Source organism: Lactuca serriola, chromosome 5, assembly GCF_051521515.1.
Source record: "Lactuca serriola cultivar US96UC23 chromosome 5, Lser_US96UC23_V15, whole genome shotgun sequence".
Lineage (NCBI taxonomy): Eukaryota > Viridiplantae > Streptophyta > Magnoliopsida > Asterales > Asteraceae > Lactuca > Lactuca serriola.
Genome location: NC_136412.1, coordinates 28,863,954 through 29,152,311, shown reverse-complemented (window position 1 = coordinate 29,152,311; position 288,358 = coordinate 28,863,954). Strand labels below are relative to the sequence as shown.

The 288,358-nt window shown below is 41.2% G+C and overlaps 2 protein-coding genes and 1 non-coding gene across 3 annotated transcripts; all 3 read left to right on the top strand.

Moving 5' to 3' along the window:
- The first annotated feature begins 109,497 nt into the window (after positions 1-109,497).
- Positions 109,498-112,849, top strand: LOC145052261 (NAD(P)-binding Rossmann-fold superfamily protein). Its single transcript, XM_079000050.1, has 14 exons — positions 109,498-109,733; positions 110,284-110,352; positions 110,455-110,568; positions 110,673-110,801; positions 110,905-110,973; positions 111,069-111,221; positions 111,324-111,360; positions 111,483-111,565; positions 111,666-111,740; positions 111,889-111,963; positions 112,092-112,178; positions 112,257-112,369; positions 112,437-112,483; positions 112,585-112,849. Exons 1-14 carry the CDS (start codon positions 109,644-109,646, stop codon positions 112,722-112,724), a joined length of 1,281 nt encoding a protein of 426 aa, XP_078856176.1. The 5' UTR covers positions 109,498-109,643; the 3' UTR covers positions 112,725-112,849.
- A 2,408-nt stretch (positions 112,850-115,257) lies between these two features.
- LOC145049406 (uncharacterized) lies at positions 115,258-115,728 on the top strand. Its single transcript, XM_078997822.1, has one exon. It carries the CDS (start codon positions 115,258-115,260, stop codon positions 115,726-115,728), a length of 471 nt encoding a protein of 156 aa, XP_078853948.1.
- A 140,084-nt stretch (positions 115,729-255,812) lies between these two features.
- On the top strand, positions 255,813-255,919 carry LOC145056183 (small nucleolar RNA R71). Its single transcript, XR_013685714.1, has one exon. It is a non-coding gene; the product is annotated as a small nucleolar RNA R71 (small nucleolar RNA).
- Positions 255,920-288,358: the final 32,439 nt, after the last annotated feature.

The window sequence follows — 288,358 nt, the reverse complement described above, 5'->3', positions numbered from 1 at the left end:
TTCTGTCGGCTAATTTTGAATTTATTTTTTATTAATTATTTTTAGTAGGCCGGGACAGAAAAACTTCGTTATAAATTCATAACTTCTTCGTTTGACGTCCGTTCTCGCCTAACTTTTTATCGCTTTGATACCAACAACGAGATCTTCGATTCTCGTTTAGATTGATTCGACTAAAAACCGCTCGATCTCAATTCGAGTATTTCGGGCTGCATACCGCTAAGTCGAAACTTCAATAAATCATAACTTCCCCATACGAGGTCAGATTTGGGCGTTCTTTGTATATTCGGAAACCTCGTTTCAACTACTACAACATTATCCAAAGATAACGAGTTTATTTTACACTTAAATTTTGACGCTTATTTTTATTCTTAATTAATCAAACCACATAATTAAGCAATTAAGCACAAAACACATAATACTCAAATAATACACTTCTATTATTTTAAAATGGGTTACAAAGGTTAACCTAGACTATTACATCAACGAAAATGCCTAGCCTGGAAACGCGGGAGTTACAGTAACCAAGTTGCCCAAGGCGACGGGTGGACTCGATACCATATGGGTCATCGTCGACAGATTGACCAAATCCGCACATTTCCTACCAATAAAGGAGACTGACAAGATGGAAAAGCTTACAAGAACTTACTTAAGGGAAATAGTGTGACTGCATGGTGTTCCGATATCCATTATCTTCGATAGAGATAGTAGATTCACTTCAAGATTCTGGCAGTCACTACAAAGTTCCCTGGGGACTAGGCTAGACATGAGTACAGCCTATCACCCACAAACAGACGAGCAAAGTGAGAGAACAATACAAACTTTGGAAGATATGCTGAGAGCTTGTGTGATTGACTTTGGAAAAGCATGGGATGTCCATTTACCCCTTGTCGAATTTTCATACAACAATAGTTATCATATAAGCATAAAGGCTGCTCCGTTTGAAGCCCTCTATGGTCGAAAGTACAGGTCCCCTCTGTGCTCGACGGAAGTTGGCGACACCCAGTTAGCTAAAGGACGAGTTCCTAAAAGCACTCTCACCGGTCCGGAAATCATACGAGAAACGACAGAGAAGATCGTTCAAATTTGTGAACGATTGAAAGCCTTTAGAGACCGACAGAAAAGCTACGCTGACCAAAGGAGGAAACCTTTGGAATTCAAGGTAGAAGACCACGTTTTATTGAAGGTCTCACCGTGGAAGGGCTTAATACGCTTTGGGAAGCGTGGGAAACTAAATCCAAGATACGTAGGGCCTTTCGAGATTCTCGCCAGAATCGGCCCTGTGGCTTACAAGCTTAATCTACCGCGTGAACTTAGTAACATACATCCAACCTTCCATGTCTCGAACTTGAAAGAGTGTCTGTCCGATGAGATCGAGATCAACGAGAGCCTCAACTTTGTGGAAGAACCGATAGAAATTATGGACCGTGAGGTCAAACAAACGAAACAAAGTCGCATACCCATCGTGAAGGTTCGCTGGAATGCCAAGCGAGGACCTGAATTCACATGGGAACACGAAGATCAGATGAAACAAAAGTACCCTCATCTTTTTTCTCTGATTCTCTAGTATCTTTACTACTTAAAATTTTGGGACAAAATTCCCTCTAACGGGGGGATGATGTGACAACCCGATATTTCAACTCTATGTAATGACCTAAAAGTCAACTATTGTAACCACTTTTGTGATAATGAAATTAGCTTCGAAAATAAAATGTCCAAAAAGTTTCTATTTATTTACATACTATGTTTGATGTCATTAAACCATGATCGTACGTAAAAAGAACGCCTAAATCCGAATTCGTATATTGAAGTTATGATTTTTGCAAGTTCGACTTAGCGACAGACAACTAAAAACTCGAATCGGAGATCGAGCGACTTTTGACCGGAATGACCTAAACGAGAATCGAAGGTCTCGACAATGGTATTTCAACGGTAAAAAGTCTGGCTAAAACAGACGTCAGATAAAGAAGTTATGAATTTCTAACGAAATTTTCTTAACGCGTCATTTTAAAAATAAATAATAAAAATAATTTCAAAATTTGCCGACGGAATCTAAACAAAATTTGTAGAGCATAGTCTCACCTACGTGTGGATATAAAGAACATCGAAAACGGAGTACGTATGAAGAAGATATGAATTTTAGAAGTTTATTAAATAAATAAAATATAAATTTTATTATTTAACCTTGTTATTATCCGAAGGCGAGTCATCAGATAGGGCCGAGTTACGCCCAGCGTAAGCTCGTACGCCCAGCGTACTCAAGGCCTAGGCCTCGGATCGTCCACGTCTCGCCCTATGCGAAGCTACACCCGTCCCATCCGAACTCCGAGGCATTCGAGGATCCGGTCATGCGTGACGCACGCGTACGTCCAACGTACCGAGGCGGTTCCCACCCCCTATAAAAGGGATGCGAGGGTTCCGAAGAAAAGGGCCATTCTCTCTCATTTCTCTTGCGTTGTTGCCTCGTTTTCCGTGCCCGTGCTAACCCGAAGCCCCGGTCAGTTTGCTCAAGTCCCGAAGGTCGTTTGTACTCCCGAGAATCCCGAGAAAATCCGTTTTCCCGAGAAGAAATTCTGCCCGGTTTTCATCTCGCCTTTCTTCGATCTTTCAAGTGAGTTCACACCCCTTAATTAACCCTTTTAAATATTCTAAATGCTTTCAAGGGGGGGAGGGGGAATACAAGTAAAACACCCGATTATTATCGTGTGTTATATAAAGTTTTATTATACACTTTTATTCAACAGAATCATATGTGATTTATAAACTTTATAGGGAACTTTAGTATGTAAAATATATCACGATAACATTATATCTTTTGAAACGAAAAATGTTGTTATATAGGTATAAATTAAACACTCTGTTTTAGATTGCATGTATATGTGTCCAACTTAGACACTATAAAAATCTATACTTTCTTAACAAGGGATTCATTTTCTAGGGATTTCTAAACAAACAAGACACACTTTTAGAAAGCTATAATAGGTATAGTTTTATGAGAACATTACTAACTTTTACATACTAGAAACGCGATTTTCAAGAAGTCACTTTCATATACAAGAACAAACGAGCATTTTAACACATAAATCTGTTTTTAGACTAAGTTTTGTGAGACATTAACTTCACGTACGTTCGAGTACACATTTCAAGTCCTGTATTATATACCAGAATCCCTTGGAGGGGGAGCATGGTGTTTGTGTATAGATCTATACGGGCTTGACAACGCGCGCCCTGACTGTTAGCTACAGTCCACCATTTGGGGTGACAAACGTCAGAACATTCCAACACCTGAAGAACATTGTATATAGGCAATCCGAGTCAATAACATGGTTATAAACTCACACGGGGTATTAAAAATACATTGATTTACGAGGCTTTTCAAACATATTGGATATTTTATACGTACATACATTTTCTAGAAACAAACATTAGTCTTGATAGAAGGCTACATTTATACTAATAGAAAATATGGGATTTTCTAGGAACAAACAAACAAAAACAAAACATTTCATTTCATACAAACATTGTCATTTAATACTTATGAAACTCACCAGCTTAAATGCTAATCTACTCTTTCAAAACTACTTGTATGTCCCAGGGATTCAGTAATTACAGGTATCAAACAGCTTTTGAAGAAGGGATGCTGCGTCGTTAGTTTAATTTCATATTTTGGCATCATATTGTAATTGGTTTTGAACATGTACTTTTTAAACAATGTAAACTTTCAATTATATATATGATGGTTGTATTGCTTTCTTTACTATGTATTCATTTGTTATGCTACCACATGAAGTCATCCGCCCCCGAACATTTCCGCCGTTCTGGTTTGGGGCTGTGACACTAGGCTTGCCCTAGGGAAACCTCTGACTCAACCCTACCAGTCCTCAGCTACTGAAGGACTCCTTGTGATGCCAATTAGTTATTACCTGAATACCATCACATGTTGCGAGGCTCAAATAATCCTTCGAGTAAAGAACTCGTCCCCACAGCGGTTAGACTCAAACAAGAGCTGCGCAGCAGGGCCAAATCCAACACTCTAAGATTATTCAACCCTGTTCACATGCGATGTGGCGTATTCACCTAACGGCTAACTCCCATCACTTAGAGTCCCACAAAGCACAAAGCAAGCAACATTCGGATAAAGGAAACATACCCATGCAAAATTATTCTCATAACAAGAAGCTGTACTAGCATACAATACTAAACTCATACTATCAGGCATATCCTACACATGCTATCCAACTATTGTCTACTCAATACTAGCATGCAATTCTTATCAAGCTGAAACACATAAAGTAGGCACATAAGGCATCCTCCTAGATCCTTAGTCCTATACTAGCATGCTGTTCTACTGAAACTGAAACTGAAACTGATAGCATAACTTGTATGGGTAATTTGGGAGTACTTACTTGAGCCCGGCTGATTGCATGCATCACACCCCTTTTTCTCTTTCAAAGTTCTTTTCTTTCTAAAAAAAGAATTCTTTCCGCTTTTTCTAAAACCCTTTTCTTTTCTCAAAATTCTTTTCGAAAATGTTTTTATTTTGAAAACCTTAGACCATTTCCTTAGTTTGAGTCCAATCATACCCGAAAGTATGCCCGAATCCCTCTAACCAAGACTCTGATACCAACTTGCAACGACCCAAAAAGCACGACTAAAAATTTTCGTTTACACATTACTAAAACCATATTTATAAATACTGTATCATAAGTCATAACATAGTTTCCGAGTAACAATTCAAAACATAATCTTATTATCAGAGTAAAACATCCCAGGCTGACTAGCTATGGTGTGTGCACTGCAATCTACCCGAGCTCCTCTTTTGAAAACTGAGAACCTGAAACCAAAACTGAAAACTGTAAGCACGAAGCTTAGTGAGCTCCCCCAATCTACCACATACCATACAATAACATATACAACACATATTGAAACTTGAGCTCGGATCGTCGCCTATCCACATAATTCTTCTGGCGACTCTGAGCGGTCAACAACCTCTGCCTGACCTGCTGTATCTGCTCTGTTGTCTGGAGCACTATCTCTGTACTGCCCATCACCCACTGCCCTACTTCTCCCCAGTAGATGAGAGTCCAAAACCTCCTGCCATACAATAGCTCAAAGGGTGGAAGACCAATGCTCGAATGATGGCTGTTGTTATAGCAAAACTCAGCCAAGGGTAAATACGTGTCCTAACTCCCTCCGAAGTCCAATACACATGCCCAAAGCATGTCCTCGAGCGTCTGAATCGTCCGCTAACCCTTCCCGTCAGTCTATGGGTGGTATGCGGTGCTAAAATGCAGCCTCGTCCCCAAGTCCTCATGAAATTTCTTCCAAAACCTGGAAGTGAAATGCACATCTCGATCTGAGAAGATCGAGATCGGTACTTCGTGCCGTGATACCACCTCTCTCACGTACAACTCTGCCAGCCTCTCAGCAGAAGAGCTCTCACTGATAGCAAGAAAGTGAGCGCTCTTTGTCAACCTGTCCACAATCACCAAAATTACATTGACACCTCTTGCATTCCTTGGCAATTTTGTGATAAAGTCCTGTAACATCCAAAAATACGACCGAAATTTTTTTGTTTTAATAATAATAAAGTTCATATACTGAATTTCATATCATAAAACCATACGTCAAATATCTCAAATCATAATAAAATGTCGTGAAACAACTATATCAAATCAAACTAAGTATCAAAACAAACTCCCAGGACAAAAGCTGAAGCTGTGGTGTGTGCAATGCCATCATCCCGAACTCTTCCCTTTACTTGCGGAAGTACCTGAAACCAAAACTGAAACTGTAAGCACAAAGCTTAGTGAGCTCCCCCAAACTACCACATACCATACAATACATATAAAGCACATACTGGGCCTTGCCCACTGCATCAGACCGAAGTTCGGAATGTAACGACCCAAAAATCACGACTAAAATTTTTTGTTTAAACATTACTAAAACCATATTTATAAATACTGTATCATAAGTCATAACATAGTTTCCGAGTATCAATTCAAAACATAATCTTATTATCAGAGTAAAACATCCCAGGCTGACTAGCTATGGTGTGTGCACTGCAATCTACCCGAGCTCCTCTTTTGAAAACTGAGTACCTGAAACCAAAACTGAAAACTGTAAGCACGAAGCTTAGTGAGCTACCCCAATCTACCACATACCATACTATAAAATATACAAAACATACCGGGCCTCGCCCATTGCATCAGACCCAAGTCTGGAAACTGCATCGGGCCGAAGCCCGGACTAACTGGGGCCTTGCCCCCTGCATCGGACCGAAGTCCGGAAACTGCATCGGGCCGAAGCCCGGACTAACTGGGGCCTTGCCCCCTGCATCGGACCGAAGCCCGGACTAACTACGACCTTGTCCACTACATCGGACCGAAGTCCGGAACTGACTGATCACAGCATAGCATAAACACATATCAACTAGCACAAACACATATACTGCATACTGCATCGGACCGAAGTCCGGAACACATAACACATAAACATGCTTGAATTACAAAGACACCAAGCATACTGAACCACTGCATCGGACCGAGGTCCGGAACTACTGCTAACTAAACGGGCCGGCATTGTGGTCGTAGACCCGTTCCTACTGGAAGGAAACTCACCTGAACTGCTGAGCTCTGCTGATAACCCTCTGGCTGCTAACCGACACCTTCTGAGCCGCTGCTCCTCTAGCTCTCTGAACTACAAATATCAAAATGATACTTAGTCTGACAGTCCTTCAAAAGTCAACTAAGTCAACTCTGGTCAAAGTCAAAGGCCTGGTCACAATCAACCTTCTAGGTTGACCCTACTCACCGAGTCAGCCTACTGACTCGCCGAGTTCATAAGCTCTAAAATCCCTTTTCATTCGCTACCCGACTCGCCGAGTCAGACCATGACTCGCCGAGTCTATTGATTTCCGAGTCCTGACCTGTCCAACTCACTGGGTCCCCACTCAAATCACTGATCCGAGTCTTAACTCGAAAGGTTTGGGGTTTCGCGAATTGACTCGCCGAGTCCAAGAACAGACTCGCCGAGTCCAAGGAAATCTTCAACAGACTCGCCGAGTTGTTCTTCCAACTCGTCGAGTTCCTGCCTATCTTCATCCAACTCGCCGAGTCCACCCATGTGACTCGCCGAGTTACTACGCGACTCAAGTCTGATATCTAGCCCGACTCGCCGAGTCATCTCCCAGACTCACCGAGTCCATACGTGCATTCCCATAATCTTGAGTTACAGAGCTACTCCTTTCCTCCAAACCAAATATCTGGGTTTCTACAGTCCGTTAGCAACATAAAGTTGCTACCTTTACGTGCTTCTTGTCCCCTAATGCCAAAAACCAAGCTTGGAAGGAACTTATTTCACGGGGAATGGATTTTGCATAGCAACTAACAGAGCTTTCTGCATCTATAACCCAAATAGAGTCTAACTTGTGCACCAATTTCTCATCACATACTCTCAAAGAAACCCTAAAACTCCATGAAAGATGGATCTAGAAAGGGGAAAGCCAAGGATACCGATTCATTACCTCTAAAACGTCCTCCTAATGAGAAGGAGTTCGAATCTCCATGAACCACCTTGATCCAAGCTTCTTGATCTTCAAGATTTCTTCACAAAACACTTAATAATGCCTCAATTTGCTTCCAATAGCTCTCACTCACGATTTTAGGGCTTCTGGATCTCAAAGAGGAATAAAGAGGCTGGGGAATGGGTGTAACGTTCCTTAAATAGGGTGCAAACCCCCAGATTAGGGTTTTTCTCGTTCAGACCAGACACGCCGAGTCCACTCGCCGACTCGCCGAGTCGGTCACTTATTCTGCACCCGGATCCCGCTCTGACTCGTCGAGTTCCTCCCTGGACTCAACGAGTCGACCCTTTAACTTATGGTTTTCCTGATTTCGGGTGTTACACGGAAACTGCATCGGACCGAAGTCCGGAACTGACTGGGACCTTGTCCCCTGCATCGTACCGAAGTCGGAACTAACTGCATCGGACCGAAGTCTGGAACTGACTGCATCGGACCGAAGTCCGGAGCTAACTGCATCGGACCAAAGTTCGGAACTAACTGCATCGGACCAAAGTCCGGAACTGACTGATCATAGCATAAACACATATCAACTAGTATAACACATATTGTCTAGCATAAATACATATACTGCATACTGCATCAGGCCGTAGCCCGGAACACATAACACATAAATCCTGTCTGAGCCACAAAGGCATCTAACACATTATCTACTGCATCAGACTGAAGTTCGGAAACTACTGCTAGCTAATCGGGCCGTCATTGTGGTCGTAGACCCGTTCCTACTGGAAGGAAACTCACCTCGTAATCTGGCAGCTGAATGAACTGCTCTGGAAACTGTCTGCTGCTGCTCCGATATCTCCCCGGCTACAATTTCCATAAGTACACTTAATCAATCACTGATAACTATACTGAGGGTAAAATGACTATTTTACCCCTGGTCATAGTCAACCTATTGGTCAAAGTCAACATTCAGTTGACCTGACTCGTCGAGTTGGGTCACCAACTCGTCGAGTCCTTACTCTCACTTTCTTGCTTCTGCTCGCTACTACTCGTCAAGTTTGGCATAGACTCGACGAGTTCCTCTTCGATACTAACCCTCAGTCAATCTGCATCCGACTCGCCGAGTTGTATGAAAAACTCGTCGAGTCCTCCTTCAACACATGAACACTCTGGCTGTGACTCGTCGAGTTGTATGAACAACTCGTCGAGTCTGTTCTTGAGGTATGAAGATCGCCTTGGACTCGCCGAGTCAGGGCAATGACTCGACGAGTCCTTGTATGAATGAGTTCGATCTCCGACTCACTGAGTCCACCTATTACTCACTGATTCCACTCGGCATGTCACGTAAAAAGGGGAAGAAATCGTGGACTCGCAACTCGACTCCCCGAGTCTGAAGAACAACTCGCCGAGTCGGTTGCATGCAACACTACTCCGATGATTCAGCTCGAATTCAATGCATACAACTTATTGATCTTAGTTCATTAAGCTTAGATACCACGTAAAGTTTCCAATTTTACGTATACATATGCATGAAAAGAGTTTTAAAGGCTAAAAAGGCACTTAAAAGAGTGGATCTAGGGTTTTCAAGCAAAATGTCTCCATAAAGGTGTTAGATCCACGACTTAAGGACTGAAACATGGCTAGACCCGAAGGCCAATCACCCCAATATGATCTCTCTACCATAAATAAGCTAGGGAATGGATTAAATGATCTAAAAGTGACTCAACAATGGAGAATCAAACATAGAAACAGAGGGAATCCGAGTTTTACCTCAATAACTCTGCAATAGATGCAAGATCTTCGATTTCCTTCAACTCCCTTGGATCTAGCTTCTTCTTTTCTTCCAAAACTTCAAGATTCACACAACAAATGCTCAAAATGCTCAATGAAAGGTTAGGGTTTGCTAAATGATGCTTCTGAGGGTGAAGGGGACAAGGTTGGGGCTCATAACATGGTTTAAATAGGGTGCAAAACCCGGGGATTTAGGGTTTCATTCAGACTGATGGACTCGCCGAGTCTAGGATATGGACTCGTCGAGTCGCCAAATTAAACGTGCTTGAAATCCCGACTCTACTCGACCAGTCAGGCCACTGACTCGTCGAGTCCCTCTTGAAACTTGAACAAATAATAATAATAAATAACATACCAGAATTGGGGCGTTACAACTCTCCCCCACTTCTCTCAGACTTCGTCCTCGAATTCTACTGTTGTTGCATCTGCGAACAACTCTGGGTAGTGCTCCCTCATCTCCTCCTCTTCCTCCCACGTCCATTCAGTTTCCTTTCGGTGCTACCACTGCACCTTTACCAACTGAACCACCTAGTTCCTCAAGGTCTTCGTCTTTCGATCCAAGATCGCAACCAGTCTCTCAATATAATTCAAGCTGCCATCATCCTAAATTTCCTCTAAGGGTACGACTGCTGACTCATCCACCAAACACTTCCGCAACTGGGAAACATGGAAAGTGTTGTGGATCTGGCTATGCTCTGCTGGAAGATCCAACCGATAAGTGACCCGAACCACCCAGGCCAAAACCCTAAAAGGACCGATGAACCTGGGGCCCAGCTTTCCCCTCTTCCGAAACCTGATGACGCCTTTCCAGGGTGATACCTTCAGAAGGACCATGTCGCCCACCTGAAACTCCAAGTCTGAACGCCTCCTGTCAGCGTAACTCTTCTGCCGACTCTGCGCGGTCTGCAGTCTACTACGAACTTGTTGGATCAACTCTGTCGTCTTGAGCACCACCTCGGTGCTCCCAATGACGCACTGACCAACCTTGCCCCAACAAATCGGGGTCCTGCACTTCCTCGCATAAAGCATCTCGAAGGGAGGGCAGTCAATACTCGCATGATAACTGTTGTTATATGAAAATTCCGCTAAGGGAAGATACGTATCCCAACTGCCACCAAAATCTAGGACGCATGCCCGAAGAATGTCCTCAAGGGTCTGAATCGTCCTCTCGCTCTGCTCGTCCGTCTGATGGTGGAAAGTGGTACTGAAATGGAGACGAGTACCCATCTCGTCGTGAAACCGCTTCCAGAATCTGGAAGTAAAACGGACATCTCTGTCTGACACCACTGATATAGGTACTCCATGCCATGCCACAACCTCTCGCACATATATATATCGGCTAGTTTCTCAGCCGATATACTCTCCTGGATCAGTATAAAATGAGCACTCTTCGTCAACCGATCCACTATAACCCAAATCGAATCCACTCCACATGTGGTCCTGGGAAGATTAGTGATAAAATCCATAGTGATATCCTCCCATTTCTACACTGGAATGTCCAACAGCTGCATCTTGTCGTGAGGCCTCTGGTGCTCAGCCTTAACCTTCCTGCAGGTCAGGTATCTCTCCACGTACCAGGCGATATCCCGCTTCATGTAGGGCCACCAATAGTCGGGTCGAAGATCGCTATACATCTTCGTTTCCCCTGGATGGATGGAAAATCGAGACTTATGAGCCTCGTTCATCACCACCTGCCGTACTCCGCCCCAGTACGGTACCCATACTCTCCCATGAAGGGTCAACAATCCTCGGCTGTCGTAGTCCAAAGAAGCTACTCGGCCCACAATCCTCTCACACTTCTGCCTCTCCTCCTTGAGGCCCTCGGCCTGCGCCTCTTTGATTTGCTCCAACAATGGAGTAATCACCGTCATCCTCAAACAAATTACTCTGATCGGGGCCGCTGCTGCGTTGCGGCTTAGGGCGTCTGCCACTACGTTGGCCTTCCCTGGGTGATAAAGGATCTCACAGTCGTAATCCTTCAACACATCTAACCATTGCCTCTGCCTCATGTTCAGATTCGGCTGATCCATGAGGTACCTCAAACTCTTGTGATCCGTGTAAATGGTACATCGGAACCCATAGAGGTAATGCCTCCAAATCTTGAGGGCAAACACCACTGTCCCCAGCTCTAAATCATGCGTAGGATAATTAGTCGTGTGAGGCTTCAACTGTCTCGAGGCGTAAGCTATCACACTGCCTCGCTGCATCAGCACTGCTCCCATACCTGTGATAGAGGCATCACAGTAGACTACAAAATCTTCTATTCCCTCCGACAGGGTAAGAATCGGTGGTTCGCACAATCTCTGTCTGAGGGTCTCAAATGCCGCCTACTGCTCAATCCCCCATCGAAACGCCACCGACTTATTGGTCAGTCGGGTGAGCGGTACTGCTATCTTGGAGAAATCCTGGATGAATCTCCTGTAATACCCTGCCAAACCTAGGAAGCTCTGAATCTCGGATGGAGACTTCGGGACCTCCCACTGCATCACGGCCTCTTTCTTGGCCGGATCCACCAAAATACCCTTCTGGTTGACGAGGTGTCCTAGGAACTGCACCTCGCGCAACCCGAACTCACACTTGGAGAACTTTGCGAAAAGTTTCTCCCTCCTCAAGATCTCCAGCACCTCCCTCAGGTGCTCCTCGTGCTGCTCCTGAGTCTTGGAATAAACCAAGATGTTATCGATAAATACTATCATAGACCGATCCAGCATCAGCCTGCACATGCGATTCATGAGATCCATGAACGCGGTTGGGGCATTGGTGAATCCAAATGGCATCACCACAAACTCATAATGACCATACCTGGTCCTGAAAGCAGTCTTCTGTACATCCTCGCCTCTGACTCGCATCTGATGATACCCGGAGCGTAAATCGATCTTGGAAAACCAAGACGCTCCCTGTAGCTGATCAAACAAATCATCTATCCTCGGAAGTGGTTAACAGTTCTTCACCGTTACCTTATTCAGCTCCCGATAATCTATACACATACGGTGCGACCCGTCTTTTTTCTCACAAACAAAATCGGTGCACCCTAGGGCGAACTGCTCTGCCTGATAAAACCCTTGTCTAGCAGCTCTTGCAGCTGCGTAGATAACTCCTGCATCTTTGGGGGAGCCAACCGATACGGTGCCTTGGCTATCGGAGCCGCACCAAGGATTAGGTCAATCCCGAACTCGACCTGTCTCTCAGGAGGTATTCCAGGCAATTCCTCTGGAAATACATCCGGGTAGTCTCGCACCACCGGAACATCATCAACTGTCGTCTTGCCCTTCTCCCGGGCATCTAAAACACAGGCAACATAACCGACGTAACCCTGCTGAAAATAGCGCCTTGCTCTCGCCGCTGAACACAAAACTGGTCCGTGCTATGGCCTCTTGCCCTGAATCACTAATTCTCCCCCACTGGGAGTGTGAACCCTCACTAATTGCAGCTCACAATCTATCACCGCCCCATTGGGGCTTAGCCAATCAATGCCTACTATAACTTATTCCCTCGCAGGGGAATAGAGAGCAAGTCCACCGGAAACTGCTCATCGAATAACTATAGAGAACATCCTCTGTGTACCCTTGCAACCCTAACGGTCCTATCAACTGCTATCTCAACCTCAAGTGTTAATCTAGCTCCCTTGGAGCTCTACTATACCTCTTGCTAAGCGCAAGAGAGACGAATGATCGGGTAGCCCCCGAATCAAACAATATCGTAGCTGAAATGCCGTTCACTGAGAACGATCGTATACAAAACATATAACCATAAGAAACAATCAATAATAAATGCAGAGATAAGGGGGAAATACATACCCGTCACCACGTCAGGAGTCGCTCGCGCCTCCTCTGCTGTCAACTGGAAAGCCCTACTCTTCGCCACCGGTGTCTCAACTCGGACCTAACGGCCATCTATAATCCTCAAAGTAGCAGGGGCAGGTGCTGACACCTTCCCTGCAGCTGCTAAACACGGACACTGGGACTTTTTATGTCCCCTCTGATTGCACTGAAAGCAAATCAGATCTGACGCCGCAATGGCGGTGGTAGTGGCTGTATAATCTTTGCTCATATGCCCAGTCCGTCCGCACTTGTAGCAGCCGGAACTCCCTGCCTTGCACACCCCGTCGTGCAATCTCCCACACTTGCCACATCGACTGTGGCTCTGCTGGCTCCTGGATGGCCGGATCTGTGATCTGAAACCTTGGGCTTTTTGCCCGAACTCCCTGTACCCGAAGCCGCCTCCGACTTCCTCTTCCTCTCCATCTCTAGGTCAATCTCTTTCTCTCTTGAGCCCTGGTAATCATGTCATCCAACATTTTACAACTGGACCGGCTCACAAATTGACGGATATCACTCTGCAGCATCTCATGATAGCGGACCTTCTTCATTTCCTCATTAGCTGCGTACTGAGGAACGAGAAGCGCCCTCTCCCTGTACTTGGCGGTAATCTCCGTCACTGTCTCGGTAGTCTGGGTCAAATCCTGGAACCCTCGTGCTAACTACTGCACCTCAATGACGGGTGCGAACTCAGCTCTCAACCTGGTGGTAAAGTCCGCCCAGGTCATAGCATCCAAATCTGCGTCATTCCCGATGGCATGAAGAACGTCCTCCCACCAATCCTGTGCCCTGTCCTTCAGAAGACAGGACGCCAATCCGACCTTGTCCCCCTCGGGACACCTGCTCATGCGGAATGCATTGGCCACGTCCGCCAACCATCTGGTACTCGCTATGGGGTTGTTAACACGCTGTCGCGCACATATTAAACAAATAAAATTATCACTGCTAGTTGCACTAAAAATATAGCACAGGGAAGCAGGGTCGAATCCTCAGGGACACAACCTAATGGTTAATGCCTTTTTGCATCAGGCACATCTAGTCAAGAAACAGAAAATATAAAAGGGGGATTTTAAATTTAACTAAAAACTAAAAACTAAAATGCAGTGATATTAAACTAAATGAAAATCAATAATAAAAATGATTTCAACTCTGCTGTGACTTTTCTAATCATGCAATCAACCCAGATCCGGTTATTTGAGGTGTGTTCTATCTAAGCTGGTACTGAGAAAAACTAACAAGCTCTAGTAATTTCTCTTTTACCTTATTTAGTTAATCAAAACAAGTTCTTTGAATTAACCCTAACTTTTTACTGTCTAATTAAATAAGCTCTTAATTAAATCAGAAAAGCAGCTTTATGAACTGTGTAAAATTCCCAGCAATACCCAATACTTCTCACAAGCTCGGAAGCGTAAAGATATGATTTTTCTGTTTATAATAAAGACAAATCCCAAACACGGAAGCGATTTATTACTTGTTACTTATTACCAGTTGACAAGAACAATTACGTATTCTATAACTGATTAACTGGAATGATAAAACCCTAGCTAGGTGATCAAACTAACAAGAATCAAAATCAAACATTCATTAAGAACAAAACTGAAGAATCTAGATAGAAACACAAATCAAAAATCAGATCTAATGATCAATCACATGAAAAGTACTTGTCTTTGCAGAACTGAAAACTAGGGTTTAGCCAGACATGGCCAAAATCTGATAAAAACAACTAAAAAGAGACATCAAACAACTAATCGTACTAAACTAAACGTAGGAGATGATCCACAGTCTTCAGATCTTCAGAAATTGATGAAATCGGAGAAGAAACACCTCCAAAATCGTATTTTTGCCGTCTGGAACCTCTGGAATTGTCAAAATTAGGTTACTGGAAGGCTATCAGGGTCTTTTTATACGTCTAGCAGCAAAAACGACGCACCTGCGATCGCAAGGGGACAACCTGCGATCGCAAGTTTTGAGATAAATGCATCTGATGTTGTTTTAATGAAGTAGGATGCTATTTTGACACTTTTTGGCCAACCTACGATCACAAGGAGACAACCTGCGATCACAGGTTTTGAGTTTTCACTTCCGGATGAATTTTGGGCACAAAAGAACCTCGAAGGCAACCTGCTACCAAACTTACGATCGCAAAAAGGTCACCTGCGATTGCAAGGAGAAAATTTGCGATCGCAGGTTGTGCCTTTGACATCCGAAATTTTGTCTACTTTTCAGATCATTTTGAATCGCGTCAATCGGAGTTACGGTTCTCAAGATATGGTCAAAATACTGACAGGGGTCAAAGCTGCCAGCAACATCCTTTAACTTTGATATTGTATATTATATCTTCGTGTGATCAGTTCAATTGAATGTTTCTTGACCAAAGTATCAACCAAACATTCCTCAACATACTCCAGAAGTTCCAAGCTCCATTTTAAGCTTCAAACACGCATCCAACTGCTCCCAAATCACTGATCCACTAAAACTATCTGAAATTGACATAAAAACATGAGCAGTACGGGAATTCTAACGAAGTACATGAGCTGAACATTATTTATCTAAATGACATGAAAATATACAAAATATGATGCTAAAATGATAATGAAAACTACCCTATAAGATGCATAAAATGGCATCTAACAGGGGTCCCGCGCCCCGTGGTAGTTTGGAGCTCCACATGCCCGGAAATCCCTGAAAGTAAGCGTGCGCGACCCCATCATGGCCGCCACCTCAGCATGAAAGGTGCCTAGCTTCTCCTCCATCAACTCTAGTATACCCTCCTTGATCGAACCAAAGATCATTGGAGTCTGCTCAAGAATGATACAAGTGACTTCTGAAGTGAAGAACTCTCTAGTCTGCTCATCCAACTGTTTGGCTCCTGAGCCTGATCCCGATCCCTCTCCGGCACCTGAACTGCCGCCTTCTAGTCTAGGGCGGAAAACCACCATTCTGAAAACACATTACAATAAACGTCAGAAACACTGATATATCTCGAGGGATTCACTACTACTACAGGCCTTCCGGTCTCATCTCATCCTTCCTTGATTCGAGTATAGATCCTCTGCTTCTAGTAGTATGGGACCCTACTACCTTCCACATCAATCCGTACTTTCCTCAAGAACTGCCTCGACTCCACCAAACCACTACTACTGCTGCTGATCTCTACTACTTTCATCCTAGGCTTGCCCTAGGGAAATCTCTGACTCAACCCTACCAGTCCTCAGCTGCTGAAGGCCTCCTTGTGATGCCAATTAGTCATTACCTGAATACCATCACATGTCGCGAGGCTCAGATAATCCTTCAAGTAAAAGCTTGTCCCCACGACGGTTAGACTCAAAGAAGAGCTGCGCAGCGGTGCCAAATCCAAGACTCTGAGATTATTCAACCCTGTTCACATGTGATGTGGCGTATTCAACTAACGGCTAACTCCCATCACTCAGAGTCCCACAAAGCACAAAGCAAGTAGCATTCGGACACAGAAAAACTACTCAAGCAATTCTATCCTCATAATGAGAAACTGTACTAGCATACAATGCTAATCTCATGCTATCAGGCATAACCTAAACAGGCTATCCTACTGCTGTCTACTCAATACTAGCATGCAATTCTCATAAAGCTAAAATACATAAAGCAGGCACATAAGGCATCCTCCTAGATCCTTAGTCCTATACTAGCATGCTGTTCTACTACAACTGAAACAAATAATCATAATATAAACTTGTATGGGTAATTTGGAAGTACTTACTTCAGCTCGGCTGATCGCATGCACCACACCCTTTTCTCTTTATCAAAACTCTTTTCCTTCCAAGTTCTTTTTCAAAAAAATGTTTTTCCTTTAAAAGCTTTTACCATTTCCTTAGTTTGAGTTCAGACGCACCCAAGAGTGTATCCGAATCCCTCAAACCAAGGCTCTGATACCAACTTGTAACATCCAAAAATACGACCCAAAATTTTTTGTTTTAATAATAATAAAGTTCATATACTGAATGTCATATCATAAAACCATACGTCAAATATCTCAAATCATAATAAAATGTCGTGAAACAACTGTATCAAATCAAACTAAGTATCAAAACAAACTCCCAGGACAAAAGATGAAGCTGTGGTGTGTGCGATGCCATCATCCCGAGCTCTTCCCTTTACTTGCGGAAGTACCTGAAACCAAAACTGAAACTGTAAGCACGAAGCTTAGTGAGCTCCCCCAAACTACCACATACCATACAATACATATAAATCACATACTGGGCCTTGCCCACTGCATCAGACCGAAGTCCAGAACTGATTGGGACCTTGTCCCCTGCATCAGACCGAAGTCCGGAAACTGCATCGGACCGAAGTCTGGAACTGACTGGGACCTTGTCCCCTGCATCGGACCGAAGTCTGGAACTGACTGCATCGGACTGAAGTCCGAAACTAACTGCATCGGACCAAAGTCCGGAACTGACTGATCATAGCATAAACACATATCAACTAGCATAACACATATCGTCTAGCATAAATACATATACTACATACTGCATCAGGCCGTAGCCCGGAACACATAACACATAAATCCTGTCTGAGCCACGAAGGCATCAAACACATTATCTACTGCATCGGACCAAAGTTCGGAAACTACTGCTAGCTAATCGGGCCGGCATTGTGGCCATAGACCCGTTCCTACTGGAAGGAAACTCACCTCGTAATCTGGCTGCTGAATGAACTGCTCGGGAAACTATCTGCTGCTGCTCCGGTATCCCCGGCTACAATTTCAATAAGTACACTTAATCAATCACTGATAACTATACTGAGGGTAAAATGACTATTTTACCCCTGGTCAAAGTCAACCTATTGGTCAAAGTCAACATTCAGTTGACCTGACTCGTCGAGTTGGGTCACCAACTCGTCGAGTCCTTACTCTCACTTTCTTGCTTTTGCTCGCTACTACTCGTCGAGTTTGGCATAGACTCGACGAGTTCCTCTTCGATACTAACACTCAGTCAATCTGCATCCGACTCGCCGAGTTGTATGAAAAACTCGTCGAGTCCTCCTTCAACACGTGAACACTCTGGCTGTGACTCGCCGAGTTGTACGAACAACTCGTCAAGTCTGTTCTTGAGGTATGAAGATTGACTTGGAGTCGCCGAGTCAGGGCAATGACTCGTCGAGTCCCTGTATGAATGAGTCCGATCTCTGACTCACTGAGTCCACCTATTACTCACTGATTCCACTCGGCATGTCACGTAAAAAAGGGAAGAAATCGTGGACTCGCAACTCGACTCGCCGAGTCTGAAGAACAACTCGCCGAGTCGGTTGCATGCAACACTACTCTGATGATTCAGCTCGAATCCAATGCATACAACTTATAGATCTTAGCTCATTAAGCTTAGATACCACGTAAAGTTTCCAACTTTATGTGTACATATGCATGTAAAGGGGTTTAAAGGCTAAAAAGTCACTTAAAGGAGTGGATCTAGGGTTTTCAAGCAAAATGTCTCCATAAAGGTGTTAGATCCACGACTTAGGGACTGAAACATGGCTAGACCCGAAGGCCAATCACCCCAATATGATCTCTCTACCATAAATAAGCTAGGGAATGGATTAAATGATCAAAAAGTGACTCAACAATGGAGAATCAAACATAGAAACAGAGGGAATCTGAGTTTTACCTCAATAACTTTGCAATAGATGCAAGATCTTAGATTTCCTTCAACTCCCTTGGATCTAGCTTCTTCTTCTCTTCCAAAACTTCAAGATTCACACAATAAATGCTCAAAATGCTCAATGAAAGGTTAGGGTTTGCTAAATGATGCTTCTGAGGGTGAAGGGGACGAGGTTGGGGCTCATACCATGGTTTAAGTAGGGTGCAAAACCCGGGGATTTAGGGTTTCATTCAGACTGATGGACTCTCTGAGTCCAGGATATGGACTCGTCGAGTCGCCAACTTAAACGTGCTCGAAATCCCGACTCTACTCGACGAGTCAGGCCACTGACTCGTCGAGTCCTTCTTGAAACTTGAATAAGTATTAATAATAAATAACATACCAGAATTGGGGCGTTACAACTCTCCCCCACTTGTCTCAGACTTCGTCCTCGAATTCTGCTATTGCTGCATCTGCGAACAACTCTGGGTAGTACTCCCTCATCTCCTCCTCTGCCTCCCGCGTCCACTCAGAATCCTTCCGGTGCTACCACTGCACCTTTACCAACTGAACCACCTTGTTCCTCAAGGTCTTCGTCTTTCGATCCAAGATCGCAACCGGTCTCTCAATATAATTCTGTTGGATTAATGTCTAAGTCCATAACTATAATTGGTAAGACTTGACCCGACCCGACATGGTCCATTTGGGTTGCATGGCATCATGCACTTGGATAGACTAAAATGAGAGAAATAACACTTAAGTTTTATTAATATATTATAAGTTCTAATATATTAATAAGATTATTTAATTAGTATTGATCAATAATTAATTTAGAATTAATTATGTGATCAAAAGAAGACTAATTAAATATATGGGTTGATTGTGTAAATCATCCATACTTATATAGTGGGCTAATGCTCCATGGATTATCAAGTTGGGCTAAAACCCATTGGATGCTCCATGGTGTATTTGAACCCATGGATCCATGGAAATGGATAGCCATGACAATTAGGGTTTACCCTAATTGTAACACAATATATAATGATCTCTTTCTTGGGAAAATTGGCGGCTATGATATGCATGGAGGGCAAGCCGATTCTTGAAGTGTTCTAATTTCTCTCCAAGTTATTCCAAGTGCTTATGGTGTTGTGTGAACTATTTGAGGTGTCACACTTGGGGCACTAGGCACTCAAGCTTCATGAAGACAAGCACCAACAAAAGGTATGTTATTCTAGCTTGTGTTATTCAAAGTTTTGTATGCTAGAATAGAACAATACCTTGGAAAGTTGATATTTGCATGTATAATAGAGAAAACATAGATCCAAGGTATTTAGGGTTGCATGTACACTTAGGAGTGTTAGATTGCTCAAAACCCAACAGTGGTATCAAAGCCTAGGCTTGTTTTCTTGTTGTACTTGCTTAAACTGCTTAAAAATCGACTTTTGGTGCTGTCTGCCCAGCAGACTCGCCGAGTCCAAGGCAAAATGCATCCAACTCGCCGAGTTTTTTCATGCAATCGACGAGTTCGACCCCCAAACAGCATATTTTCAAGTTTTGGTGCTGGAATTGGTCTAGAATCATTAGCTTTGACTGTTTTGGGCTTATAAAACTTGTTTTGAATATGGTAATGATTATGTTAAACCAATTTCAATGCTATAATAAAAGTTTCAAGTTTATATGTGTTCATGTTATTCTTGAAAATTGTTGATTATGAATGATCATGCTTATGAGTTTTGCTAGATCATAGGAATTGTGTGCAAATTGTTTGGTGAAATAATTCATGATCTTATTGAAAATTGTATGGAGTTCATAACTTGTCCTCAAGTTATGAATTTTCAAGAATTTTATGTTTCCTTGATTTATGAGTTAGTTTAGATTGATAATGAAAAAATTATGTTTTAGTTGTTTTCAATCCATATTAGTCTAAAAGAAGTTCATAAAATATGTTTTTGTAACTTGTCTTCAAGTTATGTGAAAAGTCATATTTATGAATCTTAAAAACTCATAAAAGTTTTGTAGGTTACATAAATTGTAAGAGTTTTTCCATTAAATAGTTTAATGACTCCATAACTTGTCCTCAAGTCATGGATGTTGAAGAGACACTTCTTTAAAGTGTTTTTTAAAGAATAAGGGGTTACATTAAAATGAAGAGTCTTCATTTTAATGAACCATTAAACTCATAAGTTATGATTTAAAGAGTCTTGAAATAGTTTCAAAACTTGCCCTCAAGTTTTGGAATTTGAAAAGTTACTCCTCATGTATACTTTAATTCCAAATTGAACATTGAAATTTTAAAAAGTTTAAAATTCAACCCTTATACTATTATTATAATTTTAATTATATAGATATGTATAAGAGGAAGTCAATCTTACCGTTAGTAGGCCTCATTCACGAAGCCGGTCTATAAGGGGGTATAAGGTTACTGCCTATAAAATGGCAGTTTAATGGGTGTCCACTCTCACCCACCACTTCCTTGACCGGTGGAGGGTCGTTAGCCGAACGGGTAGAAATAGACTATAATTCTCCCTTCATTAAAAGTATAATGAAAAATACGAAGTAACTAAACACTTATAAATTCCCAATCATAGTTACTTAGGAAAATGTGAAAAGGTGCTAGCCCATAAAATTACACTTTGTACCTTACCAAGTCGTTAGTGGAGCGTGTGTGGTCTTAGACCCGTTACTACTGGAAGGAAACTCACCTCGTGAACTGGCTGCTGTGTGAATGGCTCTGGAAGCTAACTGTTGCTGCTTCGGTATCTCCCCGGCTACAAGGCCATAAACACACTCAATCAAATACTAAACACTGCACTGGGGTAAAATGACTCTTTTACCCTTGGTCAAAGTCAACTCTCCCGGTCAAAGTCAACCCACAGTTGACCTGACTCGTCGAGTTGGGCCACCAACTCGCCGAGTCTCTAATCTCATTTCACAACCCCACTCGTGGCTACTCGTCGAGTATGGCATCGACTCGACGAGTACTCTCTCTATCCAAGAACTCAGACAATCTTCATCCGACTCGCCGAGTCATATGAACAACTCGACGAGTTGTTCTTGAGCTTAAGAAGATTGCCTTGGACTCGCCGAGTTGTATGAACAACTCGCCGAGTCCCTCCATTACTGAGTCTGCTCTCCGACTCACTGAGTCCACTCTACTACTCACAGGCTTCCACTCGTCATCACTCAAAAGGGGAAAAACGGGGACTCGCGACTCGACTCGCCGAGTCGTTCTTCCGACTCGCCGAGTCGCTTGCATGCAGCAACTCAAAACTCGATTCTGCTTGAATCCAGTGTATAAAACTAATAGATCTGGACTCCCTTAACTCGATTAGCACGTAAAGATTCTATCTTTACGTGCCCATATGCATCCATGAAGCTAAAATGGTTCAAAAAGCATAATAAAGGCTAGATCTAGGGTTTTCATGCAAGATAACTTCAAAAAGGCAATAGATCTGGGCTCTGCAACTCCTAAATGAACAGATCTAAGGATATCTCGACATAATAGGGCATCCATACAATCATAAGGCTTGAGAGAAGCATCAAACTAGATCTAGAAGAGTTCTAATGGAGGTTAAAAGCATAAAACAGGAGGGAATCCAAAGAATACCTCAAAGAACTCTGATTTGCCCTTGGATCTTTGCTCTACACCTCTTCTCCTTGCTCCTTTCTTCTTCTCCTTCTTCAAGCCTTCAAAATTTAACACAAGAACACTTACATCACTCAAGGATGGATTAGGGTTTTCTCACAACTTTCTGAGGGTGAAGGAGGCGAGATTGGGGGCTATAAGGTGGATTAAATAGTGAGCAACCCGGGGATTTAGGGTTTCTCCCAGGCAGGCAGACTTGCCGAGTCCCGAATATGGACTCGCCGAGTCGCCGACTAACACATGCTCGAAATCCCGTCCCAACTCGGCGAGTCAGGCTATGAACTCGCCGAGTCCCTCTTGCAAACTTTTAATTAAATACTATGGAATCATCATACCGGGGACGGGTCGTTACAATTCTCCCCCACTTGGCTCAGACTTCGTCCTCGAAGTCTGCTACGGATGAATCTGCAAATATCTCCGGATAGTGCTCTCTCATCTCCTCCTCAGCCTCCCACGTCCACTCAGACCCCTTCCGGTGCTGCCACTGCACTTTTACTAACTGAATTTCCTTGTTCCTCAAGGTCTTTGTCTTCCGGTCCAGAATCGCGACCGGTCTCTCAATATAATTCAGGCTGCTATCAACCTGAATATCCTCTAGGGGAACGACTGCTGACTCATCCACCAAACACTTCCTCAACTGAGATACATGGAAAGTGTTGTGGATCTGACTAAGCTCCTCAAGAAGATCCAACCGATAAGCAACCCGACCCACCCGGGCCAAAACCCTGAAAGGACCAATAAACCTGGGACCCAACTTGCCCCTCTTCCGGAACCTGATAACACCCTTCCAAGGTGAGACCTTTAGAAGGACCATATCACCCACCCGGAACTCCAAGTCTGAACGCCTCCTATCGGCGTTACTCTTCTGCCGACTCTACGCAGTCTGCAGTCTACTACGGACCTGCTGGATCAACTCGGTCGTCTTGAGCACCACCTCTGTGCTTCCAATGACTCGATGACCTACCTCGCCCCAACAAATCGGGGTCCTGCACTTCCTCCCATAAAGCATCTCAAAGGGAGGTCGATCAATGCTCGCATGATAACTGTTGTTATACGAAAATTCCGCTAACGGAAGGTACGTATCCCAACTGCCACCGAAGTCTAGAACACATGCCCTGAGCATGTCCTCGAGAGTCTGAATCGTCCTCTCACTCTGCCCGTCCGTATGAGGGTGGAAAGCGGTGCTGAAATGAAGACGAGTACCCATCTCGTGGTGAAACCGCTTCCAGAATCTGGATGTAAAACGGACATCTCGGTCTGACACCACCGATACCGGCACTCCATGACGTGCCACGATCTCGCGCACATAGATATCGGCTAACTTTTCTGCCGATATACTCTCCTGGATCGGGATAAAATGAGCACTCTTCGTCAACCGATTCACTACTACCTATATCGAATCCACTCCTCGTGCGGTCCTGGGAAGCTTGGTGACAAAATCCATGGTGATGTCCTCCCATTTCCACACGGGAAGGTCTAACGGTTGCATCTTGCCGTGAGGCCTCTGGTGCTCCGCCTTGACCTTCCTGCAGGTCAGGCACCTCTCAACATAGCAAGCGACATCCCGCTTCATGCAGGTCCACCAATAATCGGGTCGAAGATCTCTATACATCTTCGTCGCCCCTGGGTGGATAGAAAATCGAGACTTATGAGCCTCATCCATCAACACCTGTCGTACTCCTCCCCAGTACGGTACCCACACTCTCCCATGAAGTGTCAGCAATCCCCGACTGTCATAATCAAAAGAAGATGCTTGGCCCACTATCCTCTCACACTTCTGCCTCTCCTCCTTGAGGCCCTCGACCTGAGCCTCCCTGATCTGTTCCAATAACAGAGTAATCACTGTCATCCTCAAACACAAATCTCTGATAGGGGTTGCCGACATTTTGCGGCTTAGGGCATCGGCCACCACGTTGGCCTTCCCTGGATGGTAAAGGATCTCACAATCATAATCCTTCAGCATATCTAACCACCTCCTCTACCTCATGTTCAGACTCGGCTGATCCATAAGGTACCTCAAACTCTTGTGATCCGTGTAGATAGTACAACGGACCCCATAAAGATAATGCCTCCAAATTTTGAGGGCAAACACAACCGCCCCCGCTCTAAATCATGGGTAGGATAGTTAGCTTCGTGAGGCTTCAACTGTCTCGAGGCGTAAGCTATCACATGACCTCGCTGCATCAACACTGCTCCCATACCTGTGATTGAGGCAACATAGTAGACTACGAAGTCCTCTACTCCCTCTTGCAAGGTAAGGATCGGAGCCTCGCACAACCTCTGTCTGAGGGTCTCGAACGCTGCCTGCTGCTCAGGCCCCCAACAAAATACCACCGACTTCTTGGTCAGTCGGGTGAGCGGCACTGCTATCTTTGAGAAATCCTGAATGAATCTCCGGTAATACCCTGCCAACCCTAGGAAGCTCCGAATCTCAGATGGAGACTTCGGGACCTCCCACTGCATCACGGCCTCTATCTTGGCCGGATCCACCAGAATACCCTTCTGGTTGACGAGGTGACCAAGGAACTGCACCTCGCGCAACCAGAAGTCACACTTGGAGAACTTTGCGAAAAGTCTCTCCCTCCTCAAAACTTCCAGCACCTCCCTCAGGTGCTCCTCGTGCTGCTCATGCGTCTTGGAATATACCAAGATATCATCTATGAATACTATCACTGACTGATCCAGCATCGGCCTGCACACGCGGTTCATGAGATCCATGAACGCGGCTGGGGCATTGGTGAGCCCAAATGGCATCACCACAAACTCATAATGACCATACCTGGTCCTGAAAGCAGTCTTCTGCACATCCTCATCCCTAACCTGCATCTGATGATACCCGGAGCGTAGATCGATCTTGGAGAACCAAGATGTTCCCTGAAGCTGGTCAAACAAATCATCTATCCTCGGAAGTGGGTAACGGTTCTTCACCGTCACCTTATTCAACTCCCGATAATCTATACACATATGATGCGACCCATCCTTCTTCCTCACAAACAGGATAGGCGCTCCCCAAGGCGAACTGCTCGGCTGGATGAAACCCTTGTCTAGCAGCTCCTGCAGCTGCGTAGACAACTCCTGCATCTCAGGGGGAGCTAGGCGATACGGTGCCTTGGCAATCGGAGCCGCACCAGGAATCAGGTCAATCCCAAACTCAACCTGCCTCTTAGGAGGTATCCCCGGTAAATCCTCGGGAAATACATCCGGGAAGTCTCGCACTATCGGAACATCATCAACTGTCGTCTTGCCCTTCTCCCGGGCATCCAAGACATAAGCTACATAACCAGCGTAACCCTGCTGAAAGTAGCGCCTCGCCCTTGCGGTGGAACAAAAGGTCGGTCCGCGCTGTGGCCTCTCGCCCTGAATCACTAACTCTCCCCCACTGGGAGTGCGAACCCTCACTAGCTGAAGCTCACAATCAATCACCGCCCCATTGGGGCTTAGCCAATCCATGCCCACAATAACCTTGTTCCCTCGCAGGGGAATAGGAACCAGGTCTACTGAGAACTGCTCATCAAACAACTTAAGGGAACACCCTCTATGCACTCTGCCGACCCTCACGGTCCTGTCATCTGCTATCTCAACCTCTAATGGACAATCCAGCTCCCCTGGAGCTCTGCTAAATCTCTTGCTAAGCGCAAGCGATACGAATGATCGGGTAGCCCCCGAATCGAATAATACCATAGCAGAAATGCCGTTCACAGAGAACGACCCCGTCACCACATCAGGAGTCGCTCGCGCCTCCTCTGCTGTCATCTGAAACGCTCTACTCTTCGCCACTGGCGCCTCTGCTCGGCCCTGCCGGCCATCTGTAATCCTCAAGGTAGCAGGGGCAGGTGCCACCACCTTCCTTACTGCAGCTAAACTTGGACACTGGGACTTTTTATGTCCCCTCTGATTGCACTGAAAGCAAATCAGATCTGATGCTGCAACAGCAGTAGCAGGCACCGTACAATCCGTGCTCAAATGCCCAGTCCGACCGCACTTGAAACAGCCGGAACTCCCTGCCGTGCACACCCCATCGTGCATCTTCCCACACCTGCCACAATGGCTGTGGCTCGGCTGAGACCTGGAACTGTGATCTGAAACCTTGGGCTTTTTGCCCGAACCTCCTGAACCCGAAACCGCCTCCGGTTTCCTCTTCTTCTCCATCTCGAGATCAATTTCCCTCTCTCGAGCCCTAGCAATCATGTCGTCCAGTGTTTTACAGCTGGACCGGCTCACAAACTGGCAGATATCGCTCCGCAACATCTCATGATAACGGGCCTTCTTCATCTCCTCATCGGCTGCATATTGAGGAACAAGAAGAGCCCTCTCCCTGAACTTGGCGGTGATCTCCGCCACGGTCTCCGTAGTCTGGGTGAGGTCCTGAAACTCTCTGGCTAACTGCTGCACCTCAATAACTGGTGCAAACTCAGCCCTGAACCTGGTAGAGAAATCAGCCCAGGTCATGGCATCCAATGCTGCATCATCTCCCATAGTATGTCCGACCTCCTCCCACCAATCCCATGCCCTGTCCTTCAGAAGACAGGACGCCAATCTGACCTTGTCCCCCTCGGGACACCTGCTAGTGCGGAATGCGTTGGCCACATCCGCCAACCATCTAGTACTCGCTATGGGGTCTCGTACCCCATGATAGTCTGGAGCTCCACATGCCATGAACTCCCTGAAAGTAAGTGTGCGCGACCCCATCATGGCCGCCACCTCGGCACGGAAGGTGCCCAATCTCTCATCCATCAGCTCTAGGATCCCCTCCTTGATCGAACCGAAGATCACAGGAGTCTGCTCTAAAATGATACGAGTAATCTCTGAAAAAAGAAACTCTCTGGTCTGCTCATCCATGTGCTCGTTTCCCGAGCCTGATCCTGATCCCTCCCCGGCACCTCCACTGCCGGCTGCTGTCCTCGGACGCAAAACCACCATACTGAAACACATCATAGCAATATCAGAAAACTGAAATATCTCAAGGGATCATTGATACTACTACTAGCTTCCTGGTCTTGTCTCGGCCTTCCTTGATTCGAGTACGGATCCTCTGCTTTCAGTAGTACGGGCCCATACTACCTTCCACATCTATCCGTACTTTCCTCAAGAACCGCCTTGACTCCACCAAGTCACTTCTACTACTACTGATCTCTGCTACTCTCATCCTAGGCTTGCCCTAGGGAAATCGCTGACTCCACTCATACCAGTCCTCAGCTGTCGAAGGCCTCCTTGTAATGCTGATTAGCCACCACCTGAATACCATCACATACAATGAGGCTCAGATAATCCTTCGAGTAAAAGAATCGTCCCTACAACGGTTGGACTCAGACAAGAGCTGCGCAATAGGGCCAAATCCAGCACTCTGAGATTATTCAACCCTGATCACATGTGATGTGGCGTATTCACCTAATGGCTAACTCCCACCACTCAGAGTCCCACAAAGCACAAAGCAAGCAGCATTCAGATAAGGGAAACATACTCAGGCAAAACTATTCTCATAACGAGAAGCTACTCTAGCATACAATGCTAAGCTCGTGCTACCAGGCATAACCTAAACAGGCTATCCTACTGCTGTTTACTCAATACTAGCATGCAATTCTCATAAAGCTGTAACACATAAGGCAGGCACATAAGGCATCCTCCTAGATCCTTAGTCCTATACTAGCATGCTGTTCTACTGAAGCTGGAACAATTAATCATAATAATAAAACTTGTATTGGTAATTTGGGAGTACTTACTTGAGCTCGGCTGATCGCATGCACCACACCCTTATCTTGTTTAAAAATTCTTTTCTTTCTAAGTGCTTTTCAAAATCTCATTCGAAAACATTTTTCTTTTTGAAAATATTTTTATCTTTCCCTTAGTTTGAGTTCAGATGCACCCGGAGGTGTATCCGAATCCCTCAAACCAGGGCTCTGATACCAACTTGAAACGACCCAAAAATACGGCCCGAAAATTTCATTTTTAATATAACCATAATCATAAAACAGAGTATATCATAATAAATCCATGCGTTGCAAATCTCAAAACCATACTAAAATACAAATGAGAAAACGGTGTCATGACTGTATCAAAACATATATAAGATAACTCCCAGGATAAAAACTGTGGCTGTGGTGTGTGCGATGCCATCATCCCGAGCCCTTCCCTCTGCTTGCAGAAGTACCTGAAACCAAAACTGAAACTGTAAGCACGAAGCTTAGTGAGCTCCCCCAAACTACCACATACCACACAAACATATAAAGCACATACTGGGCCTGCATACTAACTACTACATCGGATCGAGGTCCGAAGCTGACTGCTAGCTAAACGGGCCGACATTGTGGCCTTAGACCCGTTACTACTGGAAGGAAACTCACCTCGTGAACTGGCTGCTGTGTGAATGGCTCTGGAAGCTAACTGTTGCTGCTCCGGTATCTCCCCGGCTACAAGGCCATAAACACACTCAATCAAATACTAAACACTGCACTGGGGTAAAATGAATCTTTTACCCTTGGTCAAAGTCAACTCTCCCGGTCAAAGTCAACCCACAGTTGACCTGACTCGCCGAGTTGGGCCACCAACTCGCCGAGTATCTAATCTCATTTCACAACCCCACTCGTGGCTACTCGTCAAGTATGGCATCGACTCGACGAGTACTCTCTCTATCCAAGAACTCAGACAATCTTCATCCGACTCGCCGAGTCATATGAACAACTCGACGAGTTGTTCTTGAGCTTAAGAAGATTGCCTTGGACTCGCCGACTTGTATGAACAACTCGCCGAGTCCCTCCATTACTGAGTCTGCTCTCCGACTCACTGAGTCCACTCTACTACTCACAGGCTTCCACTCGTCATCACTCAAAAGGGGGAAAACGGGGACTCGCGACTCGACTCGCCGAGTTGTTCTTCCGACTCGCCGAGTCGCTTGCATGCAGCAACTCAAAACTCGATTCTGCTTGAATCCAGTGTATAAAACTAATAGATCTGGACTCCCTTAACTCGATTAGAACGTAAAGATTCTATCTTTACGTGCCCATATGCATCCATGAAGCTAAAATGGTTCAAAAAGCATAATAAAGGCTAGATCTAGGGTTTTCATGCAAGATAACTTCAAAAAGGCAATAGATCTGGGCTCTGCAACTCCTAAATGAACAGATCTAAGGATATCTCGACATAATAGGGCATCCATACAATCATAAGGCTTGAGAGAAGCATCAAACTAGATCTAGAAGAGTTCTAATGGAGGTTAAAAGCATAAAACAGGAGGGAATCCAAAGAATACCTCAAAGAACTCTGATTTGCCCTTGGATCTTTGCTCTACACCTCTTCTCCTTGCTCCTTTCTTCTTCTCCTTCTTCAAGCCTTCAAAATTTAACACAAGAACACTTACATCACTCAAGGATGGATTAGGGTTTTCTCACAACTTTCTGAGGGTGAAGGAGGCGAGATTGGGGGCTATAAGGTGGATTAAATAGTGAGCAACCCGGGGATTTAGGGTTTCTCCCAGGCAGGCAGACTCGCCGAGTCGCCGACTAACACGTGCTTGAAATCCCGTCCCTACTCGGCGAGTCAGGATATGAACTCGCCGAGTCCCTCTTGCAAACTTCTAATTAAATACTATGGAATCATCATACCGGGGACGGGTCGTTACACATTGATTGTACGAAAACACATTGGTAACTCAATGCTATAAAACGTGCCTTTGTGTATGATTCAACAAGTAGTCAGTACAAGCATATGAGTCGAAGTTTATCCATTCCTTTTACCCTCAAAGGGATAAAAGCGATATCTGTGGATCCCTCGATGATTTAGTGATGACAAAAGTAAGTGCTCGGCCGGGCATGGACTGATTTGATTTGTTCAATTAGTCAGTCGTCATAAATCAGAAATCGGGAAACAACAAATGGACAGAAAGAATGATTATAATCCATGTCCCAGTCCATATGATATCTAGAATGGAGGAATATATGATCACTTATCTAATGGACAAGTCATTTACAGAGGTCAGAGTTCATCGACAAGGTCAGAGATCGACAGAAGCTTTTGAGAGCTACGATTGCTAGTAGGGTTCTGAAGTCATACTTGCAATAATAGTTTTAGACTTATCCAAGTGGGAGACTGTTGGATTAATGTCTAAGTCCATAACTATAATTGGTAAGACTTGACTCGACCCGACATGGTCCATTTGGGTTGCATGGCATCATGCACTTGGATAGACTAAAATGAGAGAAATAACACTTAAGGTTTATTAATATATTATAAGTTCTAATATATTAATAAGATTATTTAATTAGTATTGATCAATAATTAATTTAGAATTATTTATGTGATCAAAAGAAGACTAATTAAATATATGGGTTGATTGTGTAAATCATCCATACTTATATAGTGGGCTAATGCTCCATGGATTATCAAGTTGGGCTAAAACCCATTGGATGCTCCATGGTGTATTTGAACCCATGGATCCATGGAAATGGATAGCCATGACAATTAGGGTTTACCCTAATTGTAACATAATATATAATGATCTCTTTCTTGGGAAAATTGGCGGCTATGATATACATGGAGGGCAAGCCGATTCTTGAAGTGTTCTAATTTCTCTCTAAGTTATTCCAAGTGCTTATGGTGTTGTGTGAACTATTTGAGGTGTCACACTTGGGGCACTAGGCACTCAAGCTTCATGAAGACAAGCACCAACAAAAGGTATGTTATTCTAACTTGTGTTATTCAAAGTTTTGTATGCTAGAATAGAACAATACCTTGGAAAGTTGATATTTGCATATATGATAGAGAAAACATAGATCCAAGGTATTTAGGGTTGCATGTACACTTAGGAGTGTTAGATTGCTCAAAACCCAACAAATTCAAGCTGCCATCATCCTAAATGTCCTCTAAGGGTACGACTGCTGACTCATCCACCAAACACTTCCGCAACTGGGAAAGATGGAAAGTGTTGTGGATCTGGCTAATCTCTGCCGGAAGATCCAACCAATAAGCGACCCGACCCACCCGGGCCAAAACCCTAAAAGGACCGATGAACCTGGGGCCCAACTTGCCCCTCTTCCGAAACCTGATGACGCCTTTCCAGGGTGATACCTTCAGAAGGACAATGTAGCCCACCTGAAACTCCAAGTTTGAACGCCTCCTGTCGGCGTAACTCTTCTGCCGACTCTGCGCAGTCTATAGTCTACTACGAACCTGCTGGATCAACTATGTCGTCTTGAGCACCACCTCGGTGCTCCCAATGACGCACTGACCGACCTTTCCCCAACAAATCGGGGTCCTGCACTTCCTCCCTTAAAGCATCAAGAAGGGAGGGCGGTCAATACTCGCATGATAACTGTTGTTATACGAAAATTCCGCTAAGGGAAGATACGTATCCCAACTGCCACCAAAATCTAGGATGCATGCCCGAAGAATGTCCTCAAGGGTCTGAATCGTCCTCTCGCTCTGCTCGTCCATCTGAGGGTGCTCGACCTTAACCCTGTGACATGTCAAACACCTCTCTACGAACCATGCGACATCCCTCTTCATACAGGGCCACCAATACTCTCTCTTCAGGTCTAAATACATCTTAGTGCCCCAAGATGGATCGAAAACCTCGATCGGTGTGCCTCGTCCATCAGAATGGTACGTGCCCCGCCTACAAATGGCACCCAAATCCGACCCTGGAAGGTCATAAGCCCTCGGCTATCGGTGATAAAATTCGATACTTGTCCGATAACCCGCTCTCTCTTGTGGATCTCCGGTCTCATGGCCTCAGCCTGGGCCCGTCGAATGGTGTCCAACACCGGAGTCATCACTGTCAATCTCATACAAGCGTCATGTATCGGGGCGCTCTCCGCCCTACGACTCAGGGCATCAACTATAAAGTTAGCGTTGCCCGGGTGGTACAGGATCTCACAATCGTAATCCTTTACCACATCCAACCATCTCCTCTGGCACATGTTCAAATTTTGGGCTGATCCATTAAATACTTCAAGCTCTTGTGGTCCGTGTATATGGTACACCGAATTCCATACAAATAGTGACACCAGATGTTGAGGGCGAACACTACTTCCCCCAGCTCCAGATCATGGGTGGGATACCTCGCCTTATGAGGCTTCAGCTTCCTTGATGCATATGCTATCATAGGCCCTATCTGCATCAACATCGCTCCCAGCCCCGATATTGACGTGTCACAATACACCACTAAGTCCTCCATCCCCTCCGGAAGGGCTAACATCGGGGCTTCACATAGTCTCTAACGAAGTGTCTCGAAGGAGGCCTGCTGCTCTGGGCCCCATGAAAAAGCAACACTCTTCCGGGTCAACCTGGAGTTGCACGGCGATCTTGGAGAAATCCCTAATAAATCTCCGATAATAGCCAGCCAACCCTAAGAAACTCCTGATCTCGGTGGGTGATCTCAGCACCTCCTAATTCATCACTGCCTCAATCTTGGCCGGATCGACCAATATCCCATTTTGGTTAATGAGGTGCCCCAGGAACTGGACCTCTCGTAACCAGAAATCACACTTGGAGAATTTGGCATAAAGCCTCTCCGATCTCAGAACTCCGAGGATCTCCTTCAAATGCTCTTCATGTTGCTCTCTGGATCTCGAATAAACTAATATATCATCGATGAACACGATCACCGATCGATCCAACATCGGCCTACACACTCTGTTCATGAGATCCATGAATGCCGCCGGTGCATTGGTGAGCCCGAAAGGCATCACCACGAACTCGTAGTGCTTGTAACGAGTCCTGAATGCTGTCTTCTGGATATCCTCATCACGCACCCTCAACTGATGATATCTAGATCTCAAATCAATCTTGGAAAACCAAGACGCTCCCTACAACTGATCGAAAAAATCGTCGATCCTCGGTAAAGGGTAACAGTTCTTGACCTCCAACTTGTTCAACTCCCGGTAATCAATGCACATCCAGTGTGAACCATCCTTTTTCTTGACATAAAGGATAGGCGCTCCCCACGGCGAACTGCTTGGCCTAATAAACCCCTTCCCCAGCAGCTCCTGAAGCTGCGAGGATAACTCCTGCATCTCTGGAGGTGCAACGCGATAGGGCGCCTTGGCGATAGGCGCTGCCCCCGGAACCAAATCGATACGGAACTCTACCTTCCTCTCGGGAGGCTGTAACACCGTAAAAATTTAAACAATTTTTCACTTTTTGAAAACCATAAAATATCAATCACATTCATTTTCAAAACATTGTATCAATACAAACCCCAAGATCAAAAACATATAAACTCCAATATGCGTGTGTACGAATCATGCAGGCGCCTTCCCGCGATCATCACTGGTACCTGAAACACATAACACATAACACATAACACTGTAAGCATAATTGCTTAGTGAGTTCCCCAAAATACCACTCTAACACATAATTGCCACTCGAGGCTATAACTCTGTCGACCCTCTTGTCAATGTGTCTCAGTGGGGCCCTCCAGCCCCAACTCTCTATGGGCCCTCTGGCCCTAACTCTATGGACCCCGAAGGTCCTTACTTTGTAACTCTGAATCCTGCATATCACATAATAAATCACAACACATGAATAACATGCAAATACACTAACACATAACTCTAAAGTACTGTATCACATAACTCTGTTACCACACTAGGTAAAGTATAGTGAGAAGACTCACCTCAGATGTCTCGGTAAATCTCTAACTCGGTAGAAATATGGTCTAGCGTCCGCCTAATTACATAAAGTAAATACTCTCATAAATATAACTCTCGAGACTAGACTCAACCCTCTATTGGCACCCTCAGAAGGGTAAAAGGCTATTTTACCCCTCTCTTGACTCAAAGACCCCATTGTTGACCAACCCTAAAAGTCAACGGTCAGACTTTGACCCAACTCATCGAGTGCACTTTGGCAACTCGGCGAGTATACACATGTCCACTGACTCTTTATTCTCGCTTGACATGTCGAGTCCCTCCCCTTGCTCTACGAGTCACACCTGGCATGAATCACGGGGCCACCCTGACTCCACTCGCCGAGTCCCAAGAACAACTCGACGAGTTCCGCCTTGAACTCCAGTCCTCTAATCCCCCTCTGACTCACTGAGTTATTCCCCCAACTCGGCAAGTCTACTCATTGAGTGATTTACATGAAACCCTAACCCTACTCGTTGAGTCTGATCCTTGGACTCAGCGAGTTCATGCCATGCAGAAACTCTATTGACCTCCTGAGGTCAGATCTTTGCCCCTAATCCATAGATCTGGCCTTCCCAAGCATGAAAGTCACGTAAAGTTCGAAACTTGATGCTCATATATCAATTAAATGGCATCAATTGGTGATTTAGCCCCAAAAATGACATCCTAAGACCATGGACCTCAAAATGACTCATAAAGCTCCAAGGGTAAAGGTCTCTGGACCTCTTTGAGTCTAGATCCAAAGCATAAACTCGAGAAGGGACCAAATGCTCCACACAACCATCCTCCAAAGGGGTTACAAAACCCTAACTCTATGAATCCACACCAAAACTAAAGAAGGTCCGAATAAATACCTCAAGATGAAGCCTCTGAACTCTGAAGTCACTGAAATTGCACCTCCTTCAGTCTCCTCTTGCCTTGGTCACCTTCTTCTTGAAATTACACCAACAAAATGATCAACAATGGCCTCTCCTTCCTCACAAACGCTCTAGATCTCTTAGGGTCTCTCTCTGGGGTTTGGTAGCCGCAAATGACGGCCTTAAGGGCCTTTAAATAGGTCCCCAACCCTGGAAATTAGGGTTTCATTAAACAGCGTGGACTCGTCGAGTCCACCCATGGACTCGCCGAGTCCATTCGTGAACCCAGATGAACATCCGCGACCCTACTCGGCGAGTCTATGCACCAACTCGCCGAATTCCTCCACAAACTCCAAATACAAATGAATACAATAATATACCTGGGAATCCGGATGTTACAGAGGCACACCCGACAACTCCTCAGGGAAAACATCCGGGAACTCTCGCACTATCAGGACCTCATCAACTGACCTTGGTCTCCTTGAATCAACCCTCGTATCCATCACATATGCTACAAATCCACTACAGCCCCGCTGTAGACTCTGCCTCGCTCTAGCGGCCGAACAAAATGCCCACCCAGAACGCGTACCCTCACTGTATACCGTAAGAACTCCCCACTAGGGTCTCGTATGGTCACCAACTGTCGCTCGCAGTCGATAACCGCTCCAATCTGCTCAACCAGTCCATGCCCACGACGACACAGACTTCTCCCATCGCAATAAGGACTAGATCAAACGGGAAATCAACACCGAAGATCTCGAGTACACATCCTCGGTTCACCTCTGTGGCATAAAGTGCCCTCTCGTTAGCTATGGAAACTCTCAGAGGTCGACTCAACACCTCTCAACTAATACTGATGTGCTGACTAAAGGCCAAAGATACAAAAGACCGACTCACACCCGAGTCAAACAACACCAAGGCAGGTACGATACTCACAAGAAAAGTACCTACGCATATAATAATATAAGCACAATATCTCAGACTCAAAATAAATAGATGAAAGAATACATACCAGCCACAACATCGGGCGCTGCGCGGACCTCCTCCGTGGTCAACTGGAAGGCTCTCCTTCATGCCTTCGGTGCCTCGGCCTTCATTGGCCGACCATCAGTAGCTCTCACTGCATCAGGGGTGGAACCCGGAGATGCTCCCTGCACTGTCCCTCGCAACTGTGGACACTCTGCCTTCCGATGTTCGGTTTGGTTGCAGTGGAAACAGACTGCAAACCCTTTGGGGCAATCCTTGGCCATATGCCCCTCCTTGCCACATTTGTAGCAAGACCCTGCTCTGCACACCCCATCATGACTCATGTCGCACTTGCCACAAGTGCGACCCTTCTGGATCCCTGTCCTCGAATCGGCAGGCTTGGCCCGCTTGGCTGTCGGCTAAGACTGTGCCGGTCGCCTATCCCTCCCTTGAGACTCCGCCTCCTCCCTAGCCCGAGTCTCCAACTCTATCTCCCTCTTCCGAGCATTTGCCTGAATCTCGGCAAATGTCCGGTACGACGAGTTCGTCGTGAACTCTCGTATATCCCTCCTCAAAATGCTCAGATATCAGCTCATACATGCCTGCTCGGTAGATAAGTGCTCTGGGCAGAACATCGCCCTCTCATGGAACATCCTGGTAATCACTGTAACAGACTCGGTAACCTGCTTGAGGGTCAGAAACTCCTGGGCCAATCGCTCCCTCTCCACCTGGGGAACATACTCCTCAAGGAACATAGCGGTGAACCTACCCCAGGTCACTGCAGCAAGCTCAGCAGGCGAATAGTGCGCCGTCACAAACTTCCACCAGTCCTTCGCTCCCAAGCAAAGCTGGTTCAGCGCGAACTGAACCCTCAAATGCTCTGGACATGAACATGTGAAGAAACACCCCTCAATGTCCGAAATCCACGTCATCGCCGCAATCGGATCCTGTATCCCATCAAACTCTGGTGGTTTTGTGTTGCTGAACTCCCGGAACAGCAACGTATCACCACCTTGCGGTCTAGCCGCAGCTACAGCTGCGGTGGTCGCAGAAACAACAACATCAGAAAGAGCAGCATATCACTCATCAAAAGTCTCTACCAGCATGGTCTTGATAGACCCAAACATCTCTGATATCTCTGCCCTGATGGCCGCAACCACCTCCTCGTGAATGATCTTACGGATCTCCTCATCACTAGCACCGCTGCTCTCTGGTGTGTGGCGTGTCCCAAACACGACGTCTCTGAAATACAAAATAAGAAATATCAGGGACTCGCTCGAGTATACTCACACTCGATAACTCAACCCTACTTGACCTCTGGTACCCCGAAGATTCTTACTTGGACTGCGCACTGATTCGGTGTCAACAGTAGTACGGGCCCAATACTACAGTCCACACCGCATCTGATGGGTTTTGGTCATAAGAACATCCTATGTGCTCATACAAACCCTAATTCTTGGATCTAGGTTTCTCTATTGTACATGCAAGTTATCCAAGACTATAAACCCTAGATCTAGCATATGATAATCAATATAACATATAATTAGGGTTTAGATCATACCTTGATTGTTATGTAGCAATAACAATCCTAATTCCTCCTTGTATTGACTTTAGAAAGCTTAGAGTCAAAAATGTCACTCCTCTAATGGTTCACAGACACCAAAAGCAAGAGGATGAAGAGGAGAGAGGATGGAGGCTGCCCTAAAACGTGTGAAACCCTAGAAGGTTGCTTAGCCACGTTTTTAGGTCATAAGGGATCTATATGTATAGGAGGCTATTAGGGTTATCTAACAAGGAAACCCTAATTTGGATGCTTAAGCCCTAAGCAACCCATAGATCCCTTTCCTTAAGGCCTTGGACGATTTCCCCATGGGTTTCCCATAGAATTCGTCCACTCCTTAATATAAGGCAATCCATGGCCCAAATTGCAATTATCTTATAATTACAATTCCAGTCCCTTAAGTTTAATTAATCTCTTTTAGTCACAAAACTAATTACCAATTAATTATTGACTAATATTAATTAAACAATATGATTTCTCCTTTAATATATTATTCTCATAATATATTAATAAATCATATTTAATCCTTTCTCTCCATAATTCATCCTATCAAGTTGCTTTGGTGAAGGCAACCCAAAAGGACCATGCACCATCGGGTCAAGTACATACCAAAATAGTTATGGACTTAGACACTAATCCAACAGTCTCCCACTTGGATAAGTCTAATAACTATTATGTGTATGACTTCAGATCCTGATCTGCAATCGTAGCTTTCCAAAGCCGCTGTCAACTCTGATCCTATCAGATACGCGTGTCCTTTAGATAAGGGATCATATATTCCTCCATTCTAGATATCATGAGATATGATTTCTAATCATTCTCTTTGTACTATTTCTCGACTTCCGATTTATGACGACTGACTAATTGAACAAATCAAATTAGCCCTAGCCCGGCCGAGCATTTACATTTGTCATCACTAAATCATCGAGGGGCCCAAAGATATCGCTTTTATCCTACTTTGGATGAAAGGAACGGATAAACTTTGATACAATGCTTGCTTGCACTTACTCACCGAATCACACACAACAATATGTTTTATGACACCAAGTTACTAGTGCGTTTACATATTATCAATGTGCAACCGATTAGCAAGATACAACCCACACATCTCAGTTTCAAGAATATAAGATGTTATCGTCTCACCAATCACTCATGATACAATTCATGGAGTGATCCAAGTGAGCGTGGGTTTAATCCAATGCTCAAATTCATATTCATAAGCTCTCATGAACGTTGCAGCAAACATTTGCTTATGTCTAATACTCTTTTAGACATTCCACACACCAATTCATGACAGTCTTCATTCATACCTACTTCCAACATATGAATGACTGTGGCCCATTCGAATATTTTGACTGTTCTTAACCAATTAAATTATTCGGGAAGTCAAAACATGAAAATTGAAACACAAGAATAATACTAATCCCATATGGCCTCAAACCTTTGAACATAAATAAAACACCTTTTATTTATCACCATATCGATTACTCATTATTTGTCGTTTCGGGTAATCAACTTCTTACTTGAATTATTACACTTGTCCCATGCTCCTAGCATGCACACAATGTTTACCTATGGTTCTTACTTTGTGAAATATATCACATTGAACACATTTCCAATCATACTCATTTCACAACTCCAAATCCTTTTTCATAAGTGAAAGAATATCAAATTCTTGCCACTTATAGAATATGCTAGATTCTAACATTTTATGCAATGATCCTTTCGTAATATCACTGCACCAAAGTCACAAAGACTATTGTCAATGATATTACAAAGTTCTCTATCGGAGATTGTTGCAATACAATTTCTTAGATATGATGTCTCTCATTCAAAGAACATTCCTTTGAACTTCCTTTTGCATAAAAGTTTCTAATCTAGTCATAGATTTTCAATATTCAATTCCCAATATGGACACGTTTCCATATTTTCCATATGACAACTCATTCTTAATAGAATCTTATCTATTCGTAATAAAGTTGATATGGTCCATCCAATATGGAAATACTTCCATATTTTTCAATACTTTACTTCCAACTACTCACAAGCGACCAATCCTCGGCGAACTTTGGATTGTCCTTTGATAGTTGTTTAATTATCCTAGTCAACACCGATTCTTGTCCTTTTTCCCTCTAAATGCGCTAGACATTTGGAAAATTTTAGAATGGTCAAATATTATAGCCTATGCAATCGATCCTATACCCGAAGCGTATGGGACACAATGCATAATGTCTTACATGAAGATTCGATACTTTATCAATCTTCTGCCATAATATTTTATGTGCTACGTTCTCAAAATTCGAATTGTGAAGAGGAATGCCGTAATCATAATCGAAATTTTAAGAACACACTATATACCTTTGACTAAATTTATTAACATTCCACAACCTAAGCCTTTAGATTTGAAATGAAGCATAATATTCTCTCCCTTAATTATAGCAAAACAACTTTACAACCCTTACGACTTTGCAAAGTATAACTCTTGTTTTCTATAATTAATATTGCCAATTTGCAATACGTGAGTTAATAATCATACAATCATAACATTTATGCTCCCACTATCATGATGATTATTATAAACATAACACTTATGCTCCCACTAGCTTTGACATGTATTCAGAAACAGCTTAACTTTCAGAAAAACAATGCTTATTGAATTTCTTAAGTTCATGTTTCTAATACTTAGTGATTTGATAATCTTTTATCAAGGCTTCTTGAACTTATACACCTTTGCCTTAGATAGTTCATATGAGTGTCTAAACAATTGCCAAACCTCACAATTCAAATTATGGAAAGGGATACCATAACCATAATCGAATTCGAGAATGCAATTTTACAATCACTATCTTCTTAAAATCTTTCTTAGTGAAAGTATTTCCTTACAATCATTTTCATGAAGGAGAAAATCTTATGACACTTAGATTTAAACGGTGTATTTGTTCCTATCCATGTGAATTTGTTAAAACCAAAGTTTACGACAAATTCAAACTCATATGGATCGAACTTTCTTAATCTCGATTTCTTGCCTTATGGTAGCACAGCTGCCCACCATGTCTTTGTAACAACTCAAATTTTTCAAACAAAATTTTCAATTTTAAAACATAATTGTTTCCATTAAAACAAGGCATAATTAGTTTAATTATTCAGTCAATACAATTATTCAAAATCCCAAGATCATAAAAACAATCTTCAGTGTGTATCGATCATGCCGGCGCCTTCCCACGGTCCTCGCTAGTACCTGAAATACATACACAATAACTGTAAGCATAAATGCTTAGTGAGTTCCCCAATATACACTTACACACATACGCCTTTCCAGGCCCTGACCTTCCGGTCCTCAATACAACGCCTTCCGGCCCATAACATAATCGCCTTCCGGCCCATAACATATTGCCTTCCGGCCCACATATCATACATAGCACATATAACAATTAACTTACCACACATAGCATACATATCACATATCATATCTGACCTTCCGGTCACACAGTCAAACCCTTCCGGGTACAGTATAGTGAGAAGACTCACCTCGTATATGCTGAAAGCTAGCAACTCCTGAAATGACTCGTGCACAACCGACGAGCTACAACCTCCCTATAACATTACGTAACTCATTAATACTTATTTCTTCTAAGTGTGACTATCCCTAAGAAGTCAGACTTAGGTCAACTTTGGTCAACGGTCAACGGTCAGCGGTCAGCTCAACCGGACTCGGCGAGTACCATGGCGACTCGGCGAGTCTAGACGTCTTCCAACTTTCTGAGATTCCTTATCTACTCGTCGAGTACCCTCCTCGACCCGACGAGTTACTCCTGGAAGAATCGCGGGGCCACCCCGACTCCACTCGCCGAGTCTGAAGAACAACTCGGCGAGTCCCAGTAAATCTTCAAGCTACTCGCCGAGTCTGAAGAACAACTCGGCGAGTCCATGCCATGCAGACGAGTAACTGCTTCCTGAATTACGTATGGTCCCAAGATATACAACCATGGGACCCTCTGGACGTCTAAACATCTCTTTACTGTGGGTATAACATCTGGGTAATAACATAATAACCCATTTAATCACTAAATGGGTTTTTCATAAACCCTAGGTTCATAGGCACATTAACTAACATAATTGATCCGAGTATTACCTGAGAACGTTCTCTCTGTGTCCCCCAAACCTCAGGACTCGATCCTCCTTGATATTCCTTTGACCAATTTCTTCTTCTTCTTGTCTAACCAATTCTTCCAAGTTCCAAAAGCTTTCTCTCCTGCTCTAGACGTTCACAGCGATTAGGGTTCTTCTCAATCGACCAAAAGACTGAAAATGACGGCCTAAGAGGCGTTAAATACGATCCAAACTGAACGGTTAGGGTTTCTGCTGAACAGCGTCGACTCGCCGAGTCCATATCTGGACTCGTCGAGTCCAGTCGCGGACCCGCGACCAAGTCTGCGATCCTACTCGGCGAGTCTAGGCTCCAACTCGCCGAGTCCCCTCTTAAATCACCCCAAAAACATAATTTTAATAATACCTGAGATTCCGGGCTGTTACAACTCTCCCCCACTTGGATTAGACTTCGCCCTCGAAGTCTCACTCTGCAAATAGTTCCGGATGCTGCTCCCGCATTTCGCGCTCCGGTTCCCAAGTCATTTCTGATCCCTTACGGTGTTGCCATTGAACCAACACCAGAGGTACTTCCTTGTTCCTCAGAACCTTGATCTTCCGATCCCTGATCGCCACTGGTCTCTCCGCGTAATTCAGGCTCGCATCCACCTGAATATCCTCCAATGGAACCACTGCCGACTCATCGGCTATGCACTTCCTCAACTGCGATACATGAAAAGTGTCATGGATCTGACCCAACTCCGCTGGCAACTCCAACCGATAGGCTACCCGGCCTACCCTTGCAACCACACGAAATGGCCCAATATACCGGGGCCCCAATTTGCCCCTCTTCCTGAATCGAATCACCCCTTTCCAAGGAGAGACCTTCAGGAGAACGAAGTCGCCGACTTGAAATTCAAGCTCGGATCGGCGCTTGTCTGCATAACTCTTCTGTCGGCTCTGGGCAGTCAATAATCTTTGTCTCACTTGTTGAATCTGCTCTGTCGTCTGGAGTATGATCTCCGTGCTGCCCATCACTCTCTGTCCCACCTCTCCCCAGCAAATGGGAGTCCGACACCTCCTACCATACAACAGCTCGAAAGGCGGCATACCAATGCTCGAATGATGGCTGTTGTTGTAGGAAAACTCCGCCAATGGTAAATACGCATCCCAACTACCCCCGAAGTCTAACACACACGCTCGGAGCATGTCCTCCAGTGTCTGAATTGTCCGCTCGCTCTGACCGTCTGTCTGGGGATGGTATGCGGTACTAAAATGCAACTTAGTACCTAGCTCCTCATGGAATTTCTTCCAGAACCTGGAAGTGAAGCGCACATCGCGGTCTGACACAATCGAGATCGGCACTCCGTGCCGAGATACCACCTCTTTCACGTATATCTCCGCTAACTTTTCCGCTGAAGAACTCTCACTGATGGCAAGGAAGTGTGCACTCTTCGTCAACCTATCCACAATCACCCAAATTGCGTCTACTCCCCTAGCAGTCCTTGGCAATTTGGTGATAAAATCCATAGTGATCTGTTCCCACTTCCACTCGGGGATCTCCAATGGCTGTAGCTTGCCATGCGGTCTCTGGTGCTCAGCTTTAACCCTACGGCAGGTCAAGCACCTCTCAACGAACCATGCCACGTCCCTCTTCATACAGGGCCACCAATATTCCTTCCTTAAATCCAAATACATCTTTGTAGCACCGGGATGGATCGAGAATTTCGATTTATGAGCCTCTTCCATCAACGTAATACGCGTACCGCCCACGAACGGCACCCAAATCCGACCCTGAAACGTCATAAGGTCTCGACTATCCTTGACAAACTCTGAGATTAACCCCACAACCCGCTCTTTCTTCTGCATTTCTGGTCGCACAGCCTCAGCCTGTGCCCTACGAATATCATCCAATACAGGAGTCATCACGGTCAGTCTCAAGCACACATCTCGCCATGGAGTGCTCTCCGCCCTGCGGCTCAATGCATCGGCTACCACATTAGCCTTGCCTGGGTGGTACAGGATCTCACAATCATAATCCTTGACCACATCCAACCACCTCCTCTGACGCATATTTAGGTTGGGTTGATCCATCAAATACTTCAAACTCTTATGGTCCGTGTATATCGTACATCGAACCCCATACAAGTAGTGACGCCAAATCTTGAGAGCGAACACTACTGCCCCCAACTCTAAATCATGCGTGGGATATCTCGCCTCATGAGGCTTCAGCTGCCTCGACGCATAAGCTATCACATGACCCCTCTGCATCAACACTGCACCCAATCCCGAAATCGATGCGTCGCAATATACCACGAAATCTTCCATCCCTTCTGGAAGAGCTAATATCGGGGCTTCGCACAATCTTTGGCGAAGTGTCTCAAAGGAGGTCTGCTGCTCGGGCCCCCATGAGAACGTAACACCCTTCCGGGTCAATCTGGTGAGTGACACAGCGATCTTGGAGAAATCCTTGATAAATCTCCGATAATACCCTGCCAACCCAAGGAAACTTCTGATCTCAGAGGGTGACTTCGGCACCTCCCAACTCATCACCGCCTCAACCTTGGCCGGATCGACCAATATCCCTTTCTGATTAACCACATGTCCTAGAAACTGGACCTCCCGCAACCAGAATTCACATTTGGAGAACTTTGCGTAAAGTTTCTCCGACCTCAATACCTCAAGGACCTCCCTCAAATGCTCCTCATGCTGCTCTCTCGATCTCGAATACACCAGAATGTCGTCGATAAATACGATCACCGACCGATCCAACATCGGCCTGCATACCCTGTTCATGAGATCCATGAACACAGCCGGGGCATTGGTGAGTCCAAAAGGCATCACCACAAACTCATAATGCCCATATCGCGTCCTAAACGCTGTCTTCTGGACATCTTCATCCCGTACTCTCACCTGATGGTAACCTGACCTCAGATCGATCTTGGAAAACCAAGATGCTCCCTGCAACTGATCGAATAAATCATCGATCCTCGGCAACGGGTAACGGTTCTTGACCGTTAGCTTGTTCAACTCCCGGTAATCAATGCACATCCGGTGTGAACCATCCTTCTTTTTGACGAACAGAATAGGTGCTCCCCATGGCGAGCTGCTCGGCCGAATGAATCCCTTCCCCAGCAACTCCTGGAGTTGCGAGGACAACTCTTGCATCTCTGGAGGTGCAAGACGATAGGGCACTTTAGCAATAGGTGCTGCCCCCGGAACCAGATCAATACTAAACTCTACTTGCCTTACAGGCGGTACTCCCGGCAACTCCTCGGGAAAGACATCCGAAAATTCGCGCACCACCGGAACTTCCTCAACTGACTTCGGTTTCTCGGAAACCTCCCGCGTATCCATCACATACGCCACAAAACCTTTACAGCCCTGCCGTAGACACTGCCTCGCCCTAGCGGCCGAACAAAAAGCTGATCCCGAACGGGTACCCTCGCCGTACACCGAAAGAACTCCCCCTCTAGGGTCTCGTATAGTCACCAACTGACGCTCACAGTCGATGACAGCGCCGAACCGGCTCAGCCAGTCCATGCCCACGATGACACAGACATCCCCCATCACGATAGGAATCATATCAATTGGGAATCCAATCCCGAAAATCTCTAGTACACATCCCCGAAGAACCTCCGTAGCACAAATCACCTTCTCGTCAGCTATAGAAACTCTCAAAGGTCGACTCAACGACTCACGACTAACGCCGATATGCTGACTAAAGGCTAAGGACACAAAGGACCTACTCGCACCCGAGTCAAATAACACTAAGGCAGGCACAGAGTTCACAAGGAAAGTACCTACGCATATAATAACATAAGCATAACATCTTGACATTAAAATAAATACATGAATTACAACATACCTGCCACAACATCGGGCGCAGCGCGGACCTCCTCCGCAGTCAGCTGAAAGGCTCTCCCACGAGCCCTCGGGGCCTCGACCTTCACCGGTCGGGTCTCAGTAGTCCTGGCAACAGGTGCAGATCCCTGACGAAGCTGAGGGCACTCGGCCTTCCGATGGCCGGTCTGGTTGCAATGAAAGCAAACCATAAATCCCTTGGGACACTCCCTAGCAATGTGTCCCTCCTTGCCACACTTGTAGCAAGCACCGGCTCGACACGCCCCATCGTGACCCTTACCGCACTTTACGCAAGTGCGGTTCTTCGAACCTCCGGTCCTCGAATCGGCGGACTTGATCCGCTTGGCTGCCGGCTGAGACTAAGCCGGTCGCCGGTCTGCCTGCTGAGACTCGGCCTCCTCCCTGGCCTGAGTCTCTAACTCGATCTCACGCTTCCTGGCATTCGCCTGAAGCTCAGTAAAAGTATGGTAAGTGGAGTTTGACACAAACTCCCGGATCTCCCTCCTCAGAACACCTAAGTACCGGCTCATCCGAGCCTGCTCTGTGGCCACTAGCTCGGGGCAAAACTGATGGGTTTTGAGCATTCTAACACTTCCTAAGTGTACATGCAACCCTAATAACCTTGGATCTATGTTTGTCTAATTTGTCATGCAAAGTTGAATTCCAAGGTTATATCCTATCTAGCATACATGGGGAACAATTTTAACATAAAATATAGATAGAATAACTTACCTTGTTGTTGCTTGTGTTCCTTGAAACCTTGTGAGCCTAGCACCTCAAGTGGTGATGCCTCAAATGCTTCACACAACACCAAATGCTCTTGGAAGAACTTATGAGAGAATACACACTCTTCAAAATCGGCCAAGCCCCCTTATTCCTTAGTGTAACCGATTTGGGAGGAGATCATATTACTTATATAGTGTTGACACATCTAGGGTTAAACCCTAATGTGTCATGACTCTTCATTTCCATGACCCATGGGTTTGTAACTCCCATGGAGCATCCATGGAGCATCCTATGGGTGGAACCCAACTTGATGATCCATGGAGCCTTTTAGCCCACTATACAAGATATGGATGATTTACTTAATCAACCCATATATTTAATTAGTTATCTTTTGATCACTTAATTAATTCTAAATTAATTATTGATCAAACTAATCAAATAATATTATTAATATATTAGAGCTTATAATATATTAATAATCTCCAAGCGTTATTTCTCTCATTTAGTTTATCCAATTGCATGGTGCCATGCAACCCAAATGGACCATGCCGGGTCGGGTCAAGTACATACCAGAAATAGTTATGGACTTAGACACCTTATCCAACAGTCTCCCACTTGGATAAGTCTAGTAACTATTACTGCAAGTATGACTTCAGGAACCGATCGGCAATCGTAGCTCTTTACAAGGTTTCTTGAAACTTGAGAAGATGATGGTACGCCATTTAAGATAAGTGATCATATAATCCTCTGTTCTAGATATCAGTCGGACAAATACATGGAACAATGTCTTACTTATTGTCCAACATTTGTTTCCCGATTTCCGATTTGTTTGACAAAGAACTTTATTGAACACATCAATCTAGTTCTGACCGGGCCCGGTACATAGGTCAAAACAAAATCATCGAGGGGCCCAGATATCAGCTTCTAATCCAAGAAGGAACAGATAAACTTCGACTCATATGTTTGTTCTACTACTTATTGAATTACACATAAGAGCACGATTTTATAACATCGAGTTACCAATGCGTTTTTCGTACAATTAATGCATAACCAACTCGTAAGTAACAAATCATATCTCTAGGTTTAAAGACTTATATGATATTACCGTCTCACGATCACTCGAGATAGAATTCCATGAAGTGATTCCAGTGAGCGTGGGTTGAGTCCAATGCTCAGAACTTATGAGCACTCATGATTGTTGTAGCCTTGTCCCAGACCTCTACAATCAAACATGACAGTCTTGATTCATACCTACTTCCGACATATGACCGACTGTGGAGGTTTGAATAATATGTTAAACCAAACAAAATTATTCTGGAAGTCAAAACATGCAAAAGAAATATAGTAAACGATCGACAAGAGATAGCAACACTTTACTCATAAATAAAACACTTTTTATTTATCATCAAATGTCAATTACACTTTACAAATTTCAAGATTATCTAACTACTAAATCTAATATCATCCTTCAGCCCTATGCTCCGAGCATGCTGGAGATGCTTAACCCGAGTCAGTCCCTTTGTGAAGGGATCTGCCGGATTCTCATCTGATGATACCCTCTTTGCCACGAGGAGTCCTTCTTCGATCCGATGTCTGATGAAATGGTATTTTCTGTCGATGTGTCTGGATCTCCCGTGATCCCTTGGTTCCTTGGCTAAGGCAACAGCACTTTCACTATCACAGAAAATTTCCATCGGCTCTTTAATAGCTGGTACAACTCCAAGGTCTCCAATGAAGTTCCTCAGCCATAACGCCTCCTTTGCTGCTTCACTAGCTGCAATATACTCTGATTCACAAGTAGAATCTGCCACTGTCTCTTGCTTGGAACTCTTCCAAGAAATTGCTCCTCCATTTAGGGTAAAGACCCAGCCCGACTGAGAGCGGAAGTTATCCCTATCAGTCTGGAAGCTAGCATCACTATACCCTACAACTCTCAAGTCATCACTCCCACCGAGGGTAAGGACCCAGTCCTTAGTCCTTCGTAGGTACTTGAGAATATTCTTTACCGCAATCCAGTGTGCCTTGCCAGGGTTCCCCTGAAACCTGCTAACCATGCTCAAGGCAAAGGCTACATCAGGTCGAGTACACGTCATAGCATACATGATCGAACCTACAGCCGAAGCATAAGGTAATCGACTCATTTCTGCTATCTCAGCATCAGTGCTAGGGCTTTGTGTCTTACTCAGCTTGGTGCTACTCTGGATGGGCAACTCTCCTTTCTTGGAGTTTTGCATTCTGAATCTCTTCAGAATCTTCTCCAAGTAGGTACTTTGACTAAGTCCAATTAATCTTTTACTCCGATCTCTCAAGATTCTTATCCCCAGAATATAGGCAGCTTCACCAAGGTCCTTCATAGCGAAACACTTTCCAAGCCAGGACTTTACTTCCTGCAAGGTTGGAATGTCGTTTCCTATGAGTAGTATGTCATCCACATACAATACCAAAAAGCTAACTATACTCCCACTAGCCTTGACATATACACAAGATTCATCTTCACTCCTAGAAAAGCCAAATTCCTTGACCTTTTCATCAAAGCAAAGATTCCATCTGCGAGGTGCTTGCTTTAATCCATAAATGGATTTCTCAAGCTTACACACTCTATTAGGGTACTCGTTACTGACAAAACCCTCTGGCTGGCTCATGTAAACATCTTCAGCCAACTTTCCATTAAGGAAAGCGGTTTTGACATCCATTTGCCAAATTTCATAGTCATGAAATGCGGCTATAGCTAACAGAACCCGAATAGACTTAATCTTGGCTACCGGAGAAAAGGTCTCATCATAGTCCACTCCAGGAATTTGAGAGAAGCCCTTTGCAACCAGCCTAGCCTTATAAGTGTGTACTTTACCATCCATGTCGGTCTTCTTTTTGAAGACCCATTTGCACCCTACAGTCTTTCGACCTGGTACATTCTCAACCAAGTTCCAAACTTGATTGTCATACATGGATTGTATCTCGCTATCCATAGCCTCTTTCCATTTAGCAGACTCGGGGCCTGCTATGGCTTCCTCGTAGCTGTTAGGGTCATCTTGACTTACTAGTGTCTCATCACTAATAAGTGTCTCACCTTCTGCAGTAATATGGAATCCATAGTAATGCTCAGGTGCACTCCTAACTCTCGTGGAACGCCTCAGAGGTACAGATTCGTCAATTGGCTCAACAAGAGTTTCCTCCTCAAGTTGAGGGCTAGAGTTTGAAGTTCCTTCACCACTTGACTCTTGAATTTCTTCAAGATCAACTTGCCTCCCACTGTCTCCTTGGCTTATAAACTCTCTCTCTCGAAAGACTCCTCTTCTTGCTACAAAGACCACATTGTCACTAGGTCTGTAGAAGAGGTAACCAAAGGAATGCTGTGGGTAGCCGATGAAAATACACCTTTCGCTTCGGGGTTCGAGCTTATCATGAGTCTCGCGTCTCACGAAAGCCTCGCAGCCCCAAATCTTGATGTGGTCTAGTTTAGGTACTTTACCAGTCCACATCTCGTGAGGAGTTTTGGCAACTTTCTTTGTAGGGACTAGATTGAGGATATGGGCGGCAGTCTCTAAGGCATACCCCCAGAATGATATTGGTAGCGAAGCTCGACTCATCATGGAACGAACCATGTCCAACAAGGTTCGATTACGCCTCTCAGCCACACCATTCAACTGCGGTGTCCTGGGAGGTGTCAATTGTGAGACAATCCCACATTCCTTTAGATAGTCGAGGAACTCTGAACTAAGATACTCACCACCTCGATCGGATCGAAGCATCTTAATGTTCCTGCCCAATTGATTCTCGACTTCCTGTTTAAATTCCTTAAACTTCTCGAAAGTCTCTGACTTATGCTTGATTAAGTAGACATATCCATATCTACTGTAATCATCGGTAAAAGTCAAATAATAACGATTAGCATCTCTTGTGGCATGTTTGAATGGTCCACACACATCCGTGTGTATAAGGTCCAACAAACCTTCACCCCTTGCACACGAGCCTGTGAAGGGTGACTTTGTCATTTTTCCAAGTAAGCATGATTCGCAACTATCATTTGACTTTAGGTCAAACGACTCCAAGACTCCATCCTTTTGGAGTTGGCCTATGCGTTTCTTGCTTATATGTCCAAGACGACAATGCCATAATGATGCTTTATCCAAGTTATTATTATTAGTAGAATCAATACACAAAACATTATTTCCTAAGTTATCTACAATAGATACAGCTTCATACACACCATCACAAGGTAATGCTTTAAAATAAAGTACATTATTAAAGAAAGCATTAATCGAACCAACTTCATTATCAAACGAAAAGGTGAAACCTTGTTTGTACAATGCATGAAGGGAAATAATATTTCTTGCCATTTCTGGCGAATAACAACATTTATTCAAATCTAAATTTAACCCACTACTTAGCGATAAAGTATAAACTCCAATCTTGGTGACAGGTGTAACTTTCCTATTCCCCATGATTAAGTTTATTCTTCCTTGCTCCACATTCTCACTTCTTCCTAGTCCCTGCAAGTAACAGCAAATATGAATTCCGCAACCTGTATCAAGGACCCAAGATTTCGAATGGGGTGAGTTATTAGAAATGATAGTGTAAATACCTGCATGGTTGGGTTTGACTTTCCCATCCTTTACATCTTGCTGGTACTTTGGGCAGTTCCGCTTCCAATGAGCTTTTTCGTGGCAATAGAAGGATTCCTCCTCTTTTGGGTCAGAAGAAGGAGTAATGAAACCTTTCTTGGTTCCACTTGAAGAAGAGCCATCAAGGGTCCGAGCCTTGGTACCCTTTGAAGATCTCTTTCTCTTCCTCCCTCGACTCTGCCCGATTGCCAAGACCGGATTTGTCTCTGGAGTAGGAGTGATAGCAACCGACTTCCCCTTAAGACCTGTTTCTGCGGTCTTGAGAAGTCCCTGAAGTTTGCTGAGAGTGACTTCTTCCTTGTTCATGTGATATGTCATGCGGAATTAATCATAGCACGATGGTAAGGAGTGCAAAATGATATCTATTGCAAGCTCCTCAGGGAAGTTCACATTGGGCTTCAGCAACCGATCCACATACCTTTGCATTTTCTGCATGTGGCTCGTGACGGACTCTCCGTCCTTCATCATGGTCGTTATCATGGAGCAGATGACTTCGTACCTCTCTTGTCGTGCACTTTGATGGTATCTTTCCATCAAATCTTGGTGCATTTCATAAGGGTAGAAGTCTTCATAAGACTTTTGGAGTTCAGCTGTCATGGTGGCTAACATGATGCAAGCCACCTTGGTTGCATCTCTTTCATGAGTATGAAAGTCAGCGATCTCCTGGGGAGTTGCAGTGGACTCGTCAATTTCCTTAAGCTCCTTGTCAAGGACATATTCTTTGTCCTCGTAGCGGGTAATCATCCTGATGTTTCTGATCCACTTATTGAAGTTGGATCCATCAAAGGTGACTTTCCCACACAGACTCATAAGAGTAAAGGAGCCATTAGGATTCGAGCCAGAAGCATTAGTTGAAGACATCTGAAAAGAAGAACGAGTTTAGTTTAGATTTAAGAGTGTCCTTAATAAAACACCCAAATGTAATATTAAGGCTAGGATCCAATCACAATATAGTATAACTTAGAAGAGGTATGCCGTAATCTAAGCTATACCATATTTGAAAGGTAGGTGAATGACGATTCACCAATTTCCACCACGAAAACCGAAATATTAAATATTTAGTTTTTATTGGTTTTAGAAATTCCTAGATTCTTTGAGATCCATTGAACTTTTCAAAGGCATGTTTCGATCTCGGGAGTGCCCTCCAGGTTTTGTGACTGGGATGCCGAGGATCACAAAACGAGGTGTGAAGTAACCATGCAAATCACTTGGTACCCTTAAAGTTTATCACTCAATCGATGTGCCGGTTAACCACACACGCTCCATCGATACTATAATAAACCCTAAGTCACCCTTTACCTACCTTGTTAAGTCCAAGTTAGTGTGCCGGTTAACCACACACGCTCCACCAACGACTTAATCAAAGTGTAAAGTGTAATTTCATGGAATAGCACCTTATTCACATTTTTCCTAAAGTAACTAAGATTGGGAATTTAATAAAACATTTAGTTACTTTATAATATTCATCATACTTTGAATGAGAATTAATAAGTCCTTGTCTTACCCGTTCGGCTAACGACCCTCCACCGATCAAGCAAGCGGTGGGTGAGAGTGGACACCCATTAAGTCACCATTTTATAGGCAACAACCTTATACCCACCTTATAGACCGGCTTCGTGAATGAGGCGTACTAGCGGTAAGACGACTTTGTTCTTATACATATATATATAATTATTAAATCATAATAATATAAGTATAAGGGTTGAATTTTAACTTTTAAAATTCTAGGGGTTGGAACTAAAGTTTTAACTTAACTTTACTTGTTCCAAAACTTGAGGGCAAGTTTTGTAATCTTTCAAAACTTTTCATTTCTTGTAACTTATGAGTTTAATAGAGTAATAAAATGAGGACTTTTCATTTTTCTAACTCTTGTGTTCTTTTAATGGTTTTTTTTAATCCAAGAGACTTTTGGTTTTCCATAACTTGAGGACAAGTTATGGACTCCATTAAAACACATTATGATCATGAATTAATCTACCACATAGGTTACAAATAATTCCTATGATCATCTAAACATCATAAGAACAAGAATATGAATATGAACATAATCAAAAATTACATAAAACTTTGTAATTTTGATAACTAGTTGTTGTAAATGAATTAGCAAAACATTACACCACCAAAAACAAGTTTATATTGACTAAAACAGTTTAGGGTAATGTTTCTAATTCATTTTTCCAGCAACTGAATCGAAATTCTGCACTCATTCGACCCTACTCGCCGAGTGCATGAACATGACTCGCCGAGTTGGTTGAAGATACTCATGGACTCGACGAGTCCCCCCTATGGACTCGACGAGTCCGATCGCAGACAGCAAAATTTCGATTCTGTTTTTCAACTTTTAAGAACAAATAAGAACAAACAAGCCTAGGCTCTGATACCACTGATGGGTTTTGAGCATTCTAACACTTCCTAAGTGTACATGCAACCCTAATAACCTTGGATCTATGTTTGTCTAATTTGTCATGCAAAGTTGAATTCCAAGGTTATATCCTATCTAGCATACATGGGGAACAATTTTAACATAAAATATAGATAGAATAACTTACCTTGTTGTTGCTTGTGTTCCTTGAAACCTTGTGAGCCTAGCACCTCAAGTGGTGATGCCTCAAATGCTTCACACAACACCAAATGCTCTTGGAAGAACTTATGAGAGAATACACACTCTTCAAAATCGGCCAAGCCCCCTTATTCCTTAGTGTAACCGATTTGGGAGGAGATCATATTACTTATATAGTGTTGACACATCTAGGGTTAAACCCTAATGTGTCATGACTCTTCATTTCCATGACCCATGGGTTTGTAACTCCCATGGAGCATCCATGGAGCATCCTATGGGTGGAACCCAACTTGATGATCCATGGAGCCTTTTAGCCCACTATACAAGATATGGATGATTTACTTAATCAACCCATATATTTAATTAGTTATCTTTTGATCACTTAATTAATTCTAAATTAATTCTTGATCAAACTAATCAAATAATATTATTAATATATTAGAGCTTATAATATATTAATAATCTCCAAGCGTTATTTCTCTCATTTAGTTTATCCAATTGCATGGTGCCATGCAACCCAAATGGACCATGCCGGGTCGGGTCAAGTACATACCAGAAATAGTTATGGACTTAGACACCTTATCCAACAAAAACATCGCCCTCTCATGGAACTTCCGCGTGATCGCCGCCACCGAATCAGTACCCTGCTTGAGGGTTAAGAACTCCTGAACCAATCGTTCCCGCTCCACCGAGGGAACGTACTCATCCCTGAACATGGTAGTGAACCCCTCCCATGTCACTGCCGCAGTCTCTGCTAAAGTGAAGTTCGCCGTCACGAACTTCCACCAGTCCTTGGCTCCCAGACGGAGCTGGTTCAAAGCGAACCGTACCCTCAGGTGCTCCGGGCATGAACAAGTGTAGAAGCACCCCTCTATATCTGCGATCCACCTCATCGCAGCAATCGGATCCTGCGTCCCGTCGAACTCTGGTGGCTTCGTGTTGCTGAACTCTCGGAACAGCAATGAATCACCCCCCTGTGGCCTAGCAGCGGCCACAGCTGCGGTAGCTGCAGCGGTTGCAGCCTCAGTCAATGCGGCGTACCGCTCGTCGAACGTCTCCATCAGGGTGGTCTTGATAGACCCAAACATCTCCGGGATCTCAGCCCGGATCGCCGCCGCCACCTCCTCGTGGATCATCTGACGAATATCCTCGTCACTCACACCGCTCGTACTTGCCCCGTGCCGCGGTCTAACCATGATATCTCTGAAATACAACATAAAACTATCAGAGATTCTACCGAGTATAATCATACTCGTCACGCAACCCTACTCAGTCCCAGATATCCAGGGATTCCTACTTGGGCCTCCCACTGACCCGGTGTCCTCGGTAGTACGGGCCCAATACTACCGACCACACCGCATCAATGTTCATCCCAAGTCCTCCTCCCCAAACTCCAGATAGTGAGTACTCTACTTCTGATACGCTCTATCTACCCGCATACTAGCAAAGCATCTCATATAGGCAACTTCCCTAGACTAAGGCATCACAATTCAGGCCACTCTAGTCCTATCATGAATACCTAGTCTTCTAGCATGCATAACAATTCATATCATATAATATTGTAAGGTATTTTGGGGATCTTTACCGTTCGGGCGCTGACTGATCGTACACACTGCTTCTTTCTTGCTTACCACAAAACCATTTACAAAGTTATGCCTTTATTTGAAAAACTTCCTCAAATCCTCGGTTTGAGTTCAGATACCCCCCCTAAGGTGCACCCGAATCCCTCAAACCAAGGCTCTGATACCAATTGTAACAACTCAAATTTTTCAAACAAAATTTTCAATTTTAAAACATAATTGTTTCCATTAAAACAAGGCATAATTAGTTTAATTATTCAGTCAATACAATTATTCAAAATCCCAAGATCATAAAAACAATCTTCAGTGTGTATCGATCATGCCGGCGCCTTCCCACGGTCCTCGCTAGTACCTGAAATACATACACAATAACTGTAAGCATAAATGCTTAGTGAGTTCCCCAATATACACTTACACACATACGCCTTTCCAGGCCCTGACCTTCCGGTCCTCAATACAACGCCTTCCGGCCCATAACATAATCGCCTTCCGGCCCATAACATATTGCCTTCCGGCCCACATATCATACATAGCACATATAACAATTAACTTACCACACATAGCATACATATCACATATCATATCTGACCTTCCGGTCACACAGTCAAACCCTTCCGGGTACAGTATAGTGAGAAGACTCACCTCGTATATGCTGAAAGCTAGCAACTCCTGAAATGACTCGTGCACAACCGACGAGCTACAACCTCCCTATAACATTACGTAACTCATTAATACTTATTTCTTCTAAGTGTGACTATCCCTAAGAAGTCAGACTTAGGTCAACTCTGGTCAACGGTCAGCGGTCAGCTCAACCGGACTCGACGAGTACCATGGCGACTCGGCGAGTCTAGACGTCTTCCAACTTTCTGAGATTCCTTATCTACTCGTCGAGTACCCTCCTCGACCCGACGAGTTACTCCTGGAAGAATCGCGGGGCCACCCCGACTCCACTCGCCGAGTCTGAAGAACAACTCGGCGAGTCCCAGTAAATCTTCAAGCTACTCGCCGAGTCTGAAGAACAACTCGGCGAGTCCATGCCATGCAGACGAGTAACTGCTTCCTGAATTACGTATGGTCCCAAGATATACAACCATGGGACCCTCTGGACGTCTAAACATCTCTTTACTGTGGGTATAACATCTGGGTAATAACATAATAACCCATCTAATCACTAAATGGGTTTTTCATAAACCCTAGGTTCATAGGCACATTAACTAACATAATTGATCCGAGTATTACCTGAGAACGTTCTCTCTGTGTCCCCCAAACCTCAGGACTCGATCCTCCTTGATATTCCTTTGACCAATTTCTTCTTCTTCTTGTCTAACCAATTCTTCCAAGTTCCAAAAGCTTTCTCTCCTGCTCTAGACGTTCACAGCGATTAGGGTTCTTCTCAATCGACCAAAAGACTGAAAATGACGGCCTAAGAGGCGTTAAATACGATCCAAACTGAACGGTTAGGGTTTCTGCTGAACAGCGTCGACTCGCCGAGTCCATATCTGGACTCGTCGAGTCCAGTCGCGGACCCGCGACCAAGTCTGCGATCCTACTCGGCGAGTCTAGGCTCCAACTCGCCGAGTCCCCTCTTAAATCACCCCAAAAACATAATTTTAATAATACCTAAGATTCCGGGCTGTTACAGTCTTCCAAGTAGTTAAGCAGCTCACCCTTTCCTATCAATGTACCTTTCATTGATTAAGGTGCCTTGCCTTTTATGCGTTCAAATGAGAACTCATATGACTCAAATGCATAATTAACTCAACTGGAATGGCACAGAAACAAAATAGTGTCAACACGATAGGTTGTAAACCTCAACTCGTGTGCTAGTGATGATCGATAAGGTCTATTTTGATTTGTTCTTGAAGCCTTTCAAGACCATTGAGACTCCCACTGACTACTTGACATATAAGATTCTCTTGTCAATAAACATTTCTTGACAAACAAATGTTCAAGAGTTAGTGTAGCTTTTATCAAAACACTTCATAAATTGGTCCTAGTTGGTCTTTGTCTTATCCAAGACATCACAGCTTACCAATTTCAAATGTGCGAGAACAAGAAAACCTTTTTCCATATTCTACATTTGATGAATGTTATAAACCTTCTTAATACTTGTCACTCATTGTCACAATCTTAACTTTAAGACTTGTTATTGGAACGAAGTATGATTGACTTCTTGATTTAACCATTTCTTCAATCCTTGATTCCTCTTCTTAAACATACAATTGTACTAAGACTCACTTGAGGGTCAATTGAGATATGGTTCTTAATCATCAAGACCTATCATAAAGCATAAAAGGTACTCTCCCTTCTTCTTAGAATAGAGAAACTTTTATCTTTCTGCCTACTTGATTCTTCTTATTCGTTCTGCTATTGATTTAAACCTTTTCAATCAATTCATAATTACACCTAATCTTATAAGTATAATCATATTTACTAATCCTTTAGTAAAACATGACGAATATCTTTGTTACTCTTATGGTGGACTTTGATCAACACACAACTTTGTGTACTCGATCTCCTAGTCCTTCACTTGACACTTTGTCAATGAATTAGTCTAATTTCCAAATATGAAATTTCTCATTCATCGTGCAACCAAGTTGCATGATTCCAAGATTCTTTCCAATTGAAACTTGGGCGATGAGAAACTCTCCCTATTTGGTAAATTCTCTACATTTCCATAATTGACATAAATGAGAATCAAATCCATTATTGCTAATAATAGAAACATTCAAACATCAATTTTTCATATACGCCATTGCAAGGATAAATAAATAATATAAAATCAAAATTTATTTTATTGCGAAAAAATTTGTCCTTACAATGCAATTCATTGAAAAACTATGCTAATACATCTTTCTTAGCAATCTAATTCTAACTCTAAGTAGTAGCTCAAGAATCTAATCTTCGAGAAATGCGATCGAAATCCATTCCTTCACGGTTAGATTCTGCTCACTTCTTCCCTTAAGCTTCCTTTCTTTTCTTCGATCCTACAAAACATCAATTGTAATCTTATCACATTATGTATTAAGAATCTAGAATAGAAGCTTAAAAGAGTTAGTCAATAGATTTTACCTAAAGCAGAGCCATACGTTTCGACTCTCCCATCTCTTAGATCTCTTAGGTAAATAGGGCAGCTTCGTCTCCAATGCCCATTCTCATGGCAATAAAAGCAAATTGACTCTTTTGGAACATGACACGGAACTACTTCAGACATTGCCTTTCTCTTATGATCAAACTTTTCGATCATGGCATGTCTTTCGTTGCCATTGTCTATATCCATAGAGGTCTTGAAGGCAGATTCACCAATCAACTTTGCTTTTCTATTGCGTCAAACCATTGCTGATTCAGCAGCAATAAGCATATAGGTGAGATCTATAAGGGTCACGTCGCGGTTCATCATATAGTACTCTCTTACGAACTCACTATATGAGTTAGGAAGTGACTGAAGAACCCAATCAACAGCCATCTCCTCACAAACAATGGATCCCAACATTCTTAGCCTATCAATGTGTGACTTCACACCGACTTTCCTTCTTTATGTTTACTTGCCAAAAGGGCTTGAGTGAGCTTGAACTTTTCAAGCCTTCGAACTTGTGGGTTAGGGAGAACAATTGGAGGAGGTGGAGGAAGTGAAGCATGATTTTTTGTTCCTCGATCGAATCGTGGAATATCATCTTCATGTGGAAAGCTTGTTCCACGGGATTTGGGAAGACCATAGTTGTCGAACTTTGACATCTACAAAACGGGAGAAAAAGAATTCAAGTTAGTTGATTGATTGAGTCCTTAGTAAATCACCCAAATGAGATACTAAGGCTAGGACCCAACACAATATTCTACAACTCAGGAGAGGGATGCCGTAACCCAAATTGCAGAACATTTGAAGGTAAGTGAATGACGATTCACTAATTTCCACCATTAAAAACGAAAAAAAATAAGTTTTAAATCTATAAAAATTCCTAGATCCTATGAGATTCATTGAACATTTCAATGGCATGTTTAAATCTCGATATGCCCCTCTTGTTTGTGACTGGGATGCCGAGGATCACAAAGCGGGTGTGAATAACCATGCAAACTACATGGTGCCCCCACATGTTATAGTCACCTATTCGATGTGCCGGTAAACCAGGCACGCTCCACCGAACTATGACAAACATTGAGTCACCCTTTGCTACCTTTGCTTAGAACCATTTAGTGTGCCGGTAAACCACACACGCTCCACTAACGTCTTCGCAAGGGCACAAAGTGTAATTTCATGGAATTGTATCAATTCACTTTGCCTAAGTAACTAAGATTGAGGATTTGAAAAACATTTAGTTACTTTTATACTTCACTATACTTATAATGGAAAGTTTCGTCATATCCTACCCGTTCGGCTAACGACCCTCCACTAGTCAAGAGTGCGGTGGGTAAGAGTGGAACCCATTCAATCGCCATTTTATAGGCAATTTCCTTAAACACCCCTTATAGACCAGCTTCGTGAATGAGGCCTACTAACGGTAAGACTGACTTTTACTGATACATATATATAATGTTAGACTTTTAATGTTATATATAGTATAGGGTATATTTTACACTTTTAAAATACTGGATGGTTAAATTTAATAATTATACCTTTAATTCAATTAAATTGTAAAACAAAACTTTTATGAATTTGTTAAACCTCTTTTAATTATACACCTTAATTAATTAATAAAACCATAAGGGTGTGATTTGAACTTTTTCAAAACAATATTAGGGTTTTAGAATTTAACTTTCCTAAATTAAACATTTTAATCAACTTTTAAACTCCAAAACTTGAGGGCAAGTTTTGAAACATATCAAAACATTAGGGTTTAGAATTTAAATATTCATCAAAATTAAACTATTAATCAAAATTTAAATTCCAAAACTTGAGGGCAAGTTTTGAACCATTTCAAAACATTAGGGTTTCAACTATTTAAATTTCAAAACAACAAAACTTTTGAGGTCAAATTTAAACTATAAAACCTAAAGGGGAAAATGTGATACTTTTCATAACACAAGGATCAAATAACAAATAATCTAAATTAACAATTAATCACATAATTATCCATATTTGATTTATTTAGTGATTTCTTGCAAAACAATTTATCAATTTAATCAAAATAATTAATCAATTATCACATAAGGAAACAAATATTTTATTAATTGATAAATATCTTCAATTAGATCAAGAATATACTCATATATATCAAAAAATCGGATTTATATTGATCTAATATAATAAGGCAAGTATCCTCAAGCAAAAACATCAAGAAATCCCGGTTTTCCCTATTACCGACCAGCCGACTCGTCGAGTCAGGCATGGACTCGTCGAGTTAGCATGAACTCGGCGAGTTCATATATGGACTCGGCGAGTTCAACCCCCAGAATCCCAAAATTTCGATTTTCAGTTACATCAAGCATCAATACAATAGAAAACCATCAAGGCTCTGATACCACTGATGGGTTTTGGTCATAAGAACATCCTATGTGCTCATACAAACTCTAATGCTTGGATCTAGGTTTCTCTATTGTACATGCAAGTTATCCAAGACTATAAACCCTAGATCTAGCATATGATAATCAATATAACATATAATTAGGTTTAGATCATACCTTGATTGTTATGTAGCAATAACAATCCCAATTCCTCCTTGTATTGACTTTAGAAAGCTTAGAGTCACAAATGTCACTCTTCTAATGGTTCACAAACACCAAGAGCAAGAGGATGAAGAGGAGAGAGGATGGAGGCTGCCCTAAAACGTGTGAAACCCTAGAAGGTTGCTTAGCCACGTTTTTAGGTCATAAGAGATCTATATATATAGGAGGCTATTATGGTTATCTAACAAGGAAACCCTAATTTGGATGCTTAATCCCTAAGCAACCCATGGATCCCTTTCCTTAAGGCCTTGGACGATTTCCCCATGGGTTTCCCATATAATTCGTCCACTCCTTAATATAAGGCAATCCATGGCCCAAATTGCAATTATCTTATAATTACAATTCCAGTCCCTTAAGTTTAATTAATCTCTTTTAGTCACAAAACTAATCACCAATTAATTATTGACTAATATTAATTAAACAATATGATTTCTCCTTTAATATATTATTCTCATAATATATTAATAAATCATATTTAATCCTTTCTCTCCATAATTCATCCTATCAAGTTGCTTTGGTGAAGGCAACCCAAAAAGACCATGCACCATCGGGTCAAGTACATACCAAAATAGTTATGGACTTAGACACTAATCCAACAGCATCAGCATTCACCCCAAGTCCTCCTCCCAGGGGCCCAAATCCCAAGTACTATATTCTCAATAATCATAGGCTATTCTCTAGCAGATCTCTCATAAACTCCTCGCTGCTATCTAATCACTCTCAAGCTTCCCCTAGCAGCAAGACTCCTAGACTAAGGCATCACAAATCAGGCCACTCTAGTCCTAATAAGAATACCTAGTCTACTCTAGCATGCATAACATAACTCATCATATATCATAGCATAACATATCTCATAACACTTATTGTAAGGGTATTTTGGGAAATCACCGTTTGGGGCGCTGGCTGATCGTACACATGGCTCTGCTCTGTTTGTTTCAAAACTCTTTTACTCTTTGAAAATTAATTTCATTATCAAAAAATTTCCTTAGATCCTCAGTTTGAGTTCAGATACGCCCGAAGGTGCGTCCGTGTCCCTCAAACCAAGGCTCTGATACCAAATTGTAACACCGTAAAAATTTAAACAATTTTTCACATTTTCAAAACACATTCCCATTCATAATTATTTTAAAGATCTCAATGTATCACATCTCAGTTCATAAAACATTTCCCAAGATCAAAAGAACATATAAAACTCCGTGTGTGTGTACGAATCATGCCGACGCCTTCCCGCGATCATCACTAGTACCTGAAATACATAACACAAAACACTGTAAGCATAAATGCTTAGTGAGTTCCCCAAAATACCACACATAACACATATTAGCCACTCGAGGCTATAACTCTGTGGTCCCTTGGGCCCTAACTCTGTGGACCCTCTGGTCCTAGCTCTGTGGACCTTCCGGTCCTAACTTTGATATACACACAACATAAATCACATAGAAATAATGCAGTGCAACACATCACGTAGATAGCATACAAGATACTCTATCACATAACTCTGGTTACCTACTCAAGGTAAAGTATAGTGAGAAGACTCACCTCGGGTGTCTCGGTAAATCCCTGACTTGGTAAAATCTGGTCTAGCCTCCACCTAATTACATGGAATAAATACCCTAATCAATACAACTCTCAAAGGCTAGACTAAACTCTCTCTCTTGGCACTCTCAGAAGGGTAAAAGACCATTTTACCCCTCTCATGGCTTGAAGACCCAAATATTGACAAAACCCTAGAAGTCAACAAAAGTCAACTCTCTCCGAGTTACGTTGCGCGTACCAGATGTGTACGTTGGGCGTACCCGACAGTCTCTCAGAATCGGGGAACGCCACCCCGTACGTTGCGCGTACTGGGATTACGCCCGGCGTAATTCCCAGTTTCAGTCTTCTTTGATTTTTGGGTCTTAATCAGTTAAGACTTGCGTCCAAATTCCAGATCTGACTTCTCTACTACGACTTAATCCATAAAGTCGGTGACTTTAAGCCTTTACATGGCTGTGGAAGTCACCAACACCCAAACCACTCCATTTCCAACCTTTAAAGGTCCATATCTCATGCATGAACAACTTTTGACAACCAAGACTGGATATTTATCACATAAAAACCCTAAATGAACTTGCATGGGACAGATCTCGGCTTCTAAGAGCTCAACAACTCATAAAGCTATCAACTTGGGGACAAAAACCCTAAAACTTCTCTTTACAAAATATGAACAGAAAAGATGTAAAGCTTGAAGATTTTTACCTCAAAATGAAGCTTCTTTCACTGCTAATCCCGGATCCACAAGCTTGAGCTCTAACTCTTCCTTTTCCAAGGCTTTCACTTTGCCCCAAATGGCCAAGAACACACTACAAAGCTTCCCTAGACACTCCCTTGCTATATGAACGAGATTTAGGATTTAGAAAGGATAATGCTCTGGAAGAAGGTGGCCAACAAAGGGCCATAAGGTTCTTTAAATAGGGAGGCTCAAGGATTAGGGTTTCTTTTCTGGGCCGGGTACGCCCCGCGTACACATTGGTACGCCCCGCGTACCTGGCAATCCTTCACGATTAGAACGCGGACAAGTACGCTGAGCGTACACCCCAGTACGTCCCGCGTACCTGCCAACCAAACATCTTCTTATCAAGGGCTAAATATGAAAATCACTCAAAGAAGAAGGTTCACAAGGTATACCTGATTTTCGAGATGTTACATATGAACTCACCAACTTAATTGTTGACACTCTTTTCAAAACTACTTGTATTCTCAGGAAACCAGTAAACAAGTATCCACAAGTTTTGAGAAGACGGAGATTCATAGACTCATGTCTCTTGTTTTTGCATTACATTTTGGTGTCCATATTCAATGATTTGAACACAGATGTAAAAAATTATATTTTATCAATGTAATGGTTGTTGTGCTTTGATTACTATTATACAATTGTTGTGATACTTAAACATGATGTCCTCTGCCTCCGAACGTTTCCGCCGTTCCGGTTTGGGGGTGTGACACTATGATTCGGGGGATTCAGTGCTTCAGGAAACAATCAAAGGATTGAGAAGATCCTTAACTACAAAAAAGAGTGTTGATGAAATTCTCCGTCTCACCAAGGAGATTAATCAACAACTCTTCAACTCAGAGATTCCAACAAACCAAGTGGTACAGGCATAACTTCTTCGTTCTAACTCCGATTTTGACGTTCTTTATATGCATGGAAAGGTAATGAGATGATCTTACACATCTATAAACCCATCCTTGCCTTAAAACTTTCTGAATAAAAATCCAAAATTTATAAAAGCCCAAACTAACACTTTAGCGAAATACTCCTTGGCGCCAAAACACATAGCGAAATCCCGGATCATTCAAATTACATTACCCACACCCAGATGGGTCTAAATCTCTTTTCCTCAAAGGTCATAAGCCTAATGATACTCGGTATTCGGGTCGCCACCCCCAACATAGTAAACGATTCGGAACCGGGCGTCACATAAAGTACAACTCTTCACAGCCAAGGTATAACATAATTAAGAAGTTATGGTTTAAAATACTCATTTCCACCATTGATGATGGATTGTAACCATTCAAGGATAAAATAGCAATCTCATGTTGTTATAGGTTCAAATTTGGGAATAAAGATAAGAGTTATACCTTCTTAGCCATAGATTTGATCCATAGATCCAAATTCTAGCTTCCTTTGAAACACATTAACAATTAATCCTAGTTGTTCCACCTAAATTTCAAAATTAGTAACATGAGCTTATCCCTCCCCCTTGAATTTCGTTACCCCTTCCAAAAGATATTAAATATAGCTCTTCTATTTCATAAATAAACCCCTAATTCTACATCTTTTTACTAAGACTGTGTTTGGCGCGCCACAGCTAGCTGATAAGCTAGCTTATTTTTCGAGCTTTTTTATGTTGTCGTGTTTGGTAAGCCAAAAAGTAGCTGATAAGCTAGCTTTTTGAAAAGCTACTTAGACTAGCTTTTTAGGAGCTTTTTTAAAATTTTCCAAATACACCCCTTAATTAATTATAGAAACACATATTCTTACATGTCCTTTTATGTAATTTTATATATTTCAGCTAGCTTTTCAGCTAGTTTTACCAAACGTTATTTTTTATCACTTAGCTTTTCAGCTATCAGCTAGCTTTTTATTTAACAGCTTGCTTTTTAGCTATCAGCTAGCTTTTCAGCTAACAGCCAGCTTTTCAGCTAGTACGCCAAACATAGCCTAAATGGCTTGACAAGTTTACTCTAAGCACGAACCCAGTTTACTATTGGTGATATTAGCCCCTCGTCTTATTTTGTCTTCTTTCTAGATCCAAAACTTATTTTAGTTAAAGTCACATCATATATTTTGTAAAATTTATTGAAACCACTTATAATTCATTTATTAATTTAATTATGATCTAATTATTATTATTATTTATTTTATTATTTCCGAAGTTTTATTTTCTCACACAAAAAAGGCAAAACTCATAGATCCAATTTTGAGGATATGACTCATATACACTTCGCATATACTGGAGTAGCACTACAAAATTTATATATATATATATATATATATATATATATATATATATATATATATATATATATATATATATATATATATATATATATATATATATATATATATATATATATTCACATGTATGTTTATATGTGTTTTCATTTGAATGATAACTCCTAACTTTTGGTCACCGAGATAACTTTTTAGTAATTTCCATGGTAAGGAATAATGTGACTTTCTCAGTAACCGTAAATGTCCGCCATTAACATGTCTAATAATAAGTTAAATAGCAGACTAAATATTTACCAAGAAAAATTGAGTATTCTTTGCACAAAAGTTTCATTATAAAAAGAAAAGAAAATGTATAATAATCGAACTTTGGGTTTGTATAGAGCTAGCAGGTTAAGCCTAAAAAAGGGTAAACCATATTATTTCAGCAAGTTACATCGAATATGCTCTAGGGCCTATTGCATGTGAATTAACGTGGAACGTCAACGATATTTTGGACGTGCATGGTTTGAATATTGTACACGTGAGCGATGTAAGCTTATATAATCAGACATAACCTAAACAAGCTATCCTCTCTCTGTCTAATCAACACTATCATGCACCTCAAAGCACATATAACAGGTACATAAGGCATCCTTCCTAGATCCTTAATCCTAATCTAGCATGCTGATCTACTAGCTGATAATCATAACATAAACTTGTATGGGTACTTTGGGGAAAACCTACTTGAGCTCGGCCAGTCGCGCACATCACACACCGTGTTCTTTCTCAAAACTCTTTAACTTAGATTTTAGAAAACCGTTTTCTTTGTAAAAATCTTTGAAATCCATCGGTTTGATTCCAGACACTCCCTAGGGTGTGTCCGAATCCCTCAAACCAAGGCTCTGATACCAACTTGTAACATCCCAAATTTCGAGTCCAAAAATTTCAATTTTGATATAACGATTTAGAAAACATTTATAAGAAAATATCATCAAATCATATCATTTCGTAAAACCATAATCTCATGTCTGAAATTGTATCATAAAATTTGTAACAATGTTAGAGTACAATCCAAAGAAATCTCATAGTGCGGAAATCCAATGCGTGTGTATGATGTGCAGCTACTGCGCCGACTCCTTCCCATTCGCTGAAGTGGTACCTGAAACAAAACTGAAAACTGTAAGCACGAAGCTTGGTGAATTCCCCCATCGTACCACATACAATACAATCACACAACATACATACTGTCGGGCAATTTTGGGGTGCCCGACCTACCCGGTACGACCATTCTGGGGTGCCGACCTACCCGTGTCAAGCCATCCTGGGGGGCTGACCTACCCGTGTCAAGCCATTCTGGGGTGTTGACCTGCCCATGTCAAGCCATTATGGGGTGTTGACCTACCCTTCGATCCTAACCACCGAACCTCGGGGACTATTCCATCCTCTACTGCTACTATCACATATATCATAACGTAAATATACTTTCAGACATATCGGGGGTGTCCGACCTACCCTTCGGTCCTAACGACCGAACTTGGGTACTATTCCCCTCCTACTACCACTATCGCATATAACATATCATTCCATCATATAAACATATCATAACATACTGTCAGACATATCTGGGGTGTCCGACCTACCCTTCGGTCCTAACCACCAAACTTGGGGACTATTCTCCCCCTACTACCACTATCACATATAACATATCATGCCAGCATATAACATATCAGGTAGTAACAAACCTAGATGAATATCACAAAGATAACCATCTAACATACAACTCCTACTGATGGGCTGACATTGTGGTCGTAGACCCACCGCTACTGGAAGGTAACTCACCTCGTAAGGATGACTGCTGAAATACTGATAGGGAAATGTTTGACCGCTGCTCCGGTAACTCCCCGGCTACAATTCCACAAAATACACTTAGTCAGAAGCTGATAACTACTCTTAGGGTAAAATGACTATTTTACCCCTAGCCAAAGTCAATATACGAGTCAAATTCAACCTCCAGCTGACCTGACTCGCTGAGTTGGGCCGCCAACTCGCCGAGTCCCTATTCTTTCATCTGTCCCCCACCCGAATCAACTCGTCGAGTTTAGCAACGACTCGACGAGTTGTCCTTCTACAATGACATCAAATAAACCTTCATCCGACTCGCCGAGTTGTATGAAAAACTCTTCGAGTTCACCTTCATCCTATGAACATGTCTAGTATGCGACTCGCCGAGTTGTATGAACAACTCGTCGAGTCTATCTTCAAGAGTTGGGAGATTGCCTTGGACTCGCCGAGTCTGTTCATACACTCGTCGAGTCCTATATTTTCCTAGTCCAAAACAAACCCTTAGCAGGCTGAGTGTTCCTTCCACCCAACCGAAACTGTTTCTAGAAGATAATTTTTAGGGAAAAAGCGTCCCGACTCGCCGAGTCACCCAAGTGAATCGTTGAGTCCCTCCTTGTCCAATTTCATAAAGTCGATTATTAGGGGTCTTAACGCATCTAGACTGTAGATTTGGTCCCCTAATGTCCATTTTGCACGTAAAGTTTCCAAGTTGATGCACATGCAAGGGGTCTTTGGCCCAAAAAGCTATCAAAAGTGATCTAGGAGGTGCATGGGGATCTCGTGGCCATAAGGTTGGCACCTTTATGCCATGAGGCCCCTCCAATGACTCAGATCTTAAGTAGCATCCCATGAATCATTTCACAATCTCGAAAATGGCTTGAAAAGCCTTAAATGCACCCGTAAATCTAAACCCTAAAGATGATTAAGCAAATGGAAGACCAAGACAGGGGTATTTTACCTTGATTAGGATGAAGATGGTACTAGATCTTTGAATCCCCAAGCCCCAATTCGAACTCTCATGTCTCCTCCTTCTTCTCAACCTTCACAAGTCACCAAATGCACCAAAAGGGCCTTAGATCTTCACAAAAATGATTAGGGTTTCAATATGAGGTAATCTGAGAGCATAAGGGACGATGGAGGCTGAATAAGTGCTTTAAATAGGGTACAAACCCTCAGATTTAGGGTTTTACTCATACCGCACCTACTCGTCGAGTCAGTCTCCCGACTCGTCGCTTAGGTCACTTAAAATGTCTGCGGATCCTGACTCTACTCGACGAATTGGGCCTCCAACTCGTCGAGTCCCAGAGAAAAACATAAGAATACTTCGAATTAATTGCATACCAGGAACCGGGTGCTACAAACTTGGGACCCAAGAAAAAAATCTTCAAGAAACCGAGTCATCAGAATCCTATCTCAAAGCCAAAGAGGACCGGACCTTCCCACGTCTGCGTAGATATTGGGCACTATATGAGAGAATGCAAAGATCGTAAATCAGGACCTGTTGCACATGCAATCACGCAAGTGACTGACATGGTGGCAAGTGTGAACCTTGGAGAGATTTTTATGATCTCCTCCCTTACCCGAGCAATCTGTGCTTGAGGATGGTTCGTGGACACTGGAGCCACTCTGCATGTTTGTGGGCAACGAGAGAACTTCCGCACTTACCGCCCAATGCCACATGGGATGGTCGTCATTTGTGCTGATAGGCACAGAGCTGAGGTTCTAGGAAGAGGTGATGTTCGTCTGAAGTTCACACGTGGTGAATGGGTAACCATTCGAGATGTTCTTCATGTTCATACAATCTCTAAAGGGTTGGTTTCTACGGATAATTTTGACAAGGGTGGGTTCAAGATGGTGCTTGATAGAGGCAAAATCATGATCACTAAAGGTAGAAGATATGTTGGGAGAGTGAATAATTGTTCAGGGATGTATCGTTTGTGCCTTAGTGATGAGGTTAGTGTGAGTGATCCTAGTTTAGAGAGTGGTGGTTCTAGTGTTGCAAGTATGTCAAGTGTTGATAATGATGTAATTGGTGGATTGGTTGCTAATATGAATGAAGTGAACTTTTTTGGTTATTTTGTTTGTTCAATTTCTTTATGGCATAAACGTTTGGCTCATACTAATGTTAAAAACATTGAAAAAAATGCAAACTAAAAGAATCTTAAAATATGACACAAAATATTTTGAAAAATGTGAAACATGTGTGAAATCAAAGTTCACTAAGAAACTATTTCGATAAGTTAAGAGAAACACATCATTGCTTGAGTTCATTCATTCTGATATATGAGAATTAAATGGAATCCTTACTCGAGGAGGAAAAAGGTATTCATCAGATTCTGTGATGACTTCAGTCGACCAATCGGGTCAACCAAACAATCTGTGGGGAGAAGCACTATTGACTGCTTGCTATGTTCATAATAGGATCACTAGTCGTGTGATTCCTACAAGCCCTTATGAGTTGTGGAAAGGTAGAAAGCCTAACCTAGACTATTTGAAAGTGTGGGGGTGTGTTGCTTATTATCGGACTCCTGATCCTAAGCGAACCAAATTGGGAGCATGAGCTAATAAGAGTATATTTATTGGATATGCTTACAATAGCAAGGCTTACCGGTTATTAGATATTGAATCAACTGTTGTTGTGGAATCCAGAGATGTGGAATTATTTGAGGACAAGTTTTCTAGGGATAAAGAAAACTCTAGTCATACAACACCTACAAGTACTTCTCGAGAAATACTCCCACCTCCTCTTATTGTAGAGGAACCAAGGAGAAGTACTAGGGCTAGAATAGAGAAAAGTTTTAGAGACAATTTCTATTCTTATTTGGTGGAAGGAACACAAAAGAAAGTGACGAGCAAGGTCATCTTTACCATTAATTTGGATGATGGTCCTAAGACCTTTACTGAAGCCATGACGTCTCGAAATGCTCCTTTGTGGAAGGAAGCCATCAATGACAAAATTGATTCAATCATGGGTAATGGAACTTAGGAGTTAGCTGATCTACCCAAGGGGAGAAAACCCATATAATCCAAGTGGATATTCAAGAGAAAGTATCATCCAGATGCATCCATATCTGCCTATAGAGAAATATTAGTTGCTAAGGGCTATAGGCAGTAAGAAGGTATCAATTATTTTGATACCTATGCCCCAGTTGCTAGGATTAGTTCTATTAGAACTCTCATAGAAATATCAGCTTTGAAAGGGTTGTACATTCATCAAATGGGTGTGAAGACAGCCTTTCTAAATGGTTATCTCAAGGAGGAGATTTACTTGGAGCAACCTGAAGGTTTCGTGATACCTGGACAAGAAAACAAAGTGTGTAGACTTGTTAAATCCTTGTACGGGTTGAAGCAAGCTCCTAAACAGTGGCATGATAGATTTGACACCACTGTGACCGCCTTTGGTTTTCAGCACAATAGTGCTGACAGATGTATTTATTCCAAATATACATCCGATTACATAATAGTTATATGTCTTTATGTTGATGATATGCTGATCATTGGCACTCACCTAGAAGGTATTCTTGTTGGATTAGTGTCTAAGTCCATAACTATTTTGGTATGTACTTGACCCGATTGTGCATGATCCTTTTGGGTTGCCTTCACACTGGTGACTAGACAGGATGATTGTTGAGGAGAGAGGCTGGTTTATTGTTAAGAATAATAAATTAGGGTATAAATATGATTTTTTGATATATTATGTGAATAATATATTAATTTGGAATCATATTATTAATTAGTATTTAATCATAAATTAATTTAGAATTAATTTTGGGATTAAAGTAACTGACTGAAAGTGCAGGGGCTATTTTGTAATTATTTAATAGTTGAGGCTTTGGGCCATTGATCACCTTTATTAAGGCTTGAATGAAAATCCTAGAAGGATCTAGGAGTTTTCGTCCAAGGGCTTAAGGAAAGGAGTCCATGGACTTGCTTAGGCCCTAAGCTAAGGGATTAGGGTTTACACCTTGAAACCCTAGTTAGCCTTAAGTATAAATAGCACCCTAAGGCACTAAGATTTCGTCCAAGCTTTGGGAAACCCTAAAAGGGACGAATTCTAGGTCAAGATACCCTTCTCTCCTCTCTCCCATATTCATCCTTTCACCTAGTGTGTTTGTGAGCCATTAGAGGTACTACACTTGTGGTACTTGCTTTCAAAGCTAAGGAGATTCAAGGAACTAGTTGTTATTACTATATAACAACAAAAGGTATGTATTCTATTCTTCTATGTAGATTTCGAAAATAGTACTAACATGCCAGGTTTCTTTTTGTGTTCATAAAGTTCTATAACTAATAGTGAAAACATAGATCCAACTCTAGGGTTGCATGCACACATAGGATTGTTTGTATAAAACTCATTAGTGGTATCAGAGCCATTGGTTTTTGTTTTCAACTAGCTTTATTCAAATTTATGAACTTGACGTATTAGGGTTTATGGCCAATAAACCCTAAGAGGCATGAATTTCAAAAATTAGGGTTCTTGAACCCTAATTTTCGAAATTTGTCTAGGGTTTCTCAAGCCCTTTCCTTAGCCTCCAAGATTTGAAATCTAGGGTTATCCAACCCTTGGATTTCGAAATTGCCTCCTTCCCCAAGGTTATATCCTAAATTTTAGGGATTTGGATAATGCTATATGTTGTAATTATCCTTTAAATGTTTAAATTTGGTAATTAAAGATTTTGATTTATCCCATCCCATAATTTCGAATTCTAGGGGATTTAAGGGATTAGATTAAATTAATTGTTTAATTTAAAAGATATCCTTACCAAAATAAAAGATAATTGTCAAATTAATTAGATAATCATTTCCTTATGTGATAAACTTTATTTGAATTATTTGATAGATTATCTTGCAAGAAATTGAATTAGGTCATATTTAGATAATTACTAATTAATTGGTTAATTATTATTATTTGTAATTTGATCTAGAATGTTCTTGCTTATGTTTTGAATAGTTTCAAAACTTGCCCTCAAGTTTTGGAATTTAAATTGTTTGATTAAAAGGTTTAATTTTGAAAGTCTAAATTCTAAAACCCGTAGTTTTGAAAAGTTCAAATTACACCCTTATGGTTTTGTTAAGTTAATTAAAAGTATAATTAAAAGAGAGTTGATAAATCCATAATCATATGGTTTATATTTAATCAAGCTAAAAGTGTAATTTATTAAATTAAACCACCTAGTATTTTAAAAGTGTAAAATACACCTTATACTATATAACATTAAAAGTCTAATATCATATATGTATAACTTAAACTGCTAGTCTTACCGTTAGTAAGTCTCATTCACGAAACCGATCTATAAGGGGGGTATAAGGTTATGGCCTATAAAATGGTCGTTTAATGGGTGTCCACTCTCACCCATCGCTTCCTTGATTGGTGGAGGGTCGTTAGCTGAACGGGTAGGATAGGGCAAACCCTTTCCATTAAAAGTATAATGAAGTATAAAGTAACTAAATGTTTTACAAAATTCCCAATCTTAGTTACTTTAGGCAAAAGTGAATTGATGCAATTCCATGAAATTACACTTTGTGCCCTTGCGAAGACGTTAGTGGAGCGTGTGTGGTTAACTGACACACTAAATGGTTCTAAGAAAAGGTAGCAAAGGGTGACTCAATGTTTGTCATAGTTCGGTGGAGCGTGTGTGGTTAACCGACACATCGAATAGGTGACTGTAACATTGGGGGCACCATGTAAGTTTGCATAGTTATTCACACCCTATTTTGTGATCCTCGGCATCCCAGTCACATATTGAGAAGCATATCGAGATTTAAACATGCCATTGAAAAGTTCAATGAATCTCAAAAGATCTAGGAGTTTTCAATACATTTCAAACTTAAGTTTCCTTTTCGTTTTTCATGGTGGAAATTGGTAAATCGTCATTTACCTACCTTCAAATATTCTACAACTAGATTAGGGCATCCCTCTTCTAGGTTGTAGAGTATTGTGTTGGATCCTAGCCTCGATGTTTCATTTAGGTGTCACGTTAAGGATTCTAATCAACTTAACTTGAATTTTATCCCGTTTTGTAGATGTCTAGTTATGACTATCATGGTCTTCCCAAATCCCATGGAACAAGCTTTCTAAACGAAGATGATATTCCACGATATGATCGAGGAACAGGAGATAATGCTTCACTACCTCCACCTTCTCCAATTATTCTCCCTAACCCACAAGTTCGAAGGCTTGAAAAGTTCAAGCTCACTCAAGCCCTTTTGGCAAGTAAACATGGGTAACCTGTGTGTGTACACGTCTTAGAGATGTAGTCACACATTGATAGGTTAAGGATGTTGGATGTCGAGATTTCAGGTAAGTTGGCTGTTGACTGGGTTCTTCAGTCGCTTCCTGAATCATATAGTGAGTTCGTTAGAGAGTACTATATGATGGATCATGACGTGACCCTCATTGATTTGACATATTTGCTTATAGCTGCTGAATCAGCAATGATTTGGCGAGCTGGTCAAGCAAATTTGTCTGGTGAATCAAACTCCCAAACATCAATGGACATTGAATATGGTGACATTGGAGATCCAGAAAAGGTAAATTCTGAGATAGTTCCTTGTGCCATTCCAAAAGAGCCCATTTGCTTTTATTGCCAAGAGAAGGGGCATTGGAGACGAAGTTGCCCTATTTACCTGAGAGATCTAAGAGATAGGAGAGTCAAGATGTATGGCTCTACTTCAGGTAAAATCCATTAACTAACTCTTTTAAGTTCCTATTCTAGATTCTTAATACATGATGTGATAAGATTACATTTTGATGTTTTGTAGGATCAAAGAAAAGAGAGGAAGCTTAAGAGAAGAAGTGAGGTGAATCTAATCGTGAAGAAATGGATTTCGATCACATTGATTGAAGATTGGATTCTTGAGCTACTACTTGGAGTTAGAATAGATTGCTAAGAAATATGTATTAACATAGTTTTTCAACTGAATTGCATTGTAAGGACAAATTTTTCCGCAATAAAATAAATTTTGATTTTATATTATTTATTTATCCTTGCAATGGTGTGTATGAAAACATTGATGTTTGACGGTTTCTATTATTAACAATAATGGATTTGATTCTTAATTATGTTGTTTGTGGAAATGTCAAGAATTTACCAAATAGGGAGAGTTTCTCATTGCCCAAGTTTCAATTGGACAGAAACTTGGAATCATATAACTTGGTTGCGTGATGAATGAGAGACTCCATATTTTGGAAATTAGACTAATTCTTTGACAAAGTGTCAAGTGAAGGACTAGGAGATCGAGCACACTAGGTTGTGTGTTGATCAAGTCCACCACAAGAGTGACAAAGATATTCATCATGATTTACTAAAGTTTAGTAAATATGATTATACTTATAAGATTAAGTGTAATTCCGAGTTTATTGAAAGAGTTTCAATGAATAGCAGAACGAATAAACAAGAATCAAGTACGCAGAAAGATAAAGTTTCTCCATTCTAATAAGAAGGGAGAGTATCTTTTATTGTGTTTTATGATAAGTCTTAATGATTAAGAACCATATCTCAATTGATCCTCTAAGTGAATCTTAGTGCATTTGTATTTCTAAAAAGAGGAATCGAGAAAGATGGAAATGGTTAAAATCAAGAAGTCAATCATACTTCATCTCACTATCAAGTCTTAGAGTTATACTCCAAGATTGTGAATTGAGTGAAAAGTCTTAAGAAGGTTTATAACACTCAACAAATGTGGAATTTGGAAAAGTTTTCTTATTCTTACATATTTGAAATTGGTAAGCCGTGTTGTCTTGGATAAGACAAAGACCAACTAGGACCAATTATGTGAAGTGTTTTGTCTTGATAAGAACTACACTAACTCTTGAATATTTATTTTGTCTAGGAAAGTTTCCTAACAAGAGAATCATGTATGTCAAGAGGTCAGTGGGAGTTTTAATGATCTTGAAAAAGGTTTCAAGAACTAATCAAGAATAAACCTTATCGATCATCACTAGCACACGACTTGAGGTTTACAACCTATTGTGTTGACATTATTTTGTTTCTGTGCCATTCCAATTGAGTTAATTGTGTATGCGAGTTCTATGAGTTCTCATTTGAATGCATAAAGACAAAGCACCTTGATCGATGGAAAGTACATTGATATGTAAGGATAAGTTGCTAAACTACTTGGAAGACATGGTGGGCACTCGTGTTACCATAAGGCAAGAAATCAAGATTAAGAAAGTTCAGTCCATATGAGTTTGGATTTGTCGCAAACTTGGTTTGAGAAAATTCACATGGATAGGAACACATACACCATAAAATCTAAGTGTCATAAGATACCATCCTTCATGAAAATGACTGTGAGGAAATGCTTTCACTAAGAGAGATTTTAAAAGGATAGCAATTGTGAAAATTGTATTCTCAAATTCGATTATGGTTACGACATCCCTTTCCATAGTTCAAATTGTGAGATTTGGCAATTAAGTCTGAACATCTGGGACTTAGTAACATAAGTTCTGAATTTGTGTAGACACACATGTGAGCTTTCTAAGACAAAGGTGTATAAGTTTAAGAAGCTTAGATTAAGTATTAGAAATATGAACTTAAGAAATTCAATAAGCATTGTTTTCAGGAAGTTCAGCTGTTTTCTGAATACATGTCAAAGCTAGTGGGAGCATAAGTGTTATACTTATATGATAATAATCATCATGATAGTGGGAGAATAAGTGTTATGCTTGTATGATTATTATGGAAAGTATTGCAAGTTAGCAATATTAATTATAGAAAACAAGAGTTATAGTTTGCAAAGTCGTAAGGGTTGAAAAGTTGTTTTGCTATAATTGAGGTGAGAGAATATTATGCTCCATTTCAAATCTAAAGGCTTAGATTGTGGAATGTTAATAAATTTAGTCAATGATACATAGTGTGTTCTCAAATTTCGATTATGATTACGTCATCCCTCTTCATAGTTCGAATTGTGAGAACGTGACACATAAAATATTATGGCAGAAGATTGATAATGTAACGACCCAAAAATCAGGGGTAAAAATTTCATTTTTAAATATATTATTATAAAACCAACAGTGTAAGTAAACATCCATAATATCATGTCATGTCAAAACCAAAGTAGAAATAACCAAAATATGTTATCATAAAACAATATCATAGTGTAACCCCAAAGATCTCGTGTGCGGAAAACCATAGTGTGATGCGCTGCGATCAAGTCGGCTCCTTTCCTTTAAACACGAAGTACCTGAAACCAAAACTGAAAATTGTAAGCACGAATCTTAGTGAGTTCCCCAGAGCATACCACACACCACACATACACATATACTAGTAATAGATCACATAGGCCATGCATACAAAGAACCAACAAGAATGCCATGGGCTACCCCACATGGACTTTACCTAGGACTGCCATAGGCTTCCCCACATGGTCTTACATCCAATGCCATGGGCTACCCCACATGGTCTTTACTTGAACTGCCATGGGCTAACCCACATGGTCTTACACCCAAGGCCATGGGCTACCCCACATGGTCTTTACTTGGACTGCCATGGGCTACCCCACATGGTCTTACACCCAAGGCCATGGGCTACCCCACATGGTCTTTACTTGGACTGTCATGGGCTACCCCACATGGTCTTACACCCAAGGCCACAGGCTCCCCCCGGGGTCTTCGTGCAAAACATACGATCACAATACATATCAAGACACAGAGTAATTGCACGTATATCATAAACACATAATGGGTCGGCCTTGGTGCTGTAGACCCATGGGTGTGGTGAGAAGACTCACCTGGCACTGCTGAAGTCCCGCAGATAAAACTCCAGCTGCTAGATGACAGATTCTCGAACTGTCAACACCAAAATAACACCCAATTAATGATTGGGTCCCAACACATAATCATAAATACTTACTTGGATAATTACTACATTACTCCAAGGTTGGGTTTATGCAAGCCTAAAGCCCAATCCTTAGGCCCAAAGTCCACTAGGAAATCAAAGCCTAGCATATGGCCTACTTTTCCAAATTGGGCCCACGCCTATACATGGTCTTATTCTAAGGCCCAACATCATATAATCATTAAGGCCCAACTATGGCCCATCTATGGCCCAATTTTCCAAATTAGGCCCAACCATTTACATGGGCCTTACCTTAGGCCCATTAAATTATTTTAGTCCATATGATTATTCTTGGATGGCCCATTAATAATCTAATCATCAAGGCCAAAAGAAAGGCCCAATAATAAACCCAAGTAAAATTAGGGTTTCACATAAAATGATGTTTAGGGTTAAGTTTCCTACTTAACCCATTAAGGACTTAATCCATTAAGTCCAATATTGCTTAGATTAATTTCCGCCAATTATTATTATTTAATATTCCAAGTTATTAATAAGTCCCGTGCGTCTCGATTAATTCCCCAAAATTAGGGTTTTGATGGCATTACGGTTTTCCAAACCCTAATTAGGGTTCCAACCCAAATACTAGCCCCCTTATTAATTTTTTGGGCTTTTAGATCAATTAGGGCCTTATTGGGCCTATTAAGCCCACTAAAATATTATTGAGGCCATTAGGGTTTTAAAGGATCCATCAGAGTCCATTAAGCTTCATTGGGCCCATTTGAGCTTCTTTGGGCCCATTAGGGTTTCAAGCACCCCAAACGAATCAACACTATGAGGCTAATCACACCGCCACCCGACACGGCGGCCGGTGGCGGTAGCCACCACCTCACGGTGGTGGCTTGATTTTTCCTTTTCACTATTCCAATTTGTTACAATTACAATGCCCATCCGATCACACACCCTAATCTAATTACAAACACACATACACACGAAAATACACCATTTTGTTTTCCAATTAACTCCAAAACTTACACTTTAGCCCTTGCCCTCGGAAATTCTTTACAAAGTGGCTCCCAAAATTTACACTTAACCCCCAACCTTCCACAAATTATGACAATTTACCCCCATGGCTAACATCCCTTAATTACTATGGATTTAGGGCTCGTATAAAATAATATAAAAATACACTTCTCATTCCCGAGGTACATTTATTTAATAAACAAACGGGGTGTTACAACTCTCCCCTAGTTAAATTAGAATTCGTCCTCGAAATCATTCTTTAGCATTCCTTATACGCCAACTACTCAAGTAACATGGTTGCAATGTTGGGCCCACTCTAGCCTTCCAAGGGTAACCGTGACCAATCTTCGCAAATCCCTAACATCCACAGGTAAATGAATTCCTCGTAACATGATCACATCTACTTCGTCTAAAATTTGTTGTCTCAGGAGGGTCTGAATCCATAACAACCCACCCATACTTAATCATTATCGTCGAAACCGGTCCACTTGTTTCTCAGATGTCTACTCATCTCCTGATAACTCAAGGCTCCCACTAGAAAAATAGAATCACATATCCACTTATCCCTGTGATTCACTTATTCTTGGCCAAAACTCAGATAATCTCGTTAGAAGTGACTAGCATAACTCAAGCTATCAGTGACTCTAACCATACATGAAATCCCAAAATACCATTACTGCTTGAGACACTGAACTGTCTGAAGTAGTATGCTGCGCCCTGGCTGTCTTCCAAGATCTACCACGACCTCCTTGGTCTCAAATTGTTCATCGGTCATCTGAAACATTGGATTCCATCCTGGTCGTTGAGTTAAAAAGATCCTCACTTAGTCGTCTCACACTACTCCTGAACGAAATCCTTCTCTAGAACTAGTTGCCGCAAGTTATCATGCCATTACGACTCTAATAACCTCTTGGTCCAACCAATCGGGTCCATACGTCGAATTCTGACGTCACCAACTACAGGCAACAAGTGATTGCTATCTAACCGATGGTAGCCTTATATCACAAACAATCTTATACAGTTCATTGCTTCCCTGATCCCACAACTGTAGTGGCACTCCTACAGTCGTATCACTGACTCAACCTGATCTAATCCTTATGGGTAATTCCGACATCCAATATGTGGATTTCTATATCCTTACTGCTACACCCGAACTGGTGGGTACTACTGTTCCTTCCGTGTCTTAACAACGTGCTCATTCCATCAATTAACCAAGTGAAGGTTGCGGCTACACCCGTAGTTTCACGACACTCTATCACTCTCTGACCGCTAGTGAATGCTACGGCTACCCCCGTAGTCTTACAACACTTTCCAAAATATGTGACTGCTAGTGAATGCTACGGCTACCTCCATAGTCTTACAACACTTTCCAAACTGGTCGAACACGCACTCGACCTAACACGCAACTGAACTTGAATCCTAACTGGAACTCTAACCTCGTTCCTGAAACCTGCTATCACGTAAACCTACTGTATCAGCATCGTACCCATGCATGTGATCAAAGCGTTACAGTAAACCACGAAATCATCTACACCCTCTGGCAGGGTGAGAATCGGTGCCTCGAACAACTGCTATCTGTGAGTATCGAAGGCTGCCTGCAGCTCAGGCCCCCGACGAAAGGCCATCGATTCCTTGGTTAGTCGGTTCAAAGGAACTGCAATCTCGAAGAAGTCCCATGTAAATCTCCGGTAGTAACTTGCTAGACCCAGGAAACTCCGAATCTCATATGGAGACCTCGGAATCTCCCACTGCATCACGGCCTCTATCTTGGCCAGATCATCTAGAATACCCTTCTGGTTGACAAGGTGCCCAAGAGATTGCACCCCACGCAACCAGAACTCACATTTGGAGAACTTTATAAAAAGTCTCTCCCCCACTTAGATTCGACTATGTCTTCACTGCATGCAAGAATTGAAGGATTTCCAATCCTTCCTGCTTCTTAGTATCTCCTTGATGACAACCTGTACTTACCAGTGCTAGCGATCCATCACCAATCAAACCTTAAGATCGCCCATCCTCTGAAATCTTGATGAGTGCTATTGAAATCTGGTCCAATCTAACACCTCAATCCATCTCCCATGTTGTCAATTGAATGTCTCAATCTTCACTCTGGCTGACGTATCCTCGTTCTCATTTCCAATCTTGCAGTACCACTGAACTCTAACCGAACACAGCCCATGCGAAAATACAATTATCTTGAACATGCGATGACAACCACTTATGCATCTAACACTCGCGACTGATAATACCCTTTTCATGTCACCAGCTCTGTCCTAGCAATGGTAGTGCCTTGAACTCCAAAGTTCATCCATAGACAATTACCGAACATACCTGAACAATGATAGAACCCCTGAACACTGACTTCACTGGAGAACTATCACTCTAACCCTGACCGAGGATCTTCCAAACAACACTCCTGCATAGATCTTGAAAAAGATCCAGAATGATAACGGTACACGCGGAATCCGCTCTGCAAGATGCATCCCTATGTGGGTTCATCAAGGACTTTTCGGCATGCAGGATGGCATATATGATCCTTGATAGCCCAAATACTACCAGGAAACCGACCTAAGATCTAACTTATCCAAACTTACTCATAACTCCAACACGATACGTATCCCCAACATCCATCTAATAGCAATAGAAGATTACATACCCGCAACATCTGGAGGAATACTAATCACCTTCTACTGACATGACCAGCCCCGCTACCCTGTAGTAGCCTAACCCTTGGAGCGACAAACTCCCTTGTGCACTATCTTGTACGTGTTGCACTGACTGTAGCCCTGCTGACCCTTCACTCAATGATCAGAAGTCATGGATCTCTTCCCTGGACCCTTTACTATACTCACTTAGCACGAACCTTTTCTCAAAGTGCTCTAAATCGATCTCGTATCTATATACTCTTGGAAGACATATCCTTCAGGGTCTGACACCCTGTCACGCTCGCTAGCTCACTTACCAATGGCCAAGCTGCAACACTGGAACATCCTTTGTCCCCAAATCGGGTCACTAACTCTTCCCTGAAGCTTCTTAGATTCTCCAAGACTCTCACTGATTCGAGTATGGATCCTGTGCTTTCAGTAGTACGGGCCCATACTACCTTCCACACCTATCCATACTTTCCTCAGCAATCCTCCCGAATCCTCTAAGTCACCTACCCCATTGATGCACCAAATATCCGCTAAACAACAAAACAATATCCACCGAAGCACCTCCTAGGCTTCCCCTAGGATCCCAACCTCACGAAACCGTCCTACTAACTCACTGAAGCACGTCCTAGGCTTTCCTAGATTCTCAACCTCGCTCTGCCATCAGCTGCTAAAGAACTCCCCACGATGCCAATCATCTACCCCCTGGATGTCGTCACATCCACTTCGTAGCTGACTCCCATCACTTAAGAGTTCCACAAATCACAAAGAAGGCAGCATTCATGCAGTTGCACTCCGACCCAAAGAACTGCCATAAAACATTCAGTCCACATATCACAACTCGCGCTATCCACATCCACCAATCCTCACTGTCGGCTGCCTTATGCATGCAAATTATACACATAACAGGATCCAATAGACTATCGAATAATAGACTCTATCCTAGGACCACAACCAAACAAGGAATAGGAAATAAGGTCAAATCTATTATTCTAAGGCTATAAGATCCTCACCGTATACAATTTTAAAAACATACACATAGCAGTTACAAATACCAATTATCACTCTCATTCCAGCATGGCATCCAATATTCCAATCAAATTATTCTATCCTCTAATCAGGAATTTGTACATGCAATTCAAAGGCTCATACAATCAGGCATAACCTAAACAGGCTATCTTATCACTGACTGATCAGTACTAGCATGCAAGTCTACAAGCACATACAATAGGCATATAAGGCATCCTCCCTAGATCCTTAGCCCTAATCTAGCATGCAGTTCTCATAATCATATCATATCACAACATACAACAACATGTATAGGTATCTTGGGAAAACTTAATTGAGCTTGGCTGATTGCACGCATCACACTCCTTGTTCTTTTCAAAGTTCTTTCTCTTTTCAAATTATTTTCAAACTCCTTTTATAAAATGATTTTACTTTTGAAAAGTTCCATACCAAGTCCTTAGTTTGAGTCCAGACACACCCGAGAGTGTGTCCGAATCCCTCAAACCAAGGCTCTGATACCAACTTGTAACGACCCAAAAATCAGGGGTAAACATTTCATTTTTAAATATATTATTATAAAACCAACAGTGTAAGAAACCATCCATAATACCATGTCATGTCAAAACCAAAGTAGAAAATAACCAAAATATGTTATCATAAAACAATATCAGAGTGTAACCCCAAATATCTCGTGTGCGGAAAACCATAGTGTGATGCGCTGCGATCAAGCTGACTCCTTTCCTTTAAACACGAAGTACTTGAAACCAAAACTAAAAACTGTAAGCACGAAGCTTAGTGAGTTCCCTAGAGCATACCACACACCACACATACACATATACTAGTAATAGATCACATAGGTCATGCATACAAAGAACCAGCAAGAATCCATGTGCTACCCCACATGGACTTTACCTAGGACTACCATGGGCTACCCCACATGCTCTTACATCTAATGCAATGGGCTACCCAACATGGTCTTTACTTGGACTGCCATGGGCTACCCCACATGGTCTTACACCCAAGGCCATGGGCTACCCCACATGGTCTTTACTTGGACTGTCATGGGCTACCCCACATGGTCTTACACCCAAGGCCATGGGCTACCCCACATGGTCTTTACTTGGACTGCCATGGGCTACCCCACATGGTCTTACACCCAAGGCCACAGGCTCCCCCGGGGTCTTCGTGCAAAACATACGATCACAATACATATCAAGACACAGAGTAATTGCACGTATATCATAAACACATAATGGGTCGGCCTTGGTGTCGTAGACCCATAGGTATGGTGAGAAGACTCACCTGGCACTGATGAAGTCCCGCAGATAAAACTCCAGCTGCTAGATGACAGATTCCCGAACTGTCAACACCAAAATAACACCTAATTAATAATTGGGTCCCAACACATAATCATAAATACTCACTTGGATAATTACTACATTACACCAAGGTTGGGTTTATGCAAGCCTAAAGCCTAATCCTTAGGCCCAAAGTCCACTAGGAAATCAAAGCCTAGCATATGGCCTAATTTTCCAAATTGGGCCCAGGCCTATACATGGTCTTATTCTAAGGCCTAACATCATATAATCATTAAGGCCCAACTATGGCCCATCTATGGCCCAATTTTCCAAATTGGGCCCAACCATTTACATGGGCCTTACCCTAGGCCCATTAAATTATTTTAGTCCATATGATTATTCTTGGATGACCCATTAATAATCCAATCATCAAGGCCCAAAAGAAAGACCCAACAATAAACGCAAGTAAAATTAGGGTTTCACATAAAATGATGTTTAGGGGACTTAATCCATTAAGTCCAATATTGTTTAGATTAATTTCCGCCAATTATTATTATTTAATATTCCGAGTTATTAATAAGTCTCGTGCGTCTCGATTAATACCCTAAAATTAGGGTTTTGATGGCATTAGGGTTTTCTAAACCCTTATTAGGGTTCCAACCCAAATACTAGCCCCCTTATTAATTTGTTGGGCTTTTAGATCAATTATGGCTTTATTGGGCCTATTAACCCCACTAAAATATTATTGAGCCCATTAGGGTTTTATTGGGTCCATTAGAGTCCATTAAGCTTCATTGGGCCCATTTGTGCTTCTTTGGGCCCATTAGGATTTCAAGCAACCCAAACAAATCAACACTACGAGGCTAAGCACACCGCCACCCGACACGGCGGCTGGTGGCAGCAGGAGGCGGTAGCCACCACCTCACGGTGGTGGTTTGATTTTTCCTTTTCACTATTCCAATTTGTTACAATTACGATGCCCATCCGATCAACACACACACACCCTAATCTAATTACAAACACACATACACACGAAAATACACCAATATAGCCATCTAATGGCAACAAGCGGTTGTTGATGGTGGCAGCCACCACCTCATGGTGGTGCCAGTGGATTTTCCTTATTCTCCGGCCAAACAAATCTAAACACGCAAACACACCAATCACGGGAACATACCCACACAACTCACAGCCACCTCCTACGGTGGCTGATGGTGACGAGCCAAGGCAGCGATGACAAGAAGTATAAAGAAATGGCAGCAGACGGTGGTTCGACAGCAACAACAGTGGCACAACAATGACCTTGGCGTTAGGAAACCGCTCTTAACGGTGGCTCACGACCCACACACGACGGGTATGGCTTGCTCCACAGTCCTCCGGTTACCCATAACTTCCGATGGCACGAACTTGACTAGGCGGCGACGCCCAAAACACAGCAGGGAAGAAGGAGAACGGCGGCAACGGACTTCAACGGCAGGGGCTCCTCCCTAGTTCGTTCCTCCGACAAGAAGGTCACGGCATCCGACAGTGGACGCGTATTCCATCAGCAGCAACCACAACGACAACGAATGTGGTGGGTTTGTCGGTCTGGCAGCAGCGGTTCACTGTGGTCCTTATCGTTCATGGGATCGCTGACAGCAATGAATCTTTGATGAAGCAACAACATTTGGAGGCTGTCTTCCTCCCCTAGTCGGCCTCTGATGTTGACAGTAACAAGGGAAATCTGATGATCCTAGGCGGCCGGGAAAAACGAACGAAGGGGATGGTGGTGGCTGCATCTGATTTTCTTAGAGTTAGGGTTAGCATAGGTTTTCATTGTTTAAATATGTTACACCTTAAGAGGGTAACGGGTGGGAAGGATGGTGCCAGGTTTAAACTCGTGTCCATACAAACTTAAATCCAAAAATCCAACTTCATCCCCTCCTCACCATTTTGTTTTCCAATTAACTCCAAAACTTACACTTTAGCCCTTGCCCTCGGAAATTCTTTACAAAGTGGCTCCCAAAATTTACACTTAACCCCCAACCTTCCACAAATTATGAAAATTTACCCCCATGGCTAACTTCCCTTAATTACTATGGATTTAGCGCTCTTATAAAATAATATAAAAATACACTTCTCATTCCCGAGGTACATTTATTTATTTAATAAACAAGCAGGGTGTTACAGATAAAGTATCACATCTTTATGTAAGACATTATGCATCGTGTCCCAAATGCTTCGGGTATAGGATCGATTGCAAATGCTATAATATTTGACTATTTTAAAATTTTCCAAATGTCTAGCGCATTAAGAGGGAAAAAGGACTAGAATCGGTTTTGACTAAAATAATTAAACAACTATCAAAGGACGATCCAAAGTTCGCTGAAGATTGGTTGCTTGTGAGTAGTTGGAAGTATGGTATTGGATGGACCATATCGACATTATTATGAATAGATAAGATTCTATTAAGAATGAGTTGTCGTATGGCAAATATGGAAATGTTTCCATATTGGGAGTTGGATATTGAGAATCTATGTCTAGATTAGAAACTTTTATGCAAGAAGGATGTTCAAAGGAATGTACTTTGAGTGAGAGACATCATATCTATAGAATTGTTTCTGATAGAGATTGGCCAAGTCTTGATGATTTTGAGCTATGACTTTATGAAAGGATCATTGCATAAAATGTTAGAATCTAGCATATTCTATAAGTGACAAGAATTTGATATTCTTATACTTATAATAAGGATTGGGAGTTGTGAAATGAGTATGATTGGAAATGTGTTCATTTGATCTATTTCACAAAGTAAGGACCATAACTAAACATTGTGTACATGCTAAGAGCATGGGACAATTGTAGTAATAATTCAAGTAATAAGTTAATTAACCGAAACAACAAATAATGAGTAATCGATATGGTGATAAATAAAAGGTGTTTTATTTATACTCAAAGGTTTGGGACCATATAGGATTAGTATTATTCTTGTGTTTCACTTTGCATTTTTTGACTTCATGAATAATTAATTATTTCAGAATAATCAAATTATTCGAATGGTCCACATTCGTTCATATGTTGGAAGTAGGTATGAATGAAGACTGTCATGAATTGGTTTGTAGATTGTCTAAAGTGTATTAGACATAGCAAAGGTTTGCTGCAACGTTCGTGAGTGCTTATGAATATGATTTTGAGCATTGGATTAAACCCACACTCACAAGAATCACTTCATGGATTTTATCACGAGTGATTGTGAGTCGATAATATTGTATATTCTTGAAACCGAGACGTGTGAGTTGTTATTTGCTGGTCGGTTGCACATTGATGATAAGTAAACGCACCAGTAACTTGGTGTTATAAAACTTATTGTTGTGTGTGATTCGATGAGTGAGTACAAGCAAGAATTGAGTCGAAATTTATCCGTTCCTTTTTCCCAAAGTGGGATAAAAGTGATATCTGTGGGCCCCTAGATGATTTAGTGATGACACCCTAAGCGCTTGACCAAGTCGGGACTAATTTGATGTGTTCAATTGTAGTCTGTTGTCAGTCGTCATAAATCAGAAATCGGAAAACAACACATAGACTGAGAGAATGATTTCAATCCATGTCTCATGTCTATACGATATCAAGAATGGAGGAATATATGATCCCTTATCTAAAGGACACGCTTCTAATAAGATCAGAGTTGACAGCGGCTTTGAAAGCTTCGATTGCTAATCAGGATCTGAAGTCATACGCAGAATAGTTATTAGACTTATCCAAGTGGGAGACTATTGGATTAGTGTATAAGTCCATAACTATTTTGGTATGTACTTCACCCGATTGTGCATGGTCCTTTTGGGTTGCCTTCACATTGGTGACTAGACATGATGATTGCTGAGGAGAGAGGCTGGTTTATTGTTAAGAATAATAAATTAGGGTATAAATATGATTTTTTAAAATATTATATGAATATTATATTAATTTGGAATCATATTATTAATTATTATTTAATCAGAAATTAATTTAGAATTAATTTTGGGATTAAAGGAACTGACTGAAAGTGTATGGGCTATTTTGTAATTATTCAATAGTTGAGGCTTTGGGCCATTGGATCACCTTTATTAAGGCTTGAACGAAAATCCTAGAAGGATCTAGGAGTTTTCGTCCAAGGGCTTAAGGAAAGGAGTCCATGGACTTGCTTAGGCCCTAAGCTAAGGGATTAGGGTTTACACCTTGAAACCCTAGTTAGCCTTAAGTATAAATAGCACCCTAAGGCACTAAGATTTCGTCCAAGCTTTGGGAAAACCTAAAAGGGATGAATTCTAGGACAAGATACCCTTCTCTCCTCTCTCCCATATTCATCCTTTCACCTAGTGTGTTTGTGAGCCATTAGAGGTACTACACTTGTGGTACTTGCTTTCAAAGCTAAGGAGATTCAAGGAACTAGTTGTTATTATTATATAACAACAAAAGGTATGTATTCTATTCTTCTATGTGGATTTTGAAAATAGTACTAGCATGCCAGGTTTCTTTTTGTGTTCATAAAGTTGTATAAATAATAGTGAAAACATAGATCCAACTCTAGGGTTGCATGCATACATAGGATTGTTTGTATAAAACCCATCAATTCTTGAGACTAAGAAATACCTATCCTCGAACTTTAAGATGAAAGATCTTGGAGAAGTTGATACAATTCTTGGTATCAAGGTGAAAAGGACAGGTGGTCAGATTTCTCTTAGTCAATCTCATTATATACTGAAAGTTTTGACAAAGTTTCAACATTTGAACATTAAAGAATTCAACACTCCTTTTGATCCAAGTGTGAAACTAAAGGTTAATTTTGGTCGAGCAGTGGCTCAACTAGAAAGGTCTCGACTTTATGGAAAGAGGAAAGGTGTTTTCAGCTCAAAGTGACCTTTATAGCCATACAAAGGCATAAAGGTCTCGACTTTATGGATTAAGTCATATAAGAGGAGTTAGATCTGGATTTTAGACGAATGTCTTAACCGATTAAGGCCTGAATAAGTTGAATAAAGAAACTGGATGTTACGTTGGGCGTAATCCCAGTACGCGCGGCGTAAGGGGTCGCGTACCCCGATTCTGTGAAGGCTCTGGGTACGCCCAACGTACATGTTTGGTACACGCAGCGTAACTCGAAGGGTTGACTTTTGTTGACTTTTAGGGTTTGGTCAACTTTAGTGCCTTTGAGTCAAGTAAGGGATAAAATGGTCTTTTGCCTTTCCTGAGAGTGATTAGAGGGATTGGTCTAGCCTTGGGATATATGTTGATATCGAGTGTTTATTTCATAAGATTAGGCGGAGGCTAGGTCCTATTTCACGGAGTTCGAGGTTTCTGAGTTACACGAGGTGAGTCTTCTCACTATACTTACCCAGAGTAGTGTTATGTGTTTGACCAAAGGGTCTTATGTGCTATGTATGAGAATATGTGCTATGTGATATATATGTATGTTATATGATTTGATAAGACCGGACCGGAGGGTCCAACGATATAGACCGGACCAGAGGGTCCAACGATTCAGACCGGGCCAGAGGGCCCAACGAGCTATGACCAGACCAGAGGGTCCAACGAGCTACAGGACTGGAGGGTCCCGCTGAGACACATCGACCGGAGCGTCGTGCTATAGCCTCGAGTGGCGTATGTGTTGTATGCGGTATTTTGGGGAACTCACTAAGCATTTATGCTTACAGTTGTGTTATGTGTTTCAGGTACTAGCGAGGACCGTGGGAAGGCGCCAGCGTGAACCGTACACATGAAGTGGATATTTTTCTATGATCTTGGGAATATGTTTTGAGAAATAACAATTGTGAAATACTCTTTGAGAATTTTTTAAATGTAATTTTGGTTGTTGAAAAATGAAAATTTTGTTTTGAAAATTACGTTGTTACAGCGTTTGTGAGGAAGGAGAGGCCATTTTTGATCATTTTGTTGGTGTGATTTCAAGAAGGAGGTAACCAAGGCAAGAGGAGGCTGATGGAGGTGCGATTCTAGTGATTTTAGAGTTCAGAGACTTCATCTTGAGGTATTTATTCGGACATTCTTCAGTTTTGGGTGTTGATTCATAGAGTTAGGGTTTTCTAACCCCTTTAGAGGATGGTTATGTGGAGCAATTGGTCCCTTCTCGAGTTTATGCTTTGGATCTGGACTCAAAGAGGTCCAGAGACCTTAACCCTTGGAGCTTTATGAGTTATTTTGGGGGCCATGGACTTAGGATGTCATTTTTGGGGCTAAATCACCAAGTGACACCATCTAGATGATATATGAGTGTCAAGGTCTGAACTTTACATGATTATCATGCTTGGGAAGGCCAGATCTATGGATTAAAGGAACAGATCTGACCTCAGGAGGTCAATGGAGTTTGTGCATGGCATGAACTCGCCGAGTCCAAAGATCAGACTCGGCGAGTAGGGTTAGGGTTTCACATAAATCACTCAGTGACTAGACATGCCGAGTTGGGGGAATAACTCAGTGAGTCAGAGGGGGATTAGAGTACTGGAGTTCAAGGTGGAACTCGCCGAGTTGTTCTTGAGACTTGGCGAGTTGAGTCAGGGTGGCCTTGCGATTCATGCCAGGTGTGACTCGTCGAGCAAGGGGAGGGACTCGACGTGCCAAGCGGGACTAAAAGAGTTAGTGGACACGTGTATACTTGCCGAGTCGCCCAAGTGCACTCGACGAGTCGGGTCAAAGTTTGGCCATTGACTTTTGTTGACTTTTAGGGTTTGGTCAGCGATGTGGCCTTTGGGCCAAGAGAGGGGTAAAATGGTCTTTTACCCTTAGGAGGGTGCCAAGAGAGGGTTGAGTCTAGTCTCGAGAGTTATATTCATGAGATTATTTGCCTTATGTGTTAGGCAGTGGCGAGTTCGAGATTCAAGTGTGAGGATATTTGCTTTCTGCTTACCAGGTGAGTCTTCTCACTATACGTTACCTTGAGTGGTAGTTATGTGTGACCGGAGGGTCTTATGTGATTACATTGAGTATTATGTCATATGTGATATGCTATGCATCATGTCTTTTTGATTTATGTTATGCGGAGTTTATAGACCGGACAGGAGGGTCCAACGATACAAACCGGACCGGAGGGTCCAACGATACGGAACTGGAGGGTTCCGCTGAGACACACCGAACGGAGGGTCATATTGTAGCCTTGAGTGGCATATTTGTTGTATGTGGTATTTTGGGGAACTCACTAAGTTTCGTGCTTACAATGTTTTGTGTTATGTGTTTCAGGTTATCACAAGATCACGGGACGGCACCGACTCGATTGTACACACCAGAGGAAGCGTTTGTTTTGAGGATCCTGGTTTATTAATTGATTGAACAAAAGATTCATGTATTTCACTTTAAACAAAAAGGAGATTTTTGTGAAAAGTATTAAAGAGATAAATGATTTTAAATGAAAAAAATTTGTTTTGAAAATTTCGGTGTTACAAGTTGGTATCAGAGCCTTGGTTTGAGGGATTTGAATGCACCTTCGGGTAAGTCTGGACTCAAACTGAGGAAGTAAGAAAAGTTTTCAAAGAAATGATTTTCTAAAGTGAATAAGAGTTCAATGGGAAAGCGAGAAAGAGCATTGTGTACAATCAGCCAGAGCCCAAACGGTGATTTCCCAAAATACCCTTACTTTTGTGTTATGAGATATTTATGATACACTTTATGAGATATTATGCATGCTAGAGACAGGCTAGGTACTTCATATCTTAGGACTAGAGTGGCCTGATTTTTGATGCCTTAGCCTAGGAGTTGCTGTTATATGTGATGTGCTTTTGAGTATGTGATGAGTGAGAATATTCAGTTGGAATCCTTTTAGGGGATTTGAGTAGTGGAGTAATATAGGGGATATGCCTAGATGAGTACCATGGTGCTTATCGAAAGAATAGTTAGAACCCGCGAGGGGTAGAGTTGCAGAGTTCGGTGGTACTTTCGAGGATGAGCAGAGCAAGCGGAGTTATCACCCAGAGTGAGTTCTATGTACTCTTCGATGCCCGAATGCTGCTTGCTTCGTGCTTTGTAGGACTCTCGATGATGGGAGTCGGCTACCAAGTGAATATGACGATATTCAGGAGGTAGATGGCTGGCATCATTAGGAGCTCTTCAGCGGTTGATGGCGGAGAAGTGGGAGGACCAAGGAAGAGCCTTGGGAGTAACCTTAGCCAGATAAGTACGCTGGCGGAGTAGAGCATTTCGCTAAGGAGCGAGCACGCGTGGAGGAATTAGTGAACGAGAAGGTTGAACAGCTACTTAGGAGCTCTAGGATGGTCCGTGTGGAAAGTATGGGTAGATGTGGCAGGTAGTATGGGCCCGTACTATCGAAAGCAGAGGACCCATACTCGATACAGGGAGTATTCTGAAGGATCTAAGTAGCAGATTGAGGAGTGATGTTATGGTTCGTGTACCATACATCGGAGCAGATTGAGGAGTGATGTTATGGTTCGTGTACCATACATCGGAGCAGATTGAGGAGTGATGTTATGGTTCGTGTACCATACATCGGAACAGATTGAGGAGTGATGTTATAGTTCGTGTACCATACATCGGAGCAGATTGAGGAGTGATGTTATGGTTCGTGTACCATACATCGGAGCAGATTGAGGAGTGAAGTTATGGTTCGTGTACCATACATCAGAGCAGATTGAGGAGTGATGTTATGGTTTGTGTACCATACATCAGAGCAGATTGAGGAGTGATGTTATGGTTCGTGTACCATACATCGGAGCAGATTGAGGAGTGATGTTATGGTTCATGTACCATACATCAGATCAGATTGAGGAGTGATGTTATGGTTCGTGTACCGTACATCGGAGCAGATTGAGGAGTGATGTTATGGTTCATGTACCATGCATCGGAACATATTGAGGAGTGATGTTATGGTTCATGTACCATACATCGGAGCAGATTGAGGAGTGATGCTATGGTTCGTGTACCATGCATCGGAGCAGATTGAGGAGTGATGTTATGGTTCGAGTACCATATATTGTAGCAGATTGAGAAGAGATGTCATGGGTTGAGTACCATGGTTCTTAGCAAATGATGCTTCTGATTCTCCGGTTGTCCGGTTAGGATTGATTTTTTGAATTTGGAGGTGATGAGGTTTTAGGCCTGGGGGCCATGATTGAGTCCGAAGAGGCATCCCTGAGAGGGAGGTCGAGAGCACTTCAGAGTATTCTGGTAAGATGCCATATGTAGTCACAAGACTCAAGGATTAGTGGAAACAGCAATTATGGGGGATTGCAGTCCGAGTGAGCAATTAGCCGATGGAGGAGATGTCACCTTCTGTGACCTGAGGGGTGCTATTTATGTCTCCTGTAGGAAACAGGAGAGGCGTGAGATTTCAGTTTTGGGTTTAGGAGTAAACCCTACAGGTTGACATTGATGGCGATTTTTCCACCAGAGTATCAGGCAACATGTCTTCCGCGAAGAAATGATCTACCATGAACAGGTAGTCAGTGGGGACTGAGATGTTCATGGACCACATTACACCCTAATTGAGTAAAGTAGGGCGTGTGGTAGCGGTATCAGCGGGTAATCCAGTCGAGTGTATCAGAGCGGTGGCTCTTCTATTTATGATGAGTATTGAGTATGGTAGAGGAGTCCCTATTCTTGTGATGATTCATGTGTTGTAACGGAGGTTGAGAAGTCAAGGATGGGGAGTATGATGATTTATTGTTTCAGTCTAAGAGTCAGTGATAGTACAGGACAATTGAGATGTTCGATATTGGGATGGTATGAGACTTCGAATGGCTAGAGCCAGTCGTAATGAGAAGTTCCTGAGGATTTCATCGGAGATGTAGGGAAATTCAGGTTTCTTGATCTCTACATGGGGAGATCGTTGGGCGTTGTGTGGCACCTTCCAAGCGTAGGTGCGATCTTTCTGGTGTAAACCGTCTGTGGGGTAGATTGTTGATGCGTCAATTGGTGATGGTCCGAACCCTAAGTGGGGGAGAACCGGGTATTTTATTGAAAGAACCAGAGATTTGTGCAAGAGCGGTTAGGGGTTGGATACAGAAAACCTGCGACTCGAATTCATGAGACCAGGGTCATTGGTGATCAAGGAAAGGTGCAGAGTGTGATAATGCATATGATATATGTCTGAGAAAGGGATGAGTGTCTCCACGGCTGGTGGCCAATGTTCAGGAATCTAGTGGTGGTCAGGGCCGTTTCAAGTGGAAGGCTCGTAATGATGGTATGGGCAGTTGAGAACTTCTGGATCGAAGTATGGATTGTATATGCCTTTTTTTGGGGTGGACAGAAGATCATCGAGCAGCCAACTCCTGGGCCGGTATGTGTATTCTTGTGTGGATTTTGAGCAGTAGAGGAAAGGGTTTCGGAGGATCATCAGTGTGTTCTGAAGCGTTAGCGCTTTCTTTGTATTCCAATTGAGTGTTTGGATACACTGAAGTTGCGCATTGGGAAAAATGAAGAATTATTTATGGGGTTCAGAGGAAATGTATTGTTGTATATGTATGGTGCTGGGAGTAGGAGAATCAGTGGTAGAGGCAGGACATTGTGATGCTCTGTAATGGTGTTCGGTGTTACCCGGGTATAACGTCCCGATTTCGGAGTTATTTAGAATCTTGAGTTTGAGACGACTAGTGGTGTATCATGTATCTACGGTTCCAGTGGGAGCCCTTCGGGTATTGACATCAAGAGGGATTATTTGAGGAAGTGGATCTTCGCAGAGGTAGGTGCTATGTTATAGCGGTTGCCGCCAGAGTCTGTGATGCATATTTGGGACAAGTGTGTGTAACTATCTATGATAGTCTACGGTGCATGAGTTAGTGAACGTAGTGTGGCGTTGTAATGAGAATGAGAGTATGGGGTGAAGCTACGGGGAGCAGTAGTATTCACTAGTCAGAGGGTGTTGTGATGCTACAGGGAGCCGTAGTACTCACAAGTCAGAGAGAGAGAGTCATGATACTACAGGGAGCCGTAGTATTCACTAGTCAGTTGGTGTTGTAGTGCTACGGGGAGCCGTAGTACTCACTAGTTAGAGGCTGTCATGATGTTGCGGGAAGCCATAGTACTCACTAGACGGCAAGAGAGTGTGATGATGGAGTGTTCTCCGATCAGTGTATGGTGCAGAAGAGTTTTAGGCTTGAGTAGCCCTAGTGTTGAGTTTTTGGAGCCTGGTGATTAAACCGGGGGCGAGACTGGGGTCTCCGTCTCTGTCGGGAGAGTCAGCGAGATGCGCAGGAGATATGCGCAGCAGACACCAGAGGTCAGAGTTGAGTCGATCTTTGATTGGATTGTATTTTTTCGTATGAGGAGAAGAGAATTTCGTGACTTGCGTGTCACTGGGCCGGGATAGTGGTCACGGGGAGGAAGTTAGTGAGATATTTTGGATCATGTTATGTGTGACCTTTGGAGGTTCAGCTGTGGAGCCAAAAGCTGGCCTGGTGCTCAGTATCGAAGAGGGATATGAGAAATGAGCTAGAGTTTACCATGGTGATGTCTGAGGACACTTCGGAGCGAGCGAACGATTTAGACGCTCGAGGACATGCTTCGGGCATGTGTATTAGATTTTGAAGGGAGTTGTGTCACGAAATTGCCCTTGGCAGAGTTTTCCTACAACAACAGCCATCATTCGAGCATCGGTATGCCACCCTTTGAGCTGTTGTATGGGAGGAGGTGTCGGACCCCCATTTGCTGGGGAGAGGTAGGGCAATGTGTGATGGGTAGTACAGAGATCATGCTTCAGACAACAGAGCAGATACAACAGGTCAGACAGAGGTTGTTGACCGCTTAGAGTCGTCAGAAGAGTTATGCGGGCAGGCGCCGGCCCGAGCTCGAGTTTCAGGTCGGCGACTTCGTGCTCCTGAAGGTCTCTCCTTGGAAAGGAGTGATCCGATTCGGGAAGAGAGGCAAGATGGGGCCACGATATATTGGTCCTTTCAGGGTGATTACGAGAGTAGGCAGGGTAGCCTACCGTTTGGAGCTACCTGCAGAGTTGGGTCAGATTCATGACACCTTCCACGTGTTGCAGCTGAGAAAGTGTATAGCCGATGAGTCGGCAGTGGTGCCATTAGAGGATATTCAGGTAGATGTGAGCCTGAACTATGTTGAGAGACTGGTGGCGATTAAGGATCGGAAGATCAAGGTTCTGAGGAACAAGGAAGTGCGTCTGGTGCAGGTCCAGTGGCAGCATCGGAAAGGGTCAGAGCTGACTTGGGAGCCGGAGCGTGAGATGTGTGAGTAGCATCCAGAGTTGTTTGCAGAGTGAGACTTCGAGGGCAAAGTCTGATTCTAGTGGGGGAGAATTGTAACATCCCGATTCCCAGGAATAATATTTATTCATTTATTTTGGAGTTTGTGGAGGAACTCGGCGAGTTGGTGCTTAGACTCGCCGAGTAGGGTCGCGGATTTTCATCCGGGTTCATGACTGGACTCGGCGAGTCCACTCTTTTTAATGAAACCCTAATTTCCCGGGTTTGGGACCTATTTAAAGGCCCTTAGGGCCGTCATTTGCGGCTACCAAACCCCAGAGAGAAACCATAAGAGGTCTAGATCATTTGTAACAACCCGAAATCCAGGTAAGCTTTATACCCCCTTTTATTTTGAGAGATTGGCAAAATTAGTCCCTTAAGTTGTATGTTGGTTTGGTGAGTACGCTGGGCGTAGTGAGGTGTACGCCGCACGTACTCACGCGCTTATTTTGGACGCAGACTCGCCCGGGTACGCTGGGCGTACCCAAGGGTTACACTGGGGGTAGTGAGCCCAGATGCAAACCCTAATTTCTGGCGTGTGCACTATAAAAGGAACATGTTGTCCCTTGCCCTAGCCACCATATCCCCTTGAGTGAGTCCTTAGAGAGCTGAGATCCGTGCTTAAGCTTGTGTGTGTTTTGAGCTTGAAGTTACATTTTCAAGGTGAAGAAGGAGAAGAAGGAGCCATTGTTGGAGCTAGAAGTTGAAGAACAAGTGTAGATCCGTGTTCTACAGTGGTTGGAGATCCCTTTTGAGGTAAAAAGCTCAGAGCTTTCCTTGTTCTTCATAAGTTTTGTTTTGTGAGCCATTTTTAGGGTTTTTGGTTCAAAGTTTGAGACTTTAAGTGCAAATAGTCTCCATGAGCTTAGATTTGGCCTTATCTTGTGTGTATTGTGTTGAGGACTCATAAAAATCCAGTCTTGTTTGTGGATCTAGTGTCATGCATGAGTTATAGTCCCATTATGGAAAGAGGAAAGGTGTTTTGAGCTCAAAGTGACCTTTATAGCCATGCAAAGGCATAAAGGTCTCGACTTTATGGATTAAGTTGTATAAGAGGAGTTAGATCTGGATTTTAGACGAATGTCTTAACCGATTAAGGCCTGAATAAGTTGAATAAAGAAACTGGGTGTTACGTTGGGCGTAATCCCAGTACGCGCGACGTAAGGGGTCGCATACCCCGATTCTGTGAAGGCTCTGGGTACGCCCAACGTACATGTTTGGTACGCGCAGCGTAACTCGAAGGGTTGACTTTTGTTGACTTTTAGGGTTTGGTCAACTTTAGTGCCTTTGAGTCAAGTAAGGGATAAAATGGTCTTTTGCCTTTCCTGAGAGTGATTAGAGGGATTGGTCTAGCCTTGGGATATATGTTGATATCGAGTGTTTATTTCATATGATTAGGCGGAGGCTAGGTCCTATTTCACGGAGTTCGAGGTTTCCGAGTTACACGAGGTGAGTCTTCTCACTATACTTACCTAGAGTAGTGTTATGTGTTTGACCAGAGGGTCTTATGTGCTATGTATGAGAATATGTGCTATGTGATATATATGTATGTTGTGTGATTTGATAAGACCGGACCGGAGGGTCCAATGATATAGACCGGACTGGAGGGTCCAATGATTCAGACCGGGCCAAAGGGCCCAACGAGCTATGACTGGACCAGAGGGTCTAACGAGCTACGAGACTGGAGGGTCCCGCTGAGACACATCGACCGGAGGGTCGTGCTATAGCCTCGAGTGGTGTATGTGTTGTATGCGGTATTTTGGGGAACTCACTAAGCATTTATGCTTACAGTTGTTGTGTTATGTGTTTCAGGTACTAGCGAGGACCGTGGGAAGGCGCCAGCGTGAACCGTACACATGAAGTGGATATTTTTCTATGATCTTGGGAATATGTTTTGAGAAATAACAATTGTGAAATACTCTTTGAGAATTTTTTAAATGTAATTTTGGTTGTTGAAAAATGAAAATTTTGTTTTGAAAATTACGTTGTTACAGCGTTTGTGAGGAAGGAGAGGCCATTTTTGATCATTTTGTTGGTGTGATTTCAAGAAGGAGGTAACCAAGGCAAGAGGAGGCTGATGGAGGTGCGATTCTAGTGATTTTAGAGTTCAGAGACTTCATCTTGAGGTATTTATTCGGACATTCTTCAGTTTTGGGTGTTGATTCATAGAGTTAGGGTTTTCTAACCCCTTTAGAGGATGGTTATGTGGAGCAATTGGTCCCTTCTCGAGTTTATGCTTTGGATCTGGACTCAAAGAGGTCCAGAGACCTTAACCCTTGGAGCTTTATGAGTTATTTTGGGGGCCATGGACTTAGGATGTCATTTTTGGGGCTAAATCACCAAGTGACACCATCTAGATGATATATGAGTGTCAAGGTCTGAACTTTACGTGATTATCATGCTTGGGAAGGCCAGATCTATGGATTAAAGGAACAGATCTGACCTCAGGAGGTCAATGGAGTTTGTGCATGGCATGAACTCGCCGAGTCCAAAGATCAGACTCGGCGAGTAGGGTTAGGGTTTCACATAAATCACTCAGTGACTAGACTTGCCGAGTTGGGGGAATAACTCAGTGAGTCAGAGGGGGATTAGAGTACTGGAGTTCAAGGCGGGACTAAAAGAGTTAGTGGACACGTGTATACTTGCCGAGTCGCACAGACTTTTTGGGTGCTAAGATCCAAAGTCGAGAGGGAAACAGCCCAGATCGTATGCTAAAGTCCCTAAGCAATCACTTAGTGGAAAAGGAAGTGATCGAGCGATGACAACCAGGAGGTGGGCTTGGAAGCAACCATCCTTTGAAGAAAGCGTACCCAAGTGCACTCGATGAGTCGGGTCAAAGTTTGACCGTTGACTTTTGTTGACTTTTAGGGTTTGGTCAGCGATGTGGCCTTTGGTTCCAAGAGAGGGTTGAGTCTAGTCTCAAGAGTTATATTCATGAGAGTATTTGCCTTATGTTTTAGGCGGTGGCGAGTTCGAGATTCAAGTGTGAGGATATCTGCTTTCTGCTTACCAGGTGAGTCTTCTCACTATACGTTACCTTGAGTGGTAGTTATGTATGACCGGAGGGTCTTATGTGCTTACATTGAGTATTATGTCATATGTGATATGCTATGCATCATGTATTTGTGATTTATGCTATGCGGAGTTTATAGACCGGACCGGAGGGTCCAACGATACAGACCGGACAGGAGGGTCCAACGATACGGAACTGGAGGGTTCCGCTGAGACACACCGACCGGAGGGTCATATTGTAGCCTTGAGTGGCATATGTGTTGTATGTGGTATTTTGGGGAACTCACTAAGCTTCGTGCTTACAGTGTTTTGTGTTATGTGTTTCAGGTTATCATAGGATCACGGGACGGCACTGGCTCGATTGTACACACCAGAGGAAGCGTTTGTTTTGAGGATCCTGGTTTATTAATTGATTGAACAAAAGAGTCATGTATTGCACTTTATAAAAAAAGGAGATTTTTGTGAAAAGTATTAAAGAGATAAACGATTTTAAATGAAAAAAATTTGTTTTGAAAATTTCGATGTTATAAAATACCCGGATACACATCCGATAAAGGGCCGACCTTGGTTTCTTAGACCCTGTTGATATAATGAGGATAAATCACCTTGCAATGCCGAACCGTAGAGATAAGATCAAACCCCCGAGTCACAGTCCCGAACTCCACCACCTATAACCACCATAGGACCAAGTCCAGAAATTCCCAAATTACTAAAATACCCTCAGGAGTCAAACTAGTCAACCCTTGGTCAAAGTTAAGGTCAATGCTCAAGGTCAACAATCCATGTTGACCTAACTCATCGAGTTCATCCAGCCACTCGTCGAGTCCCTACATAGCTTGTTAACTCGCCGCGTCCTAGACAATCTTCATCAGACCCGCCGAATCACTCATCCGACTCGCCGAGCCCACGACCATCTTCATCGGACTCGCCGAGTTGACCATGCGACTCGCCGAGTCCCTTCAGTCCTTCTTCCATATAGAGGCTTTTTAAGCCATGCTAAGACTCCAAATTGTAGATCCAGCTTCCCAAGGCATGTTTATCACGTAAAGTTGCAAACTTTACGTGCATGCAAAGCTCTAAAGTCTTAAAATGACAAAACCAAGTTTGTAAAGAAGTCTCACACTTGAGGGAAGGTTCATGCTTGACAAAGCTAACAACTTTATGGACCTAGGGAGCAAAGAGAGCTCAGATCTGAAGTTGCAACTTCAGATCTTAGCTCAAACACAATAAAAGCTTCCTAAGAACCACCCAAATGAGATCGAAGATGAAATAAGTCCGAGATAACAACTTAATACCTTCAAAAGGGTGCTAACTGAAGTCGATCTCTGATTCCCACGAGTTCCTTGCTTCTAATCACTTGTTCCCCAAGCTTTTCTCACCAAAATCCTTCTTCAAAGCTTAAACACACAACAATGTAGCATACACACACGAATTAGGGTTTTGGAACGTCAAGAGGCTGTAAAGGGGAGGCTGGGGAGGTCAATGATCCTTTAAATAGGGTGTAAAACCCTGAAATTAGGGTTTTCCTCCAGCTCCTACTCGCCGAGTCCCTTCTTGGACTCGGTGAGTAGGTCACTTAAATACGTGGAGTAGACCTTGAATCATGAGAATTTATAACCATAAATTGATTCTTGGGAAATCGGGGCATTACATTTGGAGACATCTAAGCAACGAAGATGTTGTAAAACTTTGCCTATATGATCTAGAGGTGGTGCCGTCTTAAGTGAAGATTAGTGGTTTATCTTCTAAAGGGTCATGAAAAGGTTTTATAGCGCATGACCATATTAGCACTCAGAGAGAACACAAAGACGACTTGTGATGTGTGGGGGTAAACCGGAGAGGTCTTAAGGTTCATTGTTTAAACCTATAAGGATACCATCGAATTGGTCTCTCCTTGTTTGTTCTCATTAAACTAGGTTTAATCTTCGTGACACCCAAGTGACATCATCTGTCTGAGTGAAAGGAAACTTTCCAATTTGGTGGGTGATTGTTGGAAATTATAGAGGATAAATTGCAAGTTGGCAAGTTTCTGATCGAGGTCGTTGTCTCAACCAAACATAAACCAAATAACCTAGGTAGATAGGGTAAGTCGAGTCGAATCTACAAGGAGTTCGTGGTTAAACATTGTGTCAAAGTAATAAATAAAGAGAAAAGTATTACTAGCAATTATCACGGAAAAGATTAAAGTAAAAATCAAACTAAAAATTGGAGATTTATTAATTAAAATGAGAAAACTAGAGTACTCCCGGTTCAATTATAGACAGTTTAGATTCACACACTTTCTTCCCTACAATCCTAGTTCAATTACTTAAATGCAATTGTGGTTTATTATCTTGTAACACATAATTTTGGGCACACAATATATTCATTCAACTAGTTGTCTTACTCCCTATGTCTAGATGGATTAGGAACAATTAGTGAATCAGCAATAAAGTGTCTTACAATTACCTATTACCATATTAAGTTCAATATCATAAGTTGGAATAATATATGTTGATTCAATCATTTGTCTTTATTCTTAAACTACTTGAACTTGGAACAACTGATGAATTAACAATAGACTATCTTAAGTATGACATCAAACAAATTCATACAACCCAATTTCAATTATCATTACCAAAGATTATCACATGAAGCATAAAACAACAATTGAAATTGACTAGAATCAAGTAATAATCAAGTGTGTTCATCAAAAGGTCCTAAGCATCCCCGGACGTAACCCTAATGATTTAGCCTTCCATTAAGTTCATAAAACAAATAACTTGATTAAAATGAATAAAATGCATAATAGAATTCATAAACAAGCGTAGAATCGTCAAACAAATGTAGCCTAATGATTATTAAAGTATAGAACAAATAAACCTTGGGGAAGAAGAAATAATTCTGGAAAATAAAGAATTGATGAAGATTAACCAATGAAATAATCTTCACTTATAGCTTGATGATGAATTGAATCGAATCTTGCATTGAATCCGGATTGAAATGGAATAGATTTGTGTTTCCAAATGTTTCCAAGGGTTTAGAAGCCTCAAAAACGCAGGAAAAGACTCTGAAATTCGAAGGTGGGAACCCCAAAAACGAATGCATAAGTCCCTATTTATAGTGTGGGAAAAAAATAATGAAATTGGGCGATGTGGGACGTTGGATGTCCTAGGAGACGTCTTAGACGTCGTGTATAACGCCCATGCGTTATTTGTGTGTCCTTGCATGCCATCTGTCGTCCTTTAAATACACTAAAAAATGGCCAAAAATGTCAGACGTCTTAGACGCGTTCTAGGATGTCCTTCCTTGTTTTCTAAACTTTTCAAAACACACCGTTCCAACACGAGACGTCCCTAAAACGCCAAGACGTCCTAGGGAACGTCTTAGACGTCATGTAAGACACCTACGGGGTCCTTCCTTCTTTTCTGCTCTGAAATAACGACCACATGCTGACCGTTTGACCTGGACGTCCTAGGGGCGTCTTAGACGCCTGGGGGCGTCCTTCATCTTCCGTGCAAGTTTTGGTGGTCAAAACGACATAACTAGCAGAAACACAAAACACGAAAGTTGTAGAAAATCTTTTCTAGTTTCCAGAACTTCTTTACTCATATCAATCGGAGCTCTAGAACTTGAGATATGACCAAACAATTGAAACATGGTCAATTTTCCCAACAACGTTTCTTCATTCCTTTAGCAATCCGTTTTACTTGCAGGTTCCGCTCAATTTTAGTACAATATATTGACTTGCATATGAAGTTCAACAACTCATCAAAGTAGTGTCATTCTTGGACAATTATACATCAATTCAACAGATTTATGACAATTTAGTACATTCATAAAATGGACTTATCAGTTTCCACTATCCCACATTGGTGGGGGAAGAAACTTTTAGTGGGTTTATATGCTTAATACCTTGATAGGCCTTCAAAGGCATTAGTGGATCAAGGAATGGGCCAAGCCCACGCGCGTGCCTAGCTTAGCCTAGCACCAGCTGACGCCGCGAGTGCGCGATTTAGGCACACTTTGCACTTCGCACGACGTATCGGTCGCTGGGAGCTGAGGAGCTTTCATTTTTGGCGAGTTCGGGTCAAGTCGGCTTGACCGGTCCGGTCAAACGGTTGACAGAGTTGACTTCATGGATAAGGTGACGGGACATTCTAGAAGGATCAGGAAACGGATTGCTTGGAGAGCAAGTTGTCACCCTAGGGTTTTTGGGGCCGACCTATGGGGGCCCGTTTCATGCCTTCTAGGGTTTCAATACCTATAAATACTGCTCCCTAGGAGCCATATTGACCACTCACGAAAATCAGAGCTCTCTCCCACTCTCTGCGTTTTTTCTTTTAGTTTTCGAGTATTTGCTCTGTGTTTATCGATTTCCAGTGCTGTTGGAAAGTCGATAGATCTGCATTAAATCCTGGGGTTTTACTCTATTACTTACAGCTAGTAGAAGCGAAGTAAAAACCTTTAAGGACAGGAGTCCGATCCGTGCAATTATCTGAAGTTCAAGATCAGCCATCAACAAGTCGGTTTTACTTTTCTGTCTTGCGTTTAATTTTGTCCAACAACAGGACACTCTTCTTCTACCTTTCTTATAATCAAATCTAATCGAGAATGATTAATCTGGTTTTAGAAGAAAGTTGGTAAATATAGTAATAATAATTGGATCTATTATTTGCAACTAATCGACATATAATTCTCCATATTATTTTTCGGTTTCCTTGTGTGTCTATTCGTTTGCTTTTCAACATAAATGACATAATCCGATTAGGATGAGAATTGATCAAAGCAAAAAAATTGAATTTTTTAATATAATAGACAAAACTGCAAAGGTATTCAAAAAACTTTGGATAGGGTCCAAAAAGTTTTCGACTTTCTAGGAAGGTCCAAAATCAAGATTTTACTTTTGTTTTGGTCCTAAAATATTTGAAAAGACGATTTTACCCCTTATCATTTCTTTTTTACATTTTTTTAAAAAAAGAAAAAGAAAATCACTTACCCCTCCCTACCCGTAACCCCCCCTTCCCACTTTCACTCTCATTTACTCTCTCGCCTCTTTCTCTATATCAGTTTTCCTTTTTCCATGTCATTGCAATTGTTGGTGGTGGTGTTGGGCTGTGATATGGAAGCGTGAAGACAACCGGAAATGGGTATGACATCAGCTATGTAATGTCTCGATTTCTTGATGAAGAGCTTGTAGTATCCTCCTTCTCTGCGTCTTCCCCTGTATTTGTATTTCCATGTGATGAAGGTAAGACCATCAGTTTCAGTTCATATATTCTGATGAAAGATGGTGGTGGTGATATGGCTCTATGGCGAGTTAATTATTATCCCCGAACAACAGGAGGGATTTCAAGGCCCTATTTTAGGGTTTTCAAAGTTCGATTTTAGGGTTTCCAAGGTTTGATTTTAGGGGTTTCATCATTTCCATAACCTCTTTCGCGACACCATCTCTTTAATCTGCAACATAAATTCAAAACATATCTCTTTAGTATGGTACACACAAGTTAGTGAAATTAGGAATTCATAAACGAAGCTAGAATGTACAGGTGATAAATTAGGAAAATATAAACAGGAATTAGCTCCTGATATATGAGCTCTTGGGTGTTTAGTAAGGAAAATGATCACCGGAAACCAGTTTGGAATTGCTACAACATCGAAGATCTTTTGATTGAAAATGGCATTGGAGATAATGATCAAAACATATGTTAAATGGTGGGTTTATGGTGGTGTTTTGCTATGACTGGATGTTGATGATAGGGTAATCAATGATGTATGATGTAGGGGTCCGGCAATCATAAGATGGTGGTGATGGCGGTTGAATGACTTCAGAGAGAGAGAGAGAGAGAGAGAGAGAGAGAGAGTTGGGTGAGATTTTATTTTTGTTTTTATTTTTAATTATTTATATATCAAAATAAATAAAAAATAGAGAAAATAAAATGAAAAAGGGTAAAATTGTCTTTTTAAGTGTTCAGGGACCAAAAACCCTGGAAAACTTTGATTTTGGACCTTCCATGCAAGTTGAAAACTTTTTAGACCCTATCTAAAGTTTTTTGAATACCACAATGACCAATTTTACAGTTTTATCAATATAATACTTATAACAAAATATGATAGGTTTAGGTTGATGCCATTTCAATTCGGTTTTTATGGATCATGCACTATCATACTAAAATTTACAACCTCATAGTATCAAACATATCTAAACAAAATTGCATACTCTTATGAAAAACTAATATGGCCTATGATAAAGTTTAATAAAACGTATCAAAATTAAATCCATAAACCTCTTCACTAGACAATCTTGTTTTTACCATTAACCATCGATAATAACAACGGCCATGGCCATCAATTAAATCTCACAAGCTCTAAGCTCGGATGCTTTGTTCTCATGATTTTAATCATTAAATATCAACTTCTTATTGAATTTAATCATTTATATCTATCCTAATAAATAAAGATAATTTTGCCAAATGTCAACTTCTTATTGAATTTAACACATGTCATTTTCTTAGAATTTTAAAATTATATTTTTTTCACTTGTCATTTTTGTATTTTTTTCATTTTTATTCAACTTCCATCTATTAAATATCACCTCATAGTAATTAATGTGAATTAATGTATATATAGTAAACCTTCCAGTTGTGAATTCTTATTTCTATTTAATGAATTTCATTTGTGAATTTATATTAATTAGTTTTATTAGTATAGATTAATTAAGACAAATTACATAAATGATCATTGTGGTTTATTCTATTTATTTGGAAAGTTCATTTTAAAAAATACTTAATTTTTACACATTCACATTCAACATGATTTTTTAAAACATGATAATATTTTTTATTAGTATATATTGAATTACTTATTTATCATTTCATTTATATTTATTTTAAAATTTTATTTTAGAAAATACTTAATGCTACAACTTATATTTAATTTTTTTAATCAACCCGTGTAATACATAGGTCTCATACCTAGTATATTATGTATATAAAATAATATGTTCGTACACAATTGAATGATAACCACTTGTCAAATTAAACTTTATGAATAAACACGACCAAGTAAAAATATGAACATATACGGTAAATTAAATATATTCTAGGTTTTTTTTTGGTTCATAGATTAGTCCTCACCAATATTATATATCTTGTATCTTTTAAAAGCTATGATCGATTTAATAAGGAAGGGATTGAGCTGTTTTCTATATCAGATTATTAGATATTAAATGAAAATTATTTTTCTATAAATGAGCGTTGATCAATATCTGAAATTGGTAAAAGATTAACTAATATTTCTATAAATAAATTAATGACATATTGGCTACATGACGACACAAACATATTTTCCTTATTTCTTTATCGAGAAAATGATGTTTCACAAATAACACGATTATCACGCGAATCGTGGAAGATTGTAAGGAATATACTCAAAATTATAATAAGAGAAACTGAAAAACTATTAAAATTAATGGTCAATATATACTTTACTTTTAAATCCCAATCATATATATTATCTTTACATAAGCTTAATCATGGTGTTAACTTTTAACATTGAGATTTTCTACTATGTGTTCGAAACACACATATAAAAAACATTAATTATCACAAATATTATCATACTTAAAGATGAAATTCATTTATTATGGAATATATTGTCATAATAGAAGTATGAAGGAGCAGAGCAGATAGATGGGATCATGGGGCGAAGAAAGTCAGAAACTGTGAAATCATGGGAAGGAGCCGATATAAAGTTGAGACGTGTTGGAGTGCATTGAAAAAACGTAAATAGGGGTTTTAAATGGTTGTTATTTTATGTGGAGAAGATCTAAAGGTTGAGATTGAAGAGAAAGTTTTAAACGAACTCTATTCATAAATATATAATTGGATTAAAGTAATTACAAATCTTAGTTACAAATAGGTCTGACAATTCTCGACACGACACGTGACACGACACAAAATAAACGAGTTTGGGTTGGGTTTGTCAAAAAATATATGGGTTGACCCGCCAACCCGTTTAGAATTTTAATAAAAAAAATTATATATATTTTTAAATGTGTTAAATATTATACACTATACAGTTTATACTTTATACTAAGATAGTATACTCGATACCATTGACCATTTGACATTTGGCTTATGCCCTAAATAATCTCAGTATCTCACAAACAAAATCAAATAAGCCCTTTCTCGTTCTCCCCTCTGTGATGAACGACAGAAGGAACTCATGAAGAATGACGACATGAATGATTGAATCATTATCGAACGACGTCGATGCATGAACGTGAATGACAAACACACAATGCGGTAGACAATCAATTTGTTGCGATTTAACTCACGAACACACGAACTCAAATCTGACCCACAAACCTATCAACCTGTGAACCCGTATAAATAAGTGGGTTGACAGGTCATATATGAGTTTATGTTCGAAACTCGCCAACCCGTGACTTGTATAGTTAAATGGGGTCGTGCTCGGGTTGGTATATTTTGACCTGCCAACCCGCAACTCGTCAACCCGAACATAACACGATTGCCAAACCTAGTTACAAATCGGTTATACAAATTTCATACCCTTTTATCTTTAGAGAGGTGGGTATGGGCAACGCCACAAGGGGCGTTATTGGGTGTTATTGTGTGTTATAACACGTGAACACCGCCCCCTTCCCCGTTATCAGACGTTATTAACCTGCGCGTTACTCCCCGTTATCATGACAACATGTTATAACGCGTTTTTTTTTGTCTTTTTCCTAATAACGCTGGTGTTGCCGTTGCCCACACCTACCAGTCTTACAAAACTAATTTTGTGCACGGAAAGGGGAGAGCTTCGTGATGACAAGTTTATTAACGGACATGGGCTAAAATGACCACTGAGTTAATTACTTCGAAAGATCAAGAGATGGAATTGGGCTAAAGCCCAATTATATATTTTGATATTTTTAGCCTCTTTTTATTTATTTTTTATTTTATAATTCAATTTTAAAATCTAACTTGAAAACTTGATTAATATTTTCCTTATTTCAATTTTAAAATGTAACATTTTCTTAAATAACATATGTCATTTTTCTAGTATTCTATACAATGTTTACTATAACAATTACTTTTAAAACTTTTTTTTTTTGATAAATTTTATTTTAAAGTTTACATATAATTTACAAATAAAATCATAAATTGTCACCTCAAACATGGCAAATTAGTACTTAGTAAACAGTTATAATTTATTATATATGATCATAATATCATGCATTAAACTTCTTTGTCAATTCTAAGTAATATGATACCGAAGTAAATTTAATAATGTAATCATATTTTGATAGAAAAATAAGAAAATAACTATATCGCTCTTCTTTTTTTCTCAAAAATAACGAAGATGATAAAATATTATGTATAGTTATAAACACAAAATAAAAAACTAAAATACTATGATCATTATGAAATTATTATAATATCGGAAATTAAAATTAAACATTTTAATTAATCTAAAACATAATAAAAATTAAGAAGATAAATATTAAATATAAATAAAATAAAATATTATAAAATAATTATAGCTAATTATATATTACCCAATAACTCAAAATACAATCAATAAAATCTATTGGTTATAATTAACCGGAAAAACTGCATCTCCTATAACATAAATTCTATATTATCCATTAAAGATTAAAGATTCTTACAATACCCATCTCATTTTAATGGATATCTTTTAATAGTATTCACCTTTCAACAGAAAGAAAAAAAAGAAAAGAAAATTCGGCACAGGGTTATGCGGAACCATAAACACCTCTGCGGAATGTGAACACCTCTGCGGATCTTGGTTTTTTTCATTTTTTTTCGTTTTCTTGTTTTTTCATTTTTTTTTTTTCATTTATTAATATTTTTTTTAATAACATAAGGTATTATGTGATTATTACGTAAGAAAAAATTGTTTTTATTTTTGGTTTTATTATTGAATTACACTTTTATAAAAGCTGTGTGTTTAATAAAAATTATACAAATATTCTATGTTTTTTATAAAATTACACATACCGGTATTCTGAATAATAAACATACTTTAAGTAGGTTACAAAACATACTTTAGAAAACATAAACATACAACATTCATAATAAACTTCGTTGAAGGCTCCGTGGATCCTCTACAGCTCTACGGAATCTTTGTTTTTTGATTTTCTAATTTTTTTTTTGTTTTTTTTGCGTTCATTTTCGTTTATTAATATATATATTTTTTTAAATACACTAATACCTTATGTGATTAATATGTAAAAAATTCTACAAAAAAATGTTAAAAATAATGAAATATTTTATGTAATACGTTTGCTTCTGAGGAACCGAAACACCTCGGCGGATTGAGTTTTTTAACTTTAATTTTTTTTTCCGTTTTTTCTAGTTTTTGTTTTCGTCTATTAATATTAGTTTTTTTAATACACCAATACCTTATGTTTTATGTAAAAATCTTGACAAAAAAAGGTTAAAAACAATGGTCCGCAGTTTTTCACATTATTTCTAACGTAAACCTCATCTCCATTAACTAACTGCCAATACTCTCCCGTACACAAAATAATAAAACTCATTTTCCAAATCACTCTCCACAAACACAATGAAAAAACAACTTCTACTGGTAATTGAAACTCACAAAAACCTACTAAAATACGTCTATAACTTCTATAACTGATCCGCAGAGGTGTACACCAATCCGCAAAGGTGTATACTGATCCACAGATGTGTACATTGATCCACAGATGTGTACATTGATCCGCAAAGGTGTACGCTAATCCGCCGATAACAGTTCTTTGGATTCTCAAACAGTTCTGTGGATGATATTAAACATAAGTTCATTATTTTTTACCTTTTTTTGTCAAATTTTTTTACATAAAACATAAGGTATTAGTGTATTAAAAAAAACAAATATTAATAAACGAAAAAAAAAATAGAAAAAACAAAAAAATGAAAAAATAAAAATTAAAAAAACTCAAGATCTGCAGAGGTGTTTCGGTTCCTCAGAGGCAAATGTATTACATAAAACATTTCATTATTTTTAACATTTTTTGTAGAATTTTTTACATAATAATCACATAAGGTATTATTGTATTTTAAAAAAAGTTATATTAATAAACGAAAACGAACGCAAAAAAAAAACCAAAAAACGAAAAAAAAAAAAATTAAGAAAATCAAAAAATAAAAATTTCGCAGAGCTGTAGAGGATCCTCAGAGCCTTCAACGAACTTTATTTCAAAGTATGTTTATTATGAAGGTTGTATGTTTATGTTTTCTAAATTATGTTTTGTAACATACTTAAAGTATGTTTATTATTCAGAATACCGGTGTGTGTAATTTTATAAAAACATAGAATATTTATATAATTTTTATTAAACACAGAACTTTTATAAACGGGTAATTAAATAAGGAAAAGGTAAAACAAAAACAATTTTTTTTACATAATAATCACATAATACCTTATGTGATTAAAAAAATATTAATAAACGAAAACGAAAAAAAAATGAAAAAAAACCAAGATCCGTAGATGTGTTTATGGTTCCACAGAACTCCCTCTGCGGAATCTGTGGTCATTTTCTGAAATATTCATTTTGGTGGTCATTTTCTTCAAACTCACCTTACATTTTGATCATTTGCTGAATTTTCTGAAATAAACAAAATTAAAAAGAATTGTAACAGCACAATCCTATTCTATAGAAAAAAAAAAAGTAAAAAAAGTGTTTATGAAACTTATAACAACACTGTTTGAATCGGAACAAAACCCTTTATTTATGTAGCAAAAGGGGAATTAACAACGGCAGCAAGACAGGCATCACCGTTGTAACAGCTGCAGTGCCAAGCCAAACTCCTGCTCTTCACCAAGCGATCCTGCACTCAATCGATCGACGCCGAGGGAATCAAAAGCAGTAGCAGCTATGGAGGTGGAATTGAAAGGGATGTTAACCGATCTCCAAAATCTCAAGACTTCATTGTCGGATCCATCTCATCAAGCTTCCATTGATCAAGTAACTTCCTGTAAAATTTGAATTCATCCGTTTCTTGAATTGCATGTAGTCTGTTTGTTCCTTATGAAGTTCGGATGAAATCGATTAATCCGGTGTGGTTTTCGTGTTAGAAATGTTGCGAATCAGGGGTTAATAATTTAATATCGATGCTTGCAAAACCCTAAATTTCTTATTAGGATTTTTAACATTTTCGTTAATCAGTTAACGTATGTTCTTCTGGATCGGAATAAAAACAAAATGAAACTAGAAATTATTCAATTCCGTTGCTTGTGTGGAATCTATCCCATCTAACTTACACAATGCTACTTCAATATATGTTTTTTGAAGCTAATCTGATCATTGGACATGCATAATGAAGTTACTGGTAGTTTCAATCGATCAATTCCATGATTTTTGTTTCTTTCATATTAATTAGTAATCACACCAACTTAACAGAATGCTTATCTAACTATGTTAAGTTGAAATGTCAGCACGCCTTTAGCATAATAAGTTGATGAATTCCGATACGTTTCACCTTTGTTGTAATCAATTATGACTTTTGTGGTGGCAGATTCGATTGCGTGTAGAGAATCTCACCAGTCTTGCAATGGCTGGATCAACTCGCCGATCAAAAGTCAAGGTTTTGACTTTTGTCTAGATCAATATTCTATATCAGCTGCAACTAATTTCTGTAAACCAAAGTGATTGTAAATTTGTAATGATGCTTTTGATTTGATGTCAGGATATGAGTGCAGAGGTTGTAGACAGCAACCCTTATAGCAGGCTCATGGCACTGCAGCGGATGGGTATTGTGGACAATTACGAAAGAATACGAGATTTTTCAGTTGCCATAGTTGTCTGTACTGAACCCATCTTTTCAATTCATCATTCTTTTGACTAAACTACCCTTCCATTTTTCACACTTCATTGAATTGATTACATTGTTGTTTGTACATACAGGGTATTGGTGGGGTAGGTAGTGTTGCTGCTGAAATGCTTACAAGATGTGGTATAGGTCGTCTTTTGTTGTATGATTATGACACAGTGGAATTAGCCAACATGAATAGGCTATTTTTCCGACCTGAACAGGTGTGAATGTGATTATAATAATTTATCATACAATATTGTTAGGGTTGTAAACTGTAAACTACTTTTGTATATAAGTTGTAACATGTATATGTATATTTCTCAGGTTGGTATGACTAAGACTGATGCTGCTGTTCAAACTTTATCAGAAATAAATCCGGATGTGGTTCTTGAGGTAATATTTGAACAGAACTAATAACATCACAATCACATATCCTTTTTTGTAAGTTGTGACTTACTTTCACTTTCTAATTTGTTTAATATTGTCAGAGTTTTACCATGAACATAGCAACAGTTCAAGGTTTTGAAACTTTTGTTTCAAGTCTCAAAAACAAATCTTTTCGCCAAGATAAACAAGGCACTGGAGTTGATCTTGTTTTGAGCTGTGTAGATAATTATGAAGCAAGGATGGTTGTAAATCAGGTGACATATATATAAGTGGATTTTTTTTTCTTTTTTATTGTCCACTCAATTTTTGTGCCTTTCTTTAAATAGTTGAATTCTAACCTAGTTTTGTTTTTACAGGCTTGCAATGAACTGAATCAGACTTGGATGGAATCTGGTAAGTAAATCATAAATGAACTTTTTTTTTTTTCCTCATCATTTTGGAAAACTACCATAAAATTCTTTTGAGGGTATTTTAAAATAAGAATAAAAATGAGGGATCGAGTTTTTCTTGGGCAGGTGTGTCTGAGGATGCTGTTTCAGGTCACATACAGTTACTGATACCTGGAGAAACTGCTTGTTTTGCATGTGCTCCTCCTTTGGTAAATATAATGAAATATATCTTTTATTGAGTTTATTAATTTGACATACATATATATACATATAAACTGTATATAAAATGTAATTTTCCTTTTGTTTTAGGTTGTAGCATCTGGGGTGGATGAGCGAACACTAAAGCGTGAAGGAGTGTGTGCTGCATCTTTGCCTACTACTATGGTCAGTAAACTCTCCACTTTTTTACTTTTAAACTCAAGCAAATCGGTTGCTTTTTGTATATTTACTTTTAATCTCTATGAAAAAAATAAATAAATCATATTGTGTACATTCTGGTTTTTATGGGTAACAATTTGAATTATTTTTATAGGGGGTTGTTGCTGGGCTATTAGTCCAGAACACACTCAAGTTCTTGTTGAAATTCGGACAGGTCTCACCCTACTTGGTAAATATTACACAACTCTCTCTATTTATTTTAAAATTTTTAATATGTTGTTGTTTTTTTTTTTTTTTTTTTTTTTTTTTTTTTTTTTGTACTAATCTGATAAACATTATTGATATTGATATTATCAGGGATACAATGCTCTAAAAGATTACTTCCCAACAATGTCAATGAAGCCAAATCCTCAATGTTCAAATGGACCTTGCCTAGAGCGACAGGTAAATCTTTTTTTATTTAAAGATTTTTTGAGGTTGTTGGCTGGTTATAATTTATAAATAATTAAATATTATATGCAGAAAGAATACATGGTTGTGAAGCCTGCAAGGGATGCAGCTGCTAAAGCAAAGATGGAGGAAGAATTATCAACAATAGAAATCCCAATCCATGCAGAGAATGAATGGAATATAAGGTATAACTGTTTCTTTTGACTTAATGACTTAAGCACTTAATCTTATTTTTTTGCCTTTTCTTTTCAGTGTTGTTGATGATTGCGAGGTTGATGTTGTAAATGCACAAACTTCAGGTTACAAAATAGTCAATTTGGGTTTAATATTTTTATTTATTTATTTATTTGATTGCTAGCAAGTGTAGTGGATAAATAAAGGAATTAAAAAACTTTTGCAGATGTGCTTCCGGAAGGTCTTACCCGGGAGCTTCCGGATGCAGATGTGTATCAGCAGCCAATGGTCTCGAAAGAAAGTGTGGAGACTGTAGATGATCTTGAAGATCTCAAAAGACAACTTGAGGCTCTTCATGCTGACTAGTTTTCTCATTTTAGCATACAAAATTGACTGATAAAATCAACAACAATTTTGGCTTATTCCTACTTTTTGTTTTCATATTTTAGACTTGTTTTTAATTTTATAAAAACTTAATACTCTTTTCTTTACATTTTGCTCCAACAAACACTTCAACCAAAAGTATTTTTTTTATTTACTTCTTCATTTTTTTTGGCTAAACTAAACAGGCGGGTCTTCATGCTAATTAGTTGTCATTTTTCAGAAAACTAAAAAAAATGTTATTTTTTTTTAAATAACTCAATTAGAAATATCAGTTTAATAAATTTCCCTATATCTAATCTAACAGCTACTGTATATTGTGTACTTGTATGCTAATTAGAAGAAGTTAGCACTATGACTATGAATTATGAAGTTGCTTATAATTACATCAAAATTTATTGTCTTTTATGGACAAATAATATTCAAAGATTGTATACAATATCATATTTTATTTGAAATTGCACTTGATAATGGAATAATTTGCCTCCAAACTTAAAAAGAATCTTCATTGTTTGCCCCGAGTTCTGTCACAAAATAATTTCAAATTTTCAATCATGTATTCATGGTAGCCATGACAAAATCACTACTTTTGCATTGTTTTATCTGATATAAGATGGTCAACAAACATGCTAATTTGTCTTTTCTCAAAACCTATAATACAACATGCAGCTGTTTTTTTTTACTTAAGATGCTTCATATTTTTTAGTTTGTAAATGAAACTGTCTATTTGGTTATAAATTATTGTAATTTGGTATTAGTTTTTACATAAAGCTAATAGCAAATAGCAATCAAGTTCGATTATTATTTTACTTCAATATAATTTTGTTTATAATTGTTACAGAAGGTTTGCATGTGGCTATTCAATAAGCTATTTCACATGATGTTTTTTGGGGAGTTAAAGCGGGCAATCACGGCTTCAAGGCGTCCCATATTTCCATGCGGATGATGTCATATCCCTTTGTGATGGGTCACTTCATAATGCCCAAGCTTTGATTCGAATCCACCATAAGCTTATCCTCTTGAAATGTGTTTTAAGTAAATTGGGGATTTTTTTACATGTCTTGTTCCAATTCATTAGTAAACAATACTTACACATAGATCAAGGATTCCAATCCAACGGTTTATGACATCCAAAAACTACGTTACGCTTAATGTGCATCACAAATATTTCAAAATGAATTGTACTTTTCAAATCAACATTGAATCGCTTTCAAATTTGAATCCAAAGGAAATTATGAGCTAAATTGATGACATTTACTTGGGGGTAAAACCATTAGAAAGTTAAATTATGTCACAATCGCATTTCACGACCTCATTGAAGCTATAAGCTAGCTCGAAAACTTCATTGTTCAGCATTTGAAGGCGGTTGTAGTGGTGGGGTGGGATATGGCAGTGCCATTTATCATTTAATAATATATAAATTAATTAAAGGAAAAATATGTAATAAAGTAAAAAGGATATAAATGTCATTTTACAAACGTAAATGACCAACCAAACAAAAAATGAAACTATAAGGACAAACATATAGTGAATTAGATAGTTGTACTAAATCAACATGTTTGACAACTACATGGACCAATTGTAAAAAAGTCCTACATCTGCAATTATATCTGTATAAAAGTTTAAATATTTACCGCAACAAGTTGTCTAACAAAAAAAAACTTATCAATAGCGATCACAAGTAACAATTTTAACGATGACCTTAAATGCACGAAATTGCAATGACGACATGAGGAGCTACAATGAAGACATTACTACCTAGAATGACTACTTTTGTCATCCTTAAAACCCATATTTCTTGAACTGATTCTTTAATATTTTTGTTTTTAATTTCAGTGGCAATAATGTTATTCTGTTCGTTTGAAAATGTTGTCAAGTAATTATTAAAAGCCTTTCTTTTGCTCAGACGTCTTGGTAACAAATCTTTCTTCCAAACCTAAATATTTTAGACAAAAAAAAAAAAAAAAAAATTACCCTTCGTTTTTTGAAATATGACCATACTACCCTTCATTGTCGCGGCTTACCCCACAGATATGCCAACACAGACTAAGGACACATATGTCTTTCCAATACCAAGTCTGTGTCAGGTCATTTTGCATGGGAAGAAAGGCTACTATACACATCTCTTTGGATATTTTTGATTCTTCTACAAAAGTATTCAAAAAATACACTACAACTCGTTATCAATATTTTATTATTTTTCTACTTTTACAGACTACAGTAAAGACTTACAAAAAGTTTTACCCATGGACTTATATTAAACACATGATTTGGATACATGTCGTTATTAAAAATGTTTTTTTTTTCTCATTTTATATTAAAAAATTTACACTTTTCATATACGTACATACAAATAAATCCTTTACAGATCCGTCTATGATAATGCACTTTAATCGAATAAATTTTTTATTATCAAAAAAATTTATATAAATATAAACCACAATAAATGGATAAAATATAATAGCATCCAAAAAACAGGTTTATATAAAGCCGTATAGCAGTGCTTCTCTTTGCCACAATGGAAGATAATGAGAAGGAATTACAACTCCTCCCTATAAGTATGCCTTATGCCACACCCTCCTACTCATGTGCCTCACCATGGCCATCGGATCTCATGGCTTTCCGATCAGACGACCTCCAACGTTCCTTGGATAGTGGTGGTGCAGGTGGAGGACCTTCCCTGGACCTCCAACTGTCCATCAGTCTCCGGCCAATTAAGCCGCCGTTTGCGGCGGAGACGGTAAAATGGCGAGTGGCGGAACAAATTCATAGCGCCGCCATGGAGAAGGCATACGCGGAGCGCGTGAAGGAGATGACACGGCGGGAAATAGAGTTGGCGCAGTCGGAATTCGCACGTGCGAGGCACATGTGGGAGCGGGCACGTGAGGAGGTGGAGAGAGTAGAGAAGATGAAGGAAAGGGCCACGCGCCAATTTGATTCATGTATGGAAATCACTTGTCAAGCTTGCAGGAAAAAGTTTAGACGTTAAATATTTTCTTTTAATTCATCACTTATAAATGAGCCATTGTTATTATAAAAGTAAATCAATTTTCTTACATAAACGTTCATAATTTTTCGAAAAATCTAGAAAAGAATGGTTAAAGATTCAAAAGTATTTAACAAGCTACTATGACTCAATCGATCACAAATGTCTTATTTGTCAACTTGGCCGGTCGAAGGGTTGGACCGGGAACCATGGAAAAGAGTCGGACAACTAGCACTGATTTATGTCTATTTTTGAATCGGAACAAATCGATCGGTTTTTACAAAAACTCGGTTGAATCGGTTAAATCAAAACGGTTGAACTAGTTAAGTTAAATAAAAACATATATAAATAAAACATTTTACATAACAAACTTTTGTGGTCTTTTTATATTTATGTAAATTTCTCTAAATAAAAACACATCATACATATTATGAATAAAAAATTATTTTCCAAAAGAGACACTACAATAAGATTTTAATAAGAGAATAATATTATGTAGTTACTCTTTTGACGAATAGTTTTTTTACGGTGAAATAATTATTAGATTTTATTATTAGTGATTATAAAAAAAATTATTAGTTATGAATAAAATAATTATGTTTAGACCTTATATTTGTATTGAATGTTTATACAGTTTATGTAAAGTAATTAATACCAATGTCTTTTTTTAATAGTAAAAAATTAATATTGGTATTTAGTTTTAGAAATTTAAATTAATTTATATACATGTATTTAATATTTTAATATTATCATTTGTTCTAAATTAAATTTCTTAATAACTTTCATTAATTCAAGTTTTCAAAATTTTGCCAAGTATTAATAATATTTATGCATAATTAATTTGCACAAAAAAAAAACTTTGTAATTTATACTTCTTAAAATTCAAGAGATGACTAATATACTTTATAATAGAGTATTATATATATATATATATATATATATATATATATATATATATTTTTTTTTTTTTTTCTTTATCATAAAAATATTATTCTCTTATTAAAATCTTATTATATTATCTCTATGTGGCAAATGGTATTATCTTACCACAATTTTTTTTTTCTAACAAAAGGTTTTGTTGCATTATAATCTTGTCGTATTCTCGTTATTTAACAGAGATTATTATCTTACTATAATCTTCTAGTGGGTTTATCTTATTATTATTATTATTATTATTATTATTATTATTATTATTATTATTATTATTATTATTATTATTACATCATAGATCATATTATCTTATTATAATTCAAATATATCATCTCTCTTTGACACTAGAACAAATTACTTGTTTAAAAATAATTTTTTTTATAACATCTTATCGATATATATATATATATATATATATATATATATATATATATATATATATATATATATATATATATATATATATTAGACATAATCAACTTTTTTTTTTATATCTGGTTTTTTTTCCAAAAAATAATTTTTTATGTAATTTTCTGATCAATGTTTCAATCTTATAGTAAAATAGAACATTATGCCAGAGAAAATGTATTAAATTAATATCATTTATCAAATAGAAAGAATATATAAAATTAATACAATTGCTGATTTTCTGATTAGATGTTTTAAAATTATGACATTTTTTGTTGAGAAAGTAATGACTTTATTTTTAATATGCAAAAATTACAGAAAAATTTCTAATGAATAATGGCTAAAATCAAAGATTGTCGGTTAAATCCCAAATATTAAACAATTTTCGGTTTTTTGTCATTTTTTGTAAACAATAGCTGATTTTTTTTGATAAAAAGTGGCATGATTTTATCGTTAATAAATTTAGAATAATGAGATTTTTATGATTTTTTTTTATATTTGCATTATCAATATTATTACTTTGTAGGTTTCTGTATAAAATACAAGAAAAAGTTGTAAATATATGTCTGATTGTCATTGATTTGATATGGAAAAAATGAAAAGAATCATGTAAAACAAAAAAAGAAGCAGAAGTGATATGAACGATGACAACGTGTTCCGTTTGAAACCTTTTCATGTGCAAGTTGAATATTGTTGGAATGGAATCATTGTATCTATGTTGGTGGTTAATTCATATGGCAAGTAGCTGAAATTGCAGGTTTGAAATTGGAATAAGAATTGTAGTTAGAACTAAGAATACGAATAAGAATGTATTCATTATTTAGAACAAACAGTTATAACAATTGTATCCAATTTTGATTTTCAAAAAGTTTGTTCTTATTTATAGAAAAACTTGTATTTAATAATTAAATTATATCAACTTTTTGTTGACCCTTTCTCACCGGATGCCTTTACAATAGTGATATGAGTAAATTACATTTCTTTTATCCCTATGGTTTATATATATATATATATATATATATATATATATATATATATATATATATATATATATATATATATATATATATATATATATATATATATATATATATGGTTGTTACCATATATCCGTGGTTTTCGAAAGTTGCACGTGTGGTCCATGTGGTTGTTACCATCTAAAACACTCTATTAGGCCATTAGGTACATGTGGAATGACAAAAATACACCTCTTTTTTGTATTTTTATTCTGTCCTCTTTATTATGTTTATATTAGGGTAAGTTACACGGATGATCCATGTAGTTTGGGAGAATCTGCACGCTTAGTCCCTGAGCAAGATTTTTAACTCGGAAGATCCTTATTATTAAAATTCGTAACTCGCATGGTCCCTCACTTAACAGTGCATTTGTTTTGTGGTTAGAAACCCCCACGTGACAAGCACGTTGGGAGTATTTTTATCATTTCATATCTCTCAGACTTTAAACCTGGTTTATTTGCCTTCCTCCCTCATTTCTTTCTCAATCATGTTCTTATCCTCCCACCTTTCTTCTCATAGTTGATAGAAAATCAAACATGGTGAATTGCAATTGTGGTGCTATAGGTGTTATACGGACTTCAACTACGAAAAGAAACCCAGGTAGGGCATTTTATGCTTGCCGTATGATGTTGTAATTGTTTTGGGGGATTTTCTATTATAACCCTAGTATGTGTATGTGCTAATCGAAGCTATTGACAATACATGGACCAAAGTCTGGCTTTTATTAAGTGACTAGATGAAGAAAATCATGGTCATGAGGTGGAAATAAAAAATGAGAGACTTCAAATCCGAATTCAAGAACTTGAAGTCCAAAATCGAAATCTGAAGACATTGTTAATAATTAGTTGGTTTTTGTTTCTTGGGATAATTGTTTACAAGTTGTAGTGTTAGGTTTAAGATCAAGTGATGTAGTTGCAGTTGTTTACAATGCATTGTAATGAATCTTATTTGTATCAAGAGTACCCTTTTATCAATGAAAATGATATTATGTTGAACTTGATTGTATTTTACAATTTATGAAGTATGTTGGGCCCATATTATGCAGATGAGTAGAACAAATGACCAAAAGCAATCCCGAAAGAAATCACCAAAAAATGAGCAAAATAGATGACAAAAAAAAAGTAATCCCAAAAGCAATCAAAAGATTAAATTGTTTGTCAAAAGCAAAGTACACTACTAAAACTAGATACTACAATTAAAACATTGTTTGTCAAAAACAATCAACACAACCGTGACAACGTAACCTAGTTCAAAATAAAACAATTGTAACATCGTAAATTTTCAAACATTTTTTTTTTCATTTTAAAATCACATAATTCTCATAAACACGTTTCACAAAAACCCAGAGTGTCAAATTATCAAAAACACATATCCATAATTGTTTGAATAAAAATCTAGGATCCTCAAAAACATAACTCCATCTTGTGTGTACAATCAAGCCGGCGCCTTCCCGCGATCCTGAAAAGCATCTGAAACACATATCACATAACACGGTAAGCACAAAGCTTAGTGAGTTCCCAAAATACCATACATATATCATTAGCCTCTCATGGCTATATATCGAATAAGACCCTCCGGTAAGTATGTCTCAGTGGAGACCCTCCGGTCCCACAACTCGGGTGGACCCTCCGGTCCTAACTCAGTAAAGCTCAGAATAATACACAACATAAATCACAAAGATACAATGCAGGATATCACAATACTCAATATAAACATACAAGACCCTCAGGTCATACAAAGTTACCACTCATGGTAAGTATAGTGAGAAGACTCACCTGGTAAGCAAGCAAATAAACCTCGTACACGAATCACCGGTCTAGCCTCCGCCTAACACATACCATAATGATCTCTAATTAATAAACGACCCTCAAAGAAGCTAGGCTAAAACCACTACAAATTCACAGAAGGATAAACGACCATTTTACCCTTCCATGGCCTCTATAGTCCATAATTTTACCAAACCCTAAAAGTCAACAAAAGTCAACCGCAATGCGTATGCTGGGCGTACTACCTCGCCATGCATGTATCGGGGATCCTTGATGCTACGCTGCATGCACTGGGAGTATGCTCGGCGTACGTCCCAGACTTGCTTTTTCCCACTCCCTTGGTCTTAATCCATTAAGATCATAGCTATATTCTCAGATTTGGACTCCCTAAAGGCTAATACTCTATAAAGTTCGTGAATTTGAGCCTTTGCATGGCTGGGGAAGTCCCAAACCCTTAAACTCTCACTCTTTACTCCCAAAAATGCTCATATCTCATGCATGGGGTGGTTTTAACGTCCAAGACCTCATTTTTATGAATCCACTCCACTAGAAACACTTAAAGGGACTGATATTCGGCTTTGGAGTTCAACAACTCATAAAGCTTCAAGCTTTGGGACAAAAACCCTAAAATGAACCATAATATGCACAAATAAAAAAGGATGAGAAAGCTTTGAGCTTTATACCTTCAAATGATGCTCCAACCACAACTCAGATCCAAAGCCTGGATTCCAACTCTATTCTCTTCAATGCTGCTTCTTCACTCAAAGAATCCCATAAGAACACTTAGAAGCTCACAAATGGTCACTCAAGCTAAAGGGGCGGAAATTAGGGTTTTGAGAGGGTTGAGGGCTGGAAATGGTGGCCATAAATCAGGCCATCATGTTCCTTAAATAGGGACACACCCCCACAATTAGGGTTTTCACTACAAGCCTAGTACGCCCAGCGTACTAGGTGGCCTTCGCGTCCAAATCATGCACATGAGTACGCTGAGCGTACACATAATTATGCCCTGCGTACTCGTCTGCCACCCATTTCTTAATAAGGACTAAACTTGCCAAAACTTCAAACTATCATATCGTCTTCGTTATAAGTCCGTTTCCAATGAACCTCATATCTATGGAAAGTGGCGAGAAGCCCTACGCTTCTAGTAACTCGTCACAACCTCAAGGCTTCCTCATGCCCGGGTTGCAGCTCACGAGCCCTAAATCACAGACGATCCAAAACAGGATATTACAATTCTCCCCCACTTAAATTTGATTTCGCCCTTGAAATAGATCCTTATCATTACTCAGATTCAATCTATTAGCCTGAGAAGTACAACTGAATAGTCGGAACATAAACGATCTACCCAAGAAAACCGAAATCAATCAAAACCCTCCAACCCGAAGAAGAACGAACCCTTCATCGTTGCAGAACCAACTCTGCCTCTCCAAAACTTGGAATCTATAGTGGTATTTCTCCCCCAACTGGCCGCTCATGCAGAATATCACCATGTCATTCGCTCATCGAATAACATACCCAATAAAACACCTCCAACTCTGATTACTTTGTCGCTACCGACGGAACAGTCGTTGACCATAATTAGATGCTGAACACTTATGGCCGACATATCGGTTGATTCTGACCGAAACCCAAAGAAATAGGGGTCACCTCGCACCAAGGACCAACCACAAATACTGTTGGGTCAAAAATATGGTTTATACTTTGCTTTTCTAGGAAATTGTATTTTTCTGTAATGTTTATGAGTTTACAGTCAGGTTTACGGCCTAATGGGTGTTTACGGCCGTAAACAGGTTTACGGCCGTAAACCCATTTACAGCCCATGTTCACCAAGCCCATATTCTCCAAGTATAAATATAGGTATTAGGGTGAGGAGTAAAGGGTGATGAACCCTAGAGAGTTTACGGCCAGAGAGACAGAAGAACTATTGTGTGTTAGTGTGTGTGTGAATCTCTTGTATCCGGATCATCATTCTATTCATTAATACATTGAGATTCATCATCATCATCTTCTTCTTCTTCTCTTCTATTTGATCTGACATCATCCGTTTGATTGGGATTCTGCACCATCAAACGGATCTGATTGACACACAGGCAGATTAGGGACTAACAATTGGTATCAGAGCAGTAAACTGATATCAAACCTATTCGATCAAGATTTTGAGTATAAGTTATTATTCTCGCTGTTTGATCTTCGAATTCAACATTCTAGGCATTGAAGGAACTGTTTTACCTTGACAAATTCGTGTTTTGAAGGCCTTTTGAGAGTTTACTGCCAACCGTTAACTCAGTTTACTCTCAGAATAGAACAAATTCAGAAAGCGTAAATACTCAATATTCAAGTACCGTATTAAAGAACAGTAAACTCCAAAACAGTGAACTCGTACCGTAAACTAAGTTTACGGTAGCAAACAAGCCAACCGTAAACTCCGATTACGACCGTAAACTCCCTTTACGACCGTAAACTCTTACTTTTCTAAATTAATCGTAAACTGTATCTTGGCACTGCAAATTACTTCAATTTCAGATGGATTCTCAAAGTCAAACTCAATTCCAAGAACTTGATGCTGTTATGGGCACGACTACTCGTATTCCACGGTTGATGTCTGCTGAAGGCTTTCCCGAGTGGAAATACAGGATTGAAAAATACATTAAGATGAAAGATTTCAAGATATGGAGAAGCATTCTTAGAGACCCTGTCAGAATCACAGTAACTATTGGAGGTCAATTGGTTGACAAATCAGTTGATAACTATACTGATGAGGATTTTGAGTTGATTGAAGAACAGGAAAGAGCTTTAGCCACCTTAACCATGGCATTATCCCCTGATATTGCTCAAGGTTTTCGTGAGTACACTTCAACTAAAGCTCTGTGGGAAGCCTTGATTGAAGTCTATGAGGGCAATGAAGATATGAAAGAGAGTCGACATGACATGCTGAGACAGAAATTCAACATGTTTAACTATATCCCAGGAGAGACTCTTGAAGCCCAATTGCAGAGATTCACCACACTCACAACTGACATGAACATTTCATGGATTTTCTTGACCAAGTCAGAGATCAACAAGAAACTTTTAAATGCTCTTCCTAGGTCATGGGATATGAATGTCGCTGTGATTAAGAAAACCAAGGATTTAAGTCGTCTTTCTCTTGCAGAAGTCATGGCGGTCATCAAGGCATGTGATATTGATGACAAATAAAGAGAAATCAATCATGTCAACTCTTATTCTACTGCAAATCTTGGACTTTCGTCCAATAATGCTTTATCATCCTACATGCCTCCCTCAGGTCAAGCCTTCACAGTTTAACAACCTCAGATTCAAACCTTTAATGCTATAACCCCCATCCCTCACCATCAGACTCAGAATTTGTCATTTGCCAATCCTCAACCCATCTCTCAACCAAAATCTACTCCAAATGTGTCGGTCAAAGCCTCTACCTCGAACTCCAAAGAAACTGATGAAAATCTGGTTCTAGCTGCTGGGCTAGTCAATTGTTACAATGCCTTGGTGGCTGGAGATCTTCCACCTCAACTATCATTTGCTGATTTGGACCAGATACACCATGAGGATGTAGAGGAGATGGACATAACATGGAAAATTGCCATGGCTGTGTTCAGAGCCAAGCAATTCGCCAAGAAAACTGGGAAAAATAACTAGGCCATGAATGCAGACAAGAAGGTGGGTTTCAACAAAAGCATGATGAGGTGTTTCAATTGCCATGAGCAAGGTCATTTTGCTCGTGATTTCCCTAAACCAAATCGCAGGATCAACAACAACAGGTAGATGATCGCAGTAGGAAACAACCATGCAGGAACTACAGCTAGCGGAGAAACAGCTATGGTAGCATAATGATTTGACTGGGAGGACCAAATTCAAGCCTTGAACATCTCAGGGCCAGAAAATGCTCACCTAGCTCAAATCGATGATGTCTCTTCAAAGAATGCTGATGCTGATCCCGAAGCAGAGATGACGGAGCTTCAGTTTTCCCTAATGGTATCTACCTCTTCCGAGCCCAATAAAAGCGAGGTAAATATACCATCCTGTTCTTTTGCTTGTAAAGAATATGTTACACTTCTTCGTGATGAAATACAAGTCTTACGTAGACAAGTAGAGGACCTTAAGTATGAGGGCTATCAACTTAGAAAAGGAAAAAAACCTCTTAAGGCCCAACTAGAAGCTAAAACAAAGGATTTCAGAAAAATTCAATCAAAATACAGTGAAAAATGTGAAAATAAGGGTACCGACAAGTGGAATAAGGCTGTCCAACAACTTTGATCCCAAATCACTCTTAAAGTTAGCTATTATTTTTGTTTTTGTTAAGTTTGTTCATAGTGTTCTTCTAATTTAAATATAAGGGGGAGAATTAAAAATAAAAAAAAAACAAACAAAAATCAAAAAATTCAAAATCAACAATAGTGTTATTTATGTTTTATTTCTTGTTCAAGAAAATCAAAAATCCAAAAATATTTTTGTTTCTGTGCTAAGTTTTCTTTTAGTTTTGTTTTGTCTTGAAAAGTGAATTCAGGTGAAGATTAAACTCATGGAGTTTGTGTTGAAGATTTCTGAGCCAAAGCCTCGTCCGTGAGCATCGAAGAATTCGCATTTGAAGGAGCAAGAAATGCAGATTATTCTTTCGACATTCAATCCTTCAACCCCAGAAGAAAGGTCAAGCTGACTTGAAGAATATGTGACGGATTGCATTGAAGCCTCCTCAATTAGTCTGCTGCTATCTTAAACCTGCTGAAGTGATCTACAAGTTCAGTTCTCTCTGATGTTCTCTCTAAAGATTCTCAAGCTGAAAGCGCTATCTTTCAAGAATCAGTACATCAAGCCTCCTCACCCAATGTGCGTTTAATGCCAAATACTGAAGAAAAGGCCTAGTATCTCAAAATGAAGTTAGTTAAAAAAAATTTAGTTTATTTTTAATTTTTAAATTTTATTTTATCTTTTTATTTTATTTTATTTTATTTTTAATAATCCTCAAAAGGTTTTTATTTTAATTTTTTTTTGGAAATTGGACCGGAAACCTTTCAATGTATGCGGCCTTTGAAAAGTCAATGCGGTATAAAAGAAAGAGTTTACCCCAACAAACTCCTTTTACTGCCCCCTTTCATTCACCGTAAACTGCTTTCTCTCTCTCTCTCTCTCTCATATCTTCGAAAATTAACTGTAAGATTTCTCAAAATCGTTTACTCCTCGTCAAAGGTACGTTAATTCCCACCCTGAACTTGTAATTTTTGGTTTGAATCGACTTAGAATCATAGGCAAATTTTGCGAGTGAAGACTGTCGGAGTTTACGGTGTTTGAATATTCATACACCGTAAACCCCTTTTTCTGTAAATTCATAGACCGTAAACAACTTTGGCTTCATAGACCGTAAACCTTGTTTTGACCTTTGCGACCGTAAACGGTCCCTTGGTCTTACGATCGTAAACTAGATTTGACCTTACGGCCGTAAACCCTGTTTACGGTCCGTTGACCTAGTTTGACCGTAAGCATCTGTTTGACTGGTCTTGACCGTAAACCCCTATTGTCTTGGTAATCATTTCAAATTTAAATATCATGTTTTTCTTACTTGGCTTGTTTAGTGCAAATAATGGCTTTCCTTAAAACAGCTGAGATGCACAACCTTGCAATAGTATTAGGCGATCCTCCAGAGGCTCACAAAGACTTCATGTCCATGATGTACCGCCTTCGTGAATGCCGCTTGGCCTATGCTATAACAGTAAATCCTGTCATATATGGAAGTCTGATTCAAGAATTTTGGAGGACAACCAAGGTGGTTGAGAAGAACAAGGAGATGACTATTGAAGCGGTAGTGAAAAACTGCAATGCCGGAATCTCAGAACAATATATCAGAGACACACCGATGATTCTTGATGATTCTGACTATCCAACTGAAGCCGATGCTGCAGAAATTCCAAAGATTCTTGAAAGAATGGGATATGAGGGATCTTATCCTCCTCCTGTGAAGAAACTCTTACCTCTGTACTGGCGCTTTTTGGCTCACGTTTTTATTAGTTGCGTGTCAAGACGGAGATCGGGAGCCGATGAAATCTCTATCAGAAACACAGGAGCGATAGTATCCTTGGCATCCGGAAACAAATTCAACTTTTCAAAGTATATCTTTGATGAGTTCTTAGTAAATATCGGTGCCATGACTCTGGGAAATAGAGACTTCTTTCTGATGTATCCCCGATTCGTTCAAGCTTTTATTGGCGATCAATTTCCAGACATGGTCAAGTCTGGTGAAAAGATGGATACGAAGTCCCTAGGCCCTCACACCGTTGGCCTTATTAAACAAAATAGAAAGGGCAAAGTGGTATTTCAAGGTCTTCATCCCTTGGTGAAGTTCGGACAATTTGATGAGATAAATGAGTCTTCCGAATCTCATGAAACTTCTAAAAAGACTCAATCAGAACCGACTTCATCAGAGAAGGTGTCCTCTGAGTTCATTATCACTGCTTCCGAATATGAAGATGACGAGAATCCTACTCAAGTGACTCAAGTTGATGATGAACTTGAACTGCAATCTGTTCAAGTTGAGAGTGATTACAATGAGGAATCAAGAAATGATGACAAAGAAGATGAGAATGTTGATTTATCGGGATTTGATCGAGATGATATTACACAGAACTTTGGTGGAAATGACAAATTTTTGTCTGAGTTGAACCTCGACAACTTGCTTGATGATGTCAATGAAGCAATTCCTGTGACCACTAAGACAAGGATTGAAGAAGATGTTTTTGTAGTCTCTCCTCCTACTTCAAGTCCAGTGGAAGAAATTGTAATTCCTACGGTTACGGTGTCAGAGATTCCTCCCCTTGACACTGGCCTACCTACATCATTGCCAATGGAAAAGGATCTTGCCACCTCTCAAGCCACTCCTCCTCCTAACAAACGCCGCAGACTTGTATTGAGGTTAGCAACTCAGGGCACAACGACATCAAGTGCAACAGCTCCTCCAACAATCACACCAGCTATTGTCTCAACCGAACCCATTAGTGAGGGTCCCAGTAATGTTATTGAAGCTGGTGGTCCTTTGTTTCAAGCAGGTCCTTCATCTCCTAGACCAAACGAAGATGATGTTTCAATCAAACTTGCTTATCTATTGGCTGAAGATCAATTTCCGACATCATCTTCTCGTAGCAAGGGAATTTTTATTGAATATGACAATACAAGAAGTGACTCTCCCTCTCTCTATGGACTTCAAAGCCAGCTCGACGCCATCAAGCAGAAAAATGTTGAACTTGATCAACGAAATATTGAGCTAGTCATAAAGGTTGCTGATCTTCAATCTGAGAATACCGAGCTTAATATTCAGATGGTCGATTTAAATGAAGAAAATAATCTGAAGACAAAGAAAATTGCAGAACTTCGGGCACAATATGGTTGTCTGGCTGCAAGTTTTCTTGAATTACAGAAAAAGCTTGAGAGCAGGTTTGGTGATGATTTTAGTATAACTACTAATGAACCTCAGGTTTGGGAAACACGTTCTAGTACAATTAAAATTGAACACATACAGATTGTCTGTAGATCTCGCTGCTCGATTTAGGTGGACAACAATATCCCTGGTTGTAGTCAGTTAAATGGTCATAAGAAAAATCTATTTAAGAATTAGAGCCAATAATGATAATAAAGTTATAATTAGATATATGCATGTGTCATGTCATTGGTAAATTGTCCAAGTCTTGTCACAAATGTTTCGTGTTTTAGTGGACCACAATACTGGTGATCGATCAGACGAAGATGTGAAGATAAGGGTACCGACAAGTGGAATAAGGTTGTCCAACAACTTTGATCCCAAATCACTCTTAAAGTTAGCTATTATTTTTGTTTTTGTTAAGTTTGTTCATAGTGTTCTTCTAATTTAAATATAAGGGGGAGAATTAAAAATAAAAAAAACAAACAAAAATCAGAAAATTCAAAATCAACAATAGTGTTATTTCTGTTTTATTTCTTGTTCAAGAAAATCAAAAATCCAAAAATATTTTTGTTTCTGTGCTAAGTTTTCTTTTAGTTTTGTTTTGTCTTGAAAAGTGAATTCAGGTGAAGATGAAACTCATGGAGTTTGTGTTGAAGATTTCTAAGCCAAAGCCTCGTCCGTGAGCATCGAAGAATTCGCATTTGAAGGAGTAAGAAATGAAGATTATTCTTTCGACATTCAATCCTTCAACCCCAGAAGAAAGGTCAAGCTGACTTGAAGAATATGTGACAGATTGCATTGAAGCCTCCTCAATCAGTCTGCTGCTATCTTAAACCTGCTGAAGTGATCTACAAGTTCAGTTCTCTCTGATGTTCTCTCTAAAGATTCTCAAGCTAAAAGCGCTATCTTTCAAGAATCAGTACATCAAGCCTCCTCACCCAATGTGCGTTTAATGCCAAATACTGAAGAAAAGGCCAAGTTCTCAAGATGAATTCATTCATTGAAGATTCATCAAGTTCATCTTGAAGTCGTGAAGAATTTGAAGATTAATGCTGAAGCCAAGTTCCCATTGAAGATTAACAAGAAGAGCCAACTACTTTTTAGGGGGATCTTGTTGGGTCACTTAAGAAAAGAAAAGAAAGCTATAAACCAAGGGGGAGATTGTTGGGTCAAAAATATGGTTTATACTTTGCTTTTCTAGGAAATTGTATTTTTCTGTAATGTTTATGAGTTTACGGTCATGTTTACGGCCTAATGGGTGTTTACGGCCCATGTTCACCAAGCCCATATTCTCCAAGTATAAATATACGTATTAGGGTGAGGAGTAAAGGGTGATGAACCCTAGAGAGTTTACGGCCAGAGAGACAGAAGAATTATCGTGTGTTAGTGTGTGTGTGAATCTCTTGTATCCGGATCATCATTCTATTCATTAATACATTGAGATTCATCATCATCATCATCATCTTCTTCTTCTCTTCTATTTGATCTGACATCATCCGTTTGATTGGGATTCCGCACCATCAAACGGATCTGATTGATATACAAGCAGATTAGGGACTTACAAATACTTCTATCAGAACCCATATGAAGAGTGCACCTCAATACTCTGCCCTCAACACTAAATGAAGACATGCCGATCCACGTGGAAACCAAAACCCTACACTAGGTCCGACCTCCCGTCAGAAAAATCATTTCACTACCAACCCCAGGATGCTTCAGCTCTAGCCCCGAACTCGATGACCATGCCTGACCGAACTATCCACTGATATCCGGAAACATCACTCCAGCTGCCTCTCAAGTCTTGTCACCAAATCTGAATACAAGATTGATTCTTGGCCCAACAGTTGGACCACCAAGGCTACTCTAGCACATCCAATGATACGACTCCACAGCCGATCGATCCAACCGAGCTATCTCAACCAATCACACTTGAACTATAAAACCACGAAGTTAGCTTTACCTCAAGCGACCTGTACAACCAATTCAAAGCCGCACCTCACCTTTGCCCTTTGTCGTCCACTACTTGCTTATTCATGTGTGTCGTGGTCCTCCTCAAACCAACAAACTGATTCTCCCTAGTCTAAAACATCAGATGAGAAACATTCCCACTTAGAATGAATCCATCCGAAGAATCCAAATCCCAACCTGCTCGTCCTCCATACAGATTGAGCCTAAACTCAACACAAGAGTCTGGTCCGACACATAATTGGAATCACTTTTATCCAATCTGATACTCAACTCATGACCCATGTTTTACCTAGTCTCGCCCCTCGTCGGGCCACCAGGTCCCCACGAACTCATTTGGAAAGGCTACCCAGGCCTAAGAACGTCTCTACCTCACACCCTGACTAGTAAAGGCTATGGATCCCTGTAGTTTTACAACATTCTCTCACTGAATAACAAGTGATACAGCTCCCCGCAGTCCTATGACACTTTCTCTCACTGCCTTGTGAATACTGTGGCTCCCCACATGTAACGTCCCAAAATTCGTACCCAAAAATTTTCTTTAAATCATTACCAAAACCATATTCATAAAAACATATCATAAGTCATAACATGAATTCAGAGTATCATTTCCAAAACATATTTTCATTATCAGAGTAAAACATCCCAGGCTGACTAATCAATGGTGTGTGCCATGCGATCATCCCGAGCTCTTCCCTCCGCTACCGGAAGTACCTAAAACCAAAACTGAAAACTGTAAGCACGAAGCTTAGTGAGTTCCCCAACCTACCACATTGATGGGTTTTAGCCATATGAACATTCCTATGTGCACATACAAAACCCTAATGCTTGGATCTAGGTTTCTCTAATTGAACATTCATAAATCCAAGACTTCTAAAGGTTATCCTATCATAATAACAATAAGAAATCAGAATTATAAGTTTACCTTGAATCACTTGCTTGATCTTCTTGTCCTTGGAGCTTTAGAGTCACAATTGTCACTCCTCTAATGGTTTACAAAAACCAACTAGCAAGAGGATGATTTGAGAGAGTGGGGAGGGAGATGAAATTCGGCCAGGGTTCTTCCAAGGGTAAGAGTCTTGATTTCATCAACCCTATGGGTCTATTTATACTTGTAAGGCTCCTAGGGTTTCACCTTTAAACCCTAATTGGATAACTTAGGCCCTAAGCAATCCTAATCCCCTTCATGATAAGCCTTTGGACGATTTCAAGGCCTATCCAAAGTCCTTAAACCGTCCACCCTTTATCTTTAAGGAATTACAGCCCAAAGTATAACTATCATACACTTGACCGTTTATGCCCTTCTATTTAATTAATCTCCTTAAGTCACCAAATTAATTCCTAATTAATTTATGACTTATATTAATCAAATAACAATATTGTTATTCCTTATATTATTCTTATAATATATTAATAATATTCCTTCTCTCATTATAAATCATCCTGTCAAGTTGCTATGGTGAAGGCAACCCAAAAGGACCATGCACAACCGGGTCAAATACTTACCAAATATAGTTGCAGCCTTAGACACTATTCCAACGGTCTCCCACTTGGATAAGTCTAGTAACTATATATACAAGTATATTCTGATTAGCAATCATAGCTTTCAAAGACGCTGTCAAACTCTGATCTTATCAATCTTGTCCTTTAGATAAGGGATCGTACTGTCCTCTGTTTAGATATCATGTGTAACAGCCCGAAATCTCAGGTATTATTAAATTATGTTTTTTGGGGTGATTTAAGAGGGGACTCGGCGAGTTGGAGCCTAGACTCGCCGAGTAGGATCGCAGACTTGGTCGCGGGATCGCGACTGGATTCGACGAGTCCAGATATGGACTCGGCGAGTCGACGCTGTTTTGCGAAAACCCTAACCGTTCAGGTTTGGGTCGTATATAACGCATTATATGCCGTCATTGTTCGTCTTTTAGTCGATTGAGAAGAACCCTAAGCGGCTGTGGGCATCTAGAGCAAGATTGAAGGCCATTGGTGACTTGAAGAAGTTGTGGTGCAAGGAGGAGAAGAGTTTGGCTAAAGGAACTGCAAGGGATTCGAGTTCTGAGGTTTGGGGACGCAGAGGGTGCGTTATTCAGGTAACATCTCGGATCATTTCTGTTATTTTGATGTGTGCATGGATCTAGGGTTTATGGAACCCATTTGGTGATTAGATGGATTATTACCTTGTTACCCAATCGACTATAACCCTGTATTAGGACCTTTAGAGGTACAGAAGGTCCCATGCTTGAGTATTTCGGGACAAAACTTATCTCAGGAAGCAGTTTGATCGACTGCATGGCGTGGACTCGCCGAGTCCGATGAACAGACTCGGCGAGTAGCTTGGAGATTTACTGGAACTCGTCGAGCTGTTCTTCAGACTCGACGAGTGGAGTCGGGGTGGCCCCGCGATTCTTCCAGGAGTAACTCGTCGGGTCGAGGAGGATACTCGACGAGTAGATAGGGAATCTCAGAGAGTTGGAGGACGTCTAGACTCGCCGAGTCGCCATGGCACTCGCCGAGTCCGGTCGAGTTGACCGTTGACCGTTGACCAGAGTTGACCTACGTCTGACTTCTTAGGGATAGTCACACTTAGAAGATATAAGTGTTAATGAGATATGTGATGTTATAGGGAGGTTGTAGCTCGTCGGATTGTGCACGAGTCATTTCAGGATTTGTTAGCTTTCAGCTTTTACGAGGTGAGTCTTCTCACTATACTGTACCCGGAAGGGTTTGACTGTGTGACCGGAAGGTCAGGTATGATATGTGATATGTATGCTATATGTGGTAAGATATTTGTTATATGTGCTATGTATGTTATGTGGGCCGGAAGGCGAATATGTTATGGGCCGGAAGGCGTGGTGTTAATGACCGGAAGGTCAGGGCCTGGAAAGGCGTACGTGCGTAAGTTGTATATTGGGGAACTCACTAAGCGTTTATGCTTACAGTTGTTATGTATGTGTTTCAGGTACTAGCGAGGACCGTGGGAAGGCGCCGGCGTGATTGATACACACTGAAGAATGCTTTTATGATCTTGGGATTTTGAATATTTGTATTTGACAGAATACTTAAACTATTTATGCCTTGTTTTGAATGGAAATAATTATATTTTAAAAATGAAAAATTTGTTTGAAAATTTGCGTTGTTACAATTGGTATCAGAGCCTTGGTTTGAGGGATTCGGGTGCACCTTCGGGGGTAACTGAACTCAAGCCGAGGATTTGAGGAAACTTTTTAAATAAAGGCATAAACTTTTGTAAATGGTTTTGTGGTAAGCAAGAAAGAAGCAGTGTGTACGATCAGTCAGCGCCCGAAGGGTAAAGATCCCCAAAATACCTTACAATATTATATGATATGAATTGTTATGCATGCTGGAAGACTAGGTATTCATGATAGGACTAGAGTGGCCTGATTTGTGATGCCTTAGTCTAGGGAAGTTTGCCTATATGAGATGCTTTGCTAGTGTGCGAGTAGATAGTGCATAACAGAAGTAGAGTACTCACTATCCGGGGTTTGGGGAGGAAGATTTGGGATGACTGCTGATGCGGTGTGGTCGGTAGTATTGGGCCCGTACTACCGAAGACACCGGGTTAGTGGGAGGCCCAAGTAAGAATCCCTGGATATCGGAGACTGAGTAGGGTTGCGTTAGCGAGTACGATTATACTCGGTGGAGTCTCTGATAGTTTTATGTTGTATTTCAGAGACATCATGGTTAGACCACGCCACGGAGCGAGTACGAGCGGTGTGAGTGACGAGGAGATTCGTCAGATGATTCACGAGGAGGTAGCGGCGGCGATCCGGGCTGAGATCCCGGAGATGTTTGGGTCTATTAAGACCACCCTGATGAAGACGTTCGATGAGCGGTACGCCGCATTGACTGAGGCTGCAACCGCTGCAGCTACCGCAACTGTGGCCGCTGCTAGGCCACAGGGGGGTGACTCGTTGCTGTTCCGAGAATTCAGCAACACGAAGCCACTAGAGTTCGATGGGACGCAGGATCCGATTGCTGCGATGAGGTGGATCGCGGATATAGAGGGGTGCTTCTATACTTGTTCATGCCCGGAGCACTTGAGGGTACGGTTCGCATTGAACCAGCTCCGTCTGGGAGCGAAGGACTGGTGGAAGTTCGTGACGGCGAACTTCACTTTGGCAGAAACTACGGCAGTGACATGGGAGGGGTTCACTGCCATGTTCAGGGATGAGTACGTGCCCCCGGTGGAGCGGGAACGATTGGTTCAGGAGTTCTTAACCCTCAAGCAGGGTACTGACTCGGTGGCGGTGATCACGCGGAAGTTTCATGAGAGGGCAATGTTTTGCCCCGAGCAGGTGGCCACAGAGCAGGCTCGGATGAGCCGGTACTTGGGTGTTCTGAGGAGGGAGATCCGGGAGTTTGTGTCAAACTCCACTTACCATACTTTTACTGAGCTTCAGGCGAATGCCAGGAAGCCTGAGATCGAGTTGGAGACTCAGGCCAGGGAGGAGGCCGAGTCTCAGCAGGCAGACCGGCGGCCGGCTCAGTCTCAGCCGGCAGCCAAGCGGATCAAGTCCGCCGATTCGAGGACGGGAGGTTCGAAGAGCCGCACTTGCGGAAAGTGTGGCAAGGGTCACGATGGGGCGTGTCGAACCGGTGCTTGCTACAAGTGCGGCAAGGAGGGGCACATTGCTAGGGAGTGCCCCAAGGGGTTTATGGTTTGCTTTCATTGCAACCAGACCGGCCATCGGAAGGCCGAGTGCCCTCAACTTCGTCAGGGATCTGCACTTACTGCCAGGACTACTGAGACTCAACCGGTGAAGGTCGAGGCCCCGAGGGCTCGTGGGAGAGCCTTTTAGCTGACTGCGGAGGAGGTCCGCGCTGCGCCCGATGTCGTGGCAGGTATGTTGTAATTCATGTATTTATTTTAAATGTCGAGATGTTATGCTTATGTTATTATATGCGTAGGTACTTTCCTTGTGAACTCTGTGCCTGCCTTAGTGTTATTTGACTCGGGTGCGAGTAGGTCCTTTGTGTCCTTAGCCTTTAGTCAGCATATCAGCGTTAGTCGTGAGTCGTTGAGTCGACCTTTGGGAGTTTCTATAGCTGACGAGAAAGTGATTTGTGCTACGGAGGTTCTTCGGGGATGTGTACTAGAGATTTTCGGGGTTGAATTCCCGATTGACCTGATTCCTATTGCGATGGGTGATGTCTGTGTCATCGTAGGCATGGACTGGTTGAGCCGATTCGGCGCTGTCATCGACTGTGAGCGTCAGTTGGTGACTATACGAGACCCTAGCGGGGGAGTTCTTTCGGTGTACGACGAGGGTACCCGTTCGGGATCAGCTTTTTGTTCGGCCGCTAGGGCGAGGCAGTGTCTACAGCAGGGCTGTAAGGGTTTTGTGGCGTATGTGATGGATACGCGGGAGGTTTCCGAGAGACCGAAATCAGTTGAGGAGGTTCCTGTGGTGCGCGAGTTTTCAGATGTTTTCCCCGAGGAGTTGCCGGGAGTACCTCCTGTGAGGCAAGTAGAGTTTGGTATCGATCTAGTTCCGGGGGCCGCGCCTATTGCTAAAGTGCCTTATCGTCTTGCACCTCCAGAGATGCAAGAGTTGTCCTCGCAGCTCCAGGAGTTGCTGGGGAAGGGATTCATTCGGCTGAGCAGCTCGCCATGGGGAGCACCTATTCTGTTCGTCAAGAAGAAGGATGGTTCACACCGGATGTGCATTGATTACCGGGAGTTGAACAAGTTAACGATCAAGAACCGTTACCCGTTGCCGAGGATCGATGACTTATTCGATCAGTTGCAAGGAGCATCTTGGTTTTCCAAGATCGATCTGAGGTCAGGGTACCATCAGGTGAGAGTGCGGAACGGGGATGTCCAGAAGACAGCGTTTAGGACGCGATATGGGCATTATGAGTTTGTGGTGATGCCTTTCGGGCTCACCAATGCCCCGGCTGTGTTCATGGATCTCATGAATAGGGTATGCAGACCGATGCTGGATCGGTCAGTGATTGTATTTATCGACGACATTCTGGTGTATTCTAGATCTAGAGAGCAACATGAGGAGCATTTGAGGGAGGTCCTCGAGGCATTGAGGTCGGAGAAGCTTTATGCAAAGTTCTCCAAATGTGACTTCTGGCTGCGGGAGGTCCAATTTCTAGGACATGTTGTTAATCAGAAAGGGATATTGGTCGATCCGGCCAAGGTTGAGGCGGTGATGAGTTGGGAGGTGCCGAAGTCACCCTCTGAGATCAGGAGCTTCCTTGGGTTGGCAGGGTATTATCGGAGGTTCATTAAGGATTTCTCCAAGATCGCAGTGCCGCTCACCAGATTGACCCGGAAGGGTGTTGCATTCTCATAGGGGCCCGAGCAGCAGACCTCCTTTGAGACACTTCGCCAGAGGTTGTGCGAAGCCCCGGTATTAGCTCTCCCGGAAGGGATGGAAGATTTTGTAGTATATTGCGACGCATCAATTTCGGGACTGGGTGCAGTGTTGATGCAGAGGGGCCATGTGATAGCATATGCGTCGAGGCAGCTGAAGCCTCATGAGGCGAGATATCCCACACATGATTTAGAGTTGGGGGCAGTAGTGTTCGCTCTCAAGATTTGGCGTCACTACTTGTATGGGGTTCGATGTACGATATACACGGACCATAAGAGTTTGAAGCATTTGATGGATCAACCCAACCTAAATATGCGTCAGAGGAGGTGGCTGGATGTGGTCAAGGATTATGATTGTGAGATCCTGTACCACCCAGGTAAGGCTAATGTGGTAGCCGACGCATTGAGCTGCAAGGCGGAGAGCACTCCATTGCGAGATGTATGCTTGAGACTGACCGTGATGACTCCTGTATTGGATGCTATTCGTGGGGCACAGGCCGAAGCGGTGCGACCAGAAATGCAGAAGAAAGAGCGGGTTGTGGGGTTAATTTCAGAGTTCGTTCAGGATGGTCGAGGACTTATGACATTTCAGGGCCGGATTTGGGTACCGTTCGTGGGCGGTACACGTATTACTTTGATGGAAGAGGCTCATAGATCGAAATTATCGATCCATCCCGGTGCTACGAAGATGTATTTGGACTTGAGGAAAGAGTATTGGTGGCCCTGTATGAAGAGGGACGTCGCATGGTTCGTTGAGAGGTGCTTGACCTGTCGTAGGGTTAAGGCCGAGCACCAGAGACCGCATGGCAAGTTACAGCCATTGGAGATCCCCGAGTGGAAGTGGGAACAAATCACTATGGATTTCATCACCAAATTGCCGAGGACTGCCAGGGGAGTTGATGCAATTTGGGTGATTGTGGATAGGTTGACGAAGAGTGCACACTTCCTTGCCATCAGTGAGAGTTCTTCAGCGGAGAAGTTGGCAGAGATATATGTGAGAGAGGTGGTATCTCGGCATGGGGTGCCGATCTCGATTGTTTCAGACCGTGATGTGCGTTTCACTTCCAGGTTCTGGAAGAAGTTTCATGAGGAGCTGGGTACCAAATTGCATTTTAGTACCGCATACCATCCCCAGACAGACGGTCAGAGCGAGCGGACGATTCAGACGCTGGAGGACATGCTTCGAGCGTGTGTGTTAGACTTCGGGGGTAGCTGGGATGCATATTTACCCTTAGCAGAGTTTTCCTACAACAACAGCCATCATTCGAGCATTGGTATGCCACCTTTTGAGCTGTTGTATGGTAGGAGGTGTCGGACCCCCATTTGCTGGGGAGAGGTGGGACAGAGAGTGATGGGCAGCACGGAGATCGTGCTTCAGACGACAGAGCAGATTCAGCAAGTTAGACAGAGGTTATTGACCGCCCAGAGCCGGCAGAAGAGTTATGCAGACAGGCGCCGATCCGAGCTTGAATTTCAGGTCGGCGACTTCGTTCTCCTAAAGGTCTCTCCTTGGAAAGGAGTGATTCGATTCAGGAAGAGGGGCAAGTTGGGTCCCCGGTATATTGGGCCATTTCGTGTGATTGCAAGGATAGGCCGGGTAGCCTATCGGTTGGAGTTGCCAGCGGAGTTGGGACAGATCCACGACACCTTTCATGTGTCACAATTGAGGAAGTGCATAGCCGATGAGTCGGCGGTGGTTCCATTAGAGGATATTCAGGTGGATGCGAGCCTGAATTATGCTGAGAGACCAGTCGCTATCAGGGATCGGAAGATCAAGGTTCTGAGGAACAAGGAGGTACCTCTGGTGTTGGTTCAATGGCAACACCGTAAGGGATCGGAAATGACTTGGGAGCCGGAACGTGAGATGCGGGAGCAGCATCCGGAACTATTTTCAGAATGAGACTTCGAGGGCGAAGTCTAATCCTAGCGGGGGAGAGTTGTAACAGCCCGGAATCTCAGGTATTATTAAATTATGTTTTTTGGGGTGATTTAAGAGGGGACTCGGCGAGTTGGAGCCTAGACTCGCCGAGTAGGATCGCAGACTTGGTCGCGGGATCGCGACTGGACTCGACGAGTCCAGATATGGACTCGGCGAGTCGACGCTGTTTAGCGAAAACCCTAACCGTTCAGGTTTGGGTCGTATATAATGCATTATATGCCGTCATTGTTCGTCTTTTAGTCGATTGAGAAGAACCCTAAGCGGCTGTGGGCATCTAGAGCAAGATTGAAGGCCATTGGTGACTTGAAGAAGTTGTGGTGCAAGGAGGAGAAGAGTTTGGCTAAAGGAACTGCAAGGGATTCGAGTTCTGAGGTTTGGGGACGCAGAGGGTGCGTTATTCAGGTAACATCTCGGATCATTTCTGTTATTTTGATGTGTGCATGGATCTAGGGTTTATGGAACCCATTTGGTGATTAGATGGATTATTACCTTGTTACCCAATCGACTATAACCCTGTATTAGGACCTTTAGAGGTCCAGAAGGTCCCATGCTTGAGTATTTCGGGACAAAACTTATCTCAGGAAGCAGTTTGATCGACTGCATGGCGTGGACTCGCCGAGTCCGATGAACAGACTCGGCGAGTAGCTTGGAGATTTACTGGAACTCGTCGAGCTGTTCTTCAGACTCGACGAGTGGAGTCGGGGTGGCCCCGCGATTCTTCCAGGAGTAACTCGTCGGGTCGAGGAGGATACTCGACGAGTAGATAGGGAATCTCAGAGAGTTGGAGGACGTCTAGACTCGCCGAGTCGCCATGGCACTCGCCGAGTCCGGTCGAGTTGACCGTTGACCGTTGACCAGAGTTGACCTAAGTCTGACTTCTTAGGGATAGTCACACTTAGAAGATATAAGTGTTAATGAGATATTTGATGTTATAGGGAGGTTGTAGCTCATCGGATTGTGCACGAGTCATTTCAGGATTTGCTAGCTTTCAGCTTTTACGAGGTGAGTCTTCTCACTATACTGTACCCGGAAGGGTTTGACTGTGTGACCGGAAGGTCAGGTATGATATGTGATATGTATGCTATATGTGGTAAGATATTTGTTATATGTGCTATGTATGTTATGTGGGCCGGAAGGCAATATGTTATGGGCTGGAAGGCGAATATGTTATGGGCCGGAAGGCGTGGTGTTAATGACCGGAAGGTCAGGGCCTGGAAAGGCGTACGTGCGTAAGTTGTATATTGGGGAACTCACTAAGCATTTATGCTTACAGTTGTTATGTATGTGTTTCAGGTACTAGCGAGGACCGTGGGAAGGCGCCGGCGTGATCGATACACACTGAAGAATGCTTTTATGATCTTGGGATTTTGAATATTTGTATTTGACAGAATACTTAAACTATTTATGCCTTGTTTTGAATGGAAATAATTATATTTTAAAAATGAAAAATTTGTTTGAAAATTTGCGTTGTTACATCATGCAGACATTTCTATGGAACCAATTGTCTAGCATTTGGTTTCTCGATCTCAGATTTATTTGACATACAAGTTAATCGAACACATCAATTCAGTTCTGACCGGGCCCGACACATAAGTCAAATCAAATCATCGAGCGGCCGAGATATCGCTTTTAAACTCTTAGGATAAAAGAAACAGATAAAATTCGACTTATATGCATTTACTTATTCATTAACCAACTATACACAACAATGCGTTTTATAACATCAAGTTACTGATGCGGTTTTGCATTATCAATGTACAACCAATTAACAAATAACAAACCATATATCTAGGTTTTAAGAGTATATGATATTATCGTCTTGCGATCACCCTTTTATTTATCACATTCCATAAGGTGATTCCAGCAAGCGCGGGTTTGTTCCAATGCTCAAAACTAGTTCATAAGCACTCATGAACGTTGCAGCAAACTTTTGCTATGTCTAATACCATTTAGACAATCTACAAACCAATTCATGACAATCTTCATTCATACCTACTTTCAAAATATGAACGATTGTGGACTATTTGAATAATTCGATTATTCTGAATAAACTCAATTATTCTGGAAGTCAAAACATGCAAAATGAAACAATAGTTAAACAATTAACATAAGACAGTAACATTACTCATAAATAATACTCCTTTATTTATTCATCAAATGTTAATTACATTTATCTATTACACGTTTCTACTACTATCTAATCTATGCTAATATCATCCTTCAGCCCAATACTCCTTTGCATCTTCTGCAAGTGCACGGTTAGAGATTCACCATGACCCATTTTGGCGGAGATCATGTTAGTGAAGATCTCGTAACGTTCCTGCCTCGAGTTTTGGTGGTATCTCTCCAACAAGTCTTGGTGCATTTCGTACGGATACATGTCCTCATAGGAATTTTGGAATTCGGCATTCATGGTGGCTATCATGATGCAATGTACCTTCGTTGCATCACGCTTGTGAGTTTCAAAAGCAGCCATTTCAGCCGGAGTGGCGATTTCTGGGTTGATCTTCTTGAGCCTCTCATCGAGGACATACTCTTTGTCCTCATAGCGAGCAATTGTGCGAATGTATCTTATCCATTCGCTAAAGTTCGTCCCATCGAAAGTCACCTTTTGACAAAGGCTCATCAATGTGAACGAGCTAGCAGCAGCGTTGTTCGCGTTCGACATCTACAAATAGAAAGGACAAAGATAGATTAGAATTTGAATCCCTAATTATTACCCAATAAGAAAATTAGGGCTAGGATCCAACAGCAATATTTACATATTAGAAAAGGGATGCCGTAATCTAACATGCAAACAATTTGAAGGTAAGTGAATGACGATTTACTAATTCTCCACCATGAAAACCTAACCTTAAGTTCTAAATGTATTGAGAATTCCTAGGTTTGGATGAGATTCATTGAAACTTTTCAATGGCATGTTTAAATCTCGATATGCCCCTCTCGTTTGTGACTGGGATACCGAGGATCACAAAGTGGGTTTGAATTACCATGAAAATTCACATGGTGCCTTCATTGTAACAATCACCTATTCGACGTGCCGGTAAACCACACACGCTCCATCGAACTATGATAAACAATGAATCACCATTTGCCACCTTTGCTTAGAACCAATTAGTGTGCCGGTAAACCACACACGCTCCACTAACTTCTTAGCAAGGGTGCAAAGTGTAATTTCATGGGATTGCATCAATTCACTTTTCCTAAAGTAACTAGGATTGGGAAATTTTTGGAAAAACATGTAGTTACTTTATAGGTTCATTATACTTATTAATGAGGAGAGAGAGGTGCCCTATCCTACCCGTTCGGCTAACGACCCTCCACCGATCAAACAAGCGGTGGGTGAGAGTGTTCACCCGTTAAGCGCCATTTTATAGGCAACAACCTTATATCCACCTTATAGACCGGCTTCGTGAATGAGGCCTACTAACGGTAAGACTAGCATTTTAATTATACATATATACATATTAATCTTGTAATATTATATTAGTATAGGGTTGAATTTTAAACTTGTAACATTCTAGGGTTTGAAATTTAAATTGTCAAAATTAAACTTTTAATCACAAAACATAAATTTCAAAACTTGAGGACAAGTTTTAAACCTTTTAAAATATAAGGGATCAAATAACAAATAATCCAAATTAACATTTAATCACATAATTATCCATATTTTTTATTTATTTAATTATTTCTTGCACAACAATTTACCGATTTAATTAAAATAATTAATCAATTATCACATAAGGAAATTAGTATTTAATTAATTGATAAATATCTTCAATTAGGTCAAGAATATACTCAAATATATCTTAAAATCGGATTTATATTGACCTAACATGATTAAGGTAAGTTTCCAATAGATAAACAGCAAGAAATCCCAAAATTAGCTCTTTCTGACGCTCAAACTCGCCGAGTACCACAATGGACTTGCCGAGTTGAGCCTACTCACCGAGTACCACCATGGGACTCGCCGAGTTCATCAGGCAGAGGACAAAAAACGGATTTTGCAAGCAACAAACAAGTAATCAATGCATCAATTCAATAGAAACCAATCTAGTCTCTGATACCACTGATGGGTTTTAGCCACATGAACATTCCTATGTGCACATACAAAACCCTAATGCTTGGATCTAGGTTTCTCTAATTGAACATGCATAAATCCAAGACTTCTAAAGGTTATCCTATCATAATAAAAATAAGAAATCAGAATTATAAGTTTACCTTGAATCACTTGCTTGATCTTCTTGTCCTTGGAGCTTTAGAGTCACAATTGTCACTCCTCTAATGGTTTACAAACACCAACTAGCAAGAGGATGATTTGAGAGAGTGGGGAGGGAGATGAAATTTGGCCAGGGTTCTTCCAAGGGTAAGAGTCCCGATTTCATCAACCCTATGGGTTTATTTATACTTGTAAGGCTCTTAGGGTTTCACCTTTAAACCCTAATTGGATAACTTAGGCCCTAAGCAATCCTAATCCCCTTCATGATAAGCCTTTAGATGATTTCAAGGCCTATCCAAAGTCCTTAAACCGTCCACCCTTTATCTTTAAGGAATTACAGCCCAAAGTATAACTATCATACACTTGACAGTTTATGCCCTTCTATTTAATTAATCTCCTTAACTCACCAAATTAATTCCTAATTAATTTATGACTTATATTAATCAAATAAAAATATTATTATTCCTTATATTATTCTTATAATATATTAATAATATTCCTTCTCTCATTATAAATCATCCTGTCAAGTTGCTATGGTGAAGGCAACCTAAAAGGACCATGCACAACCGGGTCAAATACTTACCAAATATAGTTGCAACCTTAGACACTATTCCAGCACACATACCCTGCACAAACACATACAACATATACTGGGCCACGCCCACTACCTCGGGCCTCACCAGCTACAACGACCTTGCCGCTCCAGGCCCCGCCTGGCTTCGAGCCCCGCTCGGATACAGATCTGTTTCACTTAGGCCTCGCCTGTCACTGGGCCTCGCCCGCTAACATATACTAAAACATAAGCATATCACAATACATAAGCTTAACATATACTAATGGATCCTGTCCTAAGGCCTCGCCTATCTTGGGCCTCGCCCTTGTCCTGCTACTGATGAGTCATGGAACCCCGTTCACGCTCCTATTGATAGTGAGATACGGGCCCAACCCACATTCACTCTTTCCCTAACTTGGGCCTCGCCCCTGTCCTCCTGCTAATGAGATGTGGAACACCGTCCACACTCTACTATTGGTAAGATATGGGACCTCGCCCACACTTACCTCCCTACCAGGCACATACAAGTATCATACAAACAACATGTATACTCTATCATGCAAACCATTCCTTGGGCACCCGCCCGCTATCGATGGACCTTGGTCCTAATTATCACACTGGCATACCGTGCCTAGGGCTAACCCCTGGGTCTTCCTACTCATATCTACATGGGCCGACATTGTGGCCTTAGACCCATTCACACAAAGGGAAACTCACCTGGTACTTCTGAACTTGCTGGTAATCCCTCTGGCCGCTGTCTGACAACTCTCTCTCTGAACTGCTGCTCCACTAGCTCCTCGAGCTACCAATATCAATATAACACTTAGTCTAACTGTCCTCCGAAAGTCAACTAAGTCCACTCTGGTCAAATTCAACCTTCCAGGTCAACCCTACTCGCCGAGTCTGCTTACTGACACGCCGAGTTCCTAGGCTCAGAATCCTTCCATTCGCGACTCGACTCGCCGAGTCAGCCCCTGACTCGCCGAGTCTACTGATTTCTGAGCCTGTCCTGTCCAAATCACTGAGTCTCCACTCAACTTACTGATTCGAGTCTTAACTCGAAGGGTTTGGGGTTTCGCGACTTGACTCGCCGAGTCCAAGAACAGAATCGCTGAGTCCAAGGCAATCTTCAACAGACTCACCGAGTTGTTCATCCAACTCGTCGAGTTCCTCCTAATCTTCATACTACTAGCCGAGTCCACTCGAAGGACTCGCCGAGTCTATTCAGTCCTTCGTACATTCAGAGGCTTTTTGAGTCATGCAGGGACTCCAAACTGTAGATCCACTCCTCCAAAGCCTATCCCTCACGTAAAGGTGCAGAATTTACGTGTAGCTAAGGAGATCTAGGCCCAAAACACTCCAAACTCGGGTTTAAGACAACCATGCTTCACCTACACCCCCAAGACTGATACTTTATGACTCTCTAGACCAGAATACACTTAGATCTGAAGTAGTAACTTCATATTTGGGCTCTAACTCAAAATGGTTCAAGAACATGGCATAAAAGCCCCAAATCTCATAACAAAGGGAAAACTATATGCAAAAGAGTGAAGGTAACGACTTCTTACCTCCAAATGCTCTGAAAAGTCACACCAACTCTGGATCCAAAGCTTCCTCTTGCACCACTATGAACTTCCTTCTCTTCCAAGCTTCAAATCACAACACCAAGGCTAGATCTTTGCTCAAAAACAGATATGGTGGCTAGGGTTTGATATTCTGGATGAGAGAAGCTGTAAGGAACCCTAAAGGAGAGAATGAGATGCTTAAATAGTGCACAATGTCCTGGATTTAGGGTTTCCCTCTTCAGACCGGACTCGTCGAGTCCTCTTTGCTGACTCGCCGAGTCGGCTACTTAATCGATCCCCCGGATCCCGCTCCGACTCGTCGAGTTCCTCCCTGGACTTGACGAGTTGACCCTTTGACTTAGGGTTTTCCTTTCCTTTCTTGGTCTTTCTGATTATGGGTGTTACACCACAGTCTTACGATACTCTCTCTCTCTCTCTCTCTCTCTCTCTCTCTCTCCCTCTCTCGCTGACTCACGAATGCTACAACTCTCAACAGTCTTACGATACTCTCTCTCTGACTCATGTATGCTATGGTTCCCTGCAGTTATACGATACTCTCTCTAACCCATGTAGGCTACGGCTCTCCATGGTCTTATAATATTCTCTCACTCGCCATGGGCTCATCCCATGGTTTTTCCCCGACAGTCATAAGTGATTACTCTCACCTGGATCCGCTCACTCTCTTATCACCCCACAATCTCATCATCAAGTCGTCACCACACTGAGTTCATTATCTAATACTCTGCGGTCCAACATAGTTAGGTGCACACACCTACCCAGATTATGCATCACTACTCTTGATGAAAGTTTTCGTAGACAAGGTATTTTCCTCAGTACAGTTCACACCCCTAGATAATCCCCATCTGGCGACAATTACTGATGGTCTCACCTCAAGAAATATTGTCACTAGACGTTCTAATTGTCGTCTGACAGACCCAACTCTTATAGTAATCCAACAAATTAGGGCATCATACTCAGATACCTTGATACACCATCACATAATCTCACAATGTCTTGCCACGACCACTGATCTTCCTCCCACACAACTTGAAGCCTTGAATTACTCCAACTCACAACTTGAAACATGGAGGAATTGTCAATGATTGAGAGCGTGTTGACGACAATATAAAACCTCATCCTCTATCGATCAAGCCCATGCAAAACTACTCATACCGACCCTGAAGTTGATTGAAAAATCAACTGATGCTCTTCTCGGAGTAAAAATAACAATCCATACGCTGAACTATCAATCTCTACGAAACCGAATCTTGACCTTGGCAACCCAACCGTTTCAAAACTAAAACATTGGCATACCTGAAGAACACAGACCACAATCAAATTCATGTCCAACGGACGAAGGAACTCGACGAGTCACATAGATGCACTCGACGAGTTGGGTCAACATGGACTGTTGAATCGAGTGTTGACTTCCGTTGACTTTTACGGTTTGGTCAAGTTATGGATCATGGAGACCATGGAGAGGTAAAATGGTCTTTCAACCTTTCTGAGAGTTAGCAAAGGGGTTATATTAACATCTTTAGAGTTATGGTTATAAATTGTTAATCAAAGATGATTATGATATGTAGGTAGAGTCTAGACGATCGTGGAGTACGAGGCCTACTTGCTCACGTAAGAGGTGAGTCTTTTCACTATACTTACCTGAGTGGTAATTTTGTGTGATGGTAAGGTCTTATTTGAGTTATCAACCGTAGGGTCTTATGTGCTTATACTAAGTTATGTGATATCATGCATTGTCTTTGTGATATATGTTGTATGTTATTTCTGTGCCTTATTGAGTTTGGACCGGAGGGTCCAAACCTGAGCTGTGAGACCGGAGGGTCTTCACTGAGATACCATACTGGAGGGTCTAACCCGATCTATGAGACCGGAGGGTCCTTACTAAGACACCAGACCGGAGGGTCCAACCCGAGCTGTGAGACCGGATGGTCTTCACTGAGACACATGACTGGAGGGTCCTTATCGAGTATAGGCATGAGAGGCTAATTATTTGTGTGTGTAGTATTTTGGGGAACTCACTAAGCTTCGTGCTTACAGTGTTTGTGTAAAATGTGTTTCAGGTACATCTCAGGATCGCGGGAAGGCGCCGGCTTGATTGTACACACCAGTTAGAGTTTATGTTGTTTTGAGGATTCTTAGATAATGTGAAACATTTTATTGATTTATGTTTTGAGAAACGTATATAATTGGGTTTTGAGAAATGTGAGATTGTGATATATGTGATTTTAAAAAATGAAAATTTTATTTGAAAATTTTAGAGTGTTACATTACATCTATTTTGCATAAACCTGGTTTATGTTCACCTTGTCAACTTGTAACTTCCGAATTTCCAGGTATCATATTTTAAATGTTATTTTGAGTTATGAAAAGGGACTCGACGAGTTGACGCTTAGACTCGTCGAGTAGGATCGCGTTTGATGACTGGATTAATGAACGGACTCGACGAGTCGGTGCTGAAAAGAGAAACCCTAAATCTCCGGACCTATGCCCTATTTAAGGGACCTTATAGCCCTCATTTGCGGTTACCAGTCTAGTGAGAGAAACCCTTGAGAGCTTGAGCGAGTTGTGTGAGAGAGATAGCTATTTTGATCCTTTTTGTTGTGGTTTTGCAAAGAAGAAGGTGTTTCCAGCAAGAGAAGGTCAAGGGGATTGTGATTCTGTGGTTTTCAAGCTCAGGTCTTCATTGTTGAGGTAGTAAATCGATCCCTTCTTCTGTTTTGTACATGATCCTTGAACTTAGGGTTTTCTCTACCCCTTTATTGGCTTGAATTGATGCATATGTTGTCCCTTTGAGTGTTAGACTCTGGATATGGACCTTTAGAGGTCCAGAGAGCATTATCCATCCTGCTTTATGTTGTTCCATGGAGGAAATGAACCTAGGATGCCATTTTAGAAACCATTTCACCAAAAGAAGCCTTGGGTGCGTTGCATGAGTGGCAGGATTCGACCTTTACGTGATTATTGGATATGGGGAAGTCAGATCTATAGGTTAGAGAGGCATATCTGACCTCAGAAGGTTGATTGGGTGATTGTCATGGAAGAAACTCGCCGAGTCCATAAGGGGACTCGACGAGTTGAGTAGGTTTGCCCCGCGACTCGTGACCGGTTGTTGTCCGTCGAGTGGAAGGTTCACTCGACGAGTCGAGTAAGGTTTAGAAAGATTCAGAGGACACTCTTGGACTCGCCGAGTCACCTATGTGCACTCGACGAGTCTGGTCAAAGTTTGACCGTTGACTTTCGTTGACTTTTAGGGTTGGGTCAACACTTGGACTTTTGGACCATTAGAAGGGTAAAATGGTCTTTTAGCCTTCTCAGAGAACATACGAAGTGAGTTTTCTCACTATACTTTACCTAGAGTGGTAACTATGTGTGACCGGAAGGTCTTATATGTTATGCGGAGTATGTAATATGTGTTGCTATGTGATATGTATGTGTTATGCTATGTTATGAGTACTATGATATGGACCGAAAGGTCAACAGTGTATGGACCGAAAGGTCAAGATGACGAGGACCGGAAGATCATACGGGTAGGGCCGGAAGGTCTACCAGAGTTGGGATAGAAGTCCCCTGATACACAGGGATCAAAAGATCCCATAGAGTTATGGCCTCGAGTGGCGTATGTGTTGTATGTGGTATTTTGGGGAACTCACTAAGCATTTATGCTTACAATTTTATGTGTTATGTATTTCAGGTACTAGCGATGATCGCGGGAAGGCGCCGGCATGATCCGTACAAACTGGCAGGAGATTTGTTTTGTGATCTTGGGATATGTTTTTATCGTGATGACATTTGTTAAACTTGAGAATTTGAGAATATTGAATGAGTTTTATGTTATTTGAAAAATGAAAAATTGTTTTGAAAATTTACGTTGTTACACAACTCTCAAAAGCACATCAGTTACCTTTTGCTATAAATGAAAAATGATCTCAACATGTTCTTGATTTAGTTCACTGTGACTTATGGGGACCGACTCCTATTACTTCAACAAATGGTTATCATTTCTTTGTCATTTTTATTGATAACTTCTCATAATTTACTTGGTTTTACCCATTGTGTGTCAAATATGATTTTTTCTCGGTGCCACAAGCTTTTGTTAGTCTTGTTCAGACTCAATTTTCCACAAAGTTCAAAATATTTCAAAGTGATGGTGGTACTGAGTTCGTGAATCATCAAGTCAAGCAATTCTTCACATCGAACGTCACTCAACACCAAATATCATGTCCATATGTTCCTCAACAAAATGGACACACTGAACATAAACATCTTCATTTAATTGAGACAGGTCTAGCCATGCTTTTTGGTGCCAATGCTCCTGCAACACTTGCATTCGATGTGTTCTCTTTGGCTTCCTTCATTATAAATCAACTGCGTACAAAAATATTGGATGGGAAGACCCCTTTCACACTCCTGCTTTACCCCAAGCGAATACTACAACCCCAACTGAAATCGCCTCACCCTCAACCTTTGTCATCTACTACTTATTAGTTTCATACGTCTTGCGGTCCTTTCCATACAAACGAACTGACCCACACAGGTCTAAGACATCATATGACACACAATACCCCTCAAAATGGAACCCACCTCTAAGTCCGCAATGTCATTTCTCCTTCTCAATACACCACTAGAGCCAAATCAAACTTGAGAGTCTGTCCCGATGCAGAATTGGAACCACTTTCCCTAGAGAAGCACTCAACTCACAACCCATGACTTCTAACTCACACGTATATCCCTTCTCTAATTTCTTCTGATTGCAATAAACACACCTTAAATCAGAATACAGCGATTGCCAACCATTATGGAGATCCTGCCCTCGTTCCTAGCCCGACCACCAGGATCCCCTATCGTCGTGTATGGCTGAAGACGATTAACCCCTAGCATCCTCTATTGATCCCGTCACCACATCTGATCAAGCTGGGTCTTTTATGGAACATGACTTCATTGCTCCAGAGTCACCAACATCAGAATCTGCTTACCACCAACATCTCCGATCACTTCTATCACTTCGGCCAATCCTATGGTTACTCGATTTCATGCAGGTATCGTCAAGCCTAAACATGTTATGTGTAACAACGTAAATCTTCAACTAAAATTTTCATTTTAAATCACAAAATTCTCATAACACATTTCACAAAAACCTCATTTAATTAATTTACAAATCACAATTCCATAATTGTTTGACTAAAATCTAGACTCCTCAAAACATAACTCTTTCACTGGTGTGTACAATCAAGTTGGTGCCTTCCTGTGATCCTGAGAAAACCTGAAACACATAACACATAACCCGGTAAGCACGAAGCTTAGTGAGATCCCCAAAATACCACACACATCACATTAGCCACTCGAGGCTAACAAAATACGACCCTCTGGTCAGTGTGTTTCTGTGGAGACCCTACGGTCCCACAACTCGGGTGGACCCTCCGGCCCTAACTCAATAAGTTTATAACAATAAGCATAAACCACAAAGAAAAAATGCAGAGTACCACAATACTGATGGGTTTTGGTCATAAGACATCCTATGTGCTCATACAAACCCTAATTCTTGGATCTAGGTTTCTCTATTGTACATGCTTTGAATCCAAGACTATAAACCCTAATTCTAGCATATGGAAATCGATATTAACATATAATTAGGTTTAAGATATTACCTTGATTGTTATGTAGCAATAACAATCCCAATTCCTCCTTGAATTGACTTTGGAAGGCTTAGAGTCACAAGTGTCACTCCTCTAATGGCTTACAAACACCACGAGCAAATGGAGAAGGTATAAAGAGAGAGGGGAGGTATAAGAATTCATCTCTAGGACCTCTTGGGAAGGCATTACATGAATTCATGAGCCAAGGGGGTTTATATAGGTGTACAGATAGGGTTTCAGTCATTATCCTTATCTAGTTGCTTGCTTACCAAGCAACCCATAAGATAATCCTTGAATCCTTATCATAGTCGAATTCTAAGGCATTATCACCTTAAATTCGTCCATCCTATACTTTGGGTAATTCTTACCTTATTTTGTAACTATCACATAATTACAATTCAGCCCCTCTAGTTTAATTAATTACATTTGATCACAAAATTAATTCCTAATTAATTATTGACCAATATTAATTAAACAAATATGCTTTCTCCTTGAATATATTATTCTTATAACATATTAATAAATCATAATAACCTCTCTCTCTATTTATTTCTCCAATCAAGTTGCTTTGGTGAAGGCAACCCAAAAGGACCATGCACCATCGGGTCAAGTACATACCAAAATAGTTATGGACTTAGACACTAATCCAACAGTCTCCCACTTGGATAAGTCTAATAACTATTCTGCGTATGACTTCAGATCCTGATCTGCAATCGTAGCTTTCCAAAGCCGCTGTCAACTTTGATCATATCAGATACGCGTGTCCTTAGATAAGGGATCATATATTCCTCCATTCTAGATATCGTATGAGACATGATTTCTAATCATTCTCTTTGTACTATTTCTCGACTTCTGATTTATGACGACTGACCAATTGAACAAATCAAATTAGCCCTAGCCCGGTCGAGCATTTACGTTTGTCATCACTAAACCATCGAGGGGCCCAAAGATATCACTTTCATCCTACTTTGAATAAAAGGAACGAATAAACTTTGATACAATGCTTGCTTGCACTCACTCACCGAATCACACACAACAATATGTTTTATAACACCAAGTTACTAGTGCATTTACATATTATCAATGTGCAACCGATTTGCAAGATACAACTCACACATCTCGGTTTCAAGAATATAAGATGTTATCGTCTCACCAATCACTTGTGATACAATTCATGGAGTGATCCAAGTGAGCGTGGGTTTGATCCAATGCTCAAATCATATTCATAAGCTCTCATGAACGTTGCAACAAACATTTGCTTATGTCTAATACCTTATAGACAATCCACACACCAATTCATGACAGTCTTCATTCATATCTACTTCCAACATATGAACGACTGTGGCCCGTTTGAATAATTCGATTATTCTTAATTAACTCAATTATTCTGGAAGTCAAAACATGCAAAGTGAAACATAAGAATAATACTAATCCCATATGGCCTCAAACCTTTGAGTATAAATAAAACACCTTTTATTTATCTCCATATCGATTACTCATTATTTGTCGTTTCGGTTAATCAACTTCTTACTTGAATTACAACACTTGTCCCATGCTCCTAGCATGCAAACAATGTTTACCTATGGTTCTTACTTTGTGAAATAGATCACATTGAACACATTTCCAATCATTCTCATTTCACAACTCCAAATCCTTTTTCCATAAGTGAAAGAATATCAAATTCTTGCTACTTATAGAATATGCTAGATTCTAACGTTCTATGCAACTTATCCTTTCGTAATGTCACTGCACCAAAGTCACAAAGACTATTGCCAATGATATTACAAAGTCTTCTATCGGAGATTGTTGCAAGAAAATTCCTTAGATATGATGTTTCTCACTCAAAGTAGATTCCTTCGAACATCCTTTTGTATAAAGGTTTCTAATATAGTCATAGATTTTTCAATATTCAATTCCCAATATGGACACGCTTCCATATTTTCCATATGACAACTCATTCTTAATAGAATCTTATCTATTTGTATTGATGTCGATATGGTCCATCCAATATGGAAACATTTCCATATTTTCCAATACTATACTTCCAACTACTCACAATCAACCAATCCTCGTCGAACTTTGGATTGTCCTTTGATAGTTGTTTAATCATTTTAGTCAAAATCGATTCTAGTCCTTTTTCCCTCTAAATGCGCTAGACATTTGGAAATTTTAGAATGGTCAAACATTAAAGCATTTGCAATCGATCCTATACCCGAAGCGTATGGGACACGACGCATAATGTTTTATTTGCTATGTTCTCAAAATTCGAATTGTGAAGAGGAATGCCATAATCATAATCGAAATTTTTAGAACATACTATGTACTTTTGACTAAATTTATTAACATTCCACAACCTAAGACTTTAGATTTGAAATGAAGTATAATATTCTCTCCCTTAATTATAGCAAAACAACTATTCCATCCTTACAACTTTGCAAAGAATTACTCTTGTTTTCTATAATTAATATTGCCAACTTGCAATACTTTCCTTAATAATCATACAATCATAACATTTATGCTCCCACTATCATGATGATTATTGTAAAACATAACACTTATGCTCCCACTAGCTTCGACATGTATTCATAAACATCTTAACTTTCAGAAAAAAAAAACAATACCTATTGAATTTCTTAATTAAGTCCATGTTTCTAATACTTAGTGCTTTGATAATCCTTTATCAAGGCTTCTTATACTTTCCTTAGATAGTTCATATGTGTGTCTAAACAATTAAGACTAATTGCCAAACCTCACAATTAAAATTATGGAAAGGGATACCGTAACCATAATCGAATTCGAGAATGCAATTTTACAATCACCATCTTCTTAAAATCTTTCTTAGTGAAAGCATTTCCTCACAATCATTTTCATGAAGGAGGAAATCTTATGACACTTAGATTTAAACGGTGTATGTGTTCCTATCCATGTGAATTTGTTAAAACCAAAGTTTACGACAAATTCAAACTCATATGGACCGAACTTTCTTAATCTTGATTTCTTTCCTTATGGTAGCACAACTGCCCACCATGTCTTCCAAGTAGTTAAGCAGCTCACCCTTTCCTATCAATGTACCTTTCATTGATTAAGGTGCTTTGCCTTTTATGCGTTCAAAATGAGAACTCATAGAACTCTCATGCATAATTAACTCGATTGGATTGGCACAGAACCAAAATAATGTCATCACGATAGGTTGTAAACCTCAACTCGTGTGCTAGTGATGATCGATAAGGTTTATTTGATTTGTTTTTGAAACCTTTCAAGACCATTAAGACTCCCACTGACTCCTTGACATATTAGATTCTCTTGTCAATAACCATTTCTTGACAAACAAATATTCAAGAGTTAGTGTAGCTTTTATCAAAACACTTTATAAATTGGTCATAGTTGGTCTTTGTCTTATCCAAGACATCACAACTTACCACATTTAATGAATGTCATAAACCTTCTTAATACTTTGTCACTCAATGTGACAATCTTAACTTTAAGACTTGTTTTTGGAACGAAGTATGATTGACTTCTTGATTTAACCATTTCTTCAATTCTTGATTCCTCTTCTTAAACATACAATTGTACTAAGACTCACTTAGAGGATCAATTGAGATATGGTTCTTAATCATTAAGACCTATCATAAAGCATAAAAATGGTACTCTCCCTTCTTCTTATAATGGAGAAACTTTTATCTTTCTGCCTACTTGATTCTTCTTATTCGTTCTGCTATTGATTTAAACATTTTCGATCAATTCAGAATTACACTTAATCTTATAAGTATAATCATATTTACTAAACCTTTAGTAAATCATGACGAATATCTTGGTTACTCTTATGGTGGACTTGATCAACACACAACTTTGTGTACTTGATCTCCTAGTCCTTCATTTGACACTTTGTCAATGAATTAGTCTAATTTCCAAATATTAAATTTCTCATTCATCGTGCAACCAAGTTGCATGATTCCAAGTTTTTGTCCAATTGAAACTTGGGCGATGAGAAACTTTCCTTATTTGGTAAATTTTTCGACATTTCCATAATTAAGAATCATATCCATTGTTGCTAATAATAGAAACATTCAAACATCAATTTTTCATACACGCCATTGCAAGGATAAATAAATAATATAAAGTCAAAATTTATTTTATTGCTGAAAATTTTTGTCCTTACAATGCAATTCATTGAAAAACTATGCTAATACATATTTCTTAGCAATCTAGTTCTAACTCTAAGTAGTAGCTCAAGAATCTAATCTTCAAGTAATGCGATCGAAATCCATTTCTTCGCGGTTAGATTCTGCTCACTTCTTCCCTTAAGCTTCCTCTCCTTTCTTCGATCCTACAAAACATCAATTGTAATCTTATCACATTATGTATTAAGAATATAGAATAGGAGCTTAAAAGAGTTAGTCAATGGATTTTACCTAAAGCAGAGCCATACGTTTTGACTCTCCCATCTCTTAGATCTCTTAGGTAAATAGGGCAACTTCGTCTCCAATGCCCCTTCTCTTGGCAATAAAAGCAAATTGACTCTTTTGGAACAGGACATGGAACTACTTCAGACATTGCCTTTCTTATGATCAAACTTTTCGATCATAGCATGTCTTTCGTTGCCATTGTCTATATCCATAGAGGTTTTGAAGGCAGATTCACCAATCAACTTTGCTTTTCTATTGCGCCAAACCATTGCTGATTCAGCAGCAATAAGCATATAGGTGAGATCTATAAGGGTCACGTCGTGGTTCATCATATAGTACTCTCTTACGAACTCACTATACAAGTTAGGAAGTGACTGAAGAACCCAATCAACAGCCATCTCCTCACCGACAACGGATCCCATCATTCTTAATCTATCAATGTGTGACTTCATCCCTAGGACGTGTGCACACACCGACTTTCCTTCTTTATGTTTACTTGCCAAAAGGGCTTGAGTGATATTGAACCTTTCAATTTTTCGATCTTGTGGGTTAGGGAGAACAATTGGAGGAGGAGGAGGAAGTGAAGCATGATCTCTCCTTCCTCGATCGAATCGTGGAATATTATCTTCATGTGGAAAGCTTGTCCCACGGGATTTGGGAAGACCATAGTTGTCGAACTTTGACATCTACAAAACAGGAGAAAAACGAATTCAAGTTAGTTGATAGATTGAGTCCTTAGTAAATCACCCAAATGAAATACTAAGGCTAGGACCCAACACAATATTCTACAACTCGGGAGAGGGATGCCGTAACCCTAATTGAAGAGTATTTGAAGGTAAGTGAATGACGATTCACTAATTTCCACCACTAAAAAAGAAAAATAAATTTAAGTTTTAAATCTATGAAAACTCCTAGATCCTTTGAGATTCATTAAACTTTCAATGGCATGTTTAAATCTCGATATTCCCCTCTTGTTTGTGAATGGGATGCCGAGGATCACAAAGCGGGTGTGAATAACCATGCAAACTTACATGGTGCCCTCACATGTTACAGTCACCTATTCGATGTGCCGGTAAACCACACACGCTCCACCGAACTATGACAAACATTGAGTCACCCTTTGCTACCTTTGCTTAGAACCATTTAGTGTGCCGGTAAACCACACACGCTCCACTAACGTCTTCGCAAGGGCACAAAGTGTAATTTCATGGAATTGCATCAATTCACTTTTGCCTAAGTAACTAAGATTGGGAATTTTATGAAAACATTTAGTTACTTTTATATTTCATTATACTTAAAATGGAAGGTTTCGTCCCATCCTACCCGTTCGGCTAACGACCTTCCACTAGTCAAGAGTGCGGTGGGTAAGAGTGGATACCCATTCAATCGCCATTTTATAGGCAATTTCCTTAAACACCCCTTATAGACCAGCTTCGTGAATGAGGCCTACTAACGGTAAGACTGACTTTTACTCATACATATATAATGTTAGAATTTTAATGTTATATATAGTATAGGGTGTATTTTATACTTTCAAAATACTAGGTGGTCTAATTTAACAATTATACTTTTAATTCAATTAAATTGTAAACCTAAACTTTTATGGATTTATTAAACTTCTTTTAATTATACACCTTAATTAATTAATAAAACCATAAGGGTGTGATTTGAACCTTTTCAAAACAATACTAGAGTTTTAGAATTTAACATTCCTAATTAAACTTTTAATCAACTTTTAAATTCCAAAACTTGAGGGCAAGTTTTGAAACATTTCAAGACATTAGGGTTTTAACCATTCAAATTCCAAAACAACAAAACTTTTGGCTTCAAATTTAAACTATAAAACCTAAAGGGGAAAAATATGAACCATTTCATAACATAAGGATCAAATAACAAATAATCTAAATTAACAATTAATCACATAATTATCCATATTTGATTTATTTAATGATTTCTTGCAAAACAATTTACCAATTAAATAATCAATTATCACATAAGGAAACAAATATTTTATTAATTGATAAATATATTCAGTTAGATCAAGAATATAGTCAAATATATCATAAAATCGGATTTATATTGATCTAATGTGATAAGGTAACTATCCATAAGCAAAAACAGCAAGAAATCCCGGATATACCTTTGTCTGACGCACCGACTCGCTGAGTCACCCTCTGGAACTCGCCGAGTAGGGCTGACTCGCCGAGTCCAAGAGTGACTCGCCGAGTCAGGTCGAACAATGAGGCCGAAACATGTTTTTTAGTTACATCAAGCATCAATACAATAGAAACCAATCAAGGCTCTGATACCACTGATGGGTTTTGGTCATAAGACATCCTATGTGCTCATACAAACCCTAATGCTTGGATCTAGGTTTCTCTATTGTACATGCTTTGAATCCAAGACTATAAACCCTAATTCTAGCATATGTAAATCGATATTAACGTATAATTAGGTTTAAGATATTACCTTGATTGTTATGTAGCAATAACAATCCCAATTCCTCCTTGAATTGACTTTGGAAGGCTTAGAGTCACAAGTGTCACTCCTCTAATGGCTTACAAACACCAAGAGCAAATGGAGAAGGTATAAAGAGAGAGGAGAGGTATAAGAATTCGTCTCTAGGACCTCTTGGGAAGGCATTACCCGAATTCATGAGCCAAGGGGGTTTATATAGGTGTACAGATAGGGTTTCAGTCATTATCCTTATCTAGTTGCTTGCTTACCAAGCAACCCATAAGATAATCCTTGAATCCTTATCATAGTCGAATTCTAAGGCATTATCACCTTAAATTCGTCCATCCTATACTTTGGGTAATTCTTACCTTATTTTGTAACTATCATATAATTACAATTCGGCCCCTCTAGTTTAATTAATTACATTTGATCACAAAATTAATTCCTAATTAATTATTGACCAATATTAATTAAACAAATATGATTTCTACTATAATATATTATTCTTATAACATATTAATAAATCATAATATCCTCTCTCTCTCTCTCTCTATTTATTTCTCCAATCAAGTTGCTTTGGTGAAGGCAACCCAAAAGGACGATGCACCATCAGGTCAAGTACATACCAAAATAGTTATGGACTTAGACACTAATCCAACAAATACACATATAAGCACATAAGACATCTTAGTCACGCAAGGATACCAATCATGGTAAGTATAGTGAGAAGACTCACCTAGCAAGCAAGTGAGGCAATAACCTCGCACTCAAATCTCGAACTAGCCTCTGCCTAACACAAATGATGAATATCTCTAATTCTTACTCTTTTCACAACTCTAATAACCGAAGGCTATTCTTTCTCTCTCTAACTCTTGAAGTGGATAAAATACCATTTTACCCCTCCATGATCTCTATTACTCATGTTTGAACAAACCCTAAAGTCAACAGAAGTTAAGCTCAAGTCAACAATCGATGTTTGACCCGACTCACTGAGTGCACCTATGTGAATCGTCGAGTCCACCCTTTTCCTTAGAAGTTTCATGAAGGTCCATCTCAACTCATCGAGTTGACACCCAACTCGCCAAGTTATCTCATGATCAAGCTTATCGGGACAACCCTCATCGACTCGTCGAGTCGGCTCATCGACTCGGTGAGTCCATTCAAACTCGTTCCCCATTCAGATGATTCTAAGAAAATCTACCACTCCAAACACTAGATCTAGCATCTCAAGACTCAGTTGTCACGTAAACCTTCGATATTTACGTTCATGCATGGTAATTTTGCTCCAACATACTAAAACATGCTCTCACAAGGTGTTAAGCACAAAACCCACATGTGGATGAATAAAGTTGGGACCTTTTGACTCTAGGGACCTCACAAGGTCCAGATCTGAGGTTTAAACCCCAAGATAACTATATATGCTCGAAATCCCATTAAAATGTGGAAGAAACCCTAATCTTCCATAAAATGAGATCTAGGAAATTAAATAAGAAAGGTGCAAGCTTTTACCTCCTACTGTAGCCCTTGCATGAAGATACACCAGATCCAACCGATTCTCTTGCTTCCTTGGAGGATAATCTCATTTTCTCCTCAAGAGATGAACTAGGTTACTCCAAGTTTAGCTTCTAAGACTCTCATAGCTCACTACACATGTTTAGGGTTTTATACAAGAAGGCTAGGCAGCTGGGGAGGCAGAAATGAGGCATAAGTTCTCTTATATAGGCCCCAACCCTGGGAAATTAGGGTTTCTCTGCCCAACACGAACTCGACAAGTCGGCTCTCTGACTTGTCGAGTCCAATCATTAATCCCACGCGGTCAACTCGACTCTACTCGACGAGTTGGACTCACAACTCGCCGGGTCGCGTAATAAACTTCAACATTCAAACACATGAGTAATATACCTGGGAGTCCGGATGTTACAATTCTCCCCACCTGAATTAGATTTCGCCCTCGAAATCAGTCTTAACACCACATAGATCGAATCCAACAACCTGAAAAGCACCATCGGAAGGATCTCATATCACACAACTATCTTCCTTCAGGAACACCTAAATCCCAACAGGAACTCCTAAACCCCAAAAAGGACAACCCCTCTGTCACTACGATACCCGATCTGACTCTCTAGAATCTGGAAACTCTAGTGTCCTGTCTCACTACCAGACCGCCCTTTCGAGATATCACCATGTTATTTGCTCCTCGAATAACAAACCCTGATAACACATTGCCCCTCTGATTCTGTTGTTGTGACTGATAGAAACAAGCCAAAGACCAATAATTGGCTAATGATCCCTCATACCAGACATACTAAATGATCTAGATCATACTCCAAGGAACGAAAAGGTCGCATCACACTAGTGATCAATCCACTGTACTGCAATCAGAATCCATCTGATCAATGAACTCTCAACACCCTGTCTTCAGACACAAGAAAATGATCATGATCTCTCAGAAGCATAATTTGACATCTAATAATCATAAACCCCAACTCCCTTCTCAAATATCCCCTTCAACACTAAGCACCAAGTCAACTCCCGAACTAATAGTTAAACCTCCAAAGGTTACCCATTTCATACCCCAACACATCTCATTGACTTCCTTCTCACAGTAACTATCGCGGCCCAGTGTGATACGCAAGTCATGAAGATCGCTTTACCCCAAGTGAATACTACAACCCCAACTGAAATTGCCTCACCCTCGACCTCAGTCGTCTACTACTTATTAGTTTCATACGTCTTGTGGTCCTTTCCATACAATAAAACTGACCCACACAGGTCTAAGACATTAAATGACACACAATACCCCTCAAAATGGAACCCACCTCTAAGTCTGAAATCTCATTTCGCCTTCTCAATACACCACTAGAGCCAAATCAAACTTGAGAGTCTGGCTAGACGCATAATTGGAACCACTTGCCCTAGAGAAGCACTCAACTCATAACCCATGACCTTTAACTCACTCGTACATCCCTTCTCCAATTCCTTATAATTGCGATAACCACACCTTTACTCAGAATACAACGGTTCCCGACCATTAGGGAGATCCCGGTCTCGTCCCTAGCCCGACCACCAGGATCCCACAGACTCAATTGATAAGGCTATACAAGCCTAGGAACCCCCCTGCGTCATGTGTGACATCCCCATTTTCACAGCCATAAAAGACCGATTTTGTTTATGCTTTATAAAAATCAGAGTACTTCATTTCATAAAAATGTTGCGGAATTTGTTCCCAGAAAAACATGGTAAATACGTTATTAAAACATTTTCGAAGAAACGTATTTATTTCATTTTAAAACATTTGGGATGTCATCGTTAATACAGAAACATAAGCATAAACAGAACTTACAATTATTTACACTAGTGATCTACATCTCTTTAAATCTCTCAGTGTAATGTCACTTCATATCAACACCTGTGATATAAATAAACTGAGTGGGTCAGGTTGGGAAACCTGGTGAGTACATAGGGTTTTCAACCCACAATAATATAATTATTATGTTCAATCATCAAACAATTAACCCAATTACCCATCCCCATTATCTTCTTTATTCTTTAGGATCTCCCCTAAGAATCAGCTATTTCTCATTCATTCATTCCTAAGGATCATCCTAAGGAAACAACATGAAGTCCATTGTTGCCAATGACACATTGGTTAAGCGCAGCTGCTAATCTTGTCACTTAGGCGCAACTGCCAGGATTGTAACATTTTCTATGAGGTGCTTCTGCCGGTATTGACCTTTAAACGCTACTGTCATGGTCATAAGGCTCCCCATTAGGCGCAGGTGCCGATACTGTCCTTAGAGCGCAGCTGCTAGGACGTTTACCGTAGATCTAAAACATCTACGGGTTGTGGCGCAGCTTCTAGTGCTCGTCTATAGGGTACTAGGTCCACTGCTGCCAATGTATACCTATAGGGCACTAGGTCCATGCTACTAATGTTCCTCTATTTCAGCTTTTATCCCTCATCATTCATCTACCCATGTTTTACCCAACATATTTTGTAGATATAAAATAAATATACAGTTTAAATCCTTTAAAACATGTATAAAACATTCATCCAGCATAGACAACAAGTATTCAGATAATATGCACACATAGCACGTAGTTTATATAAAATACTTCATATCTATGTGTAAGATGAAAGAGACCATGCACTCACTTGATTAGGTGGTGACTCCGCACTCGGACAGCGCTTCGATACTCTCAAAACGATATTCCTTCGATAAAACCTAGTATCGATACCACTAGGGTTTAGTTTAATGATAACCGTGACAAACTAATTAGTCCGAGTATTATTAAGTGTTAATAATACTCGATATAACTCATAATAATAGCCCAAATAATTATTTTAAGGACCTAATAACATTCCTATAATTATTTGAAAGCTATATTAAAAATTGCGTAAGCGTAGCACACTTACAACGAATTTTATCAAAAACCGGGACTTAATTGGAGCAGCGTTTCGAAACCGAAAAACTCCTTTTTCTTGGGACTTCGGGAGCCTTGGGGCTTCCTTAGGGTGCTGGGGGTTTAACTAGGGCTTAGGGGGGTTTATAGAACTTAGAGAGAGAAAGAAGTTAGAGAGAGAAGTGAAAAAGGTGTGAAAAATGAAGAACCATCGGCCCCCTTTTATAGCCCTGCGAGGCCTCGGTACGCTGGGCGTACCTCGGACCTACGCGGAGCGTAGCCATCGGATAAGAGCGCCAGCGAGCTTCCAGCTGTCTAACACTCGGAGTAGATTAGGGCGAGGGTACGCGGGGCGTACAGACTTCGGACGCAGGGCGTATGCGAAGGGCAACGTGTCAAGATCCGAAGCGTGTTCCTTCATCAGCGATGGGTGGCCCAGATGCAGCCACATCATCAACCTCGCAACAGACTTCGTGGATTCATGATTCAACTTTAAAAATTTGTAACTTTGTCATACGAACTCCATTTTTGACGTTCTTTATATCCAAGCAAAGGTGGGAACGTACTCTACAACTTTCGTTTAGACTCCGTCGGCTAATTTTGGCTCGATTTTAAATTTTATATTATTAACGGGCCGGGACAGGATTGGCCCGTTAAATCCTCATAACTTCTTCATCCGACATCCGTTTTCGCCCATCTTTTTCTCGTTATGCTACTTTTAACGAGATCTTTGATTCTCCTTCAGGTCATGTCAGCTAAAAACCGCTCGATCTAATATTCGAATTTCGGGCTGTACACTGCTAGTCCGAAACTTCGAAAAAGCACAACTTCTTCATACGAAGTCAGATTTGGGCGTTCTTTTTATCGATGTTCTTAGTTTAACATATTCTACAAATTTCGTTTAGATTGATAAGGCTAAATCTCGCTCTATCGTAAATTCACTATTTACGCTTTCCGGTGCCGTGCCGGTTCCGTCGCGAAACTTCGACGGGTCATAACTTCTTCGTTATAACTCGGATTTCGGCGTTCTTTATATGTACGGAAACCTTGCGAAATATCCTACATCTTGGTTAAGATTATTTATTATAAATAATCTTTTGTAGAAAAGTCGTTTTCGACCCCTATTGCCTCTAATTTGACTAGCCCGGATTTGCGGGCGTTACATCATGCCCTAACTAGTGAATACTACGTCTCCCCGTAGATTCACAACGCTTCTCTATTATTTGTTGGCTAGTGAAAGCTACGGTTCCTCGCAGTTCCACAATACTCTTCTGCTGACCAGCAAAAACTACGGCTCCCCATAGTTTCACAACGCACCCCCTCTGACCAGTGAAAGCTACGGCTCCCCGTAGTTTCGCAATGCTCGCTCGTTGTTTGGTGAATACTATGGCTCCCTGAAGTATCACCACACCCTTTCGCTGACTGGTGAATACTGTGGCTCCCTGCAGTATTACCACACCCTCTCACACTAGCTCATGGATGCTATAACTCCTCGTAGTCTTACAACACTTTCTCTTATCAACTCATGATGTCATCCTCAAGTTGACTCCACACTTCATTCACTAACGCATGCTCCGCGACCCAACATAGATAAGTGCACACACCCATCCAAAATAAGCATCACTATTCCTGACGACAACCGCCATGACAAAACCCCATTTTCCCGCAGCAATTCACATTCTTAGATAATCTTTCTTGATGGCAATTAGCCGAAGGGCTCCCACTGGAACCTTAGATACTTGATACACCACTTGCCATCTCTTAACTCAACACTCAAAATAATCCGAAATTTAGGACATCATACTTGGATACCTCAGTACACCATCACAGAACCTCACGATGTCTTGCCTCAACCACTGATCTCATACTCACGGCATCATACTCAAATACCGCAAAATACCCTCTCAGAACCTCACAACCGATCTTCCTCTCACACAACTTGTAACTTCAGAATATTCCATTTCTCAATTTGAAACACAGAGGCATCGTCAATGACTTAGAACACATTGACGACAATCTGAAACTCACTCCTCTTGTTGCTCGAAACCCATCCAATATTGCTCATACCGAATATGAAATTGGTTGTCCAATCAACTTCTGCCCTTCCCAAAATGCATATAACAACCCATACATCTAACTAGAAATTCTCAACCGTCGAATCTACCCTTACGTGCCAACCATCTCGAATTTTCCATTATAACCTCAAAGAGTCCCTAACCATCATAATGTCCCTGACTTGCGGTCACTCGTTGTGGATACACTCATCCTTTCCTAAACATGCACATCATGAATTACCTCGCTCTGCACCTCGCCTCTATCACCAATAACCCTGGTCTCATGCATCAGTACTGCAGGTCTCCATACCCCGTTCTCTAGTCGTATTTGAACAAATATCTGATCCTCTTAATAGAATACTCGGTTCTCCCACACTCAGGGTTAGAACCATCACCAATTGGCATACCAACGATCTACTCCATAGGCCGCTTCACCAGGTATATCACTCTTGACTCTTGGAACGTACCACATAATCACTTCAATGAACTTCCTGATGGAACCAAGCAACTCCAACTATCCCTTAACTCAGACAAGAATCTCAGAATCCTCCCGACGTGACTGCCTCTAGTCATCTCGAAGCCTCATACCGATATACCGCCAGACACCCCAACTGTTCTGAATTAGTCCCGACTCTTGGTTCGGAAATAATGCACTATCAAACACCTTGTATCTGACTCCTCGACCAACCTACCATCACGGGAATCATCATAAAATCAAGAGAACGCACTCTCACAGTCGATACACAATGAAGGCAACGAGGATCACCGCCTCGATATACTCCTCTTAACCACCTGAAATTTCCGCTAAAGGCATGCCTCCCTCAAAAGGCACCTCCCTAATCTCTATTGGATTAGATGTCTAAGCCCATAACTATTATTGGCATGTACTCGACTTGAGAGTAGCATGGTCCATTTGGGTTGCATAAAACTAGGACAATTTGTTAGGATGGACTGTTGAGTGAAGGTTATATATGATTCGTTAATATATTATAAGTTATAATATATTAATATGAAATCATATGTTTTAATTAGTATTGATCAAGAATTAATTTGGAATTAATTTAGTGATCAAAAGAGACTAATTAAATATATGGGGACTAATTATGGCAATTAGATATATTTATATGGGTTGGGCTTATGATCCATGTTGGACCAAGTTTATGTATGGATACATAAAGAGTTGGGCCATATGAACCATGGATCATAAGACCCATGGATATGGATTTGGGTTATACCCATGACCCTTGGAATCCAACATATAAATATGTTAGTTCATGACCAAAAATGCGTGCTTCTTTTCTTAGAGAAATATGGAGGTGTTTTGGTGCATGGATCTCTCTCTCAAGAGTCACCTTTGTTCTAGGTGAGTTGTGATTCCATTTGAGGTGTAACACTTGGGTCACTAAGTTCTTAAAGTCCAAAGTCTTTCTAGCAACACCAAATACATCAAGACTTCAAGCCACATAAAAGGTATGTTACTCTGAGTAGTATCTTGTATTGTTTATGAAAAATTGCATGCTAGTTATATGTTTAATGCCTTGGAAACCAATTGCATTTATAATTAGTGAAAACGTAGATCCAAGGTATTTAGGGTTGTATGTGCGCCATAGGATGTTTGTAACATCCCAAAATTCCAGGCCAAACATTTCGTTTTCAATTAAGTTATTACATAAAACCACCAGTATAAAAATGTTCATAATAATATGTCATATCAAAACCAGAGTGTCAATAATCAAAATATAGAATCATGAAACCATATCAGAGTGTAATCCCAAGGATCCCGTGTGTGGAAAACATGATGTGATGCGTTGGCCGGCTCCTTCCCTTTGAAAACGAGGTACCTGAAACCAAAACTAAAACCGTAAGCACAAAGCTTAGTGAGTTACCCCATCATACTACATACCAAACAACATACGTACTGCCAGGCAATTCTGGGGTGCCTGACCTACCCATGTCAAGCCATTCTTGCATACCAACCTACCCATGTCAATCCATTATGGGGTGCTGGCCTACCCTTGTCAGGCCGTTCTGGGGTGCCGACTACCCTCCGGTCTATCTCAACTAGAAATGGGGACTATTTCACCCCTACCTCTATCATACAATTACAAAATATAATCATACGGTCAGGCATATCTGGGGTACTAACCTACCCTTCGGTCCTAACGACCTAGTCAGGGAAAAGCTATTCCCTGCTACTACCACTAACACACATGGCATATCACATAAGCATATGTCATAAGCATATCACATAAGCATATCTCATAAGCATATCACTTAAGCATATCTCATAAGCATATCACTTAAGCATACCAAGATAATTATCACAAAGACAATTATCTACCAATTACTCCTGTTGGTGGGCCGACATTGTGGCCTTAGACCCACCCCTACTAGAAGGTAGCTAACCTCACACTACTGAAGTCTCGTAGACACAATCCCACACTGCTGATGTCCCGCAGACTCAACCCCAGTTGTTGGATGACAGATTCCCGAACTGTCAACACCAAAATAACACCCAATTAATAATCAGGTTCCACTACATAACCACGAGTACATACTTTGGATAATTACTACATTACTCCAAACTTGGCTTTATGCAAGCCCAAGGCCCAATCGATAGGACCAAAGTCAACTAGGAAATCAAAGCCCAACACATGGCCCGATTTTCCAAATTGGGCCCAAACCTTTATAAGGTCTTACCATAAGGCCCAACCATTTGGTCCAGTCTAATATTCAACATTCTAATGGCTAAATATCATATAATCATAAAGGCCTAAACTATGGCCCAATTTTCCAAATTGTGCCCAAACCCCTTACATGGGTCTTACCTTAGGCCCATTAAATTATTTTAGCCCCTTAGCTTGTTCTTGGATGGCCCATTATTACCCCAGCCAACCAAAAACCCTTCAACTTAGGTCCGAAATTCAGCCAACAGCCCCTGCTTCTATAAATTGTTTTCAACTTAGGTCCAACATTTACTCTTTAGCCCCTAACTCCACAAATCCTTTCATATTCCGTCCAAATGGTACCAAACACCCCCTGACTCTAAAATCCTTACATAATCGCTCCTTAATTACATTTAACCCCCAATACTCCAAGAACCATAACATTTAGTTCCCAAAACAAACATCTCACTGGATATTATGGATTTTAGGGCTGTTACTCTTTCATAAATTTATTTATTTAATAAACGGGGTGTTACAATGTTGTAGTATACTAAAACCCAACAGTGGTATCAGAGCCATGAGTTATTTTCAATTATACTTGATGCTATTTGCAAGAAAAATCAATTTTTTTTGGAATCTGCTAGTTCACTACGAGGTGGTAAAATTTACCACGAGGTGGTCACTGTTCAGTGAATTTTTTTTTTTAGTTTTTTGGCTTGATTTGGATTAGGATCATTACCAAAAAATGTTTTTGTTCATAAAATTTGATTTTGTTGTTATGGTAATGTTGATTCTCTTCCAATTATTAGATAATTGTCATAATTTCAAGTTTTGTATTAGTTTATATGAATATGCTAATTTCTTGAAAATTGATGACTTGAATTATCTTGTTCTTATGAGTTATTTTAGATTAATAAAGAATTTTTGTGATAATTTTTTTCGATCCAAATTGATCTAAAAGTTGTTCATAATATGTGTTTTTGTAACTTGTCCTCAAGTTATATGAAAGGTCTCATTTATGAATTTTAAAACTCATAAAATTTACATAAGTTATGAAAATGAAGAGTCTCATTTTCTAATGTTTTAAAGTTTTCCATAACTTGTCCTCAAGTTATGGAACTTGAAGACTTTTTTCCATTAAACTAATTTAAACTCATAAGTTATGGAAACCAAAAGTTTTTTGAATTGTTCAAAACTTGCCCTCAAGTTTTGCAATTTGTAAAGTTTTCCCCCATGAATACTTTAATTCCAAAATTAAACCCTTAGAATTTCAAAAGTTAAAATTCAACCGTTATACTATTATAATATTATAGGTTTAATATATATATATATATATATATATATATATATATATATATATAAGAACAAAGTCAGTCTTACCGTTAGTAGGCCTCATTCACAAAGGCGGTCTATAAGATGGGTATAAGGTTACTGCCTATAAAATGACAGTTTAATGGGTGTCCACTCTCACCCACCGCTTCTTTGGCTGGTGGAGGGTCATTAGCCGAACGGGTGTGATAGGACATTAATTCTCCCTTCATTGAAAGTATAATGATAAATATAAAGTAACTAAACTTTATTAAATTTCCAATCTTAGTTACTTGAGGAAATTGTGAATTTGGTGCTTACCCACAAAATTACACTTTGTACCTTACCAAGTCGTTGGTGGAGCATGTGTGGGTAACCGGCACACTAACATGGACTACTAAGAGTGGAAAAGGGTGACTTAATGTTTATCATAGATCGGTGGAGCATGTGTGTGTAACTGACACATCGATTAGGTGATAAATGTTAAGGGTACCAACTTAGTTTGCATGGTTATTCGCACCTTGTTTGTGATCCTCGGCATCCTAGTCACAAACTTGAGAGGGCACAATCGACATTTAAACATGCCTTTGAAAGGTTCAATGAATCTCAAAATATCTAGGAGTTTCAATCCAATTAAAACCCAATACCCTATTATGTTTTTCATGGTGGAAGTTGGTGAATCGTCATTTACCTACCTTCAAATATTTCATATCTTGGATTACGACATCCCTATTCCAAGTTATAAAATATTGTGTTGGGTCCTAGCCTTAATATCTCATATTGGGTGTAATATTAAGGATTTAAATCAACTAACTTGAATTTCTCCCATTGTCTAGTTCAGACAACTATGATCTTCCCAAATCCCTTGGAACAAGCTTTCCAAATGAAGATGATGTCCCGCGATTGGATCATGGAAATCATACTTCTCTTCCTGCACCTCCTCCAATTATTCTCCCTAATCTACAAGTTCTGGAAAAGTTCAAGGTCACTCAATCGCTATTGGCAAGCAAAGTCTATATGTGCTTACATATTGAAGATGCAGGTACATATTGACAAGCTGGGAGAGTTGGGTGTCAAAGTCTCGAGGAAGTTGGCTATTGCCTGGGTTCTTTAGTCACTCCTTGATGACAGATCATGACATGAACCTTATTGTTCTTACATATTTGCTTGTTGTTGCTGAATCAGCAATGATTTAGGGCACTAGTAAAGCAAAGTTGTTTGGAAGATCTACTTCCCAAACTTTCATGGACATTGATAATGGAAACATTGGAAGTCCAGAAAAGTCTTCTCTTTCCAATGGAAATGGATTGGCCATTGTCAACCCGGTTGACCAAATGGTAAAGAGAAAAGCTAAGTCTGAGATAGTCTCATGTACCATTACCAAAGAGTCCATATGTTTCTATTGCCAAAAGAAGGGGAATTAGTTGCAATGCCGCCCAATTTACCTGAAAGTCCATAAGGATGGTAAAAGTCAACAAATTTGACTATGCTTCAGGTAAAGTCCATTATCTGACTCTATTAAGTTCCTATTTGGAGATTCTTATTACATGATGTGACTAGGTCACATTTTGATATTTTGTAGAATCGAAGAAAGGAAGCTTAAAGGAAGAGTAAGCTGATTTTGATCGTGAAGAGATGGATTTCAATCGCATGATCTGAAGATTAGAATTTTGAGCTGTTGTTGAGAGTTATGATAGATTGCTTAGGAACAGATAACAATATAGTTTTCATTTGTATTTGCATCGTCAGGATAAGTTTTTCTACAAGTTTTAAATAAAATAAAAGTTTTGATTTTATTTATTTTAAATATCCTTATAATGGCATTTGTGAAAAATTGTTATTTATATGATTCCATTGATAGCAACATTTGAAAATGGATTTGATTCTTTCGTTTGTGGTAGTGTCATAATTTACCAAATAAGGAAATATTCTCATCACCCAAGTTTCAGTTGGATAGAAACTTGGCATCATGAAACTTGTATTGTATGTTGAATGAGAATTTTCATCTTTGGGGAATTAAGACTAATTCCTTATTCACATGTATATGTGAATCAAGTGAAGGACTATACAAACAGGTACACTTGGTTGTGCGCTGGTCAGGTCCACCAAAAAGATTGATAAGGCTATTTGTCATGATTTACTATAGTTTAGTGAATATGGTTATGCTTAAAATTTTAAGTGTAAGTCTAAAACATAGGAAAAGTTTCAATGTAGGACAGAACGAATGAGAAGAATAAAATTAGGCAGAAAGATAAAAGTTGCTCAAATCTGAAAAGATGGGAGAGTACTTTAGTATCATGTTTTATGATTAACTTAGTGATTATGAAACCATATCAAAATTGATCCTCTAAGTACATCTTAGTGCATTCGTATGATTAAGAAGAGGAATCATGAATTGTTGAAATGGTTAAATCAAGAAGATGAATCATACTTCGTTCCAAAACAATTCTTAGAGTTATACTCCAAGATTGTAACTTGAGTGACATATCTTAAAGAAGGTTTGTAAAACTTGTCAAATCTAGAGTAAAATGTTTTCTTACTCTTGTACATTTGAAATTGGCAAGTTGTGATGTCTTGGATAAGACAGAGACCAACTGTGACCAATTATGTGAAGTGTTTGTCTTGATAAGAATCCGCACTAACTCTTGAATGTTTGCTTTGTCAAGGAATGGTTTTTGATAAGAGAATCTTATATGTCAAGAGGTCAATGGGAGTCCTAAAGATCTTGAAAAGTTTCAAGAACTAACCAAGAATAAAACCTATTTTTAAACACTAGCATAAGACTTGAGGTTTGTAACCTATTGTGTTGACATATTCTTGTTTCTATACCCATTCCAGTTAAGGTTGACTGTGCAAGTGAGTTCTATGAGTTCTCAATTGTTTGCATAACTACCTGAAAGCAATGATAGTCCCTTGTGCTGCTAGGTGGCAAGGAAATTAAGATTAAACAAGTTCAGTCCATATTAGTTTGGATTTGTCATTAACCTTGTCTTGTGATTATGGTTATGACAAATTCACATGGATAGGAACACATACACCATACAATCTAAGTGTCATAAGGTTTCTCTTCGATTCATGAAAATGATGGTGAGGAAACGCTTCCACTAAGTTGATTTTAATTAGTTAGCAATTATGATATTTACATTCTCAAGGTTGTTAGTGGAGCGTGTCTGGTTAATCGGAACCCTAACATAGACTTGTGAGAAATGGCAAAGGTCTAAACAATCGAGACTATGACTACGACAACCCTTTTCATAGTTCTAAAAATTTTTTAGACACACATGCGAGCTATATAAGAAAAGGTGTATGATTTTGATAAAGTCTTATCAAAGCATAACGTATCATAAATCTGAACTTTGGTAAGAAAGTCAATAAAGTATTGATTTCTAAAAGTCCAGCTGATTTCCGAGTACATGTCAAAGCTAGTGGGAGCATCAGTGTTATGCTAATAATCATCATGTTAGTGGGAACATGATGATTATGATAAGTGTTGCAAGTTAGCAATGTTATTTATAGAAAACAAAAGTTTCAATTGGGAAAAGTTGTTTGGCTATAATTAAGGGAGAGGAAATTATACTTCATTTCAATTCTAAAAGCTTAGATTGAGATTTTAATCATCTTTAGTCAATGATATATATATATATATATATATATATATATATATATATATATATATATATATATATCTATATATATATATATGAATTTCATGTTGGAATGGTTCAACATAAGGAAATTCTATATATATTGCGTTCTCAAAATTCGATTATGAGTACAACATCCCTCTTCATAGTCGAATTATGAAAACATGGAAAATAAAAATATTGCAGAAAAAGAATGGTCTAGGATCATGTCTTTATTTGAGACATCATGAATCGTGTCCCATATTCTTCGGATATAGGATCGATTACATGTGCTATAATATTTATCCTTTATAAAATGTTCCAAATGCCTAGGGAATTTAGAGGGAAAAAGTACTAGAACTGGATATGGCTAAAATGATTAAGCAATTGTCGAGGACAATCTGAGGTTTACCAAAGATTGGTTGCTTGTGGACAATTGGAAGTATAGTGTTAATTTTGGAAGAACTATATTGACATATTCTAAAAGGAGGCAACTCTTGTTCAGAAGTGATAGTCAAAATGGAATATGGAAATGTTTCCATAAGTGGAAGTTATTCATTAAATCTGTGTAAGATTAGAAAACTTAATGTAGGAAGGAAGTTCAAAGGAATGTACTTTGAATGTGAGACTTCAGTTCCATGGAATTGCTCTCCATTGGAATACTTTGTAAATGTCTGTTGCCAAGTCTTTGTGACTTTTTGTGCATAGTCATTACAAGAGGATCGATGCATATAACTTTAGAATCTAACAGATTTCAGTAAATGGCAAAGAATCTTGTATTCTTACATTTGCAGTAAGGATTTGGGATTGTGAAATGAGAATCATTGGAATCATGTTTAATTGGTCTATTTCACAAAGTAAGGATCATAGACATACATAGTGTGCATACTTGGAGTATGGCATAACTATTGTTTGGAGAAACATAGTGTGCATGCTTGGAGCATGGCATGACTATTGTTTCAGATTCAAGTATAAAGTTGATTATTCGAAACATTATACAATAAATAATGAGTAATCAATATGATGTTTAAATAAAAGGTGTTTTATTTACTCTTAAAGGTGCTTGGGGCCATATTGGATTAATATTATTCTTGTGTTTCACTTTGCATGTTTTGACTTCCCGAATAAGTAGGTTATTCAGACTCTCCACAGTCAATCATACTTTGGAAGTAGGTATGAATCAAGACTGTCATGAATAGGTCTGTAGTTTGTCTAGTTGGCCTAGATATAGCTGCAGTATTCATGAGTGCTCCTGGAATAAGATTCAAGTATTGGATTAAAACCATGCTCATTTGATCCACTTAATGGATTTTATCACGAGTGATCATGAGACAATAATATCTTATATTCTTTAAACGGAGACATGTGAGTTGTAGTTGCGCGGCGGTTGCACATTGACATATGTAAACGCAACCAGTAACTTGGTTGTTATAAAACATACCGTTGTGTGTAATTTGATGAGTAAGTACAAGCTAACATTTGGGTCAAAGTTTATCCATTCCTTTTACCCTTGGAGGGATAAAAGCGATATCTGTGGGCCCCTCAATGATTTAGTGATGACGAACGTAGGTGCTCGGATGGGCATGGACTGATTTGATTTGTTTAATTAGTCGGACGTCGTAAATTGGAAATCGGGAAACAACAAATGGACAGAGAGAATGATTATAATCCATGTCTCAGTCCATATGATATCTAGAATGGAGGAATATATGATCTCTTATCTAATGGACAAGTCATTGACTAGGTCAGAGTTCGACAGTGGCTTTTAAGAGCTATGATTGCTAGTCGGGATCTTGGAGTCATATTTGCAACAATAGTTTTAGACTTATCCAAGTGGGAGACTGTTGGATTAAATGTATAAGCCCATAACTATTATTGGTATATATTTGACCCGAGAGTAGCATGGTCCATTTGGGTTGCATAACACCAGGACAATTTGTTAGGATGGACTCTTGAGTGAAGGTTATATATGAGTCGTTAATATATTATAAGTTATAATATATTAATATGAAATCATATGTTTTAATTAGTATTTATCAAGAATTAATTTGGAATTAATTTAGTGATCAAAAGAGACTAATTAAATATATGGGGACTAATTATGGCAATTAGATATATTTATATGTGTTGGGCTTATGATCCATGTTGGACCAAGTTTATGTATGGATATATAAAGAGTTGGGCCATATGAACCATGGATCATAAAACCCATGGATATGGATTTGGGTTATACCCATGACCCTTGGAATCCAACATATAAATATGTTAGTTCATGACCAAAAACGTGTGCTTCTTTTCTTAGAGAAATATGGAGGTGTTTTGGTGTATGGAATTCTCTCTCAAGAGTCACCTTTGTTCTAGGTGAGTTGTGATTCCATTTGAGGTGTAACACTTGGGTCACTAAGTTCTTAAAGGCCAAAGTCTTTCTAGCAACACCAAATATATCAAGACTTCAAGCCACATAAAAGATATGTTACTCTGAGTAGTATCTTGTATTGTTTATGACAAAGTGCATGCTAGTTATATGTTTAATGCCTTGGAAACTGTGACATCCCCATTTTCACGGCCAGAAAAGACTGATTTTGTTTATGCTTTATAAAAATCAGAGTACCTCTTTTAATAAAAATGGTGCGGAATTTGTTCCCAGTAAAACATGATAAATACGTTATCAAAGCATTTCCGAAGAAAAATATTTTTATTCATTTTAAAAAATTTGGGATGTCATCGTCAATACAGAAACATAAACATAAACAGAACTTACATTTATTTACACTAGTGATCTATATCTCCTTAATCTCTCAGTCATGTAATGTAACTTCATATCGACACCTGTGATACAAATAAACTGAGTGGGTCAGGTTGGGAAACTTGGTGAATACATAGGGTTTTCAACCCACAATAAGATAATTATTTTGTTTAATCATCAAACAGTTAACCCAATTACCCATCCCCATTATCCTCTTTACTCTTAAGGATCTACCCTAAGAATCAACTATTCAACATTTATTTATTCCTAAGGATCATCCTAAGGAATTGGCACGAAGTCCATCGTTACCAAGGCTTATAGATTACAACTGGTGAACATGTAGTCCAAAACATCTGGTAAACACTTAGTTCAAAAATAACTAGTGAATACACTTAGTTCAAAATACCTAGTGAACACACTCAGTTCAAAAATACCTAGTGAACACACTCAGTTCAAAATACCTAGTGAACACACTCAGTTCAAAATACATAGTGAACACACTCAGTTCAAAAATACCTAATGAACACCTAGTTCAAAAAACACCTATAGGTTACGAGCCTACTAGCGTTCCACTAGACTATCTAGTAACGTCCATGGTCGTCATCTATACTCCACTAGATGACTAGATCACTGTCAACATTGATGTCTTTCATCGTATTATCACACAACAACTATTTCATCTTCCATGTTTTACCCAACATATTTTGTAGATATAAAATACATATACAGTTTAAATCATTTAAAGCATGTATAAAAATCTTTCACCCAACATAGACAACAAATATTCAGACAATATGCACACATAGCACGTAATTTATATTAAAATACTTCATATCTATGTGTAAGATGAAAGGGACTATGCACTCACCTGAAAGGTGGTGACTCAACACTCGGACAACTCTTCGATACTCTCAAAACAATTTTCCTTCGATAAAACCTAGTATCAATAGCACTAGGGTTTAGTCTAACGATAACCGCGATAAATTAATAGTCTTACTATTATTACTATTATATAAGCGTTAAACGATATTTATATAACTCATAATAATAGCCCAAATAATTATTTTAAGGACCTAATAACATTACTATAATTATTTGAAAGCTATATTAAAAATTACGTAAGCGTAGCTGACTTACAACAGGTTCTAAAGAAAACCGGGCTTTGCTTGGAGCAGCGTTTCGAAACCGAAAGACCCTTTTTCTCGGGACTCCGGGAGCCTCGGGGCTTCCCTCGGGTGCTAGGGGTTTACCTAGGGTTTAGTGCGGGGGGGGGGGGGGGGGTTGGAACTCTAGAGAGAGAAAGATCTTAGAGAGAGAGTGAAAAAAGGTGTGAAAAATCTGGAAGAGTTCGCACCCTTTTATAGCCTGCGAGGCCTCGGACTACGCTGTGCGTAATCCTTGGCTACGCGGGGCGTAACTTCGGATAGGGTGCCACCTCGGATCCAACTGTCTCACACTCGTCGGAAGGATAAGGACAAAGGTACGCGGGGCGTACCAGATCTCCTATGCGAGGCGTAAAGCGAGGCTACGTGGCTTGATCTGAAGCGAAGCCGTGGTCAGCAAGCAACGGCTCAGATGCGGCCACATCATCAACTTCTCGCAAATTTCACAGTTTTACACTCTGACTTCTAAAAATCATATCTTTCGCATACGAGCTCCGTTTTTGACGTTCTTTATATCCACGCGTAGGCAGGAAGGTACTCTACAACTTTTGTTTAGACTCCGTCGGCTAATTTTGACTTTATTTTAAAAGTTATATTATTAACAGGCCGAGACAGGATTGGTCCGTTAAATTCTCATAACTTCTTCATCTGACATCCATTTTCGCCCACCTTTTTTAGTAGCTCTACTCTTAACGAGATCTTCGATTCTCGTTTAGGTTGTGTCGGCTAAAAACCACTCGGTCTATTATTCGAATTTCTGACTGTACACTGTTAATCCGAAACTTCGAAAAATCATAACTTCCTCATACGAAGTCAGATTTGGGCGTTTTTTTATGGAAGCTCTCGGTTTAACTCATTATATGACTTTCGTTTAGATTGCTAAGGCTAAATCTCACTCTATCATAAATTCACTATTTACGTTTCCCGGTATCGTGCCGGTTCCGTCGCGAAACTTCGATGGGTCATAACTTCTTCGTTATAACTTGGATTTCGGTGGTATTTATATGTACATAAACCTTGTAACCTTGTAACAACCCGCAAACTGACGAATACCACATCGGAAACCAAACAAATACCAGCACATAAACAATACAACACAATATTCACAAGATAATAAAAATATCAAGAAGAAACATACCCGCAGCTGCATCCGGCACTGCTCTGACCTCCTCTGCCGTAAGCTGATAAGCATGACCTTGAGCCCTTGGGGGCTCCGCTCCACCCTGACCTCCACCTGTGATCCTCAAAGTGGCCGGTGCTAGAGCCTGCACCGGTCCTACAGCAAGCTGTGGACAATTGACCCTCAAATGCCCATCCTGATGACAATGATAGCAAATCCTCAAATCCCGAACTGGCGCTGACTGCCGACAATCCCTCGCATAGTGCCCCTCCTTTCCGCACTTGCGGCATGCACCACCAGACCTACAAACCCCGATGTGACCCCTCCCACACTTCCCACAAGTGTGGCTGCTCAGATCCCCCACTCTAACATCAACGGTCTTGGACCGTTTCGGCGCCGGCTGTGACTGCACCGGAGCCTGCCTCAGCTCACGCAACTGCAACTCAATCTCTAACTCACGCCGCCTGGCGGCCTCTTGCAACTCCAACAATGTCCCACACCTCTGCGCAGACACAAACTGCCTGATGTCCCTCTTTAGCATGCTCAGATATCGAGACATCTGAGCCTGCTCCGAAGTGAACTCTGGGCAAAACATCACCCTCTCAGTGAACATCCTGGTTATCTCAGTCACCGACTCCGAATCCTGCTTCAGCTCAAGGAACTCCTGAGCCAATCTCTCCCTCTCAACCTGCGGAACATAACGAGTGACGAACATCTCTCGGAACTGATCCCATGATACTGCAGCCCTCTACGCATCTGAATATGACCCCGTGGTTAATCTCCACCAATCCTTCGCCCCGAGCCTCAACAGGTTCAGAGCACACCTCACCCTCTGATCAGCAGGGCATGAACACGTGAAGAAACACCCCTCCACGTCTGATAACCACCTCATAGCAACTATCGGGTCCTGAACTCAATCGAACGTGGGAGGCTTCGTATTATCGAAGTCCCGATACTGAAAACCCCGACTAGCTCCTCCCCCTGCCGCTGCTACAGCTGCTGTAGCCGCCGCGGCAGCCGTCTCTGTGAGAGCTGCATAGCGCTCATCAAAATACTCAACCATGGTGGTCTTAATCGACCCAAACAGCTCTGGCAACTCAGCCCGGAACAACTCAGCAATCTCATCACGCAGGATCTCATGAATCCTCGCATCCAACTCGCTCGTGCTCATTTGACCGATAACCTCGGGCGCCACCGATCCGCCCGGAACTCTCTCTCCAGCTCCTGATCCTGACCCGGATCTACTCTCATCATGCCTTAGAATCTCCATACTGAAAAACACCACACAAAATCTCAGACTCTTCCCACCATCCTGGGATCCAACTCTCTCCACCCAACCCTAGAGATCATGGTTTCCCTGATACGCGTATGGGTCCTGTGCTTTCAGTAGTACGGGCCCATACTACCTTCCACACCTATCCATATTTGTATGAAGTACTACCACAACGTCCTAGAGAAACATGCATAACAACGCGCAACCCTCACCACTAGAGGAACACTAAAAATATCCCATAAGGAACCCTAGGCTACAGGCATCACAAATCGGGCAACATATCATGAAATCCTGAAGATCCCTAGCCTGTCACTAGCATGCTGTTCTATCAAAGCTCAAAAACAAATAACATGCATGGTATTTTGGGGTTAGTTACTGGCTCCGACTGATCGTACCTCCTCGTCCTCCCTTACTCATTTTGAAAACCATTTTAAATACTCTTTTGAAAACTCTCCTCGATTTGAGACTGGAGTCACACGAATGTTCCTCGAATTCACTCAAACCAAGGCTCTGATACCAACTTGTAACGACCGAAAAATACAACCAATTTTAAATTTTTCAAAAACATCTCGATTCCATTAAATCTTTACAAAAAGGTTTTCAATACAAAACATTTAACGTGTTCCCAGAATCACAATGCTATGAAATCACGAGGAGCGGTACGATCACGCCTTCGCCTTGCCACAGTCTCCTGAAGAACCTGAAAAACATGAAACCACAACTATAAGCCCGAAAGCTTAGTGAGATATCCCTAAAATAGCAACCACAAATACCATACACACATAACATGCCATAACATATCCGATCACAGAACAGCCATGCACTTCGGGTCTACTGTGTGACTGGTCCGCCGCACCGGCCTACAGCCCACCTGGTCCACCCTCTGAGTCTATCCACATACATCGAGTCTACAGTGTGATTGGTTCGCCCGCTCCCGGGCCTTCAATCCACCTGGTCCACTCTCTGAGTCTACAGTATGACTGGTCCGCCCGCACCGGGCCATCAGTCTATCTGGTCCACTCTTCGAGCCTTCGGCACGTCTGGTCCGCCCTTTCGGGGCCTACAGCCTATCCGGACCCCTCGCTGGGCCTTCGGGACAATCGGTCCGCCTTGGGTATCTTGGCCTACAGCACACAGCAGGACCCGCCTCAACCCAACTCCAGTCCAAACAACCATGTGCACATATACATATAATCATATAGCGATTCACAGTCAATAAGCAGATCAAACAGATCACATAACATACCACCATCCTAACCAGGATACCGACCTAACAGGTCACTAACACAACATCTCCCTATCTCTCAGGATACCGATGTCAATCATGTCTCTAACATATACCATCCTAACTCACAGGATGCAAACATATCAAAGAAGTAACATAATAACAACTACCCGGATCTCAATCCGATAATGGCCGGCCTTAGTGCCTTAGACCCTGTTGATATAGTGAGGATAACTCACCTCGAAACTGCCGACTGAACAGATAACCCAAGCTGCTCCGATCACTGATACGATCTCCACCACTAGACAACCACCAATGCACTGAACTCAAAACAATAATCAATAATTACCATAATGCCCCTGGAAACCACTGGTCAACCCTTGGTCGAAGACAAGGTCAAAGTCAACCCCTGAGTGACTCTACTCGCCGAGTCACCTCGAGACTCGTCGAGTTCAACGACTCTGAGTCCACTTGCACACAACTCACCGAGTCATCCCTTGACTCACCGATTCTCGACTCGATTAGAAAACATATTGGGACTCTTCGACAAGACTCGTCGAGCCCAAGAACAGACTCGCCGAGTCTAAGGCTATCTTCAACCTACTTGCCGAGTTGTTCATACAACTCGCCGAGTTCCAGTCCATCTTCATCCAACTCGCCGAGTTGTTCTTCCAACTCGTCGAGTTCCAGCTCGTCTTCAAGCAACTCGTCGATTACATCGGTCTGAATCCATTCAGAAGCATTCCAGGCCATGCAATTGCTCCAAAACATAGATCTAGCCTCCTACAACTCATCCATCACGTAAAATGGCAAACTTTACGTGAATCCAAAGAGATCTATGCATTTTGCACATTAGGGCTAAGGTTTGGGACATGATAGCTTCATCCAACACTCAACACAGGGACTTACATGCATTCCAACTCTCCTCCATTCCAGATCTGAGGTAGCAACCTTAGATCTACCCTCTAAACTCCAACACATCCAAATATCTAATCTCTAATACCCCCAAAATGATGCATCAAGGAAAATGGCAGCTCAAAGACGAAATATTACCTCAAAAGAATGCCCCAACTGCAATGAAACTTGAATCCAAGCAAAGCCCCTTGCTCCAAGCCTCTCCTTCTCTAAGATCTCTTTAATAACCACCTCTCCAAGCTCTAATTTGCTCAACAATGGTGCTTCTCCATGATTTTAGGGTTTCTGGAACTCAAGGGGGTGATAAAGAGGCTGGGAGGAAAACATAATGTTCTTTATATAGGGCTCAACCCCGAGAATTAGGGTTTTCTCCACTCAGCGCCTACTCGCCGAGTCCACCTCATTGACTCGCTGAGTCGGCTACTTAACACGCGACCAAATTGCGACTCTACTCGCCGAGTCCATCCATGGACTCGCCGAGTCACTCTTTCCCAATTTACTCTTTTAGCCTTTCCACTCTACTCTTGATATTTCGGGATGTTACAATTCTCCCCCACTTAAATTAGGCTTTGTCCTCGAAGCCTACTGCAATTCAATCCCAACGATACTCCCACAACGCGCCACCTGGCCTTAACCGGGCCAAGTCCCTCAAGGCATACCCATTGAAACTCAAACACACTTTCTCTTTCCTTACGGTGTCCTGACCACCGTCTCGAGCCGGGCACCGGCTGTACCCTCTGTTAATCACCCTCAACAACCGCGAATTACCCATGAAGCATCACTGCCCCAAATCCCAACAATCACTCGACCCATAAGGGCTAGAAAGCCATGAACCATCGGATCCCCGATCTAAATCCCACTCTATCCATTCCGTGACGACGGAAAGACCCATTCTCAATCTCAGAGCAACTCCCACGAGTTCTCCTCTTGCAATCACATACACATGCTGAACTTTCTCCAGCACCCTCAGGTTGGGAAAACCTGATACACTGATGATATCCTCCAACATCCCCCAGGATGAACCACTAATACATATCCAATACCCTGATCAAAATCACCCTGAGAGCCCAAGGCTCTCTCCCTGCATCCCTTCCGAGTCTCTTGGCTCTACATCTGCGGAATTCCTCCCCAACCTCAGCAGACATCCCAAACCAGATGAGCTTCTATTCCACTGCCGCAAACACGCTACTCAAAAACCATACTCGAATTACTCTAATCATAACTCTGCTCTGCCGCTTTCACTTCCGTGAACTTGCACTCCCTCTCGGAGTTACACTCCTCTCTCACTTCCTTTTCCAAGGAATCCACTTGGCTATATTGCCACTCCGACAAGTGCCACGGTGCTCGCCCAACGCTACACCACCCTTTTTAGCGTATCTGCTATCCATCCAACACACACATACTCGGAATCTCATCGCAGGGACTCTCAAGCCCCTGCACTAACTCCACTAATCAAGATCACTACTCAGGGCCAGACCTTCTAACGCAATCACACTGCAACATACACAAACCATATCCTCAAACTGATCCAACAATACCTGCAGAGTCTTCAGCATGACTGGACCGCCTCACTAGGCCTTCAGCCCATCTGGACCACTCTCTCAGAACCTTCAACCAATCTGGACCGCTCTCAGTGGCTTCAGTTTGGCTGGACCGTTCTCCGAGCCTTCGGCCTGACTGGTATGCCTACCGGCCTTCAGTCTATCCGGACCGCTCAACTAGCATTCAATATTCTGGGCTATCCTCCCCCGAAAGTCCTCCCATGCATACCGTTCTAGCCCTCAAGGGGTTCCGAACTCTAACTCCATCATACATACTCGATCGCGGCCTCCTCCCAGGCCCTCCACAATCAAATGCACTAGGTCTGAATCCCGCCCCGCATGCCCGGCACTTACTCCTATCAGCCTATACTTTGGGCTGACAGAACACTTGCTGAATCCCAACAGCTAAGCACTCTCGAATATTCGTCGATCTCCCAGAGAATTCTCCAATTCTCCCCCACTTGGGCACTAACTATCAACCACCAGTCGCCATCACCGACCTCCTAGAACAACTCTTGCTCAAAGAAAACACTTACACGCGGACTGCTTCCCACAAGCATAAACAACCTCAACGAGATCTCACATCAACCCTGATCAACCTGCTCGAAATAAACTCAATTTACATCTAACCACTCCTCAGAAAGCAGATGCTACCCGGCCTGCAATCCAATGCCGGGTCTCCACTAATAACCCTCATGAATGATAACCAACGGAATTCGCAAAACAATAACCCATCACCAAAACCACAACCCGCAAAATGACGAATACCACATCGAAAACCAAACAAATACCAGCACATAAACAATACAACAGAATATTCACAAGATAACAAAAATATCAAGAAGAAACATACCCGCAGCTGCATCCGGCACTGCTCTGACCTCCTCTGCCGTAAGCTGATAAGCATGACCCTGAGCCCTTGGGGGCTCCGCTCCACCCTGACCTCCACCAGTGATCCTCAAAGTGGCCGGTGCTAGAGCCTGCACCGGTCCTACAGCAAGCTGTGGACAATTGACCCTCAAATGCCCATCCTGATGACAATGATAGCGAATCCTCAAATCCCGAACTGGCGCTGACTGCCGACAATCCCTCGCATAGTGCCCCTCCTTTCCGCACTTGCGGCATGCACCACCAGACCTACAAACCCCGGTGTGACCCCTCCCACACTTCCCACAAGTGTGGCTGCTCGATCCCCCACTCTAACATCAACGGTCTTGGACCGTTTCGGCGTCGGCTGCGACTGCACCGGAGCCTGCCTCAGCTCACGCAACTGCAACTCAATCTCTAACTCACGCCGCCTGGCGGCCTCTTGCAACTCCAACAATGTCCCACACCTCTGCGCAGACACAAACTGCCTGATGTCCCTCTTTAGCATGCTCAGATATCGAGACATCTGAGCCTGCTCCGAAGTGAACTCTGGGCAAAACATCACCCTCTCGGAGAACATCCTGGTGATCTCAGTCACCGACTCCGAATCCTGCTTCAGCTCAAGGAACTCCTGAGCCAATCTCTCCCTCTCAACCTGCGGAACATAACGAGTGACGAACATCTATCGGAACTGATCCCATGATACTGCAGCCCTCTGCGCATCTGAATCTGACCCCGTGGTCAATCTCCACCAATCCTTCGCCCCGAGCCTCAACAGGTTCAGAGCACACCTCACCCTCTGATCAGCAGGGCATGAACACGTGAAGAAACACCCCTCCACGTCTGATAACCACCTCATAGCAACTATCGGGTCCTGAACTCCATCGAATGTGGGAGGCTTCGTATTATCGAAGTCCCGATACTGAAAACCCCGACTAGCTCCTCCCCCTGCCGCTGCTACAGCTGCTGTAGCCGCCGCGGCAGCCGTCTCTGTGAGAGCTGCATAGCGCTCATCAAAATACTCAACCATGGTGGTCTTAATCGACCCAAACAGCTCTGGCAACTCAGCCCGGAACAACTCAACAATCTCATCACGCAGGATCTCACGAATCCTCGCATCCAACTCGCTCGTGCTCATCTGACTGATAACCTCGGGCGGCACCGATCCGCCCGGAACTCTCTCTCCAGCTCCTGATCCTGACCCGGATCTACTCTCATCATGCCTTAGAATCTCCATACTGAAAAACACCACACAAAATCTCAGACTCTTCCCACCATCCTGGGATCCAACTCTCTCCACCCAACCCTAGAGATCATGGTTTCCCTGATACGCGTATGGGTCCTGTGCTTTCAGTAGTACGGGCCCATACTACCTTCCACACCTACCCATATTTGTATGAAGTACTACCACAACGCCCTAGAGAAACATGCATAACAACGCTCAACCCTCACCACTAGAGGAACACTGAAAATATCCCATAAGGAACCCTAGGCTACAGGCATCACAAATCAGGCAACATATCATGAAATCCTGAAGATCCCTAGCCTATCACTAGCATGCTGTTCTATCAAAGCTCAAAAACAAATAACATGCATGATATTTTGGGGTAAGTTACTGGCTCCGGCTGATCGTACCTCCTCGTCCTCCCTTACTCATTTTGAAAACCATTTTAAATACTCTTTTGAAAACTCTCCTCGATTTGAGACTGGAGTCACACGAATGTTCCTCGAATTCACTCAAACCAAGGCTCTGATACCAACTTGTAACGACCGAAAAATACAACCAATTTTAAATTTTTCAAAAACATCTCGATTCCATTAAATCTTTACAAAAAGGTTTTCAATACAAAACATTTAACGTGTTCCCAGAATCACAATGCTATGAAATCACGAGGAGCGGTACGATCATGCCTTCGCCTTGCCACAGTCTCCTGAAGAACCTGAAAAACATGAAACCACAACTGTAAGCCCGAAAGCTTAGTGAGATATCCCCAAAATACCAACTACAAATACCATACACGCATAACATGCCATAACATATCCGATCACAGAACAGCCATGCACTTCGGGTCTACTGTGTGACTGGTCCGCCGCACCGGCCTACAGTCCACCTGGTCCACCCTCTGAGTCTATCCACATACATCGAGTCTACAGTGTGATTGGTTCGCCCACTCCCGGGCCTTCAATCCACCTGGTCCACTCTCTGAGTCTACAGTATGACTGGTCCGCCCGCACCGGGCCATCAGTCTATCTGGTCCACTCTTCGAGCCTTCGGCACGTCTGGTCCGCCCTTTCGGGGCCTACAGCCTATCCGGACCCCTCGCTGGGCCTTCGGGACAATCGGTCCGCCTTGGGTATCTTGGCCTACAGCACACAGCAGGACCCGCCTCAACCCAACTCCAGTCCAAACAACCATGTGCACATATACATATAATCATATAGCGATTCACAGTCAATAAGCAGATCAAACAGATCACATAACATACCACCATCCTAACCAGGATACCGACCTAACAGGTCACTAACACAACATCTCCCTATCTCTCAGGATACCGATATCAATCATGTCTCTAACATATACCATCCTAACTCACAGGATGCAAATATATCAAAGGAGTAACATAATAACAACTACCCGGATCTCAATCCGATAAGGGCCGGCCTTGGTGCCTTAGACCCTGTTGATATAGTGAGGATAACTCACCTCGAAACTGCCGACTGAACAGATAACCCAAGCTGCTCCGATCACTGATACGATCTCCACCACTAGACAACCACCAATGCACTGAACTCAAAACAATAATCAATAATTACCATAATGCCCCTGGAAACCACTGGTCAACCCTTGGTCGAAGACAAGGTCAAAGTCAACCCCTGACTGACCCTACTCGCTGAGTCAACCCGATGACTCGCCGAGTCCCCATACTCAGAACTTCCCTCAATCCGCGACCTAACTCGCCGAGTCACCCCGAGACTCGTCGAGTTCAACGACTCTGAGTCCACTCGCACACAACTCACCGAGTCATCCCTTGACTCACCGATTCTCGAGTCGACCAGAAAACATATTGGGACTCTTCGACAAGATTCGCCGAGCCCAAGAAGAGACTCGCCGAGTCTAAGGCTATCTTCAACCTACTCGCCGAGTTGTTCATACAACTCGCCGAGTTCCAGGCCATCTTCATCCAACTCCCCGAGTTGTTCTTCCAACTCGTCGAGTTCCAGCTCGTCTTCAAGCAACTCGTCGAGTACACCCATGTGACTTGCCGAGTACCACCGGTCTGAATCCATTCAGAAGCATTCCAGGCCATGCAATTGCTCCAAAACATAGATCTAGCCTCCTACAACTCATCCATCACGTAAAGTGGCAAACTTTACGTGAATCCAAAGAGATCTATGCATTTTGCACATTAGGGCTAAGGTTTGGGACATGATAGCTTCATCCAACACTCAACACAGGGACTTACATGCATTCCAACTCTCCTCCATTCCAGATCTGAGGTAGCAACCTCAGATCTACCCTCTAAACTCCAACACATCCAAATATCTAATCTCTAATACCCCCAAAATGATGCATCAAGGAAAATGGCAGCTCAAAGACGAAATATTACCTCAAAAGAACGCCCCAAGTGCAATGAAACTTGAATCCAAGCAAAGCCCCTTGCTCCAAGCCTCTCTTTCTCTAAGATCTCTTCAATAACCACCTCTCCAAGCTCTAATTTGCTCAACAATGGTGCTTCTCCACGATTTTAGGGTTTCTGGAACTCAAGGGGGTGATAAAGAGGCTGGGAGGAAAACATAATGTTCTTTATATAGGGCTCAACCCCGAGAATTAGGGTTTTCTCCACTCAGCGCCTACTCGCCGAGTCCACCTCATTGACTCGCCGAGTCGGCTACTTAACACGTGACCAAATCGCGACTCTACTCGCCGAGTCCATCCATGGACTCGCCGAGTCACTCTTTCCCAATTTACACTTTTAGCCCTTCCACTCTACTCTTGATATTTCGGGATGTTACACCTAAATTACTCCTCTACTTAAAGCTCTCTCTAAAATATTCCTGCTGGATACTCTTACTCCGCACATACTCAAAGCACATCACAGACAACAACAATTCCTAGGCTAAGGCATCACAAATTAGGCAACTCAAGCCATAATATATGAAATAGCTAGCCTATCATCTAGCATGCATCACTAATATCTCAATAATAACTCATAAGACAAATAAGTAAGGGTATTTTAGGAAATCACCGTTCGGTCTCTGGCTGATTGCACACACTGCTCCTACTCGTTTTCTCTTAGAAACTCTTGCTTGTTTTAGAAAAATCATTTCTTTTGAAATTTTTTCTCAAATCCCCAGTTTGAGTTCAGACATACTCGAAGGTGCATCTGAATCCCTCAAACCAAGGCTCTGATACCAACTTGTAACAACGTAAATTTTCAACTAAAATTTTCATTTTAAATCACAAAATTCTCATAACACATTTCACAAAAACCTCGTTTAATTAATTTACAAATCAAAATTCCATAATTGTTTGACTAAAATCCAGGATCCTCAAAAGATAACTCTTTCACTGGTGTGTACAATCAAGTCGGTGCCTTCTTGTGATCCTGAGAAAAACTAAAACACATAACACATAACATGGTAAGCACGAAGCTTAGTGAGTTCCCCAAAATACCACACACCTCACATTAGTCACTCGAGGCTAACTCAATACGACCCTCTGGTCAGTGTGTTTCAGTGGAGACCCTCCAGTCCCACAACTCGGGTGGACCCTCCGGCCCTAACTCAATAAGTTTAAAAAAATAAGCATAAACCACCAATACAAAATGCAGAGTACCATAATACTTTGATAAGCACATAATACATCCCAGTCACGCAAGGATACCACTCATGGTAAGTATAGTGATAAGACTCACCTCGCAAGCAAGTGAGCTAATAACCTTGCACTCGAATCTCAAACTAGCCTCCGCCTAATACAAAGGATGAATATCTCTAATTGATACTCTTTTCACAACTCTAATAACCAAAGGCTATTCTTTCTCTCTCAAACTCTTGAAGTGGATAAAAGACCATTTTACCCCTACGAGGTCTCCATTACTCATGTTTGACCAAACCCTAAAGTTAACAGAAGTCAAACTCGAACCAACAATCCGTGTTTGACCCGATTCGCCGAGTGCACCTATGTGACTCGTCGATTCCACCCTTTTCCTGAGAAGTGTCGTGAAGGTCCAGCTCAACTCGTCGAGTTAACACCCAACTCGCCAAGTTATCGCATGATCAAGCTTATCAGGACAACCCTCACCGACTCGTCGAGTCGGTTCATCGACTCGGTGAGTCCATTCAAACTCGTTCCCCATTTAGACGATTCTAAGCAGATCTACCACTCCAAACACTAGATCTAGCATCTCAAGACTCAGTTGTCACGTAAAACTTCGATCTTTACGTTCATGCATGGTAATTTTGATCCAACATACCAAAACATGCTCTCACAAGGTGTTAAGCACAAATCCCTCATGTGGATGAATAAAGTTGGGACCTTTGGACTCTAGGGACCTTACAAGGTCCAGATCCGAGGTTTAAACCCCAAGATAACTCTATATGCTCAAAGTCCCATCTAAGGTGGAAGAAACCCTAATCTTCCATAGAATGAGATCTAAGCAATTAAATGAGAAAGGTGCAAGCTTTTACCTCCCACTGCAGCCCTTGCATGAAGATACACCAAATCCAACCGATTCTCTTGCTTCCTTGGAGGATAATCTCCTTTTCTCCTCAAGAGATGAAATAGGTTACTCCAAGTTTAGTTTCTAAGACTCTCATAGCTGACTACACACGTTTAGGGTTTTACATAGGAAGGTTAGGCAGCTGGGGAGGCAGAAATGAGGCATAAGTTCTCTTATATAGGCCCCAACCCCGGGAAATTAGGGTTTCTCTGCCCATCACCTATTCGGCGAGTCGGCTCTCTGACTCGTCGAGTCCAATCATTAATCCCACGCGGTCAACTCGACTCTACTCGACGAGCTGGACTCAACTCACCGAGTCATGCAATAAACTTCAACATTCAAACACATGAATAATATACCTGGGAGTGCGGATGTTACATTATGAATCTTTTGACAATCTCTCCTACTGGTCATCTTCATGGTCTACTTGCTTCCAATGATCCTAAAGGTTTTAAATCAGCTTCTAAGCATAAACATTGGCGCGATGCAATACATGAGGAACTAAAGGCGATTTATCAAAAAAAAAACATGGACTCTTGTTCCACGTCCCAAGGACTCTGTTGTTGGCTCCAAATGGTTTTTTAAGACCAAATACAAGTCGGATGGATCGATTGATAAATGTAAAGCACGCCTTGTGACACATGGATTTTCTCAAATTCCAGGTTTTGATATCTCACATAGTTTCAGTCCAGTTGTCAAAGCCATAATTGTTCGACTGGTGCTCTCTATTGCCGTAACAAATAAATGGATTATTTATCAGTTGGACGTAAAAAAAAATTTAATTTTAAATGGGAATCTGATTGAAACGGTTTTTATGGAGCAACCACCCGGTTTCGAGGATTCTTCTCATCCTGACTATGTTTCGTTTAAACAAGGCTTTGTATGGCCTCAAACAAGCCCCAGGGCATGGTTTCAACGTCTTAGTATTTTTTTGGTACAACAAGGTTTTGTATGTACTCAAACCGATACCTCATTTTTCGTCTCTCATTGTGGATCTTGTATACTCTACTTCTTAGTATATGTCGATGATATCATACTTACCCGTAGTGATGAGTCCTCTATACGTCATTTTATTGATCGTCTGCATCAAGAATTTGCCATTAAAGATATAGGGAAATTATCATATTTCTTGGGGCTTGAAGTTGCTTATACAGATGTTGATTTGTATCTAAGTCAAACCAAATATGCTCATGATATATTAACTCGGGCTGGTCTTCTCAATTCCAAACTAGTTGCTACTCCTCTTAGCACAAATGATGTTTTTTAGAGTGCAGGATTACCATTCTCAGATCCTACATATTATCGGTCTTTGGTTGGGGCTCTTGAATATCTCACCATTACTCGCCCAGATCCATGAGTTAGTATCTTCTGGAAAACTTCACACCAAGTTCGTGCCTACTAAGCTTCAAGTAGCTAATATTTTCACCAAACCGCTTCCGAGACTGGTCTTTGAGTCATTTCTTGACAAGCTTCGTGTTGGCCTACCACCCGTTCACTGGAAAGGGGGGGGGGGGGGGGGGGGGGAGAGAAGGGGGTGTTAGAGATATGAGTTGACTTTTTATTATTCTCATTTATTGTAAAAATCGTATATATTGTTAGGGTGATTTGTATTTCCATATCTCCTCTATATTTGTATTATTTATAGCTGATTCAATTGAAAGGTAATTCAACCCAAAAATTACAATCCCATAGTCGTCAAATTTGCCTCCCTGAAAACCGTGCACACAAAAGGATAAAGAGTTGAATAGCAATACTTTTCTATTGTGTTACTAGAACATATTAAACAAATTTCACTTGTGTTCCCTGCTAAAGAAGGCAATTTCTGGGTGTAAACAAAATTCAACCTTTTTGTTTTAGTTTTGTAAAGTTTCTAATGTAAATTTATTTTCTTAACTTATTTATAAATAGTTTTTAAAAAGTTATATATCCAATAACTTCTCAAATTATTTCTATCAAATCACATATTATTTTGAAAATACATATCCATATCGGGAAAAATCAACATGTGAGATAGGAGCTATAATGATTGTCCATTTGACTGACTTGTTTCTTGTCACTGCCATCAAAAACCTTAAGTTCCACAACATTCATTATTGTACTTTATCTGCTTTTTGTTAATTATGGTATCTAATATTTGGTCTGTTAATCTTTGAGATTAAAATCAACAATTACAAACGCATTATAACATCAATTATGTGCTCCTTTCGAGTTTTCTTTAACTGGTGCTTCAAAACAGTCCAAACAAATGAATAACATTAATTATAATGTGTGTGTATCTTTTTTTTAAACTTTGGGGCTTAAAAACAACTTAAACACATGAATAACATGAATTATAGTGCACTTTTCCCCAAAAATAATAGTTTTGGGGATTAATTTCAAATGAAACAATGACTAATGAGTCAGGTTAAACTCAAAATAAGCAAACCCACAATGTAGAAGCTAATGCTAATCATGTGCTGAAAGATTGGCATGATGTAAATTGTTTTTAATTTCATAATTGAGTTAAAAGTCTAGACATATTAACTCATGATTTCAAAAAGGATGATGAGGTTTTAGATTCATCATCAATTATCATAACGAAAAGTAAACACAATCCTCTTTATCTCCCGATACACTTTTTGTTTACACCTTGTTAGCTTTTAGCACCATCCAGCAATTCAACCAAACACCCACTACCCTTGTCTCCTTGGGCCTAGCTAATTCCAAACACTAAAAGATATATATTCATCCTTCGAACATTTTCTTTTCATTATCACGGTCTATCAATTTTAGGACATAATCAATCCAACATAAAAAAAATAATAATAATAATTAAAAGAAAAAACACCTTTTTTCATATCAAAGTTGATGTTTAATTATTCCAAGCCGATTATTTTGTTGTAGGTCAATAGTAAAACACAAAAATTGATCATTCCGAGTTTGATTTTGAATAAATTACTGAAATCGTCCTTGTGATTTGGTTAAAATTGCGCATTTGTTCCTAACTTTTATTTTGCACTCGGACCATCTCTATAGTTTCTTTTTGTTACGTTTTTCGTCCCTATTAGACATAAAAACACTATTATACCCTTATTATTTTTTATTGATATTTAAAAACTCTTAAAGATTATTAAAAGTATTTTATAGATTGTTAAAAAGGTTGGGATCCACACGTCCCCACCACCCCCAGTCTACCCATTCCCCTCTGTAACTTGAAGATATCGATCGTTGTTCAAGGCTTCAAGATATACATCTCTCCCTCTGAACCCCACCTTAAATCAACGATCTTCACCTCAACTCCCCATCGGAGCCTTCTCCTCCCGAAAGTCGTAGCCTCCATTAGCCATCATGTGAACAACTCCTCCAGATGACTGTAACCATAATGCTTGAAACCTGTAACTGTAAAGATGATGGAAACCTGCAACCCTAACGTCTCCGAAACCTGCAAATGTAAAGCCACCGAAAACCTGTAACTCCATTGTTCTTCTCCGCTTTCGCACATTCCCGTCTAATCCAATTTCTTCTTGTTCCGCTGACCACGTGGATTTCACCTGGAAAAATCGATTTCATCATCTAGAAAATTAGTCTTTGATTTATGAGATATCTGGTGAGGTGTTTCATTTTCTGATTAATCCCAATGTGTTTAATCCGACGACGTCATCGATTTCAAATACAAGAATTTGACTCCATTTGTTTTTCGATTTGATTTTTGTGATTTCATCACCGATTTTAGGTTAGGTTTACATTTAGGTTATGATTTTACGGTTTCAGGATTTGACTTTAGCTAGGTTTTAATTTCAGAATTTGATTTTTGTTTGGTTTTGATTTATGTGTTTTGGTCATGGTTTTGGTTTGATTTTGATTTGGTCAAGGTGACGATCAATTGCGGTTGCAGGAAGTGAATGCTAGTTATTGTCGGAGGTGAACATGGTGGTTGTTGGATGTAAATGGGGTGTCACCTGATGAAATCGATGATGTGGGTGGACTGAATAGGCGGGTGGTGGTGTTGCCGAAATAGGTGGGTAGTGGTGTTGGTTATCGGAGGTGATGGGTGAGGGGTTGGCAGTTGGTGGCTAGTGGTCATCGGTGGTGTTTTCTGGTAGCTGGTGGGTTTTTGATGGTAGTAGGTGGTGGTGATGGTGATGGTAGGACCTACTATATTAATAAATATTTTAATATTAATAAATAATATCAAAAAAGTAAAAAAAACTGAAAAAATAAATATAAAGGGTATTATAGTCTTTTTATGTTTACGAGGGACCAACAACGCAACAAAATTAAACAGTAAGGATGGTCCGAATGCAAAATAAAAGTTAGGAACAAACGTGCAATTTTAACCAGACCACATGAACGATTTCAGTACTTTGTTCTTTGATTTTTTTATGTTAGACTCTTTTTTATATAAATTTGATCATTCGATATACACGAATTGTTCAAATAGGAATCATTATAAGGTTATGAATCATGAGAACTACTTATTAAAGGTTAATATTTTGTTTTTTTCTTTAAGATTTTAACATTTAGTTATCATCTAAAAAATATTAAAACATATAAAAGTTGATAATTTTTGTCTTTGTCATCAAAGATCATTATTGATAAATTTTTATAATTATTTTTTGAGGTTATTGTATTTACAATTTAATAAGCAAAAAAATTTCATTTAACTGTTAATGCTATAAAAATATGAAAAAAATATTATATAGTTTTCTTACATCAACTATAGCCTTATGTTTTATGAGTCAGTACGTGAATATCCACGCGTTGTGCGAAATAAAATTATACAGTTAACTCATGGTAATTATATGTTATTGAACTATTTGTCATTTATATCAACTATAAAATAATAAATATTACATTTACGTGATGTAAAATTATAATTAATTTGAACAATAGATAAAATAACACTTATTAAAATCAAATCATTTAATGATTTCTACTCAAACTTTACGTGTGTATAAAATTACTTATATTTCTCAAGTATTTTAATTAACTATTGTTATGATTTATTAATTTTTATTTTTTTTTACAATGTTTTAGTTTCATATTTAAAGTATCAACCATTATTTATAATGTAATATAATTTAGTTTATAATTTATGCTATTTTTAATTATTATTAATATAAATTAATTTAAAAACAATTTAATTGAATTTTAGTTATTATAAAAAATAGTTTTTGGACATATGTTAGTTAATTTGACTTTTAGATTTAGTTTTTTACACTTATCATATTTAATATATTCCTTTAACTATTTAAAAAAAATATATGTTGATTTTTTTTTAAAATTTTATTTGATATTTTACTTTAGGTTTTAAATTTTACATTATATATTTAAATTTATTTGATATATTAATTTAGGTTATGTATTTAACACTATACTGATGTTAACAAATTAAGTATATCATATTGATAATTCAAGAAATTTTCCATTTATGATAATGTTTATAACTACCAAAATATTTAAGTAAATAAATTTAGGTATATTATGTGGAAATATGAAGAGTTGGAAGTTTTAAATGGATGTGATGAAAAGAAAATTGCTCTATTTATAATATAATATTAGGTGAATACCTGCGCGTTGCGCAGAATACAACAATATATTTTAAATATTTACAAATATATGTTTTTTTAAATATATCAATGACGTTGTTATTAGCTCTTATATAATAAATTTTATAATAAGTTGATATAAAAATTGTTTGTTTTGAATTATATGATAATGTAGACATCTTTTAAAATTCTATAATCTTAATTGTCTCAATAACCTTTACATGCAGGTTACTCATAAATAAAATTAAATATAAATTATGGTTTAATGATATTTATAGTTGTTGTTATGATTAATTAATTTTAAAAAGTGTATTTACTTAAGATTTTAATTTATATCATTGTAATTATTTAAAACATCAAACATTATTTTTGTTTTTAAACGTAACAATATAATTTTTGTATATAATGTTACTGTAACATCCCAAAAAACTAGGGTAAAAAATTTATTTATAATATAATCAGAACACTCATTTATCCTTTATTCAAACATTTAGACGCATTTCAAAATACAAACAATTATCAAAGTTCATTCCTAAAATCACGAATTGCGGAAAACACGGGTGTGTGCGCTGCGACCTAGCCGGACCCTTCCCTTTCGAACAGGAAGTACTTGAAACCATAAACCACAAACTGTAAACACAAAGCTTACTGAGTTCCCCAAATACCACATACCATACATAACATACGAGCCATACATAACATACATATCCAACACTTAATAGAAGGTGTTATGTGCCAACCATAGTCTTGCCATTATGCCACAAGCCGTATCATGGTCTACATTGCCAGGTCGGGAGCCAAAACCCTGGGTCTTACAAACAAGTACCAGGAGCCACCTCTTGGTCTTCCATACAAGCATCACAAAGACAACTAGCATACAATCTATAACTACTTAACTAATTAACTACAAGCGTTCAGACTCTATTCTTGCATACAGATTGCCAGATGCCGCCTCCTGATCTTTCATACAAAATGCCAAGGACCGCCCCTAGTCTTCCTATAATACATAAACCAAATGGGCTGGCATTGGTGCCTTCGACCCATAGTACTATGAGGAGACTCACCTCGACAGCTGAACCCATAAATATATCTCTGACTGCAAATCCGCTAGAATCCCCTCATTAACAAACATGAAAACATTCAATTAACATTTGGGTTCCAAACCAAATCCAATAATCCACATATATGGGGTAAAAAGACCATTTTACCCCTCATTTAGTTTGGTCCAAAACTAAGACTCAACTCCCAATCATAAAGGCCTACAAACCAATAACCATCCAAACCCCCGTATGGCCTGATTTTTTCTAAATTAGGCCCAAACCCTTACATGGGCCTTACCCTAAATCCCATTAACTTTTCCCTAATCCAAACACTTGTTTCCAGATGGCCTAACAAAACCCCAAGCAATCCAAGCCCAAACAATAGCCCAAACCCGAAATGACACCACAATGCCCAATAAGGCCCAAATATCCAAATTAGGCCCAAACCCATCATGTGCCTAACCCGAGAAGGCCCAACATCCAAAAAGGCTCAAAATAATCAATGGTCAAACCTGGTCAAACTTCTGGTCAACACTCCATGGACAACAAATCAACAAAACAAAAAAGTCCAACAGGCCGAGTACATCCTGCATACACCCTTTGGGGCCAGTACGCACAGTGTACCAGATGGGTACGCCCAGCGTACTATGCTGAACCTTAATCTTCTCCATTAAGCACTTAACCACTTAAGTCCTTGCTTCAAATTCTAAGATCATATTCCCATGGATGACTTATCACGTAAAGTTGCCAATTTTACTTGCATGCATGACTTAATGGAGCTTTAGAGCTCAAAAGAGCTTAATGAAGGGTCTTAACACAAGCATGAGTCCAAATAAACCATAAAGATCACATTTTTATGCCTTTAGGACACCTAAAATGTCTGAATCTACAAGATCAAGCCTTTGAAACAATCGTAGCCCACAACGACCAACCAAAAGAGGCTAAAATGACCATAATCAACCCCAAAAGAAGATCTAACAAAAAAGATGACAAGATGAAAGTTTTTTTTTTTACCTTTAATAGATTGCAAAAGATGGAAAACTTATGGATCTATAAGCTCCCTTCCAGGTGGTGATTCTTCAACAAACTCCAATCCCTTCAAAGTCCACAAAAATACTCCAAGATCCTTCACAATGACTTAAATGCTCCAAGATAAAGGATAAGGGTTGAGTTTTAGGGTTTAGGAGGCTTAGAGGCTGATAAAAGAGAAGGCTTATGAAGGAAATGAGGTTTAAAAAGGGTCAAGGACCAAAAATTAGGGTTTCATGGCTGAAGGGAGTACGCCCCCACATACCCATTGGTACGCTCGGTGTACTTAAAGACCATTCGCGACCATTCTACTTGATATGCTCTGCGTACACATCTAGTATGCCCCGCGTACTAGATGGCCCTCTAAAACACTCAAACTTCATGCGGCCATAACTCCTTCGTCCTAAGTCCATTTCCAACGAACTTTATATCCACAGAAAGGTGACGAGAAGCCCTACGCTTATACCAACTCACCCTCGCCTTAAAACTTCCCGGAAAAGAACCCATAATTCATAAAGTCCCAAACTAACAAATTACGATTATACCCTTGGGCTCTGAATCGCCATCAAACATTCGGATCACCTAAACTATAACACCCACATCTAAAAAGGGCTAAATCCTTTCTTCCCTAATGCGCTAAGCCTGATGATAACTGACGATTGGGCCACAACCTCGAATAATGAAGCAATCTGAAACCGAGTGTTACAGTTACTTTTAACTATTATTGTTGTAAGTTATTTAAAATAACATATTTGAAAATCCTTAATTATTTTAATTTGGTTTCAGAAATTTAACTTTTTTAAAAATTTATTTGATGAATATTGTTAGTTTCTTTGATTGTAATTATTTAAATGTAACATCCCAAAAATCAAGGCCCAAAAATTTCATTTTTAATTAAGTGGTTTATAAAATAACTTATCGAGACATTGCTAAAATTATGTCAATACATAAAACCGTAGTGTCATGTCTCAAAACCATAACATCAAAAAGTAATGAAAAATCAGAGTACAATCCCAGAAACCCAAAGCGGAAACCATGTGTGTGTGATGCGCTGCTACACCGCCGGCTCCTTCCCCTTCGACGAAGAGGTACCACAAACCAAAACAAAAACGGTAAGCACACAAAGCTTAGTGGGTTCCCCCATCATACCGCATGCCATATAATATCATCGGTATCTTTCAACCGGCAACTGCCATCAGTATCTTTCATCCAGTAACTATCATCGGTATCTTTCAACCGGTAACCACCATCGGTATCTTTCAACCGGTAACCGCCATCTATTTCACCCCTACCACTAGCATACAATAGCAAGATATAAACATACAGTCAGGCATATCGGGGTACTGACCTACCCTTTGGTCCTAACGACCTATGCCAGGGAAAGACTATTCCCTGTCACTACCACTGACACATATATCATATCACGTAGGAATATCTCATGACCAAATCACATAACCAAACCAAGATAATTATCATAAAGACAATTATATACTAAATACCCCTTTGGTGGGTCGGCATTGTGGCCTTAGACCCATCCCTTCTGGAAGGTAACTGTGACAACCCAAAATTTTCTGTTGCTTTGAATGCTTAGCCAGTCAACCCAAATTAGTGTCAGACTTATTCCTAATATCATTTGGCACCATTTAAGGTCTGTTCAAGCATTCTGAGCCCAATACACTTAAGGAATAAGTGTTGGGGTTTATCTGCCGAAGCTATAGTACCATGAACGGGCCTAAATCACATTGACCTGGAGTTCACGGCCAGCACATGGGAGTTTACGGCAGTAAACTCCATGTGGGCCGTAAACTACACTATATAAGGAGAAATGTGGCCATTTGTTTATTCCCTCCTTACCTTTAGGCTCAAATCCTCTCAACTATCATCCCGTTCTTCGTCCCCGATCTTCAAAACTTGTAAGTTACTTGTCCCAACTAGTTGATATACTACTTAAACTAGTGATCTTACATGTTTTCATCCATGAAATTCATGTTTTCATAGATCTTCAAGTTTCACCAAGAACACCAAGAACACACTAGTGGTTTTGACCAAAAATCGACCATTCAAGCTCCTAGATCGTAAGTAATCTTATCCTAACTCATTGTACAATAGGTTTAACATGTTTAGGGCTTAGAAAACATCAAGAAACAAGGATGAATGAGAGTTTACGGCCAAGGGATGTTCTTGGGCCGTAAACTCCCCTTAAGGGTGCAAAGTTGCCCTTTCTTCCTTCCTTATGCCCAGAGCTTAACCTAGAACCAACCACCATTGAAGTAGGGACCTTAAACATCAAGGAAACCATGTCCTCATAGAGTTTACGACCGTAAACCCCTAAGGAAATGGTCCATGGGCCGTAAACTCCATAAAATGGTCATATGGTGCCTCTAACACCCCCTATGGCTTGTATAATTGACTAGAACCTTGCATGCTTAATCTAGGAACACCAAAACATAAAATGAATGGGCAAATATGAGTTTACGGCTATAAACTCATGTGTTTACGACCGTGGAATCCTCCAAAGGTCCATTTGGAACCCCAAATCACTTCCTATGCGCTAGATTCGAGTCTAGCTTAATTCCTTGAGTTGTATTAGACTTTTGAACACCCATTGGCACCACTTCCATGAGTTTACGGCCGTAAAATCATGGGGGAAGTGGTATTGAAACCGTAAACACCCCTAAGGGCCACCATTTGAGGAGTAAACTCCAATTTGAGGCCATACTCTCCTTATATGCAACCCTCGGTACTCCTAGCACTTGTGGTATAGTGTTTCCATGCTTTAGGATGTCCTTACTTGTGTAATTGGTTGTTAAATGACTAATTAGATACTTAAATGTATCATTACTTGTGAAGTAGGATCCGAGTGAGTGGTTAAGTCCTCACTTGACACTTAGCATCGTATACCGTTCGTTCATCCGAATCACCCACGTCAGGTGAGTTCATACCTCTAAATTAACCTTTTAAATAATTTTAACTGTTTTTATGGGGGGGGGGATACAAGTTGAACTATACAGTTATTAGATAAATCACATGTGATTAATAACTGTATAGCAAATGGATTTTTACATGTTAAACTGCTTCATCTAACAAAAGGTTTTCCAATCTCGTTTTCAAATCTTGTTAAAGTATGAATTTCTCTTTTAGATTATCAAAAGTATTCGAAAGGTTTTCCAAAGGTTTTTCAAAGGTTTTCAAAGCTTGTTTTATAAAATGACATCCAGTCATAAATTCTTATTTGTAAAGATTTTACCAAAGTTTTCTTCTATGCTTTTATTTTGTTAAATGCATGCCTATATTTGTATAGTTATATAAAAAATGTTTAAAGGACTTAGAACGGCTAGTTCACCCTATTTCCTTTTCCTCGTTGGGATGTGGTCTGGTGGGTATCGGTTATCCGTCTGAAGGTCGTTTAAATATTAGTTATATATCATGTATACATGTATAGACATAAAGGTTTCCGTCAACTAGTTCATTTCCCTTGGGTAGCGAGGGCGTCCTTCCATTCATCATTCATATACCTGAAGCATTAGTAACTATTATAGGAATAGTTAGGAGATTCTAGTTACTCTTTCTATTATGAAGAATTCCACAAGAGTCAGTTCATTCGGGAGTCTATACTATTACTATACTACTTTAAATAGAATGTGACGTACTATTTCTCGATACGCCGCTTCCAAGCGCCATTGTCGTGTAACCAGAGTCTCCTGGAGGGAGAGCGGGCATCATGTGTATAGATCTATGCGGGACAGACACTCCCAGACCTTGAATGCTAGCTATAGTCCGAGCCGGTAAGGCCCAATGGGTGACATATGTCACTATACATCGCATGACCTGGAGGGTCATCAAGGATTCGATCGTCAATCAGCATGGTTACATACGAGTTCACATTCACCCTTTTATTTAGACTATGCCAGGCATATCGTTCATTCGATACCTTCCTGGAGTCTATGTTTTCCCCTGTTTTAGACTTTACTAGCTGTATCGTTCATTTGATACTGTCTGGAGTCTGTGTCTCTTTGTTTTAGACCTTGCTAGCTGTATCGTTCATTTGATACCCTCCTGGAGTCTATGTTTTACTTATTTTTTTTAGACTTTGCAAGGCGTCCCGCCTGAAGTCTATTGATTTGCTTACTTTTAAGCTTTGCGAGGCATTTCGCCTGGAGTCTAGGTTTTGTTTGCTTCTAAGCCAACAGTGTTCATGCTGAGGAAAAATATGATTTCCCCTTATTATTTCTACTTGAGGATTTTCTCATAACTTCTTTAAAGTAAAAACTATATTTTGTTAATGATAGTACTTTTGGGGAAATTACTCCTTAAACATAAACTATTGGGTCTTGGTAGAAGACTACTTTTATTTAGAAAATATGAGATTTTATGGAAAGAATTCTAATACTCTGTAGATTCTAAACTACCATCTTTCATGAGGTTATTTTGAACAAAAATGTGTATTTATACTAATGTCATTAAATACTTATGAACTCACCAGCATTATAAAAATGCTGATACTCGCTTTCAAAATAACTTGTATTCTCAGGTCATCGATAGACAGGTACATCCTGGGAGCTTTTGCGAAGTCAGCCTAGAACCAAGCTGCATCTATGTTATGCTCTGTATTTAATTTGATGTTATTGTAAAATGTAACCTATGTAAAATTATTACTATTAATGCTATGGTTGTTGTACTTTGATTACTATACTGCATATGTTGTGATACTTGACATGACGTCATCCACCCCAGAACGTTTCCGCCGTTCCGGTTTTGGGGTGTGACAGTAACTCACTTCAACGTCGTGTAGTGTCTGAACCTCCTCTACACCAAGATTGACTCTCCTCGAATCCTCAATCCCTACACAACAATCCTCAAGTCATCAAACAGAACATATGACCCTAACCAGGGTCCATACCATAACCAGTCAAAGTCAACACCTAGTTGACCTGACTTGCCGAGTTGGTCTACCAACTCCTCGAGTCCATGCTCCACTAACCCGATCCAACCCCGACTCCACTCGTCGAGTCTAGCAAGAACTCGTCGAGTTCTCCTTCATTCAAACCATCGGGACCATCTTCATCCAACTCGACGAGTTCTTCCTTCAACTCGGCGAGTTCATCTCCCTTATAAAAACGTGTTGTAACGACCGAAAAATACAACCAATTTTAAATTTTTCAAAAACAGCTCGATTCCATTAAATCTTTACAAAAAGGTTTTCAATAAAAAACATTTAACGTATTCCCAGAATCACATTACTACAAAATCATGAGGAGCGGTACGATCACGCCTTCGCCTTGCCACGGTCTCATGAAGAACCTGAAAAACATAAAACCACAACTGTAAGCCCGAAAGCTTAGTGAGATATCCCAAAAATACCAACCACATACACCATACACGCATAACATGCCACATCATATCAGATCACAGAACAGCCATGCACTTCGGGTCTACTGTGTGACTAGTCCGCCGTACCGGCCTACAGTCCACCTGGTCCACCCTCTGAGTCTAGCCACATACATCGAGTCTGCAGTGTGATTGGTCCGCCCGCACCGAGCCTTCAATCCACTTGGTCCACTCTCCATATACATCGAGTATGCAGTGTGATTGGTCCACCCGCACCGGGCCTTCAATCCACCTGGTCCACTCTCTGAGTCTACAGTATGACTGGTCCGCCCACACCGGGCCTTCAGTCTACCTGGTCCACTCTCCGAGCCTCGGCACGTCTGGTCCGCCCTCTTGGGGCCTACAGCCTATCCGGACCGCTCGCTGGGCCTTCGGAACAACCGGTCCGCCCTGGGTATCTTGGCCTACAGCACAAAGCAGGACCCGCCTCAACCCAACTCCAGTCCAAACAACCATGTGCACATATACATACAATCATATAGCAGTTCACAGTCAACAAGCAGATCAAACAGATCACATAACATATCATCATCCTAACCAGGATACCGACCTAACAGGTCACTAGCATAGCATCTCCCTATCTCTCAGGATACCGATCTCAATCAGGTCTCTAACATATACCATCCTAGCTCTCAAGATGCAAACATATCACAACAACAACATAACAACAACTACCCAGATCTCAATCCGATAAGGGTCGGCCTTGGTGCCTTAGACCCTGTTGATATAGTGAGGATAACTCACCTCGAAACTGCCGGCTGAAAGGATAAGATCCCGTTGCTCCAAGCTCCGACACGAACTCCTCCACTGAACACCAACACACTCAACTCAATAAATACCCTTAATTACCAAAATACCCCTGAAAGACAACTGGTCAACCTTGGACAAGGTCAAAGTCAACCCCTGACTGACTCTACTCGTCGAGTCAACCCAATGACTCGCTGAGTCCCCATGCTCAGAACTTCCCTCAATCTGCGACCTAACTCGCCGAGTCACCCCGAGACTCGTCGAGTCCAACAACTCTGAGTCCACTCGCACACAATTCACCGAGTCATCCCTTGGCTCACCGATTCTCGACTCGACCAGAAAATATTGGGACTCTTCGACAAGACTCGCCGAGTCCAAGAACAGACTCGCCGAGTCTCAGGCTATCTTCAACCTACTCGCCGAGTTGTTCATACAACTCACTGAGTTCCAGGCCATCTCCATCCAACTCGCCGAGTTGTTCTTCCAACTCGTCGAGTTCCAGCTCATCTTTAAGCAACTCGTCGAGTCCACCCATGTGACTCGCCGAGTACTACCAGTCTGAATCCATACAGAAGCATTCCAGGGCATGCAATTGATCCAAAACATAGATCTAGCCTCCTACAACCCATCCATCACGTAAATTGGCAAACTTTACGTGAATCCAAAGAGATCTAGGCCTTTAACACTTTAGGGCTAGGGTTTGGGATATGATAGCTTCACTACACACTTGGACATAGGGACTTTCAGGCATTGCAACCCTTTCTCCATTCCAGATCTGAGGTAGCAACCTCAGATCTAACCTCTAAACTCCAAAACACCACAAGATAAGCTCCCCACAAACTCCATAATGATGAATCCATAAGACTAATAGCCCAAGGACGAGATATTACCTCAAAAGAACGCCCCAACTGCAATGGAACTCGAATCCAAGCAAAGCCCCTTGCTCCAAGACTTTTCTTCTTCAAGATCTCTTCAACAACCACCTCTCCAAGCTCCAATTCACTCAACAATGGGGTTTCTCCATGAAACTAGGGTTTCTGGGACTCAAGGGGTGATAAGGAGGCTGGGGAGTAAACATAATGTTCCTTATATGGGGCTCAACTTCCGGATTTAGGGTTTTCTCCATTCAGCGCCTACTCGCCGAGTCCAATATGCTGACTCGCCGAGTCGGCCACTTAACACGCGACCAAGTCGCGACTCTACTCGCCGAGTCCACCCATGGACTCGCTGAGTCTATCTTTCCCATATCACTCTTTTATCCCTTCAACTTTACTCTTGCTATTCCGGGATGTTACACGTGTCCAGTCTATAACTCACCGAGTTGTATGAACAACTCGTCGAGTCCATCTTCAACGGTTGGGAGATTGCCTTGGAATCGCCGAGTATGTTCATACATGCGCCGAGTCCCATTATTCCCAGGTCCCTTTACGTGTCTAAGCATCCACGGGAATTTCTTCCCAAACAACTGGTCCATCCACAGAATGGATTTGGTGGTCAATACACACCGACTCACCAAGTTCAGAGAACAACTCATCGAGTCCCTTCTTGACGCTTACTATACAGCCGATTTAAATGGGTCTTAACACATCAAAACCATAGATTTGGCCTCCTAATGTCCATTTTATACGTAAAGTTCCAAACTTGGTGCACATGCATGGGGTTTTTGGCTCAAAAATCCATAAAAGGTGCCTACAATGTGCATGGGGCTCTCATGGCCATAAAGTTGGCACCTTTATGCCATTAGACCCTTCCAATGACTCAGATTTGATAGTAGAACCCCATGAATCACTTCATAAATCCGAAAATGGCTTGGGAAACCCTAATGCACCCAAAATCTAAGCCCTAAAGATGAACAACCAAATGGAAGACCAAAATAGGGGGTATTTACCTTGATTGAGCTAAAGATGGAAAAAAGATCTCTAGATCTACAAGCCCAAAATCGAATTCCCAAGCTTCTTCCTTCCTTTCAAGCTTAACAAACCATCCAAAAGCACCAAAATGGCCTTAGATCACACAAAAACGATTAGGGTTTCGATATACAGCTTCTTGGGAGAGATTGAGACGAGGGAGGCTGAGTTAAGTCGTTTAAATAGGGTGCAAACCCTCAGATTTAGGGTTTCCCTTAAACAACACCTACTCGCCGAGTCAGTCTCCCAACTCGTCGAGTAAGTCACTTAAAATACCCGTGGATCACGACCCTACTCGACGAGTTGGGCCACCAACTCGTCGAGTCCCAGAGAAAATATAGAAATGCTTAAATTAAATGCGTACCGAGAATCAAGTGTTACATTAAAACAAAAAAACATTGTTTTTGTTTTTAAAGATAATATTATAATTTTTTTTATATAATATTACTTTTAACTATTCTTATTATTAGTTATCTTTAATCTACTTATTTGAAAATTCTTAATGATTATAAAAAAATAGTTTAATGATTTTTTTTTACAATTTAGATTTAACACTATAATTTATAAGTATTAACTATTTAAAAAAATAGTTTCTTGATTTTTTTCAAGTTTAACTGAAATTTTGATTTAAGTTAACCGTTTAACATTAATTTAAATTCATAACTTAACTATTTTGCATAAAATCATAAATTATACAAAAGTTGTGATTTTAAAATTACAAGTGCTCACATACGATAACATATCTAAACTAATAAGTTAACTATAATATATTAAAAAGTTAAAGTCATAATTTTATAAATAAAAGTAAAATATAATATTTTAATATTATAGTATAGTTAATTTATGATTAGAATTTAGTTTTTGCATTAATTTAAAATTATTAACCAATTTATAATAATTATTAGAAAAAAATTGAAAAGTCATGGATGTTTTAAATGCATGTGATGCAAGTAAAATGCCTCTTTTATAAGTATAGCAGACGAATTCCCACGCGTTGGGCAAAAACACCTATATAGTTAAAATCTTTACAAATATAAGTTTTTTTTAAATATAAAAATAACAATGTTGTTAAATTTGATATAATAATTTTTATACTAAATTGATATAATATATTGATTATTTTGAATTATATGATTATATATACTTCTATTATAACTGCATAATCTCAATCGTTTAAATGACTTCTACGCGCGAGTTACTCATGAATAAAATTAAATATAATATATGGTTTAATATTATTTATAGTTGTTGTTATTGTTAATTAACTTTTTTAAAATTTATTTGCTTAACGTCTTAATTTCTGCCATTATAATTATTAAAACATCAAACATTATTTTTTGATTTTAAAGGTAGCAATACAATCATTTATATAGAGTTATTTTTAGCTATTGTTATTGTAAGTTATTTAAGTTACTTATTTGAAAACTTTTAACGATTATACAGATATAATTAGGAAATATTTTAGTTAAATTAAGATTACAATTTAGGGGTTGTTTGTTTACCTCTTAATTTAAAAATTAAGAGGTAATCTCTCAAAAATTTAGATATCAAGTGTTTGGTAGCCTCTTATTTTTTGTCTCTTAAATTAAAAAAAACGCCTCATAATTTCTCATACTTGAGGTCGTATCTGAAAAGAGTAAGTCATGTGTGTTTCCTATTTTTCCCAAGAACATATTCCTTCTTCTCTATTCTATTTCACTAGACGACCTCTTTCTCCCTCCCAACCATCTCCGATGAACTGCTACTCTCCACCATTGCTCTAGCCACCAACCAGTCACCGCCTCCACCTCCACAAGAGTTATCGCCTGTGCCGCCCTCCACCCCCCTCAAACTCGTCGACATCAACATCAGGTAATGGCTTTCTGAAACGACTACCTCTCTGAAACCTATTTGTGTATCTAAAAATCGATTATAGGGTTAATTTCTGAAACCAATTTCTGAAATCGATTTCTATGGTTTATTTGTGAAACCTATTTGTGCATCTGGTAATGGTTCATTTGAACATTTGAAGTTACTGTGATGCTTTTTCGGTATTGATCTTTTTGATTTTCGTTTGATGTTGATTTATTGAAGATTTAAAGTTAGCTCTATTAATTATTACAGGTAGATTTGTGTTTGTTTGTAGTTTGATCAGTTTTTTTCTCATAAACTTGATTAGTTCTCCTAGATTTGAAGTTAGAAGCTAGTTATCCATGTTTATTCATCGTTACCATTATTGCTCTTGTTATTAAAGGAAGATAATCCACTTCCAAGAGCAATCAACAGTTGAAAAGATATTGGGACTATACTACAATGAATTCAAATGATAATGGTGGAGTTGAAGAAGAGAAATCAAACTGATGTAGAGTCAAACCTATTGTGAATGTTCGTTAACATTTTTTTCCCCTGGTGTATATTTGATGGTTATGGGGATATCACTGATATGGAACACACATAAACATGGTTGTATACATGTAATATGTTCTATATAAGCATATAGTTCATGTTGTTTTTGTAAGCTTGTTTAGGAGGGTGTTTAGAGCAATATACTTTTATTGATTTCATTACTATAAAATCATAATTTCAATGCGTCCTATTAGAACATTGTATTTTGAAAAATCTATTTCGTTATAGCAATATCATCCAAAACAAAGCAATTTTGATTGCTATAATTGGATAGATTTGTGTCTAATTTTGACTTATGTTTAATTTTGTATTTTGTATGGTATTTGTATATACTTTTTATAATTATTAAAGAATTTAGTTTGTTATTTTATAAACAAAAAACATTGAAGTCAACAAAATGTAATATAGAAGGGTAAAATTGTCATTTTTATAATTCAGCACAACAATTAAGAGGTTCCAACCAAACAACATGTTAAAAATTCAAATCTTAAAAGTTCAGACCCTCTTAGAAATTCAGATCTCTTAAAAATCCAGATCTAAAAAATTCAGATCCTGCCAAACAGCCCTTAGTTTTTGTTTTTAGCACCACAATTTATCAAATTTAAGTATTCCCTAAATATTCTTTGGGTTTTTTAAATGAAACTGAAATTTATATTTAAGTTGACATTGTAATGTTATATTGAAATTAACAATTTAAGTATCTTGTCTAAACTATTCAAAAGTTGTAGCTTTAAATAGATAATAGTTTACATACAACATATTAAATCTAGTAAATTAAGTATAATATATTAAAAGTTAAAGACACAACTTTATAAGTAGAAGTAATATATTATTTTAATATTTAAATTTAGTTTATGTATGATTACACTTTAGGTTTGATATTTATTTAACATTATTAACCAACTTATAATTGTTATTAGAAAGACACTGTAATTTATCACTTTTAACTATTATAACATATTCTTTGGGTTGTTTAAGTTAAACTAAAATTTATATTTAAGTTGACCCTTAATTTTATATTTAAATTAATAATTTAAGTATTTTATACTAATTTTTCAAAAGTTGTAGCTTTAAACTGATAATGTTTTACATCCAACAATATATTAAAACTAATAAATTAAGAGTAATATGTTAAAAGTTAAAAAAATATAACTTGATAAGTAGAAGTAAATATATTATTTTAATATTGAAATGTAACAACCATCAAATTCGAACCAATTTAAAACTTTTCAAAACATTAAAACTCAATAGTTAATACAAACTTGTTTTAAAAAATAGTCTAACATCAGAGGTTTCACAGAAACATAAACAAACCATGAGGAGCTATACGATCACGCCTTCATCTTGATGCGATCCCCTGATGTACCGAAAACAATAAACTGAAACTGTAAGCCCGATGCTTAGTGAGTCCCTCAAATACCGATACACTGTACATAACACATATATAATAATATCATGAATTGGGTCCACAGCTTTGTAGACTGGATTACCCCTGGGTCCACAGTGTGAGTCTGGATTGCCTTTTGGGCCCGCAGCTCACATCTGGATTGCCACCGAGCCCACAGTACGAGTCTCCTAAGCTCGTAACTGGAATGCTCTTGAGCCCACAATATGAGTACGGCATGCCCCACCTGGCCCTCAGCTCGTATCTGGAATGCTCCCGGGTTTGTTGGTTACCGCACGGAGTAGTATCCTCAACCCACCCAACATAATATGTCGACATATAACACAAATAATGCGCATACAGATAAACACATAGTAACACAGGTAGTCCTACAGATCTACCTAACTGTCATAGCAAATATCATATAACACTGACTCACACTCAGCATACTACCAACTGTTGGGATATGATATCCAATGGGCCGGCCTTGGTGCCTTAGATCCCTTAGTATAGTGAGGAAACTCACCTTGTAAGTAGTGCTGAAATACTGTAAATCTCTGGTTGCTGTCTCACCGGAAATCCCGAATTGTTACATAATAAAATTACTTGGTTATCACCCAACATTACTTCCTTAAGTAAGTGTCCTAATTACTCATTAAGTCTATTCCTTTTTTTTTGCTGGGCCAAAGACCTACACCAAATCCTTAACTTGATGGTCCATGTCACACAAAAACGGTTAGGGTTTCGATATACAACTTCTTGGGAGAGATAGGGACGAGGGAGGATGAGTTAAGTCGTTTAAATAGGGTGCAAACCCTTAGATTTAGGGTTTCCCTCAAACAACACCTACGCGCCGAGTCAGTCTCCTGACTCATCGAGTAGGTCACTTAAAATACCCGCAGATCACGACGCTACTTGATGAGTTGGGCCACCAACTCGTCGAGTCCCAAAGAAAAAATAGAAATTCTTAAATTAAATGCGTACCGAGAATCAGGTGTTACAAATCTCCCCCACTTATTCTAGACTTCGTCCTCGAAGTCTACTGCTTGATCCTGAAAAGGCTCGGGGTAATGCTCCCTCATCTCGTCCTCTAGCTCCCAGGTCCATTCTGATCCCTTGCGGTGCTGCCACTGCACCTTCACCAGTTCCACCCTCTTGCTCCTCAGATCCCTTGACTTCCGGTCAAGGATTGCCACTGGCCGCTCGATATAGTTCAGACTGCCATCAACCTGAATATCCTCTAAAGGCACCACTGCTGAATCGTCCACCAAACATTTCCGTAACTGGGAGACGTGAAAGATGCTATGAATCTGACTAAGTTCGGCTGGCAGATCTAGCCTATATGCCACCTTGCCCACCTGGGCTATAACCCTGAAGGGTCCAATATACCTGGGGCCCGGTTTGCCCCACTTCCTGAATTGAATGAAACCCTTCCATGGCGACACCTTCAGGAGTACCATATCCCCAACCTGGAACTCCAGGTCCGACCGTCGCTTGTCGACATAGCTTTTCTGCCGTCTCTAAGCAGTCTGAAGCCTGATCTGAACCTGTTGGATCTTCTCCGTAGTCTTGAGAGTGCCACTTTAATACTCCCCATGACTCTTTTCCCAAACTCTCCCCAGCATATCAGGGTCCTGTACTTCCTCCCATACAACATTTCGAAGGGAGGACGATCGATACTTGCATGATAGCTATTGTTGTAACATCCTGAATTTCCAGGTATATTAATTTATTTATTTATTTTGAAAATTGTGGAGGAACTTGGCGAGTTGGAGCCAAGACTCGCCGAGTAGAGTCGCGGATGTTCATCCGGGTTCGCGTCCGGACTCGGCGAGTCCATTAGTGGACTCGACGAGTCCACACTGTTTAATGAAACCCTAATTCCCCGGGTTTGGAGCCTATTTAAGGGCACTTACAGCTTCCCATTGCGGCTATGAGTCCCTTGAGAGAACCCTAAGAGAGCTAAATCGTTGTGAGAGAGAAGAAGTCACTTTTTTTGATCCTTGTATCCTTGGTTTAGCAAGAAGAGGGTGACAAGAGCAAGGAGGAGGTGCGATTCAAGCAGATCCAGAGTTCAGAGACTTCATTTTGAGGTAATAGTTCAAACCTCCTTCAGTTTTAGTGTTGATCTTTAGAGTTAGGGTTTTCTAAACCCCTTTGGAGAGTGATTATGTGGAGAAAATGATCCCTCTTCGAGTTTGTGCCTTGGATCTGGACTCAAAGAGGTCCAGAGACCTTAACCCTTGGAGGTTTATGGGTTAGTTTGGGGTTATTGGACTTAGGTTGCCATTTTTGGGACCAAACCTCCTTTTGATGCCTTGTTGTGGTTATACAAGCATCAAGTTTCGAACTTTACGTGACATTCATGCTTGGGGAGGCCAGATCTATGGTTTGGGGAAACAGATCTGACCTCAGGAGGTCAATAGGGCTTGTGCATGGCATGAACTCGCCGAGTTGTTCTTGAGACTTGGCAAGTAGGGTTAGGGTTTCACGTAAATTGTTCAGCGAGTAGAATCGTCGGGTTGTGGGATGACTTAGTGAGTCAGGAAGGAGTTAGAGGACTGAAGTTCAAGACGGTACTCGCCGAGTTGCTCTTGAGACTCGGCGAGTTGAGTCGGGGTGGCCCCGCGATTCATGGCTAGTATGGCTCGTCGAGTATAGGGAGGGACTCGGCGTGTCAAGCGAGACAAAGGGTTAGAGGACATATGAGAACTCGCCGAGTCACCAGGGTGCACTCGGCGAGTAGGGTCAAGGTGGGACCGTTGACTTTTGTTGACTTTTAGGGTTTGGTTGTCAATAGAGTCCTTGTGACAAGAAGGGAGGGTAAAATAGTCTTTTACCTTTCTGTGGGTGCCAATGGCAGGTTGAGTCTAGTCTCGAGAGTTATATTTATAAGAGTATTTATTTTGTGAATAGGTGGAGGCTAGGCAATATTTTCCATCAAGTCAGATATTTACCGAGACGCCTGAGGTGAGTCTTCTCATTATACTTTACCTAGTGTGGTAACAGAGTTATGTGACAGAGTACTATAGAGATATATGCCAGTGTATTTGAATGTTGTTTATGTGTTGTGATTTATTGTGATATGTGTTATGCATGATTCAGAGTTACAAAGTTGGGAATTTTGGGTCCCTAGAGTTAGGGCCAGAGGACCCACAGAGAGTTGGGGCTGGAGGGCCCCATTGAGACACATTGACCAGAGGGTCAGCAGAGTTACAGCCTCGAGTGGCTATTATGTGTTAGAGTGGTATTCTAGGGATCTCCCTAAGATTATGCTTAGAGTGTTTAGTGTTATGTGTTTCAAGTACCAGTGATGACCGCGGGAAGGCGCCAGCTTGATTCGTACACACACATGGGATTTATGTATTTTGATCTTGGGGGATATTTTGTGAAACAAAGACATGATGTTATGGCATTTTATGAATAAAGGAGTTTGTAAAAATGTGTTTGAAAATGCGAAAAATTGTTTTAATTTTTACGGTGTTACAATTGTTATAGGAGAACTCAGCCAACGGAAGGTAAGTATCCCAACTACCTCTGAAGTCTAAAACACAGGCCCGCAGCATATCCTCCAGAGTCTGGATGGTCTGCTCGCTCTGACTATCCGTCTGCGGGTGAAAGGCGGTGCTAAAATGCAGTCTAGTGCCCAGCTCGTCATGAAACTTCTTCCAAAATTGGCACCCCGTGCCGCGCCACTACCTCCCGAATGTAGATGTCGGCCAACTTTTTGGCTGAAATACTCTCCTGAATCGGAATAAAATGGGCGCTCTTGGTCAATCGATCAACGATGACCAATATCGAGTCTACCCCTTGCGCGGTCCTGGGAAGCTTCGTAATGAAGTCCATAGTAATATCCTCCCACTTCCACATCGGGATATCAAACGACTGGACCTTTCCGTGAGGTCTCTGGTGCTCAGCCTTGACCTTCCTGTAGGTCAGGCACTGTAACACCCCGAGATTCAGGTGCATTTCTTTCAGCCTTATTCTTTGTATATTGGTCATGTTTAGTCCTTGAGTGGAGGGTTATAGCAAGTGAGTACGTTGGGCGTACCAGAGGGGTACGCTGCGCGTACTCATGCGCTTAATTTGGACGCGTAGTCGCCAAGGTACGCTGGGCGTACCCAGAGTTACGCCGGGCGTACCCGACCCAGGTGCAAAAACCCTAATACATCTTGTGCACTATTTAAAGGGTGCTAAGGCTCATTTCTCAGCCTCCATATCAGTGAGTGAAACCCTAAGAGAGAGCCCCCCATCGTCCTTAGTGTGTGAGATTGTTGTTGGAGCTAATTGTGCTTTGGTGGCTTAGTGAAGAGGAAGGAAGGGAGTTCTTGGAAGCTAAAGCTTGAGGTGCCATTTTGGATCTGAGATCTACAGAGAAAAGGGCTACACTTGGAGATATGAAGTTCAAAACTTTCCTCTTATTTTGGTTGTTGTTGCATGTGCCATTTCTAGGGCTAAAAACCCCAAAGGTGGAGACTTTATGAGTGTAAGGTGTGCCATGGTCCGAGATCTGTCCCTATTAAGTGGTATTAGTGGGTTAGAACCATAAAGTTTCCATCTAGGATGATAGTTTGAGGTCATGCTTGTGTAATAAGCCTTTTAGAGTTAAAGGATGGAACATTATGGGAGTTGGTGGCTTGTTCAGCCATGCAAAGGCTTAAAGTCATCAACTTTATGGAATAAGAGGCTTAGACGTGGTTAGATCTAGAATTAGGACGTGGGTCTTAACTGTTTAAGACCTCAAGAGCTGAGAGGCTGAAGCTGGGGACTACGCCGGGCGTAATCCCAATACGCGTCACGTACTGGGTGGCGCTCCCCGATTCTGAGATGCAGCCGGGTACGCTCAGCGTACACATCTGGTACGCGCAGCGTAACCCGGAAAGTTGACTTTTGGTTGACTTTTAGGGTGTGGTCTAGTGTGGTGCCTTTTGAGTTATGAGAGGGGTAAAATGGTTTTTTACCCTTCTGAGAGTATCATAAGAGGACATAGTCTAGCCTTTGAGAGTTATATTCAATAGAGTATTTATTTGACATGATTAGGCGGAGGCTAGGCCAGTGTTTACTGAGTCGGAGAATTACCGAGATACCAAAGGTGAGTCTTCTCACTATACTTTACCTAGTGTGGTAACAGAGTTATGTGACCGAGTACTATAGAGTTATATGCCAATGTATTTGCATGTTATTTGTGCTTGTGATTTATTGTGATATGTGATATGCATGATTCACAGTTACAGAGTTGGGACTTTCGGGTCCCTAGAGTTAGGGCCAGAGGGCAAACAGATATTTGGGGCTGGAGGGCCCCACTGAGCCACATTAACCAGAGGGTCAACCGAGTTAACGCCTCGAGTGGCTATTATGTGTTAGAGTGGTATTTTGGGGAACTCACTAAGTTTATGCTTACAGTATTACGTGTTATGTGTTTCAGGTACCAGTGATGACCGCGGGAAGGCACCGGCTTGATTCGTACACACACATGGGATTTTATGTATTGTTATCTTGGGAGATATTTTGTGAAACAAAGACATGATACTATGACATTTTATGAATAAATGTGTGTGTAAAAATGTTTTTGAAAATGCGAAAAATTATTTTAATTTTTACGGTGTTACAAGTTGGTATCAGAGCCTTGGTTTGAGGGATTCGAGTGCACCTTCGGGCGTATCTGAACTCAAATCGAGGATTTGAGGAAATGTTGATAATAAAATAAGTTTTCAAAAGAAGAACTTACGAGACAAATAGAGCATAGTCGTGTGTACGAACAGCCAGCGCCCTAACGGTGATTTCCCAAAATACCATTACTATAAGTGTTATAAGATATGATGTGATATGTTATATGATGAGATATGCTATGCATGCTAGAGTAGAGTAGGTATTCTTATTAGGACTAGAGTGGCCTGATATGTGATGCCTGAGTCTAGGAGTCTTGCTGCTAGGAATACTTCAGAGTGTTTAGGTAGCAACGAGGAGGTTGTGAGAGATCTGCTAGCGAGTATCATATGATTAGAGAGAGTAGAGTACTTAGGACTTGGGACTTTGGGAGGAGGAATTGGGGTGAATCCTGATGTGGTGTGGACGGTAGTATTGGGCCCGTACTACTGAAGACACCGGGTCAGTGCACAGTTCAAGTAAGAATCTTTGGAGTACCAAGGGACAAGTAGGTTGGAGTAATCGAATGTGAGCATACTCGAGCGAGTCCCTGATATTTTTCTTGTGTTGTATTTCAGAGAGAGGGAGATCATGGTTGGGAAGCGCCACACGCTAGGGACCAGCGGTACGAGTGATGAGGAGATCCGTAGGATCATCCAGGAGGAGGTGGCTGCGGCCATCAGGGCAGAGATACCAGAGATGTTCGGGTCCATCAAGACCACGCTGATTGAGACATTTGATGAGAAATACGCTGCTCTTTCCAAGGCTGCTGTTGCTGCGGCCACTGCAGCTATAGCTGCGACTAGGCAGCAGGGTGGTGATGCGTTGCTGTTCCGAGAGTTCTGCAACACAAAACCACCGGAGTTTGACGGGACCCAGGACTCGATTGCGGCGATGAGATGGGATTAAGACATAGAGGGGTGTTTCTTTACTTCCTCATCTCCAGAGCATTTGAGAGTCCGGTTCGCGCTGAACCAGCTTCGCTTGGGAGCGAAGGATTGGTGGAAGTTTGTTACGGCGTACTTTACGCCTGTTGAGCTTGCTGCAGTGACCTGGGAGAGGTTCACTGCTATGTTCCGAGATGAGTAAGTTCCCCAGGTGGAGAGGGAGCGTTTGGCCCAGGAGTTTCTGACCCTCAAGCAGGGTACTGAGTCTGTTACGGTGATTACGAGGATGTTTCATGAGCGGGCGATGTTCTGCCTAGAGCACGTGTCCTCCGAGTAGGCACGTATGAGCCGATATCTGAGCATTTTGAGGAAAGATGTACAAGAGTTCGTGGCGAACTCAATGTACCGGAAATTTGCCGAGCTTTAGGCAAATGCCCGGAAGAGGGAAATAGAGCTAGAGACCCAGGCTGGGGAGGAGGTTGAGTCTCAGGGGAGGGATCAGCGACCGGTACTGTCTCAGCCAGTAGCCAAGCGTGCCAAGTCCGCTGATTCGAGATTAGGGAACCAGAGGGGCCGCACTTGTGGCAAGTGCGGCAAGAGCCACGATGGGGTGTGCAGAGCAGGGTCTTGCTACAAATGTGGCAAGGAGGGGCATATGGCCAAGGACTGCCCCAAGGGGTTTGTAGTATGTTTTCACTGCAACCAGACCGGACATCGGAAGGCAGAGTGTCCACAGCTGCGGGGATCAGCACAGGGAGCATCTCAGGGATCTGCCCTTGCTGCCATCAGAGCTACTGAGAGCCGGCTAGTGAAGGCCGAGACACCGAAGGCACGAGGGAGAGTCTTTCAGTTGACCGCGGAGGAGGTCCGCGTAGCGCCCGATGTCGTGGCTGGTATGTATTCTTTCGTGTATTTATTTTGATTTTGAGATATTGTCCTTATATTATGTTATGCATAGGTACTTTTCTTATGAGTTCTGTACCTGCCTTGGTGTTATTTGACTTGAGTGCGAGTCGGTCTTTTGTATCTTTGGCTTTTAGTCAGCACATCAGTGTTAGTCGTGAGGTGTTGAGTCGACCTCTGAGAGTTTCCATAGCTGACGAGAGGGTGGTATTTGCCACATAGGTGATCTGAGGGTGTGTACTCGAGATTTTCGGTGTTGAGTTCGCGATTGATTTAGTTCCTATTGCGATGGGAGATGTCTGTGTCATCGTGGGCATCGACTGGTTGAGCTGATTCGGAGCGGTTATCGACTGCGAGCGACAGTTGATGACCATACGAGACCCTAGTGGGGGAGTTCTTACGGTGTACGGCGAGGGTACACGTTCTGGGTCAGCATTTTGTTCGGTCGCTAGAGTGAGACAGTGTCTACAGCGGGGCTGTAAGGGTTGTAGCGTATGTGATGGATACGCGGGTTGATTCAGAGAGACTGAGGTCAGTTGATGAGGTTCCGATAGTACGTGAGTTCCCGGACGTATTTCTTGAGGAGTTGCCGGGCGTGCCTCTTGTGAGGCAAGTGGAGGTCAGTATCGATTTGCTTCCGGGGTCGTGCCTATCGCCAAGGTTCCCTATCGCGTTGCACCTCCAGAGATGCAGGAGTTATCCTCACAGCTCCAGGAGCTGCTGGGAAAGGGGTTTATTCGGCCGAGCAGCTCGCTGTGGGGAGCGCCTATCCTTTTTGTCAATAAAAAGGATGGTTCAGACCTGATGTGCATTGATTACCGGGAGTTGAACAAGCTAACGGTCAAGAACCGTTACCCGTTGCTGAGGATCGACGATTTGTTCGATCAGTTGCAGGGAGCATCTTGGTTCTCCAAGATCGATTTGAGGTCTGGGATTCATCAGGTAAGGGTGCGAGATGAGGACATCCAGAAGACAGCGTTCAGGACTCATTATGGGCATTACGAGTTTGTGGTGATGCCTTTCGGACTCTCCAATGCCCTGACAATGTTCATTGACCTCATGAACAGAGTGTGCAGGCCGATGTTGGATCGGTCGGTGATCGTATTCATCGACGACATTTTGGTATATTGGAGATCTAGAGAGCAGCATGAGGAGCATTTGAGGGAGATCCTCGGAGTTCTGAGATCAGAGAGGATATATGCCAAATTCTCCAAATGTGATTTCTGGTTACGAGAGGTCCAGTTCCTAGGACACCTCATTAACCAGAAAGGGATATTGGTTGACCCGGCCAAAGTTGAGGCAGTGATGAGTTGGGAGATGCCGAGGTCACCCACAGAGATCAGGAGTTTCTTAGGGCTGGCAGGCTATTACCAGAGATTTATTATGGATTTCTCCAGGATCACCGTGCCACTCACCAGGTTGACTCGGAAGGGTGTTGCTTTTTCTTGGGGCCTAGAGCAGCAGGCCTCCTTCGAGACACTTCGCCAGAGACTATGCGAAGCCCCGGTGTTAGCCCTTCCGGAGGGAATGGAGGGCTTTGTGGTGTATTGTGACACGTCGATATCGGGGTTGGGAGCGGTGCTGATTCAGAGAGGGCATGTGATAGCATATGCATCAAGGTAGCTGAAGCCTCATGAGACGAGGTATCCCACCCACGATCTAGAGTTGGGGGCAGTGGTGTTCGCCCTCAAGATCTGGCGTCACTATCTGTATGGGGTTCGGTGTACCATATACACGGACCATAAGAGCTTGAAGTACTTGATGGATCAGCCCAACCTGAATATGCGCCAGAGGTGATTGTTGGATGTGGTAATGGATTACAATTGCGAGATCCTGTACCACTCGGGTAAGGCTAATGTGGTAGCCGATGCACTGAGCCGAAGGGCGGAGAGCGCCCCGATGCGAGATGTTTGTTTGAGATTGACAGTGATGACTCCGGTGTTGGACACCATTCGTGGGGCCCGGTCTGAGGCCGTGAGATCAGAAAACCAGAAGAGAGAGCAAGTTGTTGGGTTGGTATCTGAGTTCGTTACCGATAGCCGGGGGCTTATGACATTTCAGGGTCGTATTTGTGTACCATTTGTGGGCGGGACGCGCACCATCTTGATGGAAGAGGCTCATCGATCGAAGTTTTCGATCCATCCTGGGGCCACTAAGATGTATTTAGACCTGAAAAGGGAGTATTGGTGGCCTTGTATGAAGAGGGATGTCGCGTGGTTTGTTGAGAGGTGCTTAACTTGTCGTAGGGTTAAGGCCGAGCACCAGAGACCGCATGGTAAGTTGTAGCCGTTGGAGGTTCCCAAGTGGAAGTGGGAACATATTACCATGGATTTTATCACCAAATTGCCAAGGACTACTAGGGGAGTCGATGCAATTTGGCTGATTGTGGACAGGTTGACAAAGAGCACCCACTTCCTTGCTATCAATGAGAGCTCTTCCGCAGAGAAGTTGGCATAGATGTACGTGAGGGAAGTGGTATCACGGCATGGAGTGCCGATCTCGATTGTCTCAGACCGAGATGTGCGGTTCACTTCCAGATTCTGGAAGAAATTTCATGAGGAATTGGGTACTAGGCTGCATTTTAGTACCGCATACCACCCCAGACTGACGGACAGAGCGAGCGGATGATTCAGACGCTCGAGGATATGCTCCAGGCATGTGTGTTGGATTTCGGCGAGAGTTGGGACACGTATTTGCCCTTGGCAGAGTTTTCCTACAACAATAACCATCATTCGAGCATTGGTATGCCACCATTTGAGATGTTGTATGGGAGAAGGTGTCGGACCCCCATTTGCTGGGGAGAGGTCGAGCAGCGTGTTATGGGTAGTACCGAGATCGTGCTTCAGACGACTAAGCAAATACAACAGGTCAGGCAGAGGTTATTGACCGCTCAGAGTCGTCAGAAGAGAAATACGGACAGGCGCTGGTCCTTACTCGTGTTCCAGGTCGGCGACTTTGTGCTCCTGAAGGTCTCTCCTTGGAAAGGAGTGATCCGATTCAGGAAGAGGGGCAAGTTGGGGCCCCGATATATCGGTCCTTTTCGGTTGATCGCGAGGGTAGGCAGGGTAGCATATCGTTTGGAGCTACCTGAGGAGTTGGGGCAGATTCATGACACCTTCAACGTGTCGTTGTTGCGAAAGTGTCTAGCCGATGAGTTGGCAGTGGTACCATTGGAGGATATTCAGGTGGATGCGACCCTGAATTTTGCTGAGAGACCGGTGGCAATCAAGGATCGGAAGATCAAGGTTTTGAGGAGCAAGGAAGTACCTTTGGTTTTGGTTCAGTGGCAACATAGGAAGGGGTCAAAGATGACTTGGGAGTCAGAGTCGGAGATGCGAGGGCAGCATCCAGAGTTGTTCGAGGAATGAGACTTTAGGGGCGAAGTCTAGTTCTAGTGGGGGAGAATTGTAATAGCTCGAGATTTAGGTGCATTTCTTTCACCCTTATTCTTTGTCTATTGGTCATGTTTAGTCCTTGAGTGGATGGTTATAGTGTACGTTGGGCGTACCAGAGGGGTACGCTGTGCGTACTCATGCGCTTAATTTGGACGCGGAGTCGCCAAGGTACGCTGGGCGTACCCAGAGTTACGCCGGCCGTACCCGACCCAGGTGCAAAAACCCTAATCCGTCTTGTGCACTATTTAAAGGGTGCTAAGGCTCATTTCTCAGTGAGTGAAACCCTAAGAGAGAGCCTCCCATCGTCCTTAGTGTGTGAGAGTGTTGTTGGAGCTAATTGTGCTTTGGTGGCTTAGTGAAGAGGAAGGAAGGGAGTTCTTGGAAGCTAAAGCTTGAGGTGCCATTTTGGATCTGAGATCTACAAAGAAAAGGGCATACTTGGAGGCATAAAGTTCAAAACTTTCCTCTTATTTTGGTTGTTGTTGCATGTGCCATTTCTAGGGCTAAAAACCCCAAAGGTGGAGACATGATGAGTGTAAGGTGCGCCATGGTTCGAGATCTGTCCCTATTCAGTGGTATTAGTGGTTTAGAACCGTAAAGTTTCCATCTTGGATGATAGTTTGAGGTCATGCTTGTGTAATAAGCCTTTTAGAGTTAAAGGATGGAACATTATGGGAGTTGGTGGCTTGTTCAGACATGCAAAGGCTTAAAGTCAACAACTTTATGGATTAAGAGGCTTAGATGTGGTTAGATCTAGAATTTGGACGTGGGTCTTAATCGTTTAAGACCTCAAGAGCTGAGAGGCTGAAGCTGGGGAGTACGCCGGGCGTAATCCCAGTACACGCCGCATACTGGGTGGCGCTCCCCGATTCTGAGATGCAGCTGGGTATGCTCAACGTACACATCTGGTACGCGCAGCGTAACCCGGAAAGTTGACTTTTGGTTGACTTTTAGGGTATGGTCTATTGTGGGGCCTTTTGAGTTATGAGAGGGGTAAAATGGTCTTTTACCCTTCTGAGAGTATCATAAGAGGACATAGTCTAGCCTTTGAGAGTTATATTAAATAAAGTATTTATTTCACATGATTAGGCGGAGGCTAGGCCAGCGTTTACTGAGTCGGAGAATTACCGAGATACCAGAGGTGAGTCTTCTCACTATACTTTACCTAGTGTGGTAACAGAGTTATGTGACCGAGTACTATAGAGTTATATGCTAGTGTATTTGCATGTTATTTGTGCTTGTGATTTATTGTGATATGTGATATGCATGATTTAGAGTTACAGAGTTGGGACTTTCGGGTCCCTAGAGTTAGGGCCAGAGGGCCCACAGAGAGTTGGGGCTGGAGGGCCCCACTGAGACACATTGACCAGAGGGTCAGCAGAGTTAAAGCCTCGAGTGGCTATTATGTGTTAGAGCGGTATTTTGGGGAACTCACTAAGTTTATGCTTACAGTGTTACGTGTTATGTGTTTCAGGTACCAGTGATGACCGCGGGAAGGCACCGGCTTGATTTGTACACACACATGGGATTTTATGTATTTTGATCTTGGGAGATATTTTGTGAAACAAAGACATGATACTATGACATTTTATGAATGAATGTGTTTGTAAAAATGTGTTTGAAAATGCGAATTTTTTTTTTAACTTTTATGGTGTTACAAGTTGGTATCAGAGCCTTGGTTTGAGGGATTCGGGTGCACCTTCAGGCGTATCTGAACTCAAACCGAGGATTTGAGGAAATTTTGATAATAAAATAAGTTTTCAAAAGAAGAACTTACGAGACAAACAGAGCAGAGTCGTGTGTACGAACAGCCAGCGCCCGAACGGTGATTTCCAAAAATACCATTACTATAAGTGTTATAAGATATGATGTGATATGTTATATGATGAGCTATGCTATGCATGCTAGAGTAGACTAGGTATTCTTATTAGGACTAGAGTGGCCTGATATGTGATGCCTGAGTCTAGGAGTCTTGCTGCTAGGAATACTTCAGAGTGTTTAGGTAGCAGCGAGGAGGTTGTGAGAGATCTGCTAGCGAGTATCATATGATTAGAGAGAGTAGAGTACTTGGGATTTGGGACTCTGGGAGAAGGACTTGGGGTGAATGCTGATTCGGTGTGGACGGTAGTATTGGGCCCGTACTACTGAAGACACCGAGTCAGTGCACAGTCCAAGTAAGACTCTTTGGAGTACCAAGGGACAAGTAGGGTGGAGTAATTGAGTGTGAGCATACTCGAGCGAGTTCCTGATATTTTTCTTGTGTTGTATTTCAGAAAGAGGGAGATCATGGTTGGGACGTGCCACATGCCAGGGACCAGCGGTACGAGTGATGAGGAGATCCGTAGGATCATCCAGGAGGAGGTGGCTGCGGCCATCAGGGCAGAGATACCAGAGATGTTCGGGTCCATCAAGACCACGCTGATTGAGACATTTGATGAGAAATACGCTGCTCTTTCCAAGGCTGCTGTTGCTGCGGCCACTGCAGCTATAGCTGCGACTAGGCAGCAAGGTGGTGATGCGTTGCTGTTCCGAGAGTTCTGCAACACAAAACCACCGGAGTTTGACGGGACCCAAGACTCGATTGCGGCGATGAGATGGGATTAAGACATAGAGGGGTGTTTCTTTACTTCCTCATCTCCAGAGCATATGAGAGTCCGGTTCGCGCTGAACCAGCTTCGCTTGGGAGCGAAGGATTGGTGGAAGTTTGTGACGGCGCACATTACACCTGCTGAGCTTGCTGCAGTGACCTGGGAGAGGTTCATTGCTATGTTCCGAGATGAGTACGTTCCCGAGGTGGAGAGGGAGCGTTTGGCCCTGGTGTTTCTGACCCTCAAGCAGGGTACTGAGTCTGTTACGGCGATTACGAGGATGTTTCATGAGCGGGCGATGTTATGCCCAGAGCACGTGTCCTCCGAGCAGGCACGTATGAGCTGATATCTAAGCATTTTGAGGAGGGATATACGAGAATTCGTGACGAACTCGACATACCGGACATTTTCCGAGCTTCAGGAAAATGCCTGGAAGAAGGAGATAGAGCTGGAGACCCAGGCTAGGGAGGAGGCTGAGTCTCAGGGGAGGGATCGGCGACCGGTACAGTCTCAGCCGGTAGCCAAGCGGGCCAAGCCTGCTAATTTGAGATCAGGGAACCAGAGGGGCCGCACTTGTGGCAAGTGCGGAAAGAGCCATGATGGGGTGTGCAGAGCAGGGTCTTGCTACAAATGTGGCAAGGAGGGGCATATGGCCAAGGACTGCCCCAAGGGGTTTGCAGTATGTTTTCACTGCAACCAGATCGGACACTGGAAGACAGAGTGTCCGCAGCTGTGGGGATCAGCACAGGGAGCATCTCAGGGATCTGCCCCTTGCTGCCATCAGAGCTACTGAGAGCCGGCCAGTGAAGGCAGAGGCACCGAAGACACGAGGGAGAGCCTTTCAGTTGACCGCGGAGGAGGTCCGCGCAACGCTCGATGTCGTGGCTAGTATGTATTCTTTCGTGTAATTATTTTGATTTTGAGATATTGTGCTTATATTATGTTATGTGTAGGTACTTTTCTAGTGAGTTTTGTACCTGCCTTGGTGTTATTTGACTCGGGTGCGAGTCGGTCTTTTGTATCTTTGGCTTTTAGTCAGCACATCAGTGTTAGTCGTGAGGCGTTGAGTTGACCTCTGAGAGTTTCCATAGCTGATGAGAGGGTGGTATATGCCACATAGGTGATCCGAGGGTGTGTACTCGAGATTTTCAGTGATGAGTTCCCGATTGATTTAGTTCCTATTGCGGTGGGAGATGTCTGTGTCATCATGGGCATGGACTGGTTGAGCTGATTCGGAGCGGTTATCGACTGCGAGCGACAGTTGGTGACCATACGAGACCCTAGTGGGGGAGTTCTTATGGTGTACGGCGAGGGTACACGTTCTGGGTCAGCATTTTGTTCGGCCGCTAGAGTGAGACAGTGTCTACAGCGGGGCTGTAACGGTTTTGTAGCGTATGTGATGGATACACGGGTTGATTCAGAGAGACCGGGGTCAGTTGATGAGGTTCCGATAGTGCGTGAGCTCTCGGACGTATTTCCAGAGGAGTTGCCGGGCGTGCCTCCCGTGAGGCAAGTGGAGTTCAGTATCGATTTGGTTCCAGGGGCCGCACCTATCGCCAAGGTGCCCTATCGCCTTGCACCTCCAGAGATGTAGGAGTTATCCTCGCAGCTGCAGGAGCTGCTGGGAAAGGGGTTTATTCGGCCGAGTAGCTCGCCATGGGGAGCGCCTATCCTTTTTGTCAAGAAAAAGGATGGTTCACACCAGATGTGCATTGATTACCGAGAGTTGAACAAGCTAACGGTCAAGAACCGTTACCCGTTGCTGAGGATCGACGATTTGTTCGATCAGTTGGAGGGAGCATCTTGGTTCTCCAAGATCGATTTGAGGTCTGGGTATCATCAGGTAAGGGTGCGAGATGAGGACATCCAGAAGACAACGTTCAGGACTCGTTATGGGCAATACGGGTTTGTGGTGATGCCTTTCGGACTCACCAATGCCCCAGCAGTGTTCATGGATCTCATGAACAGAGTGTGTAGGCCGATGTTGGATCGGTCGGTGATCATATTCATCGACGACATTTTGGTATATTCGAGATCTAGAGAGCAGCATGAGGAGCATTTGAGGGAGATCCTCGGAGTTCTGAGATCGGAGAGGCTATATGCCAAATTCTCCAAATGTGATTTCTGGTTACGAGAGGTCCAGTTCCTAGGACACCTCGTTAACCAGAAAGGGATATTGGTTGACCCGGCCAAAGTTGAGGCAGTGATGAGTTGGGAGGTGCCGAGGTCACCCATCGAGATCAAGAGTTTCTTAGGGCTGGTAAGCTATTACCGGAGATTTATCAGGGATTTCTCCAGGATCGCCGTGCCACTCACCATATTGACCTGGAAGGGTGTTGCTTTTTCTTGGGGCCCAGAGCAGTAGGCCTCCTTCGAGACACTTCGCCAGAGACTATGCGAAGCCCCGGTGTTAGCCCTTCCGGAGGGAATGGAGGGCTTTGTGGTGTATTGTGACGCGTCCATAACGGGGTTGGGAGCGATGTTGATGTAGAGAAGGCATGTGATAGCATACGCATCGAGGCAGCTGAAGCCTCATGGTAAGTTGCAGCCGTTGAGGGGTGCTTAACCTGTCGTAGGGTTAAGGCTGAGCACCAGAGACCGCATGGTAAGTTGCAGCCGTTGGAGGTTCCCGAGTGGAAGTGGGAACAGATTACCATGGATTTTATCACCAAAATGCCAAGGACTGCTAGGGGAGTCGATGCAATTTGGGTGATTGTGGACAGGTTGACAAAGAGCGCCCACTTCCTTGCTATCAGTGAGAGCTATTCCGCAGAGAAGTTGGCAGAGATGTACGTGAGGGAAGTGGTCTCACGGCATGGAGTGCCGATCTCGATTGTCTCAGACCGAGATATGCGTTTCACTTCCAGATTCTGGAAGAAATTTCATGAGGAATTGGGTACTAGGCTGCATTTTAGTACCGCATACCACCCCCCCAGACTGATGGACAGAGCGAACAGACGATTCAGATGCTCGAGGATATGCTCCAGGAATGTGTGTTGGATTTCGGCGGGAGTTGGGACACGTATTTGCCCTTGACAGAGTTTTCCTACAACAACAGCCATCATTCGAGCATTGGTATGCCACCCTTTGAGCTGTTGTATGTGAGAAGGTGTCGGACCCCATTTGCTGGGGAGAGGTCGTGCAGCGTGTTATGGGTAGTACCGAGATCGTGCTTCAGACGACTGAGCAGATACAGCAGGTCAGGCAGAGGTTATTGACCGCTTAGAGTCTTCAGAAGAGTTATGCGGACATGTGCCGGTCCGAGCTCGAGTTCCAGGTCGGCGACTTTGTGCTCCTGAAGGTCTCTCCTTGGAAAGGAGTGATCCGATTCAGGAAGAGGGGCAAGTTGGGGCCCCGATATATCGGTCCTTTTCGGGTGATCGCAAGGGTAGGCAGGGTAGCGTATCGTTTGGAGCTACCTGAGGAGTTGGGGCAGATTCATGACACCTTCCACGTGTCGCAATTGCGAAAGTGTATAGCTGATGAGTCGGTAGTGGTACCATTGGAGGATATTCAGGTGGATGCGAGCCTGAATTATGCTGAGAGACCGGTGGCAATCAAGGATCGGAAGATCATGGTTTTGAGGAGCAAGGAAGCACCTTTGGTTTTGGTTCAGTGGCAACATAGGAAGGGGTCCGAGATGACTTGGGAGTCAGAGTCGGAGATGCGAGGGCAACATCCATAGTTGTTCGAGGAATGAGACTTCGGGGGAGAAGTTTGGTTCTAGTGGGGGAGAATTGTAACAGCTCGAGATTCAGGTGCATTTCTTTCACCCTTATTCTTTGTCTATTGGTCATGTTTAGTCCTTGAGTGGAGGGTTATAGCAAGTGAGTACGTTGGGCGTACCAGAGGGGTACGTTGCGCGTACTCATGCATTTAATTTGGACGCAGAGTCGCCAGGGTACGCTGGGTGTACCCAGAGTTACGTCGGGCGTACCCGGCTCAGGTGCAAAAACCCTAATCCGTCTTGTGCACTATTTAAAGGGTGCTAAGGGTTATTTCTCATCCTCCATATCCGTGAGTGAAACCCTAAGAGAGAGCCCTCCATCGTCCTTAGTGTGTGAGAGTGTTGTTGGAGCTAATTGTGCTTTGGTGGCTTAGTGAAGAGGAAGGAAGGGAGTTCTTGGAAGCTAAAGCTTGAGGTGACATTTTGGATCTGAGATCTACAGAGAAAAGGGTTACACTTGGAGGTAAAAGTTCAAAACTTTCCTCTTATTTTGGTTGTTGTTGCATGTGCCATTTCTAGGGCTAAAAACCCCAAAGGTGGAGACTTTATGAGTGTAAGGTGCGCCATGGTCCGAGATCTGTCCCTATTCAGTGGTATTAGTGGTTTAGAACCATAAAGTTTCCATCTTGGATGATAGTTTGAGGTCATGCTTGTGTAATAAGCCTTTTAGAGTTAAAGGATGGAACATTATGGGAGTTGGTGGCTTGTTCAGCCATGCAAAGGCTTAAAGTCATCAACTTTATGGATTAAGAGGCTTAGATGTGGTTAGATCTAGAATTTGGATGTGGGTCTTAACTGTTTAAGACCTCAAGAGCTGAGAGGCTGAAGCTGGGGAGTACGCCGGGCGTAATCCCAGTACGCGCCGCATACTGGGTGGCGCTCCCCGATTCTGAGATGCAGCCTGGTATGCTCAGCGTACACATCTGGTACGCGCAGCGTAACCCGGAAAGTTGACTTTTGGTTGACTTTTAGGGTATGGTCTAGTGTGGGGCCTTTTGAGTTATGAGAGGGGTAAAATGGTATTTTACCCTTCTGAGAGTATCATAAGAGGACATAGTCTAGCCTTTTAGAGTTATATTAAATAGAGTATTTATTTCACATGATTAGGCAGCGGCTAGGCCAGCGTTCACTGAGTCGGAGAATTACCGAGATACCAGAGGTGAGTCTTCTCACTATACTTTACCTAGTGTGGTAACAGAGTTATGTGACCGAGTACTATAGAGTTATATGCTAGTGTATTTGCATGTTATTTGTGCTTGTGATTTATTGTGATATGTGATATGCATGATTCAGAGTTATAGAGTTGGGATTTTCGGGTCCTTAGAGTTAGGGCCAGAGGGCCCACAGAGATTTGGGGCTAGAGGGCCCCACTGAGACACATTGACCAGAGGGTCAACAGAGTTAAAGACTCGAGTGCCTATTATGTGTTAGAGTGGTATTTTGGGGAACTTACTAAGCTTATGCTTACAATGTTATGTGTTATGTGTTTCAGGTACCAGTGATGACCGCGGTAAGGCGCCGGCTTGATTCGTACACACGCATGGGATTTTATGTATTTTGATCTTGGGAGATATTTTGTGAAACAAAGACATGATACTATGACATTTTATGAATGAATGAGTTTGTAACAATGTGTTTGAAAATGCAAATTTTTTTTTTAATTTTTATGGTGTTACAGGCACCTTTCCACAAACCAAGCTATGTCCCTCTTCATACAGGGCCACCAATAATCGAGACGAAGATCCCTATACATCTTCGTCACCCCAGGATGGATGGAGAACCTGGATTTGTGCGCCTTTGCCATCAGTACCTGGCGCACACCCCCATGATACGGGACCCACACCCTATGGTGAAGATTCAACAATCCCCGACTGTCATAGTCGAAGGAGGAAACCTGACCCACAACTCTCTCACTCTTTCGATGTTCCTCCTTCATGGCCTCCTGCTGGGCCTCCCGAATCTGCTCCAACAACGGAGTAACAACTATGATCCTCAGACAGATGTCCCTGATCGGCGCTGCCTTACGGCTAAGCGCATCGGCTATGACATTGGCCTTCCCTGGGTGGTAGAGGATCTCGCAATCATAATACTTTACCACATCAAGACATCGACGCTGCCTCATATTCAGATTTGGCTGGTCCATGAGATACCTCAGACTCTTATGGTCCATGTAAATGGTACAACGAACTCCATGGAGGTAATGGCGCCAAATCTTGAGGGCGAAAACAATAGCCCCCATCTCCAAATTATGCATCGTGTAATTCGCCTCGTGAGGCTTCAGCTGCCTCGAAGCATAAGCTATAACATGCCCTCTCTGCATCAATACTGTACCCAAAACTGATATGGATGCATCGCAGTATACCACAAAGTCCTCCATGCCCTCTGGCTGGGCTAAGATTGGCGCCCCGCATAATCTCTACCTCAACGTCTCAAATGCGACATGCTGCTCAGGCCCCCAGCAAAAGACCACGGCTTTCCTCGTCAATCGGGTCAGGGGCGCGACTATATTGGAGAAGTCTTGAATGAACCTCTGATAGTTGCTTGCCAGTCCCAGGAAGCTCCGAATCTCAGATGGAGACCTCGGAACCTCCCACCTCATCACGACCTCCACCTTGGCCGGATCAACTGAAATCCCGCCCTGGTTGACAAGGTGCCCAAGAAACTGCACCTCGCGCAACTAGAACTCGCACTTGGAGAACTTAGCATATAAGCTCTCCCTCCTCAAAGTATCCAAAACCTCTCGCAAGTTCTCCTCATGTAGCTCTTGAGTCTTGGAATAAACCAAGATGTCATCGATGAAAACTATCACAGACCGATCCAACATCGGTCTACACACGTGGTTCATGAGAGCCATGAACGCGGCAGGAGCATTGGTGAGCCCGAAAGGCATCACCACGAACTCATAGTGGCCATAGCGCGTTCGGAACGCAGTCTTCTGCACATCCTCCTCTCTGACCCTCATCTGATGATATCCTGAATGCAGATCAATCTTGGAGAACCAAGATGCTCCCTGTAGCTGGTCAAATAAGTCATCAATCCTCAGGAGTGGGTAACGGTTCTTCACCGTTACCTTATTCAACTCCCAAGAGTATATATACATCCGATGAATCCCTTGTCTAACAGCTTGTAACATCCCGAAATATCAAGAGTAGAGTGGAAGGGCTAAAAGTGTAAATTGAGAAAGAGTGACTCGGCGAGTCCATGGATGGACTCGGCGAGTCCATGGATGGACTCGGCGAGTAGAGTCGCGATTTGGTCGCGTGTTAAGTAGCCGACTCGGCGAGTCAATGAGGTGGACTCGGCGAGTAGGCGCTGAGTGGAGAAAACCCTAATTCTCGGGGTTGAGCCCTATATAAAGAACATTATGTTTTCCTCCCAGCCTCTTTATCACCCCTTGAGTCCCAGAAACCCTAAAATCGTGGAGAAGCACCATTGTTGAGCAAATTAGAGCTTGGAGAGGTGGTTATTGAAGAGATCTTAGAGAAGGAGAGGCTTGGAGCAAGGGGCTTTGCTTGGATTCAAGTTTCATTGCAGTTGGGGCGTTCTTTTGAGGTAATATTTCGTCTTTGAGCTGCCATTTCCTTGATGCATCATTTTGGGGGTATTAGAGATTAGATATTTGGATGTGTTGGAGTTTAGAGGTTAGATCTGAGGTTGCTACCTCAGATCTGGAATGGAGGAGAGTTGGAATGCATGAAAGTCCCTGTGTTGAGTGTTGGATGAAGCTATCATGTCCCAAACCTTAGCCCTAATGTGCAAAACGCATGGATCTCTTTGGATTCACGTAAAGTTTGCCACTTTACGTGATGGATGAGTTGTAGGAGGCTAGATCTATGTTTTGGAGCAATTGCATGGCCTGGAATGCTTCTGAATGGATTTAGCCCGGTGGTACTCGGCGAGTCACATGGGTGTACTCGACGAGTTGCTTGAAGATGAGCTGGAACTCGACAAGTTGGAAGAGCAACTCGGCGAGTTGGATGAAGATGGCCTGGAACTCGGCGAGTTGTATGAACAACTCGGCGAGTAGGTTGAAGATAGCCTTAGACTCGGTGAGTCTGTTCTTGGGCTCGGCGAGTCTTGTCGAAGAGTCCCAATATTTTCTGGTCGAGTTGAGAATCGGTGAGTCAAGGGATGACTCAGTGAGTTGTGTGCGAGTGGACTCAGAGTTGTTGAACTCGACGAGTCTCGGGGTGATTTGGCGAATTAGGCCGCGGATTGAGGGAAGTTCTGTGTATGGGGACTCGACGAGTCATCGGGTTGACTCGACAAGTAGAGTCAATCAGGGGTTGACTTTGACCTTGTCTTTGACCAAGGGTTGGCCTGTGGTTTCCAGGGGCATTTTGGTAATTGTTGATTATTGTTTTTGATGGGTTTTAGCCATAAGAACTTTCCTATGTGCGCATGCAAAACCCTAATGCTCAGATCTAGGCTTTCTAATAAACATGCATTGAATCCAAGTCTTCTAATGACTAATTAGGTTAAATAACAACATTGAAACAGATCTAGAATCATACCTTTGAGTTCCTTGTTGATCTTGAGGTCTTGGAGCTTCTAGAGTCACAAGTGTCACTCCTCTAATGGCTTACAAACACCAATAGCAATAAGAATGATTTAGGAGAGAGGAGAGGGGAGGAATTCGACCAGAGGTTCCTTGCTTTAGGAGATCTGTCGAATTCCCTATGCCTGAGGGTCTATTTATACTTGTAGACTCCTTAAGGGTTACAACCTAAACCCTAATTGGATAATCTTCTCTTAAGGCTATCCAAATCCATTCCATAGATAAGTATATGGACGATTTTAGCTTTCCTAAAGCTCTTAGAATCCGTCCATACCATATCCAAATGGATTTACAGTCTAAAGCTTAACTATCAAACAATTGACAGTTTATACCCCTTTATTTAATTAATCTCTTTAAGTCACCAAATTAATTCTAATTAATTCTATGACTTATATTAACAATATATTATTCATTATATTATTCACATAATATATTAATAATATTTACTCTCTCTTAATAAATCATCCTATCAAGTTGCTATGGTGAAGGCAACCCAAAAGGACCATGCATAACCGGATCAAATACTTGCCTAACATAGTTGCAGCCTTAGACACTATTCCAACAGTTTTGAGTTCAGTGCATTGGTGGTTGTCCAGTGGTGGAGATCGTATCAGTGATCGGAGCAGCTTGGGTTATCTGTTCAGTCGGCAGTTTTGAGGTGAGTTATCCTCACTATATCAACAGGGTCTAAGGCACCAAGGCCGGCCCTTATCGGATTGAGATCCGGGTAGTTGTTATTATGTTACTGCTTTGATATGTTTGCATCCTGTGAGTTAGGATGGTATATGTTAGAGACATGATTGACATCGGTATCCTGAGAGATAGGGAGATGTTGTGTTAGTGACCTGTTAGGTCGGTATCCTGGTTAGGATGGTGGTATGTTATGTGATCTGTTTGATCTGCTTATTGACTGTGAATCGCTATATGATTGTATGTATATGTGCACATGGTTGTTTGGACTGGAGTTGGGTTGAGGCGGGTCCTGCTGTGTGCTGTAGGCCAAGATACCCAGGGCGGACCGGTTGTCCCGAAGGCCCAGCGAGCGGTACAGATTGGCTGTAGGCCCCGAAAGGGCGGACCAGACGTGCCGAAGGCTCGGAGAGTGGACCAGATAGACTGAAGGCCCGGTGCGGGCGGACCAGTCATACTGTAGACTCAGAGAGTGGACTAGGTGGATTGAAGGCCTGGGAGCGGGCGGACCAATCACACTGCAAACTCGATGTATATGGATAGACTCAGAGGGTGGACCAGGTGGACTGTAGGCCGGTGCGGCGGACCAGTCACACAGTAGACCCGAAGTGCATGGTTGTTTTGTGATCAGATATGTTATGGCATGTTATGCGTGTATGGTATTTATGGTTGGTATTTTGAGGATATCTCACTAAGCTTTCGGGCTTACAGTTGTGGTTTCATGTTTTTCAGGTTCTTCAGGAGACTGTGGCAAGGCGAAGGCGTGATCGTACCGCTCCTCATGATTTCGTAGTATTGTGATTCTGGGAACACGTTAAATGTTTTGTATTGAAAACCTTTTTGTAAAGATTTAATGGAGTCGAGATGTTTTTGAAAAATTTAAAATTGGTTTTATTTTTCGGTCGTTACAAGTTGGTATCAGAGATTTTGTGATTCTAGGGTTGGGTCGAGAGAGTTGGATCCCAGGATGGTGGGAAGAGTCTGAGATTTTGTGTGGTGTTTCTTTTCAGTATGGAGATTCCGAGGCATGATGAGAGTGGATCCAGGTCAAGATTGGGAGCTGGAGAGAGAGTTCCGGGCGGATCGGTGCCACCCGAGGTTATCGGTCAGATGAGCACGAGCGAGTTGGATGCGAGGATTCGTGAGATCCTACGTGATGAGATTGCTGAGTTGTTCTGGGCTGAGTTGCTAGAGTTGTTTGGTTCGATTAAGACCGCCATGGTTGAGTATTTTGATGAGCACTATGCAGCTCTCACTGAGATGGCTGCCGCGGCGGCTACAGCGGCTGTAGCAGCGGCAGGGGGAGGAGCTAGTCGGGGTTTTCAGTATCGGGACTTCGATAATACGAAGCCTCCCACATTCGATGGAGTTCAGGACCCGATTGTTGGTATGAGGTGGTTATCAGACGTGGAGGGGTGTTTCTTCACGTGTTCATGCCCTGCTGATCAGAGGGTGAGGTGTGCTCTGAACCTGTTGAGGCTCGGGGCGAAGGATTGGTGGAGATTGACCACGGGGTCATATTCGGATGCTCAGAGGGCTGTGGTTTCGTTGGATCAGTTCAGAGAAATGTTCAGCACTCGTTATGTTCCGCAAGTTGAGAGGGAGAGATTGGCTCAGGAGTTTCTTGAGCTGAAGCAGGGTTCGGAGTCGGTGACTGAGATCACCAGGATGTTCACTGAGAGGGCGATGTTTTGCCCAGAGTTCGCTTCGGAGCAGGCTCAGATGTCTTGATATCTGAGCATGCTCAAGAGGGACATCAGACAGTTTGTGTCTGCGCAGAGGTGCGAGACCTTGTTGGAGTTGCAGGAGGCCGCTAGGCGGCGTGAGTTAGAGATTGAGTTGCAGTGCGTGAGCTGAGGCAGGCTCCGGTGTATTTGCAGCCGACGCTGAAATGGTCCAAGACCGTTAATGTTAGAGTGGGGGATCTGAGCAGTCACACTTGTGGGAAGTGTGGGAGAGGTCACACCGGGGTTTGTAGGTCCGATGGTGCATGCCGCAAGTGCGGAAAGGAGGGGCACTATGCGAGGGATTGTCGGCAGTCAACGCTAGTTCGGTATTTGAGGATTTACTATCATTGTCATCAGGTTGGGCATTTGAGGGTCAACTGTCCACAGCTTGTTGCAGGACCGGTATAGGCTCCAGCACCGGCCACTTTGAGGATCACAGGTGGAGGTCAGGGTGGAGCAGAGCCCCCAAGGGCTCAGGGTCGTGCTTTTCATCTTATAGCAGAGGAGGTCAGGGCAGTGCCGGATGCAGCTGTGGGTATGTTTCTTTCTTGATGTCTTGTTATCTTGTGATTATTGTGGGGTAATGTTTATGAGCTTGTACTTTGTATGGTTTTCGATGTGGTATTCGTCGTTTTGCGGGTTGTGGTTTTGGTTATGGGTTATTGTTTTGGGAATTCCGTTGGTTATCATTCATAAGGGTTATTAGTGGAAACCCGACATTGGGTTGCAGGCCGAGTAGCATCTGCTTTTTGAGGAGTGGTTAGATGCAGATTGAGTTTCATTCGAGCAGGTTGATCAGTGTTGATATGAGATCTCGTTGAGGTTGTTTATGCTTGTGAGAAGCAGTCCGCGTGTAAGTCTTTTCTTTGTGCAAGAGTTGTTCTGGGAGGTCGGTAATGGCGACCGGTGGTCGATAGTTAGTGCCCAAGTGGGGGAGAATTGGAGAATTCTCCGGGAGATCGATGAGTAATTGTAAGTGCTTAGCTGTTGGGATTCAGCAAGTGTACTGTCAGCCCAAAGTATAGGCTGATAGGAGTAAGAGTCGGACATGCAAGGCGGGATTCAGACGTAGGGCATTTGATTGTGGAGGGCCTGGGGGCAGGCCGGGATTGAGTATGTATGATGGAGTTAGAGTTCGGAACCCCTAGAGGGCTAGAACGGTATGCATGGGAGGACTTCCGGGGGGGATAGCTCGGAATGTTGAATGCTAGTGGAGCGGTCCGGATAGACTGAAGGCCGGAAGGTGTACCAGTCAGGCCGAAGGCTCGGAGAACGGTCCAGCCAAACTGAAGGCACTAAGAGCGGTCCAGATTGGCTGAAGGTTCTGAGAGAGTGGTCCAGATGGGCTGAAGGCCTGGTGAGGCGGTCTAGTCATGCTGAAGACTCCGCAGGTATTGTTGGGTCAGTTTGAGGATATGGTTTGTGTATGTTGCAGTGTGATTGCATTAGAAGGTCTGGCCCCGGATAGTGATCTTGATTAGTGGAGATAGTGCATGGGCTTGAGAGTCCCTACGATGAGAGTCAGAGTATGTGTGTTGGATGGATAGCGGATACGCTAAAAAGGGTGGTGTAGCGTTGGGCAAGCACCGTGGCACTTGTTAGGGTGGCAATGTGGTCAAGTGGATTCCTTTGTAAGGATAAGAGAGAGGTGTGTAAATCCGCGAGGGAGTGCAAGTTCACGGAAGTGAAAGCGGTAGAGCAGAGTTATGAATAGAGTAATTCGAGTATGGTTATTGAGCAGCGTGTTTGCGGTAGCGGAATAAAAGCTCATCCAGTTTGGGATGTCTGCTGAGGTTGCGGAGGAATTCCGCAGATGAAGAGCTAAGAGACTCAGAAGGGATGTAGGGAGAGAGTCTTGGGCTCTCAGTGTGATTCTGATCAGGGTATTGGATATGTATTAGTGGTTCATCCTGGGGGGTGTTAGAGGATATCATCAGTATATCAGGTTTTCCCAACCTGAGGGTGCTGGAGAAAGTTCAGCACGTGTATGTGATTGCAAGAGGAGAACTCGTGGGAGTTGCTCTGAGATTGAGAATGGGCCTTTCTGGCGTCACGGAATGGATAGAGTGGGATTCGGATCGGGGATCCGATGGTTCATGGCTTTCTAGCCCTTATGGGTCGAGTGATTGTTGGGATTTGGGGCAGTGATGCTTCATGGGTAATTCTCGGTTGTTGAGTGTGATTATCAGAGGGTACAGCTGGTGCCCGGCTCGAGACGGTGATCAGGACACTGTAAGGAAAGAGAAAGTGTGTTTGAATTTTGATGGGTATGCCTTGAGGGACTTGGCCCGGTTAAGGCCCGGTGGCGCGTTGTGGAAGTATCTTTGGGATTGAATTGCTGTAGGCTTCTAGGACGAAGCCTAATAAAAGTGAGGGAGAATTGTAACATCCCGAAATATCAAGAGTAGAGTGGAAGGGCTAAAAGTGTAAATTGAGAAAGAGTGACTCGGCGAGTCCATGGATGGACTTGGCGAGTAGAGTTGCGATTTGGTCGCATGTTAAGTAGCCGACTCGGCGAGTCAATGAGGTGGAATCGGCGAGTAGGCGCTGAGTGGAGAAAACCCTAATTCTCGGGGTTGAGCCCTATATAAAGAACATTATGTTTTCCTCCCAGCCTCTTTATCACTCCTTGAGTCCCAGAAACCCTAAAATCATGGAGAAGCACCATTGTTGAGAAAATTAGAGCTTGGAGAGGTGGTTATTGAAGAGATCTTAGAGACGGAGAGGCTTGGAGCAATGGGCTTTGCTTGGATTCAAGTTTCATTGCAGTTGGGGCGTTCTTTTGAGGTAATATTTCGTCTTTGAGCTGCCATTTCCTTGATGCATTATTTTGGGGGTATTAGAGATTAGATATTTGGATGTGTTGGAGTTTAGAGGTTAGATCTGAGGTTGCTACCTCAGATCTGGAATGGAGGAGAGTTGGAATGCATGAAAGTCCATGTGTTGAGTGTTGGATGAAGCTATCATGTCCCAAACCTTAGCCCTAATGTGCAAAATGCATGGATCTCTTTGGATTCACGTAAATTTTGCCACACTACAGACTCGATGTATGTGGATAGACTCAGAGGGTGGACTAGGTGGACTGTAGGCCGGTGCAACAGACCAGTCACACAGTAGACCCGAAGTGCATGGCTGTTCTGTGATCGGATATGTTATGGCATGTGATGCGTGTATGGTATTTGTGGTTGGTATTTTGAGGATATCTCACTAAGCTTTCGGGCTTATAGTTATGGTTTCATGTTTTTTAGGTTCTTCAGGAGACTGTGGCAAGGCGAAGGCGTGATCGTACCGCTCCTCATGATTTCGTAGTATTGTGATTCTGGGAACACATTAAATGTTTTGTATTGAAAACCTTTTTGTAAAGATTTAATGGAGTCGAGATGTTTTTGAAAAATTTAAAATTGGTTGTATTTTTCGGTCGTTACACAGCTCCGCAGCTGTGTAGACAGCTCCTGCATCTCAGAAGGAGCCAAACGATACGATGCCTTGGCTATCGGAGCTGCACCAGGGACTAGGTCGATCCTGAACTCTACCTGCATCTCCGGAGGTATCCCAGGCAACTCCTCAAGGAGTACATCTGCAAACTCTAGTACCACGGGCACATCGCCAACCGTCGCCTTACCTGCTTCCCGGGTATGCATAGCATATGCGACAAATCATGTGCAACCCTGCTGAAGGTAGCGCCTAGCTCTCGCTGCTGAACATAGAGCTGGTCCTCGTTGTGGCCTCTCGCCTTGAACCACCAGCTCTCCCCCATTTGGGGTCCTGATCCGCACCAACTGATGAGCGTAGTCAATCACTGCCCTGTTAGGGCTTAGCCAATCCATACCAATAATAACCTTGTTCCGCCGAAACGGTATGTGAACTAGATCTACCAAGTAATCCTCCTCGGACAGCCTCAAAACACAATCACGGTAGACCTCTGAGGATTGCACAGACCAGTCGTCCACAATCTCGAGCTCCGATGGGCAATCCAGCATGCCCGAAGACTCAGGAAACTTCTTGCTAAGCGCAAGAGAAACAAACGATCGGATAGCACCCGAATCGAACAATACCTGAACTGGGATACCATTCACATGGAAAACTCCTAAACATAGCACATACATAACATATCAAAATCACAGCGACATAACATAAAAGCATAAGAAATAAATTGTACCCATCACCACATCGGGTGCAATGTGTGCCTCCTTGGCTGTCAACTGAAATGCTCGGCTCCGCACCACTGGAGCCTCTTGTTAGATAAGGTGTCTAAGTCCATAACTATTTCTGGTATGTACTTGACCCGATTTGGTATGGTCCATTTGGATTGCATGGCATCATGCATTTGGATAGACTAAAATGAGAGAAATAACACTTATGGTTTATTAATATATTATAAGTTCTAATATATTAATTATAATCTTATTTAAATAGTATTGATCAAGAATTAATTAAGTGATCAAAAGGTGACTATTTAAATATATGGGTTGATTGTGTCAGTCGCTCATACTTGTATGGTGGGCTTAATGCTCCATGGATTATCAAGTTGGGCTAAGGCTCATAAGATGCTCCATGGATTGCTCCATGGTTTTTATAGGACCCATGGGTCATGGAAATGAAAGGTCATGACAATTAGGGTTTAAATGGTGTAACCCTAATTGTAACACACTATATAAAGAACATGATATCATCTAAAATCGGCTACACTAACAAAAGAAGACGGCTAGGCCGATTTTGAAGTGTTCTACATTTCTCTCAAAGTCATTCCAAGTGTACTTGGTGTTGTGTGAGACATGTGAGGCATCACACTTGGGGTGCTAGGCTCACAAGGTTTCCAAGGAATCAAATCAACTACAAGGTATGTAATTCTTGCCATCTTTTATGTTTAAAATTCCACATGTATGCTAGATAGGATTATGAACCTTGGAAAAGTATTTTGCATGTATTTTAGAAAAACATAGATCCAAGGTTTTCTAGGGTTGCATGTACACCTTAGGAGTTTTAGAATGCTCAAAACCCTATAGTGGTATCAGAGCCTAGGCTTGTTTGTTTGATACTTGATGCAAAATAGTGAAAAAAGTCAGTTTTCTTGCTTTCTGCACAGGGGACTCACTGATTCCATGGGGGGACTCGACGAGTCCAAGTCAATATTCAACCAACTCGGCGAGTTGGTTATTGCACTCAACGAGTTGGGCATGCAGAGTACAGATTTTCGATTTTTGCTGTTGAAAATGGACTAGAAACATTACCCTAAACTGTTTTGGTGTTTTAAAACTTGTTTTAGATGGTGTAATGGTAGTTCTAATCCATTTACAATGGCTAATATCAAAATTACATGATTATATGTGTTCATATGTTCTTGAAATTTTGATATGACTATTCATCTTCTTATGAGTTCTTGATAGATCATAGGAATTACTTGTTTAATGCTTAATTCATGATCTTTATGTGTTTTAATGGAGTCCATAACTTGTCCTCAAGTTATGGATAACCAAAAGTCACTTTGTATTAATTCCATTAAAAGAACACATAAGTTACAAAAATGAAGAGTCTTCATTTTTAATAACTGATAAGTTATGAATTGAAAGGTTTTGTAAAGTTACAAAACTTGCCCTCAAGTTATGGAACATGTAAACTCATCTAGTAAACTTTAGTTCCAATCCCTAGAATTTTAAAAGTTAAAATTCAACCCTTATACTTAATAATATTATAAGTTAATAATATATATGTATAAGATCAAGTCATTTTACCGTTAGTAGGCCTCATTCATGAAGCCGGTCTATAAGGGGGGGGGGGTATAAGGTTGTTGCCTATAAAATGGCAACTTAATGGGTGTCACTCTCACCCACTGCTTCCTTGACTGGTGGAGGGTCATTAGCCGAACAGGTAGGACAATGACTTAAAAATTCTCATTAAAAAGTATAATGATTAGTATAAAGTAACTAATTGTTTTATTAATTCCCAATCTTAGTTATTTTAGGAAAATGTGAATAAGCTTCTAATCCATGATATTACACTTTGCACCTTGATTAAGTCGTTACTGGAGCGTGTGTGGTTAATCGACACACTGACTTGGACTTAACAAGGTAGGAAAAGGGTGACTAAAAGTTTTTCATAGGTCGGTGGAATGCATGTGGTTAACCGGAACATCGATTGAGTGGAAAACATTAAGGGTACCAAGTAAGTTGCATGGTTACTTCACACCTTGTTTTGTGATCCTTGGCATCGCAGTCACAAAACATGAAGGGCACACTCGAGATTGAAACATGCCATTGAAAATTTCAATGAATCTCAAAAGAATCTAGGAATTTCTAAGAACCAATAAAAACCTAATAATTCATATATCGTTTTCATGGTGGAAATTGGTGAATCGTCATTCACCTACCTTTCAAATATGTTATAGCTTAGATTACGACATCCCTATTCTTAGTTATAATATATTGTGATTGGATCCTAGCCTTAATATTACATTTGGGTGTTTTATTAAGGACTATCTCTATACCTAACCTAAACTTGTTTTTCTTCTTTTCAGAAGTCTTCAAACAATGCTGCTTCTGGCTCAAACCCAACCGGCTCCTTCTCTCTCATGAAACTTTGTGGGAGAGTCATCTTTGATGGTTCCAACTTTATGGATTGGATCCGGAACATAAGGATGGTTACTCGTTACGAGGACAAGGAATATGTCATTGATAAGGACCTGAAGGAGATTGATGAGTCCACTGCTACCCCTCATCAAAGAGATGCCACCAAAGTGGCATGTATCATGATGGCTACCATGATAGCTGAACTCCAAAAGTCCTATGAGGACTATTACCCTTTTGAGATGCACCAAGACTTGATGGACCGCTATCATCAAAGTGCTCGACAAGAGAGGTATGACATCATCTGCTCCATGATAACAACTCGAACGAAGGATGGTGAACCCATCACCGGCCACTTGCAGAAAATGCAAAGGTATGTGGACCGGTTGCTGAAACTTAATGTGAACTTCCCTGAGGAGTTGGCAATATATATCATTTTTCACTCCTTACTCTCGTGTTATGATCAATTCCGCATGACATACCACATGAACAAGGAGGAAGTTACCCTCAGCAAGCTTCAAGGACTCCTAAAGACCGCTGAATCTGGTCTTAAAGGTAAGTCAGTTGTTACCACTCCTACTTCTACTCCAAACTCCGCCCCTGTCTTGGCAATTGGGAAAGGTCGAGGTAAAAAGAGGAAGAACCCTTCGAAGGGTACAAAGGGTAAGACCCTTGAAGGCTCCTCTTCAAGTGGAACCAAGAAAGGTTTCGTCACTCCTTCTACTAACCCTGAAGAGGCTGAATGCTTCTATTGCCATGAAAAGTCACATTGGAAGCGGAAGTGCCCAAAGTACCAGCATGATATTAAGGATGGGAAAGTGAAACCCACCCATGTAGGTATTTACACAATATGTTCTAATAACTCACCCTATTCTAACTCTTGGGTCCTTGATACAGGTTGTGGAATTCACATATGTTCTGATTTGAAGGGACTAAGAAGAAGTGAGAATGTGCAGCATGGAAAGATAAACTTGATCATGGGGAATAGGAAAGCTTCACTTGTCACCAAGATTGGAGTTTATTCTTTCTTGCTAAGGAGTGGGTTTTCATTAGATTTGAATAAATGTTGTTACTCACCTGAAATGGCAAGAAATATTATTTCCTTTAATGGTTTGTACAAACAAGGTTTTACCTTTTCTTTTGATAATGAAGTTGGTGGAATAAATGCTTTTTTTTAATAATGTTCTTTATTTTAAAGCATTACCTTGTGACGGTGTGTATGAAGCTGTGTCTGTTGTAGATAACCTAGGAAATAATGTGTTGTGTATTGATTCTACTAATGATAACTTTGATAAAGCATCATTATGGCATTGTCTTCTTGGACATGTAAGCAAGAAACGCATAGGCCAACTCCAAAAGGATGGAGTCTTGGACTCATTTGACCTAAAGTCAGATGATAGTTGTGAATTATGCCTACTTGGAAAATGACAAAGTCACCCTTTACTGGTTCTTGTGCAAGGGGTGAAGGTTTGTTGGTTCTAGTGCACATTGATGTGTATGGACCCTTCAAAACTGACACAAGGGATGCTAATCGTTATTATGTGACTTTTACAGATGATTATAGTAGATATGGATATGTCTACTTAATCAAGCATAAGTTAGAGACTTTTGAAAGGTTTACAGAGTTTAAGCAAGAAGTCGAGAATCAATTGGGCAGGAACATTAAAATGCTTCGATCTGATCGAAGTGGTAAGTATCTTAGTACAGAGTTCCTCAACTATCTTAAGGAATGTGGGATTGTCTCAAAATTGACACCTCCCAGGACACCACAGTGGAATGGTGTGGCTGAGAGGAGTAATCGAACCTTATTAGATATGGTTCGTTCCATGATGAGTCGAGCTTCGCTGCCAATTTCATTCTGGGGGTATGCCTTAGAGACTGTCGTCCATATCCTTAATCTAGTCCATACAAAGAAAGTTTCCAAAAATCCTCATGAGATGTGGATTGGAAAAGTTCCTAATCTAGACCACATCAAGATTTGGGGTTGTGAGGGTTTCATGAGCCGTGAGACTCACGATAAGCTCGAACCCCAGAGTGAGAGGTGTATTTTCATCGGCTACCCACAAAAATCCTTTGATTACCTTTTCTACAGACCTAGTGAGAATGTGGTCTTTGTACGAAGAAGGGCTATCTTGAGAGAGAGAGAGAGAGAGAGAGAAAAAGAGAGAGAGTTCATAAGCCAAGGAAACAGTGGGAGGAAGATTGACCTTAAAGAAATTCAACAGTCAAGTGGTGAAGGAACTTCAAACCCTAGCAGTCAACCTGAGGAGGAAACTCTTGCTGATCCAATTGACGAGTCTGTACCTCTAAGGCATTCCAAAAGGGTTAGGAATGCACCTGAGCACTACTATGGGTTCCATATTACTGCAGAAGGTGAGACACTTATTAGTGATGAGACACTGATAAGTCTGGATGAACCTAACAACTATGCGGAAGCCATGGCAGGCCCCGAGTCTGCTAAATGGAAAGAGGCAATGGACAGCGAGGTCCAATCCATGTATGCCAATCAAGTTTGGAACTTGGTTGACAATGTACCGGGTCGTAAGAAAGTTGGGTGCAAATGGATCTTCAAGAAGAAGACCGACATGGATGTTAATGTACACACTTATAAGGCGCGAACGGTTGCAAAGAGATTTTCTCAAACACCAGGAGTTGATTATGATGAGACCTTTTCACCAGTAGCAAAGATTAAGTCTATTAGGGTCCTGTTAGCCATTTCTGCATTTCATGATTATGAAATATGGCAAATGGATCTCAAAACCTCCTTCCTTAATGGAAGTTTGGCTGAAGATGTTTACATGTGTCAGCCAGAAGGTTTTGTCAGTACAGAATACCCTAATAGAGTTTGTAAGCTTGAGAAATCCATTTATGGATTAAAACAAGCACCTCGTAGATGGAATCTTTGTTTCAACGAGAAAGTCAAAGAGTTTGGCTTTTGAAGGAGTGAAGATGAATCTTGTGTAAATGTCAAGGCTAGTGGGAGTATAGTTAGCTTTTTGGTACTATATGTGGAATACTGCTCATAGGAAATGACATCCCAACCTTGCAGGAAGTAAAGTCCTGGCTTGGGAAGTGTTTCACTATGAAATACCTAGGAGAAGCTGCCTATATTCTAAGGATAAGGATTTTGAGAGACCTAAGTAAAAGACTAAATGGACTTAGTCAGAGTACCTACTTGGATATGGTGCTGAAGAGGTTCAGCATGCAAGATTCCAAGAAAGGAGAGTTACCTATCCAGAGTAACGCCAGATTGAGTAAGACTCAGAGCCCAAGTACCGAGGCTGAGATAGCATAAATGAGTCGAGTACCTTATGCTTCCATTGTAGGCTCGATCATGTATGCTATGACTTGTACTCGTCCTGATGTGGATTTTTCCTTGAGCATGGTCAACAGATATTAGGGGAACCCTAGCAAGGCTCACTGGACTGCGGTATAGAACATTCTGAAGTACCTTTGGAGGACTAAGGACTGGGTCCTTACCCTCGGTGGGAGTGATGACTTGAGAGTTGTAGGGTATAGTGATGCTAGCTTCCAGACTGATAGGGATAATTTGCGCTCTCAGTCAGGCTAGGTCTTCACCTTAAACGGAGGAGCAATTACTTGGAAAAGTTCCAAGTAGGAGACAGTGGTTGATTCAATTTGCGAATCAGAGTATATAGCAGCAAGCGAGGCAACAAAAGAGGCGATATGGCCGAAGAACTTCATTAGAGACCTTGGAGTAGTACCAGCTATAAAGGAGCCAATGGAAATTTTTTGTGATAGTGAAAGTGCAGTTATGCCTTAGTGAAAGAACCGAGGGATCATGGGAGATCCAGACATATCGACAAAAAATACCATTTCATCAGACATCAAATAGAAGAAGGACTCTTCGTGGGAAAGAGGGTATCATCGGATGGGAACCCGGTAGATCCCCTCACGAAGGGACTGGGTCGGGTTAAGCATCTCCAGCATGTGAGGAACATAGGGCTGAAGGATGATATTAGTTTTAGTAGTTAAATAACTCAGAAATTTGTAAAGTGTAATTGAGATTTGATGATGAATAAAAGTTGTGTTTATTTATCAGTAAAGCGTTGCTATCTTTTGTCAATCGTTTACTATTATTTCGTTTGCATGTTTTGACTTCCAGAATACTTATGTTGTGTATCACATATTATTCAAATTCTCGACAGTCGGTCATATGTCGGAAGTAGATATGAATCAAGACTGTCATGAGGTTGGCTTGTAGCAAAATGGTGGTACAACACTTCATGAGTACTCATAAGTTCTGAGTATTGGACTCAACCCACGCTCACTGGTATCACTTCATGGAATTTATCTCGAGTGATCGTGAGACGGTAATATCATATAAGTCTTTAAACCTAGAGATATGACTTGTTTCCTATGAGTTGGTTATACATTGATCGTACGAAAACGCATTGGTAACTCGATGTTATAAAACGTACTTTTATGTGTGATTCAACAAGTAGTAGAAAAAGAATATGAGTCAAAGTTTATCTGTTCCTTCTTGGATTAGAAGTGATATCTGGGCCCCTTGATGACTTTTTTTGACTCATGTACCGGGCCCGGTCAGAACTAAATTGATGTGTTCGATTAACTTCTTTGTCAAACAAATCGGAAATCGGGAAACAAACTGCTGGACAAAAAGTAAGACATTGTTCCATGTATTTGTCTGGCTGATATCTAGAACAGAGGATTATATGATCACTTATCTTAAATGGCGTATCAACATCATCTCAGTTCTAAAAGACCTTGAAAAGAGTTACGATTGCTGATCGGTTCCTGAAGTCATACTTGAAGATATAGTTATTAGACTTATCCAAGTGGGAGACTATTGGATAAGGTGTCTATGTCCATACCTTTTTCTGGTATGTACTTGACCTAGTTTGGCATGGTCCATTTTGGTTACATGGCATCATGCATTTGGATAGACAAAATGAGAGAAATAACACTTATGGTTTATTAGTATATTATAAGTTCTAATATATTAATAATAATCTTATTTAATTAGTATTGATCAAGAATTAATCTAGAATTAATTAAGTGATCAAAAGGTAACTAATTAAATATATGGGTTGATTGTGTCAATCGCTCATACTTGTATAGTGGGCTTAATGCTCCATGGATTATCAAGTTGGGCTAAGGCTCATAAGATGCTGCATGGATGCTCCATGGTGTTTATAGGACCCATGGGTCATGGAAATGAAAGGTCATGACAATTAGGGTTTACATGGTGTAACCCTAATTGTAACACACTATATAAAGAACATGATATCATCTAAAATCAGCTACACTAAGAAAAGAAGAGGGCTAGGCCGATTTTGAAGTGTTCTACATTTCTCTCAAAGTCATTCCAAGTGTACTTGGTGTTATGTGAGACATTTAAGGCATCACACTTGGGGTGCTAGGCTCACAAGGTTTCCAAGGAATCAAATCAACTACAAGGTATGTAATTCTAGCCATCTTTTACGTTTAAAGTTCCCCATGTATGCTAGATAGGATTATGAACTTTGGAAAAGTATTTTGCATGTATTTGAGACAAACATAGGTCCAAGGTTTTCTAGGGTTGCATGTACACCTTAGGAGTGTTAGAATTCTCAAAAACCTACACCTCTACCTTGGCCTTCCGGCCATCCGTCACCCATGCCGACGCTGGGGTCGGCGCCGCCACTGGCGCTGCTGTCAATCTAGGGCAGTTGACCTTTTTATGGCCCCTATGATTGCAATGAAAGCAAATTAGGTCTGATATCTGAACCGTGGGAGAAGGGGCAGTACAATCCCTACCAAAATGTCCAAACATGGCCGCACTTATAGCAGTCGGAACCCGACCCAGTGCGGCAAACTCCCTCATGTGACCGACCGCACTTTCTACTGCGGCCCCGCTCCTGTTGGCCCTTCGACCTCGCGTCGAATCCCTTGGGTTTCTTCCCCAAAACCCCTAAAACCTGCGCAATATCTGACTTCCTCTTCCTGAGGTGCTCTAAATCAATCTCCCTCTCCCGCGCCCTGGAAATCATGGATTCCAAGGTCGGGCAGGCCGAATAGCTGACATGCTTCCGAATGTCGGCTCTCAACATATCATGATAGCGGGTCTTCCGCATCTCCTCATGCCCCGCATACTGGGGTACCAACAAGGCCCTTTCTCGGAGCTTGGCGATGATCTCCGCCATGGTCTTCATAGTCTGTCTCATATCCAAAAACTCTCTGGCCAGCTGCTGAAGCTCCACAGCTGGCGCAAACTCAGCCTTGAATCGGGTCATGGAATCTGACCAAGTCATAGCCTCGACGATTGGGGCTCGCAACGAATCACCAACTAACTCCCACCAATACTTGACTCGATTCCTCAAACAACCTAAAGAAAAATGGATCTTCGACCCTTTAGGACAGAAGCTCGTCAACTGCACAAACTCAATGTCTGCGATTCATCTCCTGGCAGCAATGGGGTCCTTCACCCCATGAAAATCCGGTACACTACTACCTCGGAAGTCCTTGAAGGACAGTGTGCGCGTACCTGTCTGGCTAGATGCCAAATCACTCCTAAATGCCTGGAGGCGATCGTCCATCAGCTCAACAATCCCCTCCTTGATCAACCCAAAAATGAACGGGGTCGCAAGGATACCTCTTATGATCTCAGACGCGATGAACTCATGTAGCCCGTCATCAACCTGCCCGAATCCTGCACCCGAGCCTGATCCCGATCCTGATCCTGAAGTTGATCCTCCTGCTCTATGTCATGTGATCGCCATACTGAAAATAAACACATACATGTCAGGATTATACATACCCCCAAGAGGTCTCACACACACTCCAAGTTTCCTGGTTCCATCTCGGCCCTCCTTGACCCGAGTACAGATCCTCTGCTTCCAGTAGTACGGGCCCATACTACCTTCCACGTCTATCCGTACTTTCCTCAAGGGTTGCTTCAACTTCACCAAGTCCCTATACCGATACCCTTTCCTACTAATCTCATCCTAGGCTTTCCTAGGGTACTCTCCGACCTACTCTCCGCCATTAGTTGCACCAGGAGTCCCTACTTCCCTTCCCTAACTTGCTTGAGAATATTGTTACATATCCGCTTAATAGTTAGTTAAAGTTAGCCAGGACCCCTTAAGCACTAAGCAAGCAGCATTCGTGCATCGAGTAACCACATCAGGCATAACCTAATCAGGCTATCCTACCGTTGACTAAATAGTCGTAGCATACAACTCATACAACAGGCATTCAAGGGATCCTCTAGATCCTTAGCCCTACTCTTGCATGCAGTTCTCAAAATCATGAATCATACACATAACATAACAAGTATGGGTATCTTGGGGAAAACTTGAGCTCAGCCGGTCGCACGCATCACACACCTTGTCTTTTCTCAAAATTCCTTAACTTAAAATTTTAGAACTGTTTTTTTCCTTGAAAAATCTTTTAGTCCCTCGATTTGAGTCTAAACACCCCTGAGGGTGTGTCCGAATCCCTCAAACCAGGGCTCTGATACCAACTTGTAACATCCCAAAAATCAAGGCCCAAAAATTTCATTTTTAATTAAGTGGTTTATAAAATAACTTATCAAGACATTGCTAAAATTTTTTGAATACATAAAACCGTAGTGTCATGTCCCAAAACCATGACATCAAAAGTAATGAAAAATCAGAGTACAATCCCAGAAACCCAAAGTGGAAACCATGTGTGTGTATGATGCGCTCCTACACCGTCGGCTCCTTCACCTTCGACGAAGAGGTACCTGAAACCAAACCAAAAACTGTAAGCATAAAGCTTAGTGGGTTCCTCCATCATACCGCATACCATATAATATCGTCGGTATCTTTCAACCGGTAACTACCATCGATATCTTTCAACCGGTAACAATCATCGGTATCTTTCAACCGGTAACCACCATCGGTATCTTTCAACCGGTAACTGCCATCGATATCTTTCAATCGGTAACTGGGGACTATTTCACCCCTACCACTAGCATACAATAGCAAGATATAAACATACTGTCAGGCATATCGGGGTACTGACCTACCCCTTGGTCCTAACGACCTATGCCGGGGAAAGACTATTCCCTGTCACTACCACTGACACAGATATCATATCACGCATGCATATCTCATGACCAATTCATATAACCAAACCAAGATAATTATCACGAAGACAATTATCTACTAAATACCCCAGTTGGTGGGTCAACATTGTAGCCTTAGATCCAGCGCTACTAGATGGTAACTCACCTCGATGTCGTGTAGTGTCTTAACCGTCCTCTGCGCGAAGATCGTGTTGGATAAGGTTTCTAAGTCCATAACTATTTCTGGTATGTACTTGACCCGACTCGGCATGGTCCATTTGGGTTGCATGGCACCATGCAATTGGATAGACTAAATGAGAGAAATAACACTTATGGTTTATTAATATATTATAAGTTCTAATAAATTAATAATATTATTTAATTAGTTTGATCAAGAATTAATTTAGAATTAATTAAGTGATCAAAAGATAACTAATTAAATATATGGGTTGATTATGTAAATCATCCATAACTTATATAGTGGGCTAAGAGGCTCCATGGATAATCAAGTTGGGTTGAGCCCATTGGATGGTCCATGGAGGCTCCATGGGAGTTACAAACCCATGGGTCATGGAAATGAAGAGTCATGACACATTAGGGTTTACATGGTGTAACCCTAGATGTGCCAACACTATATAAAGCTCATGTGTTCTCCCAAAAACGGTTAGACAAGAAACAAGAGGGCTAGAGCCGATTTTTGAGTGTTATACATTCTCTCCAAGTTTACTCCATAGCATTTGGTGTTGTGTGAAGCATTTGAGGCATCACACCTGGGGTGCTAGGCTCACAAGGTTTCAAGGATCAAAATCAACAACAAGGTATGTAGTTCTATCTATTATTCAAGTTAAAATTGTTCCCCATGTATGCTAGATAGGATCATAGCCTTGGAAATCAACTTTGCATGATAATTAGACAAACATAGATCCAAGGTTATTAGGGTTGCATGTACACTTAGGAAGTGTTAGAATGCTCAAAACCCATCAGTGGTATCAGAGCCTAGGCTTGTTTGTTGATTATTTGTGTAAACTGCTTAAAAAATCGATTTTCTGTTTTCTGCTCGTATGAACTCGCCGAGTCCATGGGGGGACTCGACGAGTCCATGCACAAATGCAAGCTACTCGTCGAGTAGAGGCTGCTGTGTTCAGAATTTCGATTTTAGTTGCTGGAAATGGACTAGAAACATTACCATAAATTGTTTTGGTACTTGAAAACATGTTTTAGATGGTGTAATGTTTATGCTAATCCATTACAATGACAATTATCAAAATTACAAAGTTTAAGTGTAATTTTTATTCTTGAAAGTGTTCATATTCATGTTCTTGTTCTTATGAAGTTTAGGTGATCATAGGAATTATTTGTAACCTATGTGGTAGATTAATTCATGATTATTGTGTGTTTTAATGGAGTCCATAACTTGTCCTCAAGTTATGGAAAACCAAAAGTCACTTTGCTTTAAAACCATTAAAAGAACACATCGGTTATAAAAATGATGAGTCTTAATTTTTAATACCCTAATAAACTCATAAGTTACAGGAAATGAAAAGTTTTGAAAGTTTACAAACCTTGCCCTCAAGTTTTGGAACAAGTAAATTCTTGGTTAAAAACTTTAGTTCCAACCCTTAGAATTTTAAAAGTTAAAATTCAACCCTTATACTTATAATATTATAAGTTAATATATATATATATATATATATATATATATATATATATATATATATATATATATATATATATATATATATATATAAGATCAAAGTCGTCTTACCGCTAGTACGCCTCATTCACAAAGCCGGTCTATAAGGTGGGTATAAGGTTGTTGCCTATAAAATGGCAACTTAATGGGTGTCCACTCTCACCCACTGCTTGCTTGACTGGTGGAGGGTCGTTAGCCGAACGGGTAAGACAAAGACTTATAAATTCTCATTAAAAGTATACTGATTATTATAAAGTAACTAAATGTTTTATAAATTCCCAATCTTAGTTACTTTAGGTAAAATGTGAATAAGGTGCTAATCCATGAAATTACACTTTGCACCTTGTTTAAGTCGTTGGTGGAGCGTGTGTGGTTTACCGGCACACTAACTTGGACTTAACAAGGAAGGAAAAAGGTGACTTAAGGTTTTTCATGAGGTTGGAAGGAGCGCGTGTGGTTTACCGGCACAACGATTAAGTGAAAAACATTAAGGGTACCAAGTAATTTGCATGGTTACTTCACACCTTGTTTTGTGATCCTCGGTATCCCAGTCACAAAACATGAAGGGAACACTCGAGATTGAAACATGCCATTGAAAAGTTCAATGAATCTCAAAGAATCTAGGAATTTCTAAAAGCCAAATAAAACCTAATAATTTATATTTCGTTTTCATGGTGGAAATTGGTGAATCGTCATTCACCTACCTTTCGAAATATGTTATAACTTGGATTACGACATCCCTCTTCTAGGTTATAATATATTGTGATTGGATCCTAGTGTTAATATTACATTTAGGTGTTTTATTAAGGACTATCCCTATATCTAAACTAAACTTACCTTCTTCCTTTCAGATGTCTTCCAACAATGTTACTCCTGGCTCAAACCCTACAGGCTCCTTCTATGTCATGAACCTTTGTGGGAGAGTCATCTTTGATGGATCCAACTTTACTGACTGGATCAAGAACATCAGGATGGTCACTCGTTACGAGAACAAGGAATATGTTCTTGACAAGGAGCTCAAGGTGCCTGAGCCAACTGCTACTCCTGAGGGGTTTGCTGAATATGAGGCACATGAAAGAGATGCTACCAAAGTGGCATGCATCATGATGGCCACCATTACAGCTGAGCTCCAAAAGTCCTATGAGGACTACTATCCTTTTGAGATGCACCAGGATTTAATGGACCGCTACCATCAGAGTGCTCGTCAAGAGCGATATGAAATCACTCCTCTATGGTCACAACCCGAATGAAAGATGGCGAACCCATCACAAGCCACATGCAGAAAATGAAAAGGTATGTGGATCGATTGATGAAGTTGAATGTGAACTTCCCTGAGGAGTTAGCAATAGATATTATTTTGTACTCCTTACCTTCGTGTTATGATCAATTCCGCATGACATACCACATGAATAAGGAGGAAGTTACACTTAGCAAACTTCAGGGACTCCTAAAGACCGCAGAATCAGTTCTTAAAGGTAAGTCGGTTGTGACCACTCCTGCTACTACTCCAAACTTAGCACTTTTCCTGGTAATCGGGAAAGGTAGAGGGAAGAAGAGAAAGAACCCTTCGAAGGGTACCAATGGTAAGACCCTTGATGGCTCCTCTTCTAGCGGAACCAAGAAAGGTTTCGTTACACGTTCTTCTGATCCCAAAGAGGATGAATGCTTCTACTACCACGAAAAGGCGCACTGGAAGCGTAATTGGCCAAAGTACCAGCAAGCCTTGAAGGATGGGAAGGTTAAACCCAACCATGCAGGTATTTACACTATCTCATCTAATAATTCACTCTATTCTAACTCTTGGGTCCTTGATACCGCTTGCGGTATTCATATTTGTTCTGAATTGCAGGGACTAAGAAGAAGTGAGAATGTGGAGCAGGTAAAGATAAACTTGATCATGGGGAATAGGAAAGTTTCACCTGTCACCGAGATTGGAGTTTATACTTTGTTGCTTAGTAGTGGATTTACTTTAGATTTGAATAAATGTTGTTATTCGCCAGAAATGGCAAGAAATGTTATTTCCTTTCATGCTTTGTATAACCAAGGTTTTACCTTTTCTTTTGATAATGAAACTGGTGGAATAAATGCTTTCTTTAATAATGTGTTTTATTTTAAAGCATTACCTTGTGATGGTGTGTATGAAGCTGCGTCTGTTGTAGATAACTTAGGAAATAATGTATTGTGTATTGATTCTACTAATGATCATAACTTGGATAAAGCATCATTATGGCATTGTCGTCTAGGACATATAAGCAAGAAACGCATAGGCCAACTCCAAAAGGATGGAGTCTTGGAGTCATTTGACCTAAAGTCAGATGATAGTTGCGAATCATGCTTACTTGGAAAAATGACAAAGTCACCCTTCACAGGTTCTTGAGAGAGGGGTGAAGGTTTGTTGGATCTTATACACACGGATGGGTGTGGACCCTTCAAACATGCCACAAGGGATGCTAATCGTTATTATGTGACTTTTACGGATGATTATAGTAGATATGGATATGTATACTTAATCAAGCATAAGTCAGAGACTTTCGAAAGGTTTAAAGAGTTTAAACAGGAAGTCGAGAATCAATTGGGCAGGAACATTAAGATGCTTCGATCCGATCGTGGTGGTGAGTATCTTAGTACTGAGTTCCTCGACTATCTAAGGGAATGTGGGATTGTCTCACAATTGACACCTCCCAGGACACCGCGGTTGAATGGTGTGGCTGAGAGGCGTAATCGAACCTTGTTGGACATGGTTCGTTCCATGATGAGTCGAGCTACGCTACCAATCTCATTTTGGGGGTATGCCTTAGAGACTGCCACCCATATCCTTAATCTGGTCCCTACAAAGAAGGTTGCCAAAAGACCTCACGAGATGTGGACTGGAAAAGTTCCTAGTATAGCCCACATCAAGGTTTGGGGTTGCGAGGCTTTCGTGAGACGCGAGACCCATGACAAGCATGAACCTCAAAGCGAGAAGTGTATTTTCATCGGCTACCCACAAAAATCCTTTGGTTACCTCTTCTTCAGACCTAGTGAGTGTGGTCTTTGTAGCAAGGAGGGCTGTCTTTCGAGAGAGAGAGTTCAAAAGCCAAGGAGACAGTGGGAGGCTAATTGACCATGAAGAACTTCGAGAGTCAAGTGGTGAAGGAACCTCAAACCCTAGTAGTCAACTTGAGGAGGAACCTCCTGTTGATCCAATTATACCTCCAGTTGTACCTCTGAGGCGTTCCACAAGGGTTAGGAATGTACCTGAGCATTACTATGGTTTCCATATCACTGCGGAAGTTGAGACACTTATTAGTGATGAGACACTAGTAGGTCTGGATGAACCTAACAGCTATGCGGAAGCCATGGCAGGACCTGAGTCTGCTAAATGGAAAGAGGCAATGGATAGCGAGATATAATCCATGTATGACAATCAAGTTTGGAACTTGGTTGGCAATGTGCCAGGTCGTAAGACTGTAGGGTGCAAATGGATCTTCAAGAAGAAGACCGACATGGATGGTAATGTACACACTTATAAGGGTTGACTGGGAGCAAAGGGCTTCTCTCAAACTCCTGGAGTGGATTATGATGAGACCTTTTCACCAATAGCCAAGATTAAGTCTATTAGCGTATTGTTAGCCATAGATGCATTTCATGACTATGAAATATGGCAAATGGATGTCAAAACCGGTTTCCTTAATGGAATGTTGGCTGAGGATGTTTACATGAATCAACCAGAGGGTTTTGTCAGCACATAGTACCCTAATAGAGTGTGTAATCTTGAGAAATCCATCTATGGATTAAAGCAAGCACCTTGCAGATGGAATCTTTGCTTTGATGAGAAGGTCAAAGAGTTTGGCTTCTCTAGGAGTGAAGATGAATCTTGTGTATATGTCAAGGCTAGTGGGAGTATAGTTAGCTTTTTGGTACTGTATGTGGATGACATACTACTCATAGGAAATGACATCCCAACTCTGCAGGAAGTTAAGTCCTGGCTTGGGAAGTGTTTTGCTATGAAGGACCTAGGTGAAGCTGCCTATATTCTAGGGATAAGGATCTTGAGAAACCGGAGTAAAAGACTAATTGGACTTAGTCACAGTACCTACTTGGATAAGGTGTTGAGGAGATTCAGCATGCAAGATTCCAAGAAAGGAGAGTTACCCATCCAGAGTAACACTAGACTGAGTAAGACTCAGAGTCCGAGTACTGAGGATGAGATAGCAGAAATGACTTGGGTACCTTATTGATATTTGCATATTTAGTTCATATTAAGTATACATTTTTATTCATTTATTAGCTAAATTATTGCATATTATGGACAAAAGGTACTTAAAAGTGTTAAATTATGTTTTTCAGTCCAAAGATGAAGCTCGGAAGCGAAAGGAAGCGGGAGAAACAGTTAGAAGATCGAGAATGGAATAAAGAAGAAAAACATTAAAAATGGCACCTACTCGGCGAGTCAGATCGACTACTCAACGAGTCCAATCGAAGAATCGAGAAGATAATGACTCGGGATCCCAGAGAGTTATCACAATACGGGGAATGTGAGAGGGACTCGACGAGTCACCACTTGACTCGACGAGTCGATTCGTATATTTAAAGATAATTCCACAGATCGATAGAGGAGAGTTCTGGGACGATTCAGAAGTACTTAGCTACGATTGAGAAGCCAGAGAAACCCTAGAAGACGACAAAGGAAGCTAGAATTCAATCCCGGAGAGTAATTGAGGCAAAATTTCATCATTCCATTTATTCTTTTGTTTTATCATTATGGTTAAGCAATTTGACTTTGTTTGTTTGCTGTTATTTACTTCAATTATGAGCTAAAACCTTTAGACTTCTGTTTGGGGATACAAAGTTGACAATATGGTTTGATTGATTGGTAGGATTAATTCCAAGTTGGTGAATTTTTGTTATTTTAGCTTGCTAAAGAACCTTGTGTGTGAATAATAATTAATTTTCTGTTAATAGGAAGATAATTGATTAGCATGAACATCTATTGATTATTAACCTCATATGCTATGTGATCACTATGCTATATGTCTAGGATTAATGAATATGAAACTAGAATTAATAAGAAAATTGAGTAAGTCCATGTGCAAGCTTGTAAGATGACCATCAAACAAGAAGTTAATTAAAAGAATAAATTAGTTAACTATTGCAAGTCTAACTTAACCCAAATAATTAATCTAGTGAATATAATTAAATTAGACAATTGGCCACTGTTTAAGTTAGTTTATTTGCTAAGGATTAGCGTAGTGAATACGAATCTAATCACTTGAATCGGTAACCGACGAAAGAATTAATCCATTGCACCATTACCTTGAAATCAACCATAGAGTTAACCAAGTTGAATTAAACAGAAGTTCCTTTCCAATTATTGAATCTAGTTAAGTCTTTATTTCCTAGTTCTTAAATTAGTAATAGTTAGTAAGTTTCTAGTCTTGTAAAACTAGAGAACACCCCTACTTATTAATTAACTTAGATAAAATTAGTTTTTAATTTAATTTGCCGTTCCCTGTGATCGATACCCTGCTTATTTAGCTATACCACAATTGATAGGTTCACTGCCTTTTGTGTGTTATTTGATAATTAAAAGTAGGTTTAAAACTAAGTGAGTTTGCACACATTAAAAAGTCGGATATGAGATTGGTTGCTAAAACTCAAGCCCCGCGCCAAAAACTTGATGTGTGCAAACTCACTTAGTTTAAACCTACTTTTAATTATCAAATAACACACAAAAGGCAGTGAACCTATCATTTGTGGTATAGCTAAATAAGCAGGGTATCGATCACAGGGAACGGAAAATTAAATTAAAAACTAATTTTATCTAAGTTAATTAATAAGTAGGGGTGTTCTCTAGTTTTACAAGACTAGAAAATTACTAACTATTACTAATTTAAGAACTAGGAAATAAAGACTTAACAAGATTCAATAATTGGAAAGTAACTTCTGTTTAGTTCAACTTAGTTAACTCTATGGTTGATTTCAAGGTAATGGTGCAATGGATTAATTCTTTCGTTGGTTACCGATTCAAGTGATTAGATTCGTATTCACTACCCTAATCCTTAGCAAATAAACTAACTTAAATAGTGGCCAATTGTCTAATTTAATTATATTCACTAGATTAATTATTCAGGTTAAGTTAGACTTGCAATAGTTAACTAATTTATTCTTTTAATTAACTTCTTGTTTGATGGTCATCTTACAAGCTTGCACATGAATTTACTCAATTTTCTTATTAATTCTAGTTTCATATTCATTAATCCTAGACATATAGCATAGTGATCACATAGCATATGAGGTTAATAATCAATAGATGTTCACGCTAATCAATTATCTTCCTATTAACAGAAAATTAATTATTATTCACACACAAGCTTCTTTAGCAAGCTAAAATAACAAAAATTCACCAACTTGGAATTAATCCTACCAATCAATCAAACCATATTGTCAACTTTGTATCCCTAAACAGAAGTCTAAAGGTTTTAGCTCATAATTGAAGTAAATAACAGCAAACAAACAAAGTCAAGTTGCTTAACCATAATGATAAAACAAAAGAATAAATGGAATGATGAAATTTTGCCTCGATTACTCTCCGGGATTGAATTCTAGCTTCCTTCGTCGTCTTCTAGGGTTTCTCTGGCTTCTCAATCGTAGCTAAGTACTTCTGAATTGTCCCAGAACTCTCCTCTATCGATCTGTGGAATTATCTTTAAATATACGAATCGACTCGTCGAGTCAAGTGGTGACTCGTCGAGTCCCTCTCACATTCCCCGTATTGTGATAACTCTCTGGGATCCCGAGTCATTATCTTCTCGATTCTTCGATTGGACTCGCTGAGTAGTCGATCTGACTCGCCGAGTAGGTGCCATTTTTAATGTTTTTCTTCTTTATTCCATTCTCGATCTTCTCTTGCACCTCCTTCTCTTTAAATTTAATTACTTCATATTTCGTGATGGTTCGTGCTTTAGGTTTAGTAGTGAATGGTTGATCAGCTTCCACCCTCCTCTTCTTTGTCTCTTTATCCTTTCCTGTGCTCAACCCATCTTCAAAAGGAATCATATCAAGACATGCTACATCGGCGTATTGAACTTTCCTTTCCTTTCCTCCTTCTGCTGTTTGTTCTTCTAAAGAATCATGAATAATATCTAAATTCAAGGTATGTGAAGAACTAGTAACAAACAGATCTAAGTCGGCCAAGTCTTTGTCAAATTCGACTGGACTCGTCGAGTCCATTAAGGTGACTTGGCGATTCTGATCGGGTTCCATCAATTCTTCGGTGTTTTCTGAATTGGCTCCTTCCAGTAGCTTTTCTAACTCTTCCAAGTCCTTGTTAACATCTACATCTTCTTCAGAGTGTATCAAAAATTTGCTTGGATCTTCTTTTAGCAAACGTGCAAGCTCTTATTGTAATATCTCATCATCCAATTGGATAATTGAGATTTCTTCATTCTTTTCTTCTTCTTGCTTGGCTTCTGGAATAGCTTTAAACATTATAGATTCATGACCCACCCTTAATGTCAATGTAGACTCACATATATCAATTAAAGCACACGCGGTGTTCAAGAATGATCTACCCAAAATAATTGGAATTTCGGGGTCTTCTTTCATATCAACTACCACGAAGTCTACTGGGAAAATAAACTTGTCAACTTTTATTAGGAGATCCTCACAAACGCCTTGTGGATGAATTATCATCTTGTCCGCCAAATGGATCTTCATATTCACCGGCCTTGGTTCTGGTAATTTCAACTTCTTAAAGAATGACAAAGGCATCAAATTGATGCTTGCCCCCGAATCAGCTAATGCTCAGGTGAAAACTTCATTACCAAATTGGCACGGAATCACCATATTTCCCGGACCACCCTTCTTTTCAGGTAGCTCACTCATCAATATTTCCGCGACTTCAGCCAAATCTTTCCTAGCAGCAAAAAGGCCCTTAAGCAAGTTGAAGTACTTAGGTGTTTGTAGCATTGTTTCCACAAATGGCACATTAACTTGTAAAGCTTTAACATGCGTCATGAAGGTTCTGTATGCTTCTACTTTTTCTGCAGGCATGGCTTTGATTGGGTATGGCAGAGGAGGATTATAAGGCTTCAAAGAACTGACAGTTTTCTCATTTACGCATGGACTCGTCGAGTTCATTGGAGTGACTCGGCGAGTCGGATCGGGTTTTGCTGGTTCCGATTCTTCTACCTTTTCTGCCTTTTTCTTGGAGATTCTCAGTGCTTCTGTAAATGTTTCTTCACTGCTGGAGGTTATTACACTTACATTATCCATTCTTCGATTGGGTTCGGTGTTACTTGGAAGTTGACCCGGTCTTCTATCATTCACTTGATGCGCAAGCTACCCCAACTGTTTCTCAATGTTGAGAATTGATGCTTGCTGATTCCTAAGCATGTTTCTGGTCTCGTGTATGGCAGCATCGTGATCATTGTGTCTTTTTTCGGACGCGGCTATGAATCTAGTGAATAACTCTTCTAAATTGGCTTTCTTTTCTACCGGTTCTTCCTTTTGGTATAGTCCCCTCTCCTTCTGCTTGTATTTCTCCTCCTTTGCCTTCTTATACTCTTCGTATGGTAGCCATTCCTTCTTAGGTTTCCGCCAATTTTCATCATATCGATCGCCACTTGAATAGAAGACTTGAGCTCTCTTATTTCCATTCTCATCCAAATCACAATCCTTTGTGAGATGGGGCCCTCTACAATTTTCGCATCCTACCCTAATAGCATGGATTGTTTGATCCATTTTTGTCATTCTTCGATCTAGACTATCAAGCTTAGATATCACCGCCGCCATGCTATCATTTGCCGCGTTCACTACCCCACGACTTACTTTGTTTCTCGGATTATGGTATTCTCTAGAGTGCTTAGAGAATTCTTCAATTAATTCTTTAATTACCGGGGGCGCCTTCTTTGTGAGCGGGCCTTGAGAATCAAGCAATTGCCTTGTGGTGACATTGACTCCATCATAGAAGATGGAGACCTCTTGTTGGCTATTAAGGTCATGGTGTGGGCAATTTCTAAGTAGGCTCTTGTATCTTTCCCAAGCTTCATAAAGAGATTCTCCGGGTTGTTGCTCGAAGTTCGCAATGGCTTTCTTTAGCTTGGCTATCTTGGAGGGCAGGCAGAAATGGTCTATGAACTCTTTTTTCATCTTGGCCCATGTGGTGATCGATCCAGGAGGCAGTGACTTTAACCAATCTTTTGCAGCTCCTTTAAATGTGACAGGAAGCATGCGAAGAAGCTGGGTCTCGCGTGGAACATTCAGGACGTTGAAATAATCGGCCACATTATTCACTTTGTCCAAGTGCTTGTAAGCGTCTTCGTGATCCTTCCCGTAAAAAAGGAATCTCCTTGAGTTGGGCGAGAATATGGCCTTTTAGTTCGAAAGTAGCTGTCGCGGGAATTGCGGGTTGCACAAGTCCCGGCCCGGTGTCATCACGCATCCTTTTCTTCCATTCCCCCATGGGGACTTCATCAATGTTAGCCATTATGATAGCTAACTCTTCTTCAGAATCGGTTTCGTGCTCGTAAGTATGCTCTTCTTCTTCCTCGGTCTCGTACTCGATATCTTCTTGAATTGGTTCTTCAACTGTCAACGAGGCACTGGATGCTCCTGATTTGCTGCTCTTCTTCTTGCTGAAAACGGATTTTAAGTTTTTGAGTGGTGATTTCTTTGAAGATGTGGTTTCTCCAACGGCTTCTCCTTTGCTTCTTCTTAGTGCGGATTCCAGGTCTTCCAAAGGAGGGACCAGAGGTGTATCAGATCCTCGGGTCATGAAACAACTGTAAACAAACAAAAGAAAAGAAACAAAACGCGTAAAAAGAACAAAAATGAAATAAAAAATAAAGACTGAAACAGCGATGTACTCGCCGAGATGAGAAGCCAGAGAAACCCTAGAAGACGACTGTCACACCCCAAAACCAAGAACGGCGGAAACGTTCTGGGGCGGAGGACGTCATGTATAGTATCACAACACAGTAAATGTAAATAAGCAAACAACATCATCCATTGCATTAAATATATAATTTCAATACAAGCGTGTTCTGTACAGTTATAGACACCAAAATAATGTAAAACAAAATAAAATGAGATGAGTCTTGAATGCACTCCATCTTCTCAAAAGCTGGCCTCGGTACCTGTCTGCTGATGACCTGAGAATACAAGTTATTTTGAAAGAGTTTATCAGCATTAAGCTGGTGAGTTCATAAGTATTTTAGTGTCAATGTTTGTTGTCAAAAATGTCTGAACGTGTCTCAAGTATAAGTTTGTAAAATGTATGTAAGTGTTTGTAAAAGTTTGAATCTCTCAGAAAAACCTATATTTTCTATTAAAGTAATCTTCTACCAAGGCTTAGCTGTTTTGTATACTCGTTTGTTGTAAAAGTATGTAATTTCCCAAGTGTAACTATCATTTAATAAAATATAGTATGTACATTAATGCTTAAGTGAGGTTATCACTAAAATATGTAATGGGTAAATCATTGTAGTACTGTAGTTTTGTATATTAAGAACTACTGTTGTACTAACTACCTTAAACCGGATTTATATTAAGGTAAAATGTGATAAATTGCACCATGCTATCGACTGGTAACAACGACATACGAATGGTCGTAATAACGGAATGACGTTTGGCACCCGCAGACCTGCAGGTCCGGCTGTAGCTAGCAGCAAGGTGTAGGATAGTCAATCCAGTATAGATCTATACGCAAACTCACGCTCTCCCTCCAAAAGAATTCTGGCTACAACTCGGGACATGACATTTAAGGCATGCACCGATACAGTGGATCACAATTGTTAACGTATTCTCGTATATGTAATGTAATGTTTCTAGTTCTAGTATAGTTGTATATGTTCTCGTAGTATAGTTGTATATGTTCATGTTTCTAGTATAGCTGTATATGTTCATGTTTCTAGTATAGCTGTATATGTTCCTGTGTTACCCGGATGGTAACTAACTATTGATGTACTAAAAAGTATGAATATGGAAGTACTTTTATGTCTATATATGTATATATGATATATAAGTAATATTGAAACGACCTTCGGATGGTCACCCGAAATCCCACCAGACCACATCTCAAGGCGCGAAAAGGAAATAGGGCGGATGGAATTCCTAAGCCCTTTAAACATTATTTATACATCTATACATATATGGACATGCAATTGAATATTTAAAAGCATAAAATAAGTTTTCATAAAACATTTGAAGCATAAATATTATTTCAAGAGAAGATCGACTTGGTGTCAATCTTTAAAACAATTAGAAGGCATAAGTAAATAAAACAGTTTTAAGTATAAGAAGCATTTGTTTGAATCACAGTCTGAAAATAAGTTTGGATAGTAAAAGAGTTTGTAAAACATTTCAAAGTAAAGCAGTTTGATAAATAGTTTGAACAGTGGTAAAAATCGTTGTTTTCCTAGTTATTAATCACATGTGATTAAATGCAATCACATGTGATTGAAGCAATAACTATAAGTATTTGACTTGTATTCCCCCCATAAAGTATTTAAAACATTTAAAATCATTTCAAAGGTTGATTCAAGGGGTATGAACTCACTTGTGGTGAGTTGTACGAATTGTAGTGTCGGATACCGTGCTAGGTGGCAAACGGAGACTTGTTTACACGCACGAGCCTAGTTATCATATAATAAGCATATATATAACTAATTAGCCAAATAATAACTTAATAATTAAGTTAATACACTTAGGAACATGAAAACACTTTTTATAAGTGTTATAGGTCCTAATGGTTGCATCTAAGTTGCTACGGGACAAGGCAAAAGGGTTTGAAACATCAAATGGCCTTGCATAAGAGTTCACCACCCAAAAAACCCCACCCTTTGGAGTTTACGGCTGTAAACTCATGGGTTTATGGCCGTGAACTCCTCACTTGGTGGTTTTGGGTGTTTTAAGGTGTTATCTTGATCCTAGAACACTCCTAGCTTTGTTGGAATAACACATGAAGTAGTTTAAGGCCCTAGAATGCTCCATAGGGGAGTTTACGGCCTAATGTCCATATACCCTAGAGTTTACGGCCGTAAACTCCTATGGGGTCTTGGATTTTAATTCATTTAAGGCACTTGCACATCAAGGATAGCTTCCATGATTTTATCTAAGGCTAATGGGGACAAGAGGCACACATTTGTGCCTTCACTTGGAGTTTACAGCCCAAGAGGTGTTCCTTGGCCGTAAACTCCCTTTAAGGGATGTTCTTGATGTCTTTTACTCCCCATTCAAGTCCTAGGTGTTCAATGGTAATTGTCTTAAAGCCTTAGGGGTGTTTGTGGTGCATTTAACCCTTGGAAAAGGGGTTTACGGCCCAAGAGAGGTTCTTGGCCGTAAACTCCTATAAACCTATGATTTTGAAGTGTTTTGATGTCTAAAATGGTTACAAGCATTTGAGGGTTAAAGTCCTTAAGCATTAGGGGTGGTTTAGGGCACTAAATGCCCTTGAAAAGGGGTTTACGGCCCAAGAAAAGTCCTTGGCCGTAAACTCCTATTACTTGTTGATTTTGGATGCTTTCTAGTCTCTTAAGATCATACACAAGGTCCTTAATAAGTTGCTTAACAAGAAAATGGGTCTAGGTAGCCTTAAAGCTCCATTTTGGAGTTTACTCCCCAAGAACGTTCTTGGGCGGTAAACTCCCGGATCTTGTAATCTAAACATGTAATTGATGTTATAAAGCATCTAACAAGTATTAAAACACATTTAGTAAAGTAGACTCACAATCTGGGATGAAAACCCGAAGATCCGTCAGAGAGAATATGGCTTTTCTCTATTTGGACTTGTGAATAATGAATTAATTTAATTCAGAAAACTATTTATAGTCCTGGAATATTTTGGCAGAAAATATTTTTATTCCTGAGATAGGACTATAACATTATGAAACTTGGAATGCTCAACTTTCACAAAACCAGGAGCATCCACTCTCCTGATAACTCCTTAAACATAAACCCTAATGTACACAAACTGGTTCGGAAAAGTATGAAAATCACTGAAACTGGACTAGCTTCTATTGGATAGATAATGTTTGTACAAATGGAAATTTCGGGTTGTCACAACGACAAAGGAAGCTAGAATTCAATCCCGGAGAGTAATTGAGGCAAAATTTCATCATTCCATTTATTCTTTTGTTTTATCATTATGGTTAAGCAACTCGACTTTGTTTGTTTGCTGTTATTTACTTCAATTATGAGCTAAAACCTTTAGACTTCTATTTGGGGATACAAAGTTGACAATATGGTTTGATTGATTGGTAGGATTAATTCCAAGTTGGTGAATTTTTGTTAGTTTAGCTTGCTAAAGAACCTTGTGTGTGAATACTAATTAATTTTCTGTTAATAGGAAGATAATTGATTAGCATGAACATCTATTGATTATTAACCTCATATGCTATGTGATCACTATGCTATATGTCTAGGATTAATGAATATGAAACTAGAATTAATAAGAAAATTGAGTAAATTCATGTGCAAGCTTGTAAGATGACCATCAAACAAGAAGTTAATTAAAAGAATAAATTAGTTAACTATTGCAAGTCTAACTTAACCCGAATAATTAATATAGTGAATATAATTAAATTAGACAATTGGCCACTATTTAAGTTAGTTTATTTGCTAAGGATTAGGGTAGTGAATACGAATCTAATCACTTGAATCGGTAACCAACAAAAGAATTAATCTATTGCACCATTACCTTGAAACCAAGCATAGAGTTAACCAAGTTGAACTAAACAGAAGTTCCTTTCCAATTATTGAATCTAGTTAAGTCTTTATTTCCTAGTTCTTAAATTAGTAATAGTTAGTAAGTTTCTAGTCTTGTAAAACTAGAGAACACCCCTACTTATTAATTAACTTAGATAAAATTAGTTTTTAATTTAATTTGTCGTTCCCTGTGATCGATACCCTGCTTATTTAGCTATACCACAATTGATAGGTTCACTGCCTTTTGTGTGTTATTTGATAACTAAAAGTAGGTTTAAAACTAAGTGAGTTTGCACACATCACTTATGCTTCGGCGGTAGGCTCGATCATGTATGCTATGACCTGTACTCGTCCTGATGTAGCCTTTGCTTTAAGCATGGTTAGTAGGTATTAGGGGAATCCTGGTAAGGCTCATTGGACAGCGGTAAAGAACATTCTCAAGTACCTGCGGAGGACTAAGGACTGGGTGCTTACCCTTGGTGGGAGTGATGACTTGAGAGTTGTAGGGTATAGTGATGCTAGCTTCCAGACTGATAGGGATAATTTCCGCTCTCAGTCGGGCTGGGTCTTTACCTTAAATGGAGGAGCAATCTCTTGGAAATGTTCCAAACAGGAGACAGTGGCTGATTCAACTTGCGAATCAGAGTATATAGCGGCAAGCGAATCGGCAAAAGAGGCTATGTGGCAAAAGAACTTTATTGGAGACCTTGGAGTTGTACCAGCTATATCAAGGCCTATAGATATTTTCTGTGATAATGAAAGTGCAGTTGCCTTAGAAAAGGAACCAAGGGATCATGGGAGATCCAGGCACATCGACAGAAAATATCATTTCATCAGACATCGTATAGAAGAAGGACTTCTCGTGGCAAAGAGGGTATCATCAGATGAGAACCCGGCAGATCCCCTCACGAAGGGACTGGGTAGGGTTAAGCATCTCTATCATGCTAGGAGCATAGGGTTGAAGGATGATATTAGTTTTAGTAGTTAGATAATTTTGAAATTTGTAAAATGTAATTGACATTTGATGATGAATAAAAGCTGTGTTTATTTATGAGTAAAGTGTTGCTATCTCTTGTCAATCGTTTAGTATTATTTCTTTTGCATGTTTTGACTTCCAGAATATTTATGTTGTTTTACATATTATTCAAATTATCCACAGTCAGTCATATGTTGGAAGTAGATATGAAGTAAGACTCTCATGAGTTGGTTGTAGAGGTCTAAGATGTTGGACATGGCCTCAACACTCATGAGTGCTCATAAGTTCTGAGTATTGGGTTCAACCCACGCTCGCTAGCATCACTTCATGGAATTTATCTCGAGTGATCGCGAGACGGTAATATCATATAAGTCTTCAAACCTAGTGATATTACTTGTTAACTATGAGTTAGTTATGCTCTGAACGTGCGAAACCGCATTGGTAACTCGATGTTATAAAACGTGCGTTTGTGTGTAATTTAACAAGTAGTAGAACAAGCATATGAGTCGAAGTTTATTTGTTCCTTCTTGGATTAGAAGATGATATTAGGGCCGCTCGATGATTTTTTTTTGACCTATGTACCGGGCCTGGTCAGAACTAAGTTGATGTGTTCAATTAAGTTCTATGTCAAACAAATCGGAAATCGGGAAACAAACTGCTGGACAATAAGCAAGACTATGTTCCATGTGTTTATCCAGCTGATATCTAGAACAGAGGATTATATGATCCCTTATTTGAAATGGCGTACCATCATCTTCTCAGTTCCGAGAAGCCTTGAAAAGAGCTACGATTGTCGATCGGTTCCTGAAGTCATACTTGCAGTTATAGTTATTAGACTTATCCAAGTGGGAGACTATTGGATAAGGTGTCTATGTCCATACCTTTTTCTGGTATGTACTTGACCTGGTTTGGCATGGTCCATTTGGGTTACATGGCATCATGCATTTGGATAGACAAAATGAGAGAAATAACACTTATGGTTTATTAGTATATTATAAGTTCTAATATATTAATAATAATCTTATTTAATTAGTATTGATCAAAAATTAATCTAGAATTAATTAAGTGATCAAAAGGTATATATTTTGTATGGTGTTTGTATATATTTTTTATAATTATTCAAGAATTTAGTTTGTTATTTTATAAACAAAAACATTGAAGTCAACAAAAAGTAATACAGAAGGGTAAAATTGTCATTTTTATAATTCAGCGCAACAATTAACAGGTTCTAAACAAACAACATGTTAAAAATTCAAATCTTAAAAGTTCGGACTCTCTTAGAAATTCAGATCTCTTAAAAATCCAGATCTAAAAAATTCAGATCCTGTCAAACAGCCCTTCGTTTTTTTATTTTAGCACCACAATTTATCAATTTTAACTATTCCCTAAATATTCTTTGGGTTTTTTTAAATGAAACTTAAATTTATATTTAAGTTGACACTGTAATGCTATATTGAAATTAACAATTTAAGTATTTTGTCTTAACTATTCAAAAGTTGTAGCTTTAAATAGATAATAGTTTACATACAACATATTAAATCTAGTAAATTAAGTATAATATATTAAAAGTTAAAGACATAACTTTATAAGTAGAAGTAAATATATTATTTTAATATTTAAATTTAGTTTATGTATGATTACACTTTAGGTTTGATATTTATTTAACATTATTAACCAACTTACAATTTATCACTTTTAACTATTATAAAATATTCTTTGGGTTGTTTATGTTAAACTAAAATTTATATTTAAGTTGACCCTTAATTTTATATTTAAATTAATAATTTAAGTATTTTATACAAATTTTTCAAAAGTTGCTCTAGACATTAGTACGCCCGGTGTACATGAGTGTATGCCCAGCGTACTAGGACACGCCTAGTATGCTCATCGTACCCTTATGTACACTCAACGTACTCCCTCCGGACTCAAAGTGGCAACTTCAGTCCTCCTACTCCTCATGGCCCAACTCAAATATTCCAGGGATTATAATTGGAATGTAACACCCAAAATTTCAAATAACTTTTCCCATTTTAAAAACACACTTTCATTCATAATTGTTATAAAAATATCATTGTATCACATAATCAATTCATAACATCACATCCCAAGATGAAAATATGTAAAAGCTCCTCAAGTGTGTACTGTTCAAGCCGGCGCCTTCCCGCTATCCTCGCTGGCACCTGAAACACATAACATAACACTGTAAGCATAAATGCTTAGTGAGTTCCCCAAAATAGCACACGCAACACATATTAGCCACTCGAGGCTATAACTTTGTTTGACCCTCTGGTCAATGTGTCTTAGTGGGACCCTCCGGTCCCATAACTCTGAGGGCCCTCTGGCCCTAACTTTGTGGACCTTACGGTCCTAACTCTATAAACTCTGTAACATACATAGCATAAAGTAAATAGAAATCTCATCATGAAAAAACATACAAATACTCTATCACATAACTCTAATTACCACTCTAGGTAATGTATAGTGAGAAGACTCACCTCGAGTAACTCGGTAATCTCGAACTCTATAAAATCTAGTCTAGTCTCCGCCAAATCATATGAAATAAACACTCTAAATCAATACATCTCTCAAGGCTAGACTATTCCTTCTATTAGTACTCTCAGAAGGGTAAAAGACCATTTTACCCCTCTCATGGCTCAAAGACCCTAGAGTTGACCAAACCCTAAAAGTCAACAAAAGTCAACTCTCCGGGTTACGCTACGCGTACCAAACATGTACGTTGGGCGTACCCGACGTCCTCACAAAAACGAGGAGCGTGACCCTTTACGCCGCGCGTACTGGGATTACGCCCCGCGTAACTCCCAATTTCAGACTATAAGCTCTTGGGGTCTTAAACAGTTAAGACCCACGTCCAAGTTCTAGATATGACCATTTCTAAGCCTCTTAATCCATAAAGTTGGTGACTTTAAGCCTTTGCATGGCTGGACAAGTCACTAACACCCATAATATTCCATTTCCCAACTCTAGAGAGCTCATAACTCAAGTATGACCTCATATCAACGACCAACATGGAAACTTTATGGATCTATAACACAAATACCACAGAAATGGGACAGATCTAGGTCCATGGAGCACATTACACTCATAAAATCTTCATATTTGGGACTTTTAACCCTAGAAATGGTCCATGCAACATCAAACCAAATAAAGAAGAAATTTTTGAACTTTATACCTCTAGATGAAGCTCCTTTCTCTGAAGATCTCAGATCCAAACTTGCATTTCAAGCCCTAGCCTCCACAAGCTCTTCTCCTTCTTCTTCACTAACACACCAAGACACTTTTAGCTCCAAAACACACACACTCAAGCTATGGACGATGGAAGGCTCTCTCTTAGGGTTTCACTCTCTGATATGGAGGCTGAGAAATGAGCCTTAGCATCCTTTAAATAGTGCACAAGCCAAACATTTAGGGCTTGCATCTGGACCCATTTCACCCAACGTAACCCTGGGTACGCCCATCGTACCCAGGCAAGTCCGCGTCCAAATTAAGCGCATGAGTACGCACAACGTACTCCCCAGTACGCCCAACGTACTGATTTGCTACAAGAACTCTCTCAAGGGAGCAATTTTGACAACTTGACAAAATGGAAGGGTTAAATAGCTTTATCTGGATTTTGGGATGTTACAATTCTCCCCCACTAGAACCAGACTTCACCCTCGAATTCTCACACCGAAAACAACTCCGGATGCTGCTCCCGCATCTCTAACTCCGTCTCCCAAGTTAGCTTGGACCCTTTCCGATGTTGCCACTGGACCCGAACCAGAGGCCCCTCCTTGTTCCTCAGAACCTTGACCTTCCGGTCCAAGATCGCGATCGGTCTCTCAACATAATTCAGCCCTTCATCCACCTGGATATCCTCCAACGGCACCACCGCCGACTCGTCGGCTATACACTTCCTCAGCTCAGACACGTGGAAGGTATCATGAATCTGGATCAACTCTTCTAGTAGCTCCAATCGATATGCTACCCTGACCACCCTTGCGATCACCCTAAACAGTCCAATGTATCGGGGCCCCAACTTGCCCCTTTTCCTGAATCGGATCACTCCTTTACAAGGAGACACTTTCAGGAGTATAAAAGCTCCAACCTGAAACTCGAGCTCGGATCGAAGCTTATCCGCGTAACTCTTTTGGCGACTCTGGGCCGTTAGCAACCTCTGTCTAACCTATTGTATTTGCTCTGTTGTCTAAAGCACTATCTCAGTGTTGCCCATCACTCATTGCCCTACCTCTCCCCAATAGATGGGAGTTCGACAATTCCTCCCATACAACAACTCAAAGGGAGGCATACCAATGCTCGAATGGTGGCTGTTGTTATAGGAAAACCCATCCAAAGGTAGATACGTGTCCCAACTCCCTCTTAAGTACAACACACATGCCCGAAGCATGTCCTCGAGCGTCTGAATTGTCCGCTCACTCTGTCCGTCCGTCTGTGGGTGGTAAGCGGTACTGAAATTTATCCTAGTACCCAACTCCTCATGGAACTTCTTCCAGAACCTGGAAGTGAAATGCACATCACGATCTGACACAATCGAGATCGGTACACCATGCCGCGATACCACCTCCCTCACATGCACCTCTGCCAGCCTCTCTGCGGAAGAGCTCTCACTGATAGCAAGAAAATGAGCGCTCTTTGTCAGCCGGTTGAAGATCACCCAAATTGCATCGACGCCTCTCACAGTCCTCGGCAATTTGGTGATAAAATCCATGGAAATTTGTTCCCACTTCCAATGGGGAACCTCAAGCGGATGCAACTTTCCATGTGGACACTGGTGCTCGGCCTTAACCATACGACAGGTCAAGCACTTCTCTGCAAACCACGCGACATCCCTCTTCATACAGGGCCATCAATAGTCTCTTTTCAGGTCCAAATACATTTTAGTGGCCCTTGGATGGATCAAAAACCTCGACCTGTGCGCCTCCTCCATCAAAATGGCACATGCCCCACCCTCAAATGACACCCAAATCCAGCCCTGGAAGGTCATAAGCCCCCGGCTATCGGCAATGAACTCAAATATTTGTATGATCACCCGCTCTCGCTTGCGGTTCAACGGTCTCATGGACTCTACCTGGGCCTCCCGAATGGTGTCCAACACCGGAGTCATCACTATCAACCTCACACATACATCTCCCAAAGGGGCACTCTCTGCCCTGCGACTCAAGGCATCGGCTACCATGTTAGCCTTGCCCCGGGTGCTACAGGATCTCACACTCATAATCCTTTACCACGTCCAACCATCTCCTCTGACGCATGTTCAGGTTGGGCTGATCCATCAGATACTTCAAGCTCTTGTGGTCCGTGTATATGGTACACCGAACCCCATAGAAATAGTGACGCCAGATCTTGAGGGGGAACACCACAACCCCCAACTCCAGATCATGAGTAGGATACCTCGTCTCATGAGGCGTCAGCTGCCTCGATGCGTATGCTATCACATGCCATCTCTGCATCAGCACCGCACCCAGTCCTGATATCGACACGTCACAATATACCACAAATTCCTCCATTCCCTTCGGAAGGGTCAACACTGGGGCTTCGCACAATCTCTGGCTAAGTGTCTCGAATGAGGTCTGCTGCTCCGGGCCCCAACTGAAAGTCACGCCCTTCCGGGTCAGTCTGGTGAAAGGAACTGCAATCCTGGATGAATCTCCGATAATAACCACCCAACCCCAAGAAACTCCTGATCTCCGTAGGGGATCTCGGCACCTCCCAACTCATCACCGCCTCAATCTTGTCCGGATCGACCAATATCCCATTCTGGTTGATGAGGTCTCCAACAAACTGGACCTCTCGTAACCAGAAATCACACTTGGAGAATTTGGCGTAAAGCCTCTCCGATCTCAGAACTCCGAGGATCTCCCTCAAATGCTCCTCATGCTGCTCTCTGGATCTCGAAAACACCAATATATCATCAATGAACACGATCACCGAACGATCCAACATTGGCCTGCATACCCTGTTCATGAGATCCATGAACGCCGCCGGTGTATTGGTGAGCCCGGAAGGCATCACCACAAACTCGTAGTGCCCGTAACGAGTCCTGAATGATGTCTTCTGGATATCCTCATCACGCACCCTCATCTGATTATATCCAGATCTCAAATCAATCTTGGAGAACCAAGACGCTCCATGCAACTGATCGAACAAATCATCGATCCTCGGTAAGGGGTAACGGTTCTTGACCGTCAGCTTGTTCAACTCCCGGTAATCAATGCACATCCGGTGTGAACCATCCTTTTTCTTGACAAAAAGGATTGGCGCTCCCCACGGCGAGCTACTCAGCCCTATGAACCCCTTTCCCAGAAGCTCCTGAAGCTTCGAGGATAACTCCTGCATCTCTGGAGGTGCAAGGCGATAGGGCGCCTTGGCGATAGGCGCTGCCCCCGGAACCAAATCAATACGGAACTCCACCTGCCTCTCGGGAGGCACACCCGAAAACTCCTTGGGAAAACATCCGGGAACTCACGCACTATTGGAACCTCATCGACCGTCCTCAGTCTCTCTCCACCTACCCTCGTATCCACCACATAAGCCACAAACCCATTATAGCCATGCTGTAGACTCTGCCTCGCTCTCAAGGCTGAACAAAATGCCGACCCAGAACGGGTACCCTCGCCATAAACTGTAAGAACTCCCCCACTAGGGTCTCGTATGGTCACCAGCTATCGCTCGCAGTCGATAATCGCTCCGATTCTGCTCAACCAGTCCATGCCCACGATGACACAAACATCTCCCATAGCAATCAGGACCAAATTAATCGGAAACTCAATGCCAAAGATCTCGAGCACACATCCCCGAATCACATCAGTGGCATACACTGCTCTCTCATCAGCTATCGAAACTCGCAAAGGCCGACTCAACACCTTTCGAGGATACAGATGTGCCGACTAAAGGCTAACGACACAAAAGACCGACCCGCACCCGAGTCAAATAACACCAAAGTTGGCTCAGAACACACAAGAAATGTACCTACGCATATCACAATATAAGCATAACACCATAAACTCAAAATAAACAGATGAAAGAATACATACCAGCCACAACATCGGGTGCTGCGCGGACCTCCTCCGCTATCAACTGGAAAGCTCTCCCGTAAGCCCTCGGCGCCTCGGCCTTCACCGGCTGACTCTCCGTAGTTCGAACAGCAGCAGGGACAGATCCTTGAGAAGCTCCCTGAGCTGACCCTCGCAAATGCGAACACTCGGCCTTCTGGTGTCCGGTCTGGTTGTCGTGAAAACAAACTGCAAACCCTTAGGGCAATCCCTGGCCATATGCCCCTCCTTGGCACACTTGTAGCAAGACCCTGCTCTGCACATCCCCTCATGAATCTTGCCACACTTGCCACAAGTACGGCCCTTCTGGTTCCCTGATCTTGAATCGGCAGGCTTAGCACGCTTGGCAGCCGGCTGGGACTGTGCCGGTCGCCGATCCCTTCCCTAAGACTCTGCCTCCTCCCTGGCCTGAGTCTCTAGCTCAATCTCCCTCTTCCGGGCATTTGGCTGAATCTCGGCAAATGTCCGGTATGTAGAGTTCTCCACAAACTCTCGTATATCCCTCCTCAGAATACTCAGATACCGACTCATACGTGCCTGCTCGGTAGACACATGCTCTGGGCAGAAACATCGCCCTCTCTGGAACATCTTGGTGATCACAGTAACAGACTTAGTACCCTACTTGAGGGTAAGAAACTCCTGGGCCAAACGTTCCCTCTCTACCGGGGGAACGTACTCATCACCGCAAGCTCAGCAGAAGAAAAGTGCGCCGTCACAAACTTCCACCAGTCCTTCGCTGCCAAGCGAAGCTGGTTCAGCGCGAACCGGACCCTCAGATGCTCTGGACATGAACACGTATAGAAGAATCCCTCAATATTAGAAACCCATCTCATCGCAGCAATCGGATCCTGCGTCCCATCAAACTCTGGTGGCTTCGTGTTGCTGAACTCCTGGAACAGCAACGAATCGCCACACTGAGGTCTGGCAGCAGCAACAGCTGCGGTAGCAGCAGCCGCTGCAGCCTCAACAACCGCTGTGTATCTCTCATCGAAAGTCTCAATCAGAGTGGTCTTGATAGACCAAAACATCTCTATAATCTCCGCACGGATGGCCACAACCACCTCCTCATGAATCATCTGGCAGAGCTCCTCATCACTCACCCTGCTGGTCCCTGGTCTGTGGCGTATCCCAACCATGATATCTCTAAAATACAACATAAAACATATCAGAGACTCGCTCGAACATACGCGCACTTGATAACTTGAACCTACTCGATCCATGGTACCCCAAGGATTCTTACTTGGGCTGCGCACTGCTCCGGTGTCTTTAGTAGTACGAGCCCAATACTACCATCCACACCGCATCAATATTCACCCCAAGTCCTCCTCCTAGGATCCTAAGTCCCAAGTACTCTACTCTCTCTATACATAGTCTACTCCCTAGCAGATCTCTCATAACCTCCTTGCTGCTATCTATTCACTCTCAAGCATCTCCTAGCAGCAAAATCCCTAGGCTAAGGCAGCACAAATCAGGCCACTCTAGTCCTAATAAGAATACCTAGCCTACTCTTGCATGCATATCATATCATAATATATCTCACAACTCATAATGTAAGGGTATTTTGGGAAATCACTGTTCGGGCGCTGGCTGATCGTACACACTGCTCTGCTCTGCTCTTTCAAAAACTTTTTACTCTTGAGAAAATTTTTGTGAATTTTATTTTGAAAATCTCTCAAATCCTCAGTTTGAGTTCAGGTACACCCGATTCCCTCAAACCAAGGCTCTGATACCAACTTGTAACACCCAAATTTTCAAATAATTTTTCACATTTTAAAAACACACTTTCATTCATAATTGTTATAAAAATATCGTTGTATCAAATAATCAATTCATAACATCACATCCCAAGATTAAAATATGTAAAAGCTCCTCAAGTGTGTACTGATCAAGCCAACGCCTTCCCGCAATCCTCACTGGTACCTGAAACACATAACATAACACTATAAGCATAAATGCTTAGTGAGTTCCCCAAAATACCACATACAACACATATTAGCCACTTGAGGCTATAACTCTGTTTGACCCTCTGGTCAATGTGTCTCAATGGGACCCTCCGGTCCCATAACTCTGAGGGCCCTCTGGCCCTAACTCTGTGGACCTTACGGTCCTAACTCTGTAAACTCTGTAACATACATAGCATAAAGTACATTGAAATCTCATCATGCAAAAACATACTAATACTCTATCACATAACTCTAGTTACCACTCTAGGTAAAGTATAATGAGAAGGCTCACCTCGGGTAACTCGGTAATCTCGAACTCTGTAAAATCTGGTCTAGCCTCCGCCTAATCATATGAAATAAACACTCTAAATCAATACATCTATCAAGGCTAGACTACTCCCTCTCTTAGTACTCTCATAAGGGTAAAAGACCATTTTACCCCTCTCATGGCTCAAAGACCCTAAAGTTGACCAAACCCTAAAAGTCAACAAAAGTCAACTCTCCGGGTTACGCTGCGCGTACCAAACATGTACGCTGGGCGTACCCGACGTCCTCACAGAAATGGGGTGCGCGACCCTTTACGATGCACATATTGGGATTACGCCCCGCATAACTCCCAGTTTCAGACTATAAGCTCTTGGGGTCTTAAACAGTTAAGACCCGCGTCTAACTTCTAGATATGATCATTTCTAAGCCTCTTAATCCATAAATTTGGTGACTTTAAGCCTTTGCATGGCTGGACAAGTCACTAACACCCATAATATTCCATTTCGCAACTCTAGAGTGCTCATAACTCAAGTATGACCTCATATCAACGACCAAGATGTAAACTTTATGGATCTATAACACAAATACCACTGAAATGGGACAGATCAAGGTCCATGGAGCACATTACACTCATAAAGTCTTCATCTTTGGGACTTTTAACCCTAGAAATGGTCCATGGAACATCAAACCAAATAAAGAGGAAATTTTTGAACTTTATACCTCTAGATGAAGCTCCTTTCTCTGAAGATCTCATATCCAAACTTGCATTTCAAGACCTAGCCTCCACAAGCTCTTCTCCTTCTTCTTCACTAACACACCAAGACACTTTTAGCTCCAAAACACACACACTCAAGCTATGGACGATGGAAGGCTCTCTCTTAGGGTTTCACTCTCTGATATGGAGGCTGAGAAATGAGCCTTAGCATCCTTTAAATAGTGCACAAGCCAAACATTTAGGGTTTGCATTTGGACCCATTATGCCCAGCGTACCTAGGCAAATCCGCGTCCAAATTAAGCGCATGAGTATGCGTAACGTACTCCCTAGTACGCCCAGCGTACTCATTTGCTACAAGAACTCTCTCAAGGGACCAATTTTGACAACTTGACAAAATGGAAGGGTTAAATAGCTTTACCTGGATTTCAGGATGTTACATGGAAACTTGCAAAAGAGGAGGGATTTGAAATATACCTACGATGTTCGGGATGTTACAATTCTCCCCCATTTGAGCTAGACTTCGTCCCCGAAGTCTGCTGTGGCGAAAAGATCCGGGTAGTGCTCCCATATTTCGGACTTTGGCTCCCAATTCCACTCAGATCCCTTCCAATGTCGCCACTGCACCTTCACCAAAGGTATTTTCGTGCTATGCAGAGGTTTTATCTTCCTTTCCAAAATAGCCACCAGCTGTTCCACGTAGTTCAGGTTTTCATCAACTTGGACATCATCTAATGACACTATCGCATCCTCATCCAATATGCACTTTTGCAACTGGGAAATGTGAAAAGTGATGTGAATCTGGCTGAGCTCCTCTGGAAGATCTAGTCTATAAGCAACTTTTCCAACCCAGGAAACAACTCGAAATGGTCCAATAAATCGGGGACCCAATTTTCCCCTCTTCCTGAAGCATATCACACCCTTCCACGATGAAACCTTCAGGAGCACCATATCACCGACCTGAAACTCCAACTCAGATCGGCATCGGTGATCAAAACTTTTCTGCCGACTCTGAGCGGTCTTGAGTCGCTGTCTGATCTGCTGAATCCTCTCGGTAGTTTACATAACTATCTCTGTCCGACCCATCACCCTGCGACCCACCTCGCCCCAACAGACTGGGGTGCGACACCTCCTCCCATACAACAGATCATAAGGCGGGGCGCCAATGCTGGAATGAAAGCTGCTATTTTATGAGAACTCGACAAGGGGTAGGTAGGAGTCCCAGCTCCCACCGAAGTCAATAACACAGGCTCTCAGCATGTCCTCAAGATTTTGTATGGTCCGCTCACTCTGGCCATCCGTCTGCGGATGATATGCTGTACTGAAATGCGGCCGTGTGCCTAGTTCCTTGTGGAACTTCTGGCAGAATCGGGAGGTGAATCAAACATCACGGTCTGAGACGATAGAGACTGGAACCCCATGTCGCGCAAAAATGTCACGGACGTATAGCTCGTCCAATTTCTCGGCCGATGAGCTCTCCCGAATGGCCACAAAGTCGGCACTCTTGGTCAGTCGATCCACAATGACCCATATGGCGTCAAAACCCCTTACTGTCCTTGGCAACTTTGTGATAAAATCCATCCTGATTTGCTCCCGTTTACACATGGGTACCTCAAGAGGCTGCATCTTTCCATGCATCCTTTGGTGCTCCGCCTTGACTATGCAACAGGTCAGGCACATTTCCACATACCAAGCGATCCATCGCTTCATGCACGGCCACCAGTAACTCAAACACAAATCCTGGTACATCTTGGTGGCCCCCGGATGAATAGAAAAGTGAGACTTTTAAACCTCTTCCAAACCGATCTGTCTGACCCCACCAGACATCGGAACCCAGACCCGACTACAACGGGTCGACAATTATAACGCCCGTAGATCCGGGCTACTCAATTTAGAGATAATAGGGGTCGAAAATGAAATTTTGAAAAAATATTATTTATAATAAATAATCTTAACCAAGTGGTAGAATCCGTCTCAAGGGTTCCGTACATATAAAGAACGCCGAAATCCGAGTTATAACGAAGAAGTTATGGCCCGTCGAAGTTTTACGGAAAAACTGGCACGACACTGAGAGACGTAAATAGTAAATTTACGATGGAGGACTTTTTAGCCTTATAAATATAAAAAAAAAGTTTTAGTATATGTTAAACCAAGAACATACAAAAAAAGAACGCCCAAATCTGACTTCGTATGAGGAAGTTATGAAATTTATAAGATTTGGCTTAGTAGTGAACAGCCCGAAACTCGAATTTTAGATCGAGCGATTTTTGGCCTATGCGACCTAAATGAGAATTAAATATCTCATTAATAGGAACTCAACGGTAAAAAGACAGACAAAAACAGAGTCTGTATGTAGAAGTTATAAATTTTACGCGGATATTTAACAATATAATCTTTTCGTACTGTTAAATTTAAGATCGGCCGAGAATTAGCCGACGGAGTCAAAATGAATGTTTTAGATCTTATTTTTACCTATGCATGGATATAAAGAACATCAAAAACGGAGCTCGTATGTGAAAGTTATGGATTTTAGAATTCGGATGTGTGCTGTGCGAAAATGGGTGACGTGACACAATCTTCGCCATTGCTTTCTCCCCAAGTCTTGCAACCAGATGGTGACATGTGGCACCAAGTTCAGCCACATTTCACCCTATAAATAGACCCTCTCCCACCCTCATTTTCTTCACACATTTCCCATTATTTATTCTCTTTACTCTCTCTAGAACCTCTCTCTAGCCCCGAAACACCCCGAAAAGCCTAAGGAACCTCCCTGGCACAAGGCGGAAGCCCCGGAGTGCTCGATGGTTTCGAGAAGAAGAGCTTTTCGGCTCGGGAACGCTGCTCCAAGCAAATCCTGTTTTCCTATAAAATCCGCTGTAAGTGAGCTACGCCTACGCTATTTTTAATATAGCTTTTATTTAATTATAGCAACGTTATTAGAAACTTATAATAAGTACTTGGGCTATTATTATGGGTTATATAAGTATTGTTTAACGCTTATATAATAGTAATAATAGCTAGACTACTAATTAGTCTCGACGAATAATAGAATAAACTCTAGTGGTAATAATACTAGGTTTCATCGAAGGAACTTATTTTTAATTAAGAAGCGAAGCGCTGTCTGAGTTCATAATCACTATCTTTTCAACTGAGTGCATGGTCCTTTTCATCTTACACATAAATATGAAGTATTTTGTATAAACTACGTGTTATGTGTTCATATTATTTGTATACTTACTATCTATACTGGATGAAGGATTTTATACAAGTTTTATATGATTTAAACTGTATATGTATTTATATCTACGTAATATGTTGGGTAAAACATGAGTATATGAAATATGAGTTGGATGATGAGTTGAGAGGTGATATAGGCCATGAGGTAAGGGTGAGAGGTGGATGATGTGAGAAGCCTTGTTCCCAAATGTTGGCCCCGTCATCTAGCAGAGTATGGATGACAACCATGGACTATTCTAGACAGTCCAGTGGAACACTAGCAGGCTCACAACCTATAGGTGTTGTGAACGATGTGTTCACTGGTGTACTCTAAAAACCCATTGACTTGTATTGCGAGTGGACTCTCGAAAATGATACTGTCAATAAACGAGACAACCCTAGCAGCCGTGCTCGAAGGACAATATTGGCAGTTGCGCCTCACATAGAATGTCACAATTCTGGCAGTTGCACCTAACTGATAGAACTAGCAACTGTGCTTGACAACTGTGTCATTGACAACGATGGACTTCGTGCCTATTCCTGAGGATAATCCTTAGGAATGAATGAATAAGAAATAGCTGATTCTTAGGGTAGATCGCTAAGAGTAATGAAGATAATGGGGATGGGTAATTGGGTTAACTGTTTGATGATTAAACATAATAATTATATTATTGTGGGTTGAAAACCCTATGTACTCACCAGGTTTCCTAACATGACCCACTTAGTTTATTTATATCACAGGTGTTGATATGAAGTCACATTACACTGAGAGATTAAGGAGATATAAATCACTAGTGATAATGAATGTAAGTTCTGTTTATGCTTATGTTTCTGTATTGACGATGACATCCCAAATGTTTTAAAGAGAATAAAAATACTTTTCTTCGGAAATGCCCTGATAACGTGGTTATCATGTTTCACTGGTAACAAATTCCAAACATTTTTATTAAGAAGAGGTACTCTGATTTTTATAAAGCATAAACAACTTTGGTCTTTTCTTGCCGTGAAAATGGGGATGTCACAACAATCCCCTGCTATCCAGAACAAACCGGGTGTTTTCACCCTTTATCCTCTCCATTTTCCAATTCTCCCTACGCATACCCTCTGCCTGAGCTTCCCTGAGTAAGCCCACGAGTAGGGTATCCACTGATATCCTCATGCATGTCATTGAAATAGAAGGTCCGATTGTCTTGCGACTCAGAGCATCCGTGACTACGTTCTATTTACCAGGGTGGTAAAGGGTCTCACAGTCGTAGTCCTTGACTACATCCAAGCACCTGTGCTGCCTCATATTCAGGTTTGGCTGATCCATAATATATCTCAAGCTCTCGTGGTCTATTAAAATGGTGCAACGGACCCCATAGAGATAATGTCTCCAAATCTTGAGAGCGAATTGTTGGATAAGGTGTCTAAGTCCATAACTATTTCTGGTATGTACTTGACCCGACCCGGCATGGTCCATTTGGGTTGCATGGCACCATGCAATTGGATAAACTAAATGAGAGAAATAACGCTTGGAGATTATTAATATATTATAAGTTCTAATATATTAATAATATTATTTGATTAGTTGATCAAAGAATTAATTTGGAATTAATTAAGTGATCAAAGGATAACTAATTAAATATATGGGTTGATTATGTAAATCATCCATATCTTGTATAGTGGGCTAAGAGGCTCCATGGATTATCAAGTTGGGTTCTACCCATAGGATGCTCCATGGATGCTCCATGGGAGTTACAAACCCATGGGTCATGGAAATGAAGAGTCATGACACATTAGGGTTTACATGGTGTAACCCTAGATGTGTCAACACTATATAAGGATCATATTCTCCACCAAAATTGGCTACACAAGTTGAACACACTAAGGAAAGGGGGCTTGGCCGATTTTGATGAGTGTGTATTCTCTCATAAGTTCTTCCAAAAGCATTTGGTGTTGTGTGAAGCATTTGAGGCATCACCACTTGAGGTGCTAGGCTCACAAGGTTTCAAGGAACACAAGCAACAACAAGGTAAGTTATTCTATCTATACTTTATGTTAAAATTGTTCCCCATGTATGCTAGATAGGATATAACCTTGGAATTCAACTTTGCATGACAAATTAGACAAACATAGATCCAAGGTTATTAGGGTTGCATGTACACTTAGGAAGTGTTAGAATGCTCAAAACCCATCAGTGGTATCAGAGCCTAGGCTTGTTTGTTGTTATTTGTGCTTAAAAGTTGAAGAAAGTCGAAAATCTTGCTGTCTGACTGATGGACTCGGCGAGTCCATGGGGAGGACTCGACGAGTTCATGTGTATCTTCAACCTACTCGGCGAGTAGGTTTATGCACTCGGCGAGTAGGGTCGACAGAGTGCAGAATTTCGACTTGTGTTGCTGGAAATGGATTAGAATCATTACCCTAAAATGTTTTGGTACTTGAAAACTTATTTTAGAAGGTGTAATGTCTTTTCTAACTCATTTACAACAACAAATTATCAAAATTACAAGATTAAATGTGATTTTGATGCTTGAAAGTGTTCATATTCATATTCTTGTTCTTATGATGTTTAGATGATCATAGGAATTATTTGTAATCTATGTGGTAGATTAATTCATGATCATAATGTGTTTTAATGGAGTCCATAACTTGTCCTCAAGTTATGGAAAACCAAAAGTCTCTTGGATTAAAAACCATTAAAAGAACACAAGAGTTAGGAAAAATGAAAAGTCCTCATTTTATTACTCTATTAAACTCATAAGTTACAAGAAATGAAAAGTTTTGAAAGATTACAAAACTTGCCCTCAAGTTTTGGAACAAGTAAAGTTAAGTTAAAACTTTAGTTCCAACCCCTAGAATTTTAAAAGTTAAAATTCAACCCTTATACTTATATTATTATGATTTAATAATTATATATATATGTATAAGAACAAAGTCGTCTTACCGCTAGTACGCCTCATTCACGAAGCCGGTCTATAAGGTGGGTATAAGGTTGTTGCCTATAAAATGGTGACTTAATGGGTGTCCACTCTCACCCACCGCTTGCTTGATCGGTGGAGGGTCGTTAGCCGAACGGGTAAGACAAGGACTTATTAATTCTCATTCAAAGTATGATGAATATTATAAAGTAACTAAATGTTTTATTAAATTCCCAATCTTAGTTACTTTAGGAAAAATGTGAATAAGGTGCTATTCCATGAAATTACACTTTACACTTTGATTAAGTCGTTGGTGGAGCGTGTGTGGTTAACCGGCACACTAACTTGGACTTAACAAGGTAGGTAAAGGGTGACTTAGGGTTTATTATAGTATCGGTGGAGCGTGTGTGGTTAACCGGCACATCGATTGGGTAATAAACTTTAAGGGTACCAAGTGATTTGCATGGTTACTTCACACCTCGTTTTGTGATCCTCGGTATCCCAGTCACAAAACTTGGAGGGCACACTCGAGATTGAAACATGCCTTTGAAAAGTTCATTGAATCTCAAAGAATCTAGGAATTTCTAAGAACCATTCAAAAAAAAAAAAACCTAATAGTAAAATATTGCGGTTTTCGTGGTGGAAATTGGTGAATCGTCATTCACCTACCTTTCAAATATGATATAGCTTAGATTACGGCATACCTCTTCTAAGTTATATTATATTGTGATTGGATCCTAGCCTTAATATTACATTTGGGTGTTTTATTAAGGACTCTCTTATATCTAAACTAAGCTTGTCCTCTTTCCTTCAGATGTCTTTCAACAATGCTTCTGGCTCTAATCCTAATGGCTCCTTTTCCCTTATGAACTTGTGTGGGAAAGTCACCTTTGATGGATCCAACTTCAATGAGTGGATCAGAAACATCAGGATGATTACCCGCTACGAGGACAAAGAATATATCCTTGACAAGGAGCTTAAGGAGATTGATGAGTCCACTGCAACTCCTCAGGAGATCGCTGAATTTCGGGCACATGAAAGGGATGCTACGAAAGTGGCTTGTATCATGATGGCCACGATGACAGCGGAACTCCAAAAGTCTTATGAGGATTTCTACCCTTATGAAATGCACCAAGATTTGATGGAAAGATACCATCAAAGTGCAAGACAAGAGAGGTATGAAATCATCTGCTCCATGATAACAACCATGATGAAGGACGGGGAATCCGTCACGAGCCACATGCAGAAAATGCAAAGGTATGTGGATCGTTTGCTGAAGCTTAATGTGAACTTCCCAGAGGATCTTGCAATAGATATTATTTTGCATTCCTTACCATCGTGCTATGATCAATTCCGCATGACATATCACATGAACAAGGAAGAAGTCACCCTCAGCAAACTTCAGGGACTTCTCAAGACCGCAGAAACAGGTCTTAAGGGGAAGTCGGTTGCTATCACTCCTAATCAAAACTCTACTCCGGTTTTGGCAATCGGGAAAAGTCGAGGGAAGAAGAGAAAGAGCTCTTCTAAGGGTACCAAGGTTCGGACCCTTGATGGCTCTTCTTCAAGTGGAACCAAGAGAGGTTTCATTACTCCTTCTTCTGACCCAAAAGAGGCTGAATGCTTCTATTGCCATGAAAAAGCCCATTGGAAGCGGAACTGCCCAAAATACCAGCAAGATGTGAAGGATGGGAAAGTTAAACCCAACCATGCAGGTATTTACACTATCATTTCTAATAACTCACCCCATTCTAATTCTTGGGTCCTTGATACCGGGTGTGGTATTCACATTTGTTGTGACTTGCAGGGACTAAGAAGAAGTGAGGATGTGGAGCAAGGAAGGATAAACTTGATCATGGGGAATAGGAAAGCTATACCTGTCACCAAGATTGGAGTTTATACTTTATCGCTAAGTAGTGGGTTTAGTTTAGATTTGAATAAGTGTTGTTATTCGCCAGGAATGGCAAGAAATATTATTTCCTTTCATGCTTTGTACAAACAAGGGTTTACCTTTTCATTTAATAATGAAGTTGGTTCTATAGATGTGTTCTATAATAATGTCTTTTATTTTAAAGCATTACCTTGTGATGGTGTGTATGAAGCTGTATCTGTTGTAGATAACTTGGGAAATAATGTTTTGTGTATTGATTCTACTAATAATAACTTGGATAAAGCATCTTTATGGCATTGTCGTCTTGGACATATAAGCAAGAAACGCATAGGCCAACTCCAAAAAGATGGAGTCTTGGAGTCGTTTGACCTAAAGTCAGATGATAGTTGCGAATCATGCTTACTTGGAAAAATGACAAAGTCACCCTTCACAGGCTCATGTGAAAGGGGTGAAGGTTTGTTGGACCTTATACACACGGATGTGTGTGGACCTTTCAAACATGCCACTAGAGATGCTAATCGTTATTATTTGACTTTTACCGATGATTATAGTAGATATGGATATGTCTACTTGATCAAGCATAAGTCAGAGACTTTCGAGACGTTTAAGGAATTTAAACAGGAAGTCGAGAATCAATTGGGCAGGAACATTAAGATGCTTCGATCCGATCGTGGTGGTGAGTATCTTAGTTCAGAGTTCCTCGACTATCTAAGGGAATGTGGGATAGTCTCACAATTGACACCTCCCAGGACACCACAGTTGAATGGTGTGGCTGAGAGGCGTAATCGAACCTTGTTAGATATGGTTCGTTCCATGATGAGTCGAGCTTCGCTACCAATCTCATTCTGGGGGTATGCCTTAGAGACTGCCGCCCATATCCTCAATCTAGTCCCTACAAAGAAAGTTGCCAAAACTCCTCACGAGATGTGGACTGGTAAAGTACCTAAACTAGACCACATCAAGGTTTGGGGCTGCGAGGCTTTCGTGAGACGCGAGACTCATGATAAGCTCGAACCCCGAAGCGAGAGGTGTATTTTCATCGGCTACCCACAGCATTCCTTTGGTTACCTCTTCTACAGACCTAGTGACAATGTGGTCTTTGTAGCAAGAAGAGGAGTCTTTCGAGAAAGAGAGTTTATAAGCCAAGGAGACAGTGGGAGGCAAATTGATCTTGAAGAAATTCAAGAATCAAGCGGTGAAGGAACTTCAAACTCTAGCCCTCAACTTGAGGAGGAAACTCCTGTTGAGCCAATTGACAAATCTGTACCTCTGAGACGTTCCACGAGAGTTAGGAGTGCACCTGAGCATTACTATGGATTCCATATTACTGCAGAAGGTGAGACACTTATTAGTGATGAGACACTAGTAAGTCAAGATGACCCTAACAGCTACGAGGAAGCCATGGCAGGCCCCGAGTCTGCTAAATGGAAAGAGGCTATGGATAGCGAGATACAATCCATGTATGACAATCAAGTTTGGAACTTGGTTGAGAATGTACCAGGTCGAAAGACTGTAGGGTGCAAGTGGGTCTTCAAAAAGAAGACCGACATGGATGGTAAAGTACACACTTATAAGGCTAGGCTGGTTGCAAAGGGCTTCTCTCAAATTCCTGGAGTGGACTATGATGAGACCTTTTCTCCGGTAGCCAAGATTAAGTCTATTCGGGTTTTGTTAGCTATAGCCGCATTTCATGACTATGAAATTTGGCAAATGGATGTCAAAACCGCTTTCCTTAATGGAAAGTTGGCTGAAGATGTTTACATGAGTCAGCCAGAGGGTTTTGTCAGTAACGAGTACCCTAATAGAGTGTGTAAGCTTGAGAAATCCATTTATGGATTAAAGCAAGCACCTCGCAGATGGAATCTTTGCTTTGATGAAAAGGTCAAGGAATTTGGCTTTTCTAGGAGTGAAGATGAATCTTGTGTATATGTCAAGGCTAGTGGGAGTATAGTTAGCTTTTTGGTATTGTATGTGGATGACATACTACTCATAGGAAACGACATTCCAACCTTGCAGGAAGTAAAGTCCTGGCTTGGAAAGTGTTTCGCTATGAAGGACCTTGGTGAAGCTGCCTATATTTTGGGGATAAGGATCTTGAGAGATCGGAGTAAAAGATTAATTGGACTTAGTCAAAGTACCTACTTGGAGAAGATTCTGAAGAGATTCAGAATGCAAAACTCCAAGAAAGGAGAGTTGCCCATCCAGAGTAGCACCAAGCTGAGTAAGACACAAAGCCCTAGCACTGAGGCTGAGATAGCAGAAATGAGTCGATTACCTTATGCTTCGGCTGTAGGTTCGATCATGTATGCTATGACGTGTACTCGACCTGATGTAGCCTTTGCCTTGAGCATGGTTAGCAGGTTTCAGGGGAACCCTGGCAAGGCACACTGGATTGCGGTAAAGAATATTCTCAAGTACCTGCGAAGGACTAAGGACTGGGTCCTTACCCTCGGTGGGAGTGATGACTTGAGAGTTGTAGGGTATAGTGATGCTAGCTTCCAGACTGATAGGGATAACTTCCGCTCTCAGTCGGGCTGGGTCTTTACCCTAAATGGAGGAGCAATTTCTTGGAAGAGTTCCAAGCAAGAGACAGTGGCAGATTCTACTTGTGAATCAGAGTATATTGCAGCTAGCGAAGCGGCAAAGGAGGCGTTATGGCTGAGGAACTTCATTGGAGACCTTGGAGTTGTACCAGCTATTAAAGAGCCAATGGAAATTTTCTGTGATAGTGAAAGTGCTGTTGCCTTAGCTAAGGAACCAAGGGATCACGGGAGATCCAGACACATCGACAGAAAATACCATTTCATCAGACATCGGATCGAAGAAGGACTCCTCGTGGCAAAGAGGGTATCATCGGATGAGAACCCAGCAGATCCCCTCACGAAGGGACTGACTCGGGTTAAGCATCTTCAGCATGCTCGGAGCATAGGGCTGAAGGATGATATTAGATTTAGTAGTTAGATAACCCAGAAATTTGTAAAGTGTAATTGACATTAGATGATGAATAAAAGGAGTTTTATTTATGAGTAAAGTGTTGCTATCTCTTGTCGATCGTTTACTATATTTCTTTTGCATGTTTTGACTTCCAGAATAATTTTGTTTGGTATAACATATTATTCAAACCTCCACAGTCGGTCATATGTCGGAAGTAGGTATGAATCAAGACTGTCATGTTTGGTTGTAGAGGTCTGGGACAAGGCTACGACAATCATGAGTGCTCATAAGTTCTGAGCATTGGACTCAACCCACGCTCACTGGAATCACTTCATGGAATTCTATCTCGAGTGATCGTGAGACGGTAATATCATATAAGTCTTTAAACCTAGAGATATGATTTGTTACTTACGAGTTGGTTATGCATTAATTGTACGAAAAACGCATTGGTAACTCGATGTTATAAAATCGTGCTCTTATGTGTAATTCAATGAGTAGTAGAACAAACATATGAGTCGAAGTTTATCTGTTCCTTCTTGGATTAGAAGCTGATATCTGGGCCCCTCGATGATTTTGTTTTGACCTATGTACCGGGCCCGGTCAGAACTAAGTTGATGTGTTCAATTAAGTTCTATGTCAAACAAATCGGAAATCGGGAAACAAACTGCTGGACAATAAGTAAGACATTGTTCCATGTATTTGTCCGGCTGATATCTAGAACGGAGGATTATATGATCACTTGTCTTAAATGGCATACCATCGTCTTCTCAAGTTTCGAGAAACCTTGTAAAGAGCTACGATTGCCGATCGGTTCCTGAAGTCATACTTGCAGTAATAGTTACTAGACTTATCCAAGTGGGAGACTGTTGGATAAGGTGTCTAAGTCCATAACTATTTCTGGTATGTACTTGACCCGACCCGGCATGGTCCATTTGGGTTGCATGGCACCATGCAATTGGATAAACTAAATGAGAGAAATAACGCTTGGAGATTATTAATATATTATAAGTTCTAATATATTAATAATATTATTTGATTAGTTGATCAAAGAATTAATTTGGAATTAATTAAGTGATCAAAGGATAACTAATTAAATATATGGGTTGATTATGTAAATCATCCATATCTTGTATAGTGGGCTAAGAGGCTCCATGGATTATCAAGTTGGGTTCTACCCATAGGATGCTCCATGGATGCTCCATGGGAGTTACAAACCCATGGGTCATGGAAATGAAGAGTCATGACACATTAGGGTTTACATGGTGTAACCCTAGATGTGTCAACACTATATAAGGATCATATTCTCCACCAAAATTGGCTACACAAGTTGAACACACTAAGGAAAGGGGGCTTGGCCGATTTTGATGAGTGTGTATTCTCTCATAAGTTCTTCCAAAAGCATTTGGTGTTGTGTGAAGCATTTGAGGCATCACCACTTGAGGTGCTAGGCTCACAAGGTTTCAAGGAACACAAGCAACAACAAGGTAAGTTATTCTATCTATACTTTATGTTAAAATTGTTCCCCATGTATGCTAGATAGGATATAACCTTGGAATTCAACTTTGCATGACAAATTAGACAAACATAGATCCAAGGTTATTAGGGTTGCATGTACACTTAGGAAGTGTTAGAATGCTCAAAACCCATCACGAATACCATTGCTCCCAGCTCCAGATCATTCATGGGGTATCTCGTCTCGTGCAACTTCAGCTGTTGCGAAGCGTAGGCTATCACCTTTCCTCTCTACATGAGGATTGCTCCCAGACCTGTGATGGATGCATCATAGTATAACAAAGTCATCCACTCCCTCGGGGAGGGTTAAAACTGGGGCCTCGCATAAACGTTGTCTGTGGGTCTCAAACGCCCTCTGGTGCTTAGGGCCCCACCGAAAATCCACCGCCTTGCTCGTCAGACGAGTGAGGGGTACCACAATCTTAGAGAAATACTGAATGAACCTCTGGTAGTACCCTGCCAAACCCAAAATGCTCCTGATATCCAAGGGAGATTTTTGAACCTCCCACTGCATAACTGCCTCGATTTTGGCCGGATCGACCAAAATCCCATCTTGGTTAACGAGATCCCCCAGAAACTGGACCTCTCGTAACCTAAACTCACACTTTGAGAACTTGGCATAAAGCCATTCTCGCCCTAAAACCCCCCAATAACTCCCGTAGATGCTCATCATGCTGCTCTCGAGTCTTGGAATACACCAAGATATCATCAATGAATACAATGACCGAGCGATCGAGCATCGGTCTACATACCTGATTCATCAGGTCCATAAATATCACCAGTGCATTGGTGGTCCCAAATGGCATCACCGCAAACTCGTAATGCCCATACCGAGTCCTGAACGCGGTCTTTTCCACGTCCTCTTCCCTTATCCTGACCTTATGATACCCGGACCTCAAATCAATCTTGGAGAACAACGATGCCCCCTGCAACTGATCAAATAGGTCGTCTATCCTGGGGAGTGGGTAACGGTTCTTCACCGCCAACTTGTTCAACTCCCTGTAGTCTATGCACATCCAGTACGATTCATCCTTCTTCTTCACGAAGAGTATCGGTGCTCCCCCTGGAGAACTGCTAGGGCGAATGAACTACTTTCCCAGCAGCTCCTGCAACTGGGATGACAACTCCTGCATCTCAGGCGGTGCCAATTGGTATGACGCCTTAGTGATAGGGGCCGCACCTGGCACTAGGTCAATCCTGAACTCGACCTGCCTCTTCGGAGGCACTCTGGGTAATTCCTCCAGAAACACACTGGTAAACTCTCTAACCACTGGAACCCCTGAAACTAGAGTATGATACCTATCCCACGTATCCACCACGTACGCTAGGTAACCCACACACCTGTGTTGAATATACCATCGAGCCCTGGTGGTTAAACAAAACCATGATCCCACTCGGGTGCCCTCACCTTATACAATCAGCTCTCCCCCACTTGGGGTTCGAACTACTACTCGCTGACCCTCTTAATCACTCAGGGCACCAAATCGACTAAGCCAATCCATCCCCACAATCACTCATACATCCCTCATGGGAATCGAAACCAAGTCTATCGGAAAGGACACTCCGAATATCTCCAACTCACATCCTCGGTAGACCGAGGAAGCAGAAACTCTGTGTTCGTTGGTGATAGAGACTTGCAACGGACACTCTAGCTCGCTTACCGACACACTGAACTCCCTACAAAACGTCTGAGATACAAATGACCGACTCAACCCTAAGTCAAATAAAACCAAAGCAGGCAAGGAGTTCACTAAAAACGTACCTAAGCACAAGTAAGATAGATAAGCATAATACAAATATAATAAATGAGACAAAGGATACAAACATACCAACTACCACATCCGGTGCTGCCCTGGTCTCCTCTGCCGTGAGCTGAAAGGAACACCCTAAGCCTTCGGGGGCTCTGCCCTACCTGTCCTCCCGTCCGTAATCCTCAATGTAGATAGAGCGGGAGTCTGTGCCGGCTTAGCGGCAAGCAACAGATAGTTGGCCTTCAAGTGGCCAACCTGATCATAGTGATAACATAACCTCATACTCGGAACCGTGGCGGGCTAGCGACAATCCTTCGCATAATTCCCATCCTTGACACGCTTGTGGCATCCACTACTCGCTCGACAAACCCTAGAATGGCCCTTGCCACACTTCCCACAAAGGCGGCTCTACTGGCTCCCGACCCTAGAATCAGCGGTCTTAGGCCGCTTCGACACCGGCTGAGACCGTGACGGGGCCTGCTGCTGCTCCCTCATCTGTAGCTCAATCTCCAACTCACGCCGCCTAACGGCCTCCTGCAACTCCAGTAGATTATTGTATCGCTGTGTGGCAACAAATTGACGAATGTCAGTCTTGACCATGCTCAGATAACGAGTCGTCTGGGCCTGCTCTAAGGCAAACTCCGGGCAGAACATCGCTCTCTCCGTGAGCATTCGGGTGATCTCCATCACCAACTCTCCATCCTGACTCAAACTTAAAAACTCCTGAGCCAATCGTTCCCGCTCAACCCGGGGAATGAATCGACCGCGGAACATATCGCTGAACTGCTCCCAAGTAACAACAGCTCTCTCTGATCATCAATATACGGCCCAGTTTGCCAACCTCCACCAGTCCTTGGCCCCGGACCTTAGCTGGTTCAGATCACACCTTACCTTCTGGTTAGTAGGACATGAGAAAGTAAAGAAACATCCCTGCACATCGGAGATCCATCTCATAGCCTTGATGGGATCTTGCGTCCCATCAAAAGTAGGAAGCTTCGTATTATCGAAGTCTCGGTATTGAAAACCCCTAGTGGCTCCTCCCTCTGCTGCGGATGCAGTTGATGCAGCTGTTGCGGCGGCCGTCTCTACAAGGGCTGCGTAGTGCTCATCGAAGTACTCAACCATAACGGTCTTAATAGACCCAAACATCTACGACAGTTGTGCTCGGAACATAGCAGCAACCTCATCATGTAGGATTTCTCAGATCCTGGCATCCAACTCCTCTGCACGCATCTGCACCACAAGCTCAGGTGCTGCTTGCCCCTCCTAGCCTCTGTCTCCTGATCCCGATCCTAAACCGGATCCTGTCACAAAGCGCCTCGTCATCACCATTTTGAAACAAACCAAACAATATCAAATAACTCTCATAATAACTTGGAACCCACTCCCAACTATACCCTAGGGATTGTGACTTCCTTGCTACGCGTATAGGTTCTGTGCTTTCAGTAGTACGGGCCTATACTGCCTTCCACACCTACCCATATTTGTCTCAAGTATCACCATAATACCCTAATCATATATATATATATATATATATATATATATATATATATATATATATATATATATATATATATATATATATATATATAGCGAGCACTTAATCATCACTCCTAGAGGAATGCTAAATATCTCATAACTGACCTCTCGGCCTCTCACAACCCACCCATCCATGAAAATTCGACCAACTCTGTAGCACTAGTGTATGCTAGTCATACATAACATAGGACCCTATAGGCTTTCAAATATCCAATCCTACCCTAAGCTCCCAATCAGACAAGAACAAAACATAAGGCCAAATCAAACATTCTCAGGCTATAAGATCTTAATTATGTATAACCGTGTTGCATACACAAGTAACTACAATAATGATGTCAATTTCATATAAAGGAAACCCTAGGCTAGCAGACATCATGTAATCAGGCAATTCTATCATGCAATAATTGAAGATCCCTAGCCTAGTACTAGCATGTTGTTCTAACATATCACATAGTCAAATAACTGTATGGTATTTTGGGGTCTACTTATTGGCTCCGGCTGATCGTACACCCTGCATCCTCCTTTACTCATTTTGAAAACCATTTTAAAAGTCATTTTGAAAACCTTTTCCCCTGGTTTGAGACTGGGTTCACACAAGTGTTCCTCCAATTCGCTCAAACCAAGGCTCTGATACCAACTTGTAACAACCATAAAATTCGAACCAATTTAAAACATTTCAAAACATTAAAAATCAATAGTTAATACAAACTTGTTTTCAAAAATAGTCTAATATCAGAGTTTTCCCAGAAACATAAACAAATCATGAGGAGCTGTACGATCATGCCTTCGCCTTGTCGCGATCCCCTGATGTACCTGAAACAATAAACTGAAACTGTAAGCCAGAGGCTTAGTGAGTCCCCCAAATACCGATACACTGTACATAACACATATACAATAACATCATGAACTGGGTCCACAGCTTTGCAGACTGGATTACCCCTGGGCCTACAGTGTGACTTTGGATTGCCTTCTGGGGCCACAACTCACATCTAGATTGCCACCGAGCCCACAGTACGAGTCTCCTCAGCTCGTAACTGGAATGCTCATGAGACCACAGAAGGATGGTGAATCAATTGAAGGTTACTATGATCGATTGAACGAACTCATTTACAAATGCAATCGA

What these genes read in the sequence shown, in the direction of transcription:
- LOC145052261 (XM_079000050.1), top strand. Translation starts at nt 109,644, where the DNA reads ATGGAGGTGGAATTGAAAGGGATGTTAACCGATCTCCAAAATCTCAAG. An exon ending in ATTTTTCAGTTGCCATAGTT is followed by an intron (nt 110,569 to 110,672) that starts GTCTGTACTGAA and finishes TTGTACATACAG; the next exon opens with GGTATTGGTGGGGTAGGTAG. An exon ending in CAAGGATGGTTGTAAATCAG is followed by an intron (nt 111,222 to 111,323) that starts GTGACATATATA and finishes TTGTTTTTACAG; the next exon opens with GCTTGCAATGAACTGAATCA.
- LOC145049406 (XM_078997822.1), top strand. Translation starts at nt 115,258, where the DNA reads ATGGAAGATAATGAGAAGGAATTACAACTCCTCCCTATAAGTATGCCT.